The sequence below is a fragment of the Carcharodon carcharias genome, chromosome 1 (genome assembly GCF_017639515.1).
Source record: "Carcharodon carcharias isolate sCarCar2 chromosome 1, sCarCar2.pri, whole genome shotgun sequence".
NCBI classification, from domain to species: domain Eukaryota; kingdom Metazoa; phylum Chordata; class Chondrichthyes; order Lamniformes; family Lamnidae; genus Carcharodon; species Carcharodon carcharias.
Window position 1 is genome coordinate 137,182,159 of NC_054467.1, and position 243,793 is coordinate 137,425,951.

Genomic DNA, 243,793 nt, shown 5'->3' on the forward strand with positions numbered 1-243,793 from the left:
TTGCAGTCAAGCAGTAACCTAGACCAGCAAAGGCAGTGACACTAAACGTACTGCAATTCAAGGCTAAATTAACCCAAGCTGGAGGAAACCTGATAGCTATCAAAAGCTCCTATTAGTGTTGAAAATACTGCAAATAGCTAAAAGTTTACCACAACATTTCCAACACTCAACTGGAAGGCAAAGGATCTTCTATCTGAATTTACCTTGTTCCCACAATACATCCAGCTATGCTTTCTGGACTACAATATTTCCACGCCACATAAACAAGCCAAAAAACTTTAAATTGCTATAGGCGATGAAGGCCTCCACAGACTGAACACATCAGGTCTGCCTGACCACCTTCTTAAGAAACCAGATAAAATAAGGCCAACACTTGAAGATCAATTATGAGTGAAGCTGAACTTTAGAATACACTATTTGGATGGAATTCATGTCTTTTAGGCAACAACTGACAGAGATCATTGACCAACTCAAGGGGCAGAATTTTATGGCTGATGTGCGGGTGGCGGAGCCCGCATGTCAGAGCTTAAAATGTCGCGCACTGATGTCGGGCGAGCGTCCTGACGTCAACATGTGACACCGCGATATTTAGCTGGGCGGGCGCGCTATGAAGCGTGATGCACACCCGCCATTAATTAAAGGCCTTGTTAAAGACCTTAACTGGGCAATTGACGCTGATTTTGAGGAGCCCGTGCGATCTTCGCCTCGGCGCACAGGCCCAACGGGCAGGCGGGTAACTGATTTTTTAACAAACCTCATTCACAGGCAGAATATGTGGGCTCAGAGGGGTTGTTAAAGTTTTATCTGAAGTATTTAATATAGAAAGTGTTTTAAACTTTCCGGTGTGATTGTCCGCAGTTCAGATCGATTTCCAATAGCTTTTTCTGTACTTTGAAGCTTCAGCTCACCAATCTGCAGACAGTAATCCTTATCGGGCTTGCAGCTTTCCGGAGGCCTCCAGTTAGCCTGGGCACAGGTTCTGACATCTCCACTGGAGGCAGCTCCTCTGAGGAAGAAGAGAGGGATAGAATAAGGAGGAGGCCAAGAGTGGACAATCGGCCTCCAGAGGAGCCACCTTTGGGAGGCCAGATGCAGGCACAAGGGGCGCAGGGCCAAGAGGTTGTCCAAGGTGGATGGGGCCGCAGAAGATGCCACTATCCTGCTACCAGGGTATACAGGTGGTGAAGCAGCTACCTCAATATGACTGAGGTGCAGTGCCGAAGGAGGCGCCGGCTGTCAAGGGGGACAGTGAAATATATCTGTCAGATGATTGGCCCTGAGATCTCCCCTGTGTGGGTGGGCACCCCATGCCAGCAGCTCTGAAGGTCACAGTTGCTCTCCACTTCTATGCATCTGGCTCCTTCCAGGGGCTCAGTGGGTGATCTTTGCGGTGTCTCCCAATCAGCTGTCCACACTTGTGTCAAGCAGGTTACAGACGCTCTGTTCAGACGGGCATTGACATTCATCCACTTCCGCTGCGACCAGGCAACCAGACACAGATAGCTAGAGGCTTCGCGGCCATTGCTGGCTTCCCCCGCGTCCAGGGTGCAATGGACGTATACATGTGGCCATCAAGGCGCCAGCAGGTGAGCCCAGTGCCTTCGTCAACAGGAAGGGCTTCCATTCCATGAATGTGCAGAGAGTGTGTGATCACAGGGTGCAGATTCTACAAGTCTGTGCAAGGCACCCAGGCAGCTCCTACGACACCTACATCCTCAGACACTCCCAGGTGCCGGCGCTCTTCAGTGCTCTGGCTTGGCTGGATGGATGGCTGCTGGATAATAAGGGCTATCCCCTCGGAAGGTGGCTCATGACGCCACTCCACCATCCAAGAACAGAAGCTGAGGAGCGCTACAACAGGAGCCATGGCACCACAAGGGCTATCGGTCTTCTCAAGATGCGCTTCCGTTGCCTGGACCACTCAGGGAGCACACTGCAGTACCCTCCAGATCGCACCTCTGTGATAGTGGTAGCATGCTGCGCTCTGCACAATCTTGCACTGGAAAGGGGGGATGCAGTTGACGATGAAGATCTTGACGCACTGGATGAGGCTGTACATGATGTAATCCAGCAGTGGCTCAAAGGATGAGGGAACACAAGACAATGATGAGGGGCAGCACGCCGACCCGCTACTAGATCAAGGAGGCAGGGACATCCAGGACACTTTAATCCAACGAACCTTCAGCTAGCTCCATACATATGGATCTGCAGGACCAGCATTGCCTGACGCTTCCACACGTGGCACTAAGGTGCTACATCTTCCACCACATCAGCTGCAACTAAGGGCTTAGTACATAAACATCAATGTCCACTCGAACACTCGTGATACGCCTGTGAAACAGACAAATGCAGCACAAAGGAAACACCCTCAGCCATGGTCAGAAAAGTGGACTTTATTGCCGCCAAATTAAAGCACAAATATCACTCTGACGCACATAATGATATATTCCCTAATCCAGGGCCAACACAAAATCACCAGTGACAAACCCACAGAGTGCCTAACATGCCTTATGCTTACGGGTACTATGTCTTGGTGCCCACCCCCCCCCCCACCCCCCCCCCCCCCCCAGCCCCCATCGCTCACAGTGGCTTGTGAGACAACCTGTTGACTCTGCTGTCCTGTTGGCCCTGATGACCTTGGCGGCCGTCTTCTGGCCTGTGCAGCCTGTGCTGGCCCCGTCTGGGAGGGAGTGGCCAGTTCCAGAAGTGGCACCTCCCCAGTTGTCGCAGCCTCAACGAATGCAACGGTCACTGGCAGAGGGGCGGAGGAGCTGCTGCCCTCATCTGGATCAGCCTGAGAGGTGCTTGCAGCAACGACAGGCAGCTGCTGCGTCGACGTGAGCTCACATTGGATCTCCCTGCTTAATGCAGATGGGTGGGCACCGAGCAGCGACACTTGGTGCCCAGAACATCTCCCACATTGCGAATGACCACCTGTGGCCATTAGCGCTGTGAGGGCTTGCAGATCAGAGCGTAACCCAATCAGATGATGATCAATCTGATGGAAGCCCCTCTCAATGGAGGAAGCCTGACGCTCTGTCCTGAGGTTCATGCCATCACTGACACTCTGCCTGGATTCCTCCACCACAGAGACCAAGTGAAGCACACCCTCATGCAACCCTGCCAGATGTTCCCATGCACCCTGCCGCTTGTCCTGCAGCTGCTGCATGGCAGACATCTGCAGTGGCACATCATCACTGCCTGACTCAGCATGTGCCTGGTCCTCCGGCTGCTGGCGCCATTGGCACTCTCTGTCCGTGCCATCTCCTTCAGCGATTGTGAAGTGCCCTCTCCACTGTGCCCCGGGACACTAGCCAACATCATAATCCCCAATAATGTGTTTGTCGCTGCGCTGGTGCCTGGCTCGCTGAAATGATGTGACGCAAGTTGCAAGTGTTGGCCCTCAGGTGTGGAGGGGGAGCTCCGGACGTGTTGGTGGCGGCCATGCGGTGATGATGCTGAAATTAACACAAGGACAGTGCATCAGTTAGCGTTCAGTCAGTAACACCTTTCATCACTTTCCCCCCCCAGCCTCATAAGTTGCTCACCCTTCAAGACCCTAAGGAGACGAACATTGGTGGGGTGGTAAATGGTCAAGAGGAGGCTCAAACATTACACACGCATATGGACAGGCTGGTCAGAGAGCCTAAGGAATGCCACATGGAATGTTATGTGGATAAGTGTTTGGTTAAGCACTTGAGCAATACAAGCAAGGTACGGGAATACATGAGTAATGGTAGGACCGTGGGAAGTCACAACGATTACAGGGACCTTGCTGGGCAGACCCGTTAAAGTAGCAGAACAGGAACATAAGGCACTTAACAAGGTAAAAGCCAGACTTGCCTTTATTAGCCGAGGAATAGAATGTAGGAAAAGGGAGGTCATGTTGCAAGTGCAGAAAACGCTGTCGAGGACACATCTACACTTCTGCGCTCAGTTGTGACCTGCGCTTCATGGGAGGGATGGCATTGGAGTGGGGAGAGTGCAGAGGTTCCTGACCAGGATGCATGTTGGCCAGGAGAGTTGGAGTTATGAGGAAACATTGCAAACACTTGCGACATTTGCTGTGGAGCACAGGAGATTGACAGGTCACAATATTGACCTTCATACCGTTATGAGGGGCATAGTCCGGGTAGAAAGAAGGCAACATTTCCCCTTGGCGCAGGGATGACTAACGTGGTGGCATTTATTTAAGTTGAGTGCCATGAGGTTGACAAGTGACGTCCTGAGCACCTTTTGGAAAGAGTAACGTGGGACGCACTGGCTGAAAGGGTGGTGGAGGTACAAACCTTCCTAAGATGATATAAGTTTTTGCATGTTAGGCCATGGGGATAGTGGTCACAAATGGGATAAGGCGACTTTGGAAGGTGCTAGTGATGCACATCACTAGGGGCCGAGGGACCTTTATTTATGACCCACACATCTGACTGTATCAGTCTGTAAATGAGCAAAGTTGCTGCATTAATGATTGGAGCAACTATCAGTGGCTTGGATGTTGGGGAGACAGAGTGGATGGGACTGTGGACCTCAAATATCTGGCTGCTGGACCCCAACCTCACCGACACCTGCCGACCTGGCCGCCCGCCTCCTCCCCAGCTCCATGGCCTGCTCCTCATAAGTGGTGAGGTGCTGCAGCAGGACGTGCCCACAACCAGTCTGCTGATGCTCCCGGCTATTGTTCTCAGTTTTTTGCCTGCAGAACATAGAAGAGCATTTATTGGGGCTGATCGCTCATGTATTCTGCACGCGCACGCCGCACCCCAACCACAGTGGCCCATCTGAGGCCTCTGGCGGCTCCTGTCCACACTACTGGTGATCAGTCACCATTTGATAGTATGGCTTCTCCCAACCCCCTCCCCCAACGGCCACCTTGGACACATTCGGCATCCATCACTTTGAATAACACACGGGTCTTAGCGCCCATGGCAATGAGGTGCAACTAGGTGTGGCGCCGAGGCCAGCAGATGGCTCTTGGCCATGACACCTTGAGGCTCCCTTTCCACCATCTCATCACCGTCAATAAAACATGTGTTGAGTTCTGAGTATGTGTCTAGCGGCCTCCCCTGCAGGTTGCCCCCAGACCACTCAAATGCGACAAACACCAACATATGCTGCGGGGAGAACCCTTCTTCTCCTCAGCCACTAAGGCTGATGTAAGCATGGTCACTATCTGTTTTTCCCACCCAGCGTGTGCCAAATGCCAAATGCAGTAACGACCCTAAGACATGGGGAGGGGGGCCTCAAAGGCTAAGGCTACCTGCTGGGTTAAATGGCCAAGGCTGACATGGTATTCACCCTTCCAGAGCGCAACAAATCATTGAAGTGCTTGTGGCACTGTGTTCCGGTATGCAGCACAGCATCTTGAGAGCTTACAGCCTCCGCCACCTCCTGCCACACCTGCCTTGTCACCTGGGGGGCCCTCCTCCTCCCATCCTCTGGAAACAACACCTCCCGATGGTTTGACACCTCCTCCAGGAGGACAGCAAGGCAGGCATTGGAGAACCGAGGGGCACAGTGGCCCCCCGCTGGCCTCTCCCGCATCCTGCCCCCCTCCTTCTCCTCTGCTGGTGCCCGGTCGCTGGCCATGGTGAACAGCCTAGAGGAGGCTGCCTGGCCATTCTTTATACAGACTGCCGGTGCCCCATTGGAACCAGCGGTCTAAACACGCCCGTCGATTTAATTTTCACGCTGAACACAGGAGCCTTAATTGGCCCGCCCGTGCAAAATAGAGGCACAGCCCGTTTCACCAGCAGGGATCGGGTCTTCACCCACCACCAAGTCGGTCGGGCCAACCCGCCCGACAAACACAAAATTCATCCCAAGCAGATGCAGAGACATGGGGTGTGATTGCAACTTCATGGCAGCAAAGGTAGCCAACAGAATAATCAAGCTTGTGATAGCATCTAACCCAAAGAAGCATTCCAGAAGGACCTCTTAGATTATTCCAAAGGAAATGGGAAGCCTACAAAGACCAACAGAGGAAAACTAAAAAAGAAATAAGGAGGGAAAAGATTAAATATGAGGGTAAACTAGCCAGTAATATAAAAGAAGATTGCAAGAGTTTTTTAGATATATAAAGGGTAAGAGAGAGGCAAAAGTGGACATTGGGCCGCTGGAAAATGATGCTGGAGAAGTAGTAGTGGGGAATAAAAAAATGGCGGAGGAACTGAATAGGTACTTTGCGTCAGTCTTCACAGTGGAAGACAGGAGTGACATCCCCAAAGTTCAAGAGAGTCGGTGGGCAGAGGCGAGTATGGTGGCCATTACCAAGGAGAAGGTGCTAGGAAAATTGAAAGGTCTGAAGGTGGATAAATCACCTGGACCAGATGGATTATACCCCAGAGTTCTGAAGGAGATAGCTGAAGAGATAGTGGAGGCATTAGTGGTGCTCTTTCGGGAATCACTGGAGTCAGGGAGGATCCCAGAGGACTGGAAAATCGCTAATGTAACCTCCCTGTTTAAGAAGGGAGTGAGGCAAAAGACAGGAAATAACAGGCCGATTAGCCTGACCTCAGTCGTTGGTAAGATTTTAGTCCATTATTAAGGATGAGATTTCAGAATACTTGGAAGTGCATGGTAAAATAGGGCAAAGTCAGCATGGTTTCATCAAGGGGAGGTTTTGCCCGACAAATCTGTTAAAATTCTTTGAGGAGGTAACGAGTAGTTTAGACAAAGGAGAGCCAATGCATGTTATCTACTTGGACTTCCAGAAGGCCTTTGACAAGGTGCCGCACAGGAGGTTGCTCAGTAAGATAAGAGCCCATGGTGTTAGAGGCAAGGTACTAGCATGGATAGAAGACTGGTTGTCTGGCAGGAGGCAGAGAGTGGGGATAAGGGGGTCCTTCTCAGGATGGCGGCCGGTGACTAGTAGAGTTCCGCAGGGGTCAGTATTGGGACCACAACTTTTCACTTTATACATTAATGATCTAGATGAAGAAACTGTGGGCATCTTGGCTATGTTTGCAGATGATACAAAGATAGGTGGAGGGACAGGTAGTATTGAGGAGGAGGGGAGGCTGCAGAAGGATTTGGACAGGTTAGGAGAATGGGCAAAGAAGTGGCAGATGGAATACAACATGGGGAAGTGTGAGGTCATTCACTTTGGTAGGAAGAATAGAGGCATTTTCTAACTAGGGAGAGAATTTGGAAATCTGGAGTGCAAAAGGACTTGGGAGTCCTTGTCCAGGATTCTCTTAAGGTTAACTTGCAGGTTGAGTTGGAAGTTAGGAAGGCAAATGCAATGTTGACATTTATTTTGAGAGGACTAGAATATAAAAGCAGGGATGTGCTGTTGAGGCTTTATAAGGCTCTGGTCAGATCACATTTAGAGTATTGTGAGCAATTTTGGGCCCCATATCTCAGGAAGGATGTGCTGGCCCTGGAGAGGTTCCAAAGGAGGTTCACGAGAATGATCCCAGGAATGAAAGGCTTAACCTATGAGGAACGTTTGAGGACTCTGGGTCTGTATTCGATGGAGTTTAGAAGGATGAGGGGGGATCTGATTGAAACTAACAGAATACTGAAAGGCCTGGAAAGAGTGGACATGGGGAAGATGTTTCCATTAGTGGGAGAGACTAGGACCCGAGGGCACAGCCTCAGAGTAAAGGGAAGACCTTTTAGGACAGAGATGAGGAGAAACTTCTTTAGCCAGAGAGTGGTGAATCTATGGAATTCATTGCCACAGAAGGCTGTGGAGGCCAGGTCATTGAGTGCATTTAAGAACTAGATAGATAGGTTCTTGATTGGTAAGGGGATCAAAGGTTACAGGGAGAAGGCGGGAGAATGGGGTTGAGAAACTTATCAGCCATGATTGAATGGCAGAGCAGACTCGATGGGCTGAATGGTCTAATTTTGGCTCCTATGTTTTATGGTCTTATATGCTGTGAGTCAGTTCCTTCTTCTGCAGTCCCCTGCCATGCACTAATTATCGCTCCTTGCTTTCACAGGCACATTTGCAAAGCAGCCAAGGGGGTTCACGAGCCATGTCCTCGACTCAAGCACTGAAGACACCTCAGAAGAAAATCTGATGATGCTGACATTGAAGACCCATCACAGCCTACACCCACAGCCTCCACCAGCACAGAGACACACACCTCAGTGGAACCTAGTTCTCGAGTAGCCTCAGGGTCACAATCTGGTGAGCACATCGCACCGTATGATAGCAACAAGGACTTCCCAGGTTTGTGCTACTCGTAGGATTGCTGGAGGCCAGAAACGTGCCAAGTCCGAGTCAGATGAGGAGCTTCAGTCATTCCTGAGTTGCTGGAGCTGCAAAGCCAAGTTTGGGAACAACAGGAAGGAATGTCCGCTGCACTCCTCAGATTGCAAAGCACAATGGAGGAGTCCGTCTGCCTTCAGTCTAAGGTGATAGAGGCAGCATGCCAACATACTGAGGTCAACACTGGTAAGATGGTGGCTGCCGTGGGGACCTTGGTCCAGGACATTGGTCTTGCACTGCTGCACAGGCTGAACTCCATCACTGACGCCATAGTTGGCCTCCAAAAGCATCAACATGAGAGAGGTGTGGAGCAGCTCATTCTCACTCCAGCTTCCTCTTCCCCTCAAGGAGTCAGCCAGAGGACATAGGGAGGAGGACCAGCAGCTCGACACCTGGGGCATCCAACCAGGTGATTTGAGAATGATTGGCTGATCCAAATCCCCTCTTTCTGTAACCCCTGCAGCTCCAGCTCAACAGGTCGAGGAGAATGCAGTTGGCCCACAGCAGGACACCCTAAGCAGGCCAGGACCCTCCAGGTCTCGGCCCTCCAGAGGATGCCCACCAAGGTCATCACAGACAAGTCATAGCAGCCAGGAGGTTGCCTCCACCTCCGCTGTGGATGTTGGGGGAGCACCAAGAAGATATAGTTGCACAGCCTGGGCATGAGTATTAATCACTTGTACGTAATATTCACTATTGTAAATAAACTCCCAAGAATTTCTCCTTGCCAATGGCTCCTTGTTATGATGAGCAGTGTTTGTGTCACTCAAATGTGAAATCATGGTTCCTGCACAAGATAAAGGCAGGTGTCTCAGTCCAGGGCCTCTTCGCTGTGCAGTGTATAACCTTCAGACCAAAGCAATGGTCTGGCTTCACACTCACTGGACAAATTACTGATGCCTGCACCTCAATGGTGCTGGTCATTGCTGCCAGAATGTCGTAGGCAGGTGTCACAGAGTTCCATCATTCTCTCTGTGGGCTCTCCGCACAGTTGAGGTGAAGCCAACCCTGTGGCTTCTCTGGACCCTGAAAAGATGTCAGGGATCTGAGGCCTGCTAAGGGTGTTGGAGTCATAGACGATCCCTGGGGATCATGTGTAGACCTGTAGGATGCGTTTGTGGTTGTTGCACACCAGCTGAACATTAAGCGAGTGGAAGCCCTTGCGATTGATGTAATTGGTTGCCTGTTGCCATGGAAATCTAAATGCCAGGTGAGTGCAGTCAATGGCACCCTGCACCTGTGGAGAACCAGATATCTGTGCAAACCCCAGCACTCTTGCTTCCTGGCTTTCCTGATCCCAGGCTAAATGCATAAAGTTCTGTGCCTATGTGAAGGTGGCTTCCGTGATAGCCTGGATACACTTGTGCGTGGAGGCTTGTGAGATCCCACACAGGTCACCTGTAGCACCCCAGAAGGTGTCAGTGGCATAGTGGTATTGTAGCTGGACTAGTATACCAGAGATCTGAGGTAATGGTTTGGAGACCTGGGTTCAAATCCCACTGAAATAAATGGTAAAATTTGAATTCAATAAAAAAAACTTGAATAAAAATTCTGATAATGACCATAAAATAATTTCTGATTAACACAAAGTCCATCTAATTCACTAATGTCCTTCAGGGAAGGAAATCTGCTGTCCTTACCTGGTCTGGCCTAAATGTAACTCCAGGCCCACAGCAATGTGGTTGACTCTTAAAAAAATGCCCTCTGAACAAGGGAAAACACTGGCCTAGCCAGTGACACCCACCTTGCATAAACAAATATAAAAAACCTTTTATGGCCACTGGCAGGTGGCATATGTGACCGACCAGTTCCCTAGAGACGTTCAGTCTTCAGCAACACTGGTTCTCAGCCATCTGCAGGAATGGCAGGCACTGTCTATAGACCCTGGGTCCAGTGAAGCACCGATGAATAATGGCTCTTTGTGAATCTTAAGCTGCGTGCACAGCAGGCCCTGCTGCCCCTTCATCTTGGGGGGAGGTGCTCCTCTCTTTGCCGAGCCAGACGCCTCTGCCACTCTCTTCTTCTTCTCTGCTCCCTGTAAACAATGAGGCATACCGCTAAATCACTAGGCTCCATGATCCAGATATTCTACTCCTACAGGATCAAAGAGAGAGACGCATGGGTTAGCATAGGTGGCCTAAGTACCACCCTTGGTTAAGTGAGAAAGCCCCTTCATGCACACAGGAGAGTGTTGGCCATCACATGGGTGGCCAGGTGTAGCGCGCTCATTGGCTGTCTGAAACCCCACCCACCTTTGCCCTGCTCCACCTGACCAATTGGCAGCAGCTTCGGCCACTGGACTGCCATGCTGTGCTCAGCTCAGGCGCAGGCATTCTCCTAACCCACACTGCAAGGCTGCACTGTTAGCTTGAACCATGATGGATTCTGGTCCACACCTTAATAAAGACTTTACAAGGTGTTGTGAGTGCCTCCAGCAGTGACTGCCCCATGGCCACCCTTCTCAAGGGGATTCTACAACTTGTCCAGTCAGCCAATTGCTCTGCTGTCCCCTAAAACGAACACTAATTTACATGCTGTGCCCGAGGGGTGAAAAGTTCTGGAGCATTTGGTGGCACTTTTATGCTTTTCTGTTGATTATGTGGGCAGAAAAGCTTCAGAGACCCAAATCCAAGCATGTCGATGGAGCTGCTGCTGAATGGTCTCAGCTGTGGAAAAATGCTCATTTTTGACAAGCTTTTCCAATTGCACGGCTGCTTCCCTCACCCCACACCCCCCAGCATGTGCCTGAGAGCTTCCTTCAGTCTGTGCTGCCTTCCTTCACACCTCTCCACACACTGGCCAGACCCGCACTGGAACCCTTGCCTTGGCACCACAATGAAAGTTGGCTGGGAAAAACCGACTTGCCTGTGCCTCCCGCTAATGCCCGGCGCCATTTCCTGCATGAGGTTTTGTGCATTAATCTCTGAGTTCCTCAAGTGCATGCCTTTTAAAGACAGGTGTGACACATACATTCTGAAGTCACACCAACATGGGTGGTAAATGTGACATGGAGGGATGACTCCAATGATGATTATAATGAGATGCTAAAGTATTGAAATTAGGTTCCTAATGTGTAGCGGCAGCAGATATAGCCTGCCATTGACAGGTGGAACAGACAATCACAAACTGATTTCACAATGACATGAAACTGATTTTTGGCCTTCACACCATATTGTTCCCCCTCCACCACCCACCCACCATGATGCCCGCCGATATGAAAATCTATGATATGAAAATGTCTGACTAACCAGTGTTGGGTTTTCCCTCAGGAGTTTGTCATGTATTCAATGGTTCTGTATTAAATTGGCTGGGAGAATTATGGATGGAGAAACCGCAATTACCCTGAAATGTCCCTCAAAAAATTCAGAAGCATTCCAGTGGCAATGTATGGCTAGCATTGGTGACAAGTGGCTAGAGGATGAAATGATGGCTAATTTTATTTTTTTCAAATGACTTTTCTCTGTTGTGAGAATAGAGTCATGTTAGGTAACTGCTGCTTCTGCTCTGGGGGGGTGGGGACGGGGGGGACGATATTGTTGGTGTTGCTGTGATACTCTGAAGTCTGCTGCTGAGATTGAGCTTGGTCTCTGACATCTGATAGAATGCAACCAGTCCCCTGAGGTTTTGTGGGTGTCATTACATAGTTAAGATAATTTTCATAATGGTTGTAGAGATGGACTGACACCCACCAATGTAACACAGAAAGGAGGGGGTTGAGGATTAGGGGGTGATGGAGGAGTGGACCATCACCCCCTACTCCTCAACCCCCTCCTATGGCACCACCCCATGCCCATGCAAAAGATGCAACACCTGCCCCTTCACTTCCTCTCTCCTCACCGTCCAAAGGCCCAAACACTCCTTTCAAGTGAAGCAGCATTTCACTTGCATTTCCCCCAACTTAGTCTACTGCATTCGTTGCTCACAATGTGGTCTCCTCTACATTGGAGAGACCAAACGTAAACTGGGCGACCGCTTTGCAGAACACCTGCGGTCTGTCCGCAAGAATAACCCAAACCTCCCTGTCGCTTGCCATTTTAACACTCCACCCTGCTCTCTTGCCCACGTCTGTCCTTGGCTTGCTGCATTGTGCCAGTGAAGCCCAACGCAAACTGGAGGAACAACACCTCATCTTCCGACTAGGCACTTTACAGCCTTCCGGACTGAACATTGAATTCAACAACTTTAGGTCTTAAGCTCCCTCCTCCATCCCCACCCCCTTTCTGTTTCCCCCTTCCTTTTGTTTTTTCCAATAAATTATATAGATTTTTCTTTTCCCACCTATTTCCATTATTTTTAAATATTTTTAAATCTTTTATGCTCCCCCCACCCCCACTAGAGCTATACCTTGAGTGCCCTACCATCCATTCTTAATTAGCACATTCGTTTAGATAATATCACCAACTTTAACACCTATGTGTTCTTTTGTTCTGTTGTTTGTGACATCTTTTGATGATCTGCTTCTATCACTGCTTGTTTGTCCCTACAACCACACCAACCCCCTCCACTTCTCTCTCTCTCTCCCGCGCTCCCCCCCCCCCCCACCCCCCACACACACCTTAAACCAGCTTATATTTCAACTCTTTCTTGGACTCACTCAAGTTCTGTCGAAGGGTCATGAGGACTCGAAACGTCAACTCTTTTCTTTTCCGCCGATGCTGCCAGACCTGCTGAGTCTTTCCAGGTAATTCTGTTATTACCTTGACAACCATCTCTGTCTCACAAGCTTTTCTTATACTCAGGAATACCTGGGCCAATATTCATCTGTGCACATGCCTCTTTATGGACTTGCAAGCCTTCAAAGTTCTGACTGCCATTGTTGTCTTTCAATACTATCAGTTATCGTAGCACGTACGTGCCCTAGGAACTGTACCCCCTTATCTTGGTAACTGATTCTCTTGACCTGGGCATTATTGTAGTCTTGAAATTTCAGTATTCTCCAACTTTTAGTTTCTCAATTGTCATCTTTGTTCACACAGACAAGACTCAATTTTCCATTTCCCACCAACCCATACTCCTTCTTCAAATTTGCTCTCTGGCTAAAATTCTGGGGGAAAAGGGAGATGGGACACCTTGACTATTTTCCTAGATTTACTCATGCTCATAAAATATCCTAATATTCCCTCCTTCTTAATTTGAGTGGAACCACTCCAGGCTAACTTTGACTTTACTCTTTAATCTTATTTTCTAGCCTTGCATGAATCTACAATCAAGTTAATATTACTTTCATATAAATACATAGAACTATACATATTGCTTCAATGGTTCCCTTCATCTTATTTCATCTGTTGACAATCATCCTTTCAGTCCTTGAAACTTCATATTGATGGAGCTCTCCACTAACTGGGCTCTCTATTTCCCTTTTCGGTACTTTTATGGGCCTGTTTAAGCAGTATGCACATAAAGCTAATCTAAGTTTCATCTAGACTATATTAACCATCATGATACAGGGAATATCATAATGCATTGTAAAGAAACTTGTGTACCATATTCCCAAGAAATCATATACTTAAAAGTTCTTCAGTTTTCTTTTTACCCTTATTCATCTTGTGATTAATTCTTGCTAATTATTATTTCTCCTGTTCCTCATGATCCCAATTTCATTGTTAACTCAAAGGAACTTTGAATTTAGGAGTCCAAATAACATGTATCTTTTTACTTTAATTTCAATGGGCAGAATTTTGGCCTTGATGGGCGGGATCCACCGGTTCGGCGGCAGGCGGGCAGCTGAACTCCGCCGCCGAAATGGGCCCTGCTGCCATTTTGAGTGGGCGGGCCAATTAAGGCCCACCCAGCGGGCTTCCTACGTGGGGGAGGGAGTGATTCCCCAACTGTCAGAGTGTGCTCTTTCGTGCACTCCTTGAGACTGAGTGCTGTCTCAGGGAGAGTGCTGAAAGTTTAATAAACCTAAAAAATAGCAAAATAAAAAAATTAACATGTCCCCCTCATGTGACACACGAGATGGGACATGTTAATAAATATTACATAAAGTTTCTTAAAGCTTTTTAAAACAGACATGAAACCTCATCCCCCAGCGGATGAGGTTTCATGTTTTTTCAGAAGCCCGCTGGGGTTGGACGGGCAGCGCCTTTAATTGGTTTAACTACCCTGTCAATGGCCTCAATTGGCCATTGACAGGTCAGCGGGGGGACAGCTGATTTCGCTGTCCGCCCGCCTTCCTATTTAAATGGGGCGGGATGACGTTGGAGTTTTCTCCCGACGTCATCCTGCATCATTTTCGTGTCGGTGAGTGGGCCCCACCCCCAACTCACTGACGGAAAAATTCTGGCCAATAACTCTGACAGGTGCCAGTGTGCTTAATTCTATCCTGATTAGTTAGGTTAGCTTCTCGAAGGAGAAAGTTAGTTTCTCTATGGACCATATGTCAGTGCCTCGATTAAAAAGTGTTCTCACTCTCCTGAGCCACATGAACCATTTCATGCCATGTTCTTATCAAGTAACTGAGCATGACAATTACTTAGATCAACAGATCAGGGAGGTGGTCCCCCGAGTTGTGATTTTCCCCAAATTGGCCAACTTGTGGCCAAAGACTGGGCTCACCATTCAATTGAGGATGGTGGGTAGGTTCTCGAAGCTGGAGGGCCAACAGGAGGCTCTCCAGCACTGAAGAAGCAGAAGGGTGCCTTTCCAAGTAAGTGAGAGGGAGCACCCCCACCCCATGATTTAGGCACCCTCTCTCTAGGTACTTTTTTATAAAGTAAAATATCCCCTCAATAGCTGACCCACCATTGAGGAGGGGGAACCCTTCCACAATGCAGCCTGTGGATGCAACTGAAACCAGGCTGGTAAGCAGGAGGGCCACTAAGCCTGCCTGGAGTGCTGGCTCCCTGATCTGCTCCTGGGAGGCTGCCTCCAGACAGCAAGGGGAGGCGGTGGTGGCATAGTGGTATTGTCACTGAACTAATAATCCAGAGACCTAGGTAGTCTGGGGACCTGGGTTTAAATCCCACCATGGTGAAATTGGTGGGAAAATTTGAGTTCAATAAAAATCTGGAATTAAAAGTCTGATGATGACCATGAAACCATGGCAGGTTGTTGTAAAAACTCATCTGGTTCACTAATGCCCTTTAGGGAAGGTAATACTTATCTGGTCTGGCCTACAGACAAATGTAGTTGACTCGTAAATTCCCTCTGAGCAAGGGCAATTAAGAATGGGCAATAAATGCTGGCCTAGGCAGTGAAATCTATATCCCATGAATGAATGATTTAAAAAAAAAGCTGCCAAAATCCCTGACGCCTACAGAGACCTAGAGGCTGACTGAAAAATCTGACGATAGGCTTTAATGGACCTTAAATGACATCCATTAGCTAACCACCACTTCTGGGCAGGTAGCACTAGTGACCTCCATCCTGCTTCCAGGAAAATGGAAGCCGGATGAAGCTAGGGAACTGGCACACTGGCCAGCAACGCAAATTTATCCGCCCACCCACATGCCATTTCCATCTGGGCCTAAAAGTTCAGTGCTGATGCCCGAAGCTATCTAAAGTTAAGATCTTAAATTATTAAAACTACTAGATCTCCTGCTGCATTAACATTTTTCCAATGGTGAAGCTATTTTTCTGTCAAAGGACTATTTGGGGTAATGCTGGCCAACCAACATTCATGCTGTTCTGAAATCTGTGCTTCCTGCTTAAAAGAAAAGGAAAACATTGTGGCTGTTCTTGAGAGCCCAAAGAGTTAATTTGTCAATTCATGATTTTCTTCTGTCACCATGGAGAATATCCATTCAGTTTAAGAAACTCAAAACTTAACAATGTTCAATGCATTTATTTACATTCAGCAATACAAAAAAAGTTGTTGCTTCATGAATTAAAAACAGCAGTTAGTGGAATGAGTTAATTTCTTTCCATATATATCGTCAGATGCAGTTGCGTTAGTTCACATAATTTTTTTTTAAAAATTGCTAAAGGATTAATAACCAAAGTCCATTCTTTGAAAGTTGCATGAAGATCTCACCAAATGTTCAAAAACAAGACTCCAGTGATGTAAAGTGCTTATAACTTTGTTAAACATTTGTAAGTCTGCGACCTTCCACAAATTCACTTTTACATGGAGACACTCGGGGAATGTTAGAGAACCCCTCATCAATGCCTGCTGTGTACTTTTTTTACTCCTTGTAGGAGTCTCATCACCTCTTGAGTGTTTGGTGCATCTCAGGTCGTTCTGGTTCCAAACCCTAGTCCTCCCATTTCCGGTCTCAGTCACATTCAAACTGGCTAACAGCTTTTGCTAGTTCTCTAGAACTTACCTCTTATCATGAAAAATTACTGCTCTCCCTACTTTGTTGACAAAAGTAAATTTTTATGGCACATATCATGCCTTTCTTTTCCTTTAAACTTTCCTCCAGCTCATGTTTTGACCTACATTGGCTACCGGTTAAGCAATGCCTCAATTTTAAAATTCTCATCCTTGTTTTCAAGTCCCTCCATGGCCTCATTCTTCCCTTTCTCTGTAACCCCCTCCAGACCTACATGCCTCCGAGATATCTGCACTCATCTAAGTATAGCCTTTTGAGCATCCCCAATTTTAATTGCTCCGCCATTAGAAGTCATGCCTTAGTTGCCTGAGCCTTAAGCTCCGGAATTCCTTTCCTAAATGTCCTCACCTCTCTACCTCACTTTCTTCCTTTGAGACACTCCTTAAAAATTACTTCTTTGACCAAGATTTTGCCCATCTGCCCTAATATCACTTTGTGTGGTTCACATAATTCCAAGCATCTTGGAATGTTTTATTACATTAAAAACACTATATAAATACAGGCTGTGGCTGTTGGTGACAGTGTGTTTGTGGTCTGAGGTCTCAAGTCGCATGTTAGTTCCCCTGTTGTGATTTAAAGGCCCCACTTAAGGTGCAGCAGAGGTCCCCCTCGCACTGCCAGCAAGGAACAACTTCATGTGTGGCACTTATGACAGACTTTGTCTTTCCAGAATCGGCTTGTTCAGCCATCAAAAGGAGGTCTGAGCCAAAGTTTTGAGGCCACATTCCCATCATCTCTCACAGATGAAAGGATGCCAACCAGGTACGCAAGGTACTAATTAACTCATCCACCTTTTTCTCCTACATTTTCTTTAAACCCTCCTGTTCTTCTTGTTCAGATTTGCATATTAATAAGTAGCTAACTTTATTTGTCCTTTCAGTCTGACGGTAATCAACGGATGCAGCCAATGTCTTGTTGAAGGTTTACTAGTGTAGCTTTTAACTTGCAAATTTTGTACCTTCAGTATAATTCTAAACAGTATAAGCTCATGAAATGAACACACTGATAGAATATATGTACATTATGAAGATAAAAGTGATGCAGCTCAGAATATTATTGGTCAGTATTTACACAAAAAAATTCCTCTGATGGAGCAGTCAGGTTTATTCCTATTGTGGCCTGCAGATTGGCCCAGAATAGTCTCTGTTTATTTTTGTCGCTAGGCCATTCTAAATAAGTCTTCTTTGCCATAAGTGATTTCAGTTTATAATATTTAGATGGAATTAGGTACTGAGGGATTGGCTCCAAAACAATCAGTATCAAGTTATCAGACTGTTCATTTAATACCTGGTGCTGTGCAAAGTAAAGCTCATAATGGCACCACTCACTCTGAATGAAGTTAGGTGACAAAACAAATATTGATTTGTAACTCTTGTCTATACAGTTGATTATGTTTTCAATAATACCTTTGCCTGGAATAAAATTTCTTTCATGAAGACAGATTCGTAATGGGCTGCCCTTCTCTTCTAGATTTGGTAGTAGCTGCTCCTTCACCCAGCTGGAATCATGTTGGCTGTAGGACACAAAAGCATGATAGACCAAATTTTCAGATAACTGGTGGGAGTCAGTCTTCATTGTTCTTCGTTTCATCTGGGTCCATTGCCAAATCATCCTTAAGTACCAAGGCAAGTCCAAAAAATGACACATAAGCCCAATTACAATTGTTAATGCGATCATACTACCCAGTACAATCACCAGTAAGAGAGTTGTGCTGCATGTCACTTCTGATAAATGGATGTCCTCCAATAATGTTCCTTTAAGGTTATCCGGGTAGGCACAGCGATACGACTTTGGCCAGCCTATCATCTCTATGTGGGTGTTTTCCTTCATCCTACTAAAGTCTCTCAGATTGCAGGTGCATGTAAATGGATTGGAGGCAGCATTCAGTACAGTCAGCCGTTGGCAACTTTGAAGAAAACTGCTTGAAGGTTCATGAAATGCATTCGCCTCGACAAACAAGATCTCAAGATTAATAAATTTGCTACAGTCAGGAAGATTAGCCAGCTTATTAGTGCCAAGATATAATTCTTTCAACATATTCAAGTTGTTCAACATTTTGGGAACACTAAAAATATCATTTTTCTGCACATCAAGGACCTCTACATTGCTAGGTAAGCATGTGAAAACCGAATCTGTAAGTCTGTTTGAGGATAGGTTCAGCTTTGTTAAACTGTTGGTCCAAGGGCAAACTCTAATCTCATCAAGAATAAGCTGGTTTTGACTCACATCCAGATGCTTCAGGGTTTTCATGTATTTGGTCATGTTACTCACTTCAAATAATTGACCAAGCTTATTCTGTTGTAAAATAAGAGTCTCCAATGAATTTAGGGTCTGACAGTCTTGGAAAAGAAAATCACTGGTAACTGAATTATCAGAAAGGTCAATTAATTTATAAGTGTTTCCTTTGTTTGGACAAGTCATGAAAATCATTCCGGATTCACAAACCATCAGATTTTCAGCCTTTATCACATCAAAGAAATGATATATAACTGACTGATTTACATAGAATGGTACCACGTCTATTTGCCTTACTGCAAATGTCTTCAATGTTGTTTCCAAATGCCCAAGTATGAAGGGTGTAACTTGGCATATTTTTACATTAAAAATGTTGAGATTTTTCACCATAGAAGACCAAATAATTTCTGATATGCTTTCAAAAGCATTCCAGTCCAGTGTTAAATATTGTAAAGATAGGTTGGTGACTTTTGAGAATTTGTCCAGCATTTTAAAACTGTTAATATAACGGTTGCAATGTCGGCAGCAGCCCCTGCTTGATGTTATTAAACTGCAGTATTGGCAGCAGTCAATGTTTGATAATTTTTCGCTGCAATTTTGGCAGCAGTCAATGCCCGATAATTTTAAAGTATCAGATATGTTGAAGGCATCATACATGACCCTTTCAAGTAAATTTGCATAGTTAATAGATGGCAAAACAATATGGAGTTTTGCTGTTCTCAAAACCTGTAAAGTACCAGGCTCATACTCTGACAATGTTTTTAATCCAACTGAAACTTCCTGCAAGTGTTTCCCTGAAATTGGTTCAAGATCATTTTTCTGTAACTTTATTGTTTTCCTACTTCCTAATCTTAAATATTCCAGATCTTTCAGGAAGCTAAATGCTTTTCCTAGTGTCAGACTAAGAAAATTATTATAAGAAATATCCAAATATTTGAGAGAGGTAACACTAAGTAAAAAGTGACATTCAATATTCACAAGTTCATTCATAGAAAGATCTAAACATTCCAGCTCTTGATTAGACCTGAAAGTAGCAGCAGCTAAATTTCTGATCTTATTGAATGACAAATTCAAACTTTTCAACTGGTGAAAAAAAGCAAAATCCTGCATATGAATCCCAATGATGTTGTTTTCTGATAAATCCAATATTTGTGTGAGATTTGATAGGTTCTTTGGGACGGTAGACTGTGAGGAGGATGAAATGTTTGTGACAACATCATTCTTTGCAGGAAAACACAAATTGTAGCAGGTTCTAAACATTAAAATCCAAACAAAGGAGGAGACAATGGTGACCATGGTGAGGAACTTTCCTGTATTTATTTTCTGCAGCTGAACACTTGTGTATTCCTTACGTTGAATCTACTTAGTGCAATGAGAAAACTGAAACAAAAACAAAATATGAATAATATTGATATTGCACCTCAAGTAAAGTTGATCTGAAAATAAAACAAGCCATTGAGTGACATGCTGCAAAGTGGAAAATGCAAGAAACCTTAATCGAGAAATGGTGACAAAAATATAGCAGCCAAGCAGAACCCATCTACAATAGTAATAGTTTCACATTGTTGAACCAACCTTCTGCATGTTTCAAAATGGTGAAAAAATTCAGTCGTAGAATGTAAAACAGGGGTGAATAATTGAGGTAATGACAACAATGTTAAGTTAGTTTCAGTGAAAAGACTCTGAAAGCTCTAATGAATATATTTATGGTAAAGTCAGTCTAATAAAGAGGCTGCACCTGATATCCTGTCTTTGTTCCTTCTCAGGTGCTGAAGAGCATTTCCAGCAATTCCTGCGGATATTTAAGATTTCCAGTTTTCTTTTAAAGGGATCCAGCACTCCCAGCAGTAATCCACACTCAGGGAGCTCATCTCAGGAAGTCTGATCGCACAGTATCTTGATTTATCATCCACTGCAATTAATGAATAGGATATCACAGGTTGCAGGCCAGCCATTTCCTTTGATAGTGAACACAAGAGATTTTCCAATAACTGCTGAAAACATTGGATTAATTAAATCAATCATTACATCTCTAACTATGTCAGTTGGGCTGCATATTGCTAGCAGTTCTGTAACCCTACAAAGTGACCACAAATGCCACCTTGAAGACACTGAGTTCTTGCAGTTGCAGAACCAAAGACCCTGGCACTGAAGCAAATTCTTCAGGGTTCGTAATAAACCTTTTCTGTCCCCTGTAACCCATACTTCAGCTATGCCACTGTTGCCCTTCTGGCACACTCCAGCCATAAGTTCGGCAGGAGTGCATAGGATCAGGCAGAAAATATGTAGCAATGTAGAAACACCAGGACATAGCCTTCATGACAGTTTCAGAAGCCTTGTTCAGGGTGGAATCTCTCAATGCCGCACCCAAGGTCACCCGCATGAGAGGAAGACAGACTAAGAGAAAACGACTCACAGTCCAGGGTTTCCTCAGTACCAACATGGAAAACATGCTAGCAGCTACCACTTCCCATCCCCCAACACAACACTCCAAGAGAAGAGGCATCCTGGCCTGTCAGTCAGAAGCAGAGACCTACCTGGGAGTCCAAGCCTGTGTTGTGGCCTACACAGCCAAAGATTTTTAAGAGTTGTTGGGGGATGGGGGAGGGGGCGAAAGAGGCAATTATGAAGTCAATGGAAAGGAAGGCAAATCCATTTCCAACTGTTTTGTGGCCCTGCTAATTTAACAGGAGGTGTTGGGAGCAATATTGACATGTTTCCAGAAAGAAGGGCGGCCACTACTACATATGGTAATTCAGCTGACATAGAATAGGGTGGGGATGCCTTCTCCAGACAACAGGGAGTTAAAATCAGACAGTACTAGGAACAAAATGACTCTGCATTGTTAAGTCTCACTAGGGCATGGTAGCACAGCGCAATCACAATGCCCTGATAAGCCTAATCTTCCATTTGTTCTTCTCAACAATGTGTCAACTACATCGCCTAGTGTGGTCCTACTGAGATTCTGGGGCAGACTATATCCTCTGAGCTCCAGGTTTTCCACTCCTCCTCTGTGAGGTACATTCTGCAGCAATGGTCACTGTGCTTGTGTTCAGTCAGAAAATGTCTGTAGTAATAAGTGTATGGTGGGTTCCTCAATCTGTTTCAGATATGTGGAGATAATGAGATTTAACAATGCAGGGTCATTTTGTTCCCATTGATGTCTGATCTTAATTCCTTGTTGGCTGGAGAAGGCATCTCCATCCTACTCTATGCCATTTGAATTACCATAGCAATACACCAAAAATGCTACGTCACTCTTTCTTCATCTGAATATGTAAACCAGTGCTGTCCAATAGGAATTGCTGACTAACCACAGGTTTTGACTACAGTGACACCACTATAGCCACATGCACTAATTGTATTAGAAAACTCCTTACATACACTCACACAATACAGGGAAATATATTTTCATGTTTATATTTTAACAAATATCTACCACCATTCACCAGTCCCTCTTCTCTTGAAGCTTTAATAGCAACTTCATGTGGAAATACTTAAAAGCGTGAAGGGTGGGGGTGCGATGAAATGATTCACAAGTAAATTTGCACAATACCTTCAAACAAAAAAGAAATCTCAGACTTTCTTTGTGAAAGGATAGTCATATCGGTGCCCTCACTATTTTCTGAGATGCACAATTTTCAGCTAAAGTTCCCAGTGTGGTTCATATGCTAGTGTGTATTGGAAATATGTAATTTTAGAAGAAATGTTATAGGTCAGAGTTAAGATTAATGCACATTCCATTAATAATTTAAAAAATTACTGCCCTGTTTAGTTTTAGGGCCCTATGTTCCGTGGGGTTGTGATCCGAGTGATTACACAGGTATTGTAGTCACCCTTTTCTTTAGCTCTTTCATAGGATGTGGGAATCACTGGCAAGGCCAGCATTTGCTGCTGATCCCTAATTGTCTTTGTCTTTGTGGTGGTGAGCTGTCTTTTTGAACCACTGCAGTCCATCAGTTGTAGGTGCAATCATAGTGCAGTTAGGGAGTCTCAGGATTTTGGCCCGGTGACTGTGAATGAACAGTGAGATAGTTCCAAGTCAGGATGATGAGTGGTTTGGAGGGAACTTGTGGGTGGTGTGCTGGCTTTGTCCTTCTAAGTGATAAAGAGCATAGGTTTGGAAAGTGCTTTGGACAGAAGATTGGTGAATTGCTACTGTGCATCTTGTATATGGTACACACTGCTGTCACTGTGCATTGGTGGTGGAGGGAGTGAATGTTTAAGACGGTGGATTGGGTGCTGGTCAAACTGACTGCTTTGCCCTGGATGGTGTTGAGCTTGAGTGTTGTTGGAGATTAAATTTAACACAGAAAAGTGTAAAGTAATGTGCGTTAGGAGAAACCACATGGAGAGACAGTATAATCTAAATAGGACTATTTTGAGGCAGAATGCAAGAGCAGGGGGACCTGGGGATGAATTTTCAAAAATCCTTGAAAGTGGAAGTTAATAAGGCAGTTAAGTAAGCACATGTGCCATTGATACGAAAGCAAGAAAGTCATGCTAAAACTTTATTAAACTCTGGTTAAGCCTCAGGTGGAATAACCTGTTCAATTCTGGACACCACACTTTAGGAAGCATCCTTGGAGAGGGTTTTCACCAGGATGATAACAGGGATGAGGGACTTAAGTTATATGAGGAGAATGGAGAAGCCAGACTTGTTCTCCTTAGAGCAGAAAAGCTTAGGAGGAGGCTTAACAATAGTAATCAGAATTATGAGGGATTTTGATAGAGCAATTAGAGAGAAACGGTTTCCTCTGGAAAGTGGGTCACTAATCAAAGATCACAAAAATAACTGGCAAAAGAACAAGAGGGCAATGAGAAGTTATTTTCCACATGGTGTTGTTATGGTCTAGAACACACTATTTGAAAGGGTGATGGGATCAGATTTCAAAGGAACTTTCAAAAGGCAACTGGACATATATTTGAAAGGAACTAATTAGCAAGGTTACAGAGAAAATGCTGCAGTGTGGAACTAAATTGGATAGTCCTTTCAGAGTCAGCACAGGCACAATGGGATGAATAGTTCCTTCTGGGCTGTAGGATTCTAGGGGCTGAATTATACAAGACACCGGATTCCCTGCCACTCCAAGCTGAAACGTCCATCCACGGGAACACCGGTTGCCCTGCAGCCATTTAACGGTTGCTGTTAGAAGACTGGAGGCTGGATTTCTGTTCCTCAAGGACGTAAAGTCCTGCCTGTGACTGCTGCCGGCCTCTGACTTCGGGACAGAGGTGTGCAACACTGGATAAGGATTGAATAAGTACATTGGGGTCTTGTAGGTTGCCGAGCTGGGAGGCTCCAGTGAGGGAGCTGCAGTTTGAGAGGCCTTATGTGGGGGAGGGGGGGCAACTTGGGGGAGATGACATCTTGAAATGGCCCCTCAGGGGGGCCAGAGAGCCTGTTAAGGAGGAGTCCCCACCGTCCACTACCAGCCCACATAGGGAAACCTGCTGCGCTGGGATGTTGCTGTGGCCTCTACCGTTGCTGGTTAAATCCTGGCAGCAGTTGGATGAGGCCCTTAAGTGGGTATTAATTGCCTCATTAATGGATCTCAATTGGTCCATGGGCCAGTGGGCCAACCGAAGCCACCCCCACTACTGGTGTAATTGCAGTGGCAGTGGGGCAGATGACGGGCAAGTTGCACATTGGACTTAAAAGCCTCCCTGCCTCAAACTCATTGGTGGGGAAGTGTAAAATTCAGCCCTATAATTCTCTAGCACAATATTGAACTATATAGATTCCCATGTTGCACATCCTTGTTACTCAATACCATAGTCTGCATGTATGAAAATAACTTTACAAATAATCAGACATTTAATGATTTTGTTGTATTACAGTACAAATTCTGCCTGTTCCCCCTAAGTAATCCCGTGTTAATGAAGATAACAGCCTTAAATAAAAAGTTTTATATACAACTTTCTGGACTGCCTCCAATGAAGTTATATTTTTGCAGTTTATCATATCTGAATATGGTTCTATTGTACAAGATTAACCTTTCGCACTGAATATTTTCAGAATAAATATGCCAAGTTGTTTCCGTCTGTAAAGCAGAAATTACAAGCCACTAATGCCTTTCAGTATTATTCTGAGTGGTGATAAATCCTTTTGTAAAGGATGTTGTTTCAGTATATGAAATTGTTAAATAAAATTAAAATAATGAAACACTTTACAAAAAACTTGCTTTATTTGAAACCTGATCATCATACCGAGAGGAAGGCAGAAAAATGATGGACATTATTCTAGAAAATATCTTCCTATTCAGGATTAAACATTTAATTTTTGCTTAGACATACAATAGAGAACTGCTTAACTGAATAACGCATTTATGTTTTTTTGCAACTTGCCACAGATATTCAATAAGTAATTATAAATAAACTGGAAATGTTAAAAATGTAAAATAACTTCCTCTTTCTTATTAGATTCGTTTGGCACAGCAGCTATATTACGATCCAAACAGAAACTTAAACACCATTTTACAAGGTGGTAAAGTTAATGTATGTGCTATTGCAAGCATTTATTTTATTTATAGTTTATAGATTTGATTATATACCAATATATTTTCATTTGAATCACAAGTTAAAGGAAGTAGCATACACACTAAAGGAAGAGGCGTTTTATGTCTGTATGTACAAAAAGAAAAAAAAACATAAATGCTGGAAATCCGAAATAAAGACAGAAAATGCTGGATGTTGCGTCTGTGAAAACATTCAAGTTGATATGTTAATTCAATGACTGCTATTATTTCAGAGCCACTGGACCATTTGCTTCAGACGTACTGTGTCAATCACTATGAGATCCTGGAGTGTAATTTCTAAAAATTCATCAGTCCATCTTGGGGCCCTCTAGTGTTCAGCTATACTATTTGCAAGTAGAATACTGCAATCAAACAGCAGCTCTTTCACAAACATGATAAAAAAGCCTAATTTAGTGTTTTGGGTGTAGAAACTACAAAGCGATAAAGGAATCCCTTAGTGGATTGAAAGAAAAACAGGGAAACGAACAAAATGTATTATGATCACACAGAAAAAGTTAAAGGACTAAATAACCTCCAAAAGAATTTTTTTAGTGTTGTCACTGCTGTGATATAGAGGAACATATTACAGTTAATTTGCACATGGCTAGATACCATAAGCTGCAGTGAAATAAATGACTAAATAACATTTTGGAGTGCTCCTGGTTGGAAGACAAAACATTGGTCAGGACACCTGGTCAAACTCTTCTTCAAACATTGCCTTCTCATACAGTCAAGGACCTGATTTAGCATCTCATCTAGAAAACAGCACCCCTAGCAGTGCAGCACTCCTCAACATGCCACCGAAGTGCCAACCTACTTGCTCAAGTCTATGTATTGCAGCTTGAACTCACAACATTCTGATTCAGGGACATAGGTGCTACTGCAGAGAAAAAGCAGCCGTGCAAGGTAGCATAGCACAGATTAGAATGGCACTGCAATTCCTGACAAACAGGAACTCAGCACCCAATCCATCCTCCAGCCTGTGCGCAGTTTCACCAACCACTGACGTCACTGTTGTGCACATGTTGTCCACCACCCACCACTGCTCTGTCCTGCTTCCCCCTCCCATAGCCCCCTCTACAGTCACCCCCAGATTGCTGCTCCCCCCCACACCCTTATGTTCATCACTCCCTTCAACAACCCCTGTTCGCCACTTCTTCCCACTCTTCTTGCTGCTCACTCCTGCTCGCTGCTTCCCACTCCATCTGTTGCTGCTCCCTCCTCTTGCCACTACTCCTCTCCCTTCTTGTGTCACTTCCTCCCGCACGCCACTACCTTCCCCTCACTGCGAAGCAGGAGTAGCGAGCAAGAGGGAGTGCAGGGGGCAGTGGTGAAGGGAGCAGCAAAGGGAGGTAGCAGGGTGGCAGCTTGTAAGAAGAGCTGAAGGGAGCAGAAGGGGGCAACAAGCAGCTGTTTGGGGGTAGGGAGGTTGGGGCAGAAAGTCAATGCGAAGGGAGGGAGCTGGGGGAAGCAGCAAAGGAACGGGAGGGAGCAGGGAGCAAGTGGCAAACAGCAGAAAGTAGCAAGTTGGAGGGAGCAGAGAGGAATGAGAGCGTAGCAATCAGGAGAAGGAAGTGAAGGTAAGGAGTGGCAAGTGGAGGAGAGAACAGCAAGTGGCGGGGAGTGAGATCAATATTGTGTGTACTTTTCTGTCTTTGTTAGCTCTGCACCATCATTGATGCAGGCAGCTATCTAAAACATCCCTGGCTTTGAAATCACAGACATAAGCTTCATGTAGAGGGAATGGACCCTTTGCAGTTGCAGGTTCAGCAAACGCAGATGAATTTGGATGCTGATATTCAGAGTATCACCTACTTTACATTCATTTGAAATGTCCCATTAGTAAAAGCTGCCACCATAACTTATAGTTGAAAGATCAGTTTTTCATGCACTTATAGGATGAAAAAGGAGTGCTTGCCAACATTTTGCAGGTGAGAGTGCTACCACTGAGCTAAGTCAGACACCAAAGAGATATTAACTCATTCAAAACCCACTCACTTGCATAGAGTTAAAGTCAGGCCCCAAGGTGGGAAATCATCCCAAAATACTTTACTGAAGAATCATATAAAAACAACAGATACTAAGTCCTTTTTAAGCCAGAGAGAAAAAATCTGAAGAGGTTTGAGAGAGGGAGTTCCAATGAATGGGACCAACGTAGCTGTAATGGATTCCCAGAAGCAGCAAAATAAGTACACTCTAAGCAGTGCTATTATTTCCACACTCTCAGGGAATCCACCTCTGAAATCAAGAGGACAGGCTTAAAGTTCCCTACAAGGCATGTTCTAATTCTGTTCTAAAACTTTCTGCAACATGTACAAAAGGAATCAGAGGTGACTCCCTCAATTTCCCTTTGTCCCAATGAGAAGTATCTGAGCTCAGTTATGTGCCTCCCTAAATATTCTCTTATAAACAGGTCTATTTACTAAAGGTGCAAACATGTATTTTTCCCCCATCCGTTGTGATTTATTTTTATTCATTCTCAGGATATGGCTGTTGCTGGCAAGCTGGGCACTTATTGCCAATTCCTAGTTGCCCTTGAAAAGGTGCTGGTGGGTCTTCACTTGAACCACAGCAGTCCAACAACACTTTAATGTGTACAATTAGACTTTTGAAATATGGTAACTGATAAAAAAATATGTTCCAGGATTTATATATAAAAGATTGCAACAGATTGATTCCAAGCTTTCAGCTCATATTAAAAAGCTTTCTATAGATAATCGTACATTAATTGAAAAACTACTGTTCATTCTGGATATTCTATATTTCTCAGTGAGTTATAAAACGTAACATTTGACTGACGTGTTTGAGAAGATTGAGAAAAATCAACTAGGTTAAAGTGCAAATGTACTGAAAAATGTAGATTCTTACCTCTGCAAATGGACATGCTCTCTGCGCCAACATCTGCAAAACAGTATAAAACAGTTCATCTGTGCTACGTACAGGTAATGGTATAGCCAGAGAAAATCTCTTTTGTTTTGATTACAGCAAAATGCGGACTAGAATGGCACTTAACAACTCAACAAATCTGAAACTGATGGTCCCTAACTATTTGAATCAGTTGCTGCTGTACACATTGCTCATTTTTTGGTGGCACAGTGTAAAAAGGCAGCCAAGTACACTGAGCACACTATAAAAAACATGAACATTTGTCTTTGTTTCTAAGTGGTGCTTTTAGGCTACAGGATCAAAAGCAGAACTGAAACTTTCAGAAACTACAAAACCAGATGTGGTGAAGGGAAAGGGAAATAGTTATAAAATAAACAGAAGGGAATATAGATCAGTTTGGACCAGAAAGTCCCTTAATTTTTGTCAATTTCAAATGGTAATTGTCAGCATTAAATAACTAGGGTTCCCAGTTTTCAGATTTAACTGATAAAATTTCATTGAATACAAAAGTTTGCAGAATACTGGTTATGGTAAAAGTATCAATGTTACAGAAAATACTAACAAAATATTCACTCCAGAAGCTCCTGTTACATTCAGAGAAACAGAAAACGCTGGGAACACTCAATAGGTCTGACAGCGTCCATGGGCAGGATAGACAAGATAAAATTTCAAGTGTAGACCCATCTTCAAAACTGTAAACAGGAGCTGGCCAGGTGCATTCAGTTTTCTTTCTAAACTTTGTGGGAAAATGAGTGAATAATTACCCACACAGCTATCAAGCAGGTGGCTGATGTGGTGACTGATGATGACCAGGACTTTCTCTCCTTCCCTGCTGGACTTCAACAACAATGTGGCTCAGTGCCCAATGTTACTGCACAGCTGCATTTCCCAAAGTAGATAGAGGGTTGGTGGCAATCATGTGGTCATGCTGCTGATCAACTTGCTTATCAGCAGCTAACCACAAGGCTGAAAATTGGTGGCCAATCTGGTTCAACCTCACAGTAAGTCAGACAGGAATACAGAAGAGCTGCAAATAAGTCCAGGATCCAGATATGTCCACTTCAAACATGATCTACTACATTAGAGGGCTTCTTGGCTTCTCTCCTAAAATGTGCCACCAGTGACATGTGCCAGGACCTGCCATTAGCATGATAATAAGGTGACCTTATCCAGACCTCACTCACTCTGGCAGGGTCACAATGGCCTGATCCTCGCACTTAGGTCAGGTGAGAAACCCTGCAGACTTTCAGGGCCCTTGTATCATGCTTGTGGAGGTGGTAATAATGATTTTATGTGCAAAGTCCTTCCAAGATATCAGTTGCAAGTTGTAGCTTGAATATGTGGGTATGTGGGAAAACAACCAAAGACCCCTCAGTTCATGTGACACCTTGGTGTGGGTTAGCAATAAATTTGGGACAGGTTGATGAGCAACATTTGGTGGCATATCTACCTGTGGATTTCTTTTTAATCGTTCATTGGATGTGAGCATTGCTGGCAAAGCCAGCTTTTATTGCCCATTCTTAATGGCCCTGAGAAGCGCATGGTGCGTTGCTTCTCCAACCACTGCATGTACAACCTCAGTGCTGATAGGAAAGGAGTTCCAGGGTTTTGACCCAATAACTGTGCGAGTGTGATGTGGAGGGGAAACTTGGTGATGTTCCCATATATCTGTAGTCCTGGTTATTCTAAGTGGTAGAGGTCATGGGCTTGGAAGATGCTGTCAAAGGAGCCTTGACAAGTTGCTGCAGTACAGCTTATAAGTGGTACTTGCTGCTACCACTCTGTGCTAGTGGTGGAGTTAGTGTATGTTTTAAGGTGGTGGATGGGGTGCCAATCAAGCAGGTTGCTTTGTCCTGGATAGTGTCAAGCTTAGGGTTGTTGGAACTACATTCATTCAGGCAAATGAAGACTATTCCATTGTACTCCTGACTTGTGCCTAGTACATGGTGGACAACCTTTGAGGAGACAAGAATTACTTGCCACAGAATTCCCAGCTTCTGACCTGCTCTTGTAGCCAGCACATTTATGTGACTGATCCAATCAAGTTTCTGCTCAACGGTAACCCTCAGTATGTTGATGCTGTGGGATTCAGTGATGGTAACATTGCTGAATTTCAAGAGGAGATGGTTAGGTTCTCTTTTGTCAGAAATGGTCATTGCCTAGCACTTGTGTGTGATGAATGTTAAGTGTCACTCAGCCCTAGCCTGAACACTATCCAGGTCTTGTTGCATTACGAACACTGACTGCTTCAGTATCTGAGGAGTTGCAAATGGAACTGAACACTGTGCAATCATCATCAAATGGCCCCACCTCTGACCACATGATGGAGAGGTCATTGATGAAACAGCTGTAAGTAGCTGGGCCTTGAACACTGGCCTAGGGAACTCCTAAGGCAATGCCAACAACCACAATCATCTACCTTAGAGCAAGGTAATACTCCAGCCAGCGAAGTTTTCTCCCCATTCCCAATGACTTCAGTTTTCCTTGACATCATGCTCGATCCAATGCTGCCTTGATGTCGAAGGCAGTCACTCTCACCTCATCTCTACAATTCAGGTCTTTTGTCCATGTTTGGACGGAGTCTTTCATGAGGTCTGGAGCCAAGCAGTTCTGGCAGAGCCCAAATTGAGCTTCGGTGAGTGGGTTAGTGCTGAGTAACTGCCGATTGACAACACTGATGAAGATACCTTACATTGCACCCCCATGCCCAAAAACTGGGGCAACTGAATTTCCAGCCCTAAGAGCTGTAGCTGTATCTGTGTTCCACTCTTAATACCTCATGCGGCAGTGCTGGTTTACCTTAGGCCTTAGCATTAGAAACACATCTAAGAGCAGTGAGGAAATTGCACCATAAATAGTCCTTAAAGGACAGATGTCCACATAGGGTATAATAATTGTCTTAGCCTTTACAAAGGTTGCAACTATTTTAATTTTTTTCTGTCTTGGGGAAGGCTGCAAGGGGGTAAATGAAATGGGAGGTAAGAGACAGACAGGAAAGATAAAATAAACCCAGGAAGATGAAATGGATAACAAAAACAGAATTACCTGGAAAAACTCAGCAGGTCTGGCAGCATCGGCGGAGAAGAAAAGAGTTGACGTTTCGAGTCCTCATGACCCTTCGACAGAACTTGCGTTCGAGTCCAAGAAAGAGTTGAAATACTTATATTTCAACTCTTTCTTGGACTCGAACGCAAGTTCTGTCGAAGGGTCATGAGGACTCGAAACGTCAACTCTTTTCTTCTCCGCCGATGCTGCCAGACCTGCTGAGTTTTTCCAGGTAATTCTGTTTTTGTTTTGGATTTCCAGCATCCGCAGTTTTTTTGTTTTTATTAAGATGAAATGGATGGCTGGTGAAGGGGAAGCATTGCAGCAATCGGTGCGCATGAGGAGGCTTGCCCTGTTTAGCACTGCACGAAACAATCCCCAGAGGGTGAGAAAGAAAATTAATAGAGTAGAGAGAAAACACAGGGGAATGGGAGCAGGTGGCAAGCTCATTCAAAGAGTGGCGTAGCACCATGAGTCTCCTTCTGAGGTGCAGAATTTTATGATTTCAGTAGAGGAATGCAGCATATCTGGCAGTAAAGGTGGCTGTGGTCAACATTTCCTTTACTATCTCAAGCAAGGAAACAGATGTTGAAGAAAATGGCACTCTTTAAGGAAGTTGCTAAACCAGATTACCCAACATCGGCCTGAATTTTGCTATGTTAATGATGGTGAAGCTCTCACTGTTCGCTGTCATTGTACCAGTGAGAGGCCCAGTAATACTGTGGTGTGTAAATCTGGAAGTTGTAGTGGGCTATTTTTCGCTGTTGCAGAGGTTTTGCTATTGCACTTGTCCAACTCAGGATTAAAATGTAAGAAATGGCACTGGCAAGAATGTAGGCTAATTATGTAACAAAGAATTTTCACTACAACATTTTATGGCAGGTGTTTCCGGGCAGAAAGAGCCTCTGGAATCACTTGCGAATAATTAAAAGATCCGGCCCAGTGAGGACACTGACACTGGGAGGCATTTCAACTTTCAGAATAGCCAAGGGAGAGATCTGACTTTTTAAGTTATTTTACGACTTTATAACATTATTCTGATACAACTTTTATCTGACTTATTAAAAAATGTCTAAGTTTATGATTTTTTAAAGTGATTGAAACAAAAGAATAATTTGGAACAATGACCTTTTATGTGTATCTATAATTACAGACACTGCAGCAATTTAGTCTTGATGGATTCTGTGGGCATATATTATTATATCCATTGCATCACATTACCTGTCCTTTTTACTTGTATCAGAGAACATCGCAGAGGCCCATAAGGGATCATCCTTCCTTGCAAGTGAAATTCTTGCCCCCACCATTATGTTAGGTAAGTTTGCACTTTGAGGTCAGTGGCAAGTGCAGCCACTTCACTGCTGACTGCAACATCCAGGCTAGATAATGTCCTTTAGGGAAATCTGCTACCCTTGCCCAGTCTGGCCTACATGAAATTCCAGACCCATAGTGATGTGGTTGGCTCTTAACCGCCCACTGAAATGCCCTAGCAAGCTGCTCAGTTGTATCAAAACACTACATAAAGTTAAAAAAGATAAAACTGGGCAAACCACCTGGCATCGACCTGGGCACCAGATATGACAAAGGCACAATTTCCTCAGTCAACCCAGAAAAATCCTATTCACTAACATCTGGAGACTTGTGCAAACTTTGCAAAAGCTGTTCCACAGATGAGTCAAGCAACAGCCATTGTAATACTCAAAGAATCATAGTTTCTGCCAATGTCCCAGACTCCTCCATTATTGGTATGTCATGTCCACAGGATGGACCCATTAGAGGTGACGTCACAATGGTATACAGTTGGGAGAAAGTGGACCTGGGAGCTCTCAATATTGACTCTGGACCCCATGAAGTCTTGTGGCATTAGGACAAAGATAGTAAAGGAAACCTTCTCCTGATTACCACTTACCCCTTTCTCTCAGCTGATGAATCAGTATTCCCCAATGTTAAACACCACTTGGAAGAAGCACTGAGAGTAGTAAAGGCACAGAATGTACTCTGGGTGGGACTTTAATGGCCATTACCAAGAGGGTTTGATGGCATCATTACTGACTGAGCTGACCAAGTCCTGAAGGACATATCAGCCAGAAGAGGCCTGCAGCAAATGATGAGAACACCAAGAGGTAAAAGCCTTTTTTTTTCATTCCTGCATGGGATGTGAGCCTTGCTGGTGAGGTCAGCATTTGTTCCCTATTCCCAATTGCCCTTGATCTGAGGGGCTTGCTTAAGAGGGCATTTAAGAGTCAACCATGTTACTGTGGACCTGGAGGCCAGACCAGTTGAGGTTGGCAGATTTCCTTCCCTAAAAGACATCGGTGAACCCAGACGGATTTTTTATGACAATTGATGATGGTTTTATGATCATTACTGAGCATGGCTTTATAATCCAGATTATTTTATTAATTGAATTTAAATTCCATCAGTTGCCATGGTGGGATTTGAACCCACGTCTCCAGGGCATTAGCCTGGACCTCTGGATTATTAGTCCAGTGACACGCTACTGTCTGCCCCTCACACATCGTCCTCACAAATTGACTTGCTGCAGATGTATCTGCCCATGACTTTATTGGTAGGACTGACCACTGCATAATTTTTGCAGAGCTATAGTCTTCTCATTGAGAGCATACTCCATCTTATTTAGTGGCAGTACCACTGCACTAAATGGATGGATTCAGAACAGATCTGGCAGCTCAAAACCGGGCACCTATAAAGTGCTTTGGACTATCAGCAGAAATAGCACACACGATAGACAGAGCAAAACAATCCCACGACTAATGGATCAAATCAAAGTTCTGCAGTCCTGCCACATCTAGTCCTGAATGGAGGTGGACAATGAAACAACCAATGGGAGGAAGAGGATCCACAAACATCGCCATTTACAATCCTACTCCTTGTTAAAAACTACCTCTCCATTTTTCATCCTGAATGGCCTAACTTTCATTTTAAGATGTTCCCTTGTTCTTCATTCCCAAACCAGAATAAACAATTCCTCCATATCTATCCTATCAAATTATTTTAACATTTTAAACGCAATCAAATAATCTCTCAATTGTCTATGTTGAAAAGAAAGGGAAAAGAAATACTCGCATTTATATACCATTTTTCACTACCACCTGATGTCTCAAAGTGCTTAACAGCCAATGAAATTTTTTTGAAGCACAGTCACTCTTGTAATGTTGGAAATGTGGCAGACAATATACATATAGCAAACTCCCACAAACATGATGTGACAGTGATCAGATCATTTGTTTTTGTGATGTTGAGTGAAGAATAAATATCAGCCAACACACATGAGATAACACCCCTGCTCTTTTTTCACAATAGTGCTATGGGATCTTTTATATCCAACCAAGCAGCAGATGGAGCCTCAGTCTAACAACTCTTTTGAAAGACAGCACTTCTGACACTGCAACATCCCCTCAGTACTATACTGGTGTGTTGGTATAGATTTTTAGATTCAAGCCTTGGAGTAGAGTTGGAACCCAGAATCTTATGACTCAGAGACAAGAGTGCTACCAACTGAGCCATGGCCGACAAAAGGAATACAAGCCAAGTTTATGCAACCTGTCCTAAAAATTTATCTTGCTAAGCTACAGCAGCATTCTTCCAAGGCCGAAATCGCCTTCCTGAGTACTGGTCCCCAAAACTGAAACAAAGTAGTGCAGGTGGCGCCTGACCAAAATTCCATGCAACCAAATCAGAATTTCCTCCCCTTGGTATTCCAGCCCCAATGAAATAAAAGACCAGCATTTTTGTGCACTAACTTTTAGTGATTTATGTACTCGAACATTCAATTCCTTCAAAATAAAACTGGAGGAATTGAACCTCGAATGCTATTTTAAACACAGTTTGTATGAATTGCGGGGGGGGGGGGGGGGGGTTGGTTCTGGTTTACATTGTGGGCATTGACCCTTTAAATTTGGGCATAAAGCACTCACTCTTTGTGACGGTATATTGTTGAAAAGGAGAAAGTTGCAGGGGAGTAGACAACCATGATTATACCCGAGTAACATATAGAACTTTTTAAAATAAAAATACTCAGCAGTACTAGCAGCATCTGCGGAGAGTGTTAAAATTCCCAATTCCTCGAACAGAAAACGCTGCTCACTGGAAATCCCGCACTCAGCGTCGGTGCAACACCAAACGATCCCCCCCCCCCCACCCCAAAGGGCGGCGTTGGGTGCGACACTCCTTTCCGGAGGGCCGCGCTGTGTAGCACACAAGGTTCCGGATCCAGGATGGGTCCGTCGTGTCGACGTGGCGGCGCCGAGAAGGGCGGGGAGAGAAGGAGAGCAAGGGAGGCGAAGCGGCGCGCGCGGACAGGTGAGCCTCGAGCCCCCGGGCGGGGGGGTTTAAAGTGTAACGGACTCGGGTGGAGAAGGGAGTAGAGCGTTCGAATGACTATTGCTGGGCTCAGCCCGGATTGGAGGAGTTTAAATACCGAGCGCTGGAAGTGGGTGGGCAGCAGCAGTAGCGGCAAAATGGGGTATCACACACCTGAGGTGGTGTTAGGTTCTGCTTTTGGATCGATGTTAGGACAAATTAGACTAACAAGTTTTAGGCTCACTATGACTGGTCTCCAGTAATTTTACAAGTTGCGTTCATAGTGATATACAAATACATATTAAACTGACTCAGGAAGACCACCAGGAAATAGGAAATGCTCTGGGTATTGATTTTTAATATTTGCATAATTATAATATTGAAAGAGTCAGTTGCTGAGCAACTTGCATTTATATAAGTACCTTGATAGTTGTATAACAACCCCCAAAGTGCTAGAGAGTTATTTACCAAAATTCTATACCAAGCCAGATATTCGAGCAGATGTCCAAAAGGTTGGTCAGCATCTTGAAGGAAGAAAGCGAGAGCTGGAAGGGTGAGGGAGGGAATCTCAGAGCTTACGACCCAAGCAATTGAAGGTACAGTCACCAATTATGGAGTAAATCAAATCGGGAATGCTCCAAAGACCAGAATTGGAGGAATGCAGATTTTTAAAAATTCTATCATGGGATGTTGGCATCATAAGCATCCCTAATTGCTGTCAAGAAGGTAGTGGTGAGCTGCCTTCTTGAACCGCTGTAGTCCATCTGGTATAGGTAATCTGTTAGGAAGGAAGTTTCAGGATTTTGATCCAGTGACATTGAAGTAATGGCAAGATGGTTGCCAGTCAGGATGGTGTGTGGCTTGGAGGGGAACTTGCAGGTGGTGATATTTCCATGCGTCTATTGTCCTTGTCCTTCTTGGGTGTAGAGGTTGTGTGTTTGGAAGGTGATGTTGAAGGAGCCTTGGTGAGCTGCTGCAGTGCATCTTGTATATGGTACACACTGCTGCTATTATGCGTCAGTGGTGGAGGGTGTGAGTGTTTAAGGTAGTGTATAAGCTGCTTTCTCCTGGATGCTGTCAAGCTTCTTGAATGTTTTTGGAGCTGCACTCGCCCAGGCAAATGGAGAGTTTTCCATCACCACCTGACTTGTGCCTTGTAGATGGTGGACAGACTTTGAGAAGTCAGGAGTTGAGTTCTTTGCTGCAGAATTCTCAGTGTCTGACCTGCTTTTGTAGCCACTTTTTTATATGGCTGGTCCAGTTTAATATCTGGTCAATGGTAACCCATAAGGATGTTCATAATGGAGGATTCAGTGATGGTAATGCAATTGAATGTCAGGGGTAGATGGTCATCGCCTGACCATTGTGTAGCCTGAATATTACTTGTCGCTTATCAGCTCAAGCTGAATGTGGTCCATGTCTTTCTGTAAATGAACACGGACTGCTTCAGTATCTGAGGAGTCGTGAATGGTGCTGAACACTGTGCAATCATCACCCACTTCTGACCTTATGATGGAAGGAAAATTATGCTGAAGCAGCTGAAAATGGTTGGGCCTAGGACACAACCCTGAGGAACTCCTGATATCCTGGAACTTAGATAATTGACTTCCAACAAGCACAATCATCTTCCTTCGTGCTAGGTATGACTCCAACCAATGGATAGTTTTCTAGCTGATTCCCATTGACTTCAGTTTTGTTCAGGCTCCTTGATGCCACGCTCGGTCAAATGTTGCTTTGTTGCCAAAAGTTGTTGCTCTCACTTCACTTCTGGAGTTCTGCTCTTCTGCCCATGTTTGGACCAAGGCTGTAATGAGGTCAGGAGCCAAGTAGCCCTGGCGGAACCCAAACTGATCATCAGTGAGCAGGTATTGCTGAGTAAGCGTCGCTTGATAGCACCGTTGACGACACTTTCCATCACTTTGCTGCTGACCAAGAGTAGACTGATAGGGTGGTTATTGGCAGGCTTGGATTTGTCCTGCTTTTTGTGGACAGAACGTACCTGAGCAGTTTTCCATGTTGTTGGGTAGGTGTCAGTGTTGAGCTGTACTGGAACAGTTTGGCTAGATGTGTGGCTATTTCTGGAGCACAAGTCTTCAGCACTACAGCTTAGATGTTGTCAGGGCCTATAGCCTTTTTAGTATCCAGTCCCTTCAGCCATTTCTTGGAGTGAATATAATTGGAGTGAAGACAGGCATCTGTGATGCTGGGGACCTCAGGATAAGGCCGAGATGGATTGTCTACTCGGCCCTTCTGGCTCAAGATTGTTGCAAATGCTTCAGCTTTGTCTTTTGCACTGATGTGCTGGGCTCCCCCATCACTGAAGATAGGGGTACTTGTGGAACACCTCCTCCAGTTGTCTCATTGTCCACCACCACTCACAACTGGATGTGGCAGGACTGCAGAGCTTTGGTCTGATCTGTTGGTTGTGGGATCACTTAACTCTGTCTATCACTTGCTACTTCCACTGTTTATCATGCAAGTAGTCTTGTGTTGTAGCTTCACCGGGTCGACATCTCATTTTTAGGTATGTCTGGAGCCGCTCCTGGCATACCCTCCTGCATTCTTCATTGAACCGAGGTTGATTCCCTGGCTTGATGGTAATGGTCATGTGAGGAATATGCCGGGCCATGAGATTACAGGGTTTGATTGAATACATTTCTGCCCAGAGGACCTCATGGATGCCCACTATTGAACTTGCTGAATCTGTTCTGAATCTGTTCTGTTTAGCATGGTGGTGGTGCCACACAACATGTTGGATGGTATCTTCAATGTGAAGAAGGGACTTCATTTTCAGAAGGACTGTGTGGTGGTCACTCCTGCTAATACTATCATAGACAGATGCATGTGCAACAGGGGGATTGCTGAGGACAAGGTCTGTAAGCACTGGCAGCAATGACGAGCTGCTAGCCTCTGGTTGGCAGCTCTCAGTGGGCAGGACTTCTGTTATTGGGAGCCTCAATTGCATGGAAGGCCCAAAATGGCCACTTAAGTACATGCAGAGCACTTAATCCCATTGGGCTTCCCTCACAGAATTGATGGTGGTTTCCCACCAGTTCTCCAAACAGTAAGCCTCAGGCGACCGCTTTGCAGAACACCTGCAGTCTGTCCGCAAGAATGACCCAAACCTCCCTGTCGCTTGCCATTTCAACGCTCCACCCTGCTCTCTTACCTACATGTCTGTCCTTGGCTTGCTGCATTGTTCCAGTGAAGCCCAACGCAAACTGGAGGAACAACACCTCATCTTCCGACTAGGCACTTTACAGCCTTCCGGACTGAATATTGAATTCAACAACTTTAGGTCTTGACCTCCCCCCTCCATCTCCAACCCCTTTCTGTTTCTTCCCCCTTCCTTTTGTTTTTTTCCAATAAATTATATAGATTTTTCTTTTTCCCACCTATTTCCATTATTTTAAAATATTTTTAAATCTTTTATGCTCCCCCCACCCCCACTAGAGCTATACCTTGAGTGCCCTACCATCCACTCTTAATTAGCACATTCGTTTAGATAATATCACCAACTTCGACACCTATGTGTTCTTTTGTTCTGTTGTCTGTGACATCTTTTGATGATCTGCTTCAATCACTGCTTTTGCCTACAACCACACCACCCCGCTCCACTTCTCTCCCCCCACCCAACCCCACCCCCCCACCATCTTAAACCAGCTTATATTTCACCCCTTCCTGGGATTCGCCTAGTTCTGTCGAAGGGTCATGAGGACTCGAAACGTCAACTCTTTTCTTCTCTGCCGATGCTGCCAGACCTGCTGAGTTTTTCCAGGTAATTCTGTTTTTGTTTTGGATTTCCAGCATCCGCAGTTTTTTGTTTTTTGTTAGTAAGCCTCGTTGGCCCAACTAAATCTGACCATGGCACACTTTTGTAATTTTTTTAATGCTTGCTTATTTGTGTTTTAAATGCTTCAATTGTCTACTTTGAGAGATTTAGAATAAATATGAGTGGTAATAATCAACATTTTATTTGATAGGTATGATTGGCAATGTCTGAGGCAGAGGATGGCAAAAGGGTTGATATTTCAACTGCAGTGGCAAGCTTATCTATGGAAGATGGGTTCAGTGTGCCATCTGAAAATGAAGCTGATGTTCCAGCCAATGCACCATCTTCTCAAGTAAATGATTCTTTGGAGGCTGGCCCCAGTCAACTGCCAATTGACAGTAGTAACTCAATCCAACAAGACACTGAACACCGTTCTGAGGCTGTGACTGAACTGAAACAGAGTGATCTAGTAGAAGAGGCTGCAGCAAAAGATCCTCTGACAGAAGAGACATTTAAGAGCATATCTGTTGAGTGTAAAGAAGCAGTAAGTCTGGAATCAGAATTCAGCGGACCTCAGACTTTGGATGAACATGCATCAACTGAGGAAAATGTTACTGAGGTATGTGGTGCAATTGAAAGTTAATTTTAAACAATCAGAATAAAGTTAGTTCTCATTACCATGCAAGTTTCTAACTCCTAAGCTCTGTTGAGGTCATTCCATTGACAGTATATTGTGCTTCTTATCCTTGTGAGCAGCATATTTCATGGTGGCTAGAATGGAAATTTACCATTGCTGATGACCGAATAGGATGTAAGCTAATGTATAATAAAATTAAATTACTGGAGTATTTTAATAAATCGTCATCACTGGTATGGTTAAAATTCACATTCAGTGTATGCATATATATATATTTAGTAATATTCTAAATAGTCTAAATAAATCTTTAGCTAACAAATGATTTCCGTCTGGCCATCATGCTTTTCACAAACATGGTAAAAATCTAAAATATATATAATGGATAATTGATTGATTATGCATTATAAAAGTCTAATTGGCTTTTGTCTGATTTTGATCCAGTATATGAAAGTTTTGAATATGTTTCACATCAGCAAAGAATTGCATGCACTTTAGGAATTATTTGTTTGTGGTTATTTTTGTACTATCTAGCTTAGTTATAGGATAGCAATCAGAATTGAGAAGTCTGTGTCTTTCACCCCCCTTCACTGACATCGACATGCCAAGGCTAGCTGTGTTCTCCAATGCTGACTAACACAATTCTTTTTCCCAAAATAATGAATTCCCTGATAGTTGATGATTGCAATGTTAACCATTGAGCATTCTGATTTCTGTGTGTTATCAGTTGGCTTCCATTTGGAATAAATAGCAAAGCCATACTCCTGTTAGTTCGGACATTATCTGAAACATTCAATCCTGGTTTTATGAAGGATTGGTTACATATACTTTATTAATGGCAAACAATGTGGAGTCATGGTTTTCTATTTTTCACATAGCAAGATACTTTGTATGATGCACCTGTGGTGATGTAACAGTCATCAAGTTCTACAGCAAAGGTGCCAATTCTTAGATAAATAAAAACACTTCAGAAATGCTTCATGTCACATTTATGTTGATTGTTTCTTTGTTCCCGTCTAACCCCACTCCCCAAACCTCAGCTATAGGGCTGGATTTTCATCCTCAAGATGGGTAGCAAGAGTCGGGAAAATTCCTGGCTCGGCCCACCTGTCTTGGAAGAAGGTTCTAGAATACATCATGAGGCTTGGCTGAGAGTCCAGAAACCTATTAGCCTGTTGAAACAGCTAAGCCCCAGGGAAAACATTGCTTGATTGATTGACAGCTCTGGATCTCTCATCTATACAGTCAATTGCATAATGTTTATTTACACGAGATAAAGAGGTTTTAAGTGCTTGCAGTTTCTTCTGTTGATACATTAAAGAGTCTGGATGATTGATACTTTTATTCGCCTGTAGTAAAAACGAAGTTTTTTCTAAGAAAGTGGAAAGTTATGAATGAAAGACTTTCTTTTAAAGCTTTATTTATTCAACATACTGTGACTATAGGGCTTATTGTTTCTATACAATGTATATGGCACGGAAGTGCCGTAGCTTGACATGGGCATGCAAGGCCGTGGGGGTGGATGGGGGGCATTCCTTAGTATGAGGTAATTAAGAGGACTTTTCAACTTATCTTGTAGGCTATAGTTCACATCACCTTTGAGGTGCTGTGAACCACAGCTCTTTGAAATGCTGGCCCAATTCCATAAAAATTGTAGAAGACTAGGACGTATCTATCTCCACAATGGAGTGGCCAGAGCAGAATTGCAGGGCGTGGGCTTGCCATCTGAAGCAGTGTGCACATTTAAAAGGCACTACTAAAAATTGAAAACCCCAGGAATGGGTTTGCGAATCCTAGGTTTGGGTCCTGGCCCCCAATTTTAAAGGGCTGCGGAGTTTCCTCGACAACCCAAAAATCCAGCCCTATGACCCAAACATGAAATTAAAAAATTCACTAAAAAAAAAACCAATAAAGCAAGTGAAAATTCAGTTAAAAATATTTTGAAGCTTCTTCCGCGTACAAGTTAATTCCAATATCTGGTCCTTTCAGAACCTAAAGTAAACATTGGTGAATAAATTCTGCTTAATAGCACTGTTGACTAGTCCTTCCTTCACTTCTCTGATGATTGAGATTACTGTAGGCTGACGGAGTGGTAATTGGCCAGGTTGGATTTCTTTTTTATTCATTCATGGGATGTGGGTGTTGTTGCCTAGGCCAGCATTAATTGCCTTTCCCTAATTGCCCTTGAGAAGATGGTGGTGAGCTGTCTTCTTGAGCCGCTGCAGTCCATGTCATGTAGGTACGCCCACAGTGCTGTTAGGGAGGGAGTTCCAGGATTTTGACCCAGTGACAGTGAAGGAACAACTATATATTTCCAAGTTAGGATGGGGAGTGGCTTGGATGGGGAACTTCCAGGTGGTGGTGTTCCCATGCATCTGTTACTCTTCTCCTTCTAGATGGCAGCAGCCGTGGGTTTGGAAAGTGCTGTCTAAGGAGCCTTGGTGAGTTTCTGCAGTGTATCTTGTAGATGGTGTATACTGCTGCCTCTGCAGTGGTGGAAGGAGTGAATGTTTGTAGTTGGGGTGCCAATCAAGTGGGCTTCTTTGCCCTAGATGATGTCAAGTTTCTTGAGTGTTGTTAGAGCTGCACTCATCCAGGCGAGTGGAGAATATTCCATCACACTCCTGACTTGTGGCCTGGAAATGGTAGACAGGCTTTGGGGAGTAAGGATGTGAGTTATTTGTCATTGGATTCCTAGCCTCTAACCAGCTGTTGTAGCCACAGTATTTATATGGCTAGTCCAGTTCAGTTTCTGGTTAATGGTAACCCCCCCCGCCAGGATGTTGATAGTGGGAGATTCAGAGATGGAAATGGCATTGAATGTCATGGGGAGATGGTTAGAGTCTCTCTTTTTGGAGATAGTCATTGTCTGACACTTGTATGGTGGAAATGTTACTTGCCACTTGTCAACTTGAGCCTGGATATTGTCCAGGTCTTGCTGCATTTGGACATTGGCTGCTTCAGTATCTGAGGAGTCATGAATGGTGCTGAACATTGTGCGAACATCCGCACATCTGGCCTTATGACAGAAGGAAGGTCATTGATGGAGCAGCTGAAGATGGTTGGGTGTAGTCCCTGAGGAACTCCTACAGTGATGACCTGGAACTGAGATGATTGACCTTCAGCAACCACAACCATTAGTTGTTTGGTAGTAAAGAACTTTAGTATTGCCAAAAAGAGACATTTTTGTTGAAGCTTTTTGTCTTGTACTTGTCAGGACAATTCACAAGAAAATACCAAAATCAGGGAAACAACATACTTTTACTATATAAGAGAGTGCTAATTGGTTGGCAAGTGGACTCTGGTAGAGGCTCTGCCATGGAAAATGAACCAGTTGAAATGGAGTTCAATGTGGGAAAATGTGAAGTTGTTCACTTTGGCAGGAAGAACAAAAAAGCAGAGTATTACTTAAATGTCATGGGGAGAACAGCTGCATAATTCTGAGGTGCAGAGGGATCTAGGTGTTCTAGTACATGAGTCACAAAAAGTTAGTATGCAGGTACAGCAAGCAAGTAAGAAGGCTAATGGAATGCTATCCTTTATTATGAGAGGGATTGAACATAAAAGTAAGGATGTTATTCTTCAGATATAGAGGGCATTGGTGAGACAGCACCTCAAATACTGTGTGCAGTTTTGGCCTCCTTATTTAAGGAAAGATATAAATGCATTGGAGGCGGTTCAAAGGAGGTTTACTAGATTGATGCCTGGAAAAAGTGAGTTGTCTTATGAGGAAAGGTTGGACAGACTGGGCTTGTTTCCACTGGAATTTAGAAGAGTGAGGGATGATTTAATTGAAGTATACAAGGTCCTGAACGATGTTGACAAGGTAGACATCGAAAGGATGTTTCCTCTTGTGGGTGATTCCAGAACTAGGGAACACTGTTTTAAAATTATGGGTTGCCTTTTTAGGACAGAAATGAGGAGAAATTTTTTTCTCTGAAGGTTGTGTGACTTTGGGATTTCCCTGCCTCAGAAGGTGGTAGAGGCGGGGTCATTGAATATTTTTAAGACAGAGGTAGATAGACTCTTGTTGGACAAGGGAATCAAAGGTTATCGGGATTAGATAGGAATGTGGAAATTGTAACACATGAAGATCAGCCATGATCTTATTGAATGGCGGAGCAGGCTCGAGGGACCAAATGGTCTACTCCTATTCCTATTTCTTATGTTCTGATGTTCTTAACTGCCAAGCATTGTTTAAAATTTAAGCAAGGCAGCATGACTCTGATTTGTCAAGTCATTGCCTTGGGGAGTGAACCAGTGAATGGCATCACTTATTGCACCCGTTTCAGCTAAACAAAATGTGTGTACATGTTCTTTCTGTCTGCAAAGAACAGGGCTCTGTGTATTAATGTATGTGGATTCCAGAACACACAAATGTGAGCCTGTGAGCCTGACTGGCAATCTTAAATTGGTTGTCAGTGTAATTCTTAGCACACTGAGGATTATTTAGCAAATGTTGTCGAATCGTGGAATCACACCTAATGTTTTGAGTTTTGCAAACACTGGCTGGTTGGGTACGGTCTATACCTTGCCTGTTGCGCACAGCGGCAGGCACAAGCTGTTTGATACGATCTGCCAGTCTTTAGGACATACAGCCTACATACCTAGCATCACACTGGCACTGAAATTGATATGCCACATTATTAATTTGTATATAGGCAGAACGTCTTTTTGGCTAGAAGGCAGCCTCCTGTAAATGGTAAATACCATTTATGTACCACTTTTTTTCAGCAACCACAGCCATCTTCCTTTGTGCTAGGCATGACTTAAGCCAGTAGAGAGTTTTCCCCTGATTCCCATTGACTCCAGTTTTGCTAGGGCTCCTTGATGCCACACTCAGTCAAATGCTGCCTTGATGTCAAGGACAGTCACTCTCACCTCACCTCTGGAGTTCAGTTCTTTTGTCCATATTTGGACCAAGGCTGTAATGAGTTCAGGAGCTGAGTGATCGTGGTGGGACCCAAACTGAGCGTAAGTGAGCAGGTTATTGCTAAGAAAGTGCCACTTGTTAGCATTGTTGATGACCCCTTGCATTACTTTACTGATGGAGAGTAGACTGATGGGGCGGGAATTGGCTGGGTTGGATTTGTCCTGCTTTTCGTGTACAGGACATGCCTGGGCAATTTTCCACATTGCCAGATAGATGCCAGTGTTATAGCTGTACTGGAACACCTTGGCTATTTGTGCTGTTTTTTACGTGGACAAGACCTAACTGAGCAATTTTCCACATGGGTTGAGGCTAGTGTTGTAGCTGTAATGGAGCAGTTTTTCTAGCGATGTGGTTAGTTCTAGAACACAGGTCTTTTGCACAATAGCAGTATCTTATTGGGGTCTGGCTTCTATGCTGGTGCGAAGCTCAAGAGGAAACTGAGAAGGATTGTGCGTTGGCACTTACGCATCAGGAACATATTTCGGAAACCTGTGTACAGAACTTTCCATCAATCTCTGAGCCAAAATTCCTGCTATGAAGTTTTCTGTAGACAGTGTAAATTTGTAAAATCAAAGAATTTGTGTAACTATTTATTTGTATAATATAACTAATAACTGCCATTTTATGAAATTAATGATGGCTGTGTAGATTGTGTGTTGTCAAAGGACTTCAAAAATAGCTTGTGCTATTAAACAAATAATCGATAAACACTTTGTTTTGTGCATCAATTCTACAGGATTCAACTTCTAATAAAAGTAAAGCCTGGGGAACCTGGGGAACCTGGGGGAAATCGCTGCTGTCCACAGCAACAGCAACTGTTGGTAAGTGTCATGGGAGAAATCTAGTACTTAAGGGAACTAAAAGCAATTTGACTATGGAGATTTCCAGAGAGGTTAGCATACAGGTTAACATGTTAATGCAATGGCCTTGGTATTTCCAATGGCTGGTGGATGGAAAGGTGCTATTTTGAGGTTGGAAAGCTTGGATGAATGTGTTTCATTTGGGTCTTGTGGAATTTAACAGCAGGACCTGATGAACAGCTTTTGCTTCCATTTCTGATCACAGCCAGCCAGATTGAGATATTGCTGATTGTTGGGCAGGTAAACCATGGTAAAGGAGTGGAGAGAAGGGTGTGAGTGATCAGAAGGGCCTCAGTGTACTGCTGGGAACAGGAGAGGGAGATTGGAAGGATCTCTGGGGAGGGAGAGATCAGAGGCCGTGGCCAGGGAAGAGAGGATCAGAAAGATTGGGTCGGAGATCATTGGTTGGGGTGGGTGTGGTGGTGATGGGTAGGGGTGGGTGGAAGCTGGTAATACTTAGATTATTAGGTGCTGCGCCCAGCAGTCCTCACCTTTAGCTGCCAGCTTTCTCAAAGCTAGAGGAAACTGGCCTGCGAGGGTTGAACTTTAAATGGATATTAAATCTGAGGCACTAAACCTCATTATGAGATTTAAATGATCATCCCACCTCCTGGAAGTGGTTGGTCCTCTGCCCCTTTTCCCATCTCCATTAAAACCAAAAGTGGACTGGATCAACCCAGTTTGGGTTTGAAAATTTTAACATTTTTACATCCCAACCATTTTTGGGAGTTAAAATTATGCCTAATGTGTCCAAATGGGTGAGAATTGGGATTGTACCTGGGGTTCAGTACACAGTGAAGTTGATCACAAGACATTGGGAGGCTTGGATGTGGCAATGGGTATTGGTAATTTATGGCACAGTCAGAGTATGTGGATGGATAAATATATTTGTTGACAGTTTTATAGAGAAGACGAGTAACATCCAGAGGACCTTGGAGGAGTGTGCTAATGGTTAAAATTAATTAACTATTTGTCCATCACACTAAGTGACTTTAATTTCCACTTGAAATAATCAAATGTCAGGTTTATGCTAGTAAGAGGTTTAAAACGTTTTTCAGTAACACTTAGATGGAAAAATATAGATTTTTTTTCGTGAAATATGCGTTAAATCATTAACTGTATCTTGACCAAATTAATAGTTATGTTTTCAACTGCAGGTCATGGGCTGAGCACTGTAATGGAGAAGGCAGAAGCATCCCTCAAAATACACGGTAGTGCTCAAGCATCTGAAGAGAGGAAACTGTCTGAGCCAGATGAAGATATCTCAGCATCAGGTAGCTGGAAAAAAGTTGGACTTAGTTTTTTTTCTTGTCTGTTTTCTCCTATTCTAAAGACACTGACTCCTTGTTTGTGTATGCTTCAAAGGCATTGTGTGCTAAAAGTGCCTTGTTTTACAACTTTTAAATTTATCAGCAGTGATTTCATCACAAGCATCATTAACTGTCTTGTGTAGAAGTCTAGGCACCAGCAACACCTGGTCACAGGAAATATTTAAATTATGTAAATACCTTCATCAATGCTCTGCCTATTGAAAAGCCTCTGGCCTCACTCATTTGGCATCAACCCATTGTTATTTCCTCCTATCTTGCATCAGCTTATCAAACCTCTGATTTTAAATTTAGTTTTTCCCCATGTGTTGTCTCCTGTCTTACCCTTGCATTTCAAAGCATAGCTATCTAGATCTAGCATATAACCATGTCTATGTGATTTACCTGCACCCATTTACGTGCGCATTTTGGCAGCTGCTTTAGATTCAAGCCCTTCACTTTAATTTTCCTCTTTCTCTTTTTTCCTCTTTTTTATCCCTCCAGCCATCATGTCTCCATTTTTTTCTCTGCCATCAAGTACTCAACCCTCACAAACCCTAAATCTACAGCTCTCATCCTTCCTACTTTCCTGCTGTCATCCCAGACTTGACTCCCTCCTGAATTACCTGACAGTTTCTCTCTGTGCCTCCTTTGGCACCCTCTAAAAGCCCCAGCAAGACACTTATCACTCCGTCCTAATGAGCAGCAACTCCAACTGCCCCCTCTTTCTCACAGCCCAACATGGCGTGCCTGCCGGGTGTTAATTTTGCTAACCTCCTCCTCATCCCTCTTATCGCCCCCAGTTCTGGCCCTGTGGACTCTGCCAGTGGATTGGCTGTCATCAATCCTCCTCATCTCCCTCCAAATGGTACATTCACTTGTGAGCAAGACCCTTGCCAGCCATGAGCTTAATGGATGATGAGATTGTTGTCATAGCTTTGACAGAAATGTAGCTGAGGGGTGATAACAGCTTTTCCCCTTAATGAAGCTGTCCTGTAGTTATTTTCTGCCATTTGTCCCACTCAAACTGCTGTGGCATTGTTTTAGCCCTTATCCCTAAATCATATATTTGTCAGTCTCCCAATTCCTCTGGCAATTTCTCCTCCTTTAAACATCTCACCTTGTCCTGTCCCTCACGCCTCATTTAAAGTCCTCATTCTGTACCATTCACCAAAGTATTACACCAAGTTTCTCACAGATTGATTGTCTGACATCTAGTACAGGATGGGCAAAGATTTTCTCCATCAACCTATTGGGAAATCCAAACTGTTGTCTTCAGTCCCCACCTGAACTCCTCTCTAGTCACATGCTCCATCTGTTTTCCTGGCAAATGCTGAGGCTGAACCAGAGTTTTCACAACCTTGATGTTAGATTTAACCACATATACAGATCATCACTAAGTCCACCTATTTCATCCTCTGTAACATTGCCTGATTCTTTTCCTGCCTTAGATCATCTGCTGTTGAACCTGTCATCCATGCCTTTGTACCTCTTGACTGAACACTAATGTAAAAGCAAAATACTGCAGATGCAGAAAATAAAAACAGAAAGAGCTAGAAATACTCAGTAGGTCAGGCAGCATCTGTGGAGAGAAAAACAGAGTTTGATGTTTAAGATCAGTGACCTTTCAGCAGAACCTATTGTTTAGTTATCCTTTTGCTGTTTGGGCTTTCCTTGATTTTACTTACCAATATTTTTTTATGCCCTCTTTGCTTTCCTAATTTCCTTTTTAATTTCATCCCTGCACTTTCTGTACTCCTCAAGGCTTTCTGCAGTATCGAGCTGTTGACATCTGACACATGCTTCTCTTTTTTTTTGCCTTGATATATTCTGAATGCTCTTTGACATAGGAGAGGGGACAGGATCTAGACTTGGAAGTCCCACCCTTTTTCTAATGGGTACATATTTGCTCTGAACCCTCTCTATCTCTTCCTTGAGAACTTTTACTCTTGGTTTATCTTTATCTTTCTTCATAACTATACTAAATCTAACTTAATTATGACCACTACCATTAAAATGCTTTCCCATTGACACCCGTTCCACCTGCCCAGCTTCTTCCCCTAAGACTACCTTTGAGGTCCTACTTTTTAATTTCTTTCGTAGCTTCCTAATATCTACCTACAGGAACTCATGAACAGGTGGTACCGTTGGAGTTGATGGAGCAGACCATGATGATATCTGGCTTTGGATGTGAGGGAATGGATCATTTTGGGAGGATAATCACATTTCTATTTTAAAATAAAAGTCCGGTTTATTGGTTCCTGTCAAATGTTGCATGCCAAGTAAGAAAGCATTTTTTTGGAAATAAAATCAAACACGGTCAAGTCCATGTCAGTCTCAACAATACAACTGTTTGAACCTATTCCTAGTAACGGGACAGAATTTTATGTTCTGCAGGTGGGCGCACGCCCAACCTGACCGGACATAAAATCGTGCAAGATGACACCGGGCAAGAGTCCTGACGTCATCGTGCACTTGTGCGATATTTCGCTTGGCAGGCGCTTGCAGCGGTCAGAAGCACATCCGCCGACAATTAAGCGGGCAATTAAGCCCATTAACAGTGCAATTGTCTGCAATTTTTTGTGGCTCATCCAACCTTACGGTTGGCAAATGGGCAAATTGGCCAGGCAGTCTTTACATTTTTGGTGAAATCTCATCCAAGGGCAGGATGAAATCTCCATTAGGAAATAAAATAAAAATAAATATCTGGGGACAGCATTTTTATGAGGTATGTTTTCAGGTGCTTGATTGTGCTGCATGGACATTTTTTTTTTGCAGCCCGTTTTTGTGCTTTATTTTATTATTTGCAGGCCTGCAACTCCCTGAGGCAGCTGTCCGCCTTCAGGGAGCTCTCTTGAAGTGCTCACCCGTGCCTGCAGTGATGTCTTTGCCCGCCCTCTTCCCGCCCCAGCCTGGCAGCACTGAGGTTTTCATTGCACATTTCACACTGGCTGGTCATTAGTTGGCCAGCCAGTGTGAAATCGTGACGAGGGCCCGTTTCCCAACTGCCTCCAAGCCTGCTGTATGTGTGCGCCCGATGAGGGATAAATTCAGGCCAAGGAATGCAGAGACAAAGATACAGCAAAAAGGATTAGCAAGTGATTTATTGTGGGAAATAGTTTAAAGAAATTGATAGATTGTGCAGCTTCAAGTTCCCTAATAATTGAGATATGTTGTGATCTTAGTAAATTCTTTTACTTTTCTGGACAGATCCACAAGAAGAAACCCATTCTGTAGATGCTCTGCCTTCTTCCCCCACTGCTGGATCTCGTGGCATGTTGTCAACAATTTCTAATGTTGTTCAAAGCACAGTAAGTGAAATTAAACATCCTGATCGGCATGGCAAGCCCACACCATGAAATTCGTGCAAGATTTCTTCCTTTTTTAATCAATTACTTCCAGCCTGGTTTCATTTAGTTGAAAGGGATTAGCATGTTTTTGCATAGTATTTTTCAAGCCCAACTGAGAAAGGGGGAGACATAAACACATTAACCAATACTAGCTTCCACATAACCTAAGCTCCTGCATTGCCCATTGTTCAGGAAAGAATCCAGTAACGTTATAGGGTTTATAATCAGCAACAGTCTGATGAACATGTTTGAACTAGGTGATGCTGAATGTGGTTAGTTACAGTGTGGACTAATTTATCACTTGTAAAATGGTGAATAATTAAAAAAATACTACATGTTGTTTTCCGTGCTTTCTGTTTAGGGTAAGACTGTGATCACCGGTGGCTTGGATGCACTAGAATTTATTGGCAAGAAGACCATGAATGTCCTTGCAGAAAGTGATCCTGGATTCAAAAAAACAAAGATATTAATACATCGAACTGCCACTTTGTCCCAGGTATTGAGAATGAATCTCACATTAATAGCATTTTTAAAAAAAACTGCAGTAATGTTTTGATGGAACAAGCTTATGTGCCTAAACAAAAAACAAAAAACCTGGAAAAACTCAGCAGGTCTGGCAACATCTGTGGAGAGGAGCACAGTTAACGTTTCAAGTCCACATGACTCTTCAACAGAACTCTGAGAGAACAACTCAGTTCTGTTGAAGAGTCATGCGGACTTGAAACATTAACTGTGCTCCTCTCCACAGATGCTGTCAGACCTGCTGAATTTTTCCAGGCATTTTTGTTTTTGTTTTAGATTTCCAGCATCCGCAGTTTTTTGCTTTTAAGCTTATGTGCCTATTCTGTCTCCTTTTTTGAGCTCCACAATTTCTCAGAGCCAGTAACAGGGGTCTCAACAGCTACTAGTGGCTTTTTCAGAGCATCAGTGAAGAATGATTGATATCTTGGATATTGGTGTTACATGATGCATTAACATAAGGAAAGGGGAGGAAAATAACCGAGGAAGGAAAAGGAACGTTGCCCTCATTTTAAAAAAAAATACTGATGTGATGTATTTGAATGTGCACAACTGACATCTGTGTCACAACTTACTGGGGATAGCGCACTGCAATATCAAGCCTCAGTCCTTACCAAGCTGCGACAAATGTGAAAAGTTTGATCAAACTACCTAATTGTTTAATTTAGGTTAACAGAGTATGAGTACCAGGCTTGTAAACTTAATAAGTAAATAACTGTTTATTGAACAAATTGTCTTTAACCAGTGGCAAAAGAAAGAAATATGAACTGCTAATTTCTAACTCTATAACCTAAACTCTACCCCTTCTTAAATCCTCATGCACACACATACAAGACACATAAGGCACACGAAAACATGGATTTAAAGGGTGGGATAAAACAGTTCAATAGCACCAATTTCGGAGTACGGGATTCGATGGGTTGATTTTGATCGATGTCTTCCAAATTCCTTCCAGTTCTTTGATGACACTGGTTGAACACTTGCTTTTCAGTGTCTCTAATGGTGATTTTCCCCTTTTCCTCTTGACAGGTTTTTCAGAGAAAGAGCAGCTTATAGGCTTATGAGAAAAAAACAGCTGGCTATTACTGTAGAATTACTGGAATCTTACACACACAGGAGAATGAGGTTTTAGGTCTTTTTTCAGGCTAGGAGCTTTTTCTCTCTGCTGCATTGGTCTCACATAAACCCTGGTCACCTGGTTAGGAGCCAATTAAAATGTTGTTGCCAGGCAGTTCCCCGTTAGACTGGACTCCTCGGCACCATCCTGCCTTTCATGGAACACTGTTCCAGGACAGCCGCATTGTATATATCCCTTACACTGTTCCAGTAGACATGTCTTTCAAATTGCAGCCATTGTAATTTTAATCCACAGTCCAACGGAAATAAAAAGATATGTTCTTTACATGCCTCTACCCTTAAAAGACATGAAACGCCATTTCAAAAATATGTTTCATCACAAGGTTGTGACACATGGACAACAAAACACAGGACCTACTTTAATTCATCCTTTCCCCCACCCCTTATACTATCTTATGCAATCTTCAGCATTTCTTGCTCTAACTTATTTCAGCATTTTACACCTGGGACAATGCATCTGCGATCACATAATCTTTGCCGGCAATGTGAACAATCTTTACATTGAATGGTTGAAAAAATGGACTCCATCTAAACAGTCTCACATTTCGAGTTTTAAACTTTTCAATGAATGCCAGCGATTATGGTCATTGTAGGTTAGTATTTCTTTGTTTTCATGTTAGACATAAACTTCAAAGTGTTGAAGAGGCAATAATGCTAAAGTTTCCTTTTCTACTGTAGAGTATTCCTCTGATATTGATTTAGTTTCTTGAAAAAGTACCGCCCCGGCATCTCTATCCCTAATTTATCATTTTGTAATAGGACTGCAACTAACCTCAAGTCGCTAGCATCAATTGCCAATTTAAAAGGTTTGGTAAAGTTGGGGCAGCCAACACTGGTTCATTTATTAAGTTTGCCTTCAGCTTTTCAAAGGCTGCTTGGCATTCTGCTGACCATGCCACTTTTGACTGTCTAGCAATTTCAATATAGGTTCTTATTGCAGAAGTTAGGGAGTTTTTAAATTCTTCCAAGAGAATGGTCATCTGAGGACTTCATGGGCAGAATTTTGCCCTTGGCGTGCGGGATCGGCGGGGTTGGCCGGGAAGCCAACCGCCACCTGCGAGCGACAGCGCTCCATTCCAATTAAGGCTTGCCCAGCATGATATGTGAGCAGCAGCGCTGAGTGCTGCATATGCAAGTGGGGGGAGGAGTGCGAGCCTGCCTAGGCACGGAGCTGCCTCGGAGATGAAGAAAATATTGAAAATGTTATTAAATATCAGAAAAATTTAATAAAACATGTCCCCTCATGTTACTCTGTCACATGAGCAGGGACATGTTTTTAATTAAAAATCAAAATTTTTATTTCATTTGTATTTGCTTTTGGAAACCTCATCCCACCCATGGATGAGGTTTCCAAAAAAATGCAAAGGCCGTTTAGCCTTTTCACCTGCTGGTCAACCGTTAGGTTGAACAGGCAGTGAAAAATTCAGGACGATTGTTAACTTAATGGCCTTAATATGCCTTTTAATTGTTGGCGAGCGCGCTGCAGGCTCCAGCGCGTGGCCACATGACCAAACTGTCACACAACTGCGCGTTGACGTCAGCACACTCGGCCAGCGTCATTGCATGTCATTTCATGCTGGGTCGGGTCGGGCGCGCGCCCACCCTCCGAGCTAAAATTCCAGTCCATAGGTAGTTTCAACTCCTATCCAGCTGTCAAAGCTGCTTTGCTTAATCATTTCAAATTCAGTGTAAGTTTGCCCAAACTCTTTCCTTCAATTTCAAAAGTTATGTCTGTATGCTTCTGGGACCAACTCATATGCACTCAAAATGGCCTTTCTCACCATATCATAATACCTAGAAACCCCCTCTGACAATGAAGCATAAATTTCCTGTGCTCTACTTGTCAATTTGCTCTGCATGGGCAATGTCCAATTTTCCTTTGGCCAGTTCATTTGTTTAGCTACCTTCTCAAATGAAATAAAGAATGTTTCAACATCCCTTTCCTCAAACGTTGGAAGAGCTTGTACAAATTTAAACATCTCCCTACTGGGTTCTGATCTGGAAATAAGTCCTGCTTCATCAACTAGTGTCTCATTTTTAATTGGCAGTATTCTAAGCTGGAATTCCCTCTCTTTCTCTTTCTTCCTTTTCTAACCTCGCCATTTATAATTCCCTTTTGTTTTCTTTCTCTGTCCTGCCTTTCTGCCTTTTCCCTTTGGAATGCTCTTTCTCTTTCCATTTTTTGCTGCCTCTAGTTCCAATTTTTTTACTTACAACTGAATTTGAGTCCATTCCAATGAATCCCCCCTTGGGAAACTCGATCTCTCAGGTATTCCTTCCAGTTTTAAATGCTGTGCTATCCCTTCGATTATATCTGCCTTCCTAGCTTTGGCAGGCAATTCTACTCTTAATTTACTTGCCAATTTGATTAACCTGGCTTCTAGGATCCCTTGTAAAAATTGTCAGGGACATCTCTCCCATTTGCAGGAAAGCTTTAGCAGTTTCCAGTGCCATCTTATTTTTGTGAGTATTTTCCTTTTAGCTTTTATTACTTACTAAATCTCCAGTCAAATTGTTGTTGCCTTTTGTTCCAAAATACCCCGGGACAAGCCCCCAAACTTTGTCATAACTCACTGGGGATAGTGGACTGCTCGTTGAGCCACGATAAATTTGAAAAGTTTGATCAAACCACCTAATTGTTTAATTTAGGTTAACAGATTTTAACACCAGGTTTGTATAAGTAAATAACTGTTTATTGAACAATTTGTCTTTAACCAGTGGCAAAAGAAAGAAATGTGAGCTGCTAATTTCTAACTCTATAACCTAAACTCAACCTCTTCTTAAATCCCTATACACATACATAGAAGACACATAAGACACACAAAAACATGTATTTTAAAGGTGGGATAAAACAGTTCAATAGCACCAATTCCAGCGTACAGGATTCGATGGATTGATTTTGAATGATGTCTTCTAAATTCCTTTCAGTTTTTTGCTGATGACACGAGGTGGTCTTCCCAGCACTTTCAGTCTTTATTTCAATGGTTGAGCACTTGCTATTCAGTGTCTCTAATGGTAATTTTCCCCTTTTCCTCTTGACAGGGGTTTTTCAGAGAGAAAGCATGTTGTAGAGATATGAGAAAAAAAAACAGCTAGCTATTACTATAGAATTACTGGAATCGTACACAGGAGAAAGAGGTTTTAGGTTTTTCTCTTTTCAGGCTAGGAGCTTTTTCTTTCTACTGCACTGTTCTCACATAAGCCGTGGTCACCTGGTTAGGAGCCAATTAAAATCTTGCCAGGCAGTTCCCCGTTAGACTGAACTCCTCCTCAGCTCCATCCTGTCTTTCATGGCATACTCTGTTTCAGGTTAGAAACCTTGTATATATCTCTCACACTGTTCCAGTAAACATGCCTTTCAAGCTGTAGCCATTGTAATTTTAATCCACAGCCCAACAGAAATAAAAAGATATTTTCTTTACAGCTATAGTACCCAGCAGAATTTTCTCAACATTTCACAGTATCCAATTTAATGAGCCCTTCAAATGCTTAGTGGCTACTGTCTATGCCCTTTCATTACAAGTACTGATTTTACTACATATTTAGATGTCAGTTTAGAAGCTCACCCCCCCCTAAATAAACATCTAAACTAGACAGACAGTCTTTCAAATGTCTTAAAAATGGCAACAAATTTTTGGAATTGAACAGAAACAGGAGTAGGCTAGTTAGCCCCTGGAGCCTGTTCCACCATTCAATGAGATCATGTCTGATCTGCAGCCTAGCTCCACATACCCATCTTTGTCCCATATCCTTTAATACCTTGGGCTAACAAAAATCTTCAAAAATTTTGAAATTAACAATTGATTTGTCATTTACAGAAGCAAATTTCAAACTTCTATCACCGTTTGTGTAGACTCCTGAAAGGTCTGCCTCCAATTTTTAGACTATGCCACCTAGTCCTAGACTCCCAACCAGCGTAAATAGATTTTCCGTTATCTATCATTTGTTCCTCTTAATATCTTAAACATTTCAATCAAGTCGAAGGATTTACATTTATATAGTGTTTTCAGCACCACCGGATGTCCCAAAGCACTTTACCACCGATGAAATACTTTTGGAAGTGTAGTCACTGTTGTAATGTGGGAAATGAGGCAGCTAGTTTGTGCACAGCAAAATCCCAGAAACAGGACTGTGATACTGACTAGCTAATTTGTTTTTGTGATGTTGATAGAGAGATAAACATTAACCAGGACCTGGGGATAACACCGCTGCTCTTCTTTAAAATAGTACGATGGAATCTTTTAGACTCACCCAAGAGGACAGATGGGCCTGGGTTTAGCGCCACATCCAGAAGACGACACCTTTGACAATACAGCAGTCCCTCAATACTGCACTTTCTAAATTACAGGGACTATGGCCTGGATTTTTGCTCCTGAGTCAGGTAGCATGAGTTGGAAAATTTCTTGGCTTGCCGCACCTGCCTCGGGGGGAGGATAGCTTTGAAGACAGATTCTTCATTCTCGGGGAGCAGGTGCAGGATAGAATCAGGCCTGCCACTCCTGGATGCAGATCGGAGGCAGCCCTAGGGGCTACTGAGTGCCTTGGCGGGCTGTTTCATTCCTTCACACCCTCTCACACCCTCACCCACTCCCCTGCCCAATCATGCCAACCGATATCCACCCACCCACATTTAATGGCCTCTTATAGCCACGTGCCACCTTAGTGCCAATTCATGTCTCACCACCCACCATCCTTTGCCCTTACACCTTCCATGCCAACTCACCCAGTATCCACCATAGGTAGACCTCAGTAGTCATACTAAGATGAATTAAAATGTCTAAATATCTTTTACAGACTTCTCTATATAAAAAATAGTCCCATTTATGAAAGCCTATTCAGAACATTTGAATCCCCTCAAATACTGATTCCCTTATTAAATCACACATTTGTATTCATAACCACACATCAAAGAGCTTTAACAACCTCATTGCGCTTTCACTCAAATGGGAATTTACAGCACCACCCCCCCACCCCTCCTCCGCTCCCCCGCACTGTGATAATAAGAAGTTGTGGAGGGCAGCCAAGTATTAATATTGCTATAATGAATGCACTTAGGGCTATGTCAACAAACAGCTATTGAAACTGCTAGGACAGATTTTTTACAACTTTCTCAGACAGAGATGGGAAGTTTTCCACTGCCATTTAAAAATCTTGACAGCTTGACAGTTCTGCAGACCTTATCTGCCCTGCAAGAGCATTTACGACTTCTCTAGAGATTCGTAATTCCCACACAGCAGGTTTGGACCCTTGCTTCAGCAAAAATGACCCTGCTGAGTTGGAGTTTCCCACATGTGGGAACCACGTCCTGCCCCGTTTCCCACTCCCTTCCTCAGCAAAAATAGGATCTGTTGGAAATGGGGGTAGGACTTCTGGATCTCGGTCCCACTGTCATTTTGGAAGATTTTCAGAGTCTCAACATCTCTGCAAAGGTCCAGACCAACAACCCTAGTTTGTGTAATCTTTCCTTGTAATTTAATGAAAGAACAATTTGTTTTAAGTTATGTGGATCTTTTAGATTTCTTTTTAAACCCACTTAACTACTTGATGCAGGATAAACCTCAAACAAGGATGTTTATTTGCTCATAAAACCTGGCACAGTACTGTAATACAGTTTATACATGCTTCTCCTAAATATTTGCCGTGGATCTAATATGCACTTGAGAGGAACAAATGTTGCGTTATTCTTGATAGTCAATTTTAGAGAAAACTGTAAATACTTGTGATAGCTAACTTGCCATTTCACATTCGGGGGCTTGTCAAGTAGCAGAATCTTTCATACTCAATTTTGGTACATGTGCTTAAAATTCATCAGTCCCCAAGTGAAGGATATTATGAGGTTCAGTAGGGAAGGGTTGGAAGTGCGTTAGTGTCAGATTATGAAGGAACCCAAGGTTTATCTCAGCACGGAACAGAAATTGGACTAGTGTCATACCATAGTAAGGCTCATTCATTATGATTTCACTAACTACTAAAATGGGCTACTTTACCCCATCATGATTTTCATTCCATGATATAAATGTTGGGGCATATTGGAAAGGGTCAGGAGAAAGTATTTAACATTGCAACGGCAATTCAGTCTTGCATTTTTCATGGCAGCCTCAAAAATAATATCATGTGGGTATCTTTGAATCTAGTTACACACTACATGATGAGATATACACACTTCACTTGACATCAGTGCTGACCACTTCATTCATACCTGAATTTATTCATATTATATATATATAATATATATATATATATATATACATACATATATTTAAACATATATATATATGTAGATCAAAAGCCTAATATTATAACAATGATCTAACTCATATTTAATTTTTCCAAGTAGATGTTAAAGGAAGCAAAAGAAAAAGAGAAACAACGACTTTCTCACCAAATTACTGTTGAGAAGACTGCTCACTATGGGATGTTGTTTGATGACTTTCAAGGTCTTTCTCATTTGGAAGCTTTGGAAATTCTGTCCAATGAGAGTGAAATAAAAGTGAGTTTTGAAAACTTTTTCTCACCGTTCTATTCTCTCTCTCTTTCCATTCTTTTTATTTGGCTTTCTCTCTTTCTTTAGAGATTTACAATCTATATTAATGACTTAGAGAGTAACATATCCAAGTTTGCTGATGAGGCAAAGCTACATGGGACAATCAGCTGTGAGGCAGACACAGAGACTGCAGAGATATAGATAGAGATCATTTAGGAGACAGATGGAGTATAATGCGGGGACATGTGAGATCATTCACTTTGGTAGGAAGTATAGTAAAGCAGATTTTTTTTTAACTGGCGTCAGTCTTCACAGTGGAAGACATGAGTGACATCCCCAAAGTTCGAGAGAGTTGAGAGGCAGAGGTGAGTATGGTGGCCATTACCAAGGAGAAGGTGCTAGGAAAACGGAAAGGTCTGAAGGTGGATAAATCACCTGGACCAGATGGATTACACCCCAGAGTTCTGAAGGAGATAGCTGAAGAGATAGTGGAGGTGTTAGTGGTGATCTTGCAGGAATCACTGGAGTCAGGGAGGATTTCCCAGAGGACTGGAAAATTGCTAATGTAACCCCCCTGTTTAAGAAGGCAGTGAGGCAAAAGACAGGAAATTACAGGCCAATTAGCCTGACCTCGGTCGTTGGTAAGATTTTAGAGTCCGTTATTAAGGATGAGATTTCAGAATACTTGGAGGTGCATGGTAAAATCACGCAAAGTCAGCATGGTTTCATCATGGGGAGGTCATGCCTGAAAAATCTGTTAGAATTCTTTGAGGAGGTAACGAGTAGGTTAGACAAAGGAGAGCCAATGGATGTTATCTACTTGGACTTCCAGAAGGCCTTTGACAAGGTGCCGCACAGGAGGCTGCTCAGTAAGATAAGAGCCCATGGTGTTAGAGGCAAGGTAGTAGCATGAATAGAAGACTGGCTGTCTGGCAAGAGGCAGAGAGTGGGGATAAGGGGGTCCTTCTCAGGATGGCGGCCGGTGACTAGTGGAGTTCCACAGGGGTCAGTGTTGAGACCACAACTTATCACTTTATACATTAATGATCTAGATGAAGGAACTGAGGGCATCCTGGCTAGGTTTGCAGATGATACAAAGATAGGTGGAGGGACAGGTAGTATTGAGGAGGAGGGGAGCCTGCAGAAGGATTTGGACAGGTTAGGAGAATGGGCAAAGAAGTTGCAGATGGAATACAATGTGGGGAAGTGTGAGGTCATGCACTTTGGTAGGAAGAATAGAGGCATAGACTATTTTCTAACTGGGGAGAGAATTCAGAAATCTGGAGTGCAAAGGGACTTGGGAGTCCTAGTCCAGGATTCTCTTAAGGTTAACTTGCATGTTGAGTTGGAAGTTAGGAAGGCAAATGCAATGTTGGCATTTAATTTTGAGAGGACTAGAATATAAAAGCAGGGATGTGCTGTTGAGGCTTTATAAGGCTCTGGTCAGACCACATTTAGAGTATTGTGAGCAATTTTGGGCCCCATATCTCAGGAAGGATGTGCTGGCCCTGGAGAGGGTCCAGAAGAGGTTCATGAGAACGATCCCAGGAATGAAAGGCTTAACATATGAGGAACGTTTGAGGACTCTGGTTCTATACTCGATGTAGTTTAGAAGGATGAGGGGGGATCTGATTGAAACTTACAGAATACTGAAAGGCCTAGATAGAGTGGATGTGGGGACGATGTTTCCATTAGTAGGAGGGACTAGGACCCGATGGCACAGCCTCAGAGTAAAGGGAAGACCTTTTAGAACAGAGATGAGGAGAAACTTCTTTAGCCAGAGAGTGGTGAATCTATGGAATTCATTGCCACAGAAGGCTGTGGAGGCCAGGTCATTGAGTGTATTTTAGAGCGAGATAGATAGGTTCTTGATTGGTAAGGGGATCAAAGGTTACAGGGAGAAGGCGGGAGAATGGGGTTGAGAAACTCATCAGCCATGATTGAATGGCGGAGCAGACTCGATGGGCCTAATGGCCTAATTTCTGCTCCTATGTCTTATGGTCCTATAAAACTTATAAATGTTGATTTTCATTACAATTTAGGTGTCCCCTAAGAATCATGTAAAGTTAGCATGCATGTTTTATAAGAATTACAAAAGTAATTGGCATGTTGGCCTTTATTGCAAGGGACTGGAGTACAAGAATAAGGAAGTCTTGCTAAAATTGTACACGGTTTTGGTCTCCTTTCCTAAGGAAGGAATACTTGGCATTGAGATGGTGCAGTACAGGTTCGCTAGAGTGATCCCGGGGATGAGAGCTTGTACTATGATGAGAGGTTGAGTAGATTGGAACAAAGTGGTGGTCTTATTGAAACAAGATTTTGCTGGATTTGATAGGCCAGATGCTGAAAGATTATTTCCCCTGTAGAATCTAGAACTAGGAGGCATAAGGATGGATTCTTTTTGGCCTCTGGGACAGCAGAGGAAATGCCCGCCGAGGAACATGGCCAGAAGTCCCACCTCTGTTTCTGCCCAGTGCCATTTTTCCGAGGGCTGAGAAAGGAGCGGCCTCCTATTAATGAGGCACTTGACATCATTGTGGGCTCATTACGAGCCCATCACCGGTAAGCTTATGTGTGAAGGTACAGTTCAAAGCAGCACCGAAGAGGCTGAGCATGCCAGACGGAACCTACCCTGTTACATAAAAATTGACTCCTTTTAATGAATGCATCACCAATCTACCCTACCCTGGGTTCCAGGCCTCCCACTGCCCCCTGAAATGGGGGAAATTTTAATTTTACCAACTTCAGTCATAAAACTTTTGCTGCCCAAGCAAGTCAGAACATGGCCTGCCTTTTAACTAACCCACCTCCTTTTCCATGCCTTTGCCTGCTCATTGGATGGCAGACCTGTCCTTTGGGCAATTAACACTCCGATTTGGTCAAAATAGCAACTGCTTCCCATTTCACATCAGAGATGGGTTTGTAATCTGGAATTGGAAGCCACCTCCTGATTCCCTTCTCCAATGGGAAAACCTGGCTCTTAATCTCTAAGGTTAAAGGACTGCTCATTTGAGATTAAAATGAGGAAGAATTTTTTTAGGGAACCTTTGGAATTCTCTATACAAGAGGACTGATGATGCTCAGTAATTGAGTATATTCAGAGCCAAAACAGATTTTTGCACCTTGTGGGGTGTCAAGAAATATGATGACCGGGCATGCAAGTGGCATTGAGGTCAAAGATCAGCCATGTTGTTATTGATTGGTCGAGTAGACTCGAAGGGCCATATGGCCCATTCTTATTTCTTGTTATGTTCTGTTTTTTCTTTGAATTGTGTTGCCAATGTCTGGTATGCGTAAATTGAGTGCGGGAATTATGACAACAGTAATATTTCTCTCCTTGCAATAGTTTGGCTAAACAAGCTTTCTATAAACAATACATCTAAAAACCGAAGCACTTCTTTATAAAATTCAATTGTTCACAGGCAGAACAATTCTGCAGCAAAGCCATTTCATGAGTATCATTATTTTTCCTGGAATGAGATAAAGGGAGCACCACAGAGTATTGTGAGTGTTCAGTCCTGATGAACAGCATTTCAAAATTAGCTGGATAAGCTCGCTTAAATTTAAGTGACTGCATAAGGAAATAAAAACACATGGTGGCCTTTTTAAAGTCTCTAGAAATTATGGAGACGAATAGATCTTATAGGTAAGTGAAGGAGTAATGCTGACCCTAACCACCATTTTGAAGCTACTGTGTGAAAGCGTGACTGTGGAATTGTCATGTTTAAAACTCCAGAGCACTCTCCACAACAGTGCAGCAGTACTTGGCATGATGTGTAACTCTCCAGAGCTGTGTATAGTGCCTACAGGACATGAGAACAATTGTAGGAGAAAACTCATGCAGTAACAAATCTGGCAATGTAAGAGTACCCAAAATTATCTGGTGGTAGATGGTCCAAGATTCTGACCCATGTGTATTGAACTTGCTCCACGTTTATGATTTGTCTGTCCGAGGCATTCACACGTTACAGATCTATTGTTACATCTAGTGCCTACCCAAACCACAACATATTTAGAAATACTCAAAATAAGAATTTCAAGTGAATCATAGGGGTAGAATTTTTAGCTCGGCAGGCAGGCACATTCCCCACCCGACCGAGCGTAACATGACACACGATGACGTCAGGCAAGCGTCCTGACGTCATCACTCACGCGTGCAATATTTCAGTTGGTGATGTGTGCTGGAGTCGGCGCTGCGCACACCGACAATTAAAAGGCCTGTTAAATTATCAATTAAATTATCAATTAAATAGAATTTTTCGCTCAGGTGAAAAAGCCAAGCGGCCTTTGCACTTTTTAGGAAACCTCATCCCAGGACGGGATGAGGTTTCCAAAAGCAAATAAATATCAAATAAAAAATATAAAATTTAATTAACAGCATGTCCCTGCTCACGTGACAGTCACTTAAGGAGATATGCTTCATTACATTTTTTTCTCTCTTCATCTTCCTGAGGCAGCTCTGTGCCCCAGGGAGATTATGAAGCGCACACTTGTGCTCATGTTTGAAGATCATACTCACCCCACTCGCCCTCCTCCCCCAGCCTGCACAGGCGCTGCTAGCGTTTCACGCTGGCCGGGCCTTAATTGGCCCGCCAGCGTGAAATCGCAGTCCAGCCCTAACTGCGAGCAGCAGTCAGATTCCCGTCTGGCCCCACCGAGCCCGCCTGACATGGGTGAAATTCTGCCCATAATGTCAAACACTCAACACAGACTACATAGTACAATAAGCGTTTTAACACTTGTATAATAATATGCAATAAATCACTGGAAGAGTCATGTAAGATGATTTTGGAGGGCTTTTTTTGTATGACTTCTGTGGAAATTTTTGGATTATGCAAATCTTGTTGAAACATTTATAACCACAAAGGTAGCTAGGTACAAAGTTTGAATGTATTCTTTTACTCCCTGAAGAAAGTTATTGTTTTTGTTTCAAATAAATAGGAAGAAAGTAAATAGATTCTTCTGAAGGATCTTCATAAGTTGAATATTCTTTCAACCTTACTCTTTTTTCACTTCTCTCTTTCCTGTCATTGTTACTTTTTAATTGTTTTCCAACTTGTTTTTCTTTACTATCATTCTTCTGTGTTAATTCATGTTTTCCCTCACATTTTCATTTTAATATTTTTTCACTTTCTGTTTTGTCTTTCAGTTATACTCAGCTATAAGTTACATTTTAAGTGTACAATTTTTATTTATCCACCTGTTCTGTTAAACCTCAACTGATCAAATGGAACTGTCTTTTTTATTGGAAGAAACTGAGATGAATGAAGATGAATATAAATTCTAAATAAATACTAAGAAAAATGGCAACTGCAATCATTGCTTATTGCTTCAGTGAAAAATTTCCCAATATTCTTGGACTGGTGCTGTGGTCAGTAAAACACAGAACAATGCAGGACAAGGGGTTTCGGAACATTTAAATTTTGTCTTTAGAAATGGGAGGCATTGAATTATATAATTAAGCTGTGAAAAGAAATTCTCCCTCTGGGGTAGAATTTTCTTTGCTGTTCCAGCTAGACTTTCTTCCTTCAAGTTAATTCTCAATGATAATTTTGACACTTGAGCTGCATTTTCCGGTTCTTTATTTGATATATTCAGAACATTTGTAGCTCCGCTTTGACATTTGTAAATTTGCAGACATTGTCATGGTTCCTTTCAAATAAACAGTCGAGCACAATTATCTTAGGAAGTGCTTCCACAATATTGCCTCCTTCCTTATTAGTACTTTGTGTAAAAGGTATGGCACAAATAATTACAATCTGATGTATGGAGCAAAATTTAACAGCTGGCAGGGTTTTCTGCCCTGCTATAAAAAGAGTCGGAAGGGAACGCATCCTGTTGATTGTGGCTGCCTGCAGCCATTTAACGCTCAGCATTAATTGGCTGGAGATGAGACAAACGCCCCTCACTCGGGAGAAAGTCTTGCTTCAGAGACTCTAGGCCTAAATGTAGTCCCAAAAATCAAAGTGCCGGAGCACATGAGACTGAATAAGTCCAAGCCTCGTTGCAGGGAGGGGAGGCCCAGGGGAGGGAATAGAGTGCTGAGTGGGACTCCTGATGGCAAGGTCTGGTGGGGTGCTCCAATCTGGAAAGTGAGGGAGGCACCCCAGTCTCCCCACCACCTCTCAAGCCCAAAGCCTGAGCAGAGTGACCTGATAGGCTCCCCTATTCCTGAATTCCTCCTGCCGGCCTCAAAACTGAGGCTGGGTCGGGAAGTCGCCCTTGAGCGGTCATTAATCGGTCATTTAAGGGCCTCAGTTAGAGTGAGGGCATGTGGGCCGCCCTAGACCACGCTCATACCCGGTAAAATTGTGAACAGATCTGTGGCCAGTGGGAAGGCCACTTGGGTAATTTTATAGGCACCCACCACCTGCAAATTGCCAGCAGGGACCCTTAAAATTTTGTCCCATGGCTTTAATGGGCGGAAGTGAATATCTCCCCGGAGGCAAATTCTGAAGCTTGCTATGACGCAGCAGATGATGTGTGCCAGGCATCCAAATCCACAAGGGAAACTTGGTTGCGCTATCACAACAGTTTTGCAATTTGTATTTATGATGAGATGTGTGCACTGAATTCAGAAGTAATAAGTCCACAAGACTTTTAGAGATTTTAGAAACTTAAATTAAAATATTTAACAAAATAAAAGATGTCAAGCACATACATAAGACTACAATTACTACTGTAATAACTCTTAAACTTCCTAACTGACCTGACTCCCAGTTACACTCCCTTTAAGACAATGGTCTAAAATAGATTTTTCATTTAAAAGAAATTCAGCAAGTTAACACAATACTCTGGACAGTGAAATTCCAAATAGCTTTTCTCCAGCTTCAATTTAGTTCGATAGCAGACTTATGTACAAACGCAGGAGGCTTCATTAAGGCAAATTCACACACTCCAGTTCGATCTTACTTGGCCTTCTGACGCATAACCTTTCAATCTCCCTTATATATGTTTCTCTCTTTTTAATATGTAAGTTCTATGATTCCATACATCTTTGAAACTGTATCTTCCTCACAATATAAAAGCTTTCAAGTTGCCACTATTTCCAGTAACCTTTGGGAAAAATAAACACATTCCTTAGCCTTGCTTATCTGGCTAGTTGTAAACAGACTAAAATCCCTTTGAAATCCAAATATCCCTTCATTTATCTAAAAATGACCTTCACACCTTACATGCTAAGCCATCATCCATGTTTACTCATTAGCATATTAAGCACCTAGCTTCTTTTGATGATTTAAACTTGCAGTCTACTTGACTCCAAATGTAATTAAATCATACACACACCCAACTATACTTACCCCCATAAGCCTACTTTACCATAAACCAGAAAAATATTATGAAAATTATATGTTAGTTTCATTATAGATCGCTGCCTCCCCCTGCTTAATTCTGGGGTGGGAACACTTGAGGACAGCCTTCCTGCCAGGAAGCCAATCGAAGCCCTTAAGTGGGCAATTATTACCTCATCCCACTGCAACCATCAATGGCTGGGTTACTTGCCATGCAGGGAGACTGACAAGCAAACTCTCTTTGGGTTTTCTTGCGGCATCTCTTGTTCAAAGACACATATCGCCTGATCAAGGGACCTGGCATCAGGAATGCGGTGCCCGCTGAGAATCACCGCCTGTACTTTCCTCTGACCTCCTTCACCAGCGACCCCCCCCCGCCCCACGGTCTCCATCCCACCTTCACTTGTTTTTCTCCAGGGATTCCATGATAATCCCCAGTGAAGGCCCAAGTGAATTACCAGCAGCAGCCATTGCTCCCAGTGTTGCTGCATTAATGGAGAACAGCTGGCCTCTGATTGACCAGCAGCTCTCAGGGGCAGAATATCCACTGGAATGGGGGAAATGCAGCAAGTAAATGTTCGGCATGGAGCCAGGAACCCTGTTGCAGGGTTCCTGATGCTAATTAGAGCTTTAATTCCCTCAGGGCTCCTGGAAATTAGGTCGGTGGGTGTGCTGCCAGTTTTAGAGGCTGATGTTGGGCCTCCCCTACTGGCCTCATTAAATTCCACCCATTGTTCTTAAATCAATTTATTGAAGATTGTTTTCTGCTTTTCCAGGTTCAGTCTGTTTTGATGTCCCTCACAGGAGACGAATTGGAGACTATGAGAAAGGACTTGATCAGTATTAAAGATGTCTTCTTACTCAAAGAATTAAATACTGAGGAAGAGCAAGAGGAGGAAAAAGGTATGCTAATGTAACATCAGTGTTTGTCTAGTCAATTTCTCAAAGGATGCTATGAAGTGTTGGCATTAGAAAGCTATTTAGAAGTAATGGGTATGTTGTAACTACAACTGAAGGATTTTAGTTTTTGCATTCTTAGAAAATTTTAATCTTCAGACCAACTGTTTTAGGGATTCTGGATTCATTGAGCTATATTTAGCTAAATAGTAGGTACCATGTCTCTACATATAATTTGAGCTCGGGACTGTCAAATAAGACATAAATACATAATTGTATGTTAAAATCAATTTCAGTATTACTTATGACAGCCTTCAAATCAACAAAGCAACAACATTTCATCAGAGAATAGTTCACGACTTTCTGCTGTGCCATTACCCAGAGTGACCAACTTTTGCAAAGAAGATTAATGGACACGTTGGCATGGGTGTCATTAGAGCACCAAGAAGTGTGGTTGTTGGCAGGGCTGAGAAAGGAGTGTGGGAGTGAGCGATGGGTAGTGGTTGTGCTGATGCAGTGAGAGAGGAGTGGGGAAGTTCAAAGGGAAGCAGAGAGGCTATTGCGCATGCACGAGATTTAAAGGTCCAAATTACGAGAGAAACAGTGTCCCAGGTGCATGCAACCCGGGACACGGGACAGTGGATTCAATTATGGGAAACATGGTCACCCTGCCATTACCTTACCTAAGATCTGGGCAGATCAATCACAATGAAGCTATCTTGATCCAGGGAACTAGCCCAACTGAGGTTCTTCTGTGGAGGATTCCTGTAGTAGATCAAATCCTAGGTACACAAGAACAAGAGTAGGCCATTTAACCCTTTGTGCCTGTCTCTTCATTCATTGAGATCATACCTGATCTGTGACCTAACTCCATATATCCATTTTTGCCTCATATCCCTAAATACTTTTGGTTAACAAAATTCTACCAATCTCAGATTTAAAGTTAACAATTGTCCTAGCAATAATTGCCATTTGTGGAAGAGTTCCAAACTTCCACCGGTCTTTGTATGTAGAAACATATATTAATTCTACTCCTGAAAGGTCTGGCTCTAATTTTTAGACTCTGTCCCCTAGTCCTAGAATTCCCAACTAGTGGATATAGTTTCTCTCTATATAGCCTATCTGTTCGCCTTAATATCGCAAAAACTTTGATCAAGACACCCTTTAGCCTTCCAAATTCATGGAAATTTAATCCTAATTTGTGTAATCTCTCCTTGCAATTCAACCCTTGGAGTCCAGGCATCATTTTGGTAAATCTCCCTCAAAGCCTTCCTATTCTCTCGAAGGCGTTATGCCCAGAACTACTCCAACTACCCCAGGGGTAGGATTACATAGCGCGCAATGACGTTAGGCAAGCGTCCCGATGTCATCATGCGATCGCATGATATTTCAGTCAGTGGGCGCGCGCTAGTGTCGGCAACGCGACTGCCAACAATTAAAAGGCCTATTAAGGCCATTAATCAATTGATTAACTGCTATTTTTTCGCTGTCCGTCCAACAGGCATATTAGCCAGGCAGTCTTTGGATTTTTGAGGAAACCTCATCCAAGGGCGGGATAAGGTTTCCAATATTAATTTTAAAAAATAAAAATGTACGGGCAGAATTTTTATCAACAGCATGTTTAGATGATTGCAAAAAACTGCGGATGCTGGAAATCCAAAACAAAAACAAAAATAGCTGGAAAAACTCAGCAGGTCTGGCAGCATCTGTGGAGAGGAGCACAGTTAACGTTTCGAGTCCGAATGATCCTTCGACAGAACTAAGTAAAAATAGAAAAGAGGTGAAAAATAAGCTGGTTTAAGGGGGTGGGGGGTAGAGCTGGATAGAAGGCCAATGATAGGTGGTGATAACCAAAAGACATCACAGACAAAAGGACAAAGAGGTGTTGAAGGTGGTGATATTATCTGAGGAATGTACTAATTAAGGATAGAAAGCAGGACAAGTAAGGTACAGATAGCCCTAGTGGGGGTGGGGTGGGGTGAAGGAATCGAAAAAGGCTAAAAGGTAGAGATAAAACACCTTTATTCTGTCCGCAAGCATTACCATGATTGATTCTTATGGGTGGAAATTTTTTCCGGGATTTTAAAATCTTTATTTAAGGGTTTAAATTCTTCAGCTCCCTGAGGCAGCTCTCTCCCTTCAGGGAACATTCATTGTGCACTCGCCCACGCTGACTTAAACGCTCACCCTCCTCCCTCCCCCACCCTGGCAGCACTAAGACTTTCAGCGCATGTTTCACACTGGCTGGCCATTAATTGGCCGGCCAGCATGAAATCACAGTCGGGGGTCCATCGCGGGCGGCAGGCCATTTCTGACCCGCTTCTGGACCTGCCTGGTGCACTCGACGGACAATCTCAAAATCCTGCCCCAGCTGTGATCTAACCAGGGCTATGTATTGCTGCAGCATGACTTCCACATCCTTGTATTCTAATTGTCTAGAGATATAGGAAAACTGGAGTCCATGTCCACAGACCCCTAAACTTAGGACAGGTAGCTATTTGGTTAAGAAAGTAAAGAGGATACTTTCCTTTATTAGGCGAGACATAGAATATAAGAACAGGGAAGTTTTGCTAGAACGGTATAAAACACAAAACCTCAGTTTGGAGTACTGCATTGAGTTCTGATCATTGCATTACAGGAAGGACATAATCACACTATGGTTGGTGTGGAGGAGATCTATGAGCATGTTGCCAGGAATGGAGAATTTTAGCTATGAAGAACTGCAATTACTTTCTTTAGAACAGAGGAGGCTAAGGGGAGATATTTAAGTGTATAAAGTTATGAAGAACCGAGTTAGACTAGATAAGAAGGACTCATTTCCCTCAGCCGAGAGGCCAATAACCTGGGGGCATAAATTTAAAGTAATTGGCAGAAGGATTAGCAGGGAGTTGAGAAGAAATTGTTTCCCTACAGAGTGTTAGAGGTCTGGGAGTCTGCCTGAAAGGGTGGTGGGGAAGAAAGCCTTATTGCATTTAAAATATACTAGAATATATACTCAAAGTGCCATAACCTACAGAGCTACAAAGTGGGATTAAGTGCATTAGTTCTTTTTGACAGTTCAGACACAGCGTGCCAAATGCCCTTCCGTAGTATAGATTTTCTATAAAGGCCAACATTTCATTAGCATTTTTGATTATTTCCTATACCTGTTCATGACATTTTACCTGGGCTCCTAAGTCTCTTTGGACCTCTGCTGTTTCTACATTTTCCTCATTTAAAACATACCCTGTTTTCTCTTCTTTTTTAGCTGCAAAGTGAATTACCTCACGTTTACCTATTTTGAAATCCATTTTGTCACAGTTTTGCTCATTCACTTAATCTATAAATATCTCTTTGTAATTTTATACTTCCATCTACACCGTTTAAATTGTTATCCGTCTTTATGCTGTTAGCAAATTTGTTTATGTGGCTTTCTATCATATCGTCAACATTGTTAATAAAAACATTGGCCAGAATTTTTAGCTCATTGGGCGGGCGCACGCCTAACCCGAACGAGCGTAAAATGATGCGCGATGACATCAGGCAAGTGTCCCGATGTCATCGTGCACTCACACGATGTTTCGTTTGATGGTCGCACGACTGCCAACAATTAAAAGGCCCATTAAGGCCATTAAAGTAATAATTGAATTAAATTTTTCGCTGCCCATCCAACCTTATAGTAGGCGGGCAGGCAAAAAGGCCAAGCAGCCTTTGGATTATTTCAGAAGCCTCATCCGTGGGCGGGATGAGGTTTCCAGCAGCTATTAAAAATTAAATAAAAACTTTAAAATTTCATTAATAATACGTCCCTGCTCATCTGACAGAGTCATATGAGGGGACATGTTTTGTAACATTTTAAAGTTTTTTATTTTTAATTTTTAAAATCTTCATCTCCCTGAGGCAGCTCTGTGCCTCAGGGAGCTTTTCCTGCATGCAGGCACGAAGATCCCCACTCGCCCTTCTCCCTCTCTCAACCCCTCTCCCAACAGAGGCAGTGCTGAGCGCTGCAGCACACATTCACACTGGGTGGGCCTTAATTGGCCCGCCAGTGCAAAATTGAGGTCAGGCCCTGATTGCGGGCTGTGGTTGGCTTCCCGACTGCAACCGCCAAGACCACCCAACAAGGGCAAAATCCTTGCCAGTGAATATTTGAGGCCTCAAGACAGATCATTTGGGATACCACTGGTCACACTCTGTGAATTAGAGTACCTGCCTGTTATCCCTACTCCTGTTTCCTGTCACTCAGCCAATTTCGTAACCAGGTCAATAATTTGCCTTCAGTTCCACAGGCTTCAACTTTAGCTAACAGTTTCTTATGAGGAGCTTCATCAAATGCCTTCTGTAAGTCACCTCTTCAAAATACCTGTCGTTGTTATTCTCCTTATCTTAATTTTGGTGATTCCCTGATTAAATGCTTCCTGACCTGTAAATACTGACACAAAGTAATTAATTATTAATAGTCATTTGCTGATACAGGACTTGTGTATTGCTGAAAAAAGAGACATGTCTAAGCTTTTCGTCTTGCACTCATCAGGACAGTCGCAAGAATACCAGTATAAGGGGGAGAAACAACAATTTATACTGTATGTGAAGAGAGTACTAATTGGTTGGCAAGAGGCATTGCCATGGGGAGTGCAGCACTGATGGTGACTGACATTTAACTGCTAAATATTGCTTGAAATTTAAACCAGGCAGCTTGACCCTGATTGGTCAAGGCATTACCTTGAGGAATGAGTCAGCAAATGGCTGTCACTTATTTTGTTTAGCTGAAACAGGTGCAATGTATGTACATGTTCTTTCTGTCTGCGTCATTGCTTGACGTCTCCCAGCTAGATGCAAGATTTTATTCCCACTCTCGAATGCTTTATTCAAGAAATGCAGATTTACACTTTATTTTCTATTTTCCTTACTATTTACCCAATTAACATCTCAAACTACTATACATCAAAGTACCCAGACTAGGCTGGTTTTAATCTAATTAAGAGAAAAACACATAGACACAGACTCCTACAATTCCAATTTAAAAATAATTTCCAATAACATTATAGACAATATCTCTTCATGACAGTAGTTGCCAGTAGACGCAAATGTGCCAGATTGCAAGCCCGACTGACAATCTTAAATTGATTGTCAGCCTAATTCTTAGCATGATGAGGATTATTTAGCAAGCGTTGTCCAATCGTGGAATCACATCTAATGTTGGACACTGTGTTTTGAGTTTTGCAAGCATGGGCTGGTTGGGTACGTTCTGTACCCTGCCCGTTGCGAACAGCGGCTGGGATATGGGGCAGAATTTAGCCCTCAATGAGTGGGTGGGCAGCCGAACTCTGCTGCTGAAACGGACCCCGCCGCCATTTTAAGTGGGCAGGCCAATTAAGGCCCACCCAGCGGGCTGCCTGATGGGAAGTACTATGTGCTTCCTGTGCGGGGGGGGAAGGATTCCCCAACTGTCAAATTGCGCTCTTTCGCACATGTGCGTGAAAGAGCGCACTGCTCACTGAGACTAAGTGCTGTCTCAGGGAGAGCACTGAAAGGTTTGTAAACTTAAAAAATAGAAAAATAAAAAAGTTATTAACATGTCCCCCTCGTGACAATCTCACATGAGATGGGACATGTTAATAAATATTACATAAACTTTATTAAAGATCTTTTTAAACAGACATGAAACCTCATCCTGCCAGTGGATGAGGTTACATGTTTTTTCTCCTTCCCGCCGGGGCTCCTGGCCTGCCTGCCAGTCTTAAGGTTGGACGGGCAGAGCCTTTAATTACCTTAATTATCCTGTCAATGACCTCAACTGGCCATTAATCAGGTCGGTTGGCGGATAGCTGATTTTGCTGTCCGCCCGCCTTCCTGAAATATAAATGGGGCAGGATGACGTCAGGGGTTCCTCTTGATGTCATCCCACGTCATTTTCCCGTCAGCGAGTGAGCCCCGCCCCCAAGTCGCCCATGGGAAAATTCTGGCCATTGTGTTTGATATGATCCGCTAGCCTTTAGGTCATATGGCCTACATACCCAGCATCACACTGACACTGAAATTCGTATATGACATCACTCATTTGTGTGATGGGCAGAACATCTTTTTGACTTAATACCAGCATCCTGTTGGTGGCGAAAACCACTCCTATTGTGATTGCATAGTAGCAACATGAACCAGCTAGCTTCACCTGTTGCTCAAATTTTTGAGATACCTTGCCATTCCAGGATAATCTGAGGTGTTCAGGGCTGAATGTGACGGCCTTAGGCCTGTTCACAAATTTGTGTGATATTAAGCTCAAAATGATCCAGTCAAGGTAGCCATTATCCTGCAGGATGCCTATTTCAGCATCAAGTTTGCATGGTGAGCAAATAGCTTGGGCCTATTTACAAGGTTGCCGACAAGTCCAATCTGGATGTGTGGAACTGTAAGGATCCCAACACATATATTGACCAGTGAAGATAGGCTTGTGGTAGACCGTGGTATATTTCTCAACTAGTATGTCAAGGAAGGGGAGTTCATTTGACTGCTCCATTTCTTAGGTGAATTTGAGTGCAGGATGGAGCCACTTGCCAACTGATCAGTACCCTCCTCACATGCAGTATAAATTGTTGTTTTCCCCTTTATGTTGGTATTCTTGCGAATGTCCTGATGAGTGCAAGACAAAAAGCTTAGACATTTCTTTTTTTCAGCAAAAATTAATTATTCAACATCTCTGCAATTTGCTTATTTTCATTGACAATATCACCATTATAAGTTTTCAAGGGACCCACATTACTCCTGACCAACCTCTTTCTCCTAAGATAATTATAAAAGTTTTTTCTGTTGATTTGGATTTCCTTTTCAAGTTTCTTTCCATATCCCTTTGTGTAGCTATAACAACCTGTTTGTCAACCTTTGCTGTTTTTTGTGTTTTTCCCAGTCGCCAGGATCTGTGCTTTTTGTAATGATTGTATGCTTTTTCTTTTAGCTTTATCTCTTTTGTTTTCCACAGATAACTTTTTTGGCAGTTTTTTTATTCATTATGGGGTGTGGGCATCGCTGGCTGGGCCAGCATTTATTGCCCATCCCTAATTGCCTTTGAGAAGTGGTGGCGAGCTGCCTTCGTCAACTGCTGCAGTCCCTGTGGTGTAGGTACACCTACAGTGCTGTTAGGAAAGGACTTCCAGGATTTTGACCCAGTGACAGTGAAGGAAAGGTGATATATTTCCAGGTCAAGATGATGAGTGGCTTGGAGGGGAACTTCTAGGTGGTGGTGTTCCCATGTGTCTGCTGCCCTTGCCCTTCTAGATGGTAGTGGTTGTGAGTTTGGAAGGTGCTGTTCAAGGGGCCATGGTGAGTTCCTGCAGTGCACTTTGTAGATAGTACACACTGCTGCCACTGTTCCTCGGTGGTGGAGGGAGTGAATGTTTGTGGATGGGGTGCCAATCAAGTGGGCTGCTTTGCCCTGGATGGTTTCAAGCATCTTGAGTGTTGTTGGGGCTGCATTCATCCAGGCAAATGGGGAGCATTCCATCACACTTTTGAGTTGTGTCTTGTAGATTATGGACAGGCTTTGGGGAGTAAGTAGATAAGTTACTCACCACAGGATTCCTAGCCTCTGATCTGCTCTTGTAGTCACAGTATTTATATGGCTAGACCAGTTCAGTTTCTGGTCAATAGTAACCTCCAGGATGTTGATAGTGGGGGATTCAGTGATGGTAATGCCATTGAATGTCAATGGGCAATGGCTAGATTCTCTCTTGTTGGAAATAGTAATTGCCTGGCACCTGCTCTTATGTCTTAGGGGCATAAACTGGTTCTACCACATTCTTTTTGAACATCTCCTGCTGATCTTCTGTCATTTTACCCATTAGAAAATTTGCCCAATTTATTGATTCCCACTACTGTCTTAAACCCTTTTTTAATTCTACCCATAAAGTGTCCACAGCCCAACTTTCCTCACATCCCCTTATCTTCTCATTGTTGAACTGATTTCATCCTTAATCACAAAGACTACTCTTCCCCCTCTGCCATTTCTGTACCACACGACCGTTATAATCTGATATATTTAGTTCCCAACCATAATTATCTTTCAACCATGTCTCAGTAATGGCTACCATGTCATACCCTCCAAGTTGAATTTGCGCCTCAAATTCTTTTAATCTGTTCCTTACAATCTGTGCGATTGTATAAAGAATACTCATTTGTGCCACACAACCTAACCCATCCTTCAGCTCTAAACAGGAGAGAAATACAAAAACCATGAGTGAAATATTAATTACATACTTTAGTTTTTGCTTTATCTGTAGTGATTAAAGATCAACGTCTGACTGTTGCTCTACTTTCTTCCCTTTCGTTTAGTTTTGAACTATTGCTTTCCACTTGAGCTCCTGCTAGTTAGCAGTTTAAAGTCCGTGTGATCACCCTATTTATCCTTCCTATAGGTGCAGCCTCACTATTTTTATATCCTGACTGTCACTATGGCTCACCAGATGTATTCTCCTCTGTTTCCCAGGCATTACATGAACTTTAATGTATTTGTTTGAGCAGATACTTTCTTGCTGACATAACAGTTCAGACCTTGTACCTCCTGTCAATAAGTGCAAACACCTTATCATCCAGCATATTCTTCTTTTCACAGTTGCAGTCTACTCAATAAGTAAATTATTAGCAGTACTCCACTAGAATCTAGTAGCTTTCCTGATTAATCCTTTCCGTTCTACTCATAACATTTACCTAGACTTATCATGAAACAGCTAACCTTTTTAAAATACATTTCAGTCCATGTTCTGAGAATGACAACATTTCCTAATATTACTAACCAGACCTCGATAATGGGTTCATTTCTACATGTTGATGTTATATGTTACTAAAATGATGAACACTTTAAAATGCCTTTAATTAACAATAAATCTGCTGTGCTTCTTGTTTTCTTCTCAACTCTCCCTTAACCAGGCATTTTATTACTTGTATCATTATTTTAAGTCTCATTTTTCGTATCTTTAACATTTATTTCACTCACCAGAGTCACTTTTAATCAAACCAGAGCTTAACTGTTTGAATTACAATGACAGGTTTTACAAACCTGGCTTGTATTTCCTTGAGTTCAGAAGGAAGATTGGAGGCATAATTGAGATGTTTACAGCATAAAAGGATTTGATAGGTTAGATACAACAAAGCTGTTTCCTCTGATGGAGGAGTCCAGAACAGGGAGACACTTAGAGGTAGGAGTGAAACCAGGAACACCAAGAATGTTGAAAATTTAGAATTCTTTCCCCAGGAGGCTGTGAATGCTGAATCAATTGAAATTTTCAAGATCAACAGATGTTTCATTAAATAAGGATATAAACAAAAGTGGGGCTGGGGAGTGGCGGGGGTGTAAATGGAAGCCTGGTACAAGTCAGCCATTTTCTAATTAAATGGCAGAACCAGCTTAGGGGGTTGAATAACCTACGACTGCTCCTATGAGAGTTTTTTTTAAAATTCGTTTATGGAATGTTGGTGCCACTGGCTAGGCCAGAATTTATTACCATTTATGGACATAATCAATTTCATTCCAGGAGGTGTGTCACCTCAACTGTTTTAGGAATATAGAGAACTATTCTAACATATACCGATAATGAAAAACATGTTACATGATATATGTCAGCTGAGGAATAACATGTAGTATTGGAGAAGCAAAAAGTACATCTTCCCTATTTAAAAAAATGCATATTAGCCCAACTTAGCCCCATAAAAACATGCTGGGTCTTTTGTCTTTAAACTCACCAGAACTGAAATCTCAACTTGCACAAATCCTAATATCTCTTACCATCATATCAGTTTAACATGTTACAGAATTTAGATTTCCCAAATAATTCTGCATTTCTCCCAAAAGAAGTGCTTTGTGAGTGAGAACATGTTTTCTGTACTGTACAATCAGATAAAATAACTTACCACTGGTTCAGCAGAAGACTGGAAGTATGATACTGGATTATGTTGCATGAGTGGTGTGACAAACTGATATAGCCTCTGAGGCTTTCCGAAAAAAACTATTACAATCTCTAATTCCTGAAAATCTGAATATAGTGTAAAAGAGTTCAGTAAAGAGATTAAATGCTATTTTGTTTCTGGCAGAGGATGGTGAGGAGTTTGTCAACATGTTAACTGAGCTACTATTTGAATTGCATGTGGCTGCTACTCCAGACAAGCTCAACAAGGCAAGTAGATTTTGTGAATAATTACAGTATATTTGCCATAAGTTTTGCAGGTGCACAGCAATTGCTTAATAGGGGACGGGTAATGGTGTGTGTGGGGAGCACTCTTGATGTAACAGACTTGCCCTTTTGTGTGTTCTACATTGTTTTTTTTTAAGCATTTATTTCTTAGCTAAAGGCTCATCTTTCTTCCTTGAGTTAGAAAAGAGAGCATTCAATCACAAAGATGTATTCTCATATTAGACAGTGTGATTTGAGAGAACATACATGCTCCCTAACATTCATTAAGTGCCACTTACCTATTTATAGATTATCAGAACCAGTACTTCCCTCAACAGCCATTTTCCTGCTCTAATCCTAACCTCACTCAAAAGTCCAACCAAGTATACTTTTCAACAGAGATTGCTGCCCAATAATCAAGAGTAGCATTCTGCAGCCCAGCTGTTCTAAGATCTATTATAGTGAACCAACCTTGATTTACTAAAGCTAACTTTGTACACACCAGAGTTCAATTCTGAGTCGCTCCTCATGGTTTGCATGGTTCAATATTGCATCACTTGCATTTACCCATTGAACCATTAGGGGATTTTGACTTCTTAATACAAAGGAGACAGCTTTTAAACAATTTATTTCTTTAAATCAGCCAGTAAACAGACTAACGACGTTTAATCCATTGCATGCTGAGAGCATTACTTGAACATATCCTGTCACATTTTGCTGGTTGAACTATATAGAAATGTTCTGAATAATTAAACTTTATGAAGCATTTATCTCTTTACTATTTGCAGGACCTTGCTGTGCACAGTTTGGCTGAAGAGTTTCTTTATAACAGTATCAACAAAAAGATTGGCTCTGAAGTGTTTTGTGACTTTCTTTAACTCAAGCCATTAATATTTGACCCTGGTTTCAGCCAAGCTTTCAATTGAAATAACATTGTTGGAATTGTGAACAGCTTTATTTAGGAAAAGCAAGATTTTTAATTCTAATATTGTCAATTTCATATTCATGTTAAAGTTTTTACTAAATGATCTAAACTGGTATTTTTCCTTGTATAAATTGTGATGTTGCAATACCTTATGGCTATTCTGGTCAGTCTTGAATCTACATGCAGCCTTGAATCTGCATGCAGCCTTGAATCTGCATGCAGCCACTAAGTCTATTTTCCATTTGGGTCTATGATTAGTCAGTATAATTCACATTGTGCTGAATCAATCATCTTATGCTTTAGGTACTATTCCAAAAGGAACTGCTAATTCATTCTAAAATGAATTATTGCCCCACCAGTACAATAATCATATTCTTTCAACTAGTGTTATTGAAACATTTATGGGACTTTTCCCTTATTATACAACTGTTGAGAAATGGTCCACTGGCTTTATTCAGTTTTGAAACAAACAAGACAATGACTTCAAATGTGATTCCAGCTAATTGTTTGCCATTTTAACCTTTCATTTTTTGCAAGGAATACAACACATCTACCCGGCAATGTGGAAAATTGTCAGGTATGCCCTGTCCACAAAAAGCAGGACAAACCCAACCCGGCTGATTACCATCCCATCAGTCTACCCTCCATTATCAGTAAAGTGATGGAAGGAGTCATCAACAGTGCTATCGAGTGGCATTTGCTTAGCAATAACCTGCTCGCTGACGTTCAGTTTGAGTTCCGCCTGGGCCACTCAGCTACTGACCTCATTACAGCCTTGGTTCAAACTTGGACAAAAGAGCTGAACCCCAGAGGTGAGGTGAGAGTGACTGCCCTTGACATCAGCATTTGAGTGAGCGTGGCATCAAGGAGCTCCAGCAAAACTGGAGTAAATGGGAATAAGGGGAAAACTTTCTTCTGGGTGAAGTCATACCTAGCACAAAGGACGATGGTTGTGGTTGTTGGAGATCAATCATCTCAGCTGCAGGACATCACTGCAGGAGTTCCTCAGGGTACTGTCCTAAGCCCAACCATCTTCAGATGCTTCATCAATGACCTTCCTTCCATCATAAGGTTAGAAATGGGGATGTTCGCTGATGATTTCACAATGTTCAGCTCCATTCGCAACTTCTCGGATACTGAAAAAGTCCATGTCCAAATGAGCCAGATCTGGACAATATCCAGGCTTGGTCTGACAAGTGGCAAATAACATTTGCGCCACGCAAGTGCCAGGCAATGACCATCTCCAACAAGAGAGCAACTATCCATCACCCCTTGACATTTAATGGCATTACCATTGCTGAATCCCCCACTATCAACATCCTGGGGATTACTATTGACCAGAAACTGAACTGGACTGGCCATATAAATACTGTGGCTACAAGAGCTAGGAATCCTACAGCGAGTAGCTCACCTTCTGACTCCCCAAAGCCTGTCCACCATCTACACAGCGCAAGTCAGGAGTGTGATGGAATACTCCCCACTTGCCTGGATGAGTGCAGCTCCAACAACACTCAATAAAGCTTGTCACCATCCAGGACAAAGCAGCCCGCTTGATTGGCACCCCATCTTCAAACACTCACTCCCTTCATCACCGACGAACAGTGGCAACAGTGTGTACCATCTACAAGATGCACTGCAGTTACTCATCATGGCCCCTTAGAAAGCACCTTCCAAACTTGCGACCCCTGCTGTCTAGAAGGACAACAGCAGCAGACACATGGGAAAATCACCACCTGGAAGGTCCCCTCAAAGCTACTCACCATCCTGACTTGGAAATATATCGCCGCTCCTTCACTGTCGCTGGGTCAAAATCCTGGAATTCCCTCCCTAACATCACTGCAGGTGAACATACACTGCAGCGTTTCAAGAAGGCGGCTCACCACCACCTTCTCAAGGACAATTAGGGATGGGCAACAAATGCCGACCAAGCCAGTGACGCCCACATCCCAGTTACGAATAAAAAATATACTTGGATTAAGTACAATTATTTTAGGTAAGAAATTTCTGTTAACAAATGGCAATTTTAATTATAAGGTTGCATCCATTTCTAAATGTAAAACAGAATTTGTTGAAAGTGTTGAATATCCTAATGTTGAATCTCATGAAATAAGTGAATTGTGCTTTACGCAAATAATGCACTAATTATGATATTTGGATTCAACTGTGAAAGTAATTGGCATAAACGTATCTAAAATAATTTATCCACAAAAATATCCTAATGTGGACAGAGAAAGAGACTCCACCCTGCGACCTTTCAATTTAGGTGAACAGATATAAATTAGTTAAGCCAGAAAATCTTTTTTTTCAAGTCATTGTTACTTTCAACTTATATTTTAGGTTTAAAAATATATTGCCACACAGAACTCTTCTAATTTTAATGTGTTGTGATTATGGCACAAGATATGATCAAATGTATAAAATATTATTTTAAAGAAGAGATTTACGTAATGCTAAAACTCTTAAAGTCAGGTGATGTCCTAAATTGATAGCCATTCACTTTTCCAGGCAAGGAGAAAGGCTTTTGACTGGGTGAAAGAGACCAATGCTTTGCTTGCAGAAGAAGCTGAAGAAAAGGGTTCAGAAACAAATAATGAAAAAAAGGATGAAGAAGAAGAGAGAAAAAAAAATAAAATATCTGTAGAGGTAAGATTTTTCAAGGGTGTGAAGTGTATACAATTGCTTAAATTGAAAGATAATCTCATTAAAATTATTTTTGTTACATTGTTGTTATTCAAAAGTACAAAGCCTTATTCCAGCTGATGACTAATGGCATTCTAATTGCGGATAACGTGTTTAAAATGTGCCTTCTAGTTTCAATATGAAGACACTAAGTTTTGACTTAACTTTTAAAGAAATACTATGCTGTGGGTAGTTCGAGATAAATAAGATTTGGCTGGATTTCCTGGGAAATTCTCGCCGAAGGTCAATGGATTTTTGGCTGTCTCTCCAAATTTCCCATCTGGCCTGTGATGTTTCCTGCCATGGGCAGTACCACAATGTCCTGGCCTTTATATGGATTCTGTAAATTTTGGTTTTGCCATTTACAAGATTCCATGAAAAAAGGGTTGAACAGGTTATTCATTTCAGTGCTTCTCATGAGATTTTGGTTTATGCAGAATATCTGCTATATTTCGTCTACATGACAACAGTGCTTTCGCAACCTGTTCTGCCACTTTCAACAATTTGTGTACTCAATTTAATCCAGCCTGTCACGGAGGGAAACCTGACGGCCAAACCCAGTTAATCATGAGAGAGGCTGTGCATCAGTCTGCTGGCAGCAGGAAAATCTCACGCGAGTAAGCCAAAGGCGGGAAGAGTGGGTGAGAAGTCAATTAGGCTCATCGATGAGCTACTTGTCACCAATTATCCCTAAGCCCACCGAATTTTAGTAGTAGTAGTTCAGGGAATTAAATGGGAGTGGCACGGCTTTTCTGTGCCTCCCTAAGGCTGTCCAGCAAATCCTGTCAGGTTTACCAGCGGCCTACCAGGAGGAGTCTCTCATTGTCAGGTACTCTGTGCCAGATCAAGATTGCATCTGAACAGAGCCGGAACCAATGTCCATGCTAGTTCTATTGAGGAGTATTTAGACTATCTTGGGAGGGCAATGAGAACCAGAAGGTAACGTTAGAGAGGAAGGACAAGGTGTACAAAGAATTGGGAGACTCACATAGCACGAGAGTAAGAAATCATAAAGCATTAGGTAGGAGGAGTAAGAGGGAATGCAATAAGTCCTAAATTAGGTTTGCAGTGTATGCATGTGAATAAGATTGGTGAATTGCAGTTGCAGGTGGCCACTTGGGAGGATGATGTGCCGATAACTGAGATCTGGCTCAAAAAAAGACAGGACTATGTGCTAAATATTCCTGTATATAAGGTGTTCAGGAAGGATAGGGAACGAAAGAAAGCAAAGGGGTGGCAGTATTGATTAAGGAGAGTATTAATTACAGTCCTTGAGAGGGAGGGTGTCCTAGAGGGTTCAGAATCTAATTGCTTAATGCTAAGAAACAGTAGAAGTACAATTACATTACTGGATGTATTCTATAGGCCTCCAGCTAGTGGGAAAGATACAAAGGAACAGATTTGCAAGAAAATTACGGAGGTGCAGAAATTATAATGTAGTTTTAATGGGTTACTTTAGTTATCTTAATTATAGACCAGGATAGTAATAGTGCAAAGGGCAGAGAGAGAGAAGAGTTTCTGAAGTGTGTTCAGGAGAATTTTCTACATCACTATGTCTGATCCTCTAACTATAGAATCTCCTTTAACTATTTCTTTCCAAATCTTCCTCCTGCTCCACAATGCAGCTCTGCCAGACATGTTTCCTCCAAAGAAACAAACACTCTCACCGGTATTCAGAACTGGAGAGCAAGATGCACTCTGGGGTCTCCTGCATTACCTGCCTGGATCTCTTTGACTGCCTGGCAGTTACCTGGTTACTCTCAGCCTAAATATCCTTAAGTTGCGAGGTGACCATATCCAGAAATGTGCTATCTATGAAAACCTCAACCTCATGGATACACCACAGTGACACCAGTTGCCACGCCAGCTCTGAAACCAGAGCTCGAGGTGACGACACTTTCAGCAAATCTGGTTGTCTAGGTCTTGAGAAGCATTCTGGAGTTCCTACGTGGAACAGGATGCACATTCCATAGAACTCAAATACCCTACTATATTCTTCTTTAACGATTAACTGACTTGACAAAAATAAATGCAAGCCTTAGCTAAAGACTCACCAGCTACTTCACAGTTAACTGCTTCCCTTGTGTTTATTTCACTTTATTTTGTAGGAAGTTAAATGTTTTACTTATCTCTTATTATCTATATACCTAAAATTTTAATTTATTGAAAAATTTAGAACCCTTTTAGTGTTACTATCAGTTGTTATTTAATTTAAAATTTATTCCCCTGGATTTGATTAATCAATTGAACATTGATTGTAATTATATGATAAATTAAGAATTTGACTTTAGTTTTATACTGATCATCTTACTTTAATTTAAATTAAAATAAAAACTTACCAGTATGCTCACCCCATGTGACTCCTTGACTTGTCCAGTAAATATCTAAGCCAAACAGATCTAGAAGGTGCCAAATATAACCTCTATCTGTACTGAATTAGCTGATATCAGGTGGGACAGCAACTGGAGGATTACACAGCACGCCTAGATTACAGAGGTCAAACAATGGCTCCTTAATCTTTAATCTAACAGCCTGTACTGGAAGTGCCATAAACAGTGGATAGAATTGGGCTAGACTGTGATGCCTCTGCGAGCACATTGGCCAGGATTTTTCAGTCTCGCTGCAGCAGGTTCCGTCGCAGGCAGGACTGGAAAATGCCAACAAAAACCCATTGACTTCAGCAGCACCGGTAAATCCCGCTGGCAGGCAGGACTGGAAGATCCAGTTGATTGTCTGCCAATACTCGTTCTTGAGGATTATACATGGTAATGACCATTTGGGCCATATAGCGATGGGGTGGCTGGTAACTGTAGAGTGCTATTCCAGCAAGGAGGAAGGTGTAAAATTTATATAGAAAAATATTTATTTGTAAAATAAATAAATTGTGTTTTGAATTCAGGATGTTTTGATGTTGTCCATTGAGAGCCTGGCTGAAATAACAGCACGCTGCATTGAGCAACTCCATAAGGTGGCTGAGTTAATCCTTCATGGACAGGATGTGGAGAAACCAGCATTGGATCAGTCAAAAATCCTCACTGCGTAAGGATCAAATCGTATCTTGATTTTGGATAATTTATTTGATTTAATCAAAAATGGGAGTGTTCTGTATAACATGATTAGAAAAGAAGTGATAAGAAAATCAGGAAATACTGCTTTACTTTATGGTTCCTTTTTTGCTAAAATTAAAAACACCGGAAGAAAACATCCCTCAAGTGCTAAAATAATATATATTTGTGGCAGCAGAGTTTATAACAAAATTTTGGCAAAGGCAATATGGTGCAGGAGATAGAATTTGTTGCCAATATTTGCTTTTAAAATGTGCTCTTTTAAAATAGTTTTCCTTCTAAAATGCACCCTCCCCCCCGCTTCCCACATAACTTAGTACATATACAACTTATCCCAGATCCGTTTCTTTTAAACTGACTGTAGAGAAATTTTACAAATATTCAAACTATCTTCATTATTCACGGGCTAAAACGATTCAAATCTCCATATGTAAACAACTATTAATTTCTTAGCTTATTGTGGGCATACAATGTGATCTTTCAGTTCTTATCTTAAGATTTTGTTTAGTTATAATAGTTCATACCTGCATTTAACAAGAGTTTACAACATGGCATTTCATTCTGCTTTTTATCAAAAATTGCACTTGAGGCAAAATACAAGAAATCTTAACTTTGTCAATTTAAGAGGCCCTAATCAATTCTTATTTCATTGCTATCCATTACTTCTCTGAAAATGAATATCACAATTCAGATTACTTAGCATCTTAATGTGACATCCTCTCACTGTTACTGAGCTGTGAAACAAATGGGAACATGTTTGAGCAATTAGTCTTGCATAGCTTTTCTTGGAGTGGATGTGAAAGTTTTCAAGTAACTGTCTCACCAAACCTTCGTATGCAAGTTTGATTATTTTTGGTTTGTTTCCTAAATCACGTTTCTGATGAGATTTAATTTCATGTTGATCCAGGTTAACTGTTGCTATGTGTAAGGAAGTGTCCTCACTGTCTAAGAAATTTGCTTCCTGTTTGACTCGAGCAGGGGTAAGTTATTGTAGTTGTATATCATCATTTTATTGTCTCAAATTTGAGGAAGATTGGCTTCAAACCATTATATGGACTTCAAGGTGACCAGTGAGCTTAAGAATGATCTCATAGTCCACATAAAGTTGAATATAGTCTTGGTGGAGCACCACAAGTTAGAGTTCCATGAAATAAGAATGTGCATTGCTGTGAAAAGTCAGGACAAAAGATACTTCACTGAGCAACTCCATAAATGGGATAATTTTCTAAACACACATTAATGATTTTAAATAAAAGAAAAGGGATATAAACACTTTTGAAATTCCTCCCATATTTTGAAGAGTTAGTCAATGTAATTTAAGACATACTTTGCATTTGGACTGATGCTATCTAACCATTCACACCTTATCTGGGCACATCTTTTGTTTCTTTAACCATTACCACAAAATCTTTTCCCATTTAATCCCTCCTCCCCTGCAACCTATCACACAGACCTTTCCTTTTGTTATACCTCCCCTCCCCCCAACCCCCACCTTTTTCACAGAATTACAGAATTGTTATGGTGTAGAGGGAGGCCATTCAGTCCATTGTGTCTGCACCGACTCTCAGCATTTTAACTTAGTGCCAATCTCCTGCCTTTTCCCTGTAACCCTGCACATTATTTCTATTTAAATAATCATCCAATGCCCTCCTGAATGCTTCAATTGAACCTGCCTCCACCACACTTTCAGGCAGTGCATTCCAAACCGTAAGTACGCGCTGTGTGAAAAAGCTTTTCCTCACCTTGCATTTGCTTCTTTCGCAAAACACTTTAAAACTGTGTCCTCTGGTTCTCGGTCCGTTTACAAGCGGGAACAGTTTCTCCCTATCTACTCTGTCCAAACCCCTCATGATTTTGAAAACTTCTATCAAGTCTCCTCTTGGCCTTCTCCTCTCCAAGGAAAACAGTCCCAGCTTCTCCAATCTTTTCTCATAACCGAAATGTCTCATCCCTAGAACCATTCTCGTAAACCTGAACTCTCTACACGCATTCACATCCTTCCTATAGTGTGACACCCAGAACTGTACACAATACCCCAGTTGAGGTCTAACCAGTGTCCTATATAAGTTCATCATAACCTCCCTGCTCTTGTACTCTATGCCCCTATTAATAAAGCCTAGAATACTGTATGCTTTAGAAACAGCTCTCTCTACCCATCCTGCCACCTTTAATGACTTATGTACATATACACTCAGGTCTCTCTGTTCCTGCACACCCGTTAGAATAATATCCTTTATTTTATACTGTCTCTCCATGTGCTTTGTTCCAAAGTGTATCATCTCACACATCTCCACATTGAACTTCATCTGCCACCTATCTGTCCACTCTACCAATGTGACAATGTCCTTTTGAAGTTCTACAATGTCTTCACAGTTTACAATTCTCCCAAATTTTGTGTCATCCACAGACTTTGAAATTGTTCCCTGCATACCAAAATCTAGATCATTTATATATCAGGAAAAGCAAGGGTCCCAATACTGACCCCTGGGGAACTCCACTACAAACCTCCTTTCAGCCCGAAAAATACCCATTAACCATTACTCTCTGTTTCCTATCCCTCAGCCAATTTGTATCCATGTTGCTACTGTTCCTTTTATTCCATGACCTATAACTTTCCTCACAAGTCTGTTGTGTGGCACTGTATTGAACGCCTTTTGGAAGTCCATATACACTATATCAACGGCCTTGCCCATATCAACGGCCTTGCCCTCATAAACCACCTCTGTTACCTCTTCAAAAAACTCCAGCAAGTTATTTAGACATGATTTTCCTTTCACAAATCCATGCTGACTCTTCCAAATCAATCCACTTTTTTCCATGTGACTATTAATTCTATCCTGAATAATTGTTTCTAGACGTTTCCCCACCACCGAGGTTAAACTGACTGGTCTGTAATTTCAGGGAAGATCTTTACAACCTTTTTTGAACAAGGGCATAATGTGTGCAATTCTCCAGTCCTCCGGCACCTCCCCCGAATCCAGGGAACATTGAAATATTACTGCCAGTGCCTCTGCAATTTCCACTTTCACTTCCATCAATATTCTTGGATGCATCCCATCTGGTCCCGGTGCCTTATCAACTTTAAGTACCAACAGCTTATCCAATACCTCCGTATCAGTTTTAATCCCTTCTAGTCACTGAGTTTCCTCCTCAGTCACCATGACCTGGGCAGCACCTGCCTTGTAGGTAAAAACAGGTGCAAAGTATTCATTTAACACCTCAGCCATGCCTTTTTGTTTAAATCCCTAATTGGCCCTACTCCTCCTTTTACCACCCTTTTACAATTGACGTGCTTTTAGAATACTTCGGGATTTCCTTTTATATTAGCTGCCAGTCTTTTTTCACAACCCTGCTTTGCTTCTTGTATTTGCTTTTTCACATCCCTTCTGAACCTTCTGTATTCAGCTTGGTTCTCAATTGTATTTGCTACCTGACACCTGTCGTAAGCACACTTTTTCTTCTTTACCTTAATTTCTATCTCCCTTGTCATCCAGGCAGCTCTGGATTTGTTTGTCCTACCCTTCCCTTTTGAGGGAACATACTTTGACTGTGCCCAAACCATCTCTTCTTTGAAGATAGACTTCACTTGATCAGAACTATCACATTTCTATCATTCCTAAGTTCTGATGAAAGGTCAACATCAACCTGAAACATAACTCTGTTCCATGCCACAGATGCTGCCTGACCTGCTGAGTAGTTCCAGCATTTCCTGTTTTTATTTCAGATTTTTAGCACCTGCAGTGTTTTCTTTGTAACATAAGGCATACTTGTTTTAATTGAATTTTAATTGATTTTGTGTAATTTTTTTGCATTATTTTTACAGGCTAAAAGGAAGGCAGAGGTTTTAAATCCACAGATACATACTATATTATTGGAGGTGAGCTTTATAATATTTTAAAAATAAGGCCTATACAATGCTCCCTAATGTAGTTCTTTGTTTTATGTGGTATAATTTATCTCACCTAACATTAACATTGCTTAAACACTAAGATGCCTAGCTTAATTTTCAGAATACAGAAAACTTATTTATTTATTTAGTGGATTAACTACAGGCTGAATATATAAAATCCATCTACCTCACATCATAGAATTAACAGAGCAGAAGGAGGCCATTCAATAATTGAGGTCCTGTGAGCTCTCTCATACAACTATCCACTTTGTCCCATTCCCTTGCATTTTCTCCATACCCTTCTACATTTTTACTTTTTCAAGCAGTTATCTATTCTTTGAAATGAAAGCTCTTTCCACAACTGTCGCTGTTGAGCATGCCTTATAAATGAGCAATGGAATACTTTCAACAAGGATATAGTTTGGATACAAACTAGATATATTCCCACAAAGGGGAAAGGAAAGGCATAAAAATTGGAGCTTCCTCAATGACTAAAGATATAAAGAGTCAACCAAAACAGAAAAAGGCTTATGATGAATGTCAGCTCATAATTCAGTGGAAAACCAAGCAGAACCCAGAAATACAGAAAACTGAAAATGGAAATGAGAGGAACAATGAAAGTGTACAAAAATCAATTAACAGCTAACATAAAAGAGAACCCAAAAGTCTTTTATGAACATTTAAGCAGTAAAAGGATAAACAAAGGAAGTCAGCAAAAGGGAAAAAAAAGACTTGCATTTGTATAATCCTGTTCACAAGCCACAGGACATCACAAAGCACTTTACCGCCAATGAAGACTGACATTCCAGTGAAGTACTGAAGGATTGCTGCCATGTCAGCGATGCCATCTTTCAGATGAGATGAGTAACTAAGGCCCCATCTGCCTCCCCGGATGGATGTAAAAGATCCCATTGCACTATTTCAAAAAAGAGATGAGTTATCACCAGTGCCCTAACCGATGTATATCCCTCAACCTACATCATAAAATACAGATTAACTGGTCATTATATTGCTGTTTGCAGGCGTTTGCTGTGTGCATATTGGCTGTTGCGTTTCCTTCATTACTACAGCGACCACATCAAAAAGTACTTCAATAGCTGTAAAGTGCTTTGAGATATCCATTGGTCATGAAATACGCTAAATAAATGCAAGTCTTCCTTTCTTTGGATGAGAGATCAGCTACAAAAGCATTGGAATTGACAAGCCTGAATGTGATAAAAATAATGATTTCAGAGGAAGCTACGCTGATGTAGGAGTGGAGGCAGGTTATGTTAGAAATGGAATTAAGCAACCTTTGTGGTCGAATAGGACATCCAAGGCTGGATTTTCGCGACTGATGTGGGTGAGTCAGGCTTCGGTAGAAAGGCCCCTGAATGTCTCAATCTTCACTCCGGGTTGGTGGGGGAACGTGGTGTAAGATAGAGTTGGGCCCGACGACCCCATAAACAGAGCATAGGTGGCCACAAGGGCAGCTGTGTCAAGGTGAGCTGGTTAGAAGGCCTGCCTTGCTTCTCTGGGATTTCATCCCTATTGCATTGAAGGCTGATAGAGCCTCTAGCCCTCACCCCTCACACTCCGTCATCCTCTCCACCCACTCCCCATGCTCCCCATGTCAACTCATGTCCCCCCACCTCCCTTGGCTCTTCATAGGCTCCATGCCAACTCAAGGCCCTTCCATACCCATTCATCTAGTATACACTATCTTATGCAAATAAACATTGAGATATTGACAAAAGAGATCACTAAAATAATAGCTTATAACCACTTAAAGATATCAATCAAGCAAAGCCAACAGTTCCCTCCAGTTGTCTAAGCAGAAGCCCCTGCTGAGATAATCCTTTTATGAGTCTGGGCTGGCGGCCAAGCTTGCATAATGAGGCCATCCAGTTCTACTGAAGGAGCTCTTACACTTGTTTCTCATTATGCAAGCTTGGCTGAGAACTATTGACTTTGCTCGATTGACACCTTTAAATGGTTACAATAAATTGTGCCTTTCGTGATCTTTTGGCATTGTCTCAATGTTTATTTGTTCTTATTTATTCGTTTATGGGATGCAGACATCACTCGCAAGATCAGCATTTATTGCCCATCCCTAATTGGCCTTGAGATGGCGCTGGTGAGCCACCTTCTTGAACTGCTGCAGTTCGTGTGTTGTAAGAACATCCACAGTGCTGAGAGGAAGGGAGTTCCAGGATTTTGACCCAGCAACAGTGAAGGAACGGCAATAAAGTTCCAAGTCAGGATGGTGTGTGACTTGGAGGGGAGCTTTAAGATGGTGGTGTTCCCGTGCATCAGTTGCCCTTGTCCTTCCAGATAGTAGAGATCATGAGTTTGGAAAGTGCTGTTGGAGAAGCCTTGGTGACCTGCTTCAGTGAACATTGAAGATAGCAGATGCGGTGAAAATGAAGCAGGCTACTTTGCCCTGGATGTTGTCTAGCTTCTTGAGTGTTTTTGGAGCTGCACTTATCCATGCAAGTGGACAATTTTCCTTCACGTGACTGACTTGTGTGTTGTAGACAGGCTTTGGAGAGTCAGGAGGTGAGTTACTCTCAGCAGAATTCCCAGCCTCTAACCTGCTGTTGTAGCCACAGTATTTAAATGGCTAGTCCAGTTCAGTTTCTGCTCAATGTTAACCGCCAGGATGTTGATAGCAGAGGATTCAACAATGGTATTGTCATTGGGTGTCAAGGGGAGATGATTAGATTCTCTCTTGTTGAAGAGGTTCATTGTCTGGGACTTGTGTGGCGCAAATGTTATTTGCCATTTATCAGCATAAGCCTCAATATTGTCCAGGCCTTGCTGCATAGGGACATAGGCTGCTTCAGTATCTGAGGAGCTGTGAGTGGTGCTGAACATTGTGCAATCATCAGTGAACATCCCCACTTTTACCCTATGATGGAAGGAAGGTCAATGATGAAGCAGCTGAAGATGGTTAGACCTAGGACACTACCCTGAGGAACCCTTGCGGAAATGTCCCAGAGCTGAGGTGATTGACCTCCAACAACCACAACCATCTTCCTTTGTGCTAGGTATGACTCCAACCAATGGAGAGTTTTGCCCCCTAATTCCAACTGACTTCAGTTTTTCTCAGGTTCCTTGATGCCACACTCAGTCAAATGCTGCCTTGATATCAAAGGCAGTCATTCTCACCTTATCTCTTGAGTTCAAGCCTTTTGTTCATCTTTGGACCAAGGTTGTAATGAGGTTAGGAGCTGAGTGACCCTGGCGGAACCCAAACTGAGCATCAGAGAACAGGTTATTGCTGTATAAGTGCCACTTGATGGCACTGTTGCGACACCTTCCATCACTTTGCTGATGATGGAGAATAGACTGATTTGATGTTATTTGGTCAGGTTGGATTTGTCCTGTTTTTTGTGGGCTGGACATACCCCTGGGCAATTTTCCACATTGCCGGGTAGATGCCAACAATGTAGCTGTACTGGAGCAATTTGACTAGAAACATGGCTAGTTCTGGAGCAGAAGTCTTCAGCACTGTTATCAGGATCCATAGCCTTTGCAGTATCCAGTGCCTTCGGCCGTTTCTTGATATCACGTGGAGAGAATCGAACTGGTGAAAGCCTGTTACCTCGGATGCTGGGGACCTCAAGAGGAGGCCGAGTTGGATCATCCACCTGGCATTACTGGCTGAAGATGTTTGCAAATGCTTCAGCCTTGTCTTTTGCACTGACATGTTGGGCGCCCCCATCATTGAGGATGGGGATACTTGTGAAGTCTGATCCTCCTGTTGGTTGTTTAATTGTCCACCGCCGTTCTGGATATGGCGGCACTGCAGAGCTTAGATCTGATCTGTTGGTTGTGGGATTGCTTAGCTCTATCGCATGCTGCTCCAATGTTTGGGATGCAAGTAGTCCAGTGTTGTAACATCATCAGGTTAACACCTCATTTTTAGGTATGCCTGGTGCTGCACTCTTCATTGAACTGAGGTGGTCCCTTGGATTGTGGTTGAATACAATTCTGCTGCTGCCGATGGCCACAGCACCTCATGGATGCCCATTTTTGAGCAGCTACATCTGTTCAAGATCTATCCCATCTAGCAGGGTGGTAATGCCTTACAACATGATATTGTCAATGTTAAGATGGGATTTTGTCTCCACAAGGACTGTGCGGTGGTCACTCCTACTAAAATTGTCATGGACAAATGCATCTGTGACAGGTAGATTGGTGAGGATGAGGTCAAATAAATTTTTCCTTCTTGATGGTTCCCACACCATCTGACGCAGACCCAGTCTAGCAGCCATGTCCTTTAGGACTCGACCAGATCCATCAGCAGTGGTGTTACCAATCTTGCTGATGGGCACAGTACATTCTGTGCCCTTGCCTCCCTCAGTGCTTCTTCCATTTTTGTTTAACATGGAGGCACCCTGATTCATCAGCTGAGGGGTGGCTATAGGTGGTAATCAGCAGGAAATTTCCTTACTCTTGTTTGACCTGATGCCATGAGACTTCATGGAGTCTGGTGTGTTACAGACAGGAAGGGTGTTAATTTAATTAAAAAGATTTTCAAATATTGTAAAATTTCTCCTCTCCTCCCGCCCATTGGTGGCGTATTTCCCAACCTCTTGGTTTTGGTGCGATCCAATTTTCTATTAATAACCCAACAGCAAACTCTAGATAGGATGAACTCAAAGGGTTAGTTTACTCACACATACTCAAAACGTGAAAGGAGAGTCACAACATTACCTCCACACTCAGACAGTAAAGAGAGGGATAGAGAAAGGAAGGTTTCACAGTACAAAGACCATAGAGAAACTAAATATTGGTTCACCTGATTTCCAGAATCTGGAATCAAAGTCCCATGAGATATTCCTTCACGGAGATCAGTGGACTGAAAACGATGTTGTGTAATTCACTTTTCCGGTGCAGTTGACTTTACATGATGAGATAGGCATGAAGAGATGATTCAATCTTGTAGGTGATGGTACAGAACTTCCCACAGAAGCAGGTTAGATGGGGCCAGGTGTCCAACCTGGGCTAGAGCTCCTTCGATGCGGCCGGCTATAGAGATATTAAACAGCAGACTGGGCTATGCAGCTCAGCAAGGTAATATTAACTTGTTCAACAATCAGAGGCTTAGGTCACGTGACATTACCTCACCACAAGGTCTTCAATAAAGGATGTTTATCCAGGGTTAGGGTTAGGGTTAGGTCTTCAGGACTGCCATTATGGGTTAAAAGGAATGTTTGAGAGGAAATTGTCGCGGTAGATGTTGCACCTCTGCTGGCAAGCCTGGGTTATCAAATACAAAAGGCATTCAATGTTGCTCCCTTTGAAGTTGGGCTGTGCAGTGCCCAGGTGATCATTAGTAGCTCATCTGAGATAACAGGGTGTGAGATTTCCAAAACTGCAAAGTGGCTTCTTTTGTTCTAGGTCACAGACTGACACAGTTTCAGCCATTTTTAGGATTTTTGTTCAGTGTTTAAAATTTTAGAAATAGCCATGAGGATATCCATATGTATTTTGTAAAAATATACAGTACGAGGTCTTGGTCCCTCACAGGTGGCAATGTTGAGGACTCCCAGGGTGTCTCTCTCCCAACTGTATACCACCCACCTCTGATGGATCTGGCCTGCTGGTGAGACAGGACATGCCCAGGGATGGTGATGTTGGTGTCTGGGATTGTCTGTAAAGTATGATACCGTGAGTATGACTATGTCAGGCTGTTGCGTGACCAGTATGTGGGACAGCTCTGAATTTTGGCACAAGCTCTCAGATGTTAGTATTTGCACAAGATTAAGGTGTGGTGTATTTGAAGCCTCTGTTGTTGATACTTTAATGGTCTCTCTGATTGACACTTTTATAGGGTTGTAGCAGTTTTTTTCAATAGAATTTGAATGGGTGTTTTTTTCTAAGCAGTTCCACAGATGCCTTTGTTGCTATATGGCTCATTGGTTCTGTACATAGTGTATACTGGGTGAATAGGCATGGAAGGGCCTTGAGTTGGCATGGAGGTTGTGAGGGGTCAATGTTGTTGGCACTGAGTTAGAATGGAAGGGACTGGGGGTCATGGACCTTTTAAACTTACCTTTCAAAAGGTTCCTGAATCCAAACTATGGTTCAGAACTCCTCTGTGAGGCTGTGAACCACGAGGCATGGCTTGTTCGACTCCATGAAAATTGTGGGGGTCTAGGAGATGCCTACTCCCACGATGGAGCCGGCCAAGCCAGGAGTGCAGAATGGGGGCTGACTACCCATACCCATATCCTGTGCCGGTGAAAATTGGGCGTGCTGGGATTGGGGACAGGAATCCCTGAATCGGATCCCACCTGCCATTTTTAATGGCCCTGGAGTTGTTCAGACTGTGCAAAAATCCAAACCCTACGTTACGAACAGTCTAGGTTGTGAACAAGGCTCCTTAGACAGCACCTTCCAAACCCATGACAACCACCATCAAGGACAAGGGCAGCAGATAGATGGGAACACCACCACCGCCTCCAAGTCACTCATCATCCTGAGTTGGAAATATGTCGCTGTTCCTTCACTGTTGCTGGGTCAAAATCCTGGAACTCCCTTTCTAACAGCACTGTGCATGTCTCTACACCAGCAGTTCAGAAGGTAGCTCGTTACCACCTTCTCAAAGGCGACTAGGGATGAGTAATAAATGCTGGCCCAGCCAGCGAAGTCCACATCCTGTGAATGAATAATAAAAAAATGCCCTAGACAATTGGTGGAGAGAGGAATCAATACAATGACAAATATGCAAGGTTTGTATTGAGGACCAAAGTTAGTGACTTCTCAGTATTTAGCTGGAGGAGATTATGGCTCATTCAAGATCAAATGAGATGGTGGAGACGTAGAACTGGGTGGCAACAGTGTATGAGTGGAAGATAACCTCGTGTCTACAGTTCCCTTCCTGTAGCACCACATACACTTTTTCCATTTGTTTAACTTCAGTGTGCAATATTAAGAAAATATTTTCTCAATATGTAGGTCAACTTCCCCTGCTGTGATTGATGCATCTGTTGACTGTCTCTTCTGTCAACTTTATGGCCTTTTTTCCAGCCTTACAAAAATGCTTACTTCGCTTCCAACCTTCAATTCTAATGAAAGCTATGTAACTGAAACATCATAGCCCATCTCCCACTTACAGATGTTGTATATGTCCAACATGTTATCTCTTTGTTTCAAATTTCCATCGTTTGCAGTTTTCCATTTTTATTTTCTTAAAATGCATGCTCTGATCATTTTGCATCTTTTGTTGAACCAAGGCCTCAGTGCTAGGACTTTAATACCTGCTGGAAGTAAATTGATATGTCCTTTTTTTCAATCGCTTATTTCAAACAAAATAATTACCATCTAAATATCCTGCAAAACTCAACAGTTCTAATGAATGCTGCTCGCTGAGCTAGTTGTTGCAAGTTGTGTAACGCTATGGGCTAGGATTTTGAAAGATATTTACACCAGCCCATTCACTACTTTATTACGGTGGTTCACTATGCCAATCGGTTAATTCAATCCTAAAAACGTTGCTTGTGGAAACACCTGGTACAGTTTTGCTACTTGCAAGTCACACTACCTGCTCACAGAATGCCATTCTTTGTCAGTTGTTTTTGAAATCAAGCCAATGCACTGGAAAGCAGAGAGAATTTCCTAAATTTGTTTTGGTTATGAAAGAATAAACTTATGTGTCTATAAATAACTTAACAATAAAAGGAACTAATTTGCTTTGGGTTCATCTTTACAGGGCTCCAACAGTACTACCTACATCAAAGGTGCATTTCAGTTACTTCTTCCAATTCTTCAGATTTGCCATATGCAGTCCAGCACCAGCAAAGTAGCCAAATAAACTAAGAAATTGTGGGACTATCTTTGCATTCAGTAATATTAGATTTTGAGTTGCAGAATTTCGGACAGCCTGCAGCAAAGTTAACAGGAACCTAATTCTGCATTGAAGGGTTTAGGCTAAGGCTGCAGAAAAGTTATTACTAGAATTGCTGCTAATTTTGTAAGACCAATTGAAACACCAATTGCCTTAGTTCTTGAAAGACCTGAGCTAACACAGTGAAATAAATAGTGTTCTGTGGTGTTCCATACTTTTTTTAGAAGCAATGATCACTAATATTGCAGTTATCAGATTTCTTAACTCCTGTGTTTGAGACCTGGAGGTGCAGCTAATGCATTAAATTTTACAATATTTGAAAATCTTTTTAATTCCAAATTATCTTTTATCCAAAATCAAAAAAATACTATCTGTGATCATATTTAAATCATGGCATCCATTAGGGATGGGCAATAAATGCTGGCCTAGCCAGCGATGCCTACATCCTTGGAAAGAATTAAAAAAGTACAAGAATTCAGCTTCTACTCACTTGGCACCAAAGCTGCACTTTTCTATTTTAGTAACATTAAACACTAGACAAACATCATCACTAATATTTTATGTCCTTGCAATAGTTTCATCATTAAGGTTGTAAGCAAGTAATGTTTTGATGCAGGATATGGATGCAAGAATATCATTTATAAAATTACAGGAATATCACTACAATACTTTAGATGCTGATATGAAGAATGTGTGAAAGTTAAATGTTACTGTAGCTTATTTTTGAATTTCTTGGATTAAAAGTTTATGCAGAAAAGAAATTAAAACAATTACCATTGATATAATACATACTGAACTGAAGTGGGCAAAAATAAATTAAATGAATGCCTATTAAATATATAAGCATTGGATTTCTACAGGGGTTGTCCCCATTTGTCACCTTAAGTTCAGTGTGAGACCAGCAAAACCCCAGAGAATTGATGTAAAAATGATAATTTCTCCAAGGTCTCTGACTATCTCACAGTGATGTTACCAATCCCTGTGGAAATTCAATCATATTTTTCTAATTTGTATACTTTATCCATGCATTCTATACTTGCCGATTCCCCACCTTGGAATCCAAATTACATTCTTCTCAAGGTTCAGAGTTTTATGTCATGTTTGTAATTTATGTAATGAAAAATGGGTGAAGATCTGGGCTAAACTTTTAGTCTCTGTTGGGCTGTGAATGGAGCAAACGGGCATTAAAAAAGCTCTGTGGCTGGCTTGCCAGTGCCCCTGTTCCATCCTGCCCATGGGCTATTTTCTCAGAGGTAGGATGGTGGGGGCAGCGAGGAATACCCATTAGCATGCATTGAGTGGCTGATTAAACTAAGTAGCAGCGAATTGTAGGAGGTTGATTTGGATTTTCTATTCAGCCTCCAGTTTCCCAGAGGTGACAATTTAGCTGCCTAGCGGCAGCTTTTGACAGACTGGAAGGTCAGCACTCCAGGCAGACTTAGAGGCCCTCCCTGCCTGCTTATGTACAGCTGCAGCCACAGACCACTGCGTTTCACCCCCCACAGTGGTGACCCAGTTGCAAAGGCCATTTTTTCTTTCAAGTTTAAAAAGGGTTGGAGAAAGGGCCCCTCCATTTTGGAGCACCCTCTCCCTCATTTACTTACCATGGCATCTTGCTGCTGCTTTCAAGCTGGAGGCCTCTGATTGGGGATTCAGGCTTGAGAGCCTGCCCGTTGTCCTTAATTGGACAGCGAGCCCGCCTTCTGACTATTAATTGGCTGCTCCAGGAGACAATCACAACGAGTGACTGTTCCCACACACAGCGGGCTTCTGACCCACATTTGAATCTAAGTGCGGGATTCAGAAGCCCGCAGGGAAAACCCTGCCTTTGGTATTTTTCATGGTATTTTGATTTTTATTTTAAATTTAACAATAACCAAAAAAAATTCTGGAGCTTAATACAGCTCTAGTACAGCAGATAAATAAACTTTTATCTAGATGTTTTTGCCTAGTCATGTTAAATAGATGAAAAATCTAATCCTTTAGCTCTATCTTTATAGTCAGAAAAGCTCTGCACTTGGCCCTTGCTTGATGAAGAGAGACAGGTGCATATCTATTTTTTCTGTGAGATGCACAGCAACTATAAAGCAAAATCTATGCAGATGGGAAAACTGGGCTGACCTTGTTACTGGCCCACATTTAATTTTCTTAATCTTTGCCAAAAGTTTGCAATCAAATTACTTTGATGATGTTGGCTATTACATTGGTTCGCATATTCACAAAAATGAAGGGAAGTTTAAATACAACACCTGATAATTGTTCTGAAGTAGCAGTATCAACAAAGCAAAATATTCATAAAGAAAGTTCAGGAAATCCTTTGTAAGACTTGTAGTTCACTTTTCTAAAGATGTTAGTGATTCAGTTAAGCGCAACACTTATTAATGGCTCTGATACTAAAAGTAGCATAACTGAGTCAAGCAATAAAAAGTCCCAACTTCAGTTTCTGGTCTCTTAGAGTAGGGATGCTCCTGTTAGCCTCAGCACTCTGGGCTAAGGAATTCAAATCAGCCAAGGCTCCGACTTCCAATTGTTATTTGATATCTTCTGCTGGAGACTGTGAACTTTGACAAAGGCACAATTAGGTTTGGCAGTCATCTTCCATGTGAGTGAATGACCGGCAATCACTTGCTGCCCAGGCTCACTGATGAGAAACGGCAATTTGAACAAGATAGTGAGGTTAGCTTGTGCTTGTAGCACTATATCCAAGGAGCCTAATTTTTTTTCAAGAGAGTTTTGTTATAAAACATGAAGGGTTTATGACTCTCTTTTAGGTCTATATCATTACATATATTAATACATATTCTTATTGATTTAAGTTGATGAATTATTTATTGTTTAAATTGTACTGTCAAACTGTTTTAATGACAAAACAGGAGTTCAGATGAATATAAATGTAAATATTTACATGATTTACAAATGATATGCATTCCATTGCTGTTCAGTAAATGCAAGTCCTGTTCAAGGCAACAGAATAAATAATTAGGTCTTCTGATTTTCAGGTTTTACTTTCTCTTGCATTCAGTCAAAAACAAAGCAGAATAACATGCAATCAATGTGTCTTTTTTAGGTTAAAATAAGAGATTTTTTGAAATCAGAAAACTTTGTTTATATGAACTTAATTGTCAACACAAGTTTCGATGGGACAAATAAATAATTCTAAGTAATCAAGAAATAAAATTCCTTGAAATGTATTGGCATGTACCATTAGCTATCCTCAGCCACTCTTACCTGTTGAACTTTATTCAGCATGATTGTGCTTTATGTTAATACTGTTCACCAGCACTGAGAAGAGCTGAATTTCTCTCCGTGTCAAACTGAAAGTGACTGTATACCATTCCAGCCTTGAACTACTCCACTGTTGATGTTTCTAGACATTCTCTGGTTTAACCCTAATTTGGAATTTACCTTTTGAAGAGCCAGTATCAGATTCAATCAGGTTTAACCTTAAAATCAGAAGGCTAATAAATAATCTGCTGGTTGATCAGTGTTTTTATACCATTTGTGCATCATCCAAAAAGCAAAAAAGATATCAAGAAGAGTACGCTGTTTAAATCTTTCTCAACAGCGCCAACATTTCTGTGTGAAATAAGTTATGACTCAATTGTTTTACTCCTTTCAGGATTGCTCAAGAATAATAGTCTTGAAATTACTGTTGTTGACATTGGCAATTGTCTGCTTTTTAAAAAGGTATGCACAAATCAATTTTAGGATAAACAGGTTAGTTAAAATAATGGACAAAGGAACAGCGTACAACCCAAATGTTTGGCCGCTGGTATCATTAACACTAATTCTAAGGTGATAATTCAGAGGTTTACAAAGTTTTTTTTCTCTGTATATCAGAGTATAGTTCTCATGTTAAGGCCATTGTTTTGGATTTTATTTGAGGCAATAGTTAAAACGTTTAAAAAAAAAGCATTCAATTGTTTTTTAATGTTTGGGCTTGAAGCACTCTACCTGAAATGATAATTGAACCAGCAAATGGAATTATTTTATTATGGTAAATTTAGATTTAACATTTAATCTGTTCAGTAGATTCTTCCTCCATTTTTCTTATCAATCATTCTGTCTTGAATAAACGTTACATCGGTGAAAAGTTTGATATGTGGTCTTTCATTAAACTACACTGCACCATGTCAAATACAGTATCAGCAGAATTTCTCCCCCGTCACTTATAAAAAGCATGAGGCATAAATGGTATGTGAGTAGTTTTAGTCTGCTTGAAAATATATCTGTGCTGCTGGTGTACTGTGCTGAAATACTGAAATTGACCTATCTACCAAGTTGTTTAAGATATGTGCACTCATATAGGGCTGGATTTTACATGGAGGCTGTGCCCCCCTCATCCAGCTTAAAAGTTAGGGTGCGCCCATTTCAGTTTGTCCAAGTCACCCCAAACCAATTGGGCTGTTAATTGTCTCAGAGCAGGACTTCATCCCCCAACTAGGAGGAAGTTCTGCCTCTTAGAACTGCCAGACAATCATTAAATGGCCAGCTGCTCTCTAGACCCAGCAGCGCCACCAGGAGCAGTGGCCACTGCTGGGACTGCAGGCAGTCCCCAACGCCAAGGACTCATGGACCTGGATGAAAAGGTAAATGAGGGTTTCGCTGGGGGCCAGGCTGGCAGGCTCAGCAAGAAAGGTGAGATCCTGGGATGAACAGGGCCAAGAGGAAAAACATTGTGCGTTTACTTTAGGTAGCGGGGCTCCATTGCGCCCAACATTCCAGAAGCAGAGTTGTGCCCCCCTCCCTCTAACTGGCAACACGGCCTCATCATGTAGTCTGGGCACCCAGAGAAGGAAAGAAGCCCTTAAGTAGCCACTTAAGGTCCTCAATTGGCCCAATGGCCAGCAGACTGCCTGCTCCTCCCCTGCCACAGGTAAAACACCAGCAGCAATGGGTAGGCAACTAGCACACACTTCTGCTACCCCACCGCCTCACTCCCAGAGTCTAAAATTCCACTGATTGTTGTTACTAATACATTAAGGTAAGGATTGTTCTGCAACTACAACTGTAACCATCAGATTGAGTGTAAGTTACATGATTCATATTGTGTAATGGCAACTCAAATCCAAACTAGAAGAGGGCTGTTAGAAAGTGGTCAGAACCTGATAGGCTGAATTTCTGCCCCATTCAAAACAATTAGCAAATTCTGATTGGAAGGATGGGCACTCCTGCCAGCCTCACTTATGTTCCAGCAGTAATGTGGAAGCACAGAGAACCTTTGCAGGCAACCCCAGGAACCCTGCTAAATGCAGTTATGGCTTCTGAGAGCACGTGTGGATTCGTTCTAGGCCTAATGCAAACCTCATCACCATAAGAAAACAAAAGTAATCAATCCCAAAGAAATTGATCAGCATTCCAGATGGGGCTACCTAAACCTTTAGGTACATAAATGGTTGCAAACCTTACTCCCTGCCCATCATTTTATGTGTCAGCGAGCAGACCCCGCCCCTGCTCGCCGAGCCGAAGATTCTGGCCATGGTGTATATTCAGTAAAATAGGACATCACTCTCGTCCCTCTTCAGTGTGGAGCAGCAGATAACAGAACAAATTAACCAAAACAGGCATATATATGTTTTTACAATCTGGTTAGGGACCAGTAACTTTTTGTTTAAAGGTGAAGTTTGAAATCCCAGGCACTTAATGAGAGAATAAAGCCACAAGATAGCACAGTTTTCAACAAACAAAATAAACTTTACAAAGTCAGCAAAGTAAAACAATCTACACTATCCCTTATGCTCTAACATTCAGCAATAATGAGGTAAATATGATTAAAAGCAAACTGGTCAAACACACCACACTGCATATTAATGGCAGATGCAACCAAGACAGATCCCATGGGTTTCTCAGCAACCCACCTATATGTCAGTGACCGCTGAGAGTCATAATATTTTGTTTAAATTCTGTCTCTCTCTCAAGGCATTTAAACTCGCTTTTGAAGATCTAGCCTCTGAATTCCCTCAAAAGCCACTCTGAGTCAGATTACCTCAATGATTGCTCACCTCTCGATGGTTCAATCTCTTCTGAGACTGCGTTCCAGGGGATTCCCAAAGTTGCACACCCACCTCTTATTACCAACACAATTCCAATACTTTCACAATCTGCTAGCTTCGCTAAGCTGGCACTACCCCTGGGTTTCTCCAAATTCCCATGCCCCACCTGCACCAAGCTGTAAAAGGCTCCCAGGGCTTCCCTAAGCCCTAACTACCTAGTATGAACCAGTGACCATCTGCTACCTTCTCAGCTCTCAAGGACTTCTGTGAGACCAAACTGCCTGGAGCCGCTAAATGGCTCCCAGGGTTTCTCTGTGAGCTGCAAACCAGATGAGGTCCAAACAGAAACCAAAACCCTTTCCCACCAAACACAGATTAATTGAAACCAGAGAACCTTCTTAAGCTCTACTCATCTCCATGATGATGTAACCTGCTCTAGCCCACTGTCAAACTGACCTCCAAGCCAATTATCCCCCTTTTACAATTTCTCCAGCTAAGTAAGTCCACCTATTTTATGGCTATACCTCTTCTATTCTGACTCTATTAAACAAACATAGGTAACCTTCTGAACTGCCATTTTTTGTTTAGGTGTTCTGGCAATCTCTAAAGTCCCGCATTTTACTTAGCATACCTTCACAACAACAATCTTCCCAGAGCTAAGCTCTACAATGTGTCAAGGTTTGCTCAATTATTCAATGCTCTGGTCTGGCCATACCATATTGTATGCCGAGGTGTAACAGCTGAGGACCTGTGACAGGAGGATTGGAGGGAGAAAACATCTATCGGAAACCACTCTCTCATCATAGACCCCACTGCTCATACACCTGGCTTTGATCTCCCATAGTGACAGTGGGCCCTTTTAAACCACTTCCAGACTGGCCAAGCCCTCTATGCAGCCACTCAACATTAGTGGGGTTGCCAAGACCAACCAGGCTGCAGCTGTGGTGCAGTACTCATTGTTGAGGAGTCTCCGCTAACCAAACTTGAAGGCGGGCTTAATGAACTCCATCTAGCCACTGATAAGTCTATTGCTTGGCTCTGACTATACACACAAGGCCAAATTGGAATGGGCAATAAATACTGGCCTAGCCAATGACACCCACATCACTTGAAAGAATAAAAGAATACAGGCTAAAGAAACTAATAAAGCTGACTGCATCTAGTTCTGGGCACAGACACAAAGGAGGTCTTCAGGCTCTGGACAAAGTCCAGAAAAGAGTCAATATGAAAATAATTATTACTGTGTACATTTGCTTCTAACTGGAAAATACCTGTGCTGGTTAGATCATTAGTAATGGAGCTGTTTTTAAAGTGACCAAAATATTTATGTCTAAAGGTCAGGGAAATCATATGGTATCAAACCCAGAGTGAGGAGACTTGCCATAATGCTGCCAATTGCACCTATAGTCCATAGAAGCATGGAAAAATTACAGTGCAGAAAGAGGCTATTCGGCCCATTATGTGTGCACCAGTCAAAAGAAGAAACTAGCTGCTCATTTTAAACCCACATTCTACCACCTGGTCCGTGGCCTTGCAGGTTACAGCACTTCAGCTGCAGATCCAGGTTAAGTGAGTTGAGCGTTTCAGGTACTTAGGTAGTGAATTCCAGACACCCAGCACCCTCTGAGTAAAAATGTTTTTCCTCATGTCCCCTCTAATCCTTCTGCCAATCACCTTAATTCTATGCCCCCCCCCCTGATAATTGACCCCTTAGCTAGGGGATACAGGTCTTTCCTCTCTGTCCTATTTAGGCCCCTCATAATTTTATACACCTCATTTAGATCACCCCTTAGCCTCCTCTGTTCTAAGGAAAACAACACTAGTCTGCCCAATATCTCCTCAAAGCTGCAATTTTCAAGCTCTGGCAACATTTTTGCAAATCATCTCTGCACTGTCTCCAGAGCAGTTATGTCCTTCCTGTAATGTGGTAACTAAAACTGTACACAAAATTCCAGCTGTGGTCTAACCAGTATTTTATACAGTTCCAGCATTACATCCCTGTTTTTGTATTCAACACCTCACCCAATAAAGGAAAGCATTTCATATATTTTCTTGACCACCTGGTCCACCTGTTCCTGCCACTTTCAAGGACCTGTGGACATGCACTCCAAGGTCTCTCACTACTTCAATCCCTTTCGATAACTTCCCATTTATTGAGTATTTCCTTGCTTTGTTTGCCCTCCCCAAACACATTACCTCACACTTAGTTCCTGGTTCATCTACTTTGGCAATGGCATGGGACAACTGTCTGAGCTGGCTCTGGACTAACAAGAGGGCTAGTTGCAGAACTGTGCCTTCTGCTGCAAGGAAACTTGCAGCCAACTTCCAAAATAGCATTGGCAATGCTCATTGCAGTCCTAAAGAATGTCCAAAATTTATCTTTTCTGGATTTCCTTGCAGTGTGATTTATTGGGAGGGTAATTTTCCAAGTTCATACTGCCAGTAAGTAGCTTCACATGCTAACAATGCACTTCAGGCTATTGCAAGAGGTTTGCTACAATTGTCTGCCCATTAATTTCAGTTTGTGGAAATGTATAGACTGCATGCCTGCAACTTTCCAGAATACACAGATGCATTTTGTAATACAAGACTTCCCAATGGCAGTGTGAACTCAGGAAATTGCTCTGTAATTTCCATCTTGGGTGAGCACCACAGTACGCAGGAGGGATACCACTTCACCAGCTGTCAAACAGGAAGCAGTTCCTACAAAGTGATGGTGTCTTAACCCTGTGGTGACATTGCTTTACCAGCAGCCACCAAATTCAGTTTATGGCTGGAATTTTGTGCTCTTGCTGATGGCAATGCTGATGGAAGTGTAAAGAGCATGTACTTCGGCAGGATGGTGGCATGTTGTCTTCCCACCTCCACCCGAATTAAGTTCTGGGCTGGACCGCCCACAGTTGACCTTCCCACCTTACTGTCAATTGAGGCCTTTAATTGGCCAATTAATGACCACATAAGGGCCTTATCCCACCACCGCTGGTATTAACCCAGCTGCAGGTAGGCCTGTCTCCATGCACTGTGCAAAGCAAGTAAAATTGTGTGGCCAGCTAGACAACTCTGGGGTGGGGGGGCGGGGGGGGCGTCCTACGATCAAAGGCACTCAGTTTTTGATTGAGGGACTGGACATCAGGAAGGGGGGGCGGCACTGAGAGCCACCCCCCGCCTTTGCTGCCAACCCTCCCCCGCAATTCTCTCCCCTCCACCCTCACCCCATGAAACACACCACCCGGCCCCCTGCCACCTCCATATTACTTATCTGTGGCCAGGGTCACTCCGTGAGCCTGACACTCCAGTACCTGTCCTTCCGGCAGCAGCCATGGCCTTCCCAGCAGTGCTACTGAGCACAAGTCCTGCCAATCTCTCATTGGCCAGCAGCTCTCGGTCAGTGAGACTGCTGCTCCCGGGGTCTTGATTTCAGGGGAAGGCCTGCCACTGACCTTGCACTGCCTGATTGGCTTGTGGTTCCGCAGGCCTTCCTGAAAAGCAGCAGTGCAGCTCTCTTGCCAGCCCTCTAGCTGGCAGGCAAGACTCCCAACACCTCAACAAGATTTTACCCTTTATTTCCATCAAAGCAAGTTGTGAAATTAAATCCAATCAAGTTTAGCACCAGAAAAAGATTAGGTGACTCCAGTCCCATTTTGTGCATTTGACTCTTAAGGCATTAGGAACGCACAATAAATAATAATTTCACCCTGGTGCCAAGAACAAATACAATAAAACTTGTGATTTTATAGCACCTTTAACATAGAAAAGTTTCCTAAGGGGCAAAAGATAATGGGCAAAGAGGAACATTAAAACTTGACCAAAGAGGTAAGGTTAAGGCAAGAAAGGAGATAGCTGGAGGTGTACAATGAGGAAATTCCATAAAGCCCTTGATGGATTTAACACAAGGACAAGAGTTTTAATTTTGAGACATTGGCCAGGATTTTCCCCTTGGTGACTTGGGGGCGGGGTCCGCTCACCGAGGGGAAAATGACATGGGATGATGTCGGGAGGAATCCCCGACATCATCCCAGTCCCTTTAAATTGTTAGGAAGGCGGGCGGACAGCGAAATCAGCTGTTCACCCACCGACCTGTCAATGGCCAACTGAGGCCATTGACAGGCTAGTTAAAGTAATTAAAGACCTGCCCGTCCAACCTTCAGGCTGGCAGACAGGCCAGGAGCCCCAGCAGGCTCCAGATAATTCATGAAACTTCATCCACTGGCGGGATGAAGTTTCATGTCCGTTTTGTAAAAAAGTATTAAAGTTTATTAAAAAGTATTAAAGTATTAAAGACATTGTCACATGAGGGGGACAAGTTAATAATTTTTTAATGTTTCTATTTTTACACTTAACTTACCTGTCACAAATTTCCCTAAGGCAGGACTTTGCCTCAGGGAGAAAAGCACTCTTTCATGCGCATGCTCGAAAGAGTGTACTTTGACAGGTGGGGAATCCCGCCCCTCCTGGAACAGGAAGCACAAATCAATCTGGTATAGTGTTCCTGTTCTTCAGAGCCACCACCCAAACCAGCCTACAGAGAGCAGTCAAATACAGCACTGTGACAAGCTCATCACACAATGTTGTAAATCTCTGTATTTGCCTTGGGACAGACTTATTCACTTCAATGTCAACTCGAACACAATTTTTTAAATATTGTGTAAATGTATTTGCATTTGCCTTGGTTTGCTCAATGTTTTTGGTCACACCACTGCTATTTTGTGTTCAATAGCGAGGAGTACCTCTTTTGGTGTTAAACCAATTATAATAAATTAACAAAATGAGGGATAAATCAAGCACAGCCCCTAAGTCAGGTCAGCTGTAAAACCAAGGACAAAGTTTAAAGGAAACTTACAAACTTTAAACCAAAATGTGATTAAAAGGGTCAATAAAATACCCCAGTCCCTGCAGTGCCCACCGAGCACGGAAGGCCTAGAGAGTGCCGGCAGACACCGCGTGCTCCCTCTCCAGGGACACCCGACCACGAACGTAGCGGCGGAAGAGGGACAAACAATCGGGCGGGACTCCCCCCTCGATCGCCCGCTGCCTGGACCTGTTAATGGCCAACTTGGCCAGGCCCAGGAGCAGATTCACAAGGAGGTCCTCCTCCTTCCTGACCCCCTTCCACACCGGGTGTCTGTAGATCAGGAGCGTGGGACTGAAGTGCAAACAAAACAGTAACAAAAGGTTTTTTAAATAACTAAAAAGGGAGTGCAGCCTACCACACCCTATATAAGCATGGTCCATGGACTCCACAAGACCACAAAAAGGGCAGGTGTCCTGGAAGTCCGCGAACCTACTCATTCTTCGATTATAGGGGACTGTTGCATGCAACACCCTCCAACCCAGGTCTCCGATACAAAGTGAGAGGACGCCTCCATAGAGGGCCTCCCGTCGGGGGCCTCCGCCACCAGACGGCAACAAGGCACGCCAGGGCGTGTCCGGGCGGCGGACAAGGACGAGAAAATGGAAAGTGTGCAGCAGCAGTCCATATAGAAAGCTCTCCGCGCCATGCCAAATGGCACGGAGGGCATGTCCCCGAGGCAATAGCGAGGAGTAGCTGTACATGTTGAGGGGACCTAATAAACACATCCATATTAGAACATAGAAATAAAGAAGTTCATATTTTAAATTTTTTTTTTGGTATCGCGTATAACACTGAGTAAGACTAACTGTGACAGGGCTAAGACCTCACCCTATATTTTTTATGATATATATATCATCATGACTAATTTCTCAAATTTTAGAACTGGATAACGACCTTTTAAAATGACTGAAGCTATGTCTGGCTGTGACCCTCGAACAATAAGATCCATCAGGACAGTATAGCCTCATTATCTCTGAAGAGATGCTAATGACCCCTGTGGGCTGCAGAGACCAAATTCAAAGAGAACTATACCAGGCCATCTGCATTTCAGAACCGATGCTGCCCAACTGGAGACTACTAGTCTGCTAGGAAAAAGAACTCACAACATTACTTTCAAATTCTTAATGGTTAGAACATTAACCGGAACCCAGACAAGGGGAGATACACCCTTTGTCCGTGTCAAAGTGGAGAGGTGGGAGTCATGTGACATGAACCCCTAGCTGGTGGAACCTGTAATATTGCCTTGTGGAGCTGCAAAGCTTAGTCTGACATCTTTTCATCTACCAAGCAGCAGCACAGAAAAGGGGTTCTGTCCAGGTTTTGAATGCCTGCCCCCATCTTTTGTACCATTGCTTACAAGATTAATTAATCTCCACGTGCCTATCTCATTGTGGAAATCAGCACAACTGGAAAGGAAATTATCCAGCGTCAGTTCAGATTGCTGATCTCTATGAAGGAATATACCACTGGACTTTGATTCTGGACTCTGGACACATGTGAAACAATAATTCCTTTCTCTGTGGTCTTTACCTCATAAATCTTCCTTTCTCTATCCCCCTCTTTATTATATGAGTGAAAAGGAGGCTACATAGTGACCTTCCTCCTGCATTTGAGCGCATGCAAATAAACTAACCCTCTGGGTTTACCCTATCTCAAGTTTGCTGTGGGGTTATTAATGGAAAATTGGATCACACCAAAACTGAGGGCTCGGGAAAATATGAAGGGGGAAATCAAAATCATTACATCTTCCTGTTTACGGATAGCTGGTGATAGGAGAAATGAGGGCTGTTCAAATTAAACCCCCCCTGTCCCTAACACTAACACGTGCTCAGCCGCAAGCAGTCATTATTGAACAAATTTTATTTACACCTCCCCAACAGAGAGAGCAACAGAGAGGGCAACATACCACATGCTCAGATCTTGCAATATACTATACTCCCTCCCCATTTAAAAACTTACATATTAAAATGTAAAATGGTACATATACATACTTTCCCAGAATACAATACGACTAAACCAACATCAACAATACCTGAAAACTTAGCATGTTGGTGGCTTATTTGTTTCTACTGTAGTCACAACTAAACATATATGACCAATATTTCCAGAGTAAGTTATCCATAAAATAAATTGTTTTCCCTTATCACAAGTTTAAAATAAATAACTTGACAATAAGTAACAAAAATTCATCTTCTTTCCTGCATACTTTCAATAACCAATCTCCTTTCTCTTGCTGTCTGGGTTTCTCCTTCCATTTCGCTTAGTTTGACTCTGCTCTCCTGACATTGCTGACTGTGTCAAACCTGAACTTTGACTTTGACTATCAACTTTGTTTAATGGTTGAGATTGTAACATTGATTGATCTGTCTTAATCACAGACCTTGACTCACTTTGCTCTACTGGTGGATTCTGTAATACCAGCAAACTTGCAGTTTCTTTTTGACTTTCACTTTTTTTCTGACATTCACTTTGGCCTGTAGAAGGAATTTAAGCTTTAAGATGTTTCTCCTGATTCCATTCTTTATCAGATTTCCTATTTCAAGCAAATAATCGACACAACACTGATGGTGTCTCACTCCAATCTTCCATAGAAACGTGAATGCACATCTTTTCACAACAACTCCAATTACGTATTCCTCCTTATCACTTTGGTGGTTTTTCATCATGACCTTCTGACCAGCACAATTTAAATTTCACGCCTCGTATATCATGACTCATCTTCACTTTGTCTTGCATTTCTCTTACTTTTCTATTAAGCAAGGTAAAAATGGTCCTAGGAATGTATTTAAACACGTAAGGTCAGCAACTTTTGGAGTTATCCTGTAAGGGAACAGAAAATTGCCTAGCTTGTGTCAAAGAGAAACATCGAAATTACTGCCTAGCAAATGTCACCTAGCAAATGTTTGTGCAAAGACCTCTAAACAATCTGTACATTCCTCTCCTTTCTGCAGCACCATTAGACATTGGGTGATATGGTGGTACAAGAGCGTATTTGACTCCATTCTTACTCAGAACTATTTCAACTTCTTCTGACGTAAACTGTGGACCACTATCTGATAGTAACACATCCGGCAACCCATAAATTGCAAACCAACTTCCCAAAATCTCAATGGTTTTGGCACTTGTGGTATTGGGCATAGACACAACATTCATCCACTTGCTATAGTCATTGACCGAAACAATTTATTTTTCCCCTTCCACTTCAGAGAAACCAGCATTTACCCTTTCCCATTGTTTTCTTGTTTTTGACCATAGAATGAAAGAAACTTTGGTTGGATAATTTCTCATTCTCAGACACACTTCACAATTTTTCACCAACTCTTCTTTATCTCTATCTACCTTTGGACACCAAAAGTAGCTTCTTACTACTGCTTTCATATGGATATGCCTGTTTGTCCTTGATGAAGTTCCTCTAACAATCTTTCTCTAAACATTGGGAGCATAATGACTCTGAAACCCATAGGAGACAGCCTTGATATACATTCAGTTAATTTCTATGTGTGAAATACTCCCAAAATTTCTCATCATCTTGCTCTTTAGGTCAGCCATTTATATGTAATTGAACACTTTACTCAGCATCACATCCTTGCAAGTTTCTTCACTAATTTCTCTGGCAGACACTGCCATGTCATTTGTGTATGGAAAATAATTCACAGGAAACTCAGTGGCTAGTAATGAATCAGTGTTCATGGGAAATCTTGAAAAAACATACATATTTGCATGATCTACTGACGTAACTATATTTAATATTGTACTGATGGCTAATTTTATCATTTGATCCTCCTTACTCAAAGAACACTTTGTGCTTCTCTTAGTACTTCTTCAATGTCAGACATACTCTTACTGATCTCTACTGTAAATAACTCAGCCCAGTTTAACCGTATCTCTTAAGCCAATTCCTTTCCATCACGGAGTCTCGTTCCCTTCTACTTCTATCGATGACAAGTAATAGGATTTATCATCATATTCCTGCATGTAAGTTTAGATGGTGGTTTTTAGTGAAAATCAGTCATTCTCAGACTACACACTGAATAAAACTAACAGAGCCAAAGGAAGCCAAATACATTACCGCTTTGACTTATGGCTATAAGAACAACACCTCAGAGAACAACAGGGATTTCCCCTCATTGAGCAATGACAAAAAGACTCATGAGAATCCCAGGTCATTTAACATTAATATCAATGAGCCCTACCGTCGGAAGTCCAGGGTGGTGGGGAGCGGGAGTGGGGGGTGGGGGGTGGTGGTGGGGGGTAGTGGGGGGGTCTGAGGGGTTTGGTCGGGGGTCCAGGTGGGTGGGGGTGTCAGTCGGAGGTCCAGAAGTATTGGTCGGAATTCTGGGGGGTGGTGGGTGTCAGTCAGAGGTCGGGGGGGCGGGGGGTTTTCAGTCGGAGGTTGGGGGGAGTTGGATGTGTCAGTTGGAGGTCGGAGGGGATGAGGGGCTGTCAGTCGGAAGTTGGGGGGTTGGGATGTGTCGGTCGGAGGTTGAGGAGGGGTGTCGGGGGTTGTTGCTCGGATGTCAGGGAGGGGGGTGGGGTGATGTCGCTAGGAGGTCGGGGTGGGGGGTGTCGCTCAGAGGTCGGGGAGATGGGTGGGGGTGTCGCTCGGAGGTCGAGGAGGGGGGTGGGGGTGTCGCTCGGAGGTCGAGGAGGGGGTGGGGGGGGTCCCGTGGCATCAGTCTGGGTCTTTACAATAGTTACTCAGGAGTTAGAAGAGGTTTTAGTTCTTGTTCTGACACAGAATCTGGAACAGAAAGTCAAAAGCTGGAAAATTAAAGTAACCACATCCTGACCTGACTGAAAGCACCTGAAGTGAAGACACAGGGGGACACCGCCTGAAAGAAGATCCATTGCAGATATGGAAGCAGAAAGGCAGACAATAATTTCCACTGTACAGCTGATGTCTCCTTGAGATCTCATGGAAGTGCATTGTGAATGCCCACAGCGTACAGAGTCAAAGGGCCTAGCAGGGTTGAGCAAAAAAATTCAGTTCTAAGCCAGGACTAGTTTCAAAAAGCTTCAGTGCTGTTAAAAAAAAGTGAGAGCAGCCCATTTCTGCCAGGCAGCCCAGGTTCGGAATCCGCACCATACCACACAGCAGCCGAGCTTCTTGTAAGTAAAAAAAGAAGCAGAACGTTTAAAAACCTCAGCCAAAGCTATGATTGTAAAATGCCAAAAAAATCCTCCAATATTACAGAGAAGGCCCAGAATCATTGATTGAGTAAATTGCTGCACAAAACTAGAGATAAAGAGTTCAGGATTGCCATTGCTGCCAAAATGAGACAAGCCCGGGAAGACTATTTGAAGAAACAGCTACTGCAGAGCCATCTTTAAAACTTGCACAGCATTTAAAGCTGTACTCACCTGAACATTGAAGCAACCATGGACAACAAATCGCCATGACCAGACGAATTTGGACTGAACCAAAGGCCAGACCAAACACAAAATTGGGGACTTTGACGGAAAAGATTCTTAAGATACATGATAGCTTCAGTATTAGATAAAAAGACAGAAGGACTAAACGAACCCTCTGATAAATTTGATGAAGTTACACATTTTAATCTAAGAAGCAACAAAATTTTAGAGAGAGCAAAGTTCAGCAAATGTGTCCAACAGCCTGGAGAACCAACTGACTCTTTTATAAACAAATTATACAGATTGGCTGAAGGCTGTGACTACGGTGACCTTAAGTCAAAATTCATAAGGGACAGAATTGTTGTCGGTATGACCGACAATACCTTTTCAGGCCACAGAAGACTTGACTAGCAAAGGCCATCCAAATAGTCAGACAGTCTGAAATCCGCCAACGGCACCAATCCATTTTAGATGGCAAAAACAACCAATGTACAGAGCAACCCCAACTGTCCAATTAGTGAAACAACAACAGGGCAGAGAGGCTCCAGCCCAAGGAAGGCAGTATCCAAACAGACCACAAGAGGGTGGATGACCATGTCAGTGCTGGAGAGCCAAACAAACTAATTGGCAAGAGCAAAGTCCAGCAATCTCAGTGCAGTGTTTCAACTGCAACCATCTGGGATACTTTAGAAAGCTATGCAAAGCTAAGACACCCAAACGGATGGAGGATCCCAAGTCAATATATGAGATTGAGGTACCATACAGGGGAGAGATCCAACTGAGCTTCTTGGGTCAGATCAAGGATCCTGGATTCTCTTTTTGGAATGTGGACATCTCAGTAAAGACCTACCTCACCAACTTCAAATTGGACATGGGAACCAGTGTTACAGTCTTCTCGAAAAAGGACTGTGGCCAATGCAAAGATCATTACTACTCTATACATGAAGGATAGTTACAGTGGCAAAAAAGTCACTGAAACCAGAAGTAGTAACAGGCATGAGTGGGGAAAAAAATCAAGATGAAACAGCAGAAAGCCAAATTTCATTGACAAGACTGCCAAATCTCTGCCAGGGCTGAGCATTGGAGATCCAGTCAGGGTACAAACCTTCAATACTCTCAACAGAAGTCAACCCATGTGGAAATGTGGGACATGCATAGAGAAGTTGTCAACTTAATCGTACATGGTGCAGATGAATGACTAAATATATCGGTGCGACCGCAGGCACATAAACACAATTAGTGAAGCTGTTCCTACTCAGCAATCAGCTGGTCAGGGAGAAGGGATGTCACCAGCTGTAATGAGTACAGAACTACCATCAATCCCAGTGGTCCATATATCCTCATCACTCACAATGGAACAACAACAGTTAGGACATCAACAAGTGCCACGGGAACAACACCCTGTCAAGGAACATCACCCAGATGAACAGCCAATGACAATGCACACATGCACCATTAAGAGACCTGTTTGATTTAAAGACTATGTATGTAAGGCAGGAGCAGAGACTGACTAGTAGAACAAACCATTGTTAATGCAATAGTGGGTGCACAGTGGGTAACTTGGGTAACTTACAGTTACACATGATCGTGCATGCAAACTTGTGATTTGTTTGTTAGGAAAAGGGGAGTGTTTGGATCTTTTCTTCATTATGAAAAGGGGAATGTTTGGGTTTTGGGTTTTGAAATGCAACATTATTACGTGCCCTATCTGGCTTGCTGTAATCACGTGACCTCTGCCACGAGACATTCTCTCTGCAAGTTCAATAAAGACCTCACGAGTGAGAGACACTAAGAAGAGCTGCTGTTTTTGAACACAAAACAATAGGCATGATCATAGAACCACTAAGGTATGGTCACAAGCATATATTCAAAATCATGTATGCCATCCAAAACCAACGTTTTTCTCTCTTGAGCACTGATGCTTCTGTTGCCCTGAACCTTAAAATGGCAGAAGATGTCAAGACAACCTCTGTTGTCAACTACACGGAACTGCAAGTTCCCAAGAAGCCCACCAGTAAAAACTCTCTCGATTGGGACTTCAACACTGAGTTGTCTTCACTCTTCAAAGAGCCTGTTTGTCCAATATCTTTGCAGAATCTCCTCCTTTGGCCAGACCAGGTAATTACGACTGTGCCTTGAATGGGCGACACACAGGGAAATGATCAGCAACAGAAGAATGAGCCCCAACTCCAGGCTCCAAAGGTTACTGTCACACTAACTGTAAACACCATGGCACAGACACGGCAACCTCCAGCTAACGCATAAAGCTGCAAGACGATGCCAGAGCAAGGAAATAGCAACCATTAACTCACCAGAGATCACCTCAGCGAGGCACAGAGACATACTGAAGAACACAGTGTTGCAATAAAAGCCGAACTGCAAGGTGAGCCTGCTGATGAGAAGCATCTAAACGACACAAAGAGACACTTTCAGCTACCACAAAGATTATGGTGGACCACACAACAAAAGGAAAACCGGGTTCGTACCACAAATAAATGGTGTGAACACACTCTCCAGAAAGAACGGGACAAAGCAGTGTTCCCCAAGCAGAGCAAATGCGGAGTTGACAAAAAGAAGTTCAACTCCAAGGAGCAGAATAAGCATGTCAGAGGTAGAAGTGCCAGAAACACAGTCTGCAACTCAAGCTCCAAATTAGCAAAGATTGCCCAAATCAACAGAGCCTACCACTCTTCCGAATGTGACCAAAGCCAGATCTGGAAGAATTATCAAGCTTCCGGACCATCTGAGTACATAAAGTCAGAGACTTGGGTGGAGGAGAAGGGGTAGCACAATTGTAAACATAAATACATTGGGTGAAGACTTAGAAGGAGGTGTAGTAGAGGGAGGTGTAGCATAAGGGTATGTGGGGCTTAGCAAGAGTTAATTTGGGACTGGAAAACAGCACAGCTCACAGTACAATATAAAGAGATACATGACCTGAGATTAGACTTAGATGTGGACTGGACAAAGACATGTGTAGAAGCAAACATGGAGTTAGCTCGTAGCTTGGGCTATATCCTGTATATATGTACATGGTTACGTGTTGCCAATAAACACTTAATGTTTAACCATACAAGATTTAAAACCTCTTCAAGATGACCTACTGAGTACATAGCATAAGCCAGTTGCCGTCAGCATACAAGGGAAAGCTAACTCTGTGTTTTTGGATGATGTCACTGAGGGGCAGCATGTAGATGAGAAATAGGAGGAAACAGAGGATAGATCCTTGGGGACACCAGAGGTAATGGTGGGGGAACAGAAAAAGAAACCATTGCAAGTGATTCTCTGGCTACGATTAGATAGATAACAATGGAACTGGGTGAGAGCAATCCCACCCAGCAGAATGACAGTGGAGAGGCAATCAAGGGCTATAGTTTGATCAACTGTATCAAAGGCTGTGGGCAGGGTGGAGAGGGATGAGGATGGAATGTCAGTAACATAGGATATACGTTGTGGCTTTAAGAGCTGTTTAGGTCCTATGGTAGGGGTGGAACCTGATTGGAGGGAAAAAGATACAGAGTTCCGCGAAAGGTGGGAATGGATTTTGGAAGCGACAACACGTTCAAGGATTTTAGAGTGGAAAGGAGGTTGGAGATGGGATGGTAGTTTGCAAAGTCAGTAGGGTCAAGCATTGTTCTTTTTTGAGGAGAGGAGTGATGACAGCAGATTTAAAGGAGAGAAGGACAACCTGAGGAGAGAGAACTGTTTACAGTATTGGGGAATATTGGGACCAGAAGGTGAAGTTCGATGATTCTATTGCTTTTCTGTTTGAGGTGTTGTTAATAACTATTGTTAGAGTATTCTGAGATAGGGTTTTACATCAACTTTATTCACAACATAAAGAATAATACTATCTAGAATGAGACTTCATCGTTGCCACTAGGCTGCAAGGGGTCACCGATAATGATAGTCACGTGATCATACATCACTTCCCCAAAATGATATAAGCTATTTCATTTACATATTCACATTAAATTGTTACACTATAGCAGTTTAGTGGGAATAGGTTGAAGGAGCAGGAAGTGGGTCATATGGATAAGATAAGGTAATAAGGGCATTAGATGACCATAAGATGTAGGAGCAGAAATAGGCCATTTGGCCCATCAAGTCTGCTCTGCCATTCAATGAGATCATGGCTGATCTGATAATCCCTAGCTCCACTTTCCTGCCTTTTCCCCATAACCCTTGTTTCCCTTACTGATTAAAAATCTGTCTCTCCCAGCCTTGAACATGCTTAACGGCCCAGCCTCTACAGCCCTCTGCTGTAAAGGATTCCATAGATTAACTACCCTCTGAGAGAAGAAATTTCTCCTCATCTCTGCCTTAAATGGGTGACTCCTTACTCTGAGATTATGCCCCCGGTCCTAGACTCTCTCACAAGGGGTAACAACATCTCAGCATCCACCCTGTCAAGCCCCCTAATAATTTGTATGTTCCAAAAAGGTCGCCTCTCATTCTTCTAAACTCCAATGAGTACGGACCCAACTCACTCAACCTCTCCTCATAAGAAAATCCCCCCATAACTGGGATCAACCTAGTAAGCCTTCTCTGGACTGCCTGCAATGCCAGCATATCTTTCCTTAGATAAGCGGACCAAAACTCTTCACAGAATTCTAGATGTGGTCTAACTAGTACCTTGTATAATTTTAGCATGGCTTCCCTATTTTTATATTCCTTTCTTTTTGAAATAAAGGCCAACATTCCGTTTGCTTTCCCTATTACCTGTTGAACTTGTATGCTAGCTTTGTGATTCATGAGGACCCCCAAATCCCTCTGTGCTGCAGCTTTCTGCAGTCTTTCTCCATTTAAATAATATTCAGCTCCTCTATTCTTTCTGCCAAAATGCATAACCTCACATTTTCCCACATTATATTCCATCTGCTGAATTTTACGCATTCACTTAACCTGTCTATATCCCTCTGTAAAATCTTTGTGTCATCCTCACTGCTTGCCTTCCCACCTACATTTATGTCATCTGCAAACTTGGTGATAGTGCATTTACTTCCTTCATCTAAGTCATTAATATATATTATAAATAATTGTGGCCCCAGCACTGATCCCTGTGGCACCCCACTAGTTACAGGTTGCCATCCTGAAAATGTCCCCTGTATCCCAACACTCTGTCTTCTACTAGTTAGTCAATCCTCTATCCATGCTAATATATTACCCCTACACTATGGGCTCTTATAGTATTAAGTAGCCTTATGTATGGTGCCTTATCAGATGCCTTTTGGAAATCCAAATATATTACATCAACTGGTTCCCCTTTATCTATCTTGCTTGTTTCCTCATGAAAGAATTCTAATAAATTTGTCAAGCATGATTTCCCCTTCATGAAGCCATGCTGACTCTGCTTGATTAGATTATGCATTTCTAAATGCTCCACTATTACATCCTTTATAATAGACTCCAACATTTTCCCAATGACGGATGTTAAGCTAACTGGCCTATAGTTACCTGTTATTTTTTCTCCCTCACTTTTTGAATAAGGGTGTTACATTAGTAATTTTCCAATCCTCAGGCACTTTTCCAGAATCTAAGGATTCATGGAAGATTACTACCAGTGCATCACTATTTGTGCAGCTACTTTCTTTAATATCATGGGATGCAACCCATCAGGTCCAGGAGACTTATTGGCCTTTAGCCCCATTAGTTTCCCTAGTACTTTTTCCCTAGCGGTAGTTATTGTATTTATTTCCTCCAGCCTTTAGCCCCTTGATTATTTAGTATTTTTGGAATGCTATTAGTGCTTTCTACTGTGAAGACTGATGCAAAGTATTTATTCAACTCTTCTGCCATTACCTGGTTCCCCATTATTACTTCCCCATTCTCATTCTCTAAGTGGCCTATGTTCACTTTGGCCTCTCTTCCTTTTTATATATTTAAAGAAGCTCTTCCTGTCTGTTTTTTATATTACTTGCTAGTTTACCTCAAAAGTTTATTTTCTCCCTCTTTATTATTTTTTTAGTCATGTTTTGTTGGTTTTTAAAACTTTCCCAATCTACTGGCTTACCACTAATCTTTGCCACATTGTATGTTTTTTCTTTCAATTTGATACTATCCTTAACTTCCTTGGTTAACTATTGTTGGTTTATTCCCTTCCTAGAATCCTTCTCACTCATTGGGATATAGCTTTGTTGTGAGTCATGAACTATTTTCTTAAATGCCTGCTATTGTTCATCAACCATATTTTCTGCTAAACTCCTTTCCCAGTCCACTCCAGCCAATTCTGCCCTCATTCCTTTGTAATTACCTTTCTTTAAGTTTAGTACAGTTGTTTCCGATCCAAGTTTCTCACACTCAAACCGAATGCTAAATTCTACTATGTTATGGTCACTGTTTCCTAGGGGATCTTTTACTCTGAGATCATTTATTAAACCTGCCTCATTACACATTACCAGATCCAAAGTAGCCTGATCCCTCGTTGGATCCACAATATATTGTTCTAGGAAACTGTCCCGAATACACACAATGAATTCTTGCTCATGGCTACCTCTGCCAATTTGACTTTCCCAATCTACATGAAGATTAGTCACCCACGATTAATGCACTGCCTTTTTAACATGCCCTCATTGTCTCCTGATTTATTCTCTGTCCTACAATTGAGCTATTGTTAGTGGGCCTATAGACTGCTCGCACCAATGTCTTCTTCCCCTTGTTATTTCTTACCTCTACCCATATGGATTTTACATCTTCCGATCCAAGATCATATCTTGCTCTCGTACTTATTCCATCTCATACTAACAAAGCTACCCCACCACCCTTTGCTTCCTGCCTGTCCTTTTGAAAAGTCACATACACCTGAATATTTAGTTTCCCAGCTCTCCCTACTATGTGTCCATAATGGCTATAAAATCATGCCCATTAACCTCTACTTGTGCCCTTAATTCATTTATCTTGTTCCGAATACTATGTGCATTTAAGTAAAGAGCAATTAATTTTGCCTTTTGACCATTTTTTCCCACTTTGACCTTATTTTCTGAAGTTTTCTTTATGTTTATGCACTCAGTCCCTCCCTGTCACACTCTGGGAATCATTACCTAAATATCTGTCTTGCAATGCTGCCATATCCTTTTGTTTTGAAAGCCTACGTAACCCCTTTCCAGAACCCTCCCCCCTCCATTTAGTCTAAAGCTCTCTCTACAGCCCTAGTTATTTGATTCACCAGGACACTGGCCCCAGCATGGTTCAAGTGAATCCTGTCCCACCATTCTGGTGCCAGCGCCCCATGAACTAAAACCCATTCCTCCCACACCAATCTTTGAGCTACACATTTAACTCCTTGACTGTTATATTCTACTGTGGGGTCGCTTTTTTAGCTAACCCATTTGCACACTTATCTGCTGGCAGGTGAGTTGATAACAGTATACTACAGATGCAGAGACCAATATGAAATGAAGCACATGCTATTTATTTACACAGATAAGAGAGCAATATCATGATGTTTGCTTCTCCAACCAGACCCTACTCTAGACTAACTAGACTAACCCATAACATTGTTGCCCGTGCTACACAGCAATTGGGTCATACAGTCACGTGGTCAACCTACTCACATTCTCTTAAAGGTGTATTGCGCCTCAGTTTACCACATTGACTTTATTTACCCTATGCCAGTTTGCCTGTGGCTCAGGTAGTAATGCTGAAATTATTACCTTGGAGGTTCTGCTTTTTAATTTTGCTCCTAACTGTTCAAATTGTTTCAGCAGAACCTCCTTTCTAGTCCTATCAATGTCGTTGGTACCAAAATGGATGATGACAACTGGGTCCCTCCCCTCCCACTCCAAGTTCCTCTCCAGCCCTGAGGAGATGTCCTTAACCCTGGCACAAAGCAGGCAACACAGCTTTCAGGACTCACGCTCACGGCTGCAGAGAACAGTATCTATCCCCCGAATTACACTGTCCCCTACCGCTACTATGCTCCCTTGAATGGCTCCCTGTATCACGGTGCCATGGTCAGTTCACTCATCCTCCCTACAGTCCCCACTCTCGTCTACACAGCTTGCAAGAACCTTGTAACTGTTGGATAATTGTGGCCAAGGCTCCTCAAATGCTACCTCCTGGGTCCCCAGACCTGCATGAGGGGAGATAGGAGAGAAAGGTGGGAGTTCAGGCCTGGGCGTGGAAGGGGAAGTATTAGAGGAAATTTGGCCAGGTGGGCAAATGTAAGGGAGGGACATAGTAGAGGCAGCTGACCGGATTGTCTTGATTAGTGACAAGGAAGGCCATGAACTCCTCACACTTATTGGAGATGAAGGTGGAGGAACAGGGGGAAAGAGTTTAAGAGGATGGTTTGTAGTAGAGAAAATAAATTTAGAATTATCTTTGTATTCCAGGATCATCCTGGAATATTGAGCAGTTTTATCAGATGGTGTCTGATAATGCTTCCTCTGGTCCAGCCAGATCTGGTGGTGAACCAATTTCCCATATCCTTTCTAGTCTGCATCTCTTGGACTTGGGGCGCAGGGATGAGTGTTGTACCAGGGAAATGGCCAGGGTGAGAGGAAGTAAAGTTTTTATTGGGGATGAGGGTATATAACGTGGAAGTGAGGGTGCGGTTGAGCAAATCACTGGCGGCAGAAATGTTGTGGTGAATGAAGGGCCAAAGACTGGGATTTAGTTGGCATTCAGGAGGATAAAAACCTTCACAACATTTACAAGTGAGCAGAAGCAACATGAAAGGTGTACAAAGTTGAATAGGGCTTATGCCTCTTGATGAGAAGGACTAATTAATTACATTGATGTAGCCTTGATTTACAAAGTTTTAACAACAATAATCATACAAATATACCTTCCTGAAATCAATTTATACAGTTGAATGAGTGTTTATGTTGGACTCCAGTGAATTATGTTTTCATCTCTCTAGAATTACTGTGGAACAGCTCCATGTACTGTTGGATACTGAACGCAGTTAAAATGCGTTAAATGTCATGGAGCTACTGCCTTGGCATAGCAGTTATTGCAATATCCGAACTAATTATTATTTTCACCTCACAACACGTAAAAACATTACATAATGCATCAGTTGTTTTTTTATGGAAATAAAAATATAGGAAAGACAAATATTTAAAACACAAAAGCTGAGTGTTTAATGAACTGATGACTCATGCTCCAGAATGCATCTCTCAGGTTCCTATACCACTTATGGGAATTCATTGCTTGGTGGATGCTGCCGTTTTTGAAATAATTCTTTAAAAAGCAGGATTGGATCATGTCATAAGCCACTGGAATTTACACATCTGCCGGAGATAGGAATTTTCTTCCCTGGGCAGCTTGACAATGTAGCAAGTTGCTGAGATACATGTTTGACCTTCAGTCCATTCAGTTATGATCACACACTTAAGGAGTGGAAAGATCGGATGGGATGATTGAGCTTTTATGAATCTTTGGGGCTTGGACATAGGGAGTGTTATCGAAACTTGTTGACAACACAAAAGTAGGAGATTTGCTGATCAGTGAGAGCTGCAAAAGACTGCAAAAGGCTTTAAGCCAGTTTAAAATTACCAGGCAGGTGGTAGATGCAATTCGTTGTGGAGAAGTGGGAGTTAATTAATTCTTGGAGAAAAAAACAAGGGATAGCAGTAAGCACACATAACTAGATGGATCTAGGAATACAAATCAAAATTCTCTGAGAGTGCAAGTGTAGGTATATAAAGCCATAAAAAGGGGCAATAATATTGATTTTACAAATTGGGGCATTGAATACAATAGTAAAGATAAAATGATGCATTTCTAAAAGGCAATGGTTGGACCACATTTCGAGTATTGTGTGCAGTTTTGGCAACACCGTTATGGAAAAGGCATTAAAGCTAAAGAAAACAAATGGTGCCAATTCACCTGGATGAAGCAGAAAGCATATGTAACCACTGTGGTTACTTATGAGGAGAGTTTTGAGATATAGGGACTACTTCAGCTGGAGCAAAGGCAATTAAGAGGAGATTTGTTAGAGATTTTTTTATGTTATGAAGGTGTTGATTGGATGAAATGGAAATCAATATTTTCTCTGTTTCAGTTTTAAGCACCTACAGGATGCAATTCAGCAACTCATCAAGGTATCTTTGACAGCACCTCCCAAATCCACAACTTCTGCCATCACCTCCAAGTTCCATTACAATTTCGCAGCTTGGGCATATACGGTCATTCCTTGATCATCACTGAGTCAAAACCCTGGAAATCCCAAATCCTGAGCATGACTTTTAAAAGAGATAAAGAATGGTTGTGGTGGAGACTATTTAATTTTTTAAGGACTGTTACAACTACGTGAGCAAGGGTGAAATGACTCCCCTATTCTCCCACTCCAGGTCTGACCAGAGCAGGGTTTCTTAATGAATTTAGAGAGGATGTGCTTTGCCAAATCTGCAGGGGACCCACTATTTATGCTTTCAAATTGTAAAGAATTAGTCAGACAGGTTTTCTTAAGGTAAACAAAGAGCAAGATAAGTTTATTGGAATCATTTCCCAAATTAACAAAAATTAGTTAAATCGCATCTACCATTCATACGTCACACATTCGCCTGCCAGCATACACACACTAGTACAGATGACAGGGTAAGAGGATAGTTTAAAGATTTTTTACAGTTCATGTAAAAATAAAACTGATGAGTATATGGTTAACTGTTCCTTGGCTGGTCTCGGTGTGGTGATCCCACTTTGCGGCCGTTTTGTTCAGTTGTCTTCCTGGGTGTAGTTGTATGGAGCCTGATTTCCATGTTTTATTCCCAAATGATCTTGGTTTGCAGTAGATTTCTCATCTCAGGATGGTTATTTTGCAAATCTGGGCACAACACTTCTGTGTGGGAGAGAGAGAGATAGAGAGAGAGAACAGAGAAGGCACACAGCTTCAGTTTCACCACAGCATTGTTCCTTGTTCTCTCCCTCTCCTGCTTGTTAAGTAGGCTGGCTGTATATTCCAGAGAAATTCTATCAGTCCATGTCTACTGTAGTCATTATTTTTAGAACATTAGCTGCATTTTGATGTCTCGCCTCAGAAGCATTTGAAAAGTCTTAGGATAATGTGAAACCAAAAGGAGATGGTGTCTTTCACACTCCTCAGGGAGTTGAGTGTCTTTTTTTTGCATCCCACTTGGTGGAAAGTGACTGTGTATTGCAACAGTGTGGGTAGTTTCCAATATCTTTAGAGGGCTCGTTTTTTTTTTTTAAATCCAGCCAGATAAACAATTTATATATTTTTTAGCACATTCCCATAACAGAAAAACTGAATACTATTTGAAGTAGAGGAAGACACAGGGCAGGGCAGTGGGATAAGTTGGATTTCTCAAGCAAAGAGCTAGTACAGGCACATTCAATGGAACAAATGGTTTTGAATTGATCATTTTATGTTCTTGACAAAGTTCTGGGGATATCTATACTCTCAGAAGGTGCCTGGCAGGAGGGAATAAGAACTGAGGAAAACTGAAGTGAAAAGTAAATAACATGCTCCCTCCATCTGCATCCTTTGTCACCTTGCTCACAGCCTCATGCCCTCACCCGCCACCCTGTCCATTCCAACAGGATAACCCTGCTATTTAAGTCAGATACACCAAGAAGAAGCATCATTAAAATTAAGAACTGGAAACAATGGGGTGTGAGGTTGCAATTTCCCAGTGAATGCAGCTTCCCAATGAAATTGTGGGATTTTAGAATCAAGCCAAGTATATAAGTCATATGATTATTTGGTGCCACCTCATTCTATTCCCTGTTGCTCTAACTGCTTTATTTCAATAGGCTTTAATAATCTCACAGTAAAATCACAATATTTGTTTGTTGAAACTTAAAACCATGTATAAAGAATCTGTTGTCTGGAACTTTCTCCAATTATAAGGTAAAATGTTATTATGAAACCCATAATAATGAAACATAAGTCCCATCACTGACTAAACAATATATATTAATGAATTATTGAGTATTAACAAATCTGCTTAAACCTTAATTGAATCCTGTTCCAGAACCTGCATACTTTAAACACAATTTACATTATAAAATAAGACTCCGTTTTTCAGCCTTTGTATCAACAGTAGAACCGGAGTAGAACACTCTTAAAATAGAATTACTGGCATGGAGATTTCACTTCAGGAATGCTGTTCTCACAAACATATGATTTTTCTCTTTCATTTTGTGTTAGTGCTGTGGCTGTGATCATGATGGAGAACTGGAGCACCTGCAGAGGGGATAAAACACCATTAGTTCAAGTGACCAGCTGATTATGGGTCAAAGTAACAACTGACAGGAGTAGCCCACTCATCTGAAGTGAGTACCAGATGTTTTTCATTTCCAGCTGCTGCAGCAACAATACTGGTCTGAACCGACAAAGAGCCAAATGATGGCACAGCTTGATAATCAAAAGAGGAAATAAAGGTTTTCATTTATATAGCACTTTCCATGACCATCAGAGGTATCAAAATGCTTTACAGCCAATGAAATACTTCTGAAGTGGAGATGCTGTAGTAATGCAGGAGAAAGTTTTTTCATATTCATTGCCAAATATTTGTTCCAATTTTCAAAATAATGACACAAGATTGAGAGTATGCCATTTGGCCCATTACCATTTTTGCTTATTTTTGGCTGCTCTATATATTTAATCTAAATTATCTGTCACTTCTCCATGTCCTTTACTTTTCAAGAGAGTATTTACCAACTTTTGAACATCTGAACTTACCAGATTATTACAGCTCTTTGTGTGAAACCACTTACCCCATTTAACTGGCTTAACCCAAAAACATCAGGTAACAGAAGTAATTTTATGAGTTTTCCCCTCCAATGGGGAGTCATACTTGTTGGGGACTTAAATCAAGAAACAGTCAAAACCCACCAGGATCCATTAAAATGAATGAGCAAACAACCATGGGCAGGATTTTTCAGATGGTGATGTTTCCCACTCTGCCACCAGAGTCAGCAGGAAATGCAATCCTGCCGATCCCAGCAGCCCCACAGTGATTTAACACTCCTGTCCCTGAACCCCTAACGCCAATCTCACACACCCCACCTAAAATTGCAGACAGGTCAAGCGTGGGCTGGAGGGCAGTGAGCAGGCCACCCGGGAAATTTTACAGACCCCCCCTCCCCCCCACCTGAAAACCCGCCGGCAAGGTCCGTAAAATTCTGCCCCGTTGAAAATCTTTCAGAAAGCTACACTATTTCTCCTATCTCAGCTTGTAGCTTTGCGGATGCTCACTTACTGCCTCTGATGACTAATTCCAGCAATTCTCCCATCATTTACGTTAAAGTATTTTCAATATGTTACGACCACAGCCGATGTTATTCACTGAACAAGCCAAATCCCAGAGGGAAACTTGTCTTACTGATCATAACTCTTTTTTTTTGTATTTTGAAAACAAGGGGAAAACTATTCATCCCGAAAGAATAGAATCCCAGTAACACTTTTAGGATTTTAAAATTAAAAGATTTATTAATAAGAAGAAAAGAACACAAACACATGAGATTAAAATTACATAGTTACTACAGTCTTACAACACATTCCCCCAAAAAAACCCACTTGGTCAAAACACATAAGTAAACAGAATCACAGAATCACAGTGAAGGAGAGGACATTTGGTCCATTGAGTCTCCACCAACACATGAGAAACATCTGACCTACCTACCTAATCCCATTTACCAGCACTTTGCCCATATCCTTGAATGTTGTTATGATGTGCCAAGTGCTCATCCAGGTACTTTTTAAAGGATGTGAGGCAACCTGCCTCCACCACCTTCCCAGGCAGTGCATTCCAGACCATCACCACCCTCTGGGTAAAAAAGATTTTCCTCACATCCCCCCTAAATCTCCTGCCCCTCACCTTGAACTTATGTCCCCTTGTGACTGATCCTTCAACTAAGGGGAACAGCTGCTCCCTATTCACCCTGTCCATGCCCCTCAAAATCTTGTACACCTCGATCAGATCGCCCCTCAGTCTTCTCTGCTCCAACGAAAACAACCCAAGTCTATCCAACCTCTCTTCATAACTTAAATGTTTCATCCCAGACAACATCCTAGTGAATCTCCTCTGCACCCCCTCCAGTGAAATCACATCCTTCCTATAATGTGGTGACCAGAACTGCACACAGTACTCCAGCTGTTGCCTCACCAAGATTCTATACAACTCCAACATGACCTCCCTACTTTTGTAATCTATGCCTCGATTGATAAAGGCAAGTGTCCCATATGCCTTTTTAACCACCCCACTAACATGCCCCTCCGCCTTCAGAGGTCTTATGTTCATGCCAAGGTCCTTGGTTCCTCAGAGCTTCCTAGTATCATGCTGTTCATTGAATACTTCCTTGTCAAATTACTCCTTCCAAAGTGTACCACCTCACACTCTTCAGGGTTAAATTCCTTCTGCCACTTATCTGCCCATTTGACCATCTCATCTATATCTTCCTGCAGCCCATGACACTCAACCTCACTGTTAACCACCTAGCCAATCTTTGTGTCATCCGCAAACTTACTAATCCCATCCCCACATAATCATCTATGTCATTTATATAAATGACAATTAATAGGGGAACGAGTACGCCACTGGACACTGGCTTCCAGTCACTAAAGCATCCTTCTGTCATCACCCTCTGCCTCCTAAAATTAAGCCAATTTTGAATCCACCTTATCAAATTACCCTGTATCCCATGTGAATTTGCCTTCTTTATAAATCTCTCATGTGGGACCTTGTCAAAGGCTTTGCTGAAATCCATATAACTACATGAACTGCACTACCCTCATCTACACACCTGGTCACCTCCTCAAAAAATTCAATCAAATTTGTTAGGCATGACCTCCCTCTGACAAAGCCATGCTGATTATTCCTGATCAAACCTTGCCTTTCCAAGTGGAGATAGATTCTCTCCTTCAGAACTTTCTCCAATAGATTCCCTACCACTGACGTGAGATTCACTGGCCTGTGGTTCCCTGGCTTATCTCTACAACCCTTCTTAAATAGCGGAACCTCATTAGCTGTTCTTCAGTCCTCTGGCACCTCCCCCGTGGCCGGAGAGGAATTAAAAATTTGGGTCAGAGCCCCTGCGATCTCCTCCCTTGCCTCCCTCAGCAGTTTGCGACACAAATCATCTGGACCTGGAGATTTGTCCACTTTTAAGCCTGCCAACACCTCCAATAACTTGTCACTCCCTGTATCAATTTGCTTAAGAACCTCACAGTCTCTGTCCCCAAATTCGATACCTTCATTCTCATTCTCTTAGGTAAAGACAGATGTGAAGTATTCATTCAACACTCTACCCATGTCCTCTGGCTCCACCCAAAGTTTGCCCCCTTGGTCCCTTATGGGCCCTACACTTTCCCTGGTTATCCTCTTCCTATTGATATACTTGTAGAATATCTTGGGATTTTCCCTACTTTTACCAGCCAGAGCTTTCTCATATCCCCTCTTTGCTCTACTAATTGCTTTCTTAAGCTCCACCCTGCAATTTCTGGACTCCACCAATGCTTCTGCTGATTTGCTTCCCTTGTACCTGCTAAAAGCCTCTCTTTTCTTTCTCATCGTAACCTGAACATCTCTGGTCATCCACGGTTCTCTGGGCTTGTTACTCCTTCCAATCACCCTCGAGGGAACATATTGAGCCAGTACCCTCCCCATTTCCTTTTTGAATGCCCCCCACTGCTCCTTTGTAGATTTCCCCACAAGTAGATGTTGTTCCCAGACTACCTTGGCCAGATCCTGCCTTATTTTATTAAAATCCACTTTCCCCCAATCCAAAACATTTTTTTTGCAACTTGTCTATTTCTTTGTCCATAACAAACTTAAACTGTACCATGTTGTGGTCACTAACACTAAAATGCTCCCCCACCACCACCTCAGCCACCTGTCCGACTTCATTTCCCAGATTTAGGTCCAACACTGTGCCATCCCTTGTTGGACCCTTTGCATATTGACATAAAAAGTTCTTCTGTATACATTTCAAGAAATCCACTCCATCCAAGCTCTTAACACTATGTTTATCCCAATTAATGTTCGGAAAGTTGAAATCACCTGATATAATTACCCAATTGTTATTGTCTTTACACACCTCCGCAAATTGTGCACATATTTGCTCCTCAATTTCTCACTGACTATCTGGGAGTCTATAATAAACACCTAACAATGTGGCTGCCCCTTTTTTATTCCTAAACTCTACCCACAAAGCTTCATTCGATGCCCCCTCCAAGATATCTTCTCTCCTTAAGGCCGTAACTGACTCCTTAACTAATAATGCAATGTCTCCTCCTCATTTACACCCTCCCTGTCTCACCTAAAGATTCTATATCCCGGAATGTTGAGCTGCCAATCCTGCCCTTCCTTCAACCATGTCTCAGTGATGGCTACTATATCACAATTCCACACGCCAATCCTCACCCTTAACTCATCCATTTTACCTGTAATACTCCTGGCATTAAAGTAGAGGCCATCCAGCCTTGCCTTACTCCCTTGAAGCTTAATGAAGCTGTACTCCCTCTGATTTGATTGTTTTACTGTATTATAATGTGTCCCTATTCTGCTAACATTCTGTGTCCCCTCCCCCTGCCGAATTAGTTTAAACTCCTCCCAAAAGCAATAGCAAACCCGCCCGCAAGGATGTTAGTCCCACTCTGGTTCAGATGTAGACCGTCCCGCTTGTATAGGTCCCACCTTCCCCAGAAACGGTCCCAGTGAAACTCTCCCTCCTGCACCAACTCTTAAGCCACATATTCATCTGCACTATTCTCCTATTTCTGAGCTCGCTAGCAGGTGGCATTGGGAGTAATCCAGAGATTACAACCTGAGAGGTCTTGCTTTTTAGTTTACTGCCTAACTCCCTGAATTCTTGATGCAAGACCTCATCCCTCTTTCTACCTATGTCATTGGTACCAACATATACCATGACCTCTGCCTTATCACTCTCCCCCTTCAGGATGCCCTGCAGCCGTTCAGTGACATCCCAGACCCTGGCATCAGGGAGGCAACATACCATCCTGGAGTAACATCGACGGCCACAGTAGCACCTATCTGTTCCCCTAACCATTGAATCCCCTATTACTATTGCTCTTCCTCCATTTCTCCCCTCCTGTACAGACAGGTTGCTTATGGTGCCAGAAACTTGGCTCTGTCCGCACTACCTGGAGGAACCAGCACCCTCATCAGCCTCCAAAAAGGAATACCGATTTGTGAGCAAGACCCAGGGGACTCCTGAACTACCTGCCTGTTTCTCTTGGACTGCCTAGTGGTCACCCATTCCCTTCCTTCCTCAAGTCCCTTCATCTGCGGTGTGACCACCTCTCTAAACGTGCTATCCATGATGCTCTCAGACTCGCAGAGGCTCCACAATGTAAATGACTTGGCAACAGATCCCTTAAAGATTTTTAACGGTAAAAATCCAGTGATATTACACAAGGCAAAAAACTGCTGCTACTTTATAAAGTATACCACACGACTTCTCACTCTCTTCCACTCTGCTGTGGAAATCTGAAGGAAATTCAAAAACCAACTGTTTTCTAAAAACAAAGACTTTTTTGGCTTGAAACTGGATAGCTGATTCAAATTCACAACTTTTCTCAGCACAGAGCTGGTCTCAGGACATATCCCCCACACAGTCACCTCAACTCAACTAAACATCTTTCCTTAAATATCCTTTTCCGCTTTGATCTTAGATTTCATTGTCCTAAGTACATCTTTGAACTCAATTTTTCCAAAATATAAAAATCTTTCATGTTTTCCGATTGCCTCCACTTGTGGGTCAAATAAAATTTAATAACCTTCCTTTGTTTACCTATTAAACTTTTGTAAGTTATAAAAGTTCCTTATCACTTCTAAACTTCCTTTGAAATTTGACAGCTAAAAAGTCAAGTCCATGCCTATCACCTAAAGCAAATTTGAAAACCCAAGTTATTTACTCATCCACTCAACTTCACCATAGCCTCTCATTACAAATGCATACACCTAGCAACCTTTACCTTTCATCACTATGCTCCCACAGGCAAGCTATTTTCACTAGCCTTCTCCCAGTTTAATTACACACGCATACATGCCCGCTCATGCACACATACACAAGTACAAACACACACCCTTCTTTTCAGAATACCACCATATTCCCTAAAATATTTTTTAAAAAAACATCCACCTTCACAGAATATGAGATGAAAGTAATTGTCTGATCCTATTGTTCATCATGTTTTTATGTTTCAACAAAAGAAAAGTATAAAAACATTTCATCTGAACCTGTAATCTGCATGATCTATGCTGCAGTTTCTCAGTACTGATGATGCTAGTGATGCTAGTGCAGAAAACATATCTGTTCTCAGGAATATACATTACTTCATGGGCAGAATTTTACATTCCGCGTGCGGGGCGGGCCCGACAAGCCGGGAAGTAAAATGACACATGATGACATCAGGCATGCGTCTCAATGTCATCGCGCTGTCTCGCGATATTCTGTTCAGTGGGCGTGTGCTGGAGTCGCCATTACCACACTAATTAACTCCAAATTTATGCTGCCCATCCAACCTAACTGTTGTTGGGCAGGGCAAAAAGTCAAGCAGACTTTACGTTTTTTAGGAAACCTCATCCACGAGCGGGTTGAGGTTTCCTAAAGCCAATACTGATTATACTGATTATATATATGACTTTATTTTGAAAATAAAACCATGTCCCATTTCATGTGACACCGTCACATGAGGAGAAATGTTTCATTAAATTTTTAGTCATTTTAATAATTTCTTTAGAAAGCGCTTCAATCTCCCTGAGGCACGGAGCTGCCTCAGGGAGAATGAAGAGCTCTTTCACGCACGACCTGACTCTCTCCCCTCTCCCTGCCCGCAACAGCTAGTACTCAGTGCTACTGCTCGTGATCCATGCTAGGCAGGCCTTAATTGGCCCACCCACGTGCCAAGCCGATCGCAGGCAGCAGTCGGCTCTGCGACCGTTCCCACCCGCTCCCGCCAAGCCCTCCCAACCAATATAAAATCCTGGCCCATGTTCCTCAAGTTGTGCCAAGATTACAGAAGATTTGATACTGAAATTTAGCTGGCCTGTTTAGGTGAGTGTTGCTGGTTCTCAGCTGATTCCTGAGGTAGAGCAATACGTTGCAGGGCACAGGGAGAGCTCCATCTCATGGGGTAGAGCACAAAGTCTCAGCAGTGATTCAAGCACAAATACATAGATCATATGCAGCATGGACACCAGCTACAGTGCTATTTCCCAGTGAATGTCCTGGCCTCCAGATTGAAGGAAGAAAGATGGGCAGCAGGGAGGAAAATGAATACATGATGCAAAGGACAGCAAACAGTTTACAATACTGCAACTTTACAAAGCTTTAATTCTGTTTGGATAAGTGAAGAAGGACATTGCATTCTCATTAACAAATATAACTCCTAAATGCTGTAAAAAATTATTATGCATTAACACTGCACTGTTCTAGGTCCCCTAGTCTTCAGATTACATGGATGTTCTAGGATGACAGCTGAGCTCTGTTCATGGGGCAGAATATTCCTCTCGGCATGCGGGCGCGCATCTGACACGCCCGAGCCTAAAATGGCACACGATGATGTTGGGTGTGCGTCCTGATGTTATCACACAGTCTCGTGATATTTCGTTCAGTGGGCACCCGCTGGAATTGACTTCATGTCTGCCGATAGTTAAAAGGCATATTAAGGCCATTAACAATCTAATTAAATTCAAATTTACGCTGCTCATCCAACCTAAGGGCTGGTGGGCAGGCGAAAAGGCCAAGTGGCATTTACATTTTTTAGGAAATCTCACCCATGAGTGGATTGAGGTTACCTAAAGCAAATGAACATTAAATAAAAACTTTATTTTTGAATTAAAAACATGAGGGGACATGTTTTATTAAACTTTTATTCTCTTCATTAGTTTTTTTTACACAGCGTTACAATCTCCCTGAGGCATCTCGGTGTCTGCACAGGCAGCCCTCAGCGCTGCCGCTCATGATCCATGCAGGGCGGGCCTTAATTCGCCCATCTGCATGAAATTGCCCACGGGCCTGATCGCGGGTGGCAGTTAGTTTCCTGACTGTCGCCAGTGTGCACCCCCGCCAAGGGCAAAATTGTGCCAATAGGATAAGCATCCTGTTGGCCTTTTAAAATTCTTTCCTAGCTGGAAAAACACAGCTGAACAAACAGGGCTCTGGCAGTATTTACCCTTTACTCTCATTCAATGTGTCATACCCTCAATATTACTTATTATGTAGTTGAAGTGAAAAAAAATATTGTTCATAGGCAATGTAATTTTCCTTAAGTCCTAACAAATCAACTCACATGCTGCAAGATCCAGAAAGTTTTCATATTCATGTCCTGGAGTGTCCTCACTGTTTGGCTGTTGCATATTACCATATGGTTGGACAGGATCACATATTCCTTAAAGTGTTGAAAAGTAATGCTTTATAGATTGTGATAACAGTTTGCCTACTGTCATATTTCAAGTTCACTAAAAATTGATACACATTAAAACATTTGGGAGCTCAATGCTAAAGTTATTGACGTTAATGGAAGTCTTAAAATAAATGTGCCAATCAAGCTGAGGATTAATAGCCCCAGAGAATCTAGCTATTTCAGAATTTAGGCAACAGTGACATGAAATTTGATCGCACAGAATCATCCACAACCCAAATGCAGGGCCCATTGCACATGCTTAAAAGGGCTGATAGCAGCACAACAGGATATCAGTCCATCAGCCTCATTTGTATAGTAGAGGCAAGCTGCATGTGTTAGTCATGACCCCAGAGGCAACTTGCTCATCATGCGAGTGTGGGAGTGAAATTAGCTCAAGCATAGCAGAAGGAGACCGGGCAGTGGCAGGCAGCGGCTTACAGTTGTAATATGGATCACTCAATCCCTTTAAACAGTGCTTGTTTGTCTACGCATGCTGGAAAAAGCTGTCACTCACAGTTCAATTTCAAATCGGTATCTGAAAGAGACATCAGGTCTCCAATTTGCATAGATACTTGGCCTAAGACCTGTTTCAGGCAGACGCTCAATATGAGTGCAGGTCACCCTCACCAATACAGTGCACTCCAGCATGGAATGAGCAAATGCACACCATATTGAACTCTTTGGCATTGCTTTTTGCCTGAAAAATGGGCACAACACAAACAAACTTCAAACAATTCTAGGCGAAGTATAACATGCGTTGGATGTAGAATAAAATTCTCTCTGCCCTGCCCCACTAGCATACTATAACCAGCCTCCAAATAATGGTAAGATTGGAAGTTAGGAAAAGGTCTAGCAAATCAGACAAATTATCAGGATACAGGCTAGTTGAGTGATGGGTTATTCAAGATTTTTCATAATAGCATTAGTACAAGCTCAACCATTTTAGAAGTGGTGCCCTTACTGACAACAAACATTAATAGCATCAAAAATGATAATCTCAGCAAAGGGCGAGTTAAAGTAGATAGATTTGATTATGCTCGATGAAATTTGGAAAAAATGTAGGTGTCACTTCATGCTGTCATTGGAAAGAAAAAAAGTCATGGTATGATTTGGCAATTTGTCCGGTTCATCATCAAAAGCCTCAAGCAACTTTCGAGATTAGTAAAACCTTCTCTCCCCACGTTAGAAAATTGACATGTGGACCAGAATTGTGGGAAAGGTAATTCATTTAAGGTCAGCTGCCACCTTCAAAAGGGAATCAGACTGAAGAAGGGTCATATGGACTCAAAATGTTAACTCTGTTTCTCTCTCCACGGATGCTGTTAGACCTGCTGAGTTTTTCCAGAAATTTTCTGGTTTTGTTTGGAATCAGACTGATATTTGTTCAGAGGTGGGTAGATGATTACTCCCTTTGATTCACTTGTCAATCAAGAATCTGTCTAACTCAGCCATAGAAGTAGTCAATGACCCTGCCTCCACAGGTCTTTGGGAAAGAGAGTTCCACAGACAAGTGACCATTTGAGGGAAAAAAATTCTCCTCAAATCCATGTTAAATGGGAGGCCTCCTCATTTTTAAACTGTGCCTCCTAGTTCTAGCCTGTCCCATAAGGGGACACATCCTCTCAGCATTCATTGTGCCAAGTCCCCTCAGGATCTTATGTTTCTATAAGATCAGCTCTCATTCTTCTAAACTCCAACCTGTCCAACATTTCTACATAAGGTAACCCCCTTCATCCCAGGAATCAGTTGAGCGAAGCTTCTCTGAACTACTTCAAAGGCAGTTATATCTTTTTTTAAGTAAGGACACCAAGACTGTATTCGGTATTCTAGTTATGGTCTCACCAACACTCTGTACAACTGTAGCAAAACATCCCTACTTTTATATTCCACTCCCCTTGCAATAAACAGCAACATTCCATTTGCCTTCCTAATTACTTGCTGTACCTACATACCAACATTTGTGATTCATGTACAAGTTCATCCAAATCCCTCTGTACCACAGAGTTCTGCAATCTTTTTCATTTAAGTAATATTCTACTTTTCTATTCTTCCTGCCAAAGTGGGCAAGTTCACATTTTCTCATTATACTCCGTCTGCCAAAATTTTGCCCACTCACTTAACCTATCTATATTCCTTTGCAGACTCTTTAGTCCATAACCTCTGATCTCCAGGGCGTCGTAGCCGGGAGAAGTACGCCAAAGATGCACTGAGGGAGCATTGGCCACCCTGGAGGTCCCCGGGTAAGGATTGCAAGGCAATTGCCCGGGAAGTTCAAACTTCTGTTGAGCATTTACCCTGCACTGGGAACCATCTGATACTCTGATTTCAATCGCAGTTTTTGAATGTTCCAACTGGCTTACAGAGATAGTTACCCAGAAAAAGTTAGAAGAATTAAAACCACTTCTAACTCCTGGGTAGCTATAGTACTGACGCCCCCAACATCCTCCACGAGACCCCCAACTACCTCCTCGACCACCCCCACTGATCACCCGATGCCCCCCACTATTGGCCCTCCCCTCCACTGGTCACCCAATTTCCCTCACACTGACCATCCAACCCTCCCACTGGCTACATGACCACCCCCCACAACTAACCACCCAAACCACCCCCCCAACACTCCTCCCCCACTGACCACCCGACTCCCCCACTGACCACCTGACTCCACCCCCCTAAAACACGACTCCCACCAATATCCCCAACCGGACCCCCTCCAACAGCCCTCACATCATCCTACCCACTTACTTTATATGCTTACCTTCTCCCTGGCTTCTCAAAGAGCTGGACCTTTAAACTTAACTGCCTTATGGAAGCTAGTGCCATAAAAAAGGGGATGTGTCTTCCTTAACCTTGATTCTCCTGCACTTGACAGAAGGCCTTGGAACCCACTGCTAAGCACTTTCCTCATCTTGCCTGAGTCGGAAGGTCAGGCGAGAAAGGTGTAGCTACATTTCAATGTAACTAGAAACAGAGTGGCAATCCGACTGTGATTGCCACTCCCCGGAAGTTATAGCCCTAAACATCCTCTTCACAACTTACTGTTCTATCTATCTTTGGGTCATCGGCAAAGTTAGCAACCATACATTCAGCCCTTCATCCAGGTCATTAATGTAGATTATAAACAGTTGAGGCCCCAGCACTGTGGCACTCCACTAGTTACAGCTTGCCAACCCAAAGATGACTCATTTATCCTTAATCTCTGCTTTGTTGTTAGCTAACCAATCTTCTATCCATGCTAATATGTTACTCCCTACACCAAGAGGTCCTATCTTGTGCAGTAACCTTTGTTATGGCACCTTATCCAATACCACATCTCCAGGTTCCCTTTTATCCATTCATTCATTCATTCATTTATTTATTTATTTATTTATTCCTCAAAAAACCATAAATGTACAAAACCATAAATTCCAGGGTTCTGTCTCTGTCAGTGAGCACAATTAAACAAAAATTGATACCAAGCTAAAGAAAGGGCTGCCATGTGCAGGAATGGGCTGTTTAAAAGGTCTGCCTCAGTACTGTTGGGATCTGCCCCCCAGTTAAAATTAAAAAAAAGGCTCCCCAGCCTTCACCCCTCATATCCACTCACCCCCATACACCACCCCACACCCCAATTCCATGTCCATGCCACCTCAAGCCACCCACTCACCCCCTTGGCTCCTCATGACTCCCCATGCTGAGCTATGCCCCACAAAAAACTTCTATGGCCCCTCATGCCCCCATGCCAAGGTATGATACGTCCATGCCCATTGACACACAATACACTATATAAAAGCAATGAACCCTATAGTGACAATAGGATGTGGAAAAAAAGCTTTTAAAACAGTAATTCATTGATGACTTTCTACTTTTGTAGAAACAGCTCCTTTTTATCATAGCCCAATAAAAGTGTTAATCATCCAGACACTTTAAAGTTTCAATAGCTCAAACTGAAAGCCCTTGAAACCTCTTCACCATGTGTAAATAAACATTGTGAAATTGATAGTAGGGATCAGAGATCCAGAGCTGTTAATCATGCAATATTTTCTCTGGATGCCCAGGCTCTCAGCCAAGAATACATAATGAGGCTGAGCCCCAGAAATATCTGAGTCCCAGAGAAAACAGTGCTTGATAGACAGCTCTAGCTTGCTAATCTCTGTTGTCGATTGCACAATGTTTATTTACACAAGGTTAAGATGTTTCAAGTGATTGCAGTTTCTGCTATTGATATTTTAAAGGGTCTGGTGATTGACACTTTTATTGCCTTGTAGAAAAAGGGCATTTTTGACATAGTGCAAGGTTATGAACGGATGAGCTTTTTAAAGCTTGTTTTTACACATTCTGTTATCACTATAGGGTTTATTGGTCCCATACATTGTATAGTGAGTAATTAGGCATGGAAGTGCCACAACTTGGCATAGGTGGCATGACGGGTCATTGGGGTTGCTTGGGGAGGCCTTAGGAGGTATACCTTGGCATCAGGGGCTGAGGAATCATGGGGGTGAGTGGGGCCATACCTAGGCATGGGGACATGAGGGGCTACAAAGGGGTGGGGAAATACCATGACATGGAGAGCATCAGGGGCCATAGGGGGTGTTTGGACGGTATACCTTGGCAGGGGCATGAGGAGGACCATTTGAACTTGCCTTTCAAATGACTCTTTCATGCAGACTAAGATTCATGACACTTCTGAGGTACCATGAACCATGAATTATTGAAAATCTGGCCCAACTCCATGAAAATAGCAGAGGAGTAGGGCGTACTTATTCCCGTAATGGAGCCAGCCAGGTTGGGAGTGCAGGGTGTGGAGTTTTGACCTGAACCAGCAGAAAATCAGAAGCACTGCAGAAAATCAGAAGCCATGGGAATTGAATCTGGAACAATGGAATCGGGTTTCGGCTGCCATTCTTAAAGGACTCCCAAGCCTTCCCGACTTGGCAAAAATCCAGGCCAGTAGCTCAGCTCAGTACTTCACTGAGTACCTAATTTGAAAAAATATTTGCACAGGATGGTGCAATGAATGAAATGCCATGAATAATTGTAGATTATTTTGCCCTTTAAGAAAAATATGTATATTTATGAATAATTGATTTTACTTGAAGACTTTGGCCAGTCCTACAGCTTTAGTACTGAATTACCTTGATACATGATGATTGGCACTGTAAGCTGACTTTCTCTGGAACAGGCCACATGACCTGACGGCTGCCTTCTGCTTCCTTCTTGCCGAATTTCATTGAGATACACAGGGGCTTCATGCTGGTTTGAGTATTCACCTATGTAATAAAAGTTAGTGTAATTTGAAGATTGTGTTTTCTCACATGTTCATTGTAACAACTGGAATCAATGCCGCATTCCAAACAGAAAACATTCATTCATGCACACAAATTGTCATTCCATATGTCCCATGGGTTTGAGATAATTATTTTCTTCAGTGGCATTGTAAATGATAAAATATTGCCATCAGTAAGGGCTTACTAGCTAACTCCAGAGGATATATAAAATTAAATATAAAGATATCAGCAAGATAAAAATACAACAATTGTATTCTGTAGTGGAATCAGCACAGCCTCCAAGTTTCCCAAAGATCAAATTATTTCAATCATGTAAATTGTATGTAAAAATCTATTATCGAGATGTAATATAAAGTTTAATTTGCACAATTCATTCAGAACTCTTTTTAATAGACAGGCGCATTCTTAAAAACAAGAGTTGTTAAAAATGGTAAGGTAAACTGGAGCTTTTGAGTTACATTATTTTTCTACACCTTTCCCAGCCTTGCATTTGCCTTAATATAACATATGTTACTTCTTCAGAGGCCAGCACAGACATGACGGGCCAAATGACCTCCTTCTGTGCTGTAACCATTCTATGATTCATGATTGTAATTTTTTGCGAAATTAATTTGCAATAAATTCGAAACAGAGGTCAATTTCATGACTAATTAAGGAGATCAATATCATGTTATTAAATGTGCTTTTATTCCATTGGCTTGAACTTCAGTCAGCTTTATGTGCATTTCAAAGAGGCTGGATTTTGCTCTGAGTGGAGATGTTCCTTAGACTTGGACATCTCCATAGACTTCCTGTGGGACTTTCACAGTAAATTAGGTCAGGATTTTTTATTTATTGGTGTGTCCCACCCTACCAGCCAAAGAACCGGTAGGGAAAGCATCCCCACCAATGCTGGCTACCCCACAGCCAATTCATACTCCAATGAGCATTAAGTGACTGGACATGGGACCTCCCCCCGTCACTCGGGAGGATGTCTTGCCTCAGAGAGGTGCTGGCCAATCTGACTGTTGGGCTCTCTAGTCCCAGCAGCAGCAGAATCTGCAGTAACCAGGACTGAGACTACAAGCAGTCATCAGAGTCCAGGACGAGGTAAGTGTGGCGGTCTCAGGATGGGGAGTGGATGACTGACGGTTGGGCAGAGGGGGTCAGGAGTTCTTAGTGGAGTGGCCGAAGGGATGGGAGGACCCATGGGGTGGGTCATAGAGTCACAGAGGTCTACAGCACAGAAAAGGCTCTTCGGCCCATCGAGTCTGTGCCAGTCAGACAAGTACCTAACTATTCTAATCCCATTTTCCAGCACTAGGCCCATAACCTTGTATGCCATGGCATTGCAAGTACACATCTAAATGCTTCTTAAACGTTATGAGGGTTTCTGCCTCCACCACCCTTTCAGGTAGTGAGGGTGGTGTGAAATCTTATTTAAAGAAGGCTGTTTTTGGAGGCACATCCCCATCCCTGTCCCAACCAAGGCCTGAGCGGAGTGACTTTTCAGGAACCTCCTGCTGGTGTGGAACTCCTCCCACCTGCTTAAAAGTTGAGGCTGGGTAGGAAACGTCCCTTAAACGGTCATTAATTGCCTCAATATGGGCAGAGAAGGGGGACTGGCCTCAGCCACACTTGTTCATCGTAAAATTGCAAACAAGTCGAGTTGGGATGAAGGGTGATGGGTAGGTTATCCAAGGAATTTTACAGGCACTGCCCACCTGCAAACCTGCTGGCAGGTGACCATAAAAATCCACCTTTATTGCTGTTAAACAGTCAAGCAGTGCTTCACCTTCTACAGGACATCAGAGGTCTCTGTAAATAGGGCAAGTAACCAGGTATCTCCTTAACAAATCAGATTGAGGGACCATCATTGAGCTGAGCAGAGTCTAAACCAGGAAGTCAGTTAGAACATTTAATTCAATGTCAAATCAGATGCAGAAAACAAAATATAGAGGAAATAAAGATTAGGTTAAGATAGAGTGATAAAAGAGACAAGGAAGAATAAAATATATAATTTAAAAAAAAATTCCAATAATAATTAAAAGTTGAAGGAATGAGATTCCAGACTTGCAAAAGTTCATTTGCAGTGCCAGTGAGGTTTATTGGCAGTAATTAAGACTTACCAAGCCATTAAAAGGATACTTATACTGTAATGAACAATGACAAACCTTTTCCTTGTCAGTCCAAGGCAATGAGATACAACAACATCATGCTTTTCAATACTTTTGAATGGTGAATTAGATGGCAAGATGCTGTTCTTGGGAATCTTTTGAAATAATGATGCATTTGAAAGAACAACTTGGATTTCTGCATTTAACCACATATCTTTTGGTTGCTGTAAGATGCCTCTTAAGTTAACCTTTAGAATAAAATACATAAGGGACCCAAAATTCAAAGAATCTAAAGAAAATGTTCAACAGATTCAATACCTGAAGGATGATGTTGCGTGAATGAGGTTTCATTTATTTCACAGTGAACGTTTGTGTATTGATCTGTTGAAGCACTGTCACTGTTTTGTCGTTTTGAACTATTGGGCAGAGATGTAATAAAAGGAACTCCTTGATAAAACAAAAATGGGTAATAATATGTTAGAAATAAAGAACTTCTCCCCTCTTTCCAGATTTTCCACATTTGGGTGTCCTTGCATCCTCTCCCCCAGCTAGAGGCAATAAGAAACTTTTTCAACCCAGGTTAATTTGCATTGGAGCATCTAGAGCTAGAATTCATAGACTTAGGATAAGGGTCAGCCCTTTAGGACTGAGGTGAGGAGAAAATCTTTCACACAGAGGATTGTGAACCTTTGGAATTCTCTACCCAATCGCTGAGTATGTTCAAGATAGAGATCAATAAATTTCTGGGAACTAAGGGAAATCAAAGAATATGGGATAGGGCAGAAGATGGAGTTGATGCAAAAGTTCAGTCATGGTTTTATTGAATGGTGGAGCATGCTCAAAGTATTGAATGGCATACTCCAGCTCCTATTTCTTATGTTCTAATCATGCACTGGGAATTTCCTTGGAGCTGCTCCTGCTGTAATTTGGTAAGATATGTGATGGAAACTTTAAATTATTTCTTGAGAGAGATTAAAAATAAAGATGTCTGCAACTTGAAATAGTTCTGTTTTCCAAACGTTATTCACTGATGTCAGTCAACGGGGGTCTCCTTGGAGTTTGAACAAAGAATCAGTTTGTTTAGACATTAATAGTGGGTCGTTTGTTGACTGCTTGTCAAAGATTACATGGAACCATTCAGAGAAGAGTAGGGATCTTAGTGTCTTAGCCAAAAATCTTCCATTATTCAACACCACTTAAAAACGCATTAATAAGTTATTCTTCTCATTGCAGCATATAAATTAGCTGGTGTGTTCACCTACATACTAACAGTATCTACATTCTAAAATTAAGTGAAACACTGACCCAGGGACAAGACAAGGTGCTATGTCAATAAAGTTTTTTGTTTGTTCTAAAAAGATTGACCGCGAGAAACCCTAACTTAATGGGGCATTACCTGCAAGGTCTTACAACAAAATCTTAAAAACTATACAGCCTCTGAAGTGCAAATCATTCTAAGTTAATGTGGATTTTCAAAAGAAATTAAACATAAAGATAATCTGCAAGAAGTACTTATTGGAGTTTTGGCCTTCTACGTTTGGCACCAAAGTGCACAACGTCTGGTCTACTACACTTGTCCAAAGTAAGGACCACATGGATTTGGTGGGCTGGGTCATGTACTGTGCCTGGTGCAGCCTGCCTTCTGGCAAGTAAGGGTAGAAATAGGATCTCAACTCCGTAACTGACCACAAAGATGAAGAAAATTTCTCTCACTTCCTCCTTTGACAGAGTGTAAAATGTGCTTGGCCCTTTATTCACATAAGCTTTTTCACACTTGTAACAAAATAGTGGAGACTATCATCATCACCCAAGCTTCCCTAATGACAACACTATGGCTGAATTCCGAGAGTCTGACTGCTGTAGTAATACAGTAAGTATTGATAAGCAGAATATGATTAAAACCACCATCTTGGGTAATAATGTAAATACCTGGGTATAAATGTTGGCTGGTGCTGGTGAAATGACACCTCATGAAAGAGTTGTTTTGCAAATCATTATTTTAGATTCAATGTAGGGTGAAACTCAAAAACAGATTGTTTTGAAGGTTAAATGTAAATGGTTTCATTATCTGAAGAAAAGGGTTGATTGTTCTCAGGTAGTAGTTCTATATTAGATTTTAAAATGTACATAAGAACATATGAAACGGGAGTTGAAGTGAGCCATTTAGCCCTTTGAGCCTGCTCCGCCATTTAACAAGATCATCACTGATCTTCTACCTCAACTCCACCTTCCTACATAAATTACAATTTGTTTGAACTCAAAACCTTGTCCTCACTAATCTACACAGGCTACACTTTACCATGCATTGAAGTTAAATTCCTCTCTGTCATCTTTAAATCTCTCCATGACCTCACTCACTCCATCTTCTGAATTTCCTGCAGCCTTATGCTCCCATCCACTCAATTCATCTCTGGCCACATAGACATCCCTCCTCCCTTCAATGCCCCATTAGTGTCAGAGCTTTGTCTGAAACCCCCACCTTATACCTTTCACATCTCTAGACTTTAAAACTGATATTCTTTTAAGTGCTGGTGGCAGTTTAGGTGTTTTCTGATGTTTTATCCTCACGTTAATTCTGAAATAAAGGGAAGTGCCTTTTAATATTTATCTAGAATTTAGATATGATTCCTTGTTGTGAGGGAGTTGAGGGGGTGGTGGTGAAGGGAGTGCAGTGATATGCATCTTCAGTGTGCAGATGAATTTATCCTATCCATGGTAGCCTAGTGGAGGGATGAATTACCATTGGGAAGGGAGTACATGGCTTCTTCAAGGTAACCTGTATTTCTGCCATCTCTTTATGCCATTTACTGAAGTTGTTTAGCATATGGTACCTTTTCCGCCTGTGTCAGGATGCATTTGGCCCACAAGTCCCAAATGACAGATATTGATGCTGATACTTCTTACTTGAAACCAGCCTGTAGCCTTATGATAAGAAAACAATTGCTCACATGTGGACTGACTATCAAGTATGAGTACAACTCTCTGATGGCTTAGAGGAGAATGTCTCCTTCCTCTCTGATGCATCTGACTTTGGTTGTAATTTGAATCTCAGAATCAGATGGAAATGGTTGTGGTTGTTGAAGGTCAATCATCTCAGTTCCAGGACATCACTGCAGGAGTTCCTCAGGGTAGTGTCCTAGGCCCAACCCCATTTTCAGCTGCTTCATCAGTGACCTTTCTTCCATCATAAGGTCAGAAGTGGGAATGTTCGCTGATGATTCCACAATGTTCAGCAGCATATGCAACTCCTCATAAATTGAAGCAGTCCATGTCCAAATGCAGCAAAACCTGGACAATATCCAGACTTGTGCTGACAAGTGGCAAGTAACATTCGTGCAACACAAGTGCCAGGCAATGACCATCTCCAACAAGAGAGAAATCAATCATCACCCCCTTGACATTCAGCAGCATTACCATCACCAATTCCCCCACTATCAATAACCTGGGTGTTACCTTTGACCAGAAACTGAACTGGACTAGCCACATAAATACTGCGGCTACAAGAGCAGGTCAGGGGCTAGGAATTCTGTGGTGAGTAACTCACTTCCTGACTCCCCAACACCTGCCCACCATCTACAAGGCACATTAGGAGTGTAATGGAATACTCCTCACTTGCCTGGATGAGTGCAGGTCCTACAACACTCAGGAAGCTCGACACCGTCCAGGACAAAGCAGCATGCTTTATTGGCACCACATTCACAATCATTCACTCCCTCCACCACCAGTGGCAAGGATTTTCCATGCATGCTGGCGTCGGACATGTTCAGTGGCGTGAGCAGACAATATGGTGAGAAGACCAAGAATCGTTTTCATGACCCTGTGAAATCAGTTTATGATCGTCCACTCTGCCTGCCAATAGTGGGCTGCATTTCCTGCCTTCGGACATTGGGAACCTCACTGTAATACATCAGCATATCATTGTAAGGCCAGCCCTACAGACTCATCCCCCACCGCTTCATCGTCCACCCACGTCGGCAGGAAAACGCGCCGTGCTTCACTACGGCATATATAAGGCTGGCACTTGGCAGGCTGCATTTCGCTCAGGGCTTCAAGGTTTGTTTGCTTCAGGCAGCACTCACAGTCATCAGCGCCAGGCTTCACTGACAGCACCACATCACTTTTAGGGGAGCTTATGGGTTGGTCTCTACCCACCAGATCAGCCATATGTGGGTGGCTTTTCAATGGCTGCAGGGCAAGGTCTTGCTTGGGGAAGGGGGAGAAGTGGCCTCAGGCAAGGGAAGAGGCTGCAGGTCGAGAGCTGTACTGGGGAAGGAGGGTATCCCAGGGTGTGTGTGGGGGTATATACTGATCTGTGCAAGTGGCATCAAGATGGTGAAGGCTGAGGAGGCAGTCTCCAGAGAAAATGAGATCAGATAGACATGTGAGGGTATGTGTGTGTGAGAATGAGTGTTGATGTCCCTTGAGCTGGCAGTGAGAGAGATGCCAGTGAATGTATGATGGGCTTGAGCGTGTGAGGTTAGAGTGATGAGATGGTTGCCATACCCTGACTGCATGGATGAAATCTTTCATCCTTCATCTGCATTGGATGGCCAACCTCTTCTGTACAACATTAGCACTGATCACCACTGTCATCGCCTACCAAGCCATTGTGGTAATGTAGCTGGCCCTCCTGCAGCCAGAGCGGGGGTAGAGAATATCACAGCAGGCCTCCACTGTGTGCAAAACATGCTCAAGGGCTGCAGTCTTCTTGCCTTTCAGGGTGTGTACCATCCAAAAACTGCACTGCAGGAACTCACTAAAGCTCCTTGGACAGCACCTTCCAAGCCCACGAGCACAACCATCTAGAAGGACAAGGGCAGCAAATAAGTGGGAACATCACAACCTTGAAGTTCCCCTCCAAGCCACTCACCATCCTGACTTGGAAATATATCACCGTTCCTTCACTGTCACTGGGTCAAATTCCTGAAACTCCCTCCCTAACAGCATTGTGGGTGTACCTACACCACATGGACTGCAGCAGTTCAAGAAGGCAGCTCACCACCACCTTCTCAAGGGCAACTAGGGATGAGCAATAAATGCTGGCCCAGCCAGCGATGCCCACATCCCATGGTTGAATAAAACAAAATCCCACAAACTGAATTGTTTGGATCCTTTGAAGCAGGGTACAAATGAGTTTATTTGAATCTGTCTTTCTAGAATGAGTTTATACAATTAAATTACCTTCATTACTGAACAGATGAATTCCATGTTTAGATAAATTCTTGCTTCTTTGTGGTACTGAGGAATGTGTGGCACAAGCAATTTCTGCTGAACACAATACATATAAAACATATTCAGAATACCTTCCAGCGCATTGCTCAGAAATCTTTGATGAAGACTCCATTTTACTTCCTAAAATACCTTCATAATTGAATGGAGTATTTCCATGTTCAAGTATTACAGACAGTTCCATGTGATTTTCTGATGAGTTATTTCCTTGAGAAAACCATAAACAGTAATTTAGTTAGAATTCTCTGATAAAAGCATTCTGCAAAATAGTCACTAAGATAAAATATAACCATTTTTGTAATTCTTGTTTTTCCACTTTAGAGTCTGTTTCTCTTCTCATGACACTTAGACTTTGTATAAATTCACCTCTATTTACTGAAAACTGAGGGGATGGGGTGGGATAAATGTTCCAACTCTGCTAGTGGAAACAGAGCAGGTGAGCATATAAAATGGAGCAGGTCCATTTCCAGCTTTGTTCTTGCCAATTTCCAATTTTAACGGCATTGATTCTGGTCACAGATGAGGTGCCAACCAGACTCGGCCAGGAGCCTTACGCATAAATACCAGTGAGGGTCCTATTACAACTAGAAATCAACAACAACTCGCATTTACACGGCATCTCTAATGCAGTCAAACATTCCAGTCTTGAAGGAGCATAGGGAGGTAGACAGGAGAAGAGGTTTAGTCAGGAAATTCCAGAGCGTAGGGCCTTGGCAGCTGAAAGCACAGTCACCAATGGAACAGTGAGTAGAATCAGACAAAAATTAACATTGAGCCAAAGAAGAAGCTATAGTGATGGGTTACATCGATGCACATTTTTATTGTAACAGAGAATATACATTTGGAAGAAATGTTAAACTTTACACACCATGATCATATAAGTAATCATAATCACACCTCTGTTTAATCCAGTCTTTGAGGACACAATGGCTGAACATGCAGATTTATGACTGTGTCTGCTAGACTGTTGACTTGAGCCATGTCTTATGTTATCCAATGCTGTGATAAGAAAAAAAACATTCAACATTATATAAATGATGCTTCTAAGGTACATTCTAGCATCAAGTTGAGGCAAAACATAAAAAAGTTTATGTGCCATATATCAGGAAAACTGAATGCATTACTACTATAGGAAAATCCATGCTTTTAAAAGAATATTTTGTGTTAGTCAATGAAATAATCTATGACCTTTGTGGTAACAATTTCCATGATCATGGCCCTTCTCTGTGGATAACAGGTAATGCCTTTTTATCTGTGCACAACAGAGTCAATGGCTAGAATCTTGTGCTCTCGCTGGTGGGAGGCTTGGAGGTGAAAAGGGTTTTTACTTAGGCGGGATGGTGGCATGCCTGAACTGCACTGCTCCAGCCTCCACCAGAATTAAGTTCTGGGTGGTAAGGCCCATGGTTGACCTTTCTGGTCCACTACCAATTGAGACCCTTAAGTGGACCACTTAAGGGCCTCATCCTGCTGCCACTGTTATTAACCCAGCTGCAGATGGGCCTGTCCCATGTAGCATGAACTACAGGTAAAACTATGCAGCCAGCTTCTCACTTCCATGGGTGGTGGGTGGGGGGCATCCCTTGATCATTGGCACTCAGTGCCTGATCGAGGGACTGGACATGACAAGGGCTTTTACTTAGGCGGGATGGTGACATCCCCATGAGAGCCACTCCCCTGCCCTTATTGCTGACCCCTCTGCACCCTTCTCTCTGCGAGCCCTGCCCCATGAATCCCCCTCCCCCCAAATATTACTTACTTGTAGCCTGTGTGGCGCTGCAATCCTGGGACTCCAGTGCCCACCAACAACAGCTGAGCACAAGAGCTGCTGGCCTCTGATTGGCCAGAAGCTCTCGGTAGGCAAAACCCTGTCCCTGGGGCCTTGATTCCAGGGGAGGCCCCTAAGCTAACCTCACCACGGCCTAATTGGCATGTGATTCGGTGGGCCTTCTCGAAAAGAGGCAGCACGAGCCTTTCCCCAGCTGTCCAACTGGCAGGTGAGACTCTTGAAACATCAACAAGCTTCCGCCAAATAACTCAGCTCAGTACCTAACTGTAGAAACTTGAAAACATTCTTTGCACAGGATGGTGCAATGAATGATTTATCATGAATCAGTTGTAGATTATTTTACCTTTTGAAAAATATATATAGTTATAAATAATTGATTTTACTTGAAGACTCTGGTCAGTCCTACAGCTTTAGTACTGAATTACCTTGATACGTGATGATTGGCACTGTAAGCTGACTTTCTCTGGAACAGGCCACATGACCTGATGGCTGCCTTCTGCTTCCTTCATGCTGAATTTCATTGAGATACACAGGGGCTTCCTGTTGGCTTGAGTGTTCACCTACATAATAAAAGTTAGTGTAATTTGAAGATTGTGTTTTCTCACATGTTCATTGTAACAACCGGAATCAATGCAGTATTCCAAACAGAAAACATTCATTCATGCACACAAATTGTCATTCCATATGTCCCATGGGTTTGAGATGGTTATTGTCTTCAGTGATATTATTATTGACAACATTGTGCCATTAGTAAGAGCTTATTATTGGGCTCATTGCATATGTAAAATTAAATATAGTGTTATGACTGCTAAATTTATTAGACTGTGGCCAGGATTTTCCATGCCCATCAGTGTCGGGCGTGTTTGGTGGCATGAGCGGACAATATGGTGAGAAGACCAAAAATCGGTTTCACGACATCGTGAAACCAGTTTGCGACCGTCCGCTCCACCCGCCAATGGTGGTCCACATTCAGGAACCTCATCTGCATATCATTATAAGGCCAGCTTGCCGGACTCATCTCCTCATGCTGGATTGTCCGCCCACATCGGCAGGAAAACAAGCCAACGTGTTTCACAGCAGCATATATATGGCGTACATTTGGCAGACTGCCTACTTTGCTTCAGGCAGCACTCGCAGTCATCAGCATCAGGCTTCACAGACAGCAAAACATCACTTTTAGGGGAGCTCACGGGCAGGTCTCTACCTACCAGATCAGCCATATGAGGGTGGCTTTTCAATGGCTGCAGGGCAAGGTCTTGCTTGGGGAAGGGGGAGAAGTGGCCTCCGGCAATGGAAGAGCCTGCAAGACGAGAGCTGTACTGGGGAAGGAGGATATCACAGGGTGTGTGTGGGGGCACATGCTGATCTATGCAAGTGGCCTAAAGATGGTAAGGGCTGAGGAGGCAGTCTCCAGAGGAGATGAGGCCCAGTGGACATGTGAGGGTACGTGTGTGAGAATGAGTGGTGATGTCCCTTGAGCTGGCAGTGAGTGAGTTGCCAGTGAATGTGTGATGGGCTTGAGTGTGTGAGTTTAGAGTGATGATTTACCCTGATTGTACGGATGAGATCATTCATCCTGTATTAGCATTGGATGGCCAACCTCCACTGTACAACATTGGCACTGACCACCACTGCCATCACCTACCAAGCCATAGTAGTAATGTAGCTGCCCCTCCTGTGGCCAAAGTCGGGGTAGAGGTCATCACAGCGGGCTTCCATGGCACCCAAAAGGCGCTTGAGGGCTGTAATCTTCTTGCCTTTCGGGTCCATGCCCTGGGCTGGAAACACTGAGCACGGCTGTACTTTAAACATGGTGCCTGGTGTGATGAAGCAGTGAGGTGATGGTGTGGCAGGCGAATTGGAGCCCACCCACCATGGAAACGGTGTGTTTCCTGGAGTTCATAAGTAATGTGGCGGGTTTGGGATGATACGGTGTGAAAATGCGCCATTGTGGCCGGCATGTAAAACATTGTTTTACCCGCCTGCTACCGCACTTAGTGTAAATCTGGGATGATTCCGCCCTGTCTCTTTTAATTTAAGATAAGACAGAATACACTGGAATGAGGAATGGTGTGAAGTTGTACTGAACTCTGCCGGGCGACAGCCCTATATGTTTTGGTTGCCAGGAAGTATGGGAGACAGATCATCCCTATTGAAAGTCAGGTGCGAGCTTTAACACATAGACATAAATGAGATGTAGGCAAAAATGAAAGCAAAATACTGTGGATGCTGGAAATCTGAAGTAAAATGTTCTTGCTGATTGCAGAGTCAGATTCTCAGAGACAGCCAAATCAAGAGTTGGGGAAGAAATCCCACAAAAGGCGCTGCTCTGCCAGACAAAAGAAAATAACTACTTTTGGGTTAACTACCAAGTGGAGGACTGGTGAGGGCAGAACCTTTGTTCGAGGAAACAAGGATTGTGAAGAGTGAAAGGCCATAAAAGACCATGGAATCAGAGGGGACCTTGCAACAGAAAGTCCATTCGATTATGCTCAAAGGGTAGAGCGAAGGGACTATGCTTCCCTTCACCATTATTGCTCTATTATTCCCACCTTTCCATTCCTCTATGTGGTGCCCCATCACAGCATCCTCTCAGCCAAGGTCCTGTGACAAAAGACACCAAAATCATTTCCATAGCATCTTTATCAAACCACCCATCCAATTATACAACCAAGAATGAACTATTCAACTTGTGCATTTCCTTAGTGCTTGTCGTGCCACTGCCTTTGCCTGTCCTAGTGCTCTGACACATTGCTACTCCTGGCTGCAGCATGGCTGATGGAAGGAGACCGCAGATGGCGTTGCAGGATGCTCTTGGTTAGTTCTGCATCTTGAGGGTCCAGCTTCTGATTACACCACTTCGACCTAGGCAGCAGCAGTCTCAGATGACTGGCTGACAGGCAACAGCCGGGGCACTGGTGTGTTGTCAGTGGTGGGAGGATGAATGCTGTCACCCTGAGAGAGGACAGCAGGTTTGTGCTCCGCAGAGTTACGGTCATTGCCCCAGGGTGGCACTTCAGCAATCCTAATAACCTGTTGAAGGATAGATTGCTGCAAGCCTGAGAGTATTTATTTCCACAGCCATGATGCAGAAGTCTGAGCCTGCATAGCAACAAGCCTGCACCTCATGACATCAGTCTGAGTTCGCACTGCAGCACTGAGATGTTGGGTGGTTTCTATTTGTGCTTCAGTGGAAACTGAGACAGCAGCCATCAGGCACTGCTTCACAGCTGAGTCCACAACTGCTGCCGTGGACCTAGCCACCATAACTGTAGTGGAAAAGATGGGCTCCGAACTCTGTGCAGTGCCATATGCCACTTTGGAGCGAGACTCCTATGTGCTCCATGACAGTGACAGGAGGCTCTGTGTTCTCCTGTATGCCACCCCATTGAAGTTCTCACCTGAGTCCCCTGTAGCAGAACTGGTTTGTGACCTCATCCCCTAGTGATCTGGCACCTAAGTTATCCTTTCTTCCTGCCTGACTGAAACCCGCTTGTGCTAATGACTCACCATATGCAGATTCTGACTCTATAATACATTCTAAAGTTTGCATAGTGCCAGTATCTGAGCTGGTGACTGTGAGTGTCATATCAAGTGAGAATGCTCTGCTGCTCCTCTGGCATAGTGCTGCTTTTGCCCCTTCTTCCTTAGGCTGCTGTGACTGGGTAGGTGGCAATTCTTGGGTGTCTGAAAGCATAAAATCAATTAGGCAGGGTTGGAATGAACAGGGAAATGGGTGCAGAAAGCAAGAGATTCATAGTTATGCCATCTACAGCTTACACTTCAAGTCAAATAGCAGGATAAGGGTGAGGGGGAATTTGAGAAGGGGCATAAGGCAGGAGCATACCATCGTCATCAATGTTCTCAGTGACACTGACACAGGTTCTGTTACAGCTCAACCCATGACGCAGAGCACCATCACCTCTATAGGATTCAGGATATGGAAGCCAGTCTGTCCGTCACCCATGTTACCCTATGAGATTGTGTGCAACCCGGTCCTGCAAGAGAGAGGAAAAAAACGACAGATTGTATTACACTGAGTTTGGGTAATGTGCCTACATAGCTCAATAGCTAGAGATCTGTGAAGGCATTGAGAGGTCGGTGTGAGGCTGGCATTATTGAAAGTTGTGTGTGGGTGAGATGGAGCATCTGAATGTCAGGCCTGAGTCCTGAGTGCAAGGGAGGGCTGATGGGTGAATGATGGGGCTGTGGTGCATTGAACTGCATGAGAGGTTAGTGGTGTGGTGGATATGAGATGTCCTTTGAAGATGCATTCACAGACTTTGACCACCCATGTGAAGTCATTGAACTTCCTGCAGCATTGATGCCAGGTTGTTGGAGCTTGACTCCAGGAGTTGACTTCCCTGGCCACCTGCTCCCATTGCCTTTGAAAGGTTTTCGTTGAGGCCTCCTGGTTGCCTCCAGAAATTTGGCCTCTTTCCTGATGTCACTGTCCATCACTAAGGCCTCCAGCACTGCATCCGTGAACACGAGACCCTCTCTCTTCCTTGGCACATTTGTTTAGCTTCTACTTGAAGCCAATTTCAGTACAAGCAGTTGGCAACAGCTTCCTTCTGCTGAGTGCAACTTCCCTGTAAGATGGGCAGCTGCCTCTACAAGATGCAGGCTGAAACGTGTGCTGGCCAGGCACTGTGCTAGGCCCCCTGTTGAGCATTCAGCCAGCCAGTAGTGTATGTTGCAATCAGTTAAATACTATGATCACTGTAAAGAGGCGGCAGTGTGAAATTTGCTTGCTGCCTGCCTCAAGGAGACTGAGCAACAGCAGATCAGAAAACGCAACTCCCATGCCTGAAAATGACAGGAATCCAATTTTTGCCCAGACCTTGTTAAAAAGGTAAGGTAGAGTTTCTTTTGGGTTAAAAATGTTTAGCAATATTGTTGCTTCTCTGGAAACTTCCCAGCCTTGCATTTGCTTTAAATACAGCATAAATTGTAATTTTTTTCAGGCCAATTTCATTACTGATTGTGGAGATCAATGTCAAATGTGCTTCCATTCTGCTGGCTTGAGCTTCAGTCAGTTTTCTGGTGCAGATTTCAATGGGCTGGATTTTGTTCTAAGTGGGGGCAGTTGTTAGACTTCCCATAGACTCTCTATGACATTTTTCACAGCAACTTATGATAGTCAAACATTCATCGTGTATTAGCATCATTATGGCACAGAAGGAGGCCATTTCGTCCACCGAGTCCAGGTGGGCCCTGTGGAGGAATCCATTAAGTCTCATTTGGCTGTTCTAACCCCAACAGAAATATTCAAGCATTGCAGCGCCCTCTATAAGCATCTGAGACCCGCGTAAACAGAAAAAACAACTGGGCATCTCCTTAACAGTTTGATTGGAGGATCAAATTTTACACAGCAAAGTCCACCCAATATCTAGTTTTATTCTAAGAGGAGGTCTGGAAACAATCCTAACAAAAGTTCATAATCATTCTTAGGTTTTTTAAAATCGATCTACATAGCCTCACCATGACATTGGGGAAACGGTTGCAAATTTTCTCCCAATTGCTCAGGATATAATCAAACATGTGAGGTGGCACTATAAATAACACAAAGGTCCCAATTTTGAGACTTGTTCTGTGCTGAATTGGTCATTCTCAGTCGAGTTAGCAACATGGTGTTAAAATTAGTCTCAAGGTCTCCGGGCTAAGGCGGAAAAATCAATCAGAGTTCCTGCTCGTTTGCTAACTAAATATCATTGTAGGAAATTGCAAGAGTGTGGATGCTATATTAGGAGAAGATTGGCCTCACTGTAATGGTTTCAAATATCTGAACAATAGCACTAACAAGCTCACACGTACAGAATGTCACTTGGGTGAAGCACTGGCACAGTACCAGAGTCTTTCTCTGTGTTGCCTTTAGTCAGCAGTATGAATTACAGACCTAAAAATCAGGTTGGTTTCTGATACTGGGCCTTTTTGAAGTAGTACGCTTGTTCAAATTAAAGATAGAAAACTGAGGAAATTTTACCCTTAACATTAAAATTAGTTCTGATGATTTAAAGAAGCTATCGTGAGCTTCATGGAGAAGTTCAAATTCCCACTAGCAGTTTTCTTCTGTCAATAGATAACTAATCATAAGCAATTTATGGCACATCCAAACTTTGGCTTCCTTACAAATCATTTAGTTGGTGCAGTGATTTTTAATATAACAGCATATAAAAATTATTATAAATTGGGACTTTGGTGTCCCTGATGAGTTAACAAGTTCTGGTTTGCTTTAAAATGGTACATCAGCATGAAGATCTCTTTTTTATTCTAGCCAATCAATTTAGTTAGAAGTAAAGCCGTAAGCTTTTGGTTGAAACTCAGAATCATTTCCTTAGGCAAAATGGTCAAGTTATTCTTCCAGCCATCACAGGTCAATTTTTCAGTTTAGGTTGATATTACTCATGGCTCAAGGGAAATAATAATAAAATACAAGTTGCTGAGTATTAAAAAATGATAATTTCATTTTTGCTCCATTATCTCAGACATGACAACTGAGCTTTAGAGCAGAATCTTCGGCGTGGCAAGCAGGGGTGGGGCCCGCTCGCCGAGGCATAACATGACGCAGGGTGATGTCAGGCGTGAATCCCAACGTCACCGCGCATCATTTAGATTTTCAGTTTGGTGGGCGCGCAGCCAATGAACTATCAAAGGCCTATTGAAAAGCAATTAAGGTAATCAGCTGAGCTGCCCGTCCAATCTTAAGGTTGTGGGGCAGGCGAAGAGCCCAGGCGGCCTTTGCATTTTTCATGGAACCTCATCCATGAGTGGGATGAGGTTTCATGGATGATTTAACATTTTCAGAAAATTTTTTATTAGAATTAATGCACATGTCCCAGCTCATGTTACAGTTTCACATGAGGGGACATATCATAAAAAATTTTTCCAACACTTTATTAAACTGTTTAAACATACAACTAATTACAGGGGTGCCTCAGGGAGATTTCTGTGCTCTTTCACACTTATAAGTGAAAGAGCACACTCCCGGCCTAGTTAACCACCCCCCTGCCCGCACAGGGAGCACACAGCGCTTCCGGGTGCACGTCAGGCCGGGCGGGCCTTAATTGGCTCGCCCACATAAAACGGCGGTGCCCAGCCAATCGGGGCTGCCAATCAGCTGCGCACTCGCCCCCGCACAACCCCCTCGACGGGGAGAAAATTCTCCCCTTAATTTATTATGGATATAGTTGGGTCGTTGGGAGAAAGTCATTCCCTGGTCATATATACCCCTTAGTGGGATATAGTTTATGCAGTTCCTCATGGCAGAAACACAACAGAGCAAATTATTATTTCTAACAGCATTTATTCTTTTCTCCTGGATCTTACTTATAAAACTAGTACCAATTTTCAGAAGTTATTTGTACAGCCACAAAATAATGTCCTGAAGTTAGCTTGAGTTTGCATTAGTAACATTTGTGTCAAAAACACAAAGGGTTATGGCTTTGAAGTTACACTTTGTAAATATTTGCATACAAACATAATCAGATTAATTTCTTTCTTCACTATTTTCATAGAAACATTAATCTGGTTAGTTGAAATGGATTAAAGCCTTATTAAAATAGTGGACTAGAGAATTTGATAAAAATATGTTAACAACTTGCATGTTCATATTTCAAAACTGAGTTTGCATCAACACAAATTTAATATGGAATTCTAAGTAAAGAATTTGCCAGAAAACTTGAGTTAATTCTGGCACATTTCTGAGAGGTATCTGTAGAGTAAAGGGTTAACATCAGGAACACTTACCTGGCAGGGGAGAGACCTTAATCGTGTTTCTGCCAGGGAAAGAGCAATGGCTATAACCAGTCGAACTCCTTACCATGGGGTACCTAACACCATCCGAGTCATGGTGAAGGGCAGCGAGCAAGGAACAGGAATGGATAGGACCTTCTTCACCAAGAGGATCCTATTCAAGCTGTGTGGTTTCGAGGCTACGGAGATCTACTGCCTACAGGATTTCCCCAGCGCTGGACTTTTTGATGTGACTTTCAAGCAAGTGGCAGCTTGTATCAAACTCCTGAAGGTGTTTGAGGAAAAGAAAGACCTGCCAGAAATGAGGATCCTGACGGCGGAGCCGCTCTTTGCTCTGCCGTTGCAATGAGAACGGGTGGTGACGGTGCATCTGTACAACCTCTACGTCCCTGTCGCTGACGTGCTCACCTTCCTTACCAGGTACTTCAATAAGGTTGGGAGCTGCACCGAGGTTAGAGATGATTTGGGGATCTGGACATGTAAACGCCAGGTTAAGGTAACGCTCAAGACCGACGGTAAGGGAACCGTCTTCCACCCCCCTTCCAGATTCGCTATCGGGGGAAGCCGTGGCTACCTTGTTTACACTGGGCAACCCAAACTTTGTCGCTCATGCGGCAAGTCTGGTCATGTGGCGGCCAACTGCAGTGCCGTCCTCTGCAAGAACTGCAAACAGGAAGGGCACCAGACAAAAGACTGTAAACAGACTAAGTGCTGCAACCTGTGTGGCGAGGCAAGTCACCTCTACAAGACCTGCCCCAAACGTTGCCGTACTTATGCACAGGCAGCCAAAGCCAACAAGGGGGAAGCAGAAGAAATGCCTCGTGTCACTCCAACTACCAAGGCCCCCAGGGAGAACAACGGGACAAAGGAGGACACAGAGAGAGACAAGGTGGAGAAAAAGACTGGGGCAACAGACAGCCAACCAACAGCACTGCCCCCTGAACCTCCCACTCCTCAGGAGAGCGAATCAATGGAGGAGGAGGAGGCAGCAGTGGGAAAGCAGCAGGGGGAATGGCAGCTGGTGAAGAGAGCCAAAAGGAAGAAGGGGCTAAAAAGAAACCAAGCCACTTCCCAGACAAGAATCAAGAGGCGTCTCCTATCCAACATGGATAACAAGAGCAGCAGCTCCTCGGACGAAGAAGGGCCAGGGCGGCGCCAACAGAAGAAGCGGCAAAACGCTAGGGAGTTGGAGGATGAGACACCCAAGCTCCAGAACATTGGTGACAATGAGGAGACCAGTGCACCCCAACTTTGCCCACAACCCGAAGAGGCCAGTGCACCACAACCCCAGGAATCTGGGAACAGTGAGGCGCTCAGCGCACCCCAGCTCCAGGAAGCCGGGAGCAGCAACGCCCCAGACGGGGAGAGGATTGGAGAAGCTTCTCCAACAGAGGACATTTCAAACCCCGCTCTCTGCACGGACCCCCAGATGCCACCCGAGCAGAACACCGCCAATGGGGAGGTTCAGGACGCTTTCCTCAGCCCATCCCAAGTGAAGCAATTTGAGCACACCACGGGCATGAAGGAACTCTCAGAGACAACAGGTTTGGTAAGCGACTAACTGCTTTAAAATGGGTGTAAAGATTGTATCCATAAATGTGCATAGCATTAAATCTACTACGCGATGTGTTGGACTACCTTGCCAAGGTCAAAGCTGACCTGTTGTTTCTGCAGGAGTGTGCAATACCGCACCTCAGCTCCTACAGGCAATGGTCACGATGGTGGTCCCATGGGCCATCAATCTGGTCGGGCGGAAACGACTCTCGTTCCTCCGACCTGGGGATTCTGCTGCGGGGAGGCAGCTTCACTGTCTCCCAGGTTAAGGAGGTGGTGGGCGGGAACCTCCTCGTAGCAGACATAATGTACAAGAATGCTCCACTCCGGTTAATTAACGTCTACACCCCGTCACAAGGGGCTGAGCGGCTGGAGGTTTTTCAGCAGCTCCTACTGCTGCTGGCAACCTCCAGGCCGGTCATTCTGGGCGGTGACTTCAACTGCATCATCAATGTGGCTGGACAATCTGGCAGGGCCAACAGCAGATTGGATGCTACATCCAGATCCCTGATGGAAACAGTTAAGGATGCCAAACTGCACGACGTCTTCAGCAACCCTGCAGACGGAGCGCAGCGTAGATACACCTGGTCACGGCCTGACGGGTCCGTCTGTTCCAGGATAGATTTCCTGTTTGTGTCCCATGCATTCACAGTCAGATCCACCCACGTCAAGCCGGTGTTCTTCTCTGACCACTGCCTCCTACTGGCTGACTGTCACTTAGAGAAGGACCAGAGGGTTGGCAGGGGGGCATGGAAGCTAAACGTGAAACTGCTGACCCCAGAGGACATTGAGGAGCTCAAGAGGGATTACAAAGGTTGGAGAACCATGAAACCCCACTTTGAGTCACTGGTGGGAAATGATCAAGGGAAACATCAAGAGGTTTTTCATCCTCAAAGGCACCCAGAAAGCTAGAAAGGAACAGAGGGAAATGTCCCGACTCCAGAAAAACATGCAGAATCTGCTCCGGCTGCTGTCAATGGGGGTCGATGTCAAGGAGGAACTCCAAGAGGTGAAGAGCCAGCAAGCCTCGCTCTTTGCCTCGGAGGCCTCCAAGATCATCTTCCGTTCCAGAGTCCGCTCCGTGGAGCAGGTCAAGACATGCTCACGTTTCTTCTTCCAAAAGGTACACAGAGAGAGCTCTGTGATTAGCAGCCTGAAGGAAGAAGATGGCTCAGTAAAGTCATCACAGTCCGACATTTTGAGGATCAGCAAATCCTTTTATGCCAGATTGTATGACGTGAAGCCCACAGACAGCACGGCCTCCCAGTCCTTCCTGTCCTCTATCACGGAGGTCTTAGACCACAGTACATGGGAGAGTCTGGACAAAGCACTAACTCCTGATGAACTGACTGAGGCCCTTGAGTCCTTCGAGAAGAGTAAAACTCCCGGAAGCGACGGCTTGCCAGCGGAGTTGTATTCGGCTCTGTGGGACTGGATCGGCCCGGACCTGCTAGAAGTATACGAGAGTATGCTCTTGGCCGGCAGAATGTCAGAATCCATGAGGAAAGGCATTATCACCCTCATCTACAAGCACAAGGGGGAAAGGGAGGAAATTAGAAATTGGCGACCCATTTCACTGTTGAATGTGGCCTATAAGATTCTGTCCAAGGTCATCGCCAATCGGGTCAAATCCGCTCTGGAATTGGTGATTCACCCTGACCAGACCTGCACTGTGCCAGGCAGGAAGATCTCTGACAGCCTCGTGCTGCTCAGGGATACGATTGCCTATGTACAGGACAGGGGTGTGGACACCTATCTCATCAGCCTGGATCAGGAGAAGGCCTTTGACAGAATATCGCACACCTACATGGTGGATGTGCTCTCCAAAATGGGGTTTGGGGAGGGAACTCGCAATTGGATCCAACTGCTCTACACTAACATCAGTAGTGCAGTCTCGATCAATGGGTGGGAACAGATAGCTTTCCTATTAAATCTGGAGTCAGGCAGGGCTGCCCTCTCTCACCTCTTCTTTTCGTGTGTTGCATAGAACCCTTTGCTGAGTCCATCAGGAAGGATCCGGGCATAAGAGGAGTGACGATCCCAGGTAGTGGAGGCACTCAGATCAAAGTCTCCCTGTACATGGATGATGTCATCGTTTTCTGCTCGGATCCGCTGTCGGTGCACAGACTTATCCACATCTGCGACCAGTTCGAACTGGCCTCAGGAGCCAAAGTAAATCGTGGGAAGAGCGTTGTTCACCTCCTTGTAGATTGTGTCTTTGCGAAGACGGTCTGGAGAGAGATGCAGTGGTTTCTGTCGAGGTTCATCCCGAGCAGTTCTGTGACAGAGGACTCTGTGCTCTACGGGCTGTTCCCAGGGACACACACCGAGACAAACATCAACTGCAGCTGGAGGATCATCAACTCGGTGAAAGACGCTCTATGGTCTGCCCGAAACTTGTTGGTTTTCCAGCGCAAAGAGTTGTCCCCGACCGAGTGTTGCAGACTGGCACATTCCAAGGTCCAGGACTACGTGCTGAGGGACACAGTTAAGTTTGGGGCAGCCGCCACAAAGGCGCAATGGGGAAGGGTCGCTGCCTAAGACCTTTCTGCCACAGTGCACTGAGGGGCTGGGAACTGTAAAGAGCCCCTCAGGCTGTACAGCTTAAAATGAATGTCTGCCAATAATTGTAATATTCATTGTTTGTACTGATACACCTTGTGATTCATGTTGTAAAAGTTGAACCTGATTGTATTTTTGTAATGGTGATTTTGAAATGGTTCGAAATGTTTTTGAAGATTTATGAATAAAGTATATTTTTGCAAAAAAAAAAGTTAACATCAGGAACACCTGGCACCGATGAAACTATTGATGTTACTATGATGCAATGTCACATGATTAAGAGACTGCGTTCTGGGGGAAGCAGAAGTACAAGCTCTTGTATAGTACTGAGATGTACGTAGATCTGTAAATAAACAAGAATGTTTTTTTACAAACAGCAATCTATGGTAGCATTCTTAGGGTAACAGGCAAACCCTAGAGAAACCTCATCCAGACCCAATGTGAAACAGTACCCAAGAAAACATTGAATCCACTGGGGAAAATTAATTAGAAAACAAAACCAAATAATTTGGGAACATTTGACCCTAGTATTGTTTTCTGAAAGGAGTCATTACTTTTTCTATGACCTATCTTAATTTATTTGGATGTAGCCAGGTTTTGCAAGTTTCTTCACAGTCCCAAAAGGAAACAACAACTAATTTTAATAATACTTAACCGCATTAAGCAGGGGGGGAACGCTCAGAAAGTTAAATGGCCTGTTCTTTAATAATGCAGCTCTTATGACTAACTATAATTTTTGATCCACATTACAGAATATGACAATCTCAAAGGATCAATGAACATTAATATAGCATATGATCTGGAAAATAAATCAATAGCACTGAAGCTAATACTGAAAAGCATTTTCTTAGAAGATTGTTGAAAAAAGAGACATGGGGCAGAATTTTCTGCCTATCGGGCAGGCGGGCCCGACCCAATCTCCAATGTGCGGGGAGCTGATCCCCGCCGGAGAAGTGGGCTCCGCCCCCATTTTACATGGGCAGGCCAATTAAGGCCCACCCAGCGTGACATCCATCGGGAAGTGCTATGCACTCTCTGTGTGGGTGGGGGGGGATTCCCCAAAAGCGAGAGTGTGCTCTTTCGCGCATGCGCACAAGAGAGCGCACATCTCCCTGAGGCTAAGCGCTGCCTCAGGGAGATCGCTGACAGTTTTAAAAACGTTAAAAATAGAAAAAAACACCCTTAACATGTCCCCCTCATGTGACAACATCACATGAGATGGGACATGTTCATAAATTACACCAAAACTTTATTAAACCTTTTAAATCCCGACATGAAACCTCATCCCGCCGGTGGATGAGGTTTCATGTTTTTTGTATTTCCCACTGGGGCTCCTGGCCGACCCGCCAACCTTAAGGTTGGACGGTCAGGTCCTTTAATTGTTTCAATGATCCTGTCAATGGCCTCAATTGGCCATTGACAGGTCGGCGGGCCCACAGCTGATTTTGCTGTGCCCCTGCCTTCCTGAAAATTTAAATGGGGCAGGATGACGTTAGAGGTTGCCCCTGATATCATCCCACATTATTTTACGCGTTGGCGAGTGGGCCCCGCCCCCTGCTCACCGATGGCAAAATTCAGCCCATGGTATCGAAGCTTTTTGTCTTGCACACATCAGGACATAAGAATTCATCAGAATACCAGTTGTAAAGGGAACAAGAATTTATACTGCATGAGAAAAGAGTGCTGATTTGTTGGCAAGAGGACTCTGATTGGTTGAGAATTTCCGTGGAGAATGCATCAGGAAACAGTTAAGTGCCAAGATCATTAAAAATATCAGGAAAAGCATGGGCCCTAATACCGAGCTCTGGGGAACCCCACTACAAACCTTCCTCCAGCCCAAAAAATATCGATTGACCTTTACCCTCTGTTTCCTATTACTCAGGCAATTTTGTATCCATGTTGCAACTGTCCCTTTTATTCCATGAGCTATAAATTTTCTCTTAAGTCTGTTGTGTGGCACTGCATCGAATGTCTTTTGAAACTCCATGTACACCACATCAACAGCATTACCCTCATCAGCCCTCTTTGTTACCTCTTCAAAAAACTCCAGCAAGTTAGTTAAATACTATTTCCTCTTATATTGGTAGGAGGAACATGGGGAGACAATATAAAAGGGATGCAGTATAAATTGTTGTTCCCTTTACAATTGGTATTCTTGTGAATCTGTCTTGAAGAGTGCAAGTCAAAAAGTTTCGACAGCATGTCTCTTTATTCAACAATATTCAGATTCTCTACTACCAACCAACTATTTCTTAGAAGAAAAGATTTTGCAGTTTAGTTTAATGTCCCTGCATAAGGTAGCACAAACAAATCTTTATGAATTTAACATCTATTACAAACACAATAAAAATCTAAGGCTAGTTTCTCCATCTTAATTGTTCTATAATTCAGAATATATATGACCATTAGAGTTTCATTCCTGGCAAGAGTTCAATACCACAAGTAGGTTGATGGATTTTGATGGACAGCTGGAAAGTAAAATTTGTCATAAACATTTTTTTCTAATGCTGCTGTCAATTTATATTTATTTGAGTACTTACAATGCAACTGTTATCTCAGCCTGCCACCTTCAAAAAACAATTTTTGAAATATAGATTCCTGTATTGAATTTACCTGGCATTGGAACATTTCTGTATCCATACTCTTCTGTGATTTCTTGTAGATGGTCAGAGTTTGATCTACATTTCCATGCTAAACAGTATTTAAAAAAATATTGTTAGAGGCTGATGACAGTGGTCAAAAGCATTAATGAAATTTGGATGATGTAAAGAGACAGAAAGTCATGTAAATATTTGAGTCCAATCAGTACATCTAAATGTTAATTTTTGTTGTCCCATTATTTAATGTGATAGTCCAAGTCACAAGCATTTTTGCATTTATATGAGTACAGTAATCCATACTGTCTTCATGACTGCCAATAGCAATGGGATGTAGCATACCTCAGGGCTAGCAATCTGCTATTTTGCCACTATATTATATTGGAACTGGTACAGGCTGCTCATCGATCTTCACTGAGAAAACAGCTACTTCAGATTTGACTAAGAAATATGTTCTGTTACGACTGAGATAGGAGGAATGCACTGTCTGTTCTGGCTCCGCTGCTCCAAGGGTCATAACGTATATTTAAATGATTCTTCCAGTTATGTGCTTTACCTATTAGTCTCAGGATGACCACTCAATGCCCAGGTTTCTTCAATAAACAACAAAATTATTACTTTATTATAAAACCAGACTTGTCAAGGAGAAAGGCAAAGCTTATTAACATACAGTGTGGAACATAAAAGTATGATACTTATTCTTTCTAAGTCACCTAACTAACACACACACATGCCAGAATCTTCAGGCCGCGCATAAAAAGACACGCAGTGATGTTGGGCATGCATCCCAATGTCACCGTGCATCAGTCAGATCTTCAGTTCGGTGGGTGCACAGCAGAGTCGGCTGCACAACTGCCAAACTGTCAAAGGCCTATTAAGGCCATTTAAAAACTAATTAAAATAATTAACTGAGCTGCCCAGCCAACCTTAAGGTTGACAGGCAGATGAAGTGTCCAGGCAGCTTTTGCATTTATCGTGAAACCTCATCCATGGACGGGATGAGGTTTCATGATGGTTTTTAAAGTTTAATAAAAAATTTTAATAAAATTCATAGACGTGTCCCAGCTCATGTGACACATGAGGAGACAGGTCTTAAAATGTTTTATTTTCTTTTTAAAAAAATCACACTAATTTTCCTGAGGCAGCTTTGTGCCTCAGGGAGATTTCTGTGTTTTATCGCGCTCATGCACGAAAGAGCTCAGGCCCCAACTCAGCCTACTGCCCCTGGCCACACAGGAAGCACTCAGTGCTTCCGGGTGCCCGTCACACTGGGCGGGCCTTAACTGGCCCACCCACGTAAAATGGTGGCATGGAGCCGATCGCGGGCAGCGATTGGCTGCGTGCCCATCTGCGTCTGCTCCTGCCCAAGCTCCCGATGGGGAGAAAATTCTCCCCTAAGGCTCAATAAAGGAATTCTGCCAAAAGGTTAAAAGTCAATGGTTCAAGGGAAAAGGATAGATGGCAGAGACCTTGAAATGGTGTCAGGGCTATATGGTTGGATTCCCAGCACTGGTCAGGGAGACAATCAATGAATCTTGCACTACTTTTCAGGCAGGCTTCAAGGAAAACTTGCAGTCAGTCGATTTCAGAATGTAGAATGACTTTGGAGCAACTTCCATTCACTCTCTGGAGCTTCAGTTGCTGTTGTCTTCTTTGCCCAAGCAGTTGATCTTTCTTGATTCCAAAGCAAAACAGCCGACCAGCTTTTAAACACAGTTTACAAAGCATTTTTTTTCAAAGCCATAAATCACCATGTGATCCTCATTTTAACAGTCCAGCCAGGGTCAAGTGGTTTCCAGCTTCTTTGAAACTGCTTAATTACCTTTTCTTCTAAAATGCTGTATTTTCCAGGAATAGCAGCAACCAGAATCCTTGCATTAACCCTTTAAGGGACAGTGTATTTAAATAAAAACACATTCTTCCAGAATGTTCTTAGTCCTTGAAGATGAACCATTTTCTGTGATTAAAGCATTTATGACAATTCAAAAGCACATTAAAGGCAGAGAAAATATAAAGCACTTCACTCTGATACCTTTAACTGTTTTCTGACATCAAAACAGCATGGCATTTTGTGATTGTTGTAGCCCTTATCTAAAATCTTTTAATCTGAGCCTTATATAAGCCTTAGTGGTGATGCAATTCTGCCTTGACCCAGTGGTCTTCGTACACCATTAACCACAATGAGCCAAAGGACTTGGTCTAACTAACCTAAATAACTTTTCACACCTTAGAATAAAATAATGTTTATTTTTCCCAAATCCTTTCTGAATTTTGAAAGTTATATCACAACTTAGCAGATGTGACTACATATATATTGGCAATATATGAACCATATGGTAGTGTAGCTTACTGGAACAGTAAAAAGTGGTTTCATGGCAATGGGAAATGCTCATTCAATCTTCCACATTGCAGTTGTCAATCTGCACCTTGCCCCTTGGGGATGCAGATTTGTTCCTATTCTACTTTCTTCTGCCTCCTGGTTGCTGGCTCAAGAAATTGATGGAGTGGCAGGAACCTGTCAATCAACCACAGATAGTGGGAACCATGAGAAAGCAGGGAAAATGGGATTGTACGCCTGAACAATTAATGTATATACCACTCCCACTCAAACTCCAATAGAATTGAACTTCTCATTGCAGGATCATGTTGGAGGTTACTAAATGTTTCCTTTTTTTATGGTTGTGAATCCACAATTAGATTCCAGGCCTATCAGAAGGAATATGTAATCTACCAATGCTGGTCCATAAAATTAAATTGAGATATGTGTGCACTTTGTCATTTCTTTGTCATGATAGTGACTTTACTGAAGCAAATTGAGTGCAGGCCTGGACATTTTTTGTGAAGAATTGATTCTCTCTCCCACCTCACCAGAGCAATTGCGGCAACCTACCCTTCAGGATTATTATTGGCGGGGAGCTGGTCTAGATTCCTGATTGGACTGAGACCATAGTTGATTATGTCAGAGACAGAGTAGGTGGGTGGATTTAATTTCTGTGCATTTAAAGTTAGGATGCCCATTTGAGTTTTGGTTTAAAATATGTTCCTTGTCATTATGGTTAGTGCCTGACCCTGAGTGTAACCCATGCTGTATTTGACTTTATAGTGTTTGATGCTGACATTGAATACAAGGAGGGAAAATGATCAAGGATCCCACACTGGCATGCATTAATTTGATAAGCATAAAACATACTTAATTAAATTGCATACAACAAAACTGATAGGTCACTTCTGAGAAAACAGTTGCACTTTATACAATACTAACCATTACAGGATGAATCTTCCTTGAACAACTGGTAAGATATGATGATAAGTAAGGTTACACAGATGGTCGGGAATAATGCTAACCAAATAATTTCAAGGACACAATTCTGCTCTGAAATGAAAAAAAATACATTAAAACATTAATAAGAGATTGTTAGAGCTCAGATTTCAACCCATGTTAGACTAAATTTATATTTATTGGTTTGTGGAAAATACTGTAAAGAATCCTTAGACCTGTAAAAATGACATGCTTCCACTGAACAATCAGACAAATGATTGCAAACTTTATTTTTGAATTTATTTAGTTATGGGATGTAGGCACCACTGGCAAGGCCAGCATTTGTTACCCATCCCTTATTGCCCTAGTGGCTATATTAAGCCATTTCAGAGGGCGGTTAAGAGTCAACCATATTATTTTATTAATTTAATTTTAAATTCCACCAGCCGCCATGGTGGGATTTGAACCCATGTACCTGGAGCATTAGCCTGAGCATCCAGGTTACTTGTCCACAACATCACCACTATACCATTGTCTCCCCATATTCTTAATAGTAATACTAATAACAGAAACGCCTGGATATTAACAGAGGCAGGTTATATATGTGGAGGAGGGAACAAGTTTCAGTTTTAACTCCACAGCATGGGCAGGATTTTTCAGTCAGCATGTGGGGGCGGGCCCGACATGCCGACACGTAAAATGACACGTGATGACATTGGACTTGCGTCCCGACATTATCGTGCTGTGTTGTAATGTTTCATTCGGCGGGCATGCACCGGAGTCGGCTGTGCGCCCGCTGATATGTAAACAGCCTACTAAGGCCATTAAGGAAGTAATTAAGGTTGGCGGGCAGGCGAAAAAGCCAAGCAGCCTTCATGTTTTTTAGGAAACCTCATCCACGAGCAGGATGAGGTTTCCTAAAACTTTTATTAATTAAATAAATAATTGTTCTGAAATATCAAAACATGTCCCATCTCATGTGACACAGTCACATGAAGGGACATGTTTAATTAAATTTTTACTCCATTTATTTAATAATTTCAATAGGCCTTCAATCTCCCTAAGGCACGGAGCTGCCTCGGGGAGATGGAAGCACTCTTTCACACGCATGCGCGAAAGAGAGCTGGCCCTGACTCTCTCTCTCCTCCCCCCGCCTGCACAGGTAGCACTGAGCACTACAGCTCGCATCTTACGCTGGGCAGGCCTTAATTGGCCCACCCATGTAAAATGGCAGCATGGAGCCGATCGTGGATGGCGATCAGCTCCATGACTGCCCCTGCCTGCTCCCGCCTAGCCCGCCTGCCAACTGAAAAATTCTGGCCCATATATCTTTTATCCTTGATAAGTTCCCCACCTAAAAATCAGCTAGAGGCTTCCAGTTGATTGAGGAAGACTCTGGTGTAGGCCATAAGACCAATAGGTCCTAATAAGGGGTGGGGGAGGCAGGGCCTAACCCCTGACTCCATTGGAGGTCCATTCCTGAGGGGAGGCTGATCCCTGGTGGGAGCAATCCCCAACCCCATGGGCCTTTGTATAAGGGGCCTGACGAGGAGGAGTTTGAGCTAAGGAGTAGCACTCCTGCTTCTGCTGGCCCACAGGCTGTGATTTAAAGGCAGATACCTTCTCCTTGAAGCTGTCTTTGCCTCCCTGTAGCTGCTGGTTTTCCAAATAACATAATTCAAACCTGTAAAGCTGCTGAACTCAGAAGCTGCCAGCCTCATTAAAATATTTAAATTGTAGGAGTGATTGGCTTCTCCTTGTCTCACCACCCCTAAGCCCAAAGTGGGGTCAGGTTTGAGATTCTTAAAGTTTCCTGACCTGACACCAACCCACCCATTCTTTGGGTGGCTAAAATCCAGCTCAACATTTCAGGTCAGTGACCTGTCATCAGAATTCTCCACGGGCGCTGCCTCATCTGCTGAGTATTTACAACATTTTCTGTTTCGAATAAATTCTATTTGATAGGGGCCACTAAGAATCTCTTGGGAAAATCATACAGAATTGTGTGGCAGTGAAACAGCAGGGAGTTAAACTCAAAAATAAATCTGGCTAAGGACATTTCCTTACGATGGCAGACTGCTGAATGTTGAATTAATGATTGTTGGCATTGTGTCTGGGCAATAAACTATTAGTTATGCAATTAGTTTAACATAAATAAATAATCCATTTTATAATAGCTTAAAGCTATATACTTATCACCCAAACTGATCATAAAAAGTTCACTCCATTTTGTCTTTTGGCTCAAAGCTTACATTCTTGTTGCAAATCACTCAGTTCCAAGTTCAATATATTTTGTGAAAACTTCCAGTTTCAGACTTTTAATATCATGCAAGGCGTTTCGCAGCAACTTTTCTTATTTACTTTTTCACAACTCCGTAATTTTTCCCTTGATAATCAAAGTACTCCTAGTGGATTACAGGGTTGCCAGCTTCCAGTGTGGAGAAGTGTTTAAACAGAGAAAGAGAAAGCGAAAGAAACCAAATACTTTAGCTTACAATTTTCAAGTGTTCAATGAACTGTAAAATTTCTACTTGCTCAAATTAATTTCTGGATTTTTTTTTCATGCTATTTACATTTTTTATATACTACAAGGTCACACTCAGATGCCTTGCACAATATCAGACAGCCTAGAAGAAGGTGCATCCTCGAAAATAGTAGATCCTGGGAAGACAGGGGTTGTGATTGTAAGGAGGATGATCCCAAGGAGCAAGTGCTGAAAGATTTGGTCCTGACTTCAAGGCTTCTGCACAAATGAGTTACTCCTGGATATGACTGCAGTTGTGCTTTCTGTTTGGAATACAGCGTGAGTGAGAGAATGAGTAAAGGCACACACCTCAGGGCAAACTAACACTGGAAGGAGGAGGATGAGGGGGGAAGGGCTCTCAGTGGGATGTTCAGGAGGCAATTCTCCTATCCGAATCACAGTGAGGAACTGTGCGAGATACCAGTGCTTCAGTAAGGATGCCCTCACTGAAATCTCCCACTTGCTGTAGCCATAACTGCAACCTCAGAGCAGGATGATAAACCACGTTGTCAGTGGCTGTGAAGGTGACTATGGCAATGAACTTAAATGCATCAGGCTCCTTTCAGGCTGAAGCTGGAGATATATCACGCAGTTTATCATTCACCATTGCATAAGGGAGTTCATGGGAGCTCTCTAACTCAGAGGGAATACACAGCGAATTAGGCAAGTAAATGCCCAATATCTTGGTTGTAATCATGACATCTTCATCCTGTGGGAATCTGTTGTACCAGCTGTATTTGAGCCACCATAACAAAGCAAATTTTAGCTGCAGAACAACAAGACTATCCACTGATGATATGGCTGATGGCTCCAATGTGCAACACATGCTCATGTACGCAGTGTGCATTCAATGAAATCCAGGCTACCATACAAAATGTGATAGCGCAGACCATTAAAAAAGCTTAGAAACATAAAAATCGAAAACTTACAGCAAGAGGAAATTTCGCCCTTTGAGTCTATGCCGGCTGATAAAGAGCTATCCAGTCTAATCCCACTTTCCGGCTCTTGGCCTGTATCCCTGTAGGTTATGGCACTTCAAGTGCATGTCCATGTATTTTTAAATGAGAAGAGGGTACCACCCCTACCACCTTTTCAGGGTGTGAGTTCCAGAGCCACCCCATCCTTCAGACACACAATCTGGGTGAAAAAAACTCTCCTCAATTCTCCTCTAGTCCTCCTACCAATTACTTTAAATCTATGCCCCCTGGTTATTAACCTCTCTGCTAATGGAAATAAGTCCTTCCTGTCCACTCTGTCTGGGTCCCTCATAATTTTAGACACCTCAATTAAATCTCCCCTCAGCCTCCTTTGTTCCAAAGAAAACTACCCCAGCCTATCCAATTTTCCTTCATACTAAAATTCTCCATTCCCAGCAACATCCATGTAAATCTCCTCCCTATTCCCTCTAATGTGAACATATCCTTCTTATAATGTGATGACTAGAACTGCATGCAGTTCTCTAGTTGTGGTCTAACTAGTGCTTATTCTGTTCTACCATAACCGCTTTGCTCTTATATTTATGTCTTGGCCAAAATATGGAAGTATTCTGCATGCCTTCTTGATTATCTTATCTACCTGTCCTGCTACCTTCAGAGATCTGTGGATACAAATCCTGTGGTCCCTCTTTTCCTCCACACTTCTCAGAATCCCACCATTTATTGTGCATTCTCTTGCCTTGTTTGGCCTCGCCATATGCATTATTTTACATTTCTCTAAATTGAACTCCATTTGCCACATTTCTGCCGACTTGACCATTCCATTGATATTTTTCTGCAAAGTGTAGCTTTTGTCCTCACAACCAATTTTGCTATCATCAGCAAACCTTGGCATCACAACCTCACCGTCATGAGGGCCCAGCCTTTGCCACCAGCTGCACGATAAGTAGCTCAGGAGTAGGAGGAGATGGAAATGGAAGGGAGGAAGTGCCCTAGACAACCACTCTCTGTTCGGATTGTCTGTGAGCAACTCATCCAAATGTGATGCAGCCCCAATTCCCCATTCATCAATAGTACCATACCTTACCTTCCCTCTATCATTAACCATTAACCTAACATCTGCTAGGGCACATGGCAAAAATAAAAACTAACACAAAATAAACAATCCAAACCAAGTTTATCAATCAAAGCCTGCCATATTGCATACAAATGTACATTAATCACCTTTGTGCATTTCTTTAGATTCTATCTTTCTTGGGACCTTTATCTACCTCAGTGCTCCAATGCAGTGCTACCCCAGTAGCCGCAGCATAGCTGGTGGAAGGCTGCTGACCTTGAATGGGAAAGTTTGCTGATGGTCTAGGACAAAATCCTCAAGCAGCTCTAGGTCTTGAAGGCCCAGCACAAGACTTTTCAATAGGTGGCATCAGTCTGGGCTGGCTGGCTGAGAGGCAAGAGCAAGGCACTAGCGGAGTGGTAGTGCTGGGAGGAGGAATGCTGTCCTCGTGAGAGTGAACAGCAAGTTTGTTCTTGGCAGAGCCATTGCCAGTCTCCTGGGGCTGTGCCTCAGCAATTCTAGTAATCTGTTGGAGGGCAGATAGTTGGACTGCTATGACACCCTAGAAGACCTTTTGAATACTGGTATCTGCAGCAATGATGGCAGCTGTCTAAGCTTGTATGGCAGCAAGTTGAGTTTGAATTAGAGCAGTCTGAGTCAGCATGACAGAAATCTGAGCAACACTCAGACCTTGGACGGTTCTGCTTCTGCTGCAATGGTAGCTGGGACATCGGCCATCAGACGCTAAACCATGGTTGGATCCACAAGTGTTCCAATGAAGTTGGCCATTTCAATGCTGGAAAGGATGGGTTCCAAGCTCTTTGCAAAGCCCTGTGCAAAGTTGATGCCAGTCTCCTCTATGTTTTTGTGATGGTTGGTTTTCTGGCAGCTATTGCAATAGACCAAGCATTTTATTGTGTGTACTCATCAGCCTTCTTATGCAAACAAAAAATGCTAGAAATACTCATCAGGCCAGGCAGCATCTATGGAGAGAAACAGAGTTAGCATTTGAGTTGCTAGATCTGTTCGAAATCAATCCCATTTAGCACAATGGTAGTGACATACAACCTTATAGAGGGTATCTTCAATGTGAAGATGGAACTTTGTTTCCACAAGGACTATGTAATGGTTACTCCTACCACCACTGTCACGGATAGATGCAACAGCAGCAGGTAGATTGGTGAGGGTAAGGTCTAGTAGGTTTTTCCCCTCTTGCTGGTTCCCTTACCACCTGCCAGTCTGGCAGATATGTCCTTCAGAACTCGACCAATGTGGGCATTGTAGTCCCCCATCCAGAGTATGTTCTGTCTCTTGCCACCCTCAATGTCTCTTCCAAGTGGTGATCAACATGGAGGGGTACTGATTCATCAGCTGAAGGAGAGCAGTAGGTGGTAATCAGCAGTTTCCTTGCCCCTGTTTGACTTGGTGCCATGACACTCTATGGGGTCTGGAATCAATGTTGAGGACTCCGGGGACAACTCCCTCCCGACTGTACACCACTGTGCTGTTGTGTCGGTGGGGCAGGACATAACGAGGGATGGTGATGATGGTGTCTGGGACATTGTCTGTAAGGTATGAGCCTTGGCTAAGTGGCTTGCTAGGTCATTTCAGAGGGCATTAACAGTCAACCACATTGCTGTGGGCCTGTAGGCCTTGCCAGGTAGTGATGGCAAATTTCCTTCCCTAAAGGGCATTAATGAACCAGATCTGTTTTTATGACAACTGATGATAGTTTTATGGTTATCATTATGGAGGCTAGCTTGCAATTCCAGATGTATTAATTAATTGAATTTTATTAATTAATTGAACTTAAAATTCCACCAGCTGCCATGGTGCAATTTGAACCCATGTCCTCAGAGCATTGGGCTGAGCCTCTGGATTACTAGTCCAGTGACATTGACGTCTTCCTGCCATCTTCCTTCTAGAGATGCAATTTGACTTTAACTGGTGCAAGTGTCTCACGACTTTGGGCTTCTTGCTGATGTATACAGCCAGTCACCAGGGCGATTAGCACTAGCTGCATGCTACAATCATGTAAATTAGCAGGCAGCATGAGGTTTGTGTGCTGTCCACAACCCGCATTGCAATCCCCATGCCACCTTCAGGATCTATTGAATATAGTTCCTAGTGATAACTTTCAACATAAGACAGCATGCCACTGAAAGTGATGCTCTCTCATTAATTGTCCAAACAGAATAGGTGGAATCTTCCATTCTGAAGCCTAAGTTTGGTGGTGGGTGCGGAAGTGGGAGTGATTACCACTTGGGGCAATAGGCAGGACAGCTGATCACACACAATCTTGTGCTGGTCAGCTCATCAAATATGCATCCGCGAGGAGCTCACCCGCAGTGGGGGCAGGCACAAATTTTAACCACCTCCGCCATTACCTCATGGGGTTGAAGGTCTGGGAGCCATATTTAAAGGGCACATGGAAAGCCTGCACTATCCCTTCTAATTTTGCTCGGCCACTGCTCCACCCTTCTACGCTAGCCCTTCCTTGGTCAACCTCCACACAACTTGTACAGCCACCACCCGGTCTCAAACATAGGCTGGTATTTACAAAAGCTCCCCAAAGAGGACAATGCAGCGACTACTCACTGTTAATCATAGATGAAGCCTACCTCACCAGGTGCTGGCCACTTATGTGCGGTCGCAAAAATAAACATTCTAATTTCTGCCTGGCATGGAATTTAATTTGGTTCGGGAACATAATTCCAGTAAGGTGGCATTTTAATGAGCATGCATGACATGTTGACACATGCAAAAGGGCTTCCCAACATTGTTCGTCAAGAAGCACGACCTGCCTTTAACCTGCCTTTAAAGTTCAGAGAACAGAATTCCAAAATTCATCCCAACATCAGGAAATTGATTTTTGGCATTATGACAAATTAAGTTCCCCTGCCCATCACTGCTTCTTGCTGCTGGCAGGACCAAAGATTCCAGATAATATTCACAACAGTGATGCCTAACTGGCGATGACAAACAGACCATTGATAAATACCTGAAATCAGAGTATCGAATGGACTGACATGATGGCACTTATAAGTTCTATAGAGCAAAATTCAGCAGCAGTTTCAGTGCCCTACAACATGTGCTCAGCATCTATTTGGGCATGACTGAGACTAAAGGTAAACTTTCACCAGCGTTCCTAGCACAGAACATCGAATGCCAGCAAAACAAATCAGAATACTGGGTATGAAGGACCATAACTTAATACGTAACCCATCTGAATTTCCATTCATTTAAATTTAGGAATGGAAAATTTAGGCACGTCATAACAACATTCAAGGCTATGAGCCAAGTGCTGGTAAATGGGATTAGGTAGGTAGGTCAGGTGTTTCTCACGTGTCGGTGCAGACTCGATGGGCTGAAGGACCTCTTCTGCACTGTGTGATTCTGTGATTCTGTGAAAATCAGGCTACCTGCATAACTAGCAGAGTATCCTCCATCCTCGGTATGCATTATAGCATGCCCAACGGTGGTTTCTGTTACTGATTTTCTGTTTATTAATCAGAAATGCAATTAGTCACATCTGGATTCTCAGCTAGCCACATGTGAGTCATGGTAAAAGCATGAAACAACATTGATCTAGGATCAAGGTTATGGTCTGCAGAATAATCATAGAAAAATTAAATTGGGAAAAAGAAAAATGTTTATCTAAAATACAGATATGATTTAGTAATTTCAACATATTATGTTTCCACATTTTTTCAATTAATACACAATTTAATTTTTCACATTTTTAATTTAATAATACATTTCATTAAAATTATATATTATTTCAAATTACAAATATTGCCCATAGCACAGATGAACACATTGGGCTGGATTTTGGTGGAGGAAGGATTGGAAGTGGGCATTGTGGTAGTTTCTCACTACCAGCTGGCGTGCATGTCTGTCACCATTTTCCTTCCACTGGTCTATTTTCAGGCAGGCAGCTTTTGGGGAGTGATGGCTACTCGCCTACCAGTGGCAGGTAGCCAATTTTGCAATTTGAGGACACACCAACTGGATTTTCCACCCAATATAGCTACAGCCTGTAGATGGAATGGTGGTGGCCTCCCATTGACAGGCCTAGGGGCCAGAAGCCCATCATACAAAGCAACTCAAAATGGATCTGCCGGATTGCAAGGGCAAAAGCTTCTGCCCAAGTTCATTCCAAGGATGGGTCTCCCTTGACAGTGAAGATCTGGCAGCTGTGGCCACAGTTTATTTTGTTGAATTTTCAGTTCTTCATATGGCACCCCCATGTTGAAGCACCCTTGCAGTTTCCAACCATTCCTCAGCAGCGCCCACCTCTTCCGGTGAGGCTGGTGAGGCTCCAGAGATTCCAGATTGGGAATCCAGAGATTGGGCTAGGAGCATTGACAGCCCACCCACAGTGGGCACGGAAGCAGCCATATTAGAGGCAAACTCCAGGAAGATTGTGCCGATGAGTATGCTTCCAGCAACCATGGGCTCAGGGCCCCTATTTGGTCCTGATCTCGGAGTCCAGAAGCTTATAGAAAAATCAAGCTCATTGTTTATTTTTCTATTCTGGAATATTAGTATACCTATTAAGTTAAGTAAATGGTACTACTAAGAAAAACTAATATAGAACTAAACTTAATTTTGTAAATGCAGTGGAACAAATCTTTATTATCAATTTATTGGGGTAACTTACAACTTTCTGACTTTGAAGTTATGTGCTATTTTAACATAAAAACTTGAGCTCTATTTAGGAGAATTTCTTAAATATGTTGGATCCTAGAGTTTTCTGAGGGAATAGTATTTGTAATCATTCCAACATTAGATCACCAGACTTTTTATCAGCTATAACAGTTAAGTGTCTTTTAGTGTTTGGGTTTTGAAATGCAACATTACAACATGTCCTATCTGGCTTGCTGCAGTCATGTGACCTCTACCATGAGGGAATCTCCTTGGAAGCTGCTATTTTAGATCAGCTTGATAAAGACTTCACACTGAGAAAGACACTAAGAAGCATTGCAGTCTTTGAACTTGAAACATGGTGATCAGACTGGGCCTTCAGCAGCTCAGAAAGGCATACAGAAATGTTCAAATCTGCTAAAAAGGTGCAAGGAACAGCAAGTTCAAACTGAAGGCTACAAGTAAAACACTGGGTAAGTTAACATGGCTGTAAACTTACCCCTCCCAGCTCCAGTCAAAATTATCCAGGCAATATGTGGCAGAACTGGCAGTTTTTCCACTTGCAATTACAAAACTATGAGCTTGCAACAGATTTAATTAACAAGCTGGAGCCAATAAGAATGGCCACAATTCTAGCACTACTTGGGAAAAACAGCTACATATTGTAAGCCACCTTAAATCTATCTGACAAATGAAGGAAACAGATGACAGAGATTTAAGAGCCTTAAATGCATCCTTTAAACCCAGAGTTGTTACTTATGAATGCTATGTATTCAACACTAAAGCTCAAGGTGGAAAGGAAACCATTGAATAGTATGTGACTACAGTAACACAGCTTGCAGAATCATATGAATTCGGGCAACTAAAAGGTGATCTGATTAAAGATAGAATTCTCTTAGGCACATGAGGCCACTCAATAAGAGCAAGTCTACTGCAAGTGGAGCAAATTACGGTCAAGAAAGCAATACACGTGTGTAGAAATATGGAGCTTGTAAAATGTCAGCTAGAGTACAAGACATATATTATGCTGAGAGACAATCCAGGCTGAAAGAGCAGAATAATCACGGACAAAGGGCAGGATGCAAGTACTGCAGGCGGCATCCTACAAAGGAAAAGAAGGATTGCCCAGTGTGGGGAAAGCAGTGTTTTAACTGCAAGAAGCCAAATAATTTCACATGCGTGTTTGGCTAGAAAGAAGCAAAGCAAGCCTATACACATGGCTACTGGAGAGATATCAGCAGAAGAGTCTGATGGAGCACTATCCATGAGTCAACAGGTTGGCTCTGTCAAGTCTATAGGTAATAAATCATTTGTGACTGTTACAATGATGATCAGGGGAGAGTATCAAATTGACAAGAAGTGCCAGACAGATACTGGTCCAACATAGCCATTCAAAAGAGAAGCTCTTGAAAGTAAGGTTGAGGCTATATGATGGCACAATGCTCATACTGAGAGGACAAATTGGTCTGAGAGCCCAACACAATGGCAAGAAAGAAGATCTAGAGTTCCAGATCATAGATGGGATGCAACAGCCATTCATCTCAGCTGGAGCAAGTCTAAAGCTTGAACTGGTAACTCCAAACATGCCAACAGAGATTTACAACGTGTCACAGCACGCAAAACCATTGACTGCAAGCAACAGCTTTCTAACTGCATTCTGGATGCCTTTTGGGAGATACAGATGATTGCACATGCCGTTTGGCATTTCCTTGGCTTCTTTCTAGCCAAACAAGCATGTGAAATTATTTGGCTTCTTGCAGTTAAAACACTGCTTTCCCCACACTGGGCTACAGAAGAGAATCACTGCTGACAACATCAGTGATCTTCCCGGAGTGTAAGGCATAGTGGATGATGTATTAGTCTATGGATGTGGAGACACAATGGAAGAAGCCATAGATGACCATGATCAGAATTTAATATGACTGCTAGAGACAGTTTGCCAGATGAACCTGAAGCTGAACAAAAAATTTGCAGCACGGGTTAGGAGAATGCCTGTGCCTGAGCTGGGAGCACAGCATGCAGCCCAGTGGCCAAAGCTGCTGCAATCAGTCAATTGGAGTGGGCCGGAGGTGGGTGGGGTTTCAAACAGCCAATGGGCACACTACATACTGGCAATCCAAGTGGTGGCTAGCAATGTCTTCAAGCTGCAATCAAGTATATAGGTCATGTTCTGACAGCAAAATGTCTTCACCTGGATTCTGACAAGGTGAGAGTTGTGTCAGTGATGCAGCGACCGAGTGAAAGCAGTGCAACGATTTGTTGGATTCGTGAAGTATTTAGCAAAATTTATGCCCAATTTGTCGTAGAAGTGTGAATCATTACAAAAGCTCAATGCCAAGGGTGTGCAGAACAAGAGTCAGTGTTCACTAAAATCAAACTAGTGACAACGCCAGTGCTGAAATGCTATGACGTCAATGATAAAGTCACCTGGCAGTGTGAGGCCAGTGAGACAGGTCTTGGAGTAACACTAATGCAGCAAGGACAACCAGTTGCATTTGCATCCAGGGCACTAATGCAAATGGAATGACGCTACGCTCAGATCAAGAAAGAGTGCCTGGCTATTGTTTTTGCTTGTGAGCATTTTCATCAATACCTGCTTGGGAGAGACAGAGTAACAGTGGAGTCTGGCCACAAGCCACTTCAAAGCATTTTTCACAAGCCACTACTATCTGCTCCAAAGCGTCTGCAAAGCATGTTACATCATTTACATAGATATCAGCTGGAATTTTCCAGCCCCGTTGGCATCAGGCATCATGGCAGAAGTGGGTGGCAATATGGGGAGAAGGCCAAAAATTGGTTTTACTTCATCGTGAAACCAGTTTGCAATTATCCGCTCCACCCGTCAATGGCGAGACAGGTTTCCTGCTGCCACACGTCAGGAACGATATTTTAATCCATTTGCATCTAATTCCTGCTCACTGGAATGCTCTTCTCATGTCAAATTTATTGCCCACGTCGGCGTGACTTCAGAACAGCGTGCTTCACGACTGCCTTTAAAAAGTATGCACCTGGCGAACTGAACTACGAGGGAAACTTGGAGATAAGTGCACACAACCTTGAGCAGTGTTCATTAGCATCACCCATAGGACTTCAAGGAAAAGGCGCCGCGCGTTTGCAGTGGGCACCAGTAAGCCATGTTTCCTGGCTCGCTTTCAGTGTGGATTAGACTGGGGTGGCAGGGGGAGGGGGATGTGCGGGGTGGCGGGGGGATGGGGATGTGCAATGGTCGGGGGGGCAAAAGCTGCATAAATTTGAAGCAAATGCTCAAGCACCTGGCGAGGGGTTAGGGGTGGTGCAGGGGAGGTGGGTGTGGTGGGGGGGCAACGGCAGCATGGACGGGCTGAAGGAAATACTCAAGCCATGTGTGAGGGCTGAGGGAGGGGGTGCAGGGAGTGGCCACCTACTTGGAAAAGCTTATCAGAAGTGAGCATTCTTCCACAGCTGAGACCGTTCAGCAGCAGCTCCATTGACATGCTTGGAGTCAGGCCTCTGAAGCTTTTCTGCCCACTCAAGCAACACAAAAGCATGAAAATGCCACCAAATGCTTCAGAAACTTGGGCACAGACTACAAATTGATGTGTGTTTTAGGGTGACTGGGCAAGTTGTAGAATCCCCTTGTGAAAGCTGGCCATGGTGCAGTCAGTGGTAGAGGTGCTTACAGCCCCTTGCAATGTCTTTCTTCAAGTTGGACTATTATGGTTCAAGCTAACAGCGCAGCCTTCCAGGCGAATGCCTGCACCTGAGCTGAGAGCACAGCATGCAGTCCAGTGGCTGAAGCTGCTGCCAATCGGTCAAGTGGAGTGGGGCAGAGGTAGGTGGGGATTCGGACAGCCAATGAGCTCTCTACACAGGGACCATCCACGTGGTGGGCCCCTGCATGCGTGAAGGGCCCTCAGACTTAACTAAAAGACGTTGTTAGTACACCCGTGCTAACCCATGGTCTCTCTCTTTAATCCTGCAGGAGGAGAACATCAGGATCATGGAGCCTGGTGATTTAGCGGTCTGCCTCATGGTTTACAGAGACCAGAGAGATAGAAGAAGAGAGTGGCGGAGGTACCTGGCTCGGCAAAGGGTGATGTCCCTTGACAGGCAGTGAGTGAGGACCCTGTGGATGTGTGATGGGTTTGTGAGCATGTGCGTCGAGAGTGATGAGAAGAGTGACTTACCTTTACGGAATGGGGGAGATCATTAATCCTCTTGCGGCACTGGGTGGCTGTCCGCCTCTGCAGGGCATTGGCGCTGACCACCGCTGCCACCGCCTCCCATGCTTGATTTGTCACCTTGCTTGCTGGTCTTTGCCCTGAGCGGTGGCAGAGGACTTCATGGCTGCCCTGCACTGTGTCCAGTAGATGCCCAAGGGAGGCGTCGCCAAGTTGGGGGCAGCATGTTTCCTCCCTTTGGCAGCCATAACTTTGTCACACTCTCTCACACACCCCTTCATTGTCCTCATCCCATCCATGGGACCACTCACCACCCACACATGCCAGGCATTCTTATCATCTGGCCTGATAGGCGTCCTGCTTATACTCTCTCCATCTGTATTCATGCAGGACCAGCTGGCACACAACAACAGGGAGAGGTTGCAGATCGGTGGAGGAATGCCTGAAATGCCCCCGCCCCCAAGTCACCTTAACCACAGGGCAACCCTTACCCAACACCCCGCAATGTGCTTTAATATTGAAGTCCAACAGATGACCCGGGCGAGTGCTCTGCAATGTTACTGTGTACTCACCTCCGAGTTCGCAATTCAGGTCCTGCACATATGTATTGAAGTGGAGTGCTGCCTCCTCATTTACCAGCTTGAAGCGCTAAGTCCAGAGACTCTTGTGCTGCTGGCTGTCTGAGTGCTCAGCAGGGAGTCAAGCAGTGTGTGCTAAAGGCATGTGGTGCAGCCAGTCATGTCTTCTTAAAGGCAATCTGTCCCTGTAAAGGGGACTGCACTGAATTACAGAGTGCTGCTGCTGAATCCTATTGCTGCAATTGTAAACAAGGAAAATGAAACACCAAGTATAGAGAGGGTTCTAGAGTCTCGAATGCAGCTCTGGAGGGCTAAATGGTGGAGGTGGACAGCAGGAGAGACACTGTGGTTCCACAGGGGGTCAGGAGGACCTTAAGGACAAACCTTAGAAGAGATCAGTAGCTGTTGGCCAGAGAAATCATCACTCAGCCATCAGCAGTCCTTGGCAATCAAAACTCCTGCCTATCATCCAGACACGTCACCTCATTCTCATACACATTCCAGTGCTGCCAGACACACACCCAGCTCCCACTGCTTTCATGTACCTCAAACTATTTAGCTATGATAGGCACATGACACAATGGTACAATACAATCATTGACATTCTGGTTTGTCTTTTTTAGGACAGGGTGACACACAATAGAAGGGAGCAGAGAAGAACCGGCAAAGGATAAAAATGCTTGCATCTCCTGAGGTGATGGCTCTTTGCATCATGGGGCAATGGCAACAGGGTCTCTGCATTCGCTGTCACTGAGAACATTGAGAAAGTTGCCGCCTTATGCCTCTTCTCAACTTTCAGCTCACACTCATCATGCTATCTGGCAAGATGAACATATTGCAGATGGTATGATCATGGATCTCTTGATTTTCTCCCCACCTTCTTTCCCTCATCCCAAACTTCCCATTCTCGTTCTCTGTTCTCTGACTCCCAAGAGTTCCCACCTGCCCAACCACAGGAGCCCAAATGGAGAAGGGAGAGCAACATCACTGCACTGACGAACAGGCTCTGTCACTTGATCTGATGCTCGCAGCCACAAACTTGGATACTAGCACTGCATGTATTTTAGGTGCTATGGGGAGGCAGTGGGGTAGTGGTATTGCCACTAGATTGGTAATCTAGAAGCCCAGGGCAATTCTCTGGGGACCTGGGTTCAGATCCCACCATGGCAGATGGTAGAACTTGAATTCAATAAAAGTCTGAAATTAGAAGTCTAGTGATGATCATGAAACCATTGTCAATTGCTGTTAAAAACACAACTGGTTCACTAATCCCCTTTAGGGAAGGAAATCTGTTGTCCTTGCCCAAGTGTGACTTTAGACTGACACCAATGTGGTTGACTCTTAAATGCCAGCAAGGGATGGGCACTAAATGCCAACCTAGCCAGCAACACCACATCCCAAGAACAAATATTTTTTTTAAAGTGCTGATTATTCTAGGCATGCTAAACCAGGCAGAAAGGCTAGTTTGCATGCCAACTCACCAGAGGCTAAGGTGGCAGGTTCTGCTGCAGATAACTCAGATGAGGACCAACATGCACACTGATATGGTGGGTACATTAACTGGCTTGCCAGACAGCTTCCCATCACTGTCAAGGAGCATGAAGGAGTCTCACTCCAACTCGGCAGAGGGCATCGTGCAGAGCTTGCTTTCTCCGCAGTCTCTGCTCCAGCTCCCTGTTGTGCTGCTGACCCAGAGGCAGTGCAGCCACAGTCCCCATGCCTGTTGGAGCCTTTGTGAAGACAGGTCACAAAATCCTATGTTCTCCTTGCGAGGATGCAACAACAGTCCCTGCCCAATCCAGGAGCTCACCATAACACATACAAAACTAATCCACAGTACTTCAGTCCTGAAGTTATTCCAAATTACCTGCCTGCAAGTTGGCTGCATGGCCCTTTAAATAATACTAGTGCTAGGATCCCCTTCCAGTGGAACACTTGTTCTTTGGTGACTGACAAGTGAATGTACAATGGGTCTGAATCATCCAAATTTGAAAGTTGAGCATCACATCAGCCAGTAGGGCACAGTGATATCACGATAGCACCAGGTCAGATGCTTCCAGTTCATGCACATGACATCCATCAGAGTGCCCTTTTTAGTCTGCGGCACCTTGTGGGCCACGCAAGAACAGCTGGAGGCTCCAGCAGCACTATGAATCCAAATCTTGCATCCTTTATTTATAATAACCTCATATATCTAGTGGCAGTAAGTGCATATCATATATCAATTTATTCCATGAGTTTCATTCGTAATTCTGCTACTTGCAAGGTATGCACCAGCCACTTATAGGCTCAGTAATGATAATTCAGCCATACCAAAATAAAGTTTAATAATCATCACCAGCATACAGTAGTCCAAATTAAACACTGCAATCCTGTATAAAAATAGACTATGTAAATAATCTGGTGAATTCCATGTGCTCTTTCATGTGGGCGTAAAAAGTACTGCAAACTTCCTCCTCTTAAACCAGCACTATTTATGAAATTTGGTTCTTTTGCACACATTAAGAAAACCCATTGACTAGTATGAGATCTTCTATTTATATTATCATACCTCTGAGTACTTGAATATGATCATGCACTATCCTTATAGATCGTGCCAACCCTTCCGAATCCATTCATTATGTTAAAGGAATCCCAAATGTTTAAGTTGTAATGTCACTCATTTTAATGAGGCAGATCTAACATAATCTATTAGCTTTCAGGAGTTTTAGCCATTGCATAGTCTAGACTACATAGCAGGACTTTGATGTTTAGGAAATCTTGCAATGCCTATTGATGTTAGTTGATGTCATCCAATGTATGGAACAGCAGGCTGCCCACAATTTTAGTTCCTACATTAATTGCAGAATTCCAGCCAGAATTGTCGTCCACACATTCCTCCAAGTCACAATGGCTGAACAGCTGATACAGCTCCAGTACTAGAACAAAACAGGAATGTTCTGAGCAATAATTCTGTCAATTGCTGAAAAAGAGACATGCTATTGAGTCTTTTCATCTTGCACTCATCAGAAGAGATGCAAGAATACTAAATTTCTGCCTAATCATATCCACTCAGAAAGCACAGAGTTGTCCTCCAACGTGGCTTCAATTTTGGTGTTCTTACATTTCACATCAGATGGGAGGAGGTATTTGTGGAGTTTGAACTCCTCTATTCTCAGCCATCCTGCCACAAACCAGTGTCCAGGGAAAACGTTAAAAACATGCCGAGTTGATCCAGCACATGCATATTGTGGGATTTCCAACGATTTGTCCGATTTTCATATGCAGCATGAATATCTGCCAACCCAGACATACATATTTGCAAGCCAGACAAAGGGACTGGAATAATCATCATTAACAAGCATGGTTATATTGAAAAAGTGTGCACTGTTCTTAAGGACAATCTAAATTCGCTGCCAAACATGGCCACACAGCCCTGTTCAAAAGCGAATTACAAAAAATGTTTGTTATATTTGCATGAGAATAACAAATTGCCTTGTGCTGTATATGATTGGATTTGTCCTCATGCTTCACTACATCCAGGTGTGTATGGGCTGCCCCAGACACACAAAATTGATGCTGCATTACACCCTAACTTATCTATGACTGGTTCTACATGAGTTGGCCAAATGGTTGAGCTAGATACTACAACCAGTTCTGATTAAGTATTCCACACACAGTGAAGAATTCCTTCACTTTTGCAAAAACTATATGCAATCTGCATATCAACAGCAATGCTATGTGCTTGTTCAGCATTGCTACCTTTTCACTAATATACCATTCAAGGAAGCCATAGACATTTGCACCACGTCATGATATCATGGCAGTTTAGATGTGCTGCCATGTTCTGAATCTGTATTCATTGAACTTATGAACTTAGCAACTTGTGCAGTTGAGGTCAACTTTAATGACACTATGTATACCCAAATAGATGATGTTGCCATGAGTTCCCCTTTAGGGCCAGCTCTCACTAACATTTTCATCAGTTTCCAGGAGAAACATGTTTTCAATGGAATGACCCTTAATCTCCTACTCCTTGCATATTTCCGAATGTAGATGACACGTTTGCTATATTTGAATCTGAAGCTGCATGTAAGAATTTCCTAACGCACAGAGTTGCCTCGGGGAGATTGAAGCGCTTTTGAAACAAATAAATAAATGCACTAAAGATTTAATGAAAAATGTCTCTCATGTGACTATGTCATATGAGATGGGACATATTTTTATTTTTCAGAAAAAATATTTATTTAATTGACAAAAGCTTTAGGAAACCTCATCCCACTCGTGGATGAGATTTCCTAAAAAACGTAAAGGCTGCTTGGCCTTTTTGCCTGCCCGCCAACCATTAGGTTGGACGGGCAGCATAAACTTGAAATTAATTACTTCGTTAATAGCCTTTTAATTATTGGCAAGCATGCAGCCGACCCTGGTGCGCACCCAACGAACGAAACATCGCAACGCTGCGTGATAACGTCAGGACGCATGACCGATGTCATCACGCATCATTTTATGTTCCGGCGTGTCAGGCCCCCATCCCTGCACGCCGAATGTAAAATCCTGGCCCTTAATATGCTCCATCCCACATTCAAATAAGGATGAATTGAACAGGTATTTTGCATCGGTCTTCACTATAGAGGAGACAAGTAACGCCCCAGAAATAGCTGTAAATCAGGAAGTGGAAGGAAGAGAGGAACTCCAGGAAATTACAATCATCAAGGAAGTGGGACTGGGCAAATTGTTGGAGCTGCAGGCTGACAAGTCCCCAGATCCTGATGGACTTCATCCTAGGGACTTAAAAGAAGTGGCTAGTGAGACAGTTGATGGCGTTGATGTGTTGATTTTAATTTTCCAAAAATGCCTTGATTCGGAGCAAGTTTTGTCAAATTGGAAAATAGCTAATGCAATTCTTTTATTTAAAAAGGGAGGGAGACAGAAAGCAGGAAACTACAGGCCAATTAGCTTAACATCTGTCACAGGGAAAATATTAGAAGATATTTTTAAAGATGTTATAGCAGGGTACTAACATAAATTCAAGGTAATCAGGCAGAGTCAATGTGGTTTTGTGAGAAGGAAATCATGTTTAACCAATTTACTGGGGTTCTTTGAAGGAGTCACATGTGCTGTGAATAAAGGGAAACTGGTGGATGTACTGTACTTAGATTTCCAAAAGGCAAAAGGCATTTGATAAGATGCCACATCAAAGGTTATTGCAGAAAATAAAAGCTTATGATACAAGGGGTAACATATTGGCATGGATAGAAGATTGGCTAGCTAACAGGAAACAGAGAGTAGGCATAAATGGGTCACTTTCTAGTTGGCAAGGTGTAACAAGTAGTGTACCACAGGGATCAGAGCTGGTGCTTCAACTTTCTAAAATTTATATAAGTGACTTGGATGAAGGGACCAAAGTTTTGTTTGCTAAGTTTGCTGATGACACAAAGATAGGTAGGAAAGTAAGTTGTGAAGAGGAAATAAGTATCCCTACAATAGGATATACTTATGTTAAGTAAGTGTGAAAAGATTTGGCAAATGGAGCATACGTGGTAAAATGTGAAATTGTCCATCTTGGCAGGAAGAATAAAAAAGAAGCATTTTGTCTAAATGGTGAGACATTGCAGAGCTCTGAGATGCAGAGGGATCTGGGTGTCCTAATGCATGAATCATTAAAGGTTAGTGTGCAGGTACAGCAAATAATTAGGAAAGATAATAGAATGTTATTACTTATTGCAAGGGGAATTGAATAAAAAAAGTAGAAAGATTATGGGTGGAATATTCTGTGTCCGCTGGCGTCAGACGTGTTCGGTGGTGTGAGTGGACAGTATGGCGAGAAGGCCAAAAATCGGTTTCACGACATTGTGAAACTAGTTTGTGATCATTCGCTCAGCCCGACAATGGCAGGCCTCGTCTCCCGCCATCAGATGTCAGGAATCTCATTGTAATATATCTGCATTTCATTATAAGGCTGTCCGCTGGACTCATCCCCCCATGTTGGATCATCTGGCGAGCTGCACTTTGCTGGGGACTTTGAGATTTGTGCTTCAGGCAGCACTTGCGGACAACAGCACCAGGCTTCACAGGCAGCACCACATCACCTTTAGGGGACTCACGGGCTGGTCTCCACTTACCAGACCAGCCATAAGGTCGGGGTGGCTTTGTACAGCTGCAGGGATAGGGCTTGCTTGAGGAAGGGGGAGAAGTGGCCCCAGGCCAGGGAAGAGGCTGCAGGGTGAGAGCTGTACTGGGCAAGGTAGGTATCCCAGCACTTATGTATGGGGAACCAGTTCAATTGTGCAGGTGGCCTCAAGATGGCAAGGTCTGAGGGAGCAGTTTTGTGTACAGTACAGTAAGAAAGGATGTAAATGCGTTGGAACAGTTCAGAGAAGATTTACTAGACTAAAAATTGAGGAGGCAGCCTCCAGAAGAGATGAGGACAGATGGAGATGTGAGGGTGTGTGAAGGAATGAGTTGATGTCCCTTGAGCTAACAGTGAGTGAGATGCCAGTAAATGTGTGACGGGCTTGAGTGTGTGAGTTCAGAGTGATGAGATGGTTGTCATACCCTGGCGGCAAGGATGCAATCATTCATCCTCTATCTGCATTGGATGGCCAACCTCTTCTGTGCAGCATTGGCACTGCAATCGCCTCCCAAGCAGGAGTGGTAATGCTGCTGCCCCTCCTGCAGCCAGAGTGGGGTAGAGGAAATAACAATGGGCCTCCACAGCATCCAAAAGGCACTCAAGGGACAAGTCATTAAACCTGGGAGCTGCAGTCTTTTTGCATTTTGGGGCCATCCTGTCTTCTGTGCAGTAGTCATGGGCTGGTAGCACTGAGAGGTGTGCGAGTGGCTGCACTTTAAATAGAGTGCCCGGCATGATGAAATGAGGTGATGGCTTGGCAGGTGAATGAGAGCCTGCTGCCATGGAAACGGCGTGTTTCCTGGGCATACATAATTAACGCAGCGGGTTTGGGATGGCTTTAGAAACCGCCATTGCGGCCAGCAGGTAAAATGTAGTTTTTCCCTCCCGCTACCGCACTTAGTGCATATCTGGGACTATTCCGCCCTATGCTTCAGTTACACAGGGCATTGGTGAAACCATACCTGGAGTATTGTGTACAGTACAATAAGAAAGGATGTAAATGCATTGGAACAGTTCAGAGAAGATTTACTAGACTAAAATCTGGAATGTGCAGGTTGTCTTATGAGGAAAGATTGGATAGTGAAGCTCAACGCAAACTGGAGGAACAGCACCTCATCTTCCGACTAGGCGCTTTACAGCCTTCTGAACTGAATATTGAGTTCAACAATTTTAGATCATGAACAATCTCCTCCATCCCTTCCCCCTTTCCGATCCCCCTTTTTTCCAATACTTTATATAGATTTTTCTTTTCTCATCCAGTTCCATTATTTTTAAATATATTTCCATCCATTGTTTTATCTCTACCTTTTAGCCTATTTCAATACCTTCCCCCCACCCCACACCCACTAGGGCTATCTGTACCTTTATTATCATGTTCTTTAGATAATGTCACCAGCTTCAACACCTCTTTGTCCTTTTGTCTATGACATCTTTTGGTTATCTCCACCTATCACTGGTCCTCCATCCAGCTCTACCTGTCCCACCCGCCCTTAAACCAGCTTATATTTCACCTCCTTTCTATTTTTCCTTAGTTCTGTTGAAGAGTCATATGGACTTGAAACTTTAACTGTGTTCCTCTCCGCAAATGCTGTCAGACTGGCTGTGTTTTTCCAGGTATTTTTGTTTTTGTTTTGGATTTCCAGCATCCGCAGTTTTTTGCTTTTTTATAAGATTGGACAGACTTGGCTTGTATCCACTGGAGTTTGGAAAAATAAGATGCAACTTGATTGAAACATATAGACCATAAGACATAGGAGCAGAAATTAGGCCATTCAGCCCATTGAGACTGCTCCACCATTCAATCATGGCTGATAAGTTTCTCAACCCCATTTTCCCGCCTTCTCCCCGTAACCTTTGATCCCCTTACCAATCAAGAACCAATCTATCTCGGTCTTAAATGCACTCAATGACCTGGCCTCCACAGCCTTATGTGGCAACGAATTCCATAGATTCACCATTCTCTGGCTAAAGAAGTTTCTCCTCATCTCTGTTCTAAAAGGTCTTTCCTTTACTCTGAGGCTGTGCCCTCGGGTCCTAGTCTCTCCTACTAATGGAAACATCTTCCCCACATCCACTCTATCCAGGCCTTTCAGTATTCAGTAAGTTTCAATCAGATCCCCCCTCCTCCTTCTAAACTACATTGAGTATAGACCCAGAGTCCTCAAACGTTCCTCATATGTTAAGCCTTTCATTCCTGGGATCGTTCTCGTGAACCTCCTCTGGACCATCTCCAGGGCCAGCACATCCTTCCTGAGATACGGGACCCAAAATTGCTCACAATATTCTAAATGTGGTCTGACCAGAGCCTTTTTTTTCTAAGATCCTGAGGGGTCTTGATAAGATGGATGTGGAAAGAATGTTTCCTCTTGTGGGAGAATCTAGAACGAGGGGTCACTGTTTACAAATGAAGGGTCGCCCATTTAAGACAGAGATTAGGAGAATTTTTTTCTCTCAGTCATGAGTTTTTGGAACTCCCTGCCTCAAAAGGCAATGGAGCAGAGCCTTTGAATATTTTTAAGGCAGAGGTAGATAGATTCTTGATAAACAAGGGTTGAAAGATAATTGAGGATAGGTGAAAATGTGGAGTTGAGGTTACAATCAGGTCAGCCTTGGCCTTATTGAATGGTGGAACAGGGTCAAGGGGGTGAGTGGCCTGTGCCTGCTCCTGATTCGTATGTTCATATATTCATAAATTCAGCTTTGAAATGGAACAATATAACGCGTTCCCTTTCCTCAACTTGCTGGTTGAGAAACCCACTAATAGGTTCTCTACTACCATCTACCACAAGCATACCTTCACTGGTCAGTATGCACACTGGGATTCCTTCAGCAACATGTGCTTATCGGCAGTCACGTAAACAGGACCTGAGCCATTTGCTTGACACTGAAATAGGGTGTATCAAAGCTATCCTGTGGAATAATGACTAACCCAATAATTGCTCACTATATATCGTGCAAAATCTTAAATGGTCTGAAGGCCACTACTTTCAGGCCTGTGCCCAGTCTACCTCATTACCCTGGAAGGGTAAAATATCTCAAAAATTTTAGGAACAGGTAAAGCTAGCCATTTTATGCTGCTACTATGCAGTGCAACACAAATGGTGTTTTCCACTAACAGGATGCTGCCATCAAGCCAAAAAGACAAACTTCCTACCACTCAATGAGTAATGTGGTATATGAGTTTCTGGAGCAGTGTGATACCAGGAACATAGGCCATATGTCCCAATGACTAGTGAATTGTATCAGACAGTACCTCCCTTTGGCTTTTCGCTATAGACAGAGTACTGACTGTACTCAACCGACTCACACTTGCAAAACTCAGAACATAATGTCTAATATTATATGTGATTCCATGATTGAGCAACACTTGCTAAGAATTACACTAACAACCAATTTAAGATTATCAGTCAGGCTCACAATGTAGCTCACATATACTTGCTAGAAGCTACATATATTCATATACAGGGACCTGTGCTCTGCAGGCAAAATGAACATGTCCAGACATGTTGGAATAAACAAAAGCATGTGGGTAATAGCTCCCTGGTGCATTCACAATGTCTCGACCAATTAAAGCCGACTTTCCAACCAATCAACACCCTTTTTCTCATGCAGTATAAATTGTAGTTCTCTTTGAGATTTGCCATCCTTGTGTCTGTCCTGACGAAAAGCTTTGACAGCATGTCTTTTTTATCAGCAATATTCAAGTTCTGTATTACCAAGCAACAAATCTATTAATCTGCAAAAGGACTAACAAGCAACTTCAGAAAAATCTATATGCAGGTGCCCATGAACAGATGTGTACAAATTTGGGTAATCAGTAACTAAATCTAAGAAAACTAGTTCACTTGAATTTTTAAGGTTATTTTAGATAAAAATGTCAACAAATAAACTACACAGCCAAATCTGAAGTTAACTAGTATGAATTATATTGTTATAAAAACAAAAAACTGCGAATGCTGGAAATCCAAAACAAAAACAGAATTACCTGGAAAAACTCAGCAGGTCTGGTAGCATCGGCAGAGAAGAAAAGAGTTGACGTTTCAAGTCCTCATGACCCTTCAACAGAACTAGGTGAATCCAAGGAAAGGGGTGAAATATAAGCTGGTTTAAGGTATGTGTGGGGAGGGGGGGTTGGGTGGGGGGAGAGAAGTGGAGGGGGGTGGGGTGGTTGTAGGGACAAGCAAGCAGTGATAGAAGCAGATCATCAAAATATATCACAGACAAAAGAACACATAGGTGTTGAAGTTGGTGATATTATCTAAACGAATGTGCTAATTAAGAATGGATGGTAGGGCACTCAAGGTATAGCTCTAGTGGGGGTGAGGGGAGCATAAAAGATTTAAAAATATTTAAAAATAATGGAAATAGGTGGGAAAAGAAAAATCTATATAAATTATTGGAAAAAACAAAAGGAAGGGGGAAGAAACAGAAAGGAGGTGGGGATGGAGGAGGCAGTTCAAGACCTAAATTTGTTGAATTCAATAATCAGTCCAGAAGGCTGTAAAGTGCCTAGTCGGAAGATGAGGTGCTGTTCCTCCAGTTTGCGTTGGGCTTCACTGGAACAATGCAGCAAGCCAAGAACAGACATGTGGACAAGAGAGCAGGGTGGAGTGGTAAAATAGCAAGCGACAGGGAGGTTTGGGTCATTCTTGCGGACAGACTGCAGGTGTTCTGCAAAGCGGTCGCCCAGTTTACGTTTGGTCTCTCCAATGTAGAGGAGACCGCATTGGGAGCAACGAATACAGTAGACTAAGTTGGGGGAAATGCAAGTGAAATGCTGCTTCACTTGAAAGGAGTGTTTGGGCCCTTGGATGGTGAGGAGAGAGGAAATGAAGGGGCAGGTGTTACATCTTTTGCATGGGCATGTGGAGGTGCCATAGGTAGGGGTTGAGGAGTAGGGGGTGATGGAGGAGTGGACCAGGGTGTCCCGGAGGGAACGATCCCTACGGAATGCCGCTGGGGTGGTGAAGGGAAGATGTATTTGGTGGTGGCATCATGCTGGAATTGGCGGAAATGGCGAAGGATGATCCTTTGAATGCGGAGGCTGGTGGGGTGATAAGTGAGGACAAGGGGGACCCTATCATGTTTCTGGGTGGGAGGAGAAGGCGTGAGGGCAGATGCACGGGAGATGTGCCGGACATGGTTGAGGGCCCTGTCAACCACTGTGGGTTGAAAACCTCGATTAAGGAAGAAGGAGGACATGTCAGAGGAACTGTTTTTGAAGGTAGCATCATCGGAACAGATGCGACGGAGGCGAAGGAACTGAGAGAATGGGATGGAGTCCTTACAGGAAGCGGGGTGTGAGGAGCTGTAGTCGAGGTAGCTGTGGGAGTCGGTAGGTTTGTAACGGATATTGGTGGACAGTCCATCACCAGAGATTGAGACAGAGAGGTCAAGGAAGGGAAGGGAAGTGTCAGAGATGGACCACGTGAAAATGATGGAGGGGTGGAGATTGGAAGCAAAATTAATAAATTTTTCCAAGTCCCGACGAGAGCATGAAGCAGCACCAAAGTAATCATCGATGTACCGAAGAAAGAGTTGTGGGAGGGGCCAGAGTAGGACTGGAACAAGGAATGTTCCACATACCCCATAAAGAGACAGGCATAGCTGGGGCCCATGAGGGTACCCATAGCCACACCTTTTATTTGGAGGAAGTGAGAGGAATTGAAGGAGAAATTGTTCAGTGTGAGAACAAGTTCAGCTAGACAGAGGAGAGTAGTGGTGGATGGGGATTGTTCGGGCGATTATATTGTGTTATCCATTATAAAATTGTTTGATAAGGGGCAAATATTTAAAATTGCAGACTGTTTTCAGGAACTGATTCTATGCTTTCTTATGTTTAGCAAGACTTCAGACATGCTTAACCAAAAGATGGGCACGTATCAGAAAGCTACTCACAAATTTCCTCATATTACTTTACTACATACAAGAACGTGTTTGGCAACCAATTGCAAATTATCTGTTCAATCTAGTTCTGATCTTCATCATAGACAACTTTTTGGACTGACCTTGATATTCAGTAGAGGGATTCTGCACCTGAATGCATGCAGAGTATTTTGTAATTTGCGATCCAGCAGGAGAATGAATGCTCCAGGTAATATGAATACCTTCTCGTAAATTCTCTGCATTGGTTCTGTTCATATCTGAGAGGGAAATCAGAGGTAAATATAGGTGTTTGATTGCTCAAATGCTTAACAGCCTAGTCTGGTTTTTCTCACTTCTGGGTCAACTGTAGCCTAATTGATAGACATTGATTACTAAGATTAGTCAACAGCTATATTGTTGTTACCTCTGCCATTAAGGGTGGGCACAGGTAATGTTTTTTGCTCATTTGTTAGTCAATTTGACAGTTTGTAAACAACATAGCTAAAAAACTAATGAATGGATTTCAGCAAAATTTGGTACACAGATGGGGCATTGCCCAAGGAAGACCTGATTATATTTTAGCAAAGATCCAGATCCGGATCCTGGAATCTTTTAAAGCATCCATTAACATTGGGAAATAGGGCAAATTGACATTTTTAAGAATGTTGTGGGTTATTTTATTTAGAATGTTGTTGATTGTTTTAGAATGTTGTGGATTGTCTCAGCAGCTAGGGTAGAATTTTTCATAACTGTCCAAATGTGAGCAGAGTTTTCAGAGCAGGTTATTATATATGGATTGGCCTGAGCCCCCTCAGGGAGATGGAAGCTCTTAATAAAAATATTTACTTTTTTCAGTTTTATAGTTATAGAGCAACCACCAGGCAGAAAAAAGCCTCAAGGAAGAACTGCATAATTGTGATAACATTGAGTTAACTCAGCATGACAGAGCTATGTGCTCTACAGAGAGCGCTTTTCACTTGTTGCATCTGAAGCTACCAGGGTGGTGAAAGTTGAACTAGATGGGCAAAGATCTTTTGAAGTCTAGCTATTCCCATCATCCTATGTGGTAATTTAGCAAGTAAGCAACAATAATAAAACAAAACTAAAATAGATCATGTCTTGGAGTTAAAATATGGGATCCACTATCCACTACCCTATTAATTTCTCTGAAGATGTAGAAACATAATGAAGCAGAGTCCTATATTATAATGAGGCAGATTATCTGTGGCAGATTTGCAGAGTTTTCAATCTGTTAAGAGCTGGTTGGTGTCAATTTATCTCAGGCCTACAATAACCAGCGTGAGTAAAACTCAAAATACTGCAATGCTGGGAAATATTAAAGACAAACAATAAAAAAATGGAAACACATGGAAAGTCAGTCAGCAAATATAGAGAAAGCAGACAAGTTAATGTTTCAGGCATTAAGCCTTCCGACTGTGACCTTTGCTAGAGTGAGATTTATTCTTCAAATATAAACGCCTGAAACTTCATTTAATTTTTCCACACTTTGGGCTGGATTTTAGGTGCCAGCCCAGTCCCCACCCCTGTGGCTAAAAAGTTGGGGGCCGGGGGAAGGTGTCCCCACCCACAATCTTGATGGCTGCTGCACAGTAATTTAACAACGGGAGCAGCTTAAATTACTTCAAGGCGAGACATCCGCACCCCGCATCGGAAGAAAATCCTACCTTAGAGAGCTCCTGGCCAATCCAGTTGGCTGGCTGCTCTGTTGACCCACAACACCAACTGGACCTGGTGGCCACTGCTGGGACTACAGGCAGTTTTCAATGCTGAGGAGCCCAGATGAGCCTGGGGCCGGGGGTCTCAGCGAGGTGTGTGCAGGGGCGGGTTCAATAGGCAGGGGGACTGGTGGCAAATGATCTTGAGGGGGGTGCCTGCAATTGGCCCAGGGGACTCACAAAGGACACTCCCCCTTGCCTGATACCAGAATGTACAGCTAAAGTTGCTTGTCTTCTATCATGGTGTGGGCCTCTCATTGCCATGGGTAAAATACCAGCAGGGGTGGGATGAGACCCTTATGTGGCCATTAATCGGACACTATAGGGCCAAGGCTACCCGACATCTCCCCTGCCCCCTGTAAAATTTCAGACCTGTTTTGGGCAGACAGGTAGGTGGCAGGAAGGCCAACAGCTAGATTTTACTTGCCTTCAAACCCACCAGCAGGAGAGCATAAAACCCAGCCCTTTATTTCTACTCTTGCTCAGGATGTGACACAACATTGACAGTTAACTTAAAGCCATTCCACCAAATGAATCCAAGTGCTTTAAAAATGCTATTACATAAGGAAAGAAAGGCTGGGTTTTTTTTCCAGCGATGAGGTAACAGTGAAGTAGGACTAGTACACTCTTTTCTTACCACAAATCTAGAGAAGGATCAGGGGTTATTGGCCATGCAAGACAGGTTCCCATCTGGATTCCCACCACCAAGAAAGAAAGAAAGGCTTACATCTATATCGAGCTTTTCATAACCATTAGCCCCCCAATGTGCTTTCATGCCAATGAAATACTTCTTGTAGTCACTGTTGTAATGTAGGAAACAGGGCAGCCAATTTTTGCAGCGCAAACTCTCACAAACAGCAATGAGATAATGACAAGATAATCTGTTGTTGTAATGTTGATTGATAGATAAATATTATCCAGGATATCTCCCCACTCTTCTTCAAAATAGTGTCACTGGATCTTTTGTGTCCACCTGAGACTGCAGATAGGGCTTTTGTTTAATGTCTCATCTGAAAGATACCATCTCTGACAGTACAGAACTCTTTCCGTACTGGACTGGAGTGTCAGCCTAGAGTGTTGCACTCATATCTCTGGAGTGTGACTTGAACCCACAACCTTCTAAATCAGGGGCGAGAGTGCTACCAATTTATAAAATAAAGGGCAAAACTCTAAAACAGGAGCAGCGGGACCTGGGTGTATATGTGCATAAGTCGTTGAAAGTAGCAGGGCAGGCTGAGGGAATGGTTGATAAAGCATACTATCCTGGGCTTTATTAATAGGGGCATAGAGTACAAGAGCAAGGAGGTTGTGTTGAATTTTGAAAAGACACTAGTTTGGCCGCAACTGCAGAATTGTGTCCAGTTCTGGGCGCTGTGCTTTAAGGAGGATGTGAAGGACTGGAGACAGTGCAGAAAAAAATAATGAGAATGGTTCCAGGGATGAGGAACTTCAGTTATGAAGATAGATTGAAGAAGATAGGATTGTTTTTCTTGGAGAAAAGAAGGCTGGGAGGAGATTTAATAGAGATATCCAAAATCATGAGGGGCTTGGACAGAGTAATTAGGGAGAAACTATTCCCACTCATAATAGAATCGAAACCAAGAGGGCACAGATTCAAAGTAATTGGCAAAAGAAGCAAAATTGATATTAGAAAAAACTTTTACACGCAGCCAGTGATTAAGGTCTGGAATACACTGCCTGAGAGTGTGGTGGAGGTAGGTTCAAATGAAGCATTCAAAAGGGATTAGACTGTTATCTGAAAAGGAAGAATATGCAGGGTTATGGGAGGAAGGCAGGAGAATGGCACGAAGTGGATTGTTCATTTGGAAAGGTGGTGCAGACATGATGGACTGAATGGCCTCCTTCTGCACTGTAACAATTCTGTGATTCTGTGAGCTTAGACAGAGCTGACAGACTAAGAAGGAATCTGTTAGGGTTAGAGAGGGAAATTCGTAGTAGTGTAGTGGGGACCATTACTGCAGGCCTACAAGTACCTTCCAGCAAGCAGTCCCAAGGAGCAGATAAGAAGGGCAGCTGAGAGAGAAATAACATGAAAAACCAGGGCCCACTTCCCATTAACAGTTACATGAGATAAGCAGGGAAGGACCACCAGCAATTGTCCCAGTAGGGATAAAGAAGAAAAATGAGGATGTGACAGGGAAGCAACAGTAGGCCCCGCCATCCCTTTCTCCCACCATTATATTCCATTCTTGTGGAGGAAAATCCATTCCAACAAACCTAGAGACATTCTGTAGGGTTTAACCACTTCCTGCTATATTTTTCTAACATTCCAAAAAGATGTATGGAATTTTTAAGAGTGCAGGGAAAGAATTGGATAATTCAATCATCCTGAAAGGTATGAATACAGAATTAATCTTATCACAGCAAAATTTTGAACTTGGCTGATCTCAAAATATTTTATTTGGTTTGGGTTTCTTAAAAAGTGGACCATTTTTTATTATGCAGACTGGAAGAATAGTGGTTTACATATGCATTACTCACTGTAACTGGACAGTAGCCAGTAGAGATGAGACAAGTGGAGAAAGAAAGAATCAAAAACCGACTTGCTCTCTTCCCCTTCTGGGTACCTCACAATGAATCATCTAAAGACAGGAATCAGCAAAGGCCTTGGAACAGGATGTTTGGTCACCCTGTTCTACCGAGAATTGTACATCTGGTACATCTGGAAGGAATTAAAAATACCTTAAAATGGGAAGTAATAAAAAGAACAGATGATTTTATTATTTTTTAGAAAATCTGAATCCAGACCTGGTCCAACTGAACCACGCAGATTTGGGCGAGGTTAATATTTTAAATCAGGATGCTGACATCAGTTAGCAGAACTTAGTTATAAATATACTTTTGCAGCAGGAAGTAAAGTTTAACATTAATACATACCAACTTGACAATTTACCTTTAATGGTCACTGTCAAATAATTAGTTCTGTCTCTGTAGCATGGATTATTAGGGGCTTCCTTCTTCACAAAAATGTCGCAGTTTTCCTTTTTAGTGCAAAGATCTCTATTTTGATCTGTCAAATCTTCTATAGTGAAGTTCTGAAATTCAACTTCCATGTAACATTTGGTAGTTTTCCTCCCATTTACTGAACTGCAGTTCCAGGTAGCATTAATTTTGTTAGGTATGGGAAAGATGAGCATCTTTAATCCACTGATCCCAGTGATTACACTCCTATCTGTTATAGATATCATCATTTTGGATACTGTATGGAAATAAAAGCACATAAGAAATAAGCACAAAATGAATTGAAAAAACCCCAAAGGCAGAATATTACGCTCAGCATGCAGGTGGGCCACCCGACATGCCCAAACATAAAATGACGCACAATGACATCAGGCGAACAACCTGACATCATCGTGCAGTCTCGCAATATTTCGCTCAGCGGGCAGGCATCGGAGTCGGCTGTGCACCTGCCAACAATTAAAAGCCTATTGAGGCCATTAAGAAGCTAATTAAATTCAAATTTACACTGCCCGTCCAACCTAATGGTTGGCGGGCAGGCGGAAAGACTATGCGGCCTTTACATTTTTTAGGAAACGTCATCCATGGGTGCGATGAGGTTTCCTAAAGCGAATAAACATCAAATAAAAAAAATATTTTTGAATGTGACTCTGTCACATGAGCTGGGACATGTTTTATGACATTTTTATTTTCTTCATTAGTTTTTTTAAACAGCACTTCATCTCCCTGAGGCAGCTCCGTGCCTCAGGAGGTTTGAAGCATTCTTTCACATGTAAATGTGATGGTCATGCTCGGTCTGCATGCCTTCCTCCCCCACCCGCACAGGCAGAGCTGATGTTTGTGTTCCACGCTGGGTGGGCCTTAATTGGTCTGCCAGTGTGAAACTGCAGTGTGGAACTGATCATGGGTGGCGGTCGGCTTGCCAACCACCCCCGTCCACCCCCGCCAAGCACCCCCGCCAAGGGCGCACCCCCGCCAAGGGCAAAATCCTGTCCCAGAAAATTTACTTAATGGTTACCAAGGAGAGAAGAGCTCAAAGGAAGTTTGGAAGGAAAATTTCTCAGAACTGCTTCCACTCCACCAACATTACTTTTCCAAAAGTATGACAGAAAAGGATTTCCACCACACCTCTGGTGAAGTAATGCCAGCAGAGTGGAAACAGCTCCAAGCAATGGGTCAGGCATCATCACATGTGCTACTGGAGAGGTTAAAGTATCAATGGTATGATTACTGGATATAATTTAATTGGATGTTCATGAGGCATTTGATAAAGTCCTACATGTGAGACTTTAAAGATAATCAAGCCTAATGGAATTAAATTAATTCAATAGAAACTGTTTTGGCAACTGAAAAAGCAAAATGTGATAATTAATTGAAGTGCTGTCTTCATGACATTGTTTAGTAGAGTTCCATAAGACTCTGTTCCATTTCCTTTGTTTACATACTCCAAATATATAGAATACTTTGAAATTTGTTGATGGTGACAAGTTATGTAGCTAGATGGTTTGTGTAAGATGGAGACAGATATTATTGTGTAGATGATGAAATATGTATGAATTAGCAAAACACGTAGAAAAAGAAGTGGATATGATTGTTTATCATTCACTCCAACTGAAAGGAGGGAGCAGGTACTAGGATAGACCTCAAGGGTAGTAATAGTGAGTTTAAGTTGGTTGTTTCAATCCTTTGCAGGTCTCCCACTTTATAAAGCCTATTTCCAAAAGGACAGTACATTGGAAAGGGCGCTAAAGATAGTGACTGGATGATTTGAGATTTAAAATTTAATGTTATGAAGAACAATTCACAGAACTGAATTTGTTTTCTTGGGAGGAAAGAACATGGTAATGGAACATGATTTGTGTCCTTTATGACAAGAGACATGGCATAATATAAATGTAAGAAGCATGAATTGTTCAAAGAACTAGAGGCCAAATGCAAAATTAACAAGCTTCAAATTAGGATGGTAAAACAAGTACCATTTTCCTTTGCTGTGTGGTGCATATGTAGAATAGTTACCCAGTAAATACAATGGATGTTGGTACAAACAGGAGAAAGACAAACAAACAATACTTATTTCCTCTAAATACCTGTCCGTAACCAAAAAGTGTTTAGAGTTATTTTTAAGATGTGCTGTGGTGTGTTTTCCCAAACCCTTGATTTGTGTGATCCAATTTACTAGTAACATACAGCAATCTCACATTATGATTAACGCAGAAGGTAAGTTTATTTCACATTCAAAATCCAGGTGAGAAGTGTTCACAACATTCCTCTCCACTACACACACACACACATACACACACACACACACACACACACACACACACACACACACACACACACAGTAGGGTATGGGGATGGGGTGGGGCAGAGGGTAGAAAAACGAGGATTACAACTATGGATAGTAACAATACAAAAACCACAGAAATCGATATTAGTTCACATGATTTCCAGAGTCCAGAGTTAGAATCTAAGGAGGAATTATTTCATGTATGAGTACGAGTTCTGCTGGCTGCAGAATTCACTTTACAGTTGATGCTGATACCGCAAGATGAAGCACGTACACAGAAACTGGATGGGTTCTGCAAGTGATGATAGGAAATCTTCCAGCAGAGACAGGCTTTGAGGATCAGGCTGTTGTTTTGTCTGGAGGTCTGTTTCTTGGTGGTACACCAGTTGGATGTCAAACAACAGACTGTGAGGCTAAAGATGTAATATTAAAACTGTCCAAAAAGGCCAGAGGTTTGGATCATGTGACATGTCGCATTCATGGTTAGTTGCAGCTTAACAATCAGTTTCTGTGCTTCTGGCCAGAGTTCCATTGCTCCTCATTAGGTGAGAGACAAAGTGGTTCTTCACACCTCTTACAGTATAATGCTTTTCGATCTCTCTCTTTGGTGATAGTTGTAGTTGGGGGGGGGAGCGCACAGTTTATCTGCACTTCCTCTGTTTTTGTTGATTACAAGGGGTCTATACAATGAGGTGTGAGATTCCAGAGACTGAGTGTAGAACTCTTTTGTTCTTGTAACTTCTCTTGGTACTTTCCAGAACAAATGACCAATCCTGTGGTCATGTGACTTGTAGCAGCCATCTTTTTTTTGTTCAGCAGAAAATCCATTTAAAAAAATAGCAATAAGAGTAAAGTTTTGAACACACAGGCCAGAATCTTCAGGTCAGCGAGCGGGGGCAGGCCCCACTCGCCGATGGGTAAAATGATGCGCGGTGATATTGGGCATGCATCCCGACATCACCACGCATCATTCAGATCTTCAGTTCGGCGGGTGTGCACCGGAGTCAGCTGCGCACCTGCCAAAATGTTAAAGGCCTATTAAGGCCATTTAAATTCTAATTAGAATAACTAACTGAGCCACCCATCCAACCTTAATGTTGGCGGGCAGGCAAAGAGCCCAGGAGGCCTTCACATTTATCATGAAACCTCATCCATGGGTGGGATGAGGTTTCATGAAGGTTTTAAAACTTTAATAAAAATTTTTAATAAAATTCATAGACATGTCGCAGCTCATGTGACACTGTCACAAGAGAGGACATGTCTTAAAAATTGTTTTCTTTATTTAAATTTTTAAAAATCCAACTAATCTCCCTGAGGCAGCTCTGTGCCTCAGGGAGATTTCTGCGCTCTTTTGCGTGCATGTGCGAAAAAGTGCAGGCCCCAACTCAGCCTACTTCCCCCACCAACACAGGGGGCACTCATTGGGCCTTAATTGGCCCACCCACGTAAGATGGCGGCACGCAGCCAATCATGGACGGCGATCGGCTACGCTCCCGCCCACGCTCGCTCCTGCCCAACCCCCTCGACAGGGTGTAAATTCTCCCCAGTGTTGAATTTTTTTCATGTCATAGGAACCCAACAATGTCAATCAATTAATTATAAACAAGAAGTAGGTAAGTATTTCTTTAAGACTGAAACTAATATGGCTGATCTGAGCCTGAGTAGAAATCCAAATGTTCTAATTGATTTTAACAGCCCTTGGCCACAGTGGGCAAAAGTTTTCCCATTCCTGATTGCTGTCGTTAGCCCATGCTGAAAATTGCTTGGGCGTGGATGCCCTATCAAAACATGATTGATCTTTGCTGTGAAGCCCTTCACTGTAGAATAACTTAATGCTACTCTGCATCCGGACTCAAGGGCCTCAACTGGACTGAGGGCAGGCAGGCTGCCATAGGCTTCATCCGCCCTTGTGAAATTTCAGACAAGTCAGAAGCAGGCAGATAGATGACAGGAAGGCCATGCAGGCCATTTTACGGGTCATCCCAGCTGCAAACCTGCTGGCAGGGGCCCATAAAGTTCTGCCCAGAGTTAGTGGGCTGAATTATAGGAGGTACTGAATTCCACACACCCCGTGGCTAAAAAAGTCAGGGAGTTGACTGCCCAACAAGGGGAACACCAGCTGCCCTATGGCTATTGAATGACCAAATAGCCATTATTAGGCTGGAGGCTGGACTTCCACCCTTCTGGATCAGGAAGTCCAGTCTCAGAGAACTGCCATTTAATCAGAGACTGGCAGCTCTTCAGTATGGGCAGCACAAACAAGAAGAGGCGAGCAGCACTAGATTCAGCCCTGCAGGTGAGTCACAGGTCTCATCTGGTGCCAAGTTGGCAGGTTTGAGTGAAAAGGGTCGAGTGTAGTGTTTGAGAGACCATGGGAGGAGGGGAACCTGAGGGGGGTTAACAGATGGGAGAGGACCCTCTGAATGGCCAGGGGGAGAAATACCTGGATAATTTGTTCCAGAAGACAGTCACACCTCTTAGAAGAAGGTCATCTGTTTTAGTCAGCAGTGAGGGACAGGAGGATGTGATTGTCAGTGAAGCAGGTAATGGGACTGAGCAGACAGTAATGGAGGAGCCTCAGACTTAGCAATTGTCAAATAGGATTGAGGTGCTCACAACCTGTGTGGATGAAAGTGAGGTCAGCAAGTTGGATGAACTGACTGGCCATAGCACCATGGTACAGGAAGCCATTCAAGTGGGGGGAGGAAAAAGGAATGCAGTGGTAGAAGGAGAGAGTATAGTGATTGACACTGTTCTCTGCAACAACGAGCGAGCCCAGACAGCTATGTTGCCTGCCCGGTGCTAGGTGTCAGGATATCTGCTCAGAGCTGGAGAGGAACTTGCAGTGGGAGGGGGTGGATCCAGTCGTCATGGTCCATGTAGGTACCAATGACATAGGTAGGTAGAACTAAGAAAGAGGTTCTGAAAGCTAAGTATGAGGAGCTAGGCACCAAATTAAGAAGCAATCTCAAGAGTAATGATCTCTGGATTATTTCCTGAGCCACATGCAAATTGGCATAGAGCAAATAAGATTAGAGAGACAAATGCATAGCTCAAAGACTGGTGTGGGAGAAGTGGGTTCTGGTTTCTGGGGCACTGGCACCAGTATTGGGGAAGGTGGGGGCTGTACCGTTGGGAAAGTTTACACCTGAACCATACTGGGACGAGTGTCCTCATAAATCACATAACTAGGGAAGTAGAGAGGGCTTTAAACTAAACAAGAGGGGTGAGGGACCAAGCTTGGGTAGAGGTAGCAATTCAAGGTGTAGAGTCAAGACAGGAGAGCAAAATAGTAATATGAAAAATGAGGGTCAGAGAATGGCAAGAAGGGACAGGGAGAAAAAATCCTAAGAATGCATCAATAGTCAAGACTCGATGTTACAAAGGTGACAAAAAGACAAAACTCTATCTGAATACGCCTAGCATTGATAACAAAGCAAATGGTCGCATTGAAGTAAATAAATATGATCTGATAGCAACTACAGAGATGTGGTTGCAGGACGACAAAGATTGGGTCCTTAATATTGAGGGGTACATGACATTCAAGAAGAATAGGAAGCTAAGTAGAGGTGGAGGGGTAGCACTGTTAATCAAAGAGGGTATTGGCACAATAGTTAGAGAAGACCTTGGTTCAAGAGATCAGGATATAGAATCAACTTAGGTGGAGATGAGGAATAGTAGGAGAAAAAAGTCATTAGTGGGAGTGGTCTACAGGCCCCGTAACAGTAGCCACAGTGTAGGACAAAATATTCAAAAGAAAATATTGTGTGCTTGTGATAAAGGGGCGGCAATATTCATGGATGATTTCAATCTACACTTAAACTGGAAAAATCATATTGGTAGTAATAGCCTGGATGAGGAGTTCTTAGAATGCTTTTGAGATAGATTCTTAGAGTAGCATGTTCTGGAACCAACCAGAGAGCAGGTTATTTTAAATTAGGTATTGTGTAATGTGACAGGGTTAATTAATGACCTCAGAGTAAAGGCACCCGTAGGTAGAAGGGACCACAATATGATTGAATTTTACATTTGTTTGAAAGATAGAAGAGTAGGTCTAAGACTAGTATCTTAAACTTAAATAAGGGCAACTGTGGGGATGAAAGCTGAGCTAGCTGAAGTGAACTGGGAAACTAGGCTAGAGGCTAGATCAATAGAGAAGCAGTGGCAGACATTTAAGGGGATATTTCAGAGTATCCAGAATAAGTACATTCCTATTATAAAGAAAAATTCTAAGGGGAGGACCCACCAACCATTGTTAACTAAAGAAGTTAAGGAAAGCATCAAACTGAAGGAAAAAGCATACAACTGTGCAAAGATGAGTGTCAAAACAGACGATTGATCAGAATATAAAGAATGGCAGAGAATGACTAAAAGGTTAATTAGGAGAAAGAAATTACAGTATGAGAGAAAGCTAGCTAGAAATGTATAAATGGATAACAAGGGTTTCTACAGGTATTTAAAAAGGAAAATAATAAGTAAAGTGAGTGTTGGTCCTCTAGAGAGTGACAGTGGGGAGTTAATAGTAGATCATAAGGAAATGGCAGAAGAAATAAACAAATGTTTTACTTCTGTGTTCACTATAGAGGATACAAAAACATTCCTGTAATAGCTGCAAATCAGGAAGTGAAAGAGAGAGAGGAACTTGGTGAAACTGAAATCACCAGGGATGTGATACTGAGGAAATTGACAGAGCTGTGGACTGGCAAGTCTCCGGGTCCCGAAGGACTACAACCTAGTCTCTTAAAAGAGGTGACTAATGAGGTAGTCGACGCGCTGGTGTTAATTTTCCAAAATTTGCTAGGTTCTGGAAAGGTTCCATCAGATTGGAAAGTAGCAAATATTCAAGAGGGAGAGAGGCAGAAAATAAGAAGCTTGACGTCTGTCATGGGGAAGTTGTTAGAATTGATCATTAAGGAAGTTATAGCTGGACAATTAGAAGAGATCAAGACAATAGGGAAGAGTCAGCATGGTTTTGTGAAAGGAAAATCACGTTTAACCAACTTATTGGAGTTTTTTTGAAAGAGTAAGATGCACGGTGGCTAAAGGGGAGCCTGTAGATGGGATAGATTTCAAACAGATCTAGCTTTTGATAAGGTGCCACATCAAAGATTATTACAGAAAATAAAAGTGCATGATGTTGGGGATAACATATTAACATCGATAGAAGATTGGCTGACTGGCAGAAAGCAGACCGTATGTATAAATTGATCTTTTTCAAATTGACAGGGGCAGAATTTTTCCATCGGCGAGTTGGGGGCAGGGCACGCTTGCCGACACGAAAATGACGTGGGATGACGTCGGGGGAAACCCCTGACTTCATCCCGCCCCATTAAAACATTCAGGAAGGCGAGAGGACAGTGAAATCAACTAATTGAGGCCATTGACAGGATAATTAAGCCAATTAAAGGCTCTGCCCGTCCAACCTTAAGACTGGCAGGCAGGCCAGGAGCCCCAGCGGGCTTGTGAAAAAAACATGTAACCTCATCCACTGACGGGATGAGGTTTCATGTCGGTTTTAAAAAACTTTAATAAAGTTTATGTGATATTTATTAACATGTCCCATCTCGTGTGACGATGTCACAAAAGCGGGACATGTTAATAGTTTTTTTATTTTTCAACTTACAAAAACTGTCACTGCTCTCCCTGGGGCAGCACTTAATCTCAGGGAGATGTGCACTATTTCGCGCACATGCATGAAAAAGCGCACTTTGACAGTTGGGGATTCCCTCCCCCCCGAACAGGAAGCACATAGCACTTCCCGTCGGGCTGCCTGCTGGGCGAGCCTTAATTGGCTTGCCCACTCAAAATGGCGGCGGGGCCTGTTTCGGCGGCGGAGTTCAGCTGCCCGCCCGCCTCCGAGCCGGTGGGGCCCACCCGCCCATCAAGGGCAAAATTCTGCCCAGGATGTGACGAGTGGAGTCTGTACCGGGGCCTTAACTTTTTATGATTTACATCAATGACTTAGATGAGGGGAGCGAAGACATAGTAGCTAAATTTGCAGATGACACAAAGATAGATAGGAAAGTATGTTGTGAAGAGGACATGAGGAGGTTGCAGATAGATATAGATAGGTTGAGTGAGTGGACAAAGATCTGGCAAATGGACCAGGGTTTTCCAGCCCCGTCGCAGGTGGGACCCACCATGGGCAAGGTGGCACCCCAGCCAGAAGTCCATTGACTTGCAGTGGGACCAGAAGATCGTGGCAGCGTGCAGATACAGAAAATCCCTCTGATGGAGTCTAATATGGGAAAATGTAAAGTTGTTCACTTTGGCAGGAAGAGCAAAAAAGCAGAGTATTACTTAATTGGAGAACGGCTACATAATTCTGAGGTGCAGAGGGATCAAGAGTCAAAAAAAGTTAGTACGCAGGTACAGCAAATAATTAAGAAGGCTAATGGAATACTATCCTTTATTACGAGAGGGATTAAACATAAAAGTAAGGATGTTATGCTTCAGTTCTACAGGACATTGGTGAGACCACACCTCGAATACTGTGTGCAATTTTGGTCTCCTTATTTAAGGAAGGATGTAAATGTATTGGAGGCGGTTCAAAGGAGGTTTACTAGATTGATACCTGGAATGAATGGGTTGTCTTATGAGGAAAGGTTGGACAGACTGGGCTTGTTTCCACTGGAGTTTAGAACAGTGAGGGGTGATTTGATTGCAGTATACAAGATCCTGAACTGCCTTGACAAGGTGGACATTGAAAAGGTGTTTCCTCTTGTGGGTCAGTCCAGAAATAGGGGGCACTTTTTTAAAATTAGTGGTCGCCCTTTTAGGACAGAGATGAGAATTTTTTTCTCTCAGAGGGTCATGCGATTTTGGGACTCTCTGCCTCAGAAGGCAATGGAGGCAAGGTCAGTAAATATTTTTAAGGCAGAGGTAGATAGATTCTTGTTAGACAAGGGAATCAAAGCTTATTGGGGGTAAATGGGAATGCGGAAATTGAAACACAAAGAAGGTCAGCCATGATCTTATTGAATGGCGAAGCATGTTTGAGGGGCTGAATGGTCTACTCCTGTTCTTATTTCTTATGTTCTTATTAAGGCGGGTCCCCTCTGCCCACCACCAGCCCATACAGGGAAACCTGCTGGGCTTGCAGTTTGGCGTGGGCCTCCCCCACCATGGGTTAAACCCAGACAACAGACGGATGAGGCTATTGAGTGGGCATTGATTGCCCACAAGGATCTCAACTGACCCACTTGCCTGCAGGCCATCCACCCCTCCCACACCAGTGATAAAACGGTGAGGGCAGGGGCAGACATACATGCAGCAGGCAGGCTTCCCGCTGGATTTTACATGCACCCCGACAAACCCACTGGCAAGGGAACATATAATCCAGCCCAATGTTTCAGGTCTAACATTTTACAGTTCTCACAAAAGGGCATCCACCTGAAAATCTGGGCTGCATTATAAATCAGATTGGAGGCAGGAAGAGGCCCTTAATTGGGCACTAATTGCCCACTAAAGGCCCTTAATTCGGCCATGGGTGGGCGGCCCATGTAATGCCTCCCCTGCTGCCCATAAGAAAACGGTGGGCGGGTCCCTCAGCACAGTCTCCTAATTTACGGGTCCAAGCATCTGTTTTCTTGTCTGCGGGTGGCCTGTAAAATTTAGCTTGTTACCTCTGTTTCTCTCTCTGTAGATACAGTTGCTGATGCACCTGTTGAGTATTTCAAGTATTGTGTGTTTTTATTTTTGGTTTTCAGCATCCACATATTTCACTTTTGAGGCAGAATTCATGTTAGGACAAAAAGTGCAATGAAAAGGCTTGGTAGCTGAATAGTCTTTTCTCATTCAACACCTTGCTATATTGTTACAATCTTGACAAACCACTTAATTTTGAATTGCAACATCATCCAGAATTGGGTCACATTAAGAAGAATTGCGTTAACTGCACTTTTTAACTGAGTTTTAGGTGGTGTCCCTTGATCATTACATAGGCCAGAATATAACACTCGTCAGGCAGGCACGTGCCCAACCTGACCCAGTGTAAAATGACGCGTGATGACGTCATCACACACTCGTGCAATATTTTGGTTGGCAGGCACGTGTGGGAGTCGGCAGCGTGCCCACCAACAATTAAAAGGCCTAATAAAAGGCCATTAAACAGGTTATTGAATGAAATATTTTGCAGGTGAAAAGGCCAAGCGGTTTTTGCGCTTTTTAGGGAACATCAACCATGGGCAGGATAAGGTTTCCAACAGCTATTAAAAATTAAATAAAAATTAAAACATTTCATTAATAACATGTCCCTAATCATGTGACCTGAGGGGTCTTTTTTAACAATTTAAAATTCTTTATTTTTACTTCTTAAACTCTTCATCTCCATGAGACAGCTCTGTGTGTCAGGGAGCTTTTCCAGCGCACACCCACAGGCATGCGCAAGCCTGTGCTTTCACCCTCCTCCCCCCTTCCACACAGGCAGCGCTGCAGCACGCTTTTCACGCTGGGTGGGTCTTAATCGGCCCCCCGGCATGAAATCACTGTCCGGCCCTGATCGTGGGCAGCGGTCGTCTTCCCAGCTGCTCCTACCCACCCCCGCCAAGCCCACCTGACGAGGGGAAAGTCCTGGCCGTAGTATGATGTGTAAAAATTAAATGCCTCTTATCTAGAAATGAAGTACATGGTGCTTACTATAATTGTTTTTATAAGAGATAAAGAATATTTATACTTTTAAAACAATTATTAACAGTTAACTCTCCACAGATACTAAAAACAAACGAGACATATAAAACAAATGCACCCAGGCACTTTTAAGATCTTGAGATTTTGCAAGTAGTAAAAAGACAAATCGCAAAGTTTTAAGTATGATATAAATACCAGATAAATAGACTTTACCCTGAGGAGGTGATCCCTGATGCAGTGTTTGCTTTTCCTTTGTATCAGTTTTACATATAAACCAGCCTGTGGCTATAAAATGTGGAGTTACGTTCTGAGAAGCAAATTTTCCTTGATTCCTTGCATTGCTGGGATGATTTAAAGAGACTTCTATCTCAGTCATCCTTCCTTGAGTTCCATCTTGTGAACAGTTGTTGATACTAGTAATGTTCATGAATCCGAGCAGAGAAGACGGGTTGGTTACTTTATTTGATAAGGCTGGGTCAATGCACACCACTATGAGCACATTAACAATGTCTCCTGTGAACAGATAACAATCAATAAGTGTGTGAGTGAACTTACATTAACAGAGCTATTGCCATAATCACAGCCAGACACACATGTACGTTCCAGCAGGAGTCTCTGGGTGGTGATTAGGAGCATGGATCCCAATTTTCCCTGTCTCTAGCCCAGGTTGCTAATGCCAATTGTCACACTCTAGTTGTGGCTCCACCTGAGATCAGCTGGCTTAACAGAGACCTCTGGGGAATGAAACTGGGACCATCTGGTCTATGAGCTTCAGTACACCAAGTGGTGTATTTGCCTAATATGCCAACAACGGAGCACACACCTCTCATGCATTGTTAAAAACTGCAATGTTAATGCTGTGCTGTTTAAATTAAAAGATACATTAAAATGTTCTAATGTGCAATTTTTAAAAAAAATCTTCTGAAAGATCAACCAGCTTTGGTCACTTGCTGTGGGAAGAATTAAAGGAAACACGCCTTAAGTAGAATAATCACCAAGTACCTATTACCAAGTGGCTGAAATAACCTGTTTGGTGCTGGTCTCTCACTATCTTTAAAGGCTGAAAACTAGTCCTGGAGGCTTCGGTATATAGAATAACAAAAGCTCCGACTCCTCTTGATGATCTCATCTCCCTCCCTCCATGATTGCTGAAAGGGGCAATTTGAGGCAGAAGGCAAAAGAAAAAATGGAAAAGAACAAAACCAAAAAAAGCCAGACAAAGAAATACTGAATCAGAAAAAAGAAATGGACAGCGAAGTAAAGATAATTTTTTCATCTATGTTCAACCAAAATCTCAGCAGAGAAAAATGAAAAGAAAAAAATACAGCAATAAAGAAACAGCCTGCACAGTTCAAGGTAGGCATAGAAATATATTAAAAAGGGAGAAAGGGAGGAAACAAAATCATAGGGAGAAAAATAGCCCAGCCCCTGATCCTCCCAAATATCATATTATCTCTACAGCTGCTGTTTTGTTCTACCGCTTCCTAACCTCTACCTTTTAATGTCCTTTCTCTCAATTAATAGTATTCACGGTCTCCCACCTAGATCATTGCCTCAAGGGGATTCTGCCTCCATCTTTCATCCCTCAAGAGTAAGGCAGACAAACATGAATATATCTGATGGGCTTAGACACCACACCACCACCCTCCACTCAACCCCACTGCCTGCAACTCTACTTAAACCCAAGGCCAAGTAAGCTACCTCGGCTTTTGACTTGTATTTCTTCGACTATAAGGAACCTGATGTGTCAAACTATTCCTCCCAGTATAAGAAGTTTGATGTGCCCACACGCACTGAGTAGTTAGAATTTGCAGGGAAAGTAGACTTTCATAAAATACATGTGATTATGCACCTGAATTACAATGACTTCAAAATATCTCCGTGGATCTACCCTTATTAATCGTACATGGCTTCATAAAATACATATGAATGTATGCCTGTAGGTATTATAACATCATAGAAAGCAAATTAATTTTTTTTGAGAAACCAATACAACTGTTTAAAAATCAGGTAAAGTAATATCCTATAATTATCTTAAGTGTTCATACATTAATATTCACACATTGGTTTCAATGCTAGAGTACGAATGCCAGTATTATTGGGATAATGACAGTGAACTGAATTTTGAAAATGAATTCTTTTTCATCATGGTGATGTTTGTTTGTATTGGCATAGATTTTAGCAGCACATAGAATTTTCAAAGCGCAATTGACATCTTTAACAAAGCACTTTCCCCTTTTTCCATTCAAAAATAACAAAAACACATTTTGATTGAATACTTAATAAAACAAACTCTGTTATTTTAATATACTTATCCTTTTAACCATCGGTCCCTGAAGAGGAAAATGGCGTCATTCTAGTTGTTAGTGTGGACTTGCAAAAGAGCAGGTAATCTTTCTCTTTTATGTGTAACCATTTCCAATGGGAATGCTCAACAAATGAACAAAACTGAGCTGCCAATAAACAGAAAGCATACTGTGGTAGATACATTAATGCAAAGTAGGATTTCAATACGCTAGTTTATTAGCATTCAGAACCCTTGCAGCATAAGTACCACCCACAGACAAGTAGGTGTAACCGTATGTAACTGACACTGTGGAATAACTGCCATGCATGGTGTTTGTGATAAAGGCCATATCCAAATTGCATGTAGGAGCGATTCTGGAAATGTACAGCATGGGTCAATATCATCACAGCTTTTAACAAAATTTGTCACTAAATATCATCGCAGCTGGAGGAAATAATAGTATTTTATGAACATCGTTTTAACTACCTTCACCATGGAAGGTGGCAGAGGTAATATTTTTGCCCCTGTTTGTTAGTCTGTTTGTAAACAATATATCTGAAAAACTAATGGATGAATTTCAATGAAATTTGGTGCACAGATGTGGTATGGCCCCAGGAAAGAATCATTAGTTCCTGCCAAAGATGCAGATCCAGATCCAGATCCTGGAATCTTTTAAATGATCCATTAACATTGGGAGATAATTGATTTTTTTGTTTAGAATATTGTTGGTTGTTTAGAATATTGTGAGAATATTGTGTATTGTCTCTACTGCTGTGGTGGAATTTGTCACAGGTACCAAACTGTGAGCAATTGGCTCAAATGGTTTGTAAATGAGGGGACTAGTAAACATTTTAATGTATAAGAAAGAAGGTTGAAATCATATTCTTTGCAGTGGAGAGAAGACAGATCCAAAGGGAAGAGGTGCCCTTAACTGGGATCCAAGAACTGAGCAGATCACGGAAGTCTGAAGAATAAACTACAGAAGTCTGAGGAGTTTGCACCAAAGAGAAGTTTGAGAATAACATGAAAGAGAAGTCTATAAGATGAACCTAGTCCCAGTTTTTGCGCGCTGTTGTCCATAGCTGAAAGAAGGATAACCAGTTAAGTTGTGTTAGTTATTGCCTACTTGACTGAGTCAAATTTTTTGCTTAATAAATCTTTCCACTTTGTTACAATTTAAAGGTCTTGCTGTCAACTTATTTATCACACCCGATCTCCTTACAGTTAATGGCGACCACAAACTGGAACCTGAGTCAAAATAATGACACACTGAAGCATTTGAGTGTGGTTACATTATTTCTGTAATTCTCAGGATCAGAACTTGCTTGCACTTGCAGAATCTGGTGACCTTCATAAAGGACGTGATAAAAGACCGCATAAAAAATTTTCTTTGGGCAACTTGGAATCTCAGTGCTGCTTTGCCTGGCCAGCTCGTGACCTGGGAGGGCATACCACAGCATGGTGGGAGTGTGGAGACTCAGTGAAACCTGCCAGTAGTCAAAGACGCAGTTAGAAACTCAGGGCAGTATTTTACATCCTGTGGTCGGGCGCGCGCCTGACCTGATTGGGCATAAAATCACGCAAGGTGACATCAGGCGAGTGTCCCGACATCATTGTGCACTCGGACAATATTTCGCTCAGCAGGCACGCTTCTGACTTTTGCACCCACCTGTTGACAATTAAAAGGGTAATTAAGCCCATTAATGGCACAGTTGTCTCCAATTTTTCATGGCCGGTCCAACCTTACAGGCGGCAGATGGGCAAATTGGGCAGACAGCTTTTACATTTTTCATCAAGCCTCATCCAAAGGCGGGATGAAATCTCCGTTATGAAATCGAATAAAAATAAATATCTGTGGACAGCAATTTTATGAGGTATGCTTTCAGGTGCTCGATTATGATGTATGGACATTTTTTTTGCAGATTTTTAAACATTTACTTCATTATTTGCAGGTCTGCAGCTCCCTGAGGCAGCTGTCTGCCTTCAGGAAGCTCTCTCGCAACGCTCACCCACGCCTGCATGACGTCATCGCCCACCCTCTTCCTGCCCCCACCCTGGCAGCACTGAGCTTTTCAGTGCGCATTTCACGCTGACTGGCTGTTAATTGGACAGTCAGCGTGAAATCACAATCAGGGGCCAATCACGGTCAGGGGTCCGTTTCCCAGACGCTTTTGGGCCCACCGATTGTGCCTGCCCACCAAGGGTAAAATTCAGGCCTTAGAAACAGTAAGGATGGCATCTAAAGATGTAGCTGCAGCTTATAAAGAGGAGTTAGAAAAGTTGCCCGCAGCTTATAAAGAGAAGTTAGAAAAGTTGCCCGCAGCTTATAAAGAGAAGTTAGCATATAAATATTTAAGATCCTGAGGTGCCTTGATAAGGTGGACATGGGAGAATCTAAAACTAGGGGTCGCTCATTTAAAACAGAGGAGGTGAAATTCTTTCACTCAGAGGGTCGTGAGTCTTTTGAATTCTCTTTGTGAAAAGGTGATGCAAGCAGTCTTTGAATATTTTCAAGGCAGAGGTCGATAGACTCTTGGTAAGCAAGCATAGGTTATCCAGGCTTGGTAGGATACAAATTTATGGTTACAATCAAATCAGCCATGATCTTATAAAATAGCAGAGCAGTCTCAAGGAGCTGAATGGCCTACGCCTGCTCCTTGTTCATATGTTTGTATTTTCATACAGAAAGGTTGTCTGTACAAGAATTATTTGCCTTACAAAGGGCAAGTGCATGCCTTTTTCAGAAGTAGTAGCATTTATCCAGGAGTGGTTAGATGAAAAAATACTTAAGGTTGACAAGGCATTTAATCTTATAGTTTAAGAGCACACTTCTGCACTCAGAGACAATGAGAAATTTAAACAGAAAGCACAAGAGATTAATAACCTTAAACAGCAGATATAGGAGATTACATACCAGAAAGATCAACCTGGAATTGGCAGCTGAACAGTCAGCCATGTTACTGCAGTAGCAGAGTCTCTTTAGCTTAAGTGTGGGAACTACTAAGGTAGAAGAACAACAAGCCTGGCAGGAACTGAAGAAGTTCCAGAAGGAGAACGGGAAGCTCAAGCAGGAGCTTAGGGGCGCTAGAGGAGCGGTAAGAGAGGCAGCTAAATAGCCCCATCAGGAAGCAGATCATTCTCTCTAAAAACTGAAGATAACAGAGTTGAAAGGGAAGTTAGGTAAACAGCAGGATTTGGTTTACGAGACGGATGCTATTGACACTGATGTAATGGCAAATGTTCACAATTACCTTGGGATTAGGAACTTTAATTTACCAGCTTTACTCAGCCAAACTAAACACCACCCAGATGAGACCCCAGCAGCTTTTGCCAATCATTTATACAAACTGAGTGCTCTCAGCACCGACAGCCAGTGGATGTTGCAATGGGGGAAGATGAGGAGCAGGTTAAGGCTGTGTTCCTGGCCCAACTTCAGCCTGGGGTTAAGGCAACTTTTGGTGTCTCCAGCCAACCTACGGATCAGTGGACAGAGGTGGAAGCCAAGGTCCCGTAAGGCGTGGAAGATGGTAAAGAGGGTTACATCAGGGTCCTGCTGCGAGGAAATCGGTTGCCATGGTGAAGATCCTTGGCACTCAAGTAAACGCCCCCTGTATCCATGCTATAATTGTGGGAGTAAATGGATTGGAGGGAAAATGGCTTAAAGGAAAGCCATCCAATGTTACGATTGGCGGGCGGGTGAATCAGCCAGGCGGCCTTTGCATTTTTCAGGAGGCCTCATTTAAGGGCGGGATGAGGTTTCCGTCATTAAATAAAAATAAATAAAAACTTTTGGACAGAATTTTCATGTTGCATATGTTCAGGTGACTGTTTTTGATGTGTGGGCATTTTAACCGGATTTAAAAATATTTATTTTTTGTATTTAAATCCTTCAGCTCCCTGAGGCAACTCTCTGCCTTAAGGGAGCTTTCATCCCGCGCTCCCCCATACCTGCACTCACTTCAGTGCTCACCCTCCGCCCGACCCCAACCCAGGCAGCACTGATCGTATCAGCGCACACTTCTGGCCAGCCAGTGTGAAATCGCGGTTGGGGGCTGATCGCGGTCAGTGGTCCATTCCCTGACCACTCCCAGGCCCGCCAATCACGTCTGGCTGCCGAGCTGAAAATTCACGCCTGTGTATCAATTCACATGTGGGATTCTTAAGTCAGTTAAAATATAGGAACTGAATGACACAAGCATCTTAAATTTAAAATGTGAGTGTTGTGCTTTTAAGGAGCTATTTTTGCAAAAGCATTAGATTGCCTTGTGAGAGGCAAACTTCTTCATTGAAACCTTGAAGAAGTCTGGCAGATATCCATTTTGAACTTTTCAAACACTTATTCTAAAGTTAAAAAATCTACCAAAAATATCAAATTAAAGGCACATTTTACTGAAGGCATCTTTCAAATGAGGTTAAATACAAAAACATCAGAAATTGAAAATTGGTTTAAGAGAAAAGGAATGATAAATAGAGAAGATATGGAAAAATTCCATGCCCTTTTCCGCAGTAAAATACTGAAGATTTTGTTTAACTGTGGAAACTAACTTTTTCTTTACATCTATTTTCTATAGTTGTATTACAGTCACTTGAAAAGTCGCTCAAGAAACAACACCAAATGACGTAATTAACATTTTCTTAAGTTATTCACTATTATGTTGTGTGTTGATTTAAATTAAATTTGGAGTATTAAGGTTAAACAACCTGTTAAGGTATGAAAACTAAAAGTTCATTACTGTCCATGGTGACATTTAGTTATTATGTTGAGGTGTATGTGAAAGTCTTTAATTGTGGATAATAAGGCCTACACATCTAAATATTGGCAGTTTTGGATTTTAAATGTAGATTATGTGAATGAGGATTGGTCTTTTTTTAAAATTATCCTGGTTATACCAGAAAATGTAATCTTGGGCGAGAAACCTCTTCCAAAAGCTAAAATGTTTGGGAACAATTGGAGTTTAATCTAAAATGCTGCCTTCCGTGATCAAAATGTTTTCTTTCAAAGTTACTAATGTTGCTAATGGTTTTGGTTGATTTCAATCCCTGCAGGTAGAAATTGTGGAAAGTTGAAGTTAAGGTACCAAAGCATTGAAAAAAAAGTTTAAAATGGGTTTGGTTCTTTTCTGATTGAAAAAGCTTCTATAAAAAAGTTACATAAAGTGGCGAAATTACATGCATTTGAGAATGTTTTGCACCATTCCTTGAAGTCAAGCAGCCAGGTTAGCCCTTTCCACTGACAGCTGCTTTTTAAAAATTCGCCACACAACATTTGTATTACTAAATTTTTATATAGTGGACATCACTAAATTTTAAGTTTCTAAAATTGACAGGCATGATTGACATATTAACTCATTGGACTCCTGACCAGAGCCACAATGGATATTTGTTTTGTTTTTCTTTTGAAGCAGGTAATGATGGTGTCTAGATCCACATGGGAACTGACACCACAACAAGAGATCCAGAAATTTTAATAATGTAAGGACTTATTTGTAGGTACCATGCATCACAGCATGTTCATGATGTTATCTAAGACTTTGCCTTTAAAAGGCAAAAACCTACTTAGGTCATTTATCACTTGTCATGCTTTGAGACAAAGTTCATCTAATCAGTTTGCAGTTAACGCCCAAATAACCTATGCATGCAGTTCTGTCTGATGTAAAAGCACCATCTAAAACCACCAAGCCAGGGCGTAATTCTGAAGTTTGGAATTGTTAAAATAAATTGATGTGAGATGTTATTCTAAGTATTCAAAGGGGAGTTTACTTGAAGTCTAAGGGGATAAACAAAACTTTGATTTTCAAGAAAAAAGCTAAATGAAAAAGTGTCTAGGTGATTTCTGGGTGTCAGAAAAGAAGTTTGTTTTGGGTAGAACACATTTTGGACACTAACAAAGCCTGCCAGGCCAATAGCACTGCTATTTGAATTTGAAATAACTTTGAAATGAAAAAAAAGTCAGGCACAATTTAGCGGATTACTTTGAATAACTAAAATGTTATCTAAAATAAAGAACAAACAACCACAATGGCCAGAACTTTACGGCCTCATCGCATCGGAGACGGAACCATAAAATTCTGCAGCTATTCTAAACTCCATTGACTTCAGCAGGACCGTAAAATCCTGCTGTCGTAAAATTCCACCCAATGTGTTAGTGCCTGGAATCAACTGTGAATAAAAACAAAAAACTGCGGATGCTGGAAATCCAAAACAAAAACAGAATTACCTGGAAAAACTCAGCAGGTCTGGCAGCATTGGCGGAGAAGAGTTGACGTTTCGAGTCCTCATGACCCTTCGAAAGAACTAGGTGAATCCCAGGAAGGGTTGAAATATAAGCTGGTTTAAGGTGGGGTGGGGGGGTGGTGGGGGGTGGGGGGTGGGGGTGGGGGGGGGGGGGGGTGGGGGGAGAGAAGTGGAGGGGGGGGGAGAGAAGTATCCCCACCCCCCTTCTGTTTCTTCCCCCTTTTGTTTTTTTCCAATAAATTATATAGATTTTTCTTTTTCCTACCTCCTTTTTCCATTATTTTTAAATATTTTTAAATCTTTTATGCTCCCCCCACCCCCACTAGAGCTATACCTTGAGTGCCCTACCATCCATTCTTAATTAGCACATTCGTTTAGATAATATCACCAACTTCGACACCTGTGTGTTCTTTTGTTCTGCCGTCTGTGACATCTTTTGATGATCTGCTTCTTTCACTGCTTTTGCCTACAACCACACCACCCCCCTCCACTTCTCTCTCCCCCGCACCCACCCAAACCCCCCCCCACCTCACCTTAAACCAGCTTATATTTCAACCCTTCCTGGGATTCACCTAGTTCTGTCGAAGGGTCATGAGGACTCGACATGTCAACTCTTTTCTTCTCCGCCGATGCTGCCAGACCTGCTGAGTTTTTCCAGGTAATTCTGTTTTTGTTATGCATAACTACTTGACAAACATCATAGCAGGAAATGGTTAATGTGACCAGGAGAAAGAGACAACATTGTAAATCATCAAGGCACTGACGCATACTCTTTAGAGAAAATGACTTTAAAACAATCAGGATAGAATTAAACAGACTGGAAATGGTCAAAATTAAAATAAAGCAGATAAACATAGACATTGAAACATAGACAATAAGAGCAGGAGTAGGTCATCAACCCTTTGAACCTGCTCCACAATTCAATATGATCATGGCCGATCCTCTATCTCAAGGCCATACTCCCGCTCTCTCCCCATACCTCTTGACACCTTTAGAATCTAAAAATCTATCTATTTCCTTCTTAAGTATATTCAGTGACTTGGCCTTCACAGCCTCCTGTTGTAGAGAATTCCACAGGTTCACTACCCCCTGAGTGAAGAAGTTCCTCCTCTTCTCAGTCCGAAATGGTTTACCCACAGTCCAGACTGTGCCTCTTGTTCCAGACCCCCAGCCAGAGGAAACGTCATCCCTGCATCCAGTCTATCCAGACCTGTCAGAATTTTATATGTTTCAGTGAGATCCCCTCTCATTCTTCTAAACTCCAGTGAATACAGGCTTAGTTGGCCCAATCTCTCCTCATACGGCAATCCTGCCATCCCAGGAATCAGCCTGGTGAACCTTCACTGCAACCCTCCTTGGCAAGTATATCCTTTCTTAGGTAAGGAGACCAAAACTACACACACTACTCCAGGTGTTGTCTCACCAGGACCCTGTACACCTGCAGTAAGACATCCTTGCTCCTGTACTCAAATCCTCTTGCAACGAAGGCAACCATACAATTTGCCTTCTTAACTACTTGCTGCACCTGCGTGCTTGCTTTCAGTGACTGGTGTATAAGGACACCCAAGTCCCTTTGTGAATCAACATTTCCCAATCTATCACCATTTAAATAATACTCTGCCATCCTGTTTTTCCTACCAAAGTGGATAACTTCTTCACACATATCCACATTATACTGCATCTGCCATGTATTTGCCCACTCACTCAACTTGTCTAAATCATCTTGAAGCCTCTTAACATCCTCCTCACCACTCACATTCCAACCTAGTTTTGTGTCGTCAGCAAACTTGGAAGTAATACATTTGGTTCCCTCATCCAAATCATTGATATATATTGTGAATAGCTGGGGCCCAAGCACTGATCCCTGCGGTACCCCTCCCAGTCACTGCCTGCCACTCCAAAAAAGACCCATTTGTTCCTACTCTCTGTTTCCTTTCTGCTAACCAATTCTCAGTCCATACCAATATATTACCCCCAATCCATGTGCTTTAATTTTACACACTTAACCTCTTGTGTGGGACTTTATTAAAAGCTTTCTGAGTATCCAAATATACCACATCCACTGGTTCTCCCTTATCTATTCTGCATAATTTCCCTTTCATAAAACCATGTTGACCTTGTCTTATCCCATTGATATTTCCTAAATGTCCCATTATCACATCCTTTAAACTAGACCACCATTTTCCCTACTATTGATTTTAGGCTAACTGTTCTGTAACTCCGTGTTTTCTTCCTCTCTCCTTTTTTAAATAGTGGGGTCAAATTTGCCACCCTCCAATCTGCCAGGACTGTTCCAGAATCTACAGAATTTTGAAAAATGACAACCAACAGATCCATTATTTCCATAGCCAACTCCTACAGTATCCTGGGATGTAGATAAACAGGCCCTGGGGATTTATCGCCTTTCAGTCCCATTAACTTCTCCAGCAATTTTTTTTTTGTAAATACTAATTTCCTTCAATTCGTCCTTCTCACCAGACCCTTGCTTCCCTAGTATTTCTGGGAAGTTATTTGTGTCTTCCTCCGTGAAGACAGGACTAAAATAGTTACTTAATTGCTTTGCCATTTCTTTGTTCTCTATTATAAATTCTCCCATTTTGGACTGTAAGTGACCTACATTCATCTTCACTAATCTTTTTCTTTTTACATATTTATAGAAGCTTTTACAGTCTGCTTTTATATTCCTTACAAGTTTACTCTCACACTTTATTTTTCCCTTCTTAATCAATCTCTTGCTCCTCCTTTGCTGAATTCTAAACTACTCCCAATCCTCAGGTTTGCTACTCTTTCTATGACTACTCTTTGGATCGAAAACTATCCTTAATTTATTTTGTTAGCCATGGTGTGGCTGCTTTTTCTGCTGTGTTTTTGTGCCAGAAAGGAATGTATAACTGTTGCAATGCATCATTCCTTAAATATTAGCCATTGCCTATCCACAGTAATGCCTTTTAATGAAGTTCCCCAATCTATCCTAGCCAACTCATGCCTCATACCTTCATAGTTCCCTTTGTTTAGATTTAGCACCCCAGTTTCAGATCAGACTAATTCACTTTCCATCCTAATGAAGAATTCTATCATGTTATGGTCAATGCTCCCTAAAGGACCCCATACAACAAGATTATTAATTAACCCCTTCTCATTGCACAATACCAAATCTAGGATAGCCTGATCCCTAGTTGGTTCCTCAATCTACTGTTCTAAACAACCACCTCATATACACTCCAGGAATTCATCCGCCACAGTATTATTGCTAATTTTGTTTGCCCAGTCTATATGTAGATTAAAGTTACCCATGATTATTGTAGCATCCTTGTTACATGCATCTCTAATTTCCTGTTTAATGCCATCCCCTACTTTACCACTACTGTTTGGAAGCCAATCAACAACTCCCACTAATGATTTCTGCCCCGTGTTGCTTCTTAGCTCCACCCTGACTGATTCTACATCGAGATTTTCTGAAACAATATCCCCTCTCATTACTGCACTGATTTCATCCTTAACTAACAATGCCACCCTACCTCCTTTTCTTTTTTGCCTGTCTTTCCTAAATATTGAGTACCCTTGGATATTCAGTTCCCATCCTTGGTCACAATGCAGCCATGTCGCCGTAATCGCAATTATATCGTGTCCATTTACATCACTTTGTACCACTAATTCATCTACCTTATCGCGACTGCTCCGTGCATTCAGGTACAGTGGGCTCGGCATGATGCTGAACTCTTCTTCCGCCACCTTCGTCTCCATGCTCACTTCTTTGGGAGTCCTCTCCCCATTCAATGGATCCTTTTACCCACCTCCAATATTCTCCCTCCACCTGGACCCCTCCCTCTGGATTCTTCTCTTCTCTTGATCTTTTCATTGAGAACTGTCGGCGTGACATTAGTCATCTCAATATCTCTGCTCCTCTCACCCATTCTAAGATGTCTCTCTCTGAACTTACTGCACTCCATTCTCTCAGGTCTAACCCTAACATTGTCATCAAACCCGCTGACAAGGGTGGTGCTGTTGTTGTCTGGCGCACTGACCTCTACCTCGCGGAGGCTGAGCGTCAACTCGCAGGCACTTCCTCCTACCTCTCCCTGGACCATGACCCCACCACTGAACATCAAGCCATTGTTTCCAGGACTGTCACTGACCTCATCTTCTCTGGAGATCTTCCTTCCACAGCTTCCAACCTGATAGTCACCCAACCTCGGACGGCCCGCTTCTACCTCCTACCCAAAATCCACAAACAGGACTGTCCCAGCAGACTGATCGTGTCAGCCTGTTCCTGCCCCACGGAACTCATTTCTCACTATCTTGACTCCCTTCTCTCTCCCCTTGTCCAGTCCCTTCCCACCTACATCCGTAATTCCTCTGACACCCTACGTCACATCAACAATTTCCAGTTCCCTGGCCCCAACCGCCTCCTCTTCACCATGGACGTCCAATTCCTCTACACCTCCATACCTCCATCCCCCACCAGGGTCTGATGGCTCTCCGCTTCTTCCTCGAACAGAGGCCCGAACAATCCCCATCCACCACTATTCTCCTCTGTCTGGTTGAACTTGTTCTCACACTGAATAATTTCTCCTTTAACTCTTGTCACTTCCTCCAAGTAAAAGGTGTGGCTATGGGTACCCGCATGGGCCCCAGCTATGCCTGTCTCTTTATGGGGTATGTGGAACATTCCTTGTTCCAGTCCCACTCCGGCCCCCTCCCACAACTCTTTCCCTGGTACATCAATGATTACTTCGGTGCTGCTTCATGCTCTCGTCGGGACCTGGAAAAATTTATTAATTTTGCTTCCAATTTCCACCCCTCCATCATTTTCACATGGTCCATCTCTGACACTTCCCTTCCCTTCCTTGACCTCTCTGTCTCAATTTCTGGTGATAGACTGTCCACCAATATCCATTACAAGCCTACCGACTCCCACAGCTACCTCGACTACAGCTCCTCAAACCCTGCTTCCTGTAAGGACTCCATCCCATTCTCTCAGTTCCTTCGCCTCCGTCGCATCTGTTCTGATGATGTCACTTTCAAAAACAGTTCCTCTGACATGTCCTCCTTCTTCCTTAACCGAGGTTTTCCACCCACGGTCATTGACAGGGCCCTCAACCGTGTCTGGCCCACGCATCTACCCTCGCACCTTCTCCTCCCTCCCAAAAACATGATAGGGTCCCCCTTGTCTTCACTTATCACCCCACCAGCCTCCGCATTCAAAGTATCATCCTCCGACATTTACGCCAACTCCAGCATGATGCCACCACCAAACACATCTTCCCTTCACCCCCCCCAGCGGCATTCCATAGGGATCGTTCCCTCCGGGACAAGCTGGTCCAGTCCTCCATCACCCCCTACTCCTCAAACCCCTCTCACGACACCTTCCCATGCAACCGCAGAAGACGCAACACCTGCCCCTTCATTTCCCCTCTCCTCACCATCCAAGGGCCCAAACACTCCTTTCAAGTGAAGCAGCATTTCACTTGCACTTCCCTCAACTTAGTCTACTGCATTTGTTGCTCCCAATGCGGTTTCCTCTACATTGGAGAGACCAAACGCAGACTGGGTGACCGCTTTGCAGAACACCTTCGGTCTGTCCGCAAGCATTACCCAGACCTCCCTGTCGCTTGCCATTTCAACATTCCACCCTGCTCTCATGCCCACATGTCCATCCTTAGCCTGCTGTATTGTTCCAGTGAAGCTCAACGCAAACTGGAGGAACAGCACCTCATCTTTCGACTAGGCATTTTACAGCCTTCCAGATTGAATATTGAGTTCAACAATTTCAGATCATGAACTCTCTCCTCCATCCCCACCCCCTTTCCATTTCTCCCCCCCTTTGTTTTTCCAAAAAATTGTATAGATTTTTCTTTTCCCACCTATTTCCATTATTTTTAAATCTATTTCCATCCATTGTTTTATGTCCACCTTTTAGCCTTTTTAGTATTCCTTCAACCCACCCCACCCCACTAGAGCTATCTGTACCTTGTTTGTCCTGCTTTCTACCCCTAATTAGCACATTCCTTTAGATAATATCACCACCTTCAACACCTCTTTGTCTTTTTGTCTGTGACATCTTTTGATTGTCTCCACCTATCACTGGCTCTTTATCTAGCTCTTCTTGTCCCAACAACCGCACCCCCCCCCACTCCCCCCACTTAAACCAGCTTATATTTCACACCTTTCCTATTTTTACCTGGTTCTGTTGAAAGGTCATGAGGACTCGAAATGTCAACTGTGCTCTTCTCCACTGATGCTGCCAGACCAGCTGAGTTTTTCCAGGTATTTCTATCTTTGTTTTTGTTACTACCTTTGAGGTCCTGCTTTTTAATTTATTTCCTAGCTCTCTATATTCTGGTTTCAGGACATCATCCCTCTTTCTACCTATGTCATTTATACCAATATGGACAATGACCTCTAGCTGTTCACCCTCCCCCTTCAGAATGCCCTATAGCCGCTCAGTGACATCTTTCACCCTGGCACCAGGAAGGCAACATATCACCTTAGTGCCATTTCTGCAGCTGCAGAAACGTCTGTCTGTTTCCCTTATAATAGAATCCCCTATCATCATTGCTCTCCCACTCTTTTTTCTCCCCCCATTGTGCAGCTGAGCTACTCATGGTGCCACGGACTTGGATCTTGCTGCATTGCCCTGAGAAACCATCCCCCCTAGCAGTATCCAAAAATGGAAAATCTATTAGAGAGGGAGATGGGTCTAGGGGACACCTTCACTACCTGCCTAGTGCTCTTACTCTGTCTGGCGATCACCCATTCCCTTCCTGCCTGTGCACTCTTTACCTGCGGTATGACCACCTTCCTGTATGTGCTATCCACAAAGATCTCATCCTTGTGGATGTTGCACCATGACTTCAGCCTTAGCTCCAGCTCTGAAACATGGATTTTGAGTAGCTGCACCTGGAAACACTCCCTGCACAGTTGTTCACCGTGGACACTGAAACTGTCCCTGATTCCCCACATTGCACAAGAGGACCATTCCACTTAGCTGATCCGCACTTTCATGACTCACCATGAAGATTAGAATTGGGACAGTTAAGGGCTTGGGAGTAATAATGTTTCTAAGAACTTTCCACAAGATGGATAGGGGATAGGAAAAGCTGGAGAATCTTTTAGGTTCATGATTTATTGAAGATATATTAACCTGTAGCTTTTGCATCACTTCTGCAAAAAAAAAGGGATGTTTTTGGTTAAGGTTGTTTTAGGTGGGATCTGCCAAGACAAGTAATTGTGCCCAGAAAATCTTCTGCTCAATTACAAGAAATCACAAGGATTAAGCACAAATTTACATATCTCCCACTGCCTCAGTCTCCAGGAATAGTGGAAAGGAGAAATGGGACCCTCAAAACAATGTTGAAAAAGCTATGTAGACATCACCCCACTCAATCAAATATTTAAAAATATTGTCACAATTGTCACAATTATACCTTGGAAACACCAGAAATAACAATCAGAAAGGGTGAAGGATTGAGGATCGAGTGTGAATTCCGCTATGCATCTGATCCATGAAAGCCTTTGTTATTCTAGGTGGCCAAAAAGGACAGGGATGGAAAAAGGGAAAAAGCGGAGGATGGGTCAGTGCTGAAAAGAAAGATGTTAAAAGAGGGCATGGAGTTCCCTATCTAGAAGAGGATAGGAATAGTTTATATTGGCTGAAGATTGGTAAAAAAACATCAAGGGATGGTGGCATGCCACTGTGAGAGAGGAAAAGGAGACAGACAGCTCACATATGTAAAAGTGATAGGTAGGAGAAGAAAAGAATAAAAGAGGGAATAACACTGGTTGTTCTGAGCCACTATGCCCACAGTTGACTGAAGAACCAATAAATGGGCTAGTGATTACCTGTACATACAAAAACTTATATAATGATATGAGATATGAGATCGTGCCTTTTGTACTAAACTTTGAGGGCATTCGCCTTCCTCCAGGATTGTGCCCAAGAGGATACCAAACATTTTACAATCAGCAGTGCAAGATAGTGAGGTTTCTCACTAGGAACTATGCCCAGAGTAAATGGGGATCATGGGATTTAGAAATGGGTATCATGGGATTTAGGGCCACGAAAAATCAGAGACAATTGAGTCATTAATGGGCTTAATTACCCTCTTATTTGTTGGCAGCCACGCTTCTGATTTTTGCATGCGCCCGCTGAACGAAATATTACGCGAGTGTGTGATGACATCGGGATGCTTGCCTGACATCATCTCATGCAATTCTTACACCCAAGGAACGTAAAATCCTGCCCCATGAATTGTCCAACTGAATAAAGGGGAAATAGAGACTCTCAGAATAGGACCATAGTTCCAGTGGTTCTGTGGTTGCCCTGCTACACGAGTATGCTGAATGGGAGATTTTAAGGTGCGATCCCCATGAAATATGATATGGGCAAGAGCTATGCACTATTAAAAGGTCCACCATTTGCTTTAAGCCAGCCCAGATCACCCAAAGAGGGAGTCATGTATTGTTTCCAGTACTGACCCATAACATCACTGAGCTAAGGGTAAACTTTAGAATGCAAGAGGAGGCACTCAAAGCAATTGCACAGTTCGGACACCCTATACCCCTTCTGTCATTAAGTCTGAAATCCATAATGGAAAGGACAGCCACCTCATAGCAGCATCTGGTCAAAATGAAACAGAATAACAAACAAAATAACAAAAAGATGAGGGAATTAAGGGAACGATGCTGGTGGGGAACTGCCTATATGTTGGGCAAGACCTGTGCGTCAGAATACTGTGGTTGTTGATAAACATAATCCAAGTTTTGCTGCTAATTGCTGGTATTATAATGCACTTATCTGAGGTGCTTGGTCCACAAATTAAATAAACAAACTCGTGGCTCAGAGATAGCTTCACTGATCAGTGGGAAGTAGTAATTAGTGAGGCATCAATAAGTATATTTCACCCTCAAGGTGGGGAGTCTTGAGAGATAATCATGCCTTAGAATTATGCTCCGTAAAAGAATTAAACCATGAGTGGAATCATCCCAGAATTGCACAAAGTGCTGTAGCGGGCGGGAAAAAGGACATTTTGCCTGCCAGCCACAATGGCAGGTTTTCTCACTGTATCGTCCCATTCCCAACACTTCTCACCTCATTAATAATGAATTCCTGGAAAACATGACGGATCACTGATGGGACGGCCTCTGAGTCATCCAAGTCATGGTTGCCAAAGGGAGGAAACCTGCTGCCCCTAGTTTAGCAACATCTCCTTCAGGCACCTACTGGACGCAGTGGAGGCTCCGCTATGAAGTCCTCTGCCCCCGCTCTGGGCGAAGATCAGCAAGTGAGGTCACCAAACCAGCATGGGAGGTGGTGACAGCAATGGCCAGCGCCAGCAACCTGCAAAAGAGGACAGCCGCCCAGTTCCAAAAGAGGATGAACTCCTCCGTTCCGCCAGGGTAAGTCACTCTTCTCATCACCCTCAACTCACATACTCACAAACCCATCACACATTCACAGAGCCCTCATTTACTGCTAGTTCAAGGGACATCAGCATTCACTCTGTCACATACACCTTCATCTGCCCTGCGGATCGTGTCCTCATCCCCTCCATGGCACTGCTCGCCCACACATGCAAGACATCCTTCTCATCTGGCCTGGCAGGCGTCCTGCTTACACATTCTCCATCTGTCTTCAAACAGGACAAGCTGGCACACAACAAAAGGGGGAGGTCACAGACAGGTGGAGGAATGCCTGACATCAAGGTCTTCACAGTCTTTGAAAATTGAGCCATCCAGCTGGCCACTGAAGATCCGAACTGTTCCTGCACTGATGGTAAGATCGACGTTGCTCAACCAAGCGAGGATCCAGCAGTCCAACATCCCTCAGCAAGCCATGATGTGAGTCAGTTCCCCTGTTCCGCAGTCCCCTGCCATGCACCAATTATCACTCCTTGCTTTCACAGATATATCTAAGAAGCAACCAAGGGAGTTCACGAGCCAGGTCACAACGCAAGCCCTGAAAACACCTCAGAAGAAGAATCTCCCGACAGCCTAATTGAAGTCCCGTCACAGCGCTGTCCCACACTCTCCGCCAGCGCAGAGACTCAGATCTCGGTGGGACCTAGTTCTAGCCTCAAGGTCACAATCTGGTGAGCAAATTGCACTGCCTGATCCACAGCAGGTGGTGGCAAGGACTTCCCGGGTTTCCAGCACTCCAAGGACAGCTGGAGGCCAGAAATCTGCTGAATTCGAGTCAGATGAGGAGCCTCTGGACTTGGTTATACCTCAGTTGCTGGAGCTGTAAAGGCATGCTCAGGAATGTTAGGAAGGGTGTCCACTGCACTCCTCAGATTGCAAAGCACGATGGAGGAGTCCATCCGCTTTCAGGCTGAGGTGATAGCACCAGCATGCCAACACACCGAGGTCAAAGCTGGTAGGATGGCGACCACCATGGAGACCTTGGTCTACGACATTGGTCCTGCACTGTTGCATGGGCTGAATTCCATTGCTGACACCATAGTTGGCCTCCAACAGTGGCAATGTGAGAGGAGTGTGGGGCAGCTCAAACTCACTTCAGCTTCTCCTTCTCCTCAAGTAGGCATCCAGGAGCCCACGGATACCCACCCATAGGGAGGAGGATCAGCAGATGCACACCCCAGGGCCATCCACCCTGATGACTGCAGGAAGGTCCGGCCCATCCGAATCCCATCTTTCCATGACTCCAGCAGTTCTAGCTCCACAGGCCCAGGTGGATGCCACTGCCACGCAGCAGGGCCCTGAAACCAGGTCAGGGGCCTCCAGGTCCTTGCCCTCCAGAGGACACCCATCAAGATCATCACAGACAAGGCTTAGCAGTCAGCAGGCTGCCTCCACCTCTGCTGTGAATATCGAAGGAGCACCAAGACATAGTGGCAGGGTTAGGAAGGTTAAGAAGATGTAACTCTTTTGAGGACAAACCCATTTCCATCTGTTTCAGATGAAGTTACATTGTTTCATAGTTTGCCATTGTGAGATTTGAACTCTTGATCTTGGGGTTACAAACCCAGTACCATAACCAGTTGGTTGCACAACCTGGGCACTCGTGTTAATCACTTATAATTATGTCCACAATTGTAAATAAAGTCCCAAGAATGTCTCCTTGTTCTGATGAGCAGTGTTTGTGTCACTCAGATGTGAAACCTTGGCTCCTGCACAAGATAAAAGCACGTGTCTCAGTCCAGGGCCTCTTCCCCATGCAGTGTGTAACCTTCAGACTAAAGCGATGGTCTGGCCTCACACTCACGGGACACAAAAATGGTGCTTGTCATTGCTGCCAGAATGTTGTGGATAGGCATTGCAGAGTTCCGTCATTCTCTCTGTGTGCTCTCAGCACCTTTGAGGTGGGGCTGGCCCCCCATTTCTTCAGCATCTGTGACCAGTGATGCTGTGCTCCTGAAGGGGTCAGGTGCTGAAGGCTGACAAAGGATCAAGTGCATTTAAAGCTTCACAGCTGTGTCTCCATGACATGACCCTGATCATAGAGTGCAAGTGAGCTGCCCTCTATCAGACAGGAGTCAGACATTCACAGAGGCAATGTGAAGGTCGATGGAGAGTCCGCACTGCATGTCATTATCATCCTCCTGGAATCTAACGACAATTAGGGCTGCATCTCCATGACATGAGCCTGAGCACTGAGGGTATGTGCGCTACCATCAGCCACACTGGAGTCAAATGTTCACAGTTGCAAGGTGAGGATATCAGGACTGTCCTCACTGCATCTCGTCATCATCCTCCACGAATCTTGCGGATATGAGGGCCTCCAAATCATGCCTGCCTTGTCTAGCCAGTGCGATGGTCACATATTTACCTTCAAGGACCTGATCATCATCATCCTCTTGGATGTCCTCCTCATTGGAGGATACGTGCAGCTTCTCCTTCTCCTCCTCAGCCAGGTCCTCCCCTCTTGCAGCACTAGGTTGTGGAGAGCACAGCAAGCTATGATGACACGCAACACCCTCTGGGGACTGAATTGCAGTACTCCACTGGACCTGTCAATGCACCAGAAACTAATTTTCAAAATGCCTATTGTTTGGTCCACCAATGTCCAGGCCGTGGAATGAGCCTCGTTGTACAGTTGCTCTTCTGCAGTCTGAGGCCACTGAATGGACGTCATCAGCCATATCCTCTGTGGGCAGCCCTTGTCCCCAAGGAGCAAACCCTGCAGCCTCTGTGGACCCTGGAAGACATCAGGGATCAGAGACCTACTAAGAGTTTAGAAATCGTGGACACTCCCTGGGAATCATGCACAGACCTGTAGGATGTGTTTGTGGTGGTCGCACACCATTTGAACATTCAGTGAGTGGAAGCCCTTGCAGTTAACATAGCTGACTGCTTGTTGCAATGGAGATCTAAGCGCCCCTTGAGTGCAGTCGATGACACCCTGCCAGAGATCTGCACAAACCCAATGCGCTTTCTTCCTGGCTTTCCTAATCCTGGGTGAAATCACAAAGTTTTGTGCCTTCGTAAAGATTGCATCCGTGACCTCCTGGATGCACTTGTGCATGGAGGCTTGTGAGATCCCCCACAGGTCACATGTGGAGCCCTGGAAGGAGCCACTGGCGTAAAAACTAAGCTCCACAGTCACTTTCACAGCCGCTGGCAAAGGATGCCCTCCATGTCCCCGTGAGCATAATCCTGCAGCAGGTGGAATATTTAACCGACCAGTTTCCTCAACATGCACAGTCTTTGGCAGCATTTGTTCTCAGTTATCTGCAGGAATGACAGAGGCCATCTATAGACCCTTTATCTAGCGAGGCGCTTACGAGCGACGGCTGTCCATGGATCTTCAACTCTGTGAACAACAGGCCCTGTCACCCCTTCATCTTGAAGGAGGTGCTCCTCCCATTGCTGAGCCAGGCACCTCCACCACTCTCTTCTTCTACCTCTCTGGTCTCTGTGGCAGACCACTAAATTACCAGGCTCCATGACCCTGATGTTCTCCTCCTGCAGGACCAAAGAGAGCAACACGTGGGTTAACATGGATGTACTAAGAACCTCTCTTGGTTAAGTCTGATGTCCCCTTCACGCATGCAAGACAGTGCTGGCCACCACTTGGATGGCCACTGTGTAGTGCGCTCATTGGCTGTCCAAAACCCCACCCACCTCTGCCCCACTCCACCTGACCAATTGGCGGCAGCTTCGCCCACTGGACTGCATGCTGTACTCTCAGTTCCGGCGCAGGCATTCTCCTAACTCACACTGCAAGGCTGCGCAGTTAACTTGAATTATAATGGATTCTTGTCTAAACCTTACTAAAGACAATGCATGGGGCTGTGAGCACGTCCACCAGTGGCTGCACCATGACCACCTTTCACAAGGGGAGTCTATAACTTGTTCAGTTGGCCAATTGCTCTGCTGTCTCCTGAAATGCACATTAATTTGCAGTCTGCGCACAAGGGATGAGAGATTCTGGAGTATTTGGTGGCACTTTCATGCCTTCTTGTTGCTTGAGTGGGCAGAAAAGCTTCAGAGGCCCGACTCCAAGCATGTCAATGGAGCTGATGCTGAACAGTCCCAGCTGCGGAAGAATGCTCACTTTCGATAAGCTTTTCCAAGCACATGGCCACTTCCATCACCCCCTCTTAGCACACCACCACCCCCACCCACCCCATCCCCTAGCATGTGCTTGAGTACTTCCTTCAGTCTGGCAGCGCAGCCTTGCCTCCACCAAACCTCCCTCCCACCTCCGGTCCGGTCTGACCCGCACTGGAGCCCTTGTCTTGGCACCGCACTGAAAGTCAACTGAGAAAATGCAACTTGCCTGTTACCCCCACGAATGTGCGCACCACTTCCTTGATGTCCTACAGGTGATACTCGTGAGCGCTGTGCAAGTTTGTGTGCACTCATGCCCGTGTTGTACTCGAAGTTCAGGTGTACGCCTTTTAAAGATAGTCATGAAGCACACCGTTCTGAAGTCACGCTGACCTGGGCAGTAAATTTGACATGAGGGAATGATTCTGGAGACCAGGGCTTATAGTTAGATGCAAATATATTTAAATGGCGTTCCCGACATGTGCCAGCCATTGATGGGTGGAGCAGGCAATTGCAAACTTGTTTCACGACTATGTAAAGCTGATTTTTGTCCTTCTCGCCACATTGTCCATGCCTGCCCTCCATGATGCCTGACCCCAAAGGGGCAGGAAAATATTGGCCCATGTTTTCAAATTCTGTAGCTTTAACACATAACTGCATTCATTCAAACACTGACTCTGAGTGAACTTGTGTAACCTGGCTTGCATACTGGCTTCTAACTGCATGAATCTGTTTTTTTTTAAATTCATTTACAGGATGGGGGCATGGCTGTCTGGGCCAGCATTTATTGCCTGCCCCTAATTGCCCTGGAGAAGGTGGTGGTGAGCTGCCTTCTTGAGCCACTGCAGTGCCTGTGGTGTAGATACACTCACAGTGCTGTTAGAGAGGAAGTTCCAGGATTTTGACCCAGCAACCGTGAAGGAATGAGGATATATTTCCAAGTCAGAATGGTGAGTAGCTTGGAGGGGAACTTCCAGGTGGTGGTGTTCCCATCTATCTGCTGCCCTTGTCCTTCTAGATGGTAGCGGTCGTGGATTTGGAAGATGCTGCCAAAGGAGACTTGGTGAGTTCCTGCAGTTCATCTTGTAGGTGATACACACTGCTGCCACTGTTCGTTGGTGGTGGAGGGAGTGAATGTTTGTGAAAGGACAGCCAATCAAGTGGGCTGCTTTGTCCTGGACGGTGTCAAGCTTCTTGAGTGTTGTTGGAGCTGCACTTATCCAGGCTAATGGAAAGTATTCCATCACACTCCTGACCTGTGCCTTGTAGATGGTGGGCCAACTTTGGGGAGTCAGGAGGTGAGTTACTCGCCGCAGGGTTCCCAGCCTCTGACCTGCTCTTGTAGACAGAATTTATATGGCTAGTCCAGTTTAGTTAGATTAACCATAACCAATATAAATTATAAGGTGTCTGGCTGTGTGAGAATCGTTTTACTCAGGAATGTTATAGATTTGGAGCTACCATCAGCTACCAAAGGCCAATCAAAAATCAATTATGTGTCCTGGTAATTGGCTAATTGGCTTAAATGGTTTGTAACGAAGGGACTAGTTAATGGTTTAATGTATGAGAAAGAAGATTGAAATCATGTTCTTTGCAGTGCAGAGAAGACGGATCTAAAGGGAAGAGATTGTCCCTAACTGGAATCTGAGGACTGAGCAGATTACAGAAGCCTGAAAGATAAACTATAGGAGTCTGCACCAAAGAGAAGTCCAAGAAGACAAATCCAGTCAGGGTATTGCGTATTCTGTTGATCATAGCGAAAGCAGGGAAGTATAACCTTTTAAGCTGTGCTAATTACTGCCTAGTTTACTCAATCTATGCCTAAAATATCTTTCCACTTTGCTACCATTTGACAATCTTGCCATCAACACATTTATCACAACTTAATTCCTTACAGTATAGTGGAGGTAAGCACTCTACTGAGTGTCCCCTTCATTTGTTGGTAATTGTTTTAGTTGCATATATATTATCACTATGTCACCAAACAAGAAAGAAAGGTAACTTCTTTCACAGAAATGAGTACAAACAAATTCACAATAAACAGTCTGTGCACATTTTCAACTCTAAGCCTTCATGATTTGCCTATGAATCAGAGTCCATATTTAGGACCAGCACTATATATAAGTGAGGTTATGTTTCAAAATTGGAACATGCTATTGTAGATGTTTATCTCATACGTCATTGTTGACTATAAACAATGTGCATTCTTAACATAATAGCAAGTTAATATATTATTAAAACTTTAAATTGGCTTCTTAATTTCCAAAATGATGAATTTTTAACCATGGGAACTTCTAAATAATCTTGGTGTACAATCTTAAAATGCCCACAATCAAAAGCCCCTGAAGTAACATTTTATCTAACAATGTAAACCAAAGGAAATGGTTGACTTCATAGGTGCAACTTGTTTGGGGGCCTGTTATAATAGACCAAAATAATCCACTCATAAGCGCAAAATATATTGTGTTCCTTTAACCATAAATACTTAATTGTTAAGAAAGCAGAAGTGATAACAGACAAATGAAAATCTTACGTTTGTATAACACCCTTTGTGCCCTTGGGATATCTGAAAATGCTTCTACCTACTGGGAGAATTCAATTTACCTTATAGTCATTTGGTAATTCAGAACTTGAGTATTGCTGAAAAAAGAGAATTTTTTTGTCAAATCTTTTTATCTTGCACTCATCAGGACAATTTGCAAGAATACCAGACGTAGAGGGAACAACAGTTTATATTGATGCTTTAACCAGAAATACATAAATACCAAATTTCCTTTGGTTTACATTGTTAGATAAAATATTACTTCAGGGGCTTTTGACTGTGGCCATTTTAAGCTTGTACACCAATTCATCATTTTGGAAATCCATGGCAACACCTCTACCAATCAGAGTCCATTTGCCAACCAATTAGCACTCTCTTCTCATATAGTATAAATTGTTGTTCTCTTTACACTTAGTATTCTTGCAAGTTGCCTTGATGCTTGCAAGATGAAAATCATCTACAAAAAATGCCTCTTTTTACAGTAATATTCAATTCACCTTTTTGACTTTCTGCTTAAATTTGGAGTTTGTTTTGAAAAACATGCCTACATCGTAAAATCATACTATGAAAAGGACATAACTCTGGAGAAAGTGCAAAAGAAATTTACAAGGATGGTATCAGAGCTCTCAAAGAAGATTGAACACTTTGAGGATTTTTTCTTTAGAAACAGAGAAAACTTAGGGGTGAAAGCAAAATACTACGGATGCTGGAAATCTGAAATAAAAACCAAAAATGCTGAAAAAACTCAGCAGGTCTGGCAGCACCTGTGGAGATAGAAATAGAGTTAACGTTTCAAGTCAGTGTGTCTCTTTTTCAGACTTAGGAGTGACCTGATAGAGGACATCTAAAATTGTGAATAGGTTTGACAGGGTAGAAATGGAGAGAATGTTTCCACTTGTGAGGGAATCCGAAACTGGGGGTCATTAATACAAGTTGAATACTAATAAATCCGATAAAGAAATCTGAAGAAATTTATTTACTCGCAGAATGGTTAGAATTTGAAATTTGCTAGCACAAGAAGTGATTGAGGCAAATAGCTTAGATGCTTTCAAAAGGAAAGAAGGTGAGTACATGAGAAGAAAGGGGAAAATATGCTGAAAGGCTAAGATGAATCAGAGACAATGGGAGGAGGATTCATATGGAGTATAAACACCAGCAGGGTTGGGAGGACTGGCCTCTTTCTGTAGCATATATTCTAAGTAATTCTATGTAAAATGTACGCAAACATAAATACTATATTCATTTTATGCATGATTCTTCTTAGGGGGATAAGACACAGGAATGGCCACTTGCTTTAGTTTCCTGAGGCACCAAAGCTAGTGTCATGCAAGAGACTTAAATACTGTACAATATACAAATAGCTCCAATAGCAAAACGATCTACATTAGACCCGCATATTAAAGAGTAACACACATCTACATTGTTTAGGTAACAGGGAAAGTGCAACCACTGCATACATTGATCAGAAAAATAAAATGCTAATTTTCTTCCTTCTCAATTGTTTTCTCTCTAAGTCAGTGGAAGCCTGATCCAGTACATTGTGCAGAAAAAATATGTTGTTTGTTCAAAAATGACCAATATGATTATCAAAGATTGATACCCCATCAAGCATATGAATAATGACAGGCTATGTAATGGATTTCTGTAAATGTTTTCAGCATAAACACATAATTATTCAGTTTTGACAAATGCAATATACTGCTGGGCTCTTATTTTGCCATGCATTTTTAAACAGCATATTCTTCAAAAAATACTTAGTATTTGGATAGGACAAAAAAATTACATCTAAGATTTGTACATGTTACTATAATTTCATATCAAAAGATAAAATATTATTATTGTTTTTTTTATTTGTTCATGGAATGTGAGCATCGCTGACAGGACAATTTATTGTCCATCCTTAATTGCCCTTAAACAAGTGGTGGTGAGTTGCCTTCTTGAATCATTGCTTTTTCTAGATTTTGTCACACTTCATGAGTGTTGTTCAAGTTGCACCCATTCAGGCAAGTGGACAGTATTCCATCTTGACCTGCACTTTGTAGCTGGTAAACTGGCTTTGGGGAGTCAGGAGGTGAGTCACATGCTGCAGAATTCCCAGCTTCTGAGCTGTTCTTTATAGCCACATTAATATAGGCCAGATTTTCATTCCCGAGGCAGGTAGCTCAAGTCAGGAACTTTCCCAGCTTCGTGCACTTGCCTCGGGAAAAGGTGCCCTGAATGTTCACTATGGGGCGGGTGTGGAGCAGGTGCGGCAGGAGCTGGCTGAAGTCAAGCTTACCGTCCCCTGATGCAAATCGAAGGTGGACACAGGGCGGCCAAGTGCCAAGGTGGGATGGTTAAAAGGCCCACCTTGGTTCTCTGGGACTTCATCCCAGTTGTTTTGTTAAATATTGGGCCCTCTAGCCCTCAGCCCTCACAGCCCTCCTCACCCCTTTCACCCACTCCCCATAGCTTCCATTCTAATTCATGCCAACCCAATCCCACACCCACCCCCAATGGCCCTTCATGCCCTTCATGCCAATTCACTCAGTATACACCATAGGCAGATTCCAGGAACCTTGGCCTGAATTTTACGCACATCGTGCACACATGTTCAGCGGGCCTGGAAGTGGATACTTTATCCACTCCCACCCGCGATCGCAACCGGGTGTAATTTCACACTGGCTGGCCAACTAAGGGCCAACCAGTCTAAAATGTGCCCGGACATTGGTTCAGCACTGCCGGTGGGGGTGGGAGCATGGCGGGCGCCGGGTCCAATGGTGATCCAGAGGAGGCATTTAAAAGAACACAGCCTTGAAGGCTGCAAGGAGTTGGGAAGGAGCCTCGGTGGGCTGTCAACAAGAGAGTGCAATATCATTTGCTTGGCGAGACCAATGGCCACAGCACCCAAAGGGCACGCCAGGCGAGAGGGCAATGCCTGTGGACATTCTGCTTCCCTGTTCTTTGATGAATGCCAGTGTGCTCTAATAGAGACAGTGAGTGCCCAGCGTGACATCCTCATTCCGTGGATGGCAAGAGGAGGCCACCCCATGTGACAAAGAAGGCCTGGACGGAGGTGGGTGTCCAGTTGAACGGGCATGATGTTGTGTACTACACATAGATCCAGGGCCGGAAGCGGTTCAATGATCTTCCGCCCTCCGCAAGGGCAAGCACCAACATGGTATGGAACTGTGTATAGATGTCTTGGAGACCATTCTTCATGATGCTCAGGGATGTGAGATACAGAGTGTCAAATGGCACATGTCCCTGTGCGTGCCAATGCTGGGAGATGTGCCCGCTTTCTTTGTGTTTATAGAAGGGTGAGGTGTGCTAATCTGACGGGCACTTCAATCTGCATCTCCTTGGGATAGGGGTGTGAGGCTGGGGTGGTGTGGCAGGTATAGGATGCACTTTTGCCCATACAGACGAGAAGCCATAATGTATTGGAGTGCACACAAATGGGTGGTGGCGTCTCCAACGTACTGATACTTTCCCAGCTCGAGATGGACACCCTGGACATGGAATGCAAGCATAGAGCAAGGTCCACAGGTTGCGGAGAGGCAGGGGTCTCAGACAGGTGAGAGACTGGGGGAGTGTATAAGAGCTGTAGGATTGCGGCATCTCCAATGAGATGTTCTAATCAGCAGTCCATATTAATCATCCAATCACAGTGCCTCAGTGAGGCAGTGTCCATCCTGACAAGCAACCATAGTTCATGCACAGTTACCTTGTTACAATGTAATCAACTGACATATTCTGTTCTTCCCTCAGAAGTGCCATCCTCACCATTCATGATAGACCTTGAGGACCCTCCCTTGACACCAGCGAAGGAGACAGCATTCAAAGGACTGCTGGAGACCAGGACCATGCTGAGTCTGAGGCACATGATGAACCTCTGGAGTCGTCCATCTGGTGGTAGATGCTGGATGTCCAGCAGGATGCATGGAAGGATCTGACGGAGATTCCTGAGGGTCTGCGTGCCATGGTCTCCGTCGTGGAGGAGTCCATGTGGAGTGTGAGGACTGATTTGACCTGGCCTTCCAAACGCCCTGCCTCCTCCATTGAGAGAGTGGCGACTCTCATGGAGAGACGGCTCCAGGAACAGAACACGGGTTTCTGGGGCTGCGTTCGGACCTGCAAGCCCCCAAATTGGCAGTGAACTCAGCAGGTCACTGCCAGTATGAGAGATGGATGAGGCATCTAGTCTGCCCATCGATCGATGGTGAGCAGGGAGGTTCAAACCAACCTCATGGTGGAGGACCAGCCGCATGTCACATCTGCGAGCTCCTCTCATGGCACTCCAGATGAAGGCAGCAGCTCCTCTGCCCCTCTGCCAGTGCCCATGGCAACTAATGAGGCAATGACAACTGAGGAGTGCCCAGCCATGATGCTGGATGTTCCCTCCCAGGCAGTGCCTAAACAGACACCGCCAGCCAGAGGATGTCCACCAGTGTCATCAGGGCCAACAGGACATCACAGCCAGCTAATGCTGCTGCCAGTGGTAGGGAGCTGGCAGGACACAGCACTTGCAGGTGGAAGTCTACAGCACTATAAACACAAGAGGGCTTGTCATGGGTGATATTACTTCAGTTGAAATGTATTCTGTGTTCAAATTGTGTAAACATGACCACCCTTTAAAGGTGTTATGATGCTTCATGGAATGTGCTTTATGTTTCTCATGGGTTTTGAGCATGGGAGTGGCTTGTGACAAACGGGAAGGGCTGAAAACTTGATTTTAAAGGTTGTTACTTGAGATAAGGGTGACAGGGTGCCTCATCAGGAGCTTTCAGTAAGGAGGCTTTACGGTGCTCTCACTTTCAAGCCATGCCTTGGATGCCTAGCTGAATGAATGGAGAATCAAGGCCTTTCTGGTCTCCCTGCCTACCACAAGGTTCCTCACTTCTGCAGCCATATCCTCATCCTGGGCCTCCTCTGACTTTTCATCAGTCTCATCGGCTGAGTCATCCTCCATGGCCTGGGAAGCTGCCTCGCTGTCTTCATTCTCCAAAAGATCGTCCCTTCACAGAGCCAGATTGTGCAGTACGCAGCACACAACAACAATAAGCGAGATCCATTCTGGAGGATATTGCAGTGCTCTCCCAGGTCCAGGCAGCGGAACCTCATCTTGAGCAGGCCAATGGTCCTCTCAATTACCACCCTTGTGAAGCCATGCCTTCTGTTGCACCTCTCCTTTGCTTCTGTCCTTGGGTGTCGGAACAGCACCATGAGCCAACTTTTCAGGGGATAGTCTTTGTCACCCAGTCAACTATCCAACCGAGCTGGAATGATGAAAAGCCTTGACACCTGGAAGTGGTGCAGGGTGTATGCATCATGCCAGCTGCCCAGGTTCCTGGCACAGACCTACAAAATCTATGTCCTGTGGTTGTAAGCAATCTGGATGTTAATGGAGGAGAAGCCCTTTCTGTTGCCGAAGGTACTCAGCTTACCCACTGGCACCTTTATGGCCACGAGTGCAATCTATGGCACCCCAGATGTGGGGGAAACCAACAATTGCAGCAAAGCCTCTGGCTCACTCAGCCTGGCTGACTTCATCAGTCCACAAAGGAATGAAGCTCATCACCTGCCTGAACAGAGCATCAGTGACCAGCTTGACACAGCTGTGGGCAGCAGGTTGGGAAACACCACATAGATCTCCCACTGACCCTTGGAAGGAGCTAGAGGCGAGAAAGTTCAGGGCCATTGTCATCTTAAGAGCCACTGGCATCGGATGGCCACCAACAGAATTTGAAGTGACCTCTGTGGCAAATGCAGGTCACAGTCTCCCGAGAGAAGTGGAGCCCCCTTTAGCACCGGAACTCTGACGTGTCCAGGTAGCTGCAGCACTGCTTGTTGACTCTCGCTGCAGGATAATGGCATCTTCTGTGGACCCTTCCTCCTTGCACTTCCTGCTGGCCATGCACCCCATGTAACTGCACTTCTCTTTTCATACATCGCTCTTTTCATACACCAGCCCTCCTCTCTCTTCTGGCCCTCTTCTCCTCAGAGGAGGAGGTCCTTCCAGCAAAGTAGACAATCCCCATTTTCTGGAGTACAGATGGCACAGGATAGTGCCCTGAAGGGTCCACTCAGCAGAAAGCCTCTAAGAAAGCTTGTAAGCCAAAGTGTCCTCCAGAAAACACAGAAATTGCAAATGAACTGTCAGAAAAGCACCTACAACCCAACTCTCACCTAAACTCCTACCTACTCACAGAGTCACAGCTCTAGTTGACTTTTCTCCTGCCCTGGATTGTGGTTCAAAAATAGGATGGCCGCCTGGCCCATGCACTGACCACAAAATCGCACAGGCCAGTAAAATTTCAATCAATTGCCCTTTTAATGGGCTTAATTGCCCGTTTAATTATTGGTGGGTGCACTTCCAACTCCCATGCATGCCCGCTGACTGTAATATGACACAATGATGCAATGGCATCGGGACGCATGCCCAATGTTTTCTCACGCAACTTCATGTGAGGTTGGATTGGCTGCGCACCAAATCCTGCAATGTAAAATTCTGGCCCATGTTGAGACAAAATAAAATAAAGTTTAAAATATTTATTATAGGGCTCACTATATAAAAAAAGTAACATTCATGAAGGACCGTTCAATACATTTAAATTTCCTCAAGTGCTTAATCCCTTATTAAAACAAACATTTGTATTCATAACCTCACATCAAGGACAGTTACTCCTTTCATAACCTCTTTGAGCTCTCAATCAAACTGTGGACTTACAGCCCCGCCACTGTGATAGCAATAGGTTGTGGAAATCAGTCAAGCAGTAATAATGCTGTAATGATAGCACTTAGGGTTAAGTCAACAAACAACTATTTAATCTGCTAGAACAGATTTTTATGACTCTGACAGACACAGGCAGGCAGTTTGTTCCCATTTTTAAAGGGCAAGGGATTTAAATAACTTAGTAGCTTTACCATTCTACATACCTTATCTGCCCTCCAGGAGCATTGACATCTTCACCATACTGTTGTGAAACACACACTGCACATTAAGGCCATTCCTAAAGTGAAAATCACTTCTGCTTTCTTGCGCACTGAGTTCAAATGGCCTAGCCAATTTGTAATTCTTGCCTGTGCACTTCACACCCTTTCCCCTACCAGAAGTAATGGCAGGCAAATGCACTTGATCTGCCGGAAATGGGGGCAGGACTTCTGGATCTGACTGCCATTTTTAAAGGTTCACAGAATCTCCAATTCAGTGAATATCCCTACTTCTGACCTTATCTTGGAGGTAAGGCCATTGGCAAAGCTGCTAAAGATAGATGGGCCAAGGACACTACCATGATGAACTCCCTCAGTGATATCAAAGGGCTAAGATGGTTGACCTCCAACAACCACAATCATTTCCTTTATGCTAAGTATGACTCCAGGCATTAGAGCGATTTCCTTTTGATTCCCATTGACTCCAATTTTGCTTGGGTTCCTTGATGCCACATTAAGTCAAATGCTACCCCGATGTCAAGGGCAACAACTCCTAACTCACTTTTTGAATTCACTCTGATGAAGAGTCATACGGACCCGAAACATTAACTGTATTCCTCTCCGCAGATGCTGCCAGACCTGCCGAGTTTTTCCAGCTATTTTTACTTTTATTTTTGTTTCTTGAATTCACCTCTTTGTTCATGTTCAGGCTGAAATGAGACCTAGAGCCTATTGGCCCTGATGGATGGGCCATTTGTGATCATGGGATAGAAATTTGTTCATGCAGCCTTGCTTCTGACAGTGCTAGGTAGACTACATCAATGCCCTGGAAGCAAACAGTAGTGGAGTCATAGAGTTATACAGCACAGAAGCAGGCCCTTCGGCCCATCGTGTCTGTGCCAGCAATCAGGCACGTATCTATTGTAATCCCATTTTCCAGCACTTGGCCCATAGCTTTCCTCCTCAATATTTACGACACCACTAATTTTCATGTCATCTACAAACTTATTGATCATACCTTCTATATTCATATCTAAATCATTAATCTATGCTACAAACAGCAAAAGTCCCAACACTTATCCCTGCAGACTCGTCATAGACTTCCAATCGCAGAAACAACCTTCAACCATTACCTTCTGCCTCCTGCCACTAAGCCATTTTTGGAACCAATTTGCCAAATTGCCCTGGATCCCATGGGCTCTTATCTTCTTGACCATTCTCCCATACGGAACCTTGTCAAAAGCCTTACTGAATTCCATATAGACTACATCAGCTACACTACCCTCATTTACACAACTAGTCACTTCCTTGAAAAATTCAAGCAAATTTGTTAGACATGAACTCCCCCTGACAGAGCCATGCTGATGATCCCTGATTAATCCCTGCCTCTCTAAGTGGAGATTAATCCTGTCCCTCAGAATTTTTTCTAATAGTTTCCCTAGCACTGATATTAGACTCACTGGCCTGCAATTACCTGGTTTATCCCTATTAGCCTTCTTGAATAATGGTATCATGATTACTCATGATTATTGTAGACTCCTTGTTACATGCCTATAGACAACTCCTACTAATGTTTTCCACCCCTTGTGCTTCTTAGCTCCACCCAGACTGATTCTACATCTCGATTTTCTGAGCCAATATCCTGTCTCTATTGCACTGATTTCATCCTTAACTAACAATGCCACACCACCTCTTTTTGCCTGTCCTTCCTAAATGTTGTGGTTCACTCCCTGCCCAGTGTTTGACAGTGATAACAATGAGGAAACTCACGCAGGTCATGCGGATAACCAGTAATGCGTATGCCCATGAGCAAAATGGCACTACCCAAATGAAATTTTCTCCCACATGTACCAAAAATGTCAAATTTGATAGCATCAATAGTCCTACTTTGCATTTAGCAATAAAAATACATTGGGAATATTGAGTAACATTTTATTTCCACCTTTGTCCTTGAAGAAATGATGAAAGTAGCTTACCTGACATTAAAGCAATCTTCAACATAGTGTACATCAAGCTTGGTCCCTAGCAAAACTGAGATCACTGCAAATTGAAGTTATCCCTCAGGTAGCTGAAGTCATAACTGACACAAAGGAAGATGGTCATGGTTATCAGTGGGCACTTACTGCAGCCTAAACATTGATGCAGCAATTCATCAGGGAATTGTCCAACCAACTCCATCTCCTTCATCAATGACCTTCATAAGGTTAGGGGTGGGACTGTTTTCTGACATTAGAACAATAGAACCATAGAAAATTTACAGCACAAAAGGAGGCCATTCAGCCCATCTTGTCCGTGCCAGCCCGAGGACACCCAGGTACCCTTTCTAATCTCATCTTCCATCACCTGGCCCATAGCCCTGCAGCTTACAGCACTTAAGGTGCAGATCCAGGTACTTTTTAAAAGAGTTTAGAGTTTCTGCCTCTACCACCAACTTGGGCAGCGACTTCCAGACACCCACTACCCTCTGCATAAAAAAGTTCTTCCTCGTGTCCCCCCTACACCTTCTGCCACTTATCTTGAATCGACATCCCCTGGTTCTAGAATTCTCCACCAAGGGAAACAATTTTATCCTGTCCACTCTATCTATTCCCCTCATAACTGTGTACACCTCAATCAAGTCACCTCTCAGCCTTCTTTGTTCCAAGGAAAATAACCCCAACCTATCCAATCTCTCCTCGTAGCTACGCTTTTCTAACCCTGGCAACATTCTTGTAAACCTCCTCTGCACTCTCTCCAGAGCTATTATGCCCTTCCTGTAATGTGATGACCAGAACTGCACACAATGCTCCAGTTGTGGCCTCACCAGTGTTTTATACAATTCCAACATTATATCCTTATTTTTATATTCTATACCTCTGCCAATGAAGGAGAGCATTCCATATGCCTTCTTTCCCACAGTGTTCAACTCTACTCACAATTTCTCCAACAACAAAGCAACAGCCAGACTTGCAGGTAACATTTGCCCCACATAAGTGCCAAATAATGACCAGCCAAACAACAGAAAATCCAGCAATCCCTCTCTATCCATCAATGACACTAGTCATTATTGAATCTCTCACCATCAACATCTTAGGTGTTACCAATGACTGGAGGTTTAATTGAACCAGCCATTTTAACACTGGCCACAAGAGCAGACAGCAGTTTTGTGCTTTGAATTAACTGTCTTACTCTCCGATCCCACAACAGGCTCTACGCTAACAGTTCCCAAACTGTGGTCGCCAGTTGGGGTTGCAGAAGCAGCAAATAGAGGCATGGGAAATTTCTGAGAATTGCAGTTTTTTCTGGTTATTTCTGCATTCAAATGAGGAAAATTCCTCTAACATGAATGAGTGTGTTGCTATCCACACAGGTCTTTAATTTGTCATGCACTGCGCAAGAATTAAAAATTAGAGCACATTTTTAAAAAGATAAAAGATAAAAAGATAAATCCTGAAGCTAGGCATAACACTACTTCCTCTGAAATGATTGAACAGCGCAGATGTGAAGCCCAGACCCAGCTCCCCCTCCTCAGAGACTGCGTTCTGCACCAACACTAAGGCTCAGTTGGCTTCTGGCCCTGCCCTTGCTCTGCGCATTTCTCAATCTCTCCCTCAAAGCCATGGGCTCTGACCTGGTGGCTGTTTCACCAAGTCTGGAAGCCCGACCTTAACCTAGGTGGCAATACCTCCACTGCTGATCTGCAGCCTGTCTGAGCCTAACCCCATCACCCTGGAGCTGTGGAAGGACTTCGGCCCCAATATCAGCCACCTTAAGACCTTTAACCTATGCTTCCTGGACAAGGTCCATGAATTAGAGTGGCTCAGCAGAAGTAATGGATTGGTGAGTACATAAAATACTAAGTTTTACAAACTTTAAAAAGAGATTTTCATATTTATATGATGATGTATATGTTGATCTAATACACAAATTTAATAATTTCATATTGAATGTTACTATGCTGCTTTACTGCTATTTTATTTTTGTTGACATCAAGGGCTGTGTTAATTATCAAGTGCTAAAATGGGGTCATATTGGAAAATAGTTTGGTAAGTGCTACTCTGCACCATCTATATGGCTCAAATCAGGACTTGATGAAATACTTGCCAGTTATCTGCATGGGTGCTGCAACAACACCACTTCACTATTCAGGACAAAGCTGTTTGCTTGTTCCTGTGCCTCTGCTATTCACTTCAATAATCACTCCTACACCACCACTGCATTGTGAAGGCGATATGTGCCATTTACAGGAGCACTGCATCAACTGTCTAAGGTTACTTTGATAGCAATTGTCTCCTCTGTGTCTTCTACCACCAAGAAAGACAAGTAGCAAAACTCACACCATCCCTACTCTAACACCACTGTGTTCACTATAAAGGCTGCAGTGATTCAAGAAGAAGAAACATGACCAAGACAACCTGAATGGGCAATAAATTCCACCTTAACACTTTACCACATCCCAAGAGCAAGTGTAAAACAATTATAGAAGGAAATTTGATTTTCGCCAAAACAGGCAACAAGTCGGCAGAATGGCTACACCCCATCCATCCAACCGAAGCAGCTTTGATTGGCCTGAACTAGTTTCAGACTTGTGTCTTTTTTGTGGGAAGGCAAAAATCAGCAAGAGAAAAAAGTCACCAACAGCTGCATTTGGGGTTGGATTATTGGTGATAATGTATTTTCAGTGCCCTTCTCATTTTTTCCTTAATCACTCATGCTTCTCCACTCTCATGTTCCCATTACATCCATAGCCCTTCACTTTGCCACTACCTGCTCCCCTTCTTTTCAGTGCCTCATTCCTATAACTACTCCTAACTCTTTCTCTTTGAACTACTCAGTCAACCCCTGTATTCTCTCCTCATCCACTCTTAACCATCCACCCACTGTCCCTGACTCCTATTTCCTCCCATTTAAAATGGGTTATGAAGGGCAGAGGTCCTCATACTTTAAGACACTTTCCTTCTTCCACTCCTTCTCCCAACTTCTTTTCCTATCTGTTTATTTCAAAGAGTTTGTTTGCTTACAAAATTTAATCCCTAAATAGAACCAGATGGTATGGTTTATGATTTTGCTATTTACTATCTGAGGTTAGGTTGAATGGAAGATCTGCCATAAATGTTACTCTAAATATTCATTTGCTGACTGCAAAATAAAGGAACTTAATAATCTATATCTGACCTTGTGTCACTAAACCATTAATCAGTCAACCTACCAGATGTTAACATGGGGCTTATGCAGACGTTAAAACATTGAAACGTTAACTCTGCTTCTCTCTCCACAGATGCTGTCAGACCTGCTGAGTTTTTCCAGCATTTTCTGTTTTTACTTCATATTTCTAGCAGCTGCAGTATTTTGCTTTTATCTTGGTAATTGAGCATGTCAGGTGAATGTATTCCTACTTCTGGAAACTGGCTTTGCCTACATCCAGTAGAATGGATAATGGTCTGTTTTGCTCCAAGAACCCTTCCTGGGAGGAATCTGGGTAACATGTATCCATTTCCTTGTGAAAGCAAGTCAATAGCAAATAAAACATATTTTGGCAACAAGTAACATTAAACTGATAGTTTGATTCATATGTACACAAGGTGGTTTTTGTGAGAAATGGAATATTTACTCTTGTGCCTTCTTTGGATTGGGCTTAAACAACAATGTTGGGAGAAAATAAACCCAGCTTTATTCCCTGTGTTGCATGCCTGGCATAAAAGCACTCAAAGCTGATGCTGTTCAAAAATGAGAAAGTATCTCATTTCCTAATACTGACATACCTCACTGTCAACATTATCAAAGTCAACAAGAAAATCTGTCAACACACTTTGATACTTACTGATTTACAAAATTATAGTATATTTTGATATACATAATGGTTAATATGAATGTTAAATTTTGTTCATTTAGGTGTTTCTGGAAAGCTAATTGAAAAACATTACATTGCATCCATCACAGCGCTGTGTAGTCCATGTATGCAAACTGCATTGCCAACACACTTTCAAGCCATTTCATTTAATGATGAATCTGCTGCTAAAAATAAGTTACTGTCTAGTTAAATAATCTTTTAGAACTTAGCAAAAGTACACTGTATAAAAAGAATATGCTATCTGAAAAGAACACAGAAGGATTTAGGATTTGCAATTACCTCACCAAGGGATTATCAAAATTGTAGAAAAATGTGGCATCAAATACTTTCTAGTCTGGAAACTGACTACTGAAAATCTAACCTGTGTCAATTTTAAAGGAAAACACAAACTGAGCCATAAAATGCCTTTGCTGACAAAATATCCTTTTCCTGCAGTGTATAATTCATTAAAACCTGACAGGAATAAAAGCTCAATACATCTTTGAATACAAGTGTCAATTTTAAAAGAGCAGTTCTATTCATTATATAACTGAAAGCATCCTCTCTGCAGTGTACTCATTATTATACTAGAGGGGCCATGATTTCAGTACTGATAGATCTTTGTAAAAAAATAAGCTACTTACTGTATCTGTGGTTCTTACCTTCAGATGGGGGGAAGAAATCAGACAAACAGATAATATAAACAGCCAGAGCAATTGTTATTATTTTCATGAGGACCATTCTTGCCATTGTCGTTTCAGCACATTATTGGAAAGTACTAAGTTCTAGTCTTTCTGTCTGTGGTAAGTTCCTTCCTCTACACATTCAATCCCACTAAGGAAGGGGGTGGTAACAAAACTTCTTGGTGATGTTTTTGATTTGTTGAATTTGATTTGTTAAAAAAGTACAATTGTGAATTGCAATGTGTAACGTACCATTAATTTGTGCATCAGTGTTACAATACAATATATAAATACTGTATTAAAATCCTTTTTGAGTTTGCCCAATGACTGCTGTTTAAAGCAATGAAAAGCAGTTTCTTATGAACCAAGAAGGACCAAGATTCATTTTCTGATCTTAGGTGATCAGGCAACTTAGTCGGTTGCAGTTAGCATGATAAAATAGG

The 243,793-nt window shown here is 43.1% G+C and overlaps 3 protein-coding genes across 19 annotated transcripts; 1 reads left to right on the forward strand and 2 right to left on the reverse strand.

Annotated features, from left to right (window-relative positions):
• Nucleotides 1–15,989: 15,989 nt before the first annotated feature.
• On the reverse strand, nt 15,990–35,356 carry LOC121276509 (toll-like receptor 6). 8 transcript variants are annotated; one of them, XM_041185014.1, is made up of 4 exons: nt 35,227–35,356; nt 28,116–28,148; nt 20,468–20,641; nt 15,990–20,109 (listed from the first exon to the last, which is right to left on the reverse strand). In XM_041185014.1, the coding sequence occupies exon 4, from the start codon at nt 20,023–20,025 to the stop codon at nt 17,548–17,550; it is 2,478 nt and encodes an 825-aa protein (XP_041040948.1). In that variant the 5' UTR covers nt 20,026–20,109; nt 20,468–20,641; nt 28,116–28,148; nt 35,227–35,356; the 3' UTR covers nt 15,990–17,547. The 8 variants fall into 8 exon arrangements, with proteins under 8 accessions (XP_041040948.1, XP_041040965.1, XP_041040973.1 ...); XM_041185031.1 differs by having other exon boundaries at nt 20,468–20,687; XM_041185039.1 differs by having other exon boundaries at nt 35,217–35,326.
• Nucleotides 35,357–35,406: 50 nt separating this feature from the next.
• Nucleotides 35,407–99,310, forward strand: fam114a1 (family with sequence similarity 114 member A1). Of its 4 annotated transcripts, none has more exons than XM_041189643.1 (14): nt 35,407–35,501; nt 39,485–39,892; nt 45,577–45,661; nt 46,858–46,974; nt 50,218–50,318; nt 50,719–50,853; nt 58,351–58,503; nt 66,566–66,692; nt 76,743–76,825; nt 80,253–80,390; nt 83,326–83,465; nt 84,399–84,471; nt 87,315–87,368; nt 95,083–99,310. In XM_041189643.1, the coding sequence occupies exons 2-14, from the start codon at nt 39,497–39,499 to the stop codon at nt 95,182–95,184; spliced, it is 1,704 nt and encodes a 567-aa protein (XP_041045577.1). In that variant the 5' UTR covers nt 35,407–35,501; nt 39,485–39,496; the 3' UTR covers nt 95,185–99,310. The 4 variants fall into 4 exon arrangements, with proteins under 4 accessions (XP_041045577.1, XP_041045588.1, XP_041045566.1 ...); XM_041189654.1 differs by lacking the exon at nt 35,407–35,501 and adding an exon at nt 35,756–35,847; XM_041189632.1 differs by lacking the exon at nt 35,407–35,501 and adding an exon at nt 35,995–36,097.
• Nucleotides 99,311–121,826: 22,516 nt separating this feature from the next.
• Nucleotides 121,827–243,523, reverse strand: LOC121283302. 7 transcript variants are annotated; one of them, XR_005944230.1, is made up of 15 exons: nt 207,696–207,880; nt 205,585–205,884; nt 194,392–194,697; nt 189,885–190,019; nt 163,864–163,974; nt 160,618–160,695; nt 146,559–146,693; nt 145,242–145,343; nt 144,477–144,551; nt 144,297–144,383; nt 139,434–139,562; nt 136,867–137,001; nt 131,642–131,740; nt 123,462–123,568; nt 121,827–122,200 (listed from the first exon to the last, which is right to left on the reverse strand). XR_005944230.1 is itself a non-coding variant. In XM_041197770.1 (14 exons), the coding sequence occupies exons 1-14, from the start codon at nt 243,415–243,417 to the stop codon at nt 123,519–123,521; spliced, it is 1,830 nt and encodes a 609-aa protein (XP_041053704.1). In that variant the 5' UTR covers nt 243,418–243,523; the 3' UTR covers nt 121,827–123,518. The 7 variants fall into 7 exon arrangements, 6 of the variants coding, with proteins under 6 accessions (XP_041053704.1, XP_041053695.1, XP_041053687.1 ...); XM_041197770.1 differs by lacking the exon at nt 207,696–207,880 and adding an exon at nt 243,330–243,523 and having other exon boundaries at nt 121,827–123,568; XM_041197761.1 differs by lacking the exon at nt 207,696–207,880 and adding an exon at nt 243,312–243,493 and having other exon boundaries at nt 121,827–123,568.
• Nucleotides 243,524–243,793: the final 270 nt, after the last annotated feature.

Bases quoted from the DNA above. Each gene is read 5' to 3' on its own strand.
- fam114a1 (XM_041189643.1), top strand. From the start codon at position 39,497: ATGTCTGAGGCAGAGGATGGCAAAAGGGTTGATATTTCAACTGCAGTG. The intron at 50,854-58,350 runs GTATTGAGAATG...TTTTCCAAGTAG, and splicing joins GAACTGCCACTTTGTCCCAG to ATGTTAAAGGAAGCAAAAGA. The intron at 80,391-83,325 runs GTAAGATTTTTC...TTTTGAATTCAG, and splicing joins AAAATAAAATATCTGTAGAG to GATGTTTTGATGTTGTCCAT.
- LOC121283302 (XM_041197739.1), bottom strand. From the start codon at position 207,861: ATGTATCTACCACAGTATGCTTTCTGTTTATTGGCAGCTCAGTTTTGT. The intron at 163,975-189,884 runs GTCAGTCCAAAA...TTTTCATTTCAG, and splicing joins TCCCTCTACTGAATATCAAG to AGCAGAATTGTGTCCTTGAA. The intron at 123,569-131,641 runs GTGAGTTGATTT...TCCCCTCTGCAG, and splicing joins CTTTCTGGATCTTGCAGCAT to GTGCTCCAGTTCTCCATCAT.
- LOC121276509 (XM_041185014.1), bottom strand. From the start codon at position 20,025: ATGGTCACCATTGTCTCCTCCTTTGTTTGGATTTTAATGTTTAGAACC.